Source organism: Tachyglossus aculeatus, chromosome 20, assembly GCF_015852505.1.
Source record: "Tachyglossus aculeatus isolate mTacAcu1 chromosome 20, mTacAcu1.pri, whole genome shotgun sequence".
Lineage (NCBI taxonomy): Eukaryota > Metazoa > Chordata > Mammalia > Monotremata > Tachyglossidae > Tachyglossus > Tachyglossus aculeatus.
Window position 1 is genome coordinate 29024829 of NC_052085.1, and position 288358 is coordinate 29313186.

A 288358-nucleotide genomic window follows, 5' to 3' on the forward strand; every position below is an offset into this window, starting at 1 on the left:
GACTGAATGAATAGCACTACTAATAATAAACAATAATAATAACAACCTGTATATAGGTATATATGTTTGTACATATTTATTACTCTATTTTACTTGTCCATATTTATTCTATTTATTTCATTTTGTTAATATGTTTGGTTTTGTTGGCTGTCTCCCCCTTCTAGACTGTGAGCCTGCTGTTGGGAAGGGACCATCTCTATATATTTCCAACTTGTACTTCCCAAGTACTTAGTACAGTGCTCTGCACACAGTAAGTGCTCAATAAATACGATTGAATGAATGAATGAATGAGTGAATCTCTTTAACGGCCTCCTGTAGATTGGAGGGGCCATAACAATCTCCCCCGACAGCTTCCCTCCATCCCTACCTGATAGACCGCCAGGCTGGAGTGAAAAGAGAAGCAGCGTGGCTCAGTGGAAAGAGCGCGGGCTCTGGAGTCAGAGGTCATGGGTTCAAATCCCAGCTCCGCCAACTGTCAGCTGTGTGACTTTAGGCAAGTCACTTAACTTCTCTGCGCCTCAGTTACCTCATCTGTAAAATGGGGATTAAGACTGTGAGCCCCCAGTGGGACAACCTGATCACCTTGTAACCTCTCCAGCGCTTAGAACAGTGCTTTGCACATAGTAAGCGCTTAATAAATGCCGTTAAAAAAAAATATGAGAAGGAAAGGAGTAAGTATGGGAGAATGTCAAAGAGTGTCAAATAAAAGAAGCTTAATGCTTAGGAACTCGAGCGTCCTCTAAATAACAAAATATCAAAAGGAAGGTCGAAAAAGATTTACAGAGTCATCAAGGCAGCAACAGTGTATCCAATCCAGTGAAGGGAAAGAAGAAAATTACATAGGCCTGTGTCACGCAGCGCCCAATATCTTTGGGGAGATTAAAAGTAGCATTTACTGAGGCACTGAACACAGACGACTAACTGATTGAAGCCCTTCAGGTAGAAAATCTGCACTTTAAAAAAACCCAAAAACAAACAAAAGTCTCCTTCTCTTTAGTGGGTAGCAGAAGTTTTGGGAGAATCCTGAAAGAAAATAGTGGATTGAGAAGCAGCGTGGCTCAGTGGAAAGAGCCCGGGCTTTGGAGTCCGAGGTCCGGGGTTCAAATCCCAGCTCTGCCAACTGTCAGCTGTGTGACTTTGGGCAAGACACTTCACTTCTCTGTGCCTCAGTTCCCTCACCTGTAAAATGGGGATGAAGACTGTGAGCCCCACGTGGGACAACCTGATCACCTTGCATCCCCCCAGCGCTTAGAACAGTGCTTTGCACATAGTAAGCGCTTAACAAATACCATCATTTTTTTTCTCCCTGTGATAGTTCTGCCTTAGTACCAGTAAACAGCAGGACACCCAGGCTTTGATTTTAGGAGAAGCAGCGTGGCTCAGTGGAAAAAGCACGGGTTTTGGAGTCAGAGGTCATGGGTTCAAATCCCTGCTCTGCCAATTGTCAGCTGTGTGACTTTGGGCAAGTCATTTAACTTCCCTGTGCCTCAGTTACCTCATCTGTAAAATGGGGATTAAGACTGTGAGCCCCCCGTGGGACAACCTGATCACCTTGTAACCTCCCCAGCGCTTAGAACAGTGCTTTGCACATAGTAGCGTTTAATAAATGCCATTATTATTATTATTTTCTATTACTATTATTTTCTGCCATACTGAGTCCTGAATGGGTGATTCTGAATTCAGCCTCCCACAAACTATAAACAGAAAACTTCCTGGAAGTGGAGTCTTATTGGACAGCCAAGAAAATGGATGCTGTGGGGGGTGAAATCCGATGCGGAGAGGTGAGTGGGAAACACGTTGAAGCTGCTTAAGAGTACAGAGACAGAAGAAGAGGGCTGCAGCTGAAATAGACCCTTTCTCTGTTTAGCGACCCAGCGAAAGAATTCATGGTAAAAGTGGAAATCGAAGAAAGAATTCTGTGTGAAAGTGGCAGTTGGATGAGGAATTCTGGGTGAACGTGGCAGTTAGATGAGGAATTCCGGGTAAAAGTGGTAGTCTGGAATAGGAATTCTTGGGCTAAGGTAGCAAATGGGTGAGAAATTCTGGGTAAAAGTGGCAGTTAGATGAAGAATTCTGTGCAAAAGTGACAGGTGAATTAGGAATTAAACAAAAACACACAAATAGAGGAAAGTACTACTTCAGAAGGGGTCAGAGCAGCAGCTGCTGTGTTTCCTGGGGTTAAGAAAAAAAAAAGACAGGAATAATATCAAAACTCCAGAAACATTTCCTTTTTTTTTTAGCCCCACGGCTCACAATAGATGTCAAAGTTACATCCCTCGGGCCGCCTTCTGAAAAGGCGATTTTTTTCCCCCTCTCCCCAAAGGCGAACTGACCATTTACAAGCCATAGCAAGCTGACAAAACCTCAAGTTCAGATGGATTACCTCCTAGCATGCAGACAGGGAGACACAGGGGAAATATGAAAAGGCTCTCATGGAAATTTTTTGATACAGAGCGCGCAGAAAGGAGAGCAAAGGTGAACCGAGAGAGGTAATTTATCTAGATTAAAACTGGGCAGCTCTGGCATTTTAGCAACCATCCCGGTCCAGGCTGGATCTAAGGGGAAAGAAATTAAAAGTAGGGGTCGGTTGAGGCAATAGATTATCTGGAGGGTGCGGGAGGAGGGATTTCTTTTAGATTGACATCAAGATGTATTCGACAGATGATTACTGTCCCCAACCTTAAAGTCTTACTGAAGGCACATCTCCTCCAAGAGGCCTTCCCCAAGTCCTCATTTCCTCTTCCCCCACTTCCTTCTGTGATGCCCTGCATTGCTCTCTTTATTCTATCCTCCTTAAGCCCCACAGTGCTTATGTATATATCCATAATGTATTTACTTATATTCATTCATTCAATCGTATTTATTGAGCGCTCACTGTGTGCAGAGCACTGTACTAAGCACTTGGGAAGTACAAGTTGGCAACATAAAGAGACGGTCCCTACCCAGCAGCGGGCTCACATGTCCGCTGTGTGACCTTGGGCCAGTTACTTGACTTCTCTGAGCCTCAGTTACCTCGCTGGAAAATGGGGATTAAGACTGTGAGCCCCACGTGGGACAGCGTGATCACCTGGCATCCTCCCCAGCGCTTAGAACAGTGCTTTGCACATAGTAAGCGCTTAACAAATGCCATCATTATCATTATTATTCTGTGGGCCTCAGTGACCTCATCTGTAAAATGGGGATTAAGACTGTGAGCCCACGTGGGACAACTGATGACCTTGTAACTACTCCAGAGCTTAGAACGGTGCTTGGCACATAGTAAGCAATTAAAAAATACCATTATTGCTATTATCATTGCCATTAGTATTATTAAGCATTTAGTAGGTGCCAAGCACCGTTCTAAGCGCTGGGGTAGCTACAAGGGTGATCAGGTTGCCCCTCCCACGTGGGGCTCCCAGTGTTCATCCCCACGTTCCAGATGAGTTCACTGCGGCCCAGAGAAGTGAAGTGACTTGGGCCCGGTGGCGGGGCGGGGGGGGGCCTTGCGCTAGGCCCCCGGTGGCGGAGCCCGCCCGCACCGTCACCTTCGGGGATGGGGCGGACCCCACCGCTCCCCGCACCCGCGGCCCGGTTGGCGGGGGCCGCGCGCCCCCTGGTGGCCGCCCAAGGGCAGCGGACGGGCTCGGACCGGACCGGCCCCCGACTGCCGGCCTGCCGGCCTTCTTTCTTCCCTTTCCTTTCTTTTCCTTTCTCTTTCTATGTTTCCTTTCCTTTCCTTTCTCCCTTTCTTTCCTTCCTTTTTTTCTTTCCTTCTTTCTCTTTCTCTCCTCTCCTTTCTTCCTTTCTCTCTCTCTCTCTGTCTTTCTTTCATTCTTTCCTTCTTTATCTCTCTTTCTTTCCTTCTTTCTCTTTTTCTTTCTTTCCTTCTTTTTCATTCTCTTTCTCTTTTTCTTTCTTTCTTCCCTTCTTTCTTTCCTTCTTTCTCTTTCCTTCTTTCTTTTTCTTTCCTGCTTTTTCATTCTCTTTCTTTCTCTTTTTCTTTCTTCCCTTCTTTCTCTCTCTTCCTCTTTCTTTTCTTTCTCTTTTTCTTCCTTCCTTTCTTTCTTCCCTTCTTTTTCCTTCTTTCTCTCTCTTCCTCTTTCTTTTCTTTCTTTTTCTTCTTTCCCCTCTTTCTTCCCTTTTTTCTCTCTTCCTCTTTTATTTTTCTGTTTCTTCCTTCCCTTCTTCCTTTCCTTCTGCCTTCCTTTTCCTCTCTCTCTTTCTCTTTTCTTCTTTCTGTCTTTTTCTTTCATTCATTCATTCATTCTTTCTTTCTTTCTCTTTCCTTCTATTTCATTCTCTTTCTTTCTTTTTCTTTCTTTCTTTCCTTTCTTTTTCTTTCTTTCCTTCTTTTTCATTCTCTTTCCTTTCTCTTTTTCTCTTTCTTCCCTTCTTTCTTTCCTTCTTTCTCTCTTCCTTTTCTTTCTTTCTTTTTCTTCCTTCCCTGCTTTTTCCTTCTTTCTCTCTTCCTCTTTCTTTTCTTCCTTTTTCTTCCTTTTCTTCTTTCTTTCTTCACTTCTTTCTCTCTCTTCCTCTTTTATTTTTTTCTTTTTCTTCCTTCCTTTCTTTCTTCCTTTCCTTCCTTCATTCTTTTTTTCTCTCTCTCTTTTCTTTTCTTTCTTTTTCTTTCTTCCTTTCTTCCTTTCCTTCCTTCTTTCTTTTTTTCTCTCTCTCTTTTCTTTTCTTTCTTTTTCTTTCTTCCTTTCCTTCTTTCTTTCCTTCTTTCTCTCTCTTTCTTTCCTTCTTTCTCTCTTTCCTTCCTTCTTCCTTTCTTTCTTTCCTTCTTTCTCTTTCTTTCTTTCTCTCTCTCTTTCTTCCCCTTTCTCCCTTTCTTTCCTTTCTGTGTGGCTTAGTGGAAAGAACCAGGCCTTGGGAGTCAGAGGTTGTGGGTTCTAATCCCAGCTCTGCAACTTGTCAGCTCTGTGACCTTGGGCAAGTCACTTAACTTCTCTGTGCCTCAGTTACCTCATTGTAAAATGGGGATGAAGACTATGAGCCCCACGTGGGACAACCTGATTACCTTGTATATACCCCAGTGCTTAGAACAGTGCTTTGCACATAGTAAGTGCTTAACAAATACCAACATTATTATTCCTTCTTTCTTTCTTAATTCCCTATATTTCTTTTCTTTCATTCATTTCTTTCTTTACCTTCTTTCTTTCCTTCTCCATTTCCCCTTTAATATTGGTATTTCTTAAACGCTATGTGTCAGGCACTGTACTAAGCACTGGGGTGGATACAAGGTAATCAGGTTGTCCCACGTGGGAGAGATGGGGGAAGAAGGAAAGAAAGAAAGAAGGAAAAGAAAGAAATGAATGAAATATAGGGAAGAAAGAAGGAGAGAAAGAAGGAAAGAATAATATTGTTGGTATATCTTAAACAACAACAACAATAATAGCATTTATTAAGCACTTACTATGTGCAAAGCACTGTTCTAAGCGCTGGGGAGGTTACAAGGTGATCAGGTTGTCCCATGCAGGGCTCACAGTCTTCATCCCCATTTTACAGATGAGGGAACTGAGGCATAGAGAAGTGAAGTGATTTGCCCAAAGTCACACAGCTGGCAATTGGCGGAGCCGGGATTTGAACCCATGACCTCTGACTCCAAAGCCCGGGCTCTTTTCACTGAGCCACGCTGCTTCTCTAAACACTTACTATGGGACAGCCACTGTACTAAGCACTGGGGTGGATACAAGCAAATAATAATAATAATAATAATGGCATTTGTTAAGCATTTACTATGTGCAGAGCACTGTTCAAATATGGTTGGACACTGAGGGTGGGATGAATAAAGGGTACAAACCCAAGTGTAGTGGTGAAGCAGAAGAGAGAGGAAGTAGGATAAATAAGGGCTCAGTTGGGGAAGTCTTGGAGAGGTGATATTAAGCTTTGAAGGAGGGGAAAGTGATGGTCCATAGGAGATGAAGCGAGAGGGAGTTCACACCAGAGGCAACCGCAATCATCATCATCATCAATCGTATTCATTGAACGCTTACTGTGTGCAGAGCACCGTACTAAGCGCTTGGGAAGTACAAATTGGCAACATATAGAGACAGTCCCTACCCAACAGTGGGCTCACAGTCTAAAAGGGGGAGCCAGAGAACTAAACCAAACATACTAACAAAATAAAATAGAATAGATGTGTACAAGTAAAATAAATAAATAAATAAATAGAGTAATAAATATGGACAAACATATATACATATATACAGGTGCTGTGGGGAAGGGAAGGAGGTAAGATGGGGGGGATGGAGAGGGGGATGAGGGGGAGAGGAAGGAAGGGGCTCAGTCTGGGAGCAATGGTCAACCGCTTCCGTATTTTTACCACAAGAGACTGTGAGCCCACTGTTGGGTAGGGACCGTCCCTATATGTTGCCAACTTGAACTTCCCAAGCGCTTAGTACAGTGCTCTGCACACAGTAAACGCTCAGTAAATGCGATTGAATGAATGACTGATCCACCACCAGAACGACTGCAGATCAAGCGCTTAGTACAGTGCTCTGCACACAGTAAGCGCTCAATAAATACGATTGATTGAGAGCAGGGCATTCCGGGAGAGATGTGTCCGTGGGGTCGCTATGGGTCGGAGACGACTCGACGGCATAAGACAAGACCAAGACCGTGCCCTGTAGCACAGCCCTTGGGCCTCAGATCACCCATGCAGTGACAGTGCTTTGCACATACTAAGCGCTTAACAAATACCATCATTATTATTATTATTATTATTATTATTATCATCCCTCCAGGAGGCCTTCCCGGACTGAGCCCCCTCCTTCCTCTCCCCCTCCTTCCCCTCCCCACAGCACCTGTATATATGTTGGTACAGATTTATTACTCTATTTTATTTGTACATATTTATTCTATTTATTTCATTTTGTTAATGTGTTTTGTTTTGTTGTCAGTCTCCCCCTTCTAGACTGTGAGCCTGCTGTTGGGTAGGGACCGTCTCTATATGTTGCCAACTTGGACTTCCCAGGTGCTTAGTACAGTGCTCTACACGCAGTAGGCATTCAATAAATACGATTGAATGAATGAATATATTGCCAACTTGTACTTCCCAAGCACTTAGTCCAGTGCTCTGCACACAGTAGGCGCTCAATAAATATGATTGAATGAATGACTATATTGCCAACTTGTACTTCCCAAGCACTTAGTCCAGTGCTCTGCACACAGTAGGCGCTCAATAAATATGATTGAATGAATGACTATATTGCCAACTTGTACTTCCCAAGCACTTAGTCCAGTGCTCTGCACACAGTAGGCGCTCAATAAATACGATTGAATGAATGACTATATTGCCAACTTGTACTTCCCAAGCGCTTAGTCCAGTGCTCTGCACACAGTAAGCACTCAATAAATACGATTGAATGAATGAATCTAGCTTTACTTCTATTTATTCTGATGACTTGGCACCTGTCCACGTTTTGTGTGCTCTGCTCACAGTAGGCACTAAATAAATACGATTGAATGAATGAATGAATGAATGAATGCTGGGTAGGGTCCGTCTCTATATGTTGCCAACTTGTACTTCCCAAGCACTTAGTACAGTGCTCTGCACACAGTAAGCGCTCAATAAATGCGACTGAATGAATGAATGAATCCCTTGCATTCAGTCACAGTTCCAGGCATCCAGGGTACAGACATAATCATAATAAGAACAATAATAATAATATTTGGTAAGCACTTACAATGTGCCAAGCGCTATTCTAAGTGCTGAGGTAGGTACCAGATAATCAGAGCCCACATGGGGCACACAGTCCAGTGGCAGAGCCAGGATGAGACACCAGATCCTCTGATTTCCAGGCCCAAGCTCTTTCCTTGAATCAATCAATCGTATTTATTGAGCGCTTACTGTGTGCAGAGCACTGTACTAAGCGCTTGGGAAGTACAAGTGGGCAGCATATAGAGACAGTCCCTACCCAACAGTGGGCTCACAGTCTAGAAGGGGGAGACAGAGAGGAACACAAAACATACTAACAAAATGAAATAAATAGAATAGATATGTACAAGTAAAATAAATAAATCATCATCATCATCATCAATCATATTTATTGAGCGCTTACTATGTGCAGAGCACTGTACTAAGCGCTTGGGAAGTACAAATTGGTAACATATAGAGACAGTCCCTACCCAACAGTGGGCTCACAGTCTAAAAGGGGGAGACGGAGAACAAAACTAAACATACTAACAAAATAAAATAAATAGAATAGATATGTACAAATAAAATAAATAAATAAATAAATAGAGTAATAAATAGGTACAAACATATATACGTATATACAGGTGCTGTCGGGAAGGGAAGGAGGTAGGATGGGGGGATGACGAGGGGGAGAGGAAGGAAGGGGCTCAGTCTGGGAAGGCCTCCTGGAGGAGGTGAGCTCTCAGTAGGGCCTTGAAGCCACAATGCCTCTCATGCAAAAGCCCCTGGAGACCTACAGATTCAGAAAGACCTGGGTTCTAATCCCAGCTCCTCCACCGGCCCGCTGTGTGCCCTTGGGAAAGTCACTTAACTTCTCAGTGCCTCAGTTACCTCGCCTGTGAGTCAGTTAACTCACAGGGTTAAGACTGTGAGCCCCATGTGGGACATGATCTGATTGCAACCTGATTAGCTCGTATGAACCCCAGCGCTCAGTACAGTACCTGGCATGTAGTAAGCACTTAACAAATAATAATAATAATGCCATTTGTTGAGTGCTTACTATGTGCCAAGCACTGTTCCAAGCGCTGGGGTAGATACAAGGTAATCAGGTTGTCCCACAAAGGGCTCACAGTCTTACTCCCCATTTTACAGATGAGGTAACTGAGGCACAGAGAAGTTAAGTGACTTGCCCAAGGTCACACAGCTGACAGGTGGCAGAACCGGGATTAGAACTCATGACCTCTGACTCCTAAGCCCGTGCTCTTTCCACTAAGCCAAATGCCATATACCACAAAGAAACAAACAAACAAAAAAAAACAAATGTAGTGTCCCAGGAAGACTTGCGGTTCATCTCAGCTAAGGTAATAATAATAATAATAATGGCATTTATTAAGCACTTACTATGTGCAAAGCACTGTTCTAAGCACTGGGGAGGTTACAAGGTGATCAGGTTGTCCCACGGGGGGCTCCCAGTCTTAATCCCCATTTTCCAGATGAGGGAACTGAGGCCCAGAGAAGCTAAGTGACTTGCCCAAAGTCACACAGCTGACAATTGGTGGAGTCGGGATTTGAACCCATGACCTCTGACTCCAAAGCCCGGGCTCTTTTCCACTGAGCCACGCTGCTTCTCAGATGGATGTCAGGGTGGGGTGAGGTGAGGGGTGCAATCAGGGGCCTTTGCAGGACACGGGGTCATCTCTGGGTGCAAGAAGGGAGGAATCTCACAGTCTTTTAGACTGTGAGCCCACTGTTGGGTAGGGACTGTCTCTATATGTTGCCCACTTGGACTTCCCAAGCGCTTAGTACAGTGCTCTGCACACAGTAAGCGCTCAATAAATACGATTGATGATGATGATGATGAATGGGAAGGATACTGAGCTCCCGGAGAGGAGGGGTCATTGGTCCCCTGCCCGGACTGGAGAGCTGCCCCATTCTTCCCGGGGATTCCAGCCGCCACATTTGCTGAGGCAGGAAGATTCCGGGGGGAAACATTTGGCCAAAGCCTGGATACAGTTACCCGGGAAAGGCGGCGGGTGGGAATCAAGACGGGCCCAGCTGTGGAGGCAAGCTGGTACACTCTTGTCCCAACACCCAGGCAAGCGGGGGCCTAGACAGCCATCCCTATTTCTGGATCGCTTCCTTCATAATAATAACGTTTGTCATAATAATGTCAATCAATCCATCAATCGTATTTATTGAGGGCTTACTGTGTGCAGAGCACCGTACTAAGCGCTTGGGAAGTACAAGTTGGCAACATATACAGACAGTCCCTACCCAACAGTGGGCTCACAGTCTAATGTCGGTGTCCCCCGCTAGACTGAAAGCGGGCGGGCAATCATCATCATCATCATCAATCGTATTTATTGAGCGCTTACTGTGTGCAGAGCACTGTACTAAGCGCTTGGGAAGTACAAGTTGGCAACATATAGAGACAGTCCCTACCCAATAGTGGGCTCACAGTCTAAAAGGGGGAGACAGAGAACAAAACCAAACGTACTAACAAAATAAAATAAATAGAATAGATATGTACAAGTAAAATAAATAGAGTAATAAATATGTACAAACATATATACATATATACAGGGGAATGTGTCTGCTAATTCTGTTGTACTCCCCAAGTGCTTAGGACAGTGCTCTGCACCTAGTAAGCACTCAATAAATACCATTGTTTGATCAACTGATTAAGAATTTACTATGTGCCAAACACTGTACTAGACACTGGGGTAGATACAAGATAATCAGGGCAGACAGAGTCCCTGTGCCACATGGAGCTCAGACTAAGAATCAATCAATCAATCAATTGTATTTATTGAGCGCTTACTGTGTGCAGAGCACTGTACTAAGCGCTTGGGAAATACAAGTTGGCAACATATAGAGACGGTCCCTACCCAACAGTGGGCTCACAGGGAGAACAAACATTGGAGCCCCATTTTATAAATGAGGAAACTGAGGTCCCAAGAAGTTGAATGACTTGTCCAAGGTCACACAGCTCTGTGTGAGTGGCTCTGCCACTTATCGGCTGTGTGACCTTGGGCAAGTCACTTAGCTTCCCTGTGCCTCAGTGACCGCATCTGGAAAATGGGGATTAAGACTGTGAGCCCCACGTGGGACAACCTGATCACCTTGCATCCCCCCCAGCGCTTAGAACAGTGTTTCGCACATAGTAAGCGCTTAACAAATACCATCATTATTGTTAAGTGGCAGAGCTGGGGTTAGAAGTGTGGGAACCCTCAAACAACATCCTTTCTTAAGAACCCGCATTTTGTGGGTTTCTGAGCTAAAGGTGGGGGAGAATACGGGGGGAGGTTAACAAGAGTTAAAGTGAAAGTTCCACATGGGCTGGGAAAGAGTCATTTGTACCTTCTCAAGCGCTTAGTACAGCACTGGCCCACTCAATACCGTACCATTACTACCACTGGCCTGGAAGTGATTCACAGCCTAAGGGGAAGAGGATTGAGAATGAGAAAAAGAGTCACTAAGGACTGGAGGGAACAGGCCAGCCTTCCAGCTGAGGGGGTAGTAGTTCCTGTCTGAAATTCCTGAATTAGGGAAGGGATGATGGAGCTGGTGGGAAGAGAAATTGTTCTGGGCGTGTGAGATTGGATTCAGGAAGGGCAGAGGCAGGAAATGGTACAAGCCAGCGGGGGAAGTAAATGAGGGAGCAGGAGGGGATGGGGGGAAGGAAGTCATAAGGGAAGGAGAAGCCCCCGGGAGAGACCCGGGAATCAGAGGAGAGTTGAGAGGGCAACTGAGATGTGAGGCAGGAAAGGGGATGATAGCCATTGTTCTCCGGGTGATACATGGATAGAGGAGAGGAGCGGGAACTGAGGAGTCCGGGTAAGGAAATTGGTTTCAGTAATCCAGAAGTGACAGGAGATTTAGCAGAAAGAACGGGCTGGCAGGAGTTGCTGGATTTATCAACTGCTGTGACACGGAAGATAATGCTAACCAGAGGCCCCAAGAGAGGAGGTGGCAGATTGCTTTAGAAACACAGTGATTTAAGCAAATGGATGGAGTTGCAACATTTATCTAGGAGGATTCTATAATAATAACTAATGATAATAATAGTACTTAAGCCTCTACTGTATGCCAAGCACTGTACTAAGTGCGGAGGTAGATGCAAAATAATCAGGTCAGATACAGTCCTTGCCCCACGGGCTCACAGTTTAAGTAGGAGGGAGAACAGGTATTGAATCCCCATTTTTTAGATGAGACCAAGAGAATTTAAATGACCAAAGTCACACAGCAGGCAAGTGAGAGAACTGGGATGAGAACACAGGTCCTCTAGACTGCGCTGCTTTTCTAGAAATCTCCCATTTCCCAGCCTGAGACAGTACTATTCCAGGAAAGAACTCAGATTTGAGTCAATTGCCAATTTCACTTTCCCTTGGGTGGGTGATGGCTTTCTCCATATGCCAAGAGAAGGAAAATTGCAGCCAACTTTTTCTAAAACGAGTGATGTGGTTAGATAGCTCCCTTTTCAGCCTCCTGCTCAGCCCATACATAATTCACCCCTCTCCATCTTCCGCATCAGATTGGGAGTCTCTGTCTCCCTAATTGCCACACGAACCTTCCCTAATTCCAACGAGCCTTCCCCGATTCCCTCCCAGCACCAAAGCCAAAGCGCTGGTGAAAACATTTCCACTTCTCTGCGGAACAACTGAGAATGCTTTGAATTGGTAGAACATTTTCCACTTTCCAAACCGCCTTCAGCGCCAATGATCTCAAAGCCACCTCCGTGAGGAAGACACATATCACTCTCCCCACTTTACGGATGAGAAAAGCGAGGTCCCGTTGTACCTTCCCAAACGCTAGATCGTAAACTCCTTGATGGCAGAGAATGTGTCAATTTATGCTATGGAGTATCCAGAGGGGTCAAGACTCCAATTTAATCCCCATTTTTTCCAGCCAGATCTCAGATTGGAGGGTTTGAAATCACACCTCTCACCCGAAGACAGACCACGACCCCGCCGTCTAACGGTGTGAGTGCCGTGCTCCATCCCACACCTGGGAGGTACAGGGTGGCGGGGAGGGAGGGAGAAACCTGGAAAATCAATCCTAAAGAGAGAGTAGGTGAAGGTAATTTCTGCAGTGCTCTGCGTGGTTCCGGCAGCCCTGAGCTACGTGATTTCGTGAGGGTAGATGAGAAGGTGAAGTGGAGATTGTCTCATTTAAAATTCCGAATGCAGGGAAACATGTCTGCTTTCCACAGATCTGCAATTGCCCGCCACATGCTCCTTGGGAATTCAGTGTAAAAGCCCCAGCGAACTGCCTCTGGTGACTTTCACTTCATCGCTCAGATCACCCGTAGCACAGTTTCACTGTGAAGTCCCTTGTGATGTGAAGTAACAGAACATGGAAGCCACCATGGAAAGTGGAGAGGAGCAGAGAGGAGAGGGAAAGTGATGGTGGGGGAGAGGTGGGGGGAAAACTAGAGAGGTCCCGGCCACCTGCTTAAGAAACAGAACTCCAGATGTGTTATTCCCAGCTTTTATTAATAAAAGTAAATCACAGAACTGCATCTTTCAAAGCAGCAAAGATTTATCTATGACGATTCAGGAAAACAAAAATTTCAGTAGGATTTAAGTTGGTTTCGTTTGATGAGTTTTTTGATGCTGGTGAAAACAATGACTGATTAAAATCTTTTGATTTTTGACTCAATAGGAGAAGCACAAAACAACCAGGTGTGGGAAAGAAGGAAACAAGGGAGAAAGCAGGAATCTTCCCAGTAACCGTGAGGCTCCCCCCCCTCCCAAAAAAAAGACCTCTAAATTGGGCTCATCCATTTCAAAGTCTGAAACTAGCATATAGTCGCACGCCTATTTCCCAGTGGTCAACCGTCAACTCTACAGAGCTTCTCGAAAAACACAGTTTTAGATCAAATTAACACAGACCTCAACTCCAGATACCATCCAAGTTTGACTTTAGGATGAGTCTCAACCTTACCAGTTGGGGATGGGGTTACCCACAAACCCGGTGGCTTCATGCCAATTTTCTCTTTGGGACTGAATCTTTCGAAGGCTGGTCCCAGTGTCGGTTGTCCCTCATCATGAATTTACATCAGGCTGCGAACATTCAACCGCTAAACTCTATTAAAAAAATATACAGCACCTCCTTCTATATCCCATTCTGAGGAGACATCGGAACTAGCTAAGCCTCTTAGTAGACCCCAAGTAAAACTCAGCTTTTCCCTGAAAAGCTCTAAAATGGACCACAGCTGAGCCACGGCCGTTCTGAACTGTATTGCTGCTTTCGTGGTGGTAAGATTTTGTTACTTCGCTGGTCCATCTCAGAGAAAATTTGGCGACCCAAAGGAGGGAAGGCAGAGTGCCAAACCAAGAAACAGTTTTGGGAAACCCTGGTTGTACCTCACGTTGTCAGGACCCGTTATCCGGGATAACAACTTCAGAACACCTCGCCTGCCTGGATAAACCACTTAAGTATGAACCGCGGCTGCTTCGGGATTCTGCTAAGCTTCCCGCCGCTCTGCCGATCACTCTAGAGGAGTCTGTTTCCCCGGTCTCCAGGCCCAACATGGTGAGAAGCAGTTCTGAGGCCTCCTGATCCTGCTGCGATGTCACAGGCAGTCAGTCCCGGCTGGGTGGGCTCTGACGCCTCACAAAACAACTTTGAGCCTCCGTCAAATGTTTCATTACTCGCCCTCCTCCCTCGGAAGTGTAATCCCTGGGTTTCTTTCTCCCTTCTTGGGTCTGCCATATTTTACTCGGCAAGAGGGGATTTCCCTCCCGCCCTCTCGGTGCCCAGATGGGGCAGGTTTCCGGACGGCGCGTCCCCGGCTCGGAAGAAGATACGACTGGTGGTGGCCGGACTTCAGAAGCGGCTTCGTTTAGTGGACACCACGTTGTCGGCCAACATCTGCCGTCTCTGCCACGACCCTAAAGAAACTATGGTCCTTCTATTTCAATTCCTCTGGGACAGAGTAGCAAGTATTTCACATGGCTACTTCAAATCCAGACCGTTTCACCACAATGGCCATCAATCAAGAATAGTAACAATAACAACAAAGTCAATAGTAACTTATAATTCTGTTCTATTATAAGGGCCTAGAATGGGATATATTCTCAGTTGGACTAAGAAATATATTGGAATGGACAAAAGGTATTTTAAGGTGTTAAGTATACTCTTATAGGTGATTTCTTTGTCTATAGATCATTTTACATTACTCACGGACACATCTGAATCAAGAATCTACAATATGACCCTCCCACTCCAGTGACCCGAAATCACACCCTGGCTCTGGAGGGAGCTTAATTATTAAGCCATATCTTCCTACGAAGCTCCAGTATTTCTGATTGGTAAAAAAAAAAAAAAAAGCATTTCTTGTTGAAATAACGCTGAAGTGGAGCAGCAGCCCTCTTCTTTCTGTTCGACTTAAGTTCATCAACTCTCCAGGACGAAACAGTCCTCACATTTAATCGCGGGGGAAGAGTGGTCTTCAGGATAATTCGACAGGCAGCCCCGGGGTCACGGTCGTGTATCTCGGATCCAGTCGAGGGGTAAAGTCTGGAAAGTGCTTCGATGCTTCAGTGCCGAATACGTCTAGGACTTTTCTATTTATCAGAGCAAACCTGGGAAAGGGGGACGAGGATGTGAGTCGGTCCGTCAGTCAAACGTATTTATTGAGCATTTATTGGATGCAGACCACTGTACTGAATGCTCAGAAAAGTACAGCAGAACAATATAACAGACACACTCCCTGACCATAACGAGCTTACAGTCTAGAGGTCTTAACTGACTGTGTGCCAGTTATACCTCCTGAGAGCCTCACACTGTGGGCCACAGGAAACGTGGAGGACGAAGAGGCATGGGCCAATTTTCTAAGTGTAAGTGAAAACAGAAATGAAATTAGAGTTCCAGGCCAGTCCTCTACCCACCAGTGGTCACCTCTTTTCTTGTTCATTCATCCATTCAATCAATTGTATTTACTGAGTACTTACTGTGTGCAAACAACTGTACTAAGCGCTTGGGAGAGTACAGCGTAATAATAAACACATTGCCTACCCTCCGTGAGCTAACAGTCTAGAAATGAGCTTACGGTTTGAGTTATTAATACGACTCTGCTACTGAACCCAATGTGGCATTGGGGATCTCCCCCAAAAGGCAGAGAGCCTGTAAAAGAAACACTTATTCATTTGACTGAACCTCTACCCAAACAGATCCAAGTAGTCCAGAGTCTCTGTTTACAACTCCAAAAGCTGTTTTCGGCCACAGACTAAAGCCCGAGATTCCACTACAGAAAAGTGAGTTTTCATCTCAGCTCTCCTGATGAGAGAAAGCAGACCCGTGGGTTAAAAAAAAAAATAGAAATAGAAGGCGGAGGTCAGAAGGCGGAATTTCAATTTCCAAACAGAAAGAACAGTGGTATATTCTGTTTTCATCAGTGCTATCTATTCTAAGAGACCTACTGAAAGTTAACAGAAAGCCCATCTTTAGCTAAAGAACAGAACGTTACTTAGGTATTCATGCACCGTAATATGGAAGCTGACGTGCTCTTTGGCAATCAGAGTTCAAAAGGAACAATTCCAAGATAAAAAAGATTTAGACCAAAAGCAACCTGCACCGTTATCGGGGTGGAATTGTAACTCTTTGGACAAACAAAAAAAACCGGGGGGTCACAATGGACCACAAGTTGTGCGTGTATGAGCACTGCTGTTCTGATGCTAAGAATGATAACATGATAATGGGAAGCCAGTTCTCTCTGGCATGGAAGTGCTGGGAAGAGAGAAACGCATTTCCCTGCTCTTTCCAAAGTCTTTTCATCTTTATAGAACCTTGCATAATGTTGGGCTTCACAGTTTAAGAGAGTGAGGCTTTCACTTTGAGGTGATCAACTATCTCCTATCTACCCCAAGGCTTAATACAGTACTTGAGCCTTAATAAGAACTTGATAAAAACTGTGAAAATAAGAACTCAGTGACCAAAGAACTCCTGCGTGAGAAGTAATAGTAATGATAATAATAATTGCATTTATTAAGCTCTTACTATGTGCAAAGCACTGTTCTAAGCGCTGGGGAGGTTACAAGGTGATCAGGTTGCCCCATGGGGGGCTCACAATCTTAATCCCCATTTTACAGATGAGGTAACTGAGGCCCAGAGAAGTTAAGTGACTTGCCCAAAGTCACACTGCTGACAGTTGGCGGAGCCGGGATTTGAACCCATGACCTCTGACTCCAAAGCCCGTGCTCTTTCCATTGAGCCACACTGCTTGTCGAAGCAACAACTCAGCAACAACTACTTCACTGAGCACCATTATCGGGGATGCGGCTCTCTGATGCACTGGGATAGCCTGCTCTCCTCTAGACTGCAAGCTCCTTGTGGGCAGGGAACGTGACTACCTACTCTGTTGTACTGCCCTCTCCCAAGCACTTAGGACAGTGCTCTGCACTCAGGAAGCCCTCAATGAATACTATTAATTGACTGTCCCAAAAAGTCACCATGGCCAGCACCTGAAGAGAAATCAAACCTAGACTGTAAGCTCCTTGTGGGCAGGGAATGTGTCTGTTACACTGTCTACTGAACTCTCCCAAACTCTTAGTACAGTGCTCTGTACACAGTAAGTGCTCAATAAATTCATTCATTCATTCATTCATTCATTCATTCATTCATGATGGCATTTATTAAGCACTTACTATGTGCAAAGCACTGTTCTAAGCACTGGGGAGTTTACAAGGTGATCAGGTTGTCCCATGTCGGGCTCACAGTCTTAATCCCCATTTTACAGATGAGGTAACTGAGGCACAGAGAAGTGAAGTGACTTGCCCAAAGTCACCCAGCTGATATTTATTGAGGGCTTACTGTGTGCAGAGCACTGTACTAAGCGCTTGGGAAGCACAAATTGGCAACATATAAATACCACTGATTGAGCGACTAATTGATTTCCTGTCAAAATCTCTCGATCAGAGAAAGGAAGCGCTTTTCAGAGCCACGTCGGGTAGCATTAAAAACCGTTCACTTTCACTGAATTGATTTTAATCCATCTCGCTCAAGAGCACATCAGGGGAGTCGTAGGCTAGCTTTCCTCTGCCCGGCCGGTCCTCTGGAAAACTCATCTAACAAAACAGGTACGAGTATAATCAAGAATCTCAGACAGTATCCCCCCCTGCCCTGCCTGGCCGCGGGACGTCGATAACTGAGTTCCTCAAGTGCGCAAACCAGAGGAAATGGGTGGGCTCAATGACGGCCTTGCAGTCGGCACAATAGTCGGAATCCTCATCAATCGCATTTATTGAGCGCTTACTATGTGCAGAGCACTGTACTAAGCGCTTGGGAAGTACAAATTGGCAACATATATAGTCGGAATGTGAAGAAAGCCTGCCAACCTGCAGCAGGGAAACCAGCAGTCCCAGCCACTTACCGGCCCTTGGTAAGCCTCAACAGGAACTTCCAGTAGGACGGCCGCAAGGTCTGAACTTCCATGACCGCCTGAAATCAGAATGCTTCATTTCAACTACTTCCTGGGAATAGCCACGTTGTTACAAAGCTTATAATGCGAAGGCATATTTTATTCAGTAAGAAAAAGACAAGAGCATTTATCTTAATACCAGTGAACACGCCCACTACCGTTTCATCTGATGTTTAGAAACCTCCTTGAAAATCAATTCGCTTCCAACTACCGCAGGTGACTTACAAAATTTAATTCAGTTCCTGAATCAATCAGTCAATCGTATTTATTGAGCGCTGTGTGCAGAGCACTGTACTAAGCGCTTGGGAAGTACAAGTTGGCAACGTATAGAGATGGTCCCTACCCAACAGTGGGTTCACAGTCTAGAAGGGGGAGACAGAGAACAAAACCAAACATATGAACAAAATAAAATAAATAGAATAGATATGTACAAGTAAAATAAACAAATAAATAGAGTAATAAATATGTACAAACTGAACACATTCATCAATGCATCCGTGATCTCTCAAGGTGCTTGGCTCTTTGCTATCTTTTCCTTTACTTTCTCCCCCTTCTGAATCATCTATGTTCTTGGACCTGAAGTCTCAACTCCACAGCATTATGTACATGCTGGTAAATTATTTATTTATATTAATGTCTCTCTTCCCTTCTAGCCTGTATGTATGCTGTGGGCAGGGAATGTGTCTACCAACTCTGTTATATTGTATTCATTCAATTGTATTTATTGAGCACTTACTGTGTGCAGAGCACTGTACTAAGCACTTCTACTCTCCTAAGAACTTAGTACAGTGCTTTGCACACAGCAAGCACTCACGAAATTCCACAGATTGACTTATCTTGGGCAGGGAATGTGTCCGTTATATTGTTATTCTGTACTCTCCCCAGTGCCTAGTAGACTGCTCTGCACAGAGTAAGCGCTTAATAAGCAGCATGGTGTAATGGATAGAGCACGGGCTTGGAGTCAGAAGGTCATGGGTTCTAATCGCGGCTCTGCCACTTGTCTGCTGGGTGACTGGGCAAGTCGCTTAACTTCTCTGGGCCTCAGTTCCCTCATCTGTAAAATGGGGACTGAGACTGTGAGCCCCACAAGCACAGTGGGAGCAGGAACTGACTCTATTGCTGAATTGTACTTTCCAAGCGTTTAGTACAGTGCTCTGCGCCCAGTAAGCGCCCAGTAAATATGATTCCATCAATGAATGAATGAGAGGAATTGTGTCCAACCCTATTAGCTTGTATCTACCCCAGTGCTTAGTACAGTGCCTGGCACATAGTAAGTGCTCAACAAATACCACAATTGTTATTATTAAAAAATTCGATTGACTGACTGACTGATGGATTAATCTGACGGCTTCACTGTGAGAAGTAGCCAATACACCATTTCGTATAGTTTGGGTTATAAATCACACTCAGAAAGTCCTAAAGTAGGAACAACTGTAACAGTGGCAGCCACACGTGGGGAGAATGAGAATGAGATGAAAGATACAGTTTCCATGAAATGTGATTTGGGGTGGGGGTACGTGAGTTAGCCACAGTAGCTGCCTTACCAAAAGGATTTCATCTTCTGCCAAAAAGTTCACTGTTAAGGGCACATTCCGTTGTTTGGGTCAACTAGTTCCTTGTTGGAAGCTTATCGCTTTGAGGAACATTTCTATTCTGAGGAATCCTGTATTACCCCTAGGAGCGCTGAGGCAGTCACTTACGTGCAAATTCCTCAGAGCTTGAAGTTGGGAATTCGCCAATTCACTCGACATTAAGGTAGCCCAGTGGTCTCTGAAGCTAACTTGAATACTGAATGGGGAGCCTTCTTGCAGGGAAAAAAAAAAACCCACAAAAACCCCCAACAAAACCCACTTTCTAGAACTGCTTGATGGCTTCACCATCTTTGGCAATTGAAATGCACACTTCAATACGTACCGCCTGAAAGCATATCGCCGTGGAGATGGAATAGATGATGGTGTCTGCGTGGGGAAAGTAGGGAACCTTTCCTGCTTCGATGCCTTTGAAGTATAAAGTCTGCAAAGCAAACGGAGCCCGGTGATCCACACCCACTCTCAACCCAAAGCTCATTAGTAGATCATCATCATCAATCGTATTTATTGAGCGCTTACTGTGTGCAGAGCACTGTACTAAGCGCTTGGGAAGTACAAGTTGGCAACATATAGAGACAGTTCCTACCCAACAGTGGGCTCACAGTAGATGTTGTTTCGGTCTTTCTATCCAAAATGTCACAGGGCCCAAGCCAAGGGGGAATTAGAGCATATGAGTATATTTTACAGAGTGGTCTGGATCTCACCGCCTGTTTACTTGAGGAAAAAAGGAATTCTGACATGACACAACACCAGGGAGATGTGTTCGTGCCGGTAGTCTGAACGGCGTGGAATTCCGTTGTTCTACGGCGAGAGGAGTCTGACTTCACAAGACTCCGTCTTCCTGTGCTCTGATCATGAGGACACAGGATAAGGAAAACAGCTGACCCATCTGCCACCCTCCACTGGCCTCGGCAAACACTCTCCTCACCCCAGACGACAGTTTGGTGTTTCTCTCGAAACCGGATGTCCATTGGAAGAGAATGTGATAACAGTGTGGGGGAATTACTTTTGAAAATAGCTACCATTGAAATCCGGGGCTTCTGTATGGCACTACAACCCAACCCACACACCTAAGCTCCTCTAATGCCACTCTTCTCTCTGTACCTCAGTCTCGTCTCTCTTGCCGCTGATACTTTGCCCCTTTGCCTGGAACATCCCCTTCTAGACTGTAAGCCCACTGTTGGGTAGGGACCATCTCTATATGTTGCCAACTTGTACTTCCCAAGCGCTTAGTACAGTGCTCTGCACATGGTAAACGCTCAATAAATAAGATTGAATGAATGAATGAATGAATTTCCCCCTGCCTATCTGCAGACCACCACTACCCCATCTTTAAAGCGCTACTAAAATCATAATTTCCTCCAAGAGGCCTTCCCTGACTAAGCCCTCACTTCCCATGTACTTAGACCTGTACCCCTGATGCACTTGGATATTCACCTTGCCACCCCAGCTCCACAGCACTTATATAAAGAGCACTTAGTACAGTGCTCTGCACACAGTAAGTGCTCAATAAATACCACCGATTGACAGATTGATATCTATCGCTGCACTTTATTTTAATGCCTGCCTCTCCCTCTAGTCTGTAAGCTCCTTGTGGGCAGGCATCATGTCTCCTTATTGTTTTCTCCCCAGTGCTTAGTGCAGTGCTCTGCACACATTAAGGTCAATTTCCACAGGGACGCGGGGTCAAAGGCAGCTAACAAAACATACTTCAAAGCCATCTGCTCTCCGACACGTTTTCTTACCTCCACCAGCTTGGAAGCTAGGTACATGGAGATGGTCGTACTTTTGTAAAACATCATAGAAATCCCCGCCAGGAACCCTGAAACAAATTAAAATACAAACACCGGTAAGATCACAGACTCTTCTTTCTCTGCTTATGCATTCTTAAACCTGAGGCCAGAAATAAAAAAAATGTCAGTGGCCCCAAATTCTTGGGTGCTTCAGGGAGGCTCCCACGATTCGCCAGTGCTCCCCAACATTGATGGGTTGGCACAATGGGTTCGGTCAGAGGAGGCTGTATGGTAGGGTCTCAGCCAAACCCACAACCGTGGGTAAATTCCACCAGTGGTCTCCCCATCTTTGAATGTGCAGTTCAACTAACAATGGTGAAAACATACTCATATATACGACCCGGCGAAAACTTTGTTAACTGGCAGTCTTGGAAAATGACTCTAGTCCACTGCACTAGATATCTAAGAGGTGGGGCCCTCCAGGAAGCCCCAGATAGGGGGGTGAGAGGTGGGAGTCCTTACTGATCATTCCTCTGTGCCTCAGTTTCCTCATCAGGAAAATGGGGACTAAATACTCATTCCCCACCCCTTTAAACCGTGAACACCACAGGGGATGGGGATTATGTCCGATCTGATTGTTATCGTGTATCTACCCCAGTGTTTAGTACAGAGTTTGGCAAAGGGTTCTGTACTAAGAAATAATGATACCAAACTTATTGCTATCATTACTATTATGATTAGATTAGGAGAAACTTGTAGCTAAAGATCAGTGATTGAAGTTACTTGTTACAGAGATGCACAAAAAGCTGCCCCAAATACCCAGGGGAGTTGCTAGATTACAAACTCCTCGAGGACTGGGTTCTTAATTTTCTTCTTTTTTAATGGTATTTCTTAAGCGCTGTACTAAACGCTGGGGTAGATACAAGTGAACGAGTTTGGACATACTCCATGTCTGACATGGGGCTCTCACTCAATTCCCATTTTACAGATGAGGAATTTGAGGCACAGAGAAGTTAAGCAACTTGCTCAGGGTCACACAGCTGCCAGTTTTCTGCCAGCAAGAAACATTTTATTATATTCAGGACCCACTGGCTGAGATGGATGAACAGAAAGTGTGATCTACCCGACGTACCGCTATTACAAATGTTTTCAAAATTGTTTGGCATGGGAATACTCGATTTCCTTGGATCCGGCTTATTTCTCAAAGACAAAATATTGACTGGGTTTCCTATATGTCTAATCTTAGCATTTACATTGAAAGTGACTCTAAATGGGGCAGGAAATAGCCTCCAAGGCTGACTTCCTGGTGGTACTTAGATGAAAAGTATGTTTGAATTGATTTGCGCATTGATGAAACTGAAGCTGTTCTTTAGATTTCACACGTGGCATCTGAGTTCCCTGGAAATTCAAGATACTTCACAATAGGCACGTGGCGGTTCCCCAGAGTGGACTTGGAGATGCTTTCTCTGGAAACCCTGCCTGAGCCGTGCTGGTTTAAGACCTGTAACCGGTTGGAAATTTCCATTCCCCCAAATGCTGTTCCCTTGCTTTGCCCCTCCACTTCCGCCACTGGTGGGTACGATCACTGGCATGAATTTCTCAGGATGGCTTTACCAGCTATGATAGCGTGTAGCTCATCATCCAGGTTTCTCACCCAGCGCAGGAAGCAACTGGTACCCTGTATTGGGGGGGAAATACAATGACTTTAGTTGTTTTATAGGGTTGGGAAACACTAGTGAAAACAAAAACATTGTCAAACAATTTGTTCTTGGTCGAACTGGCGGGGATCGCTGGATGAGAGTTCCTGAATAGGGTCGCGACGGCTTGGAAAAGGGATGGGAAGGGTGATCGATAATGTACAGTTACTGCTCTCCTTCTATAACCCAGCCTGTATACTTCACTCCTCCACTGCCATCCTATTCACTGTACCTCGATCGCAGCTATCTCGCTACTAACCTTTCACTCACACCATGAGCCTCTGGCTTGGAACCCCCTCTCTTTTCTTATCCAACACACAATTAGTCACCCCACTTTCAAAGCCTTACTGAAGGCACATCTCCTCCAAGAGGCCTTCCCTAAGTCCTCCTTTCCCCTTCCACTCCCTTCTGCATTGCCCTGACTTGTTCCCTTTATTCATCCCCCAACCCATAGCACTTATGTCCATATCTGGAATTTATTTATATTAATGTCTGTCTCCCCCTCTAGACTGTAATCTCATTGTGGGCAGGGAATGTGTCTGTTATATTGTTTCATTGTACTCTCCCAGGTGCTTAGTACAGTGCTCTGCACACAGTAAGCACTCAACAAATATGATTGACTGACTGCCTAGTTTCTAGTGCTTGGAAACCCCACTAACCCAAATAAAGAGATGGGAATTCAACCTTCAGGCTTTGCCTATGTTGAGTGATTTCTGTTTGAGGTGGCTTGTGTTTCTGCACAAGGGATTAAAGGAATTGTAAGACCGCCATAACAAGCTGCGGAACCACTCGTGGGGACGGACAAGCCCTAAGGATGCCTAGGGCTGAGCGATTCCTACGTGCCAAGCACCGTGCCCGGCACTGGGGCAGATACCACACGATATAAGCCAAGCCCTACGGGACCTATTTACCCTAGTTCTTGGGGAAGCAGTAGATAGTCCCCAAACCAAATTGCAATCTGCTTTGGATGAAGGATCTGGAGAGGGGGAAGCAGAGAGACGATCTTGCTGCTGCTCATGCTCTCTCGGTGCCAACGGAGAGAATGGGAGTGAATCACCCTCCCTCCCTTTGCCAATTGAAGGACAAAACTTTGATGGATTCTTGAAAGTCTATTATCCTGCTGACATATACTTAGGACACCGAATAACCGTCGACCATGAACAGAGTGCTTTTTTTCTGCCCAGTTGGCTAGATACCCGGTAAGAAAAGACAGTGAGGGTTTTCTTTTTTATTCTGAAAAGTGTCCCTGGGCCTGAACCCTAAGGCCTGCTGGGCAGAGCTTCTTTTCAAAGTAGAAACTTAGAGAAGCAGCATAGCCTCGTGGATAGAGCACGGGCCTGGGACCTGGGTTCTAACCCCGACTCCGCCACTCGTCTGCTCTGTGACCTTGGGCAAATCACTTAACTTCTCTTGGCCTCAGTTACCTCATCTGTAAAACGGGGAGTAAGACTGTGAGCCCCATGTGGAATAACAGACTGATTCCAAAATGATTAGCTTGTATCTACCCCAGCGCTTAGTACAGTACCTGGTACACATTAAGAGCTTAACAAATTTCATATAAGGAAAAAAAAACCTACTCTTCTGTAGCTTCCTAGAACATTAAATAGTGATTTTTTGGGGTGAACACTACTTGAATAGGGTAAAGGGAAGGAAGAAGTTTAGAATGTCAGCTCCTTGTGGGCAGGGACTGTGTTTTGTACTACTGTTGTACTTCTCTATGCCTCTGTATCTTCATCTATAAAATGGGGGTAAAATACCAGTTCTCTCTCCTCTTAGACTGTGCACAGCTCTTGGCACATGGTAGATAATAAATAATAAATATTGTTCATTCAGTACAGTGCACTACACCTCGTGAGTGCTCAGTAGAGTTACTACTAGCATTATTATTACAGCCACAAAATCCTCATAACAGCTGTGGAAATGAGGTTCTCAGTTCTTCCCTGTTCCGTACCAACTTACCTTGTAAATACTGACGAAAGAACCAAGAAAAGCTCCAAGCTGGAAGTTTTCCTTGTTGTAAAACAGAGAGAGAAGCCGGGATGGTTTTGTAAACAGATGCCTGAATGCAGATGGGATTCGGAGGCAGCACTGAATCAAGTAACCCACGCTAAACATTCTGATGAAGCCCTAGAGAAAGTTTGGAAAGCATGAGATACATGTCACAGTTCTGAGGTTGGCCCTAAATGAATTCCTCTTTTTTAAAACATAAAGTGTTCGCATGATGTGCGCTATCAGAAATAAGAAGCTGTCCTGTTTGGAAACTTAAACTTAAACAATTGCCGTAGAAAAGAAGTGGTGGTTAGAACGCGTGCTTCAATTTGCGGTCACCTCTACTTTCACGTTTTGTTCTTTGACATGGGGCTGACCATTCATTCTCTGGGATTTGGATTCTTTAACCACAAAAAGGAAAGTTCAGAAGAAAGGAAAAAGTCCTACATAGTCAGTTATCGGTCAGATCACAAAGATACGGAGTATCTCTCAGTGCCTCTCACTGCCAAAACTACATCATTTCTGAAAAAATTAAGACTACTCCCCTGCCTTGTTTTGGAACGTAGAAGAAATCTTTTGGAAGACAACTAATTTTTTGGCTTCTTCTAGACCTCTGGGATAGAAGTTAAGACGCAGGATGGTCAGAATTGCTTTCCAAGTATAGAAATAATCATACCTGGATCACCTTCCTGGGTTCTTTCTTGAGAAGCTGAGGAAGTACCTTCAAAATCAGCAGTAGCCTTGCTGAGCATCTACTAAGTGCAGAAAACTTACTAGCCAAAACCGAGGCCCCAAAGTGGAATTTGCTGACACTGAGTAATGTTTCTCCACATTTCTTCCTACTGTTTCTAGCCAGAAGGGAATTATTTTTGGAAAGATGATTAGTTCATTTCGGTGGTCTTGGATCGGGCCAGAGGGGGATCTACGGGGACCGAGTCACCTCTCTGGTGACGGAACGGCTGAAAGGTGGACGGCTAAGAAGAAGTGCCTATTCTCTCAAACCCGTGCTGCCCTGAATGACACGATCGTGAAAAATCCAGGGTTCCCCCGGGGCCAGGCCACGGGAACCGGGTCTGCAATGGTGTTTAGGTGTGTTTCAAACCGCTTCAGTTGTTGCTCGAGTTCTCTCTGAACTCCATCCTGCAAAATCGCTCAATCGGTGCCAGCGGGATTGGGTGTGGAAACGATTTAATGCGATCCGCGTATTGAGTGACTTTTGAAACCCTCTCCCACCAGCTTTGCGCTCCCTAATGTCATTACCGCACCATGAGGCCCACACAGATATCAAGTACCCGGAGTGGTCACGCCCACCCCGGAGAGCACGTCGGCCCCGCCACCATCTGCTTTCTGTTAATGGTCTCGGCGGCCCCTTAACAAGGATGACCTGTTTGGAAAACGGCCTTTAAAGGTGAGAAGACGCGGGGTCACCTAAAATTAGCGGCGCTATTCCCCTTCGAGCTGAGTCTGCGGAAACCCGAGTTTGGGGAAAGCTTTGCTGGAGACAGAAGGCGACCGACTGATTCGGATGCCTCGGGTTCCAGGCTCACGAGGAAAGGGAGAGGATCGAAGTTTATTATCATTTGGCATCCTGGCCTGAAGAAATGGGTTCAAGCTGCAGGTCTCCCTTCTGGGACAATAGTTTTTAATTCAGTCCAGGGGACTTGACCGAATTGAATACTTTGGGGAATCTAAAAGAAAAATAAAGAGGGGATTCTGAGGGAACGAACCATGATTGAGAACTCTCCTGAGGACCAGTGATCAACATGGCCACACTCATGAGGGCTAGGCCCTGAGGTGAGCAGGGCATAGCCCCATGCTGCTTTCCCCGGCCACGTTTTCTCATTGGAAAACATCAATTTTGGAGGCAGATAACTTATGAGTTTAGTTCCTCTCTGGACATCAGCACTTCCCACGTCACCTAAGCATTTAAGCAGTCATGCTTATGTACATATCTTTACTCTCAATTGCTTCCTCTTACCTGTAATTTATTTTAGTGTCCAGCTCCCCTGCTCGACTGTGAACTCCTTTGAGCACAGGGAACATGTCTACTAATTCTATCGTACTCCCTGAAGTGCTTAGTACAGTGCTCTGCAAAGATTAAGTGCTCAGGATTGACATTCATTACCCAGACTCAGTCAATTCACCAGTGACAATTATGGAGCACTTGAGCCCCTTAGATTAGGTAGTGGTGACCCCTGCCCTCAAGGAGTTTACAATCTAGTTAGGGAGATAGACAGGGAAATAAATTAGAAGAAAGCAACTGAGTACAAAGACCCGAACATAAATGTTGGATGGGGAAAGTGACTGGATTATTCTATTTCTTCCTTTCTCTGGTGTTTGTTATGTGCTAAGTGCTACGTTCCAGATGCTGTACTATGCTGGTAGATACTTGATAATCAAGTTGGACATACTGCCTGTCTCACATGGAGTTTACCAGTCTAAGTCAGAAGGAGGAAGATTTAATCCCCATTTTTTCAGATGAGGTAACTGATAACTGAGGTGCAGAGGAGTTAAGTGACTTGCCTAAGGTCACACAGCAGATAAGTGGATGAGCTGGGATTAGTTCCCAGGTCTTCCCTGCAAACATCTAGAAGCCAAAAATGCAAGCCATGGGTACCCGACCAACTGAGGCAACTCGCTCCAACAAAGAAATGGGAAGTGGGACATTTTGCGAGGCTTCTCTTCAGGAAAACAATCTAATTCCCAGATCCCCCCCAGGCGGCATCAATGAGGGGCGGTCAGCACTTGGAGAAGAAGCATAATTTGTATCGGCGAGCAGGGCCAGCGTTCAGTGGGGAGTAACACTGCAGAGACTCTGCCTTGACCTCGTCCCCTCCCCAATCCAAACCCAAGGGCCGGGGTTTCAGCTCCACCCAGCCGTGTGGCCGTGATTAAGGAGCCATCATCTGCGGCCCTCAGCACATTCCAGGTGCTTTATTTAGGGAGGGGAGGGAATGCGCAGAAATAACTAAGTCCTGGATTAATTACATTTCTTTTTTCTGGCTTGCTGACCTCTCTTTTCCTTTCACTCTTCTGCTGATTTTAATTGCGCTCACCTCCAAAATGATAACCTAAGAGCTTCACGCCACCTGTTAAAATAGAACCAGTTTGCTCACTAGTTTTCACCAACTTAGAATGTTTGCTGATTGTTTAGAAAGCAGTTAATACAAACTTTACCTCACCAGAATTACATTTTTCACTAATGGACATCTTTAAAAATAAAACACCTTTATTTTTCTACCGGCAATTACCATGGTTCACAAATAGACTGATTTTTTTTTGTTCAACACTTACTTTAATGCAGTAGGAGATGCAGTTATCTTCATAGTGCTTGCAACATCTATGTCTCGGTCCAAGTTTGCATCTGAAATGGAACCCAGGAAATTTGTATGAAGTATGAACTGCTTTTTTGTTTGATCTGATGTGGATTACAACTACATCTGGGGGGCGGGGGGAGGATGAAATAGCACTCCTCCGTTTCTGAGCAATTAGCCAAGACCCTCGTGTGGGGACAACCAAAGAGTTGCCCTGAGGTGTTTCGAACCCTCAGGTGTGCTGCTTTGGGATGGAGCGATGCAGTCAAATACTTTCACACCGGCTCGGAGAATGTTTCTTAGCCGTCGGATATCTGGGGTTCGATATGAGACGAATGATACAATATCTGTGCCTTAGGCCAAACGCTTTAGAAGCTTGGAATCATGTCATGGAAAGTAAACTGGGGAGAAATCGCCCATGAGGTCAGTTTATAGAGCCAAAATTATGATGAGTGTGCACTCGGGTTACAGTCATTTACACTTAATTACATTTGAAAGGAAACATATGGAAGGGACACCCGATACGGTAATAGGATTCAAAAGTCAATATTTTTGTGTCTTCAAGAACAGAGGAGCTCCAAGGAGTCTCCATTCCACTGACCAGTTGACCACTCTGCCTTGACCACATTTCCACCCTCTAGCTTTTGGAAAATTTAGCCGTGTCGGCGGATCACTTCAGTTCCAGAGAGGGGCAGGATTGGCAGCCCCGCCCAGAGGGCTTTCTCTGCTCCCCCTCACCCCCAGACCCGGCCTGACAAACGGGCTTCTCTGGCCCTTGAGGAGGAGGCTGAGGCGGCTTCCTGTCTCTCACCCCTTCTGGTTTAGGATGGTGACTCAGACCAGACTGCACTCGAGCCTCCTCCTCCCCCGACGTTGGACCTGCAAATTGATTTGTGGGGCTCCGTCTTCAGCCCAGTCCTCCAACTGGGCAGCCTGGCATCAGAAGCCCGGATGGGGCACCGGCCCCTGGGCCCCACTCCAGTTCTGTCGGCAGGATGAAATGACACACTGGCTTTTATGATGCTCGTCCTGTAACTGTGAGCTTGGGGCGGGGAAAATGGGGAAAGGAGAGACGCCAACAGAACCTTCATACCCCTGGGGGTCATCTTTAAAGGACGCCGTTCACCAGGAGGCCTTGGAATTGCCTTGGAACTTTTTGGTCAGACTTGGAGGCTCAGATTCAGCTCCTGAGAATTGTAATGATCTCTGCTAAAAGTCTGAGAAACCCAAATTCTCAGGTTTATCACCAATCCCAAATATCACAGCCACCTAGACTCTAAGCTTGTCTCTAGATTGTAAGCTCCCAATGGGCAGGGAGTTTGTCTACCAACTTTGGTGGATTGTACTCTCCCAAGCTTATACAGTGCTCTGCATACAGTAAGTGCTCGAGAAATACCACTGATTGACTGATTATAATTTTCCCTCACTGTTCAGTGAACCCCTGAATCAGGCTCTCCATCTTCTGGGATATCTTCCCTGGATCGCCCATCTTCCGAACTAAACTGAGATTCTTTCAAAGCCCTAGCTAACTTTCCCTCTCCTTCCCCCTCTCCTCCACCCTCAAAGCCCCAGGCATTACACACTGTTTGCTCGATGTTTCACTCCTGGTGGTTCTTTGTCTCCTTCACTCCCTCTGAACCTCCTCCACTCAAAAGGAAATCCAGTAAATGGATTTCAATCTGGCTCTTGCCAGCTTCCTGCTGAACCACCTGCCTCCATCTAGCGTTTCACATTCATCAGCCCACTTGCAAATCCCTGTTCGTAGAGGGTGTGTTTGCACATATTACTGGGTTCAGAATTGTTCTCGCTCATATAAAAGATGGTCAGTTGGGCACTGGCCATTTTATCCTGATTGTAAATCCCTAAGCAAAAGAGCTATGCAATTGTTATCGTTTGAGGTGCACGTCACAAATACTCTGGCCCGGTCTCGTTATAATTTGAATGTCAGGGCCGGCATACCGTGAAAGCAGTGGGGTGATAAGGCAGTAATGCAGGTCTTCTAACTCACATGGAATCCACACGTTTCTTGGCCAGGGCGATTATGTTCATTCTTCTTGATTTCTCCTCCTGTGGCTTTCTCTTTTGTTCCACTTTTGCAAATGCTGCCTCCGGTGAGTATGAATGCGTGGGGATTTCTTCTTTCCCGACAATGAACCTAGAAGAGAGAACACTGAATTAGGCACCGCCCCTCTCCTCCATGGGGAACGAACCCGACTTTTATTTGGGTACAAGCCCGGTTCAGCCTGTCTGCCAACCTGGATGTCATTTTACTGATGTGGACAACCTTCATTCCTCTTTTCAAGCAAAATCCACACTCAGTTCTGCCTTAAAGCATGTGGTCAATTCGTGTTTTGGCTGGAGCGCTTAGTACAGTGCCTGGCAGGTTGTAGGTGCTTAATCAATCAAACATATTTATTGAGCGGTTACCGCGTGCAGAGCACTGTACTAAGCGCTTGGGAGAGGACAACGTAACGGAGTTGGTAGACAGTTTTCCTGCCCATAACGAGCAGCGTGGGAAACAGCTTGGCCTAGTGGATAGAGCCCGGGACTGGGAGTAAGGACCTGGATTCTAGTCCCGGCTCTGGCAGTTCTCTGCCCTGTGACCTTGGTCAAGTCACTTCACTTCTTATCGCTTCAGTTCCCTCATCTGTAAAACGGTGATAAAGACTGTGAGGTCCATGTGGAACTTGGGCTGTTTCCAGATTGATTAGCGTGTATCTACCCCAGCGCTTAGAACTGCGCCTGGCACATAGTAAGCACTTGACAAATACCAGCTTAAAAAAACCAAAAAAAAAGCAAAAACGAGCTTACAGTCTATTGCCTAAAAGGGGAGACAGACATTAATATGAATATATAAATTATGGATATGTACATAAGAACTGGGGGGCTGAAGGAGGGGTGAATAAAGGGAGCAATCAATCAATCAATCAATCAATCGTATTTATTGAGCGCTTACTATGTGCAGAGCACTGTACTAAGCGCTGGGGAAGTACAAATTGGCATCACATAGAGACAGTCCCTACCCAACAGTGGGCTCACAGTCTAAAAGGGGGAAATCTAAGTGCCTAACAAATACAATTTAAAAAAAAATGAGATGATGGAAAAATTTTGAGAAATTTGTCTTTAACTCTTCAGATGACCATGTCACTCCTTGGAAAGAACAATTAAATTATCATTAAACATGCACCACATTAAACATTATCATTAAACAAAACCAAATCCAAAACACTATCAAAAATGCAAAAATGTAACCAGTGAGAAGGACATTTTTCTTAAAAAAAAAAATTAAAATGAGGCAGCCGGATGGCCGAATCCTACTTCTAACCTCGACCACCAATTCTTCAAAATTATTCGTATTAGTGAAAGCAACAAAGGATACATGCAGTGGAAAGTTGAAAGTGAAAGAGAAGTTACAGCATGTGCATTCATCCTCAAGCCAAACGCTTAATATAATCATACAAACATTTTCTTCTCGGGCTCAACAGGCCAGAACCACAGAAATCTGAAGAACCGGCTTTTTCAGAAGCAGTCTTCAATGGGGTCCAATAGAGACAAGTAACAGTTTTTAGCGTTACCTGTCTTGTTTAGCCACAGTGCAGTTTTTTACTGTCTGGCAACATTCCTCATAGCCACAGTAAACAAAAGCCATCTCATCCAATTAGACCAGATAAATAAAGCCTGGTATTTTTAAGAAGCCTGTTTACATTGAAAGTTATCAACTTTCCAATGATTAAAGGCCTTATAGGAATTTTAACAGAAGCAGGTGGATTAACTCTGGCTCACGGCTATTTCTGAGCAATTATCTTCCGACCGAATTCTCCTCTTGGTTACATTGGGATAGGTTTCTCATTTCCTGCCCCACATGAGTGTATAATGATGCTTTGTGCTGTAAAAACAGCTGCACTGCAGTAGGAAGGAGAAAGGAGAAGCAAAATGAAAAGGGGAACGAGATAGGAAGACCAAAGATTATGTACCCTCCTGCTATGATCAGATGGGGCTCAATCAGTCAATAAATGAGTGCCTCCTGGGTGCAGAGCACTGTACTAACCACTTAGAATAATAATAATAATGATAGCATTTATTAAACGCTTACTATGTGCAAAGCACTGTTCTAAGTGCTGGGGGAGATACAAGGCAATCAGGTTGTCCCATGGAGGGCCCACAGTCTTAATCCCCATTTTACAGATGAGGGAACTGAGGCCCAGAGAAGTGAAGTTACTTGCCCAAAGTCACACAGCTGACAAGTGGCGGAGCCGGGATTTGAACCCATCACCTCTTACTCCCCAGCCTGGGCTCTTTCCACTGAGCCACGAGTTGGTAGACTTGTTCCCTGCCCTTGAGTTTACAGTCCAGAGGGGAACACCTTACAAGCTAGTTGGCCTGGGTACCTCAGTTCTTTAATGACAACTTTACAGAGAAAGGAGAGCTGCCCATTAAGCTAAACACCGAGGTCCACAGTGACCCCTAAATGGAGAAGTCATGGCAACATTACAGAATGCCTAACACACACACACACACACAGTAGTTAGATTCTAGCTACTAAACTACCACTAAACTACAGGTTCTCATCCCAGCTCTACCACGTGCCTGCTTGTGTAGCTTTGGGCACTTAACTTCTCTGTGCCTCCATTACCTCATCTGAACAATGGAGATTCAACATGTTTTCCCTCCTACTTAAATTGTGAGCCTTGTGTAGGACAGGGAGGGTATCTGACCTGATTAGCTTCTATCTTCCCCAGACCTTAGAACGGTGCTTGACACATAGTAAGCACTTAACAAATACCACAATTATTATCATTACTACCACCCTCACCTCAATAAGTCAACATGTGGTGCTCAGGGAGAGGAACTCTTTGGAATGTCCCTAACAGCAACTCATGCTTCCTCCTGCTCTTTCTTTTCTTCTATTTATTATTAGCATAATAAATGACTGGATCACAGATCGCTGGATAACCCAGCTTGACTAGATGATCGGAAGCTCAAAAAAGGATGATGGTCACAGTGTCACTTCATCCACACTCAACAGCTATTGGCAATTCATTCGATCGTATTTATTGAGCGCTTACTGTGTGCACAGCACTGTACTAAGCGCTTGGGAAGTACAATTCAGTAACAAGTAGAGACAATCCCTGTCCAAAACAGGCTCACAATCTAAAATGATTACCTTGTTTTATGGAGAGTGCTTTCATTTTTCCAAAGTGCTTTCAAATCTCATGTTTTCCCCACAACGTTCATGTGAGGTAGGGAGAGGCAGGTATTATTATCCCCAGTTAACAGATGAGGCAAATGAGGCCCAGGGAGGTTAAATGACTTACTCAAGGTCACCCAGCAGGTCAGAAGCAGAAATGAGACTAAAATGCAGCTGTCTTGACTCCCAGGCTCTTTCCACTAGACCATGACAACTTTCAAAAGATTAAGGAAAAAAAGAAAATCCAATCTTCCTAGTCATGCCACCATCTCAACCACATCAGCAGTTGCTCTTGTCTGCTTATTTATTTAAGGTTAGACTGTAAACTCGACTGTAGACTGTAAGCTCCTGCTTTAGACTGTAAGATCATTGTGGGTAGGGAATGTGTCTGTTACTGTACTCCCCCAAGTGCTTTGTAAAGTGCTCTGCTCACAGTAACCATTCAATAAATATGATTGATTGATTTATCCAGTCTCTCCCTCATCGAACCCATACTTCAATCCACTGCCCAAATCACCCTTCCTAAAATATCTTCCTTCACACATCTCCCCCTCCTTAAAAGTTTTTCCGTGAACTTGCCAGCACCACGCTGAAGTAACTTTGTGGAGAGGAGCCCATTTTCCCAAAGCACATTTATGTGATTAAGGAACAATCACAGGCCACAATCGAACCCTCAAAGTTTGGTGATTATTTGGGTTTCAAAAAACTTGTCAAATTGGAAATATTATTCCTCCCCACACCCCAATTCTTAAAGATCACAAAAGATGCATTTTGTTCTTGAATAAAAAATGAACTGGCGAGTCCAAGCAAATCATAAGATTTGAAGGAACCTGTTGAATTTTTGTTTTGGGATGGCATTCACTGTTTACTGAACAAGGGTATCCTGCTTTGATCTCTTCAAAGCCCAGAGTGGATTATGTTAAAATGCTGCACACTGCCTGGAATTAGAATACAATAAAAATGATTTGTCTAAAAGACCTATTTTTATGTACTGTTCCTACAAGTGTCCTGTTGTCACTTTTTAAGGGAAATTACAGTGGGCTGCAAAAACGACTGATCTGACCCAGTGATGTTTCTGCACTGGGAATTTTAGGAAATCATCAAAAGAATGAGAAGGGACACCTTGATGAGAAGCTGAGAGGCCTACTGGAAAGAGCACGGAGTATCAGAGGACCTGGGCTCTAATCCCAGGTCTGCCACGTACCTGCTTTGTGACCATGGACAAGCCATTTCACTTCTCTGAGTCATTTCAAGTCAGTTCTCTCGTCTGCAAAATGGGGATTCAATATCTCTTTTCCCTACTATTTAGATTGTGAGCTCAATGTGGGGACTATCTTGTATCTACCCCAGCGCTTAGTAAGGCACATAATAAGCACTTAATAAAAACCATTTTTTAAAAAAGTCTCCAGAAGCAGGAATTCCACAAAGATTCTCTTGGTTTCCCATTCCAACACTGAACTCAGCATCTTGAAATCCTTACTTTTATAGATCCTAAAATTCTTCACGACAAATTGAAACTCCTTCATGACTCATTCATGACTCAGTGAAGAAAGATGTAGGCTGGTCATCATTACGGGGACAATAATTCCTCAGGGGTAAAACTTGTATAAAAACCGACTAGAAACAGGTGAGACTTTCTTTCTCTGGCCGTGATATTTTAGGCCTTTCTCCAGGTTGCAGCAACAGGCAGTGTGTCCACAGATGCAGAAAAGAGTTATTTAGTCCTATGTTTTCTGGTCAAAGGGACTTTTTCAAACCCTGAATCATCACATAACTTGACATACAGACGAGATTCTGCTTACCGAAGTGCAGAGAATGTGAATCCCTTCAAGCCGTCCTTGCACCTGAAATATTAAAAGTATACCATTACCAAAGAGTGCACCAATAAAGTGAAGGTTCATAGAACACTCTAGACTGGAAGCTCATTTTGCAGAGGAGGTGGCTGAGGCACAGAGAAGTTAAGTGACTTGCCCAAGGTCACACAGCAGACAAGTGGAGGAAGCGGCATTAGAACCCACGTCCTCTGACTCCCAAGCCCGCGCTCTTTCCACTAAGCCACACTGCTTCTCTCTGGTGACTTGACACCTGTCCACATGTTTTGTTTTGTTGTCTGTCTCCCCCTTCTACACTAAGCCTGTTGTTGGGTAGGGACCGTCTCTATATTTCACCAGCTTGTACTTCCCAAGCGCTTAGTACAGTGCACTGCACACAGTAAGCGCTCAATGAATACGATTGAATGAATGAATGAAGCTCGTGGGCTTGGTGTCTAACCAGCTGTACTGTATTATACTCTTCCAAGTGCTTAGTACAGTGCTCTGCAAACAGTAAGCCCTTGCTAAATGCCACTGACTGACTGACTGATTTGAGAAAAATGCCAGAGAAAGGGAACATTTCTAGGATAAGTGGAAAAAAGCATTGCAAATGGTGGTCTATTTTGGAACCATGTAGCAAATGATCCATTCCTTTAAGCACGCATGAATCCATGAAACGCTTTGGAATAACACTGAACCAGCAGATGTCCCTAGCAAACTGCTGCTGAAAGCACTAATAATGTTACATATCCAAATTCACTGCTATGGCATCTTTGGAATATATTTTTTCACTCTGCAACGGGACCCGACTTTTGCTACTTTGATCTCAATCGCTGGTACCTAAGGTTTAATTGAGCAGCAATATGGCCTAATGGATAGAGCACGGCCCTGGAGTCAGAGGACCTGGATTTTAATCCCAGCTCTGCCACGTGTCCGCTGTGTGACTTGGAGCAAGTCACTTAACTTCTCTCTGCCTCAGCTTCCCCATCAGTAAAATGGGGATTCAAGACCTGTTCTCCTTCTTTTTAGACTGTGAGCCCCGTGTAGGGTCAGGGGCTGTGTCTGACTTGAGAAGCAGTGTGGCTCAGTGGAAAGAGCCAGGGCTTGGGAGTCAGGGGTCATGGGTTCTAATCCCGGCTCTGCCGCTTGTCAGCTGTGTGACTTCGGGCAAGTCACTTCTCGGTGCCTCAGTTACCTCATCTGCAAAATGGAGATTAAGTCTGTGAGCCCCACGTGGGACAACCTGATCACCTTGCATCCACCCCAGTGCTTAGAACAGTGCTTCACACATAGTAAGCGCTTAACAAATGCCATCATTGTTTATTTATTATCTTTTACCTTCCCAAGCACTTAGAACAGTTGCCAGGCATATAGCAAGTGCTTAACAAATACCACAATTATAATTCATTGCTCAGAAAAAATTCCAGGATTCCCTGAAATGAAGCCCTTAAAATAAGAGGTGAACATGAGTTATTAAACCCAGTTACAAAGCAGTAGGAATTGCCTCAGAGTTTGGGCCAAATTCTACATGCAGGGTCAAAATTCCGATTGACTTAATCCACTACAGAGGGTTGGGCGTATTTAAGCACATTACTGGTATCATGCAAAGATTCTTATGTAAAGATTATTTTGCACAAGTTTTACATTGTTTTCACAACACACCCATGAGCCTTGCTATCAATAAGAATTTAAATTCAAGATAGCTATTTGCACTCTGGCTAGTATTTTAAGTAACTCATTGGACTTCCTGTACTCTTCATGGTGTTTAAATTGGCTCAAAACATAAGACTTCAAGCTGGGACATACAAAAACCCACACACAGGGGCACAGATACACACGTACACAAGAATAACAGGCAGTCACACCAACTGATAGCAAGGGACAGACCACAGAGACAACAATGGGACAGCAAGGGAAAGCAGAGTGAGAAGTATACAATCTACATAACTGGGGCAAAGAACATATTTCTTCTAGTAACACAAGCCCAAACTAGATTTCAGTGGAGTGATTATTATTATACAATATTAACTGGATTTCCTGTACTATTCCCCTGGTTACATTTTTTAAAAACATAAGTTTACGATACACTACTGATCATTTAAAGGCTTCTGGGCTTGTATCAATTAGCAACGGAAGAGCAGGATCTTTTACCTACCAATACATCCATGGACAAAAAAAATCTATTTTAAGGGGCTATTGAAAAACACTTCTTAGTGATTCATAAGTCATAATATATCACATTTTATTTTTTACATCTGTTCGGGGAAATTCTCTTTTGACTGCAAGAATGTAAAATGAAAACACTGCCCTGAAGGATCACAATGGAAAAGAAAAATGAATTCCTTCAAAACACTTAGGTTATCAAGAGTGATCTTTCTAGCTGATTAAGGTACAGGAAACTGTCTTTGGCTGGAAGTTGCCGGTTGCTTCTGAGGTCATTCAGTCTTGATCCTTTACCAAAACGAGCCTGCAGCATTGTTAGGGTGGAGCGTTCTAGCCACGACTCGTTCTCAGCAGGAGCCGCTAGTTTCTTTAATCAAAACTGAGTCTAGACCATCAACTCATTATGGTCCAGGGCCATTTAACCCTCCAGTGGACAATCCACACCCTTCTGAGAACATAAGGACAGAAGCAGAACCATTCTGGGGCCAAAGCAATGGTCTGTTAATCAATCTACCAAGCAATGGCATTGACTGAGCACCTATTTTAGGTGGAACACTATACTACAGGTTTTGGAGAATAGAGTTGATGGACATGGTTCCCGCCCACAAGTAGCTTTATGTCCACACTGGAACTGTTTCTGATGTGAGCAACGGGATGTTTTGAGGAAATGTACGATGGGCGCCCTTCTTGACATCCTCTAGACTGTAAGCTTGTTGTAAGCGCTTAATAAATAGCACTGACTGACTAGATGACATCCATCTTCTTCCCGCCTTTGGTCCATTTGGTGCCTATTTGCACTTCTTCCCGGAAGCTGGGCAGGGAAAAAGGAGATGAAATTCCTAACAGACTAGCACTTACTGCACTTCAAGATGGGGGAAAAGAGCAAATGTTATTGTCATTACACTGCTATTACTCTTACAAAACTTACACTGGGTCAGGGTAATGTCAGAAACGGCCCAGGGGATGGATTCACCCCACGGAATATTTTTCTGGAAAACTTGAACTATATGTGGGCCACTATTCAAGAAAAGGAAAGAAGTAGAGTAAATTATGGGCTGAGGAAAGTGGGGAGGAGAAAGAGGCTCCAATCTGGAGACATATCAGACTGAATGCTCAGCTAATTTGCTCTCAAAGGGGAGGGCCAGACTGGAGAAGGGTCTAATCAAACAATCAATCGTAGTTATTGAGTGCTTATTATGTGCAGAGCACTATATTAAGGGTTTGGGAGAGTACGATACAATATAACAGAAGTGGCAGACACGTTCCCTGCCCACAGCGAGCTTACAGTCCAGAATGAAGGGTAAGAGAGGAAGAAAGATACAGACTTCTGTGAAAACACACACACGCGCGCATCCCCATGCCCTCCATCTAGCAATCTGGAAGGGGTGGGGAAGATGACTCAGTTTTGATTCATATAGTCCCCAAATGAAAAGAAACACTAATTCACAGAGCAGGTGGTATGCAGAAGGAATCTGAGAGGATTTGGCAGGAAGCGAGGGTTGCCAACCAAGAGTTGCTATCGACACTAAACAGAAACAGTTTGGGAAAATTCTTATGTTTGTCCATTCAGCCTAGAATTCCACCTTTGAGAGGGACAACAGGATGCTTGGAGGCACTGTGGAAATCCATTCTTATTACAAGGACGGACCGGCTAAAATCTCTAACTTTCCCCTTTATATCCCTAACTTTAATAATAATTATGAAGGCATTTGTTAAGCTCTTACTATATGCCAAGCACTGTTCTAAACGCTGGGGGGATACAAGGTAATCAGATTGTCCCACATGGGGCTCACAGTCAATCTCCATTTTACAGATGAATTAACTGAGGCACAGAGAAGTTAAGTGACTTGCTCAAAGTCATAGCAGACAAGTGGCAGAGTCGGGATTAGAACCCATGATCTCTGACTCCCAAGCCTGTGCTCTTTCCACTGAGCCAGCTGCTTCTCTAGTCACCCCAGTACCGCTCTTCCGTTAGTTTATCCTAATCCCCATTGAACCTCAAGAAATTAAGATAGTTGGACATGGAGGCTCATTAGGAGGATGGATAGGAAAAGAAAAGTAAGAATGGAAAAGAGGTAAAATAGAAAAGTAGGCAGGTGGCAGGAAAAAGGGAGGCAAGAAGAAAGCCCATCAACTTTCAGGATTGTTTTTGATGATGTAGTCAGTGGGAATTTTCTCTGCTGCTTTTTCTAGCAACTCAAGCTAACGTAACAATACCCATACAAGAATCATGAAATGAAACCAAAGTTGACCTCTCCGCCTGCATGTATATATACTAATGTATTATACTATAATGTGAGCTAGATTCTACCTCTCCATCTGCTCTGTGGAGACCCCCAAGAGCTACAGACTCATTGGCCCCATCTTAACATTTATGAACCTATTTATTCAATTTTTCTGACTGCTCTATTTGTAAATATGTTTATATCTGTCTCCCATAGTCAAGTGAAATCTCTTTGTAGACAGTGTGACTTCATTATTGTGTATTTCCCCAGCACCTAGCAGAGTGTATTCTACTCAGATGGTACCCAATAAATGCTATGGCTATTTTACTAATTTGGTGAGTCCCAAAGACTATTCCCTTTATTGCTATTATACCTGTGAATTGTCTAAGCATCCTCCTGCACATTACCACGTGCCTCACCCCACAACTCCCTTCCAGACTAGTTTAGTCAACAGAATTTTCATACAGAGAAATCTGCCCACTCCAAACAATTGAGTTTCACACTCCTGAATAATATGAAAAAGAAAAAAAAACCTGTAAAATCCTCAAACTGGAACCTTTTAAAGTCTCCTACATTGTTGTGGGCAGGGAACGTATCTACCAACTCTGCTACACTCTACTCTCCGAGGCACTCAATACAGTGCTCTGTATGCAGTAAGCGCTCAATAAATATGACTGATTGATTTAACAATGGCTCCATGTGAGCCCTGACATGGGAATTCAATTACTATAGTTGCCCATAATTCGGTCCTTAAGCCTCAACAATTGTGCCTAAATACCTTAAAGTACTGACACCAAGGTGACTGATTTGGGTTGTAAAACCAAATGTGACAGTGACAAGGAACATACTACTGGAACCACAACTACATGTCCGCGACTTGGGGCTGAATAAAATGAAGTCGGAGCGCTATCAACTCGGCTGTTCGGGCACAGAAACCAGGCGGTTTTGTTTCTTCCCTTTGGAGACTCTAAGAAAATATATATAATTTCCTGGCAGGATGCAGTGTTTTTAGCTGTAAAATTCAAAGGCAGAAGCTTAAAAACCCAAGTGACTTTAATGGCTATTTTCCTCTCCATTTTCCGGTTGGGAAGGGCAATCCAACTGAAAATCCTGGCTGGAGCTGAGAAGGTGTTGCCATGTCACCACGGTAACCAGGTTGGGGACTTTGCTGTTTGGCTACCTATTTTGTGGCCGGAGGCATTTGAGGGAATGGCAAGCCTGCGTCCACCCCTCCCGAAGGCTCGAGGGATGGGTTCACTCATTCATTCAATCGTATTTATTGAGCGCTTACTGTGTGCAGAGCACTGTACTAAGTGCTTGGGAAGTACAAGTTGGCAACATATAAAGACGGTCCCTACCCAACAGCAGGCTCACAGTCTAGAAGGGGGAGACAGACAACAAAAGAAAACATATTAAAATAAAATTCCGGTGTCCCTCCCAGTAGGGACCGACTGGGGGTGGGAAAAAGGGGTTCATGAGGCTCTGAATTCGGAAAGGTACCCGCCCTCGTGGCGGTGAGAGACTGTCTGCTCAGCGTGGGTTCAAACCTACTGCTCCTGAAAAGAGAGAGCTTAACCCTGGTTATTCGGAAGGATTAAAACGCTTGGCTTCGTACTTTGATAACTCACCACAATTCCGGGGAATCAAACAGTCTGAGAGCAAGAAAGCCCATTTGCCCTCAGGACACTATGGTATTTAGCGGTTTAAAGGGACAGCAATGTGTGGGTACATGAATAGTAGTACTCATCACTGTGGCATTCGCTAAGCACAAAGTACTGTTCTAAGCACTGCGATAGACACAGTCTGATCAGATCGGGCACGGCCCCATCCCATTGAGGCTTACAGTTTAGGAGATGGGAGAACAGGTATTTAATCTCCATTTTACAGATAAGAAAAACGAGGCTCAGAGAAGTTAAGTGACACGCCCAGGTTCACACAGCAAGTAAGGGAAGCAGCATGCCCTAGTGGATAAAGCACGGGCCTGGGAGCTATGGGCCCTGGGTTCTAATCCCAACTGCCATAAACTGTTGTGTGACCTTGACTAGTGACTTCCCTGCACTGGGCCTCAGTTTCCTCAACTGTAAAATGGGGATTCAATACCTATTCTCCCTCCTACTTGATTGGGAGCCCCAGGTGGGACAGGGACTGTGCCCACCTGATTAACTTGTATTTACCCCAGTGCTTAGAACAGTGCTTGACATATAGTAAGTGCTTAAGAAATACCACTAAAAAAAAGGGTGGGGGAACAGAGCTGGGATCACTATAATTCAACTCAGTCCTCGATGCATAATTATGCTGCTTCCTAGTTAAGTGTTCTAGTTCTAATTCACCAAACACAATTTCACTTCTGACTACTTAGAGCATTTGAGAAGACACAACTTTGATACTTCAAGTCATACCGCAACATGACAAATCAACACTCTTAACTAGAGGATTAAACTTAATGCTGGGGACAGCTTTCTTTTTTAGTAATGAAATGTGCTTTATATAAATACTTACAACGGGAAAGAGGAGAAGTCAATTTTCAGAATTCTGGGTTTATCGGGGGAGAAATTAGGACCATGATTTGTCCTTGTCCTTCAGAACCCTAGAAAAGGAGCTGAAGGAGGTAGTTTTGTTTAATCTGCCACAAATCCACGTTCCCACATGATTATTGTGCTTATTTTCTGGTGAGTACTGAGTATAAAAGGGAAAGATTTAAGGTGAATGTTAGCGAACCAATCTCTCAGAATTTGATTCTTACTTAAACTGTGTTAGCTCCAGATTCAAACCCAGAAAGGTTTTGCTTCAAGTTACAATTACTGTGTTGACCTTAAAGTTGGCCAAGACCCTGCCGGTTTTCTTCAAGCTTCCACAGAACTTTGATATATTTCTAGCCCATTTCAAATCCAAATGCTTTACTATTATGCAGTTGTGTTTGTTTTGTCAATGACCCGATTAACAGGAAGAGATAAATCTTCTTATCCCTCACTCCTCCTAAAACTAGCCATTGTGTTCAGTTAGGCCAAACCACCAGACCCGAACTCCTGTCCTTTCTAGTTCCAGGAGTTGGCTGTGACGGGTAACTCTCAGAGACCCTGATTTTCCTTCGTTTCTGTTTTTAACCGCAGAAAAGGAAATAAAGTTCAAAGGTGAACAGTGACCACTGGGTTCTGTGCTTTAGAACGCATCTTCTGTGAGCGTGCTACTTCAGAATGGTCGATGGAAAAGCAGGATTGGGAAGAAGCTAGTTACTCCACCTAAGCTCCTGATGAAAGAAGGGTTTTTGGAGGAAATGACCAGGTTTCGAGTGGATGACGGAATACCTAAAAACCTTGAAGGTCCTTGGCATGGTTTGACCTGCACAATTCTATCAATCAAAAGTGTTTATTGAGCACTTCCTCCGCACAGAGCACTGGGCTAAGCACAATGGAAGAGTCCAATGGAAATGTACTCCCCTCAAGGGGCTAGAAAGCAAGATGCCTTTTGGCCATTTGTTGTGCTTAATGCTGAGGAAGTCCAAACTCCAACTCTCTTATTGAAGGTCATCTTCCAGGAGTGTGACTCGGCTGTGACATCCTTCTTAAAGAACCATGGTACAGCAAAAACTGTGAACCTCAAGGAAGCTCAGTACCTCGAAACGAACCTCTGCAATTCCACAGGAAACCCAGGGCACACAGTCATGGACATCCCTCTCCACACTGCAGCTCTAGCGGGCCAAGGGACTTGGTTCTGGTCACCCATCTTGACAGAGGAATACCTGAAACCCCAGGTCCCCAATTTCTGGAGAAATGTCCTATCTTGACAAAGGAATACCTGAAACCCCAGGTCCCCAATTTCCGGAGAAATGTCCTATCCGTGAATTTCAAATCCTATCTTGAGGGTCTAACCATCTCGGCTACACTAGTTCCATGATACGTGGTTGTCCCTCATGCTTGGAGATGACACCATCCATGGTGAAATTCACTAGGGGCATGTATGTGATGCTACTGTATTACCAAAAAACCAGCCCCAATGCCCTCTCTCTGCTGCTGTGAGGTTGCATGGGTAAATGGAGTTCCCTTGAAATAATCGCAGGGAAATACCGTGCTCACCCCAAGTTTGGATTTTTCACTCTGAGGAAAGAAGTGGCTGAAAAATATTCTTTCAGTTCCAGTCGGTTCACATGTGTGGGCAATATTTTAGGTTTTCACTCTCACGTCAGGCAGACACTTAATAGATACACGGTGATGTGGTTTTCAATTTCTGGCAACATTTCATCGGAACTCAGCCACCGTCCGGCTGGTGGAATACCCTTTCCCATAACATGTGGTTCCCTGATAGCAAAGCTCTTGACAGGCAGACCTTGGCCTCAATAAGCCTGGAAACACTGAGGCACTGAAAATCAGGGATTGCGTTTTTGACCTGGAGCCATGCCTTGTTCTGTGTCTTCTGTTTTCGCAGAAAAAAGGTGGGAGCTTAATTTCTAGAGGCAGAGTTCCAAGAGGATGAAATGAGAACTAAATGAATGCACCAAATATAATTATGAAAAAGCGTGGAAGAGACTCCGAGTTTTTAAAGTAAAAATGCAAACAAAAACGCCAAGGCAACACTTTACATGACACGGCTCACGCATGTACCAAGGGGGCCTCAGATTTCAGACAAAAGTCACACAAATACTCATTCATCTAAAGCAGACAAGAACTAAAAATACTGGTAAGGGTAGGTTAGAGGTTATTTGCTCTTGAAATACAGCAGATGCCTTATGGAACGTGGTAGAAAGAAATGTTCCTCAGAAAATACCCTTCATACACTTTATCCACACCACAGTTTGTGAATTTCTCTTCTGGCATTTTTTATCATGAAGTCGTTGGGTTCAAATAATGGTATTTTTTTCTTAAGCTTTCATCTACTCAGTGCAGAATGTCAAAGCAGAAAACATTTTGATTTCTTTTCTCTAGAAGGAGCAGAGCCAGCGAAGCAGGAAGTTGCTTGCTGGATCTGATCATGGTGTGGGAGGAGAAATATTATTATTATTATTATTATTATTATTATTATTATTATTATTATTATTGTTGTTGTTGTATTTGTTAAGCACTTGCTATGTGTCAAGCACTGCTCTAAGCTCTGGGGTAGATACAAATTAATCAGATTGGAGACAACACTTATTCCACGTGGGGCACATGGTCTAAGATACTGAATCCCCATTTTAATGATGAGGAAACTGAGGCACAGAGAAGTTAAATGACTTGCCCAAGGTCACACAGCAGGCCACTGGCAGAGCAGAGTTTAGAACCGAGATCATCTGATTCCGAGTCCTGTGCTCTTTCCATTTGGCCACATTGCTTCACGGGTAAAGACGGAACTACCTTATCGGGGGACAGACAGAAGCCCCCCACCATTAATTAGCACGTGAACGGTAAGTCTAGGCTTGATTCTTGATAAAAGGGATCTCGCAGTAGCAACTCTACTGTAACATACTTTCCCAAGTGCTCAATCCAGTGCTCTGCACCTAGTAAGCGCTCAATAACAGTGAACGCTTGGCACATAGTAAGCACTTTAACAAATAACGTCATTATTATTAATAAATAACATGGATTGATTGATGCTGGAGAGCCGTGGCTGGGAAGACTTGGAGCTCACTGTGATAGGTTCCCAGAAGGGTGAATTTGAAGTCCAGTGGGCGGGGGGCCTCCTCTGAGCTTGATTAACTCTTACCAAGTGCTTTTGGGAAGCCTCACGTTCTGTTACGCTACAATAGCTTTTCCATGCAGTTGGGAATGTATCCAGACCCGTGTTTCCCATTTCCTAGTCCACTGCCCAGCATGGTCCTAGAAAAGAAATGGCCACTTGTGCCAAGGTTTTATTGCATGTTCATGAAACTGCTTGTCTTGTTTCCCCTATTAGATTCTACAATCCTTGGGTGCAGAGCTTAGATTGTTTAGCTTGGTGAGGGCAGGGATCAAGTCTACCAACTCTGTACTTAGTACAGTGCTCTACATGCAGAAAGTGCTCAATAAACACCACTGGCTGATTGTACTTCTTTGTACCCCTGCAAATCACACCAGCACATTGGCCCCAAATTCCTTCCAAGTGAACCATCTTGCTACCTCAACGTGCTTCTGGATCCAGTCCCTGAGACTATTGTCAATATTGAAGGCTGTGGTCAAATCCAAAAGGGATTCTCTTGTATCTATCTCAGTGCTTAGTACAATGCTCGACACATAGTAAGCACTTAAATACCACAATTGTTACGATGAATGAATCATTGCTATTATATTTTTTGTGTTTCTGGTAGACAGCAAAAATCATGCTGACTGTACTACGTTAGAGTCTGAACCTGTGACCTGTAGCTGATCCAAGATTTTATCGGCCACGGAAAATAGCAAAATGCCCCAGTGGTTACCAAAGTCTAATATTTAACCTTTCCCATTATAGACATCTGTGACGGAAGTGGTGGAAAAACCCCGGGGCCTTTCTTTGGGGCTCCAAATATGGAGAAAACAGCCTACCTTAGGGGCCAGGGATGACCAGAATTGCTTTACAAGTAATTGGATTGGGTTCAATTCCCAGGCACTGAAGTCCCAGTCACGGACATTATTTATTCTTTATGATAACTGTTTAAAGTAGAACACGGTCACTGTTTTTTTACAGAAGAGGAAACTGAGGGACAGGGAATTGACTAGGCATAGTCAGAAGGAGAACCAAATGCCTCTTTCCAACTGAGCCTCCCTACTTCTCCTCAACTGGCCATTAGAACAACACTATCAATCCAGGATAATCTTCCAAAAGCTAAATGCCCAAAATTCTGGACAACAATCAGGACTCATTTCAACTTTTACAATCCTCATTCCTCACTTGAATTCAATGATTCTCTAGTGCTTTGACAGAAGAGGCAAGAAAAGGATCGGCAAGATGAAATGTGGAAGACCCCGTGCTCCTTCAGGGATAACCGAAGACATTAAAAGAAAATACCCAGTCGGCTAATTAGACCCCCTTCGGAGTATTTAAAGCTGGCCCAGAAAAGAGTTGTCTGCTATGGAGGAGACGGTTAAAAAGCACTAATGATGCTTTTACAGGGAACCCCTCTAGACTGTAAGCTTGGTGTGGGCAGGGAACGTGTCTACCAACTCTGTTATGCTGTAGTCTCCCAAGCAACTTAGAAAAGTGCTTTGCCCACAGTAAGCACTCAATAAATACTATTGAATGATTCCATCTGAACATAGCAAATCAAAATGTCACATCCATCAGCTCACAACTCACAAGATCTAGCCTGAATGGTGGAATTTTTACACTCCCTGCTTTAAAAAACAAAGAAACTCAAAGTAATTTCATAGGATTTTTCCTGGTTGAAATAAAGGAAACAGTCAGAAAATGACTTCTTCCCACTGTCTGAAACCTCTTCCCCACTCTTCATTGCAAAACCTTCACCCTACCTTCCTCCGAAGCTTTCCTAAAAAGTCACCTTCCTCCAGGAAGCATTCCCTGATTGATCTCCCACCCTGCCCCTATTTTCCTGCTCAGGTCATCTTAGTTATTTACCCATTTTTCTGCTTATGTGTCTAATCATTTTCATTTCTTGCTTCTAACTCCTCTCTTTTTCTACTGTACATTTGTCAGATTCTAACTAGTGTTGAGCACCTTATACTGAATGCCTCTACGGCAGAGATTATGTTTTTATTTCCTTTGCATTTCCCCCAAACACCTAACACAGAGCTCTGCAAACAACAGGTCCTCATTAAAGAGTTGGACAACCTGTTCGGACAAATTCCTTCTAAAAGGGATCACTGCTGAAATGTCCCATCAAACTCTGGTCTTTTACAGAGTCTACATACAAATGAAGGGAGAGTTTGGAAAGCATGAACATTTTTGGGGTAGAGCCAATGAAGATTTAAGGTATAAGGACCACAGATATTTCAAATCATTTGGGAAAGGGTTGGCTTTTCGGAGGATTTGAAAAAGCCGAGGCCTCATGAGAACAGTGATAGAACTGAAAAAGAATGAAGAGCTGAAAAGTTTAGCGAAATGATGGGGAGGGAGGGGGGTGGTGACAGTGAGGTGAGGGGAGAAAGGAAACCACATTTTGAAACTCGGCATCTCACATTTGGAGAATAAGGAAGGGATTCATGGTAAGACTTAGGATGTAACAGACCCTATGGGACATATGAATAGGCGAGTCTGTTTCTTCCAATCAATAGGGGTTGTAATTTCCCAACAAGAAGCATTGAGGGCACATTCTTTTGTCAGCTATTCCATGACTTCTTCAAGAAGTTCTGAGCGATGGCCTCCTAAATTTTGCTGAACTGGCTCGGTCAACAGAAATTTTAAGAATGCACTGTAATACTAGCTTTTCCAGACATGTATCATTAAACACACACACAAACACACACTAGATGGTTTATTCTGCTCTCATTAACACTATAAAGCACACATTTTAGAACACTTAGCTCTTTCTAAGTACGAATGAACTGAGTGAGTGGTAGACAGGCTGATCTTGAACTGCAAAAAGTAACAAGCACAGTTAACTGCAACTAACTGAATTATTAGACCGTTTTAGATGCTAAAAAGAGGTACAAATGCCCAAGAAAGTCTGAGTAGGTTCCTTAATTCCAACCGTCTTCTCAACTAGGTGCTATCTGAAACCCCGAAGTTTCAGAGGAAAACCCTCAAACAGCTGGAGTCCAGTTTAGATACACAAAATAAATCACTTCTGACTGAGTTCCAACCCAGAAAGCCCTAATCAGGACACCACAGGCAATAAAACAAACAAAACATTGCGAGAACATTAACATCCCTGGTAAACAGGGCTGGCTAATTGTGCAGCCTGAGTGAAATGTCAGTAGGACAGAAGAGAGAAGAGAATCCTCTGTTAAACCCAAGATCCTTACACAGTCCACACAATATCCTTGACCCCGGAGGTTGTGAACTTTGCTCTCAAATCAGTCACCCAAAAGAGATACAGAAAGTTGCCTCATGTGGCTCAGGCGCTTTAATTATTTGCTGGGGGCTTAAGTCACCTAAAATTGTAGGTACTGTGGTGGTTAATTGAGGTGACGTTTATGGTGTCAAAAGATATGACCATTCCCTCTATATTAAAAATAGATAAATTTAAATCTCTAGATTTACTGTTGCTTCTGTACCAAAACTAGCTACTGACCGCAAGTTTTAAAAATGGAGACTGAGCATTTATTTGACATGGTTAGGTCCAATATATGCACATTACTCATTTCATTAATGTTTTTTACACTCTGTCAAGGTGCTTATTGTGTGGAGAATGAAACTGATCTGAATAAAAAAGGTGAACTGCAAAATCCCCAGTTTTTCCCATAGAAAAAATGAGAGGGATCCTTCATAGGATTTTTTTAAAAAACCATGTAATTCAGGCCATTTAAATGGTTTTTCTTGTAATATATGCTTGATTGAAAATCATCTTTCAATAACTTCCTGTGTATGCAAAGCACGGTACTAAATATTTTTTTATAGTATTTGTTAAGCACTTACTATGTTGCAGACACTGTACTAAGCACTGGGGTAGGTACAAGCTAATCAGGTTGGACGCAGTTCATGTCCCACATGGGGCTCAAAGTATCGATCTCCATTTTACAGATAAGGTAACTGAGGCACGGAGAAGTTAAGTCACAGCAGACAGGTGGCGGGGCTGGGATTAGAACCCAGGGCCTTCTGAATCCCAGGCCTGCGCGCTATCTACTAGGCCACGCTACTTCTCTAAATATTTGGTGGAGTTCAATAGCATTAGTGGACTTGAGCCCTGCTCTCAAGAAGCTCACAATCTAAGAATTGGAGTGGACCAATTAGTTCCATAATAACATCCTGATGCCTGGATTAGCATGGCCTAGTATAAACAGCATGGGCCTGGGTTCTAATCCTGCCTCCACCACTTCCCTGCTGTGTGATCTTGGGGAAGTCATTTAACTTCTCTATGCCTGTTTCCTCATCTGCAAAATGGGGATTTGATACCTGTTCTCCCTCCTTCTCAGACTGTAAACCCAGTGTGGTCAGGGACTGTGTCTGATCTGATTTTCTTTTATTTTTGGCATTTGTTAAGCGCTTACTATGTGCACAGCACTGTTCTAAGCGCTGGGGAGGTTACAAGGTGATCAGGTTGTCCCACGTGGGGCTCACAGTCTTAATCCTCACTTGACAGATGAGGTAACTGAGGCACAGAGAAGTTAAGTGATTTGCCCAAAGTCACACAGCTGACAATTGGCAGAGCCGGGATTCGAACCCATGACCTCTGACTCCAAAGCCCGGGCTCTTTCCACTGAGCCACGCAGCTTCTCTTCTTGTGTCTTCCCCAGCACTTAGAACAGGGCTTGACGTATAGTAAGCACTTAACAAATACCACAATTATTATTACGGCCTGCACACTCCTCGAGGGGAAGTTTGATGATGCACAATGAACCGTGGCTCAGCTTATGGAGTGAACTGGTGCCAAAGACTCCCCTGAAGACTGAGGAGATGAGATGGAATGGGGAAAGAAAAACACTCGTTTGGGAGTTTTCAGTTCTCCCGCACACTTCATGAGATACGTTACATTTTCAGCTCTTCCCAAGTTCCTTTTTCAGGAGCCAGTGCAAGTTGGGAAATTCCCACACCTACGAAAAATATCTATAAAATGGGGATGAAGACTGTGAGCCCCACCGGGGACAACCTGATCACCTTGTATCCCCCCAGCGCTTAGAACAGTGCTTCGTACATAGTAAGTGCTTAACAAGTGATAAGCACTATACCCTTATAGTGCGGTCCCTATACCCACCATGCACTAAACTCCATTCAGACAGAGTTCTAAAGCTGGATTTCCCATTCACGTGGAAATATACAACAACCCCCTCCCCACCTAAAAGCAAATTCTGTCTCATTTTCTTCTGGGCTGGAAATAAAAAATTACTCCCCAATAAAACAACTGTAGAGAATCTGATACAATCCCCTGATTTCCCAAGAGCATAGGAACACATTGAGCCTTTGATGAGATCACTATTCTGAAATGCCCATGTAATTTGTCATTTATCGAAATGCCCCCCGGCAAAATACATCTGACCATATTTTATGGCCAGAGGTTGAGGAAAAAGAAAGAAGGGGGAAGGGAATGACTGCCTGTTCCGGGAATGCAGTTTTCTCGATGGAACCCAGACAGCTTAAGGCTCATCATATTTACGTTTAACATCCATAACCGTAAACAGTAGGCTTCATTGCTGGGTGGTCCGTGCTTTGTCCAAGCATATACGCACTGGCTTACCCTCAAAATAAATATTTCCCTTTTCTGTACTGAGTCATGGAAATGACTTGATTTTTGGTCAAAAGGGAAAGGTGGGTTATCATAAATTGCTAACGACGGTCCTAAAGATGCGATGCAATGCATGCTTCAGTTTGCTCCTCCACGTGGAAAAGCCCTAAAACTCACTGAGATGATCCTGAGTAAGCAGGAAACTTCCCAGAGGAATGCGAGATAAGCCCTCAGGAGGAACAGAGGTGGCTGACAGTTCCTGCCTGGTGTTGTTGAGGGAGCAAAAGTAACTTGGAAATGTCCAGGCCTCCTGGGTTTCTTTTAGATGTGATTTAGGACTGTATTTGCAGATTCCCCTTCAAGCCTTCTATCAAATTTGGAGTGACAACACTCTTGATTTAAGACATGTTATTGCTGAGGTAAAGAAACAAAACAAACAGAAGTTCGTTACAATATGTCCACCTTGTGAGAATAACTGGACTCTTCTCTCCGGAGAGGCTGTTCAGCTGTTACTGGGTGGAAAACAAAGTGGAGTTTCGCAGACATCTGTCTGAATCTGACTTACAGTCTTTACAAAGAATAGTCCCATTCAACATAAAGAAAACAAGAGGGATTTTTTTCTTCTAAGACGAGGCAGTGCTGAGCGTTAATCAACTTTAGCCTTGCGTGACCAAGACGAACATAGCTTCCTCGGGAAGCATTTATTAAATAAACCCCACAGTTTCTGAGTATCAAGGTACGAAGAAGAAGCCTGGGCTCCTCCACATATGTTAGGTAACCCTTTTCCACCTGCTCCACTCAGCATTTACTTCCCGACCTGGCTAATGAGCCTGCTGGAGTTTCCTGAACTTTTTGCGCATCCAGACTCCTGGAGAATCACATCCAGATGGGAAGGGGAGAAAAACTTAAGAGTGTGTGTATGTCCCGGATAGTTTATAAAATTGAGCCTGGGATATTCTTTTGTCCTCATTTTGAATTTCCTCCTTTCCAAAGAGCTGAGAGAGATGAGGGAAAAGATTTCTAGTCAGTGATCGTCGTACCTAGTAAAGGCCTGCGGAATGAGAAGACCGCTGTGAGCTGTGGGAATTGCAAAGAACATTCAGTACTCAGTCCCTTCCCTTAGGGAGTTTCATTCATCAGTCACTCAATTACTGGGATTTAATAATAATAATAATAATAATCGTATTTGTTTAGGGCTTACTATGTGCCAAGCACTGTTCTAAGTACTGGGGTAGACAGTGGGTAAGCAGGTTGTCCCACATGGGTCGCACAGTCTTAATCCCCATTTTACAGATGAAATAAGTGAAGCACAGAGAAGCTAAGTGACTTGCCCAAAGTCACACAGCTGACAAGTGCCGGAGCCAGGATTAGAACCCACGACCTCTGACTCCCAAGCGCGTGCTCTTTCCTCTAAGCCACGAAATTGTGTGCAAAGCACGGTACTAAGCTCTTGGGAGCACACAGTATAACAGAGTTTGGAGACACATTCCCTGCCCACAATTGCGAATGGTTTAAAGGAGTTTAAAATCAAACGGAGGAGAAAAACACCAAAATGCACACGTTTATAAGCACAATCCTATGCAAATACAATTGACACAGAGCAATCTAGTTTACAGAGATGTTCTCCAGTGTTAAGGGACTCAGTGCAGTTGGAGCCAGGTAAACAACAGGAGTCTAAACTGGCTATTTTCCAGATGTTCTCCCAGTCAATCAATCAATCAAATTTATTGAGCTCTTACTGTGTTCACAGCACTGTCCTGTGTGGAAGAGTATGTGCTGCTGGAGAAGCAGCATGGCATAGTGGATAGAGGATGGGCCTGTTAGTCTGACGGTCACGGGTTCTAATCCCAGCTCCGCCACTTGTCTGCTGCGTGACCTTGGGCAAGTCATTTCACTTCTCTAGGCCTCAGTTCCCTCACCTGTAAGTGGGGATTAAGACTGTGAGCCCCATGTGGGACAGGGACTGTCCAACCTGATTTGCTTATATCCATCCCAGTGCTTAGTACAGTGCCTGGTACATAATAAGCGCTTAACTAATGCCATAATTATAATTATAACAATGTGACGGAGTCGGCAGATGCATTCCCTGCCCACAACTAGCTTATAGTCTAGAGGGGAAGACAGACATTAAGCAAATCGTGGCTCAGTGGAAAGAGCCCGGGCTTTGGAGTCAGAGGTCATGGGTTCAAATCCCAGCTCCATCACTTGTCAGCTGTGTGCCTTTGGGCAAGTCACTTAACTTCTCTGTGCCTCAGGTACCTCACTGTAAAATGTGGGTGAAGACTGTGAGCCCCCCGTGGGACAACCTGATCTGTTGTAATAGTCTGCAGCATGGCTCACTGGAAAGAGCACAGGCTTTGGAGTCAGAGGTCAGGGGTTCAAATCCCGACTCCGCCAATTGTCAGCTGTGTGACTTTGGGAAAGTCACTTAACTTCTCTGTGCCTCCGTTCCCTCATCTGTAAAATGAGGATTAACACTGTGAGCCCCATGTGGGACAATCTGATCACCCTGTATCCCCGCAGAGCTTAGAACAGTGCTTTGCACATAGTAAGCGCTTAACAAATACCATCATCATCATTGTAATCTCCCCGGCGCTTAGAACAGTGCTTTGCACATAGTAAGCACTTAATAAATGCCATTATTATTATTATTAAATAGATTACGACTCTGGACATACAGATTACGCTGTCACTGGAGGGACAGGACGTCAGCTTCGATTCCCGTGGAGCGGCTTGGAATGGCAGCCAGTTCTCTTGCACGGTTTCCATACCAGAAGCTTGGCTGAGGCCGGCTATCAGTTGGACGTGGATATGTGTCATCCCAATCACTAAGGGGCTCCCTGGCAGGGTCTTTCATTTGCTCCCCTTCCCTCCGCGAAAGCACCTGGGTGGTTGCATCGTTCCAACCCATCAGTCAATCAATCAGTCAACTGCTCGACTTTATTGAGCGCTTGCTGCGTGCAGAGCACTCCACCAAGCCCTTGGGAGAGTGCAATATAACAGAGTCGGGAGACATGTTCCCTGACCTCAAGAGCAGCTCGGAAAGAAATTCAGCCCTTCTATTGCGGGTGGGGAAGGTGTCTGACCCCTGAACTCTGGGATCTGGTGTGAAAGACAGAAATGAATCCGCTGACAGACACTGCAGGAACCCTCCCCAAAAATCAGCAACTGACTTGGGGCGGGTCCCGTATTTACTACTATTTTAGAAGGCAGATTGGTCTTCAGAGGCCTTCCCAGACTGAGCCCCTTCCTTCTTTTCCCCCTCGTCCCCCTCTCCATCCCCCCATCTTACCTACTTCCCTTCTCCACAGCACCTGTATATATGTATGTACATATTTATTACTCTATTTATTTATTTATTCTACTTGTACATATCTATTCTATTTATTTTATTTTGTTAGTATGTTTGGTTTTGTTCTCTGTCTCCCCCTTTTAGACTGTGAGCCCACTGTTGGGTAGGGACTGTCTCTATATGTTGCCAACTTGTACTTCCCAAGCGCTTAGTACAGTGCTCTGCACACAGTAAGCGCTCAATAAATACTATTGATTGATTGATTGATAATTCTTTCCACTCCAATAGAGGATGCACCTTGCCTCTGAACAGAATCGGAAAGGTCAGAGCAGTGCCTCTAATGTTTCGGTGGAGACATCATCAGCCCGTCAATCATATTTATTGAGCGCTTACTGTGCGAAGAGCATTGGGAGAGTACACTATAACAGATACATTCGCTTCCCACAACAAGCTTACAGTTTAGAGGGGGAGACAGACATTACTATAAATCAATAAATCTATTTCAGATTAAATTACAATGCCACGACGGGGATAGGCCAAAGTCTCATGCTTTTCGGGGGAGGCAGCCTGGCCTGGTGGAGAGCGCTCGGGGCTGGGAGTCAAGAGACCTGAGATCTAGTCCCACCTCTGCCACTGACCTGCTGTGTGACCTTGGGCAAATCACTGAACCTCTCTGGGCCTCAGTTTCCTCATCTGTAAAATGGGGATGAGACACCTTCTCTCTCTCCCTCTTAGGCGTGTGAGCCCGGGCCTGTGCCCAATCTGCTTGTCCTGTGGCTACCTCAGAGAGTGTTTCACACCTAAAGGGCGCTTCATAAATACCATAATAATAATCTTTATCATCATTACAAATTTCTTAAGGGTCACCAAAGTGCAGCAGAAGAACGAACCGAAAAGCACAAAAATGAAAAGCAAACCCAGTCATCTCTGGACTTCAGCTGCAAGAAAAAGCAAGAAGGAACACATCTATGACACCTCTAATCAGAGAGAGATGGCTTTTCTTTTACATGCTTTGTATCAAGAATGGAACAAGTCCTATTCTCCTTACCTGGACGCAGTTACAGATTTAACTTATAAATAATGTTGAGTACCTCTTGACAGGTAAGAATACAGTTTGCAATCCCTTTATCTGAGAATAAGAAAGCTTTTCAAGGAACAAGGAAATAAAAAGCATAAACAGTGGAGTGCTAGAAAATTACAAGATTTTCTTGGTTTTTACCTGCTAGGGCAGGCCATTATGCAAGTCGCCGGGATTATCGAAGGTTTTAAATTAGAAAAGAGCAAAAAGCAAACTGCAAGAAGTATGCAGAACACAAACGTCAAGCTAGGGATGAGTGACAATTACTGTCAAAGAATCTCTTCCAGTGAAGTGTAAAAATAAAGGTATTATCACACAGGTGGCAAGCAAAGCCAATCTATCTTCATAAGAGATTCCAACCTATATTGGTGGCCACACAGTCTGCCTCTGCTTTAAAACCATCCAAAGGTAGCTTCTCTCCTAGAATATGAAAACCCACCGGAACATCAGCAAATCTAGGCCCTCAAAGTTATATTTCACATGTGGGCAAAGCACAGATCTAAATGCTGAGGAATAAAAACAAAAATTAGCCCTCCTAACAAAACACTGGCTCCAGGAGGCAATCCCCAATTAAATAACATAATCTATATTATATTAGCAGAGCAGGGATGTTGGTTGTTAGGCAGAAAATGCCTGCACAGATGAAGGATTCCTTTTCAATCAATCCATGGCATGACTGATTTTCCCACATGGAGCTCACAGTCTTAATCCCCATTTTACAGATGAGGTAACTGAGGCCCAGAGACGTGAAGTGACTTGTCCAAGGTCACACAGCAGACAAGCGGTGGAGCCAGGATTAGAACCCAGGTCCTTCTGACTTCCAGGCTGTGCTCTTTCCACTAGGCCACACTGCTTCCCCACTACAGCTCTAGCCCTCCTTGAGTGCCATTTGATGAGGTGTTTAGTCTAACATCAAATTGATCCTGAAGACATACTTAACAATAATAATGATAATAATAATTTTGGTATTTGCTAAGTGCTTATTATGTGCCAAGCACTGTTCTAAGCACTGGAGGAGATACAAAGGTAATCGGGTTGTCCCATATGGGGCTCACAGTCTTAATCTCCATTTTCCAGATGAGGTCACTGAGGCACAGAGAAGTTAAGTGACTTGCCCAAAGTCACACAGTTGATCAGTGGCAGAGCTGGAATTAGAACCCGTTACCTCTGACTCTCAAGCCTGTGCTCTTCCCACTTAGCAACGCTGCTTCTCTACCTTGTAGAATGACAATACTCAATGAGTCTCACATGGAAAGTAGTTGTGTCCAACCTGATTAGCTTATTTTTACCCCAGTGCTTAGAACAGTGCCTGACACACAGTGAGCACTTAACAAATACCATAATAATCATCATAATGTCAGCAAACAAATCACCACTTGCTTGCAAAAATACAAGAGCAGTTCCCGTTCATCTGGATGTATGGCAATAACTGCGACTGAATATTTATGGACTTCATCACAATTTCTCCCAAGCCCCTAGAAAGGACAAAATTCCTGGCATTTCAATGCTTTTCAGAGGTGTAATTATGTCTTTGTGAATGGAATGTATCATACACACAAATGCAGGAGAGATGGCAAAGACTCATTCAATCATCTAATCCAAATCCTTCTAAAATACCAGATTGTTCCCTGAAGGGTTCGAATCGCAAGGGATTCACTGACTGAAATCTGGCAATTCAATTCTGAACAAAGCTTAAGAGGCCTAGCTTCAAAAGTATGCCCAAATGACTTAGTCAGCAATATTCACTTAGAGCTAATTGATTTTTGAAATGTCTGTGGGGCACAGCAGTGGCCACGGTATTCAATGGATTGCCTACTAATGCTATTGTACTCTCTGAAGCGTTTAGTACAGTGCACGCGGAAGTTGCTCAATAAATGTTACCGCTCGATTTAGTGCCTTGAAATGCCTTCAAACCGCTAAGATTTCCAATTAGTTAACTCTTTTTGGTGATCTTCTTTGGAGTGTGCTAACTGCTCTGAACTAACTAGAAAGAGCACAGGCCTGGGATTCAAAGGACCTGAGTTCTAAACCTGGCCCTGCCAATTGCCTGCTGTGGGACCTCCATGCTTCAGTTTCCTCATCTGTAAAATGGGATATAAATCCTACTCCCTCTTACTTAGGCTGGGAGCCCCATTAGATACAGGAACTGTTCAATTCGGGCTCAGAACCGTGCTTGATGAATGGTAAGTGCCTCACAAATGAGAAGAAAAACGTGAATTATCGATGAAATAAACAGCATCCAGGATGTAGGAGGGCTGGAGAAAGTAGAAGAAAAGTGGCCTGATGGAAACAGTGTGGGACTGAGAGGAAGGAGACCCAGGTTCTAGTCCTACCTCTGTCACTTGCCTGCTGTGTGACCTTGGACAAGTCACTTAACTTCTCCATCCCTCAGTTCTCTCAACTGTAATGGAGGGATAAAATACTAGTCTTCCTTCCCTCTTCAAGAGACTGGCTGAACTGATTATCTTGCATCAACTCTAGAGTTTATCCCAAAGCTGGACAGACAGTCAGTGCTTAAAATATACCATCATTACCCTTTTGAATTTTTAGAAAGGAGAGAGAGATTTCCTTTCTAAATATATAATCCACATATTTGTTCTGCTGAAGATAATTTTTAAACTCTCAAATGAAATCACCGTACAGTGTTGTTTTCAATGGGACTGGTTATAATGAACTAGCTGCAAAAATCATTTTCTTCTCTTTCCCCCAGAAAAACAGCACTGATGGACGAATGATGATAAATCATCCCTAATCTGCCCATCAATCTAATCATCTGGCACAATTAAGTTGATGCACAAGTAAGACTCTGCTGGGCTGCACAATCCACTGACGATTTGCTTCCCTGACATTTTATCTTAGGGCAAAAAGCCAGAAGAATGGCCACAAACACTTAACCACAAAGTAGCTTTTATTTTCTACTTCTGGTCAGCAGTTTGGTCACAGGGAAAGCATTCCAAATATTTTCAATGGCAAGAGTTAAAAATATCCTTTTTTTCCCCAAATTTAAACTCTATGCTCTGGCTCTTTCTAGAAAAAAAGAAATCCAAATGTGATTTGTGTTTGAAGAAAAGAAAGTGAAAAACCCCCTGTACAATTATCAATTCCTGGTATTTCAAATGGTATCTAGGAACCAAACTCTCCTACCAACCTCCTGAGAGAATAGCAATAATAATAATTGTGGTATTTGTTAAGTGTTTACTTTTAGACTGTGAGCCCACTCTTTTAGACTGTGAGCCCACCGTTGGGTAGGGACTGTCTCTATACGTTGCCAGCTTGTACTTCCCAAACGCTTAGTACAGTGCTCTGCACACAGTAAGCGCTCAATAAATATGATTGATTGATTTACTACTTGCCAGGCACTTTACTACATGCCAGGCGTTGTATTAAGAGCTGGGGTAGATGCAAGATAATCAGGTCAGACACAGTCCCTGCACCACATAGGCCTCATAGTCTTAATCCCCATTTTACAGATGAGGTAACTGAGGCCCAGAAAAGTTAAGTGACTTGCTCAACGTCGCACAACAGACAAGTGGCAGAGCCGGGATTAGAACCCAGGTCCTTCTGATTCCTAGACCCGTGCCCTTTCCACGCCTCTATTCCTTGAAGAGCAATGTATTAAGCACATGGGAAAAGGCAATAAAAAAGACACAAATTCCTGCCCTCAAGGAGCTGTCTATCTTGATATATGCCAAGCTCATCACTCATCTTCCAGGTTGACATGAGTTGGTGTTTGGAAGGCCTTGGTCTGGGGCGAAGCCTTCTCCTTCATGGGATATGTCTGTTATATTGCTATGCTGTACTCTCCCAAGCACTTAGTACAGTGCCCTGCACACAGTAACTTCTCAATAAACATGACTGATTGATTTGCGGGTACCTGCAACCCACCAGGATGCTTAACAACCACAAGCCAAGCCTCCCTAGTCTCGCTTCAGAAATCCTCCGACACAGAGCCGCTGAGGATGAAAAAACCCTCGACCCGTCGGAAGAGAAGCCGGCTCCGGGGTGAGAGCTCCCTGCCTTTATGCCAGGATCAAAGCGGGGAAATCAAATCCGTGAGGCTCAACTGCTCTTCCATCATCAGATTTGTAATCTCAGCCTTGTTGGAGCAGGGTCTGAGAACTCCACGCTGCAAGGGCTGTGCGCTGCGTTGTTGCCGTCCAAATCACTTCAGAGAGTGTTCCCGGGGCTGCAGGGACACAGACACCCAGACCGGCCACAGGCAACTTATTCTCTGAGGCCTGAGAACCAGAGGCCGTCCCCCCTCCTCCACTGATTTCAGATTTTGGGATGACAGGAATGTGCTAAATGGCCAAAGCCCGGTCCTCATTAGTATCCCACAAGGACAAAGAGGCTTTGTGATTGACAGAGGGAACGTTAAAAAAAACCCCAAAACTCAGGGGGTTGAGGGGGGAGAGGGACAGGACCCACTTTTTCTTCCTCTGGGGATGGCTCTCGCTGGAGACGCCTGAAATTTTAGACCTTAAAAGGTTCTCCCGTTTTGGCCGGCTCACCTTGCAGGTAAACACCTTCCCGGTTCACTGACTCATAGTCACATATCTGAAACAGAATCCGGGTTGAAAACTGATAATGGTGGAAAAAGAAATGTCCTGCCGGGCTCTGCTGAGGTCGCTTCTGCACTGCCTGTTGGTAGGCAGGGCACTTCCTCCCTTCAGTTGGATGTCACAGAACGGAAACTAGCTCCCTACGCAGCTGGATGTGGTTTGGGGCTCAAAGGAGGCAAGTCTCATCAATCCCCAGCTCATCCTATTTTTATTCCCTATACTGCAGTAAAAAGTGGTGAGAGAGGAAAAATTATGATTTATTTTTATTGGTATGTTTTATTATGTGCCCAGGCACTGTACTAAAGCTGGGGTAGATGGCTTAGTACAGTGCCGGGGCACATAGTAAGTGCTTAACAAATATCACAATTATTATTATTATCATCATCATCAATCATATTTATTGAGCACTTACTATGTGCAGAGCACTGTACTGAGAGCTTGGGAAGTACAAATTGGCAACATATACAGTCCCTACGCAACAGTGGGCTCACAGTCTAAATTATATTATTATAAACTAATCAGGTTGGACACAGTCCCTGTCCCACAAGAGGCTCACAGTCTTAATCCCCATTTTACAGATGAGGTAACTGAGGCCTAGAGAAGTGATGTGACCTGCCCACGGCACACGGCAGACAAGCGGCATAGCCGGGATTAGAACCTAGATCCTCTGATTCCCAGGCCTTGTGCTAGTGGCTGAAGTGAGCTAATCACTGCAAACCTACAAAATAAATCTAAAAGGTAAGCAGTGATTTTGCCATCTGCAACACCGATGCGATTGGAATATTTACACGTGGTGAAATAGCCATCCAAATTTTCAGGTGGTGAGGACATAATTCCAAATCCGTTTCAATCAACGTGCTGAAATGGAGAACTCCACAACAATACAGGCCGGGTCAATACAACATTAGGCCCCTGAGCACAGATAAGTTTCACTTTCCGCTTCCATTCACTTGTAATTGGTTGTCTCTCCTCTCTGTCTCCCTTTTACCCAAATGTCTGAGACTTTTCCTCACTGTTGCCTGAAGGAATGTCTCCATAGCAGTTTCAAATTACTCTGTACAGCTGTACTCTTGGACAGCAAATACCTCTTTCCATCTGACCCATAAAGCCGAAGCAATTTGGGACTCTGCAATTATTTTTCTACAGTTTGGTAAAAGTCTCCCAGTGATTCATCAATATGGCATCCCGAAAGGGGAAAAACGATTATACAATAATAATGATAATAATGGTATGGGTTAGCGGCTCACTGTGTGCTAAGCACCGTATTGGACACTGTCCATATGCCAGTACAAGTGGGAGGAGCAACAGGTATTTCCTCTCCATTTTACGGAGGAGGAAAGTGAGGCACGGGACGATAAAAGTACTTGTCCAATATCACCCGGATCTCCAGCTTTGCAGTCCAGGATTCTTTCCGTACTACCTTTCCTTAGTTGCTCTCTTTTATGCCATAAAAAGAAAGGACATGAGAAGGGGCAGACATTTTAAAAACCTTCTCCACTTCCTCCGCTTCTGAGTAGGGAAGTCATTTGATCGGAAGACACCTGGAGTGGAAGTCGAAAAATCCGAAGAGTTCTGGAATGATTACTGAGCGATGTGAATCTATGAACGTTACTTTGGGCTCTCAAAGCTCTTAATTGTCTGTCTCACCCTCTTAGACCGTAAGCTCGTTGTGGGCAGGGAATGTGTCTGCTTACTGTTATACTGTTAAGAGAAGCAGCGTGGCTCATCGGAAAGAGCATGGACTTTGGAGTCAGAGGTCATGGGTTCAAATACCGGCTCCGCCAATTGTCAGCTGTGTGACTTTCGGCAAGTCACTTAACTTCTCTGTGCCTCAGTTACCCCATCTGTAATATGGGGATGAAGACTGTGAGCCCCCCGTGGGACAACCCGATCACCTTGTAACCTCCCCAGCGCTTAGAACAGTGCTTTGCACATAGTAAGCTCTTAATAAATGCCATCATTATTATCATTATTAGTGTACTCTCCCAAGAGCTTAGTACAGTGCTCTGCACACAGTAAGCGCTCAACAAATATTGTTGACTGACTCTCACAAAATGGATGCTACACAAACACTGCAGGTTTACTTAGAACAGTCTCTTTGATTTTTGGTTTTCCTTTTTAAACCCTCCTGGGTTTCTCCCTAGCATCAGTGAGCACAAAGTTACCCGCTGTTGACTTTTCCCAGGAAGATTTTTGAACAAAGATAGCCAAGATGGTGTTGACTGTCCCCTTGTTATTTATGTCTCATATTCTACATCATAAAATTTTTAGTTGTGTTTTATTTATTTTATTTTACATATTTATTTATTATGGTTGTCTCCCCTTCTAGTCTCTAAGCTCATTTGGGCAAAGGAACGTGTCTACCAACTCCACTGTATTCTATTCTCCCAAGCACTTACCACGAGGCTCTACACACGACAGGCACTTAATAAATATCATTGATTGGCTGATATATAGAGGGAATAGAGAAAAGAGCAGGTGAACTTGGGCTACGGGCCAGAGGAACAGCAAGTTTTTTCAACAGATAAACAGTGTGGCCAACGGAATCCAAGTCAAATGTTCACACCTTTACAAAAATGAAATTGAGCATTTTATCATGGTAATGAAGGCATCTATTAAAGATCGTTATTTAAAAGATTAATGGATTCACTACTGATTTGTAAGGAATTTGCTAACACTTTGGGGTAGGGTTTATTTCAGTGTTGGTATCTTTGTGCTGATTCTATTTTTCCACAACCAAGTATTGTAGCCAGGTTCCAAATGATCTCATAGAATTGCTAACGGTATTACTTCATTTTGGATTTCCTGGGTGACTGATAATCACAGGTAACTTTTAAGTGCACACTTTCTATGATTCTTAGTATTCTTATTCGCACATATTCCTAAATAGTGCCACGACGGCCATGAGAAGCACCATGGCTTAGTGAGAAGCAGCATGGGTCTGGGAATCTGAGGACATGGGTTCTAATTCCAGCTCCACCACTTGTCTGCTGTGTGACCGTAGGCAAGCACTTAACCTCTCTGGCCCTGGGTTCCTTCATCTGAAAAATGGGGATTAAGACTGTGAGCTCTACGTGGGACAGGGACTATGTAGAACCCAATCGTTTTATACTTACGAGCATTTAGCACAGCACCTGGCATATAGTCAGTGCTTAATAATAATGGCATTTGTTAAGCGCTTACTATGTGCAAAGCACTGTTCTAAGTGTTGGGGGGATACAAGGTGATCAGGTTGTCCCACATGGGGCTCACAGTCTTAACCCTCATTTTACAGATGAGGTAACTGAGGCTCAGAGAAGTTAAGTGACTTGCCCAAGGTCACACAGCAGACGTGTGGCAGAGCTGGGATTCGAACCCATGACCTCTGACTCCAAAGCCCATGCTCTTTCCACTGAGCCATGCTGCTTCTCATACTTAATACTATAAATACTATACTATAATATTAATACTAATAATACTAATACTATATACTAATACTATAATACTATATTTAATACTATAAAACATGACTGTTTAAAACCCTTAATTGCTATTAGCTTCTTTCGATAGTTTACATTTCATCACGGCATAGAGTCATTATTTAGTCTAACTGCTTTATCGTAAGTAGAATTTAATACAATTTAGAAGTTGAGGGAAACCTTACTTCAGAATATCCCCAAACAGGCACCTTTCCTGAGCATCAGAGCCTTACAAAAAACAGAATTCGGTTTACTGAGTGAAAAGTGTGTATTTTCTTGTATACCATTAAAGTATGTCTTTGATGGTCCTAAATGTTAATCCGGCTCAAATTTAGTTGGATTATTCTGTTTTCATCCTTTCAAGAGTAAACTAAAGCTTTGGGAATGGGCTGCTTCTTTTCAATCAATGGTTTTACCTTTATGAAACCATTTGTTCCCATCTGGGCTCAAACCGTTTGAGAAGGCAGAAGAATGACAGGTGTTCCTGTTTATTCTCCCCTCCCCAGCTGCTCCTTGGTTTTATCAGTAATTACACCAGTATCCACATCTCCAGCATTTTGTTTTAAATTATATCTCCTTTATTTGCTCTTCTAATTCGATTGTCTGACCGCAGACAGCATTTCAGCATATTGAAGAAAGCTTTTTTCTTTCCTTGCTGGAATGGTCCCGGGAGTTATTTTGGGGTCTTAACAATACCTAAAGAGTGCCCTGAGAACAACCAGACAGTAACAGAAACCCCACACCTGCAGTTCTGCAAATAAATATTCTGTATACACAGGAACTCTCCCAACAATGGCAATGGAGCAATGGAGCAGAATGGTGGTGGTTTCTGTCTGCTAATTAGCAAACAAAACAAAAAAGGGGGGGAAAGGAAAAGAATAAGGGGCTTCTATTGCAATCTCAGTCAAAGCAATGAACCAAAAATCTCTTTATAATAAAATAACAATGGGCCAGAAGCGGAAATTAGATCACTTCATGTTCTACTCCTACTTTATGTGGTAACTGCCCGCCCATCCCACAGTACAGCAACTTTTTTTTTTCAAAACGTAAGGATAAATATCACCCATGAAAGCATGGCTTTACTCTCAGTTTTTTAAAAAATAGAACATCAGCGTTAGAACATACACCCTCACGTTCTAGCGAAACAAGAGTTCTCAAACACTGATTTACTTATAAAGAGTGACTTTAAGAATGCATCTGGGCGTTGAGAGGAACGAGTGGATATGGAAAAAGCTGAAATAGATCTCCATTGTTCCGTTTTTCAGGTGGTCAGATGAAGAAACTCTAATGGGCATCCCAAGAAGGTCATTAAATCCAGGAATCAACAAGAATCAAAGACCATCTCATAAAGCCTCCTCAGAAGGATCTCAGGTTCATTCCTCAATCTCTATCCCTCGCCATGCCCGGAGAATCACTACAATTTCCTTAAACACAAAAACCTCCTCCTTCCGATTGGGCTGGAGAAGCTGGGCCTTGCCAGGAAGGCTGTTAGAACACAGTGCGAAGCTTTAGGCTACACCTTACACGAAGGAAAAAAAAAATTAATAGAAATATCTTCTCCCTTTATTTTACACTGGCTTTAGCTTGTAAGTGCTGCTTTTATTTTCTTTTCGAATGCTCAGGCCAAATGAATTAAGACATGCCTATTGTGAATCAGACCTATATAGTCTACAGGATTAACTACCATGACAACCAGTCTAGGCCATTGACTATACATCTTCAAACAAATTGCTGGATTTTCTAAAGGTATGTGAAGAGGATTTATATCGAGGGACTTACTATGAAGAGATTGAAGGTTTTGTATTTTACTCGATAATGCTGGCCATTTTAGTGTTATTCAAAGTATTTGGGACATACATTGTTTTCTTCCCCCTTCTAAAACGTTCAGCTTTCTTCACTTACTATACCCCCGGCTAAATACTGAAAATAAAACCAGGATGAAATGAGAGGGGCATTCAATTTTTAGATTCACCTTTTCCAAAAGGAAGTCTTCTGGGTAACCAACCCTCCCCCTATGCTTTTCTTCATCAATTAAAGGCATAAATGTGCCGGGAGCTCAGAGGATCTCATGTTCAGTGCTGCTATGGGGTGCTTAATTAAGAACAACACAAGGTAAGGGATGAGAGCAATGTCCACCCTAAATGTGACCCTCCGAACCCACTGAACGATGCACCCTTTGGAGGTTAGAAGGGGAGATGTGGACAAGTGGCCTTAAGAGGGTCCTTGTAAGTGTGCTTTGTTCCTACAAAACTGAGGTTCTGAAAACAATGAAAGGCTTTTCAGGTAAATTCAAGATGCTCTCTTCACTTTCCAATAGTGATGAAATATATCGTGTCCCTCTAGAAAGGAAAGTTTGAAAAGCACCTCCGACTGGAAAATGGCTCTCTTTCATTTCAACGGAGGGAGATCTTTATCCTACACCCTATCGTGGCATAGGGAATATAAGGTCTTTCCTTTGCCTCTAGCAGTGACATAATGACCACCTGAAAGACAGCTGTACAAACGGGTGTCTTGCATAATAGTAGCTTCATTCTTTCCACCATTCTGACACTGCATTTCTAAACCTATTTTGGGGCAATGTTTCATTAAATGTGAGCATATCAACATCAGCTTTTTTTATAATGCTATTTGTTAAGCGCTTACTATGTGGCAGGCACTGTACTAAGTGCTGGGGTGGATACAGTCCGAATCCCACGTGGAGCTCACAGTCTTAACTCCCATTTTACAGATGAGGTAACTGAGGCCCAGAGGAAGTGAAGTGACTTGCCCAAGGTCACACAGGAGACAAGCGGTGGAGCTGGGATTCGAACCCAGGTCCTTCTGATTCCTAGGCCCATGCTCTAGGGCTGTTGGTTTGGTTTTTTCACCAAGTGGCACACGTGGATGTATTATGTTGGACGGCGGGTTTTTTCCCCACAATTAGAGCAGTTCAGAGGAATCGTATCCCATTGCTTTGAAAGGTGGTGCTGTCTCTTAAAAATGACCTCGATTGTACTCCCAAAGTGCTTTCACATTACTTATCTCTTTTTCTGTCCTCCCAATATTCCTGAGAGGTAGGGAAATGCAGGTCCTAATACCCCCATTTTACAGATGAGGCAACCCAAGTATAAAAGAGTTTAAGTGACTTGTCCAAGGTCTCACAGCAGGCCACAGGCAGAGCTGGGACTTGAACCCAGGTTTTTCAACTACCAGGCCCATTCTCTTTCCACTTCAGCCGGCGGCTTCTCTTTATGTCATAGCATAAAGCCGATCCAATCTCTGCTAAGGTATCTCGGGATAGCTTTGTTTGCTTTAAAAAAGAAAACAAGCCTTGTCCCCAGAAAAGAAAGAATGCTTGTGTTGACATTTGTGGCAAAGCCATCTACCTCTTGCTGGTATTCCTGAAAAGCATTTTCAAGTTGTTTGTTAACACTCGGCTTGACTGCCAAATCAAACCACAATCAAGAATGACCTTCAAACTCATGATCAGAGCAAGATACTGCAAGACCAGAGTGAGGCTTTCTCCTGCCTGCCTGCATTACTGGGAATACAGGGTATCGGCAACGTCGAAAAACGAAATCTTAACGATTCCGACCCCATTTCTGGATTGCTCCCATGTTCTCATGACCCAATTTTTAAATCAGGCATCCTTTAACTCTTAATCAAGGGGAGAAATCATAAATTAAATGCTTCCTGTCCCTCATCCTCTCCTTTCAGCGGGGAACATAGACTGCAAGCGCCTCCAGACTGTAAGTTCCTTGTGGGCAGGGAATGTGTCTGTTATTTTGTTATGTTCTGCTTTCCCAAGTGCTGAGTACATTGCTCTGCACAAAGTAAGAGCTCAATAAATACAACAGAGTGACTAAGACTGGGCTCCTCTAATCCTGTCTTTTCCCCTTCTATTCTAGGACCACCGTTTCCTGCAACTGCATCTTCCACTCGAGGAGGTGGAAGAACGGGACCGGCGGAGTCAGAGGGTGGGCTAGTCCCATAACCTATAGGGTGTGCTCCCAGGAACAAATGGTCCCCATGGCACGATAGACAGAGCACGGGCCTGGGAATAAGAAGATCATGGGTTCTAATCTTGGCTCCGTCACTTGTCTGCTGTGTGACCTTGGTCAAGTCACTTCACTTCTCTGACTCAGGTACCTCGTCTGTAAAATGGGGATTGAGCGTATCTGCCAGCTCTGTTGTATATGCCCTCCCTCCACACATCCGCCAAGTTAGCTCTCTTCCTCCCTTCAAAGCCCTACTGGGAGCTCACCTCCTCCAGGAGGCCTTCCCACATTGAGCCCCCTTTTTCCTCTCCTCCTCCCCATCCCCCCACCCTACCTCCTTCCCCTTCCCACAGCACTTGTATATATCTGTACAAATTTATTACTCTCTATATTTTACTTGTACACTGTGAGCCCACTGTTGGGTAGGGACCATCTCTGTATGTTGCCAACTTGTACTTCCCAAGCGCTTAGTACAGAGCTCTGCACACAGTAAGCGCTCAATAAATACAACTGAATGAATGAATGAATGAATGAGACTGTGAGCCCCACGTGGGACAGGGATTGTGTCCAACCTGATTTGCTTGTATACACTCCAGCTCTTAGTACAGTGCCTGGCATTGAGTAAGTGCTTAACAAATATCACAGTTATTATTATTATTATTATTATTATTATTATTTTGTGCCCAGGCCTAAGTTGAGTTGTGTCTAATAACATCTGAATGATGAACGTGAAATCTGTTTATTTCCTATGATTGCTCTAAAGGCTCATTACCACTAAAGCCACTTCCTCTAGGCTGTAAACTCATCACGGGCACTGTACTCTCCCAAACCCTTAGTACTGTGCACAGAGTAAGTGCTCAATAAATACCATTGATGGATTGATTGACTGATTTTCCCCAATGACAACGGCAAATATTAAAGTATCTTTGAAATACGTTGGTACATTACTTAAAATCAATTCAGAAAGAACTGGTAATAACAAAACGTACCTGAAAAAGAACATGTACATAGCAGCTGTGATGCAGAACAAAAGGACCTACAACAAGGAGAAAATACATTACTTGCACAGCAAACACCGGCATTATTATCGCTCGCATCTTATAAAATTCAACCTGCAATTGTTTACACAAAATCCTTCCCTCTAATGCTCCATATTTACAGTCAATCTGTGCTCTACAGTTGGTTTGGATCTTATTTCTTCTTCCTTGTGCATCCTCTATTGGCCCTTTAAGAGACAGGGCCTGGAAGAGTAATTTACCTAGGCAGTTGTGGAACTGCTAATAGTTTTAATGGACTCTTACAGTGACTTGCCCAAGGTCACACAGCAGATAAGTGGGATTAGTACTCAAGTCCTCTGGCTGCCCTTGCCCACGTTCATTCCACTAGGCCATGCTACTTCCTCATTGCTTACAGATGATGATGATGATGATGGTATTTGTTAAGCGCTTACTATGTGCAAAGCACTGTTCTAAGCACTGGGGGGATTCAAGGTGATCAGGTTGTCCCACGTGGGGCTCACAGTCTCAATCCCATTTTACAGATGAGGTAACTGAGACACAGAGAAGTTAAGTGGCTTGTCCAAGGTCCTACAGCTGACAGGTGGCGGAGCCAGGATTCGAACCCATGACCTGTGACTCCAAAGCCCATTCTCTTTCCACTGAGCCACGCTGCTTCTCCAGAGACAGACACAGATCTCCAGGGAACGATGTTTTTTCTCCCTGGTAGGGCCAACCAAAATCTTTCCTTTCGATCCACTTCCTCGGTAGAAATGGAGAAAAAGTCAAGTTGACATACTCCTCATTAAATCCCTTCATGTGTTTAAAGACGGTTATGGTTGCCCTTTAGAAGGCAGACAACAGAGGAAAGGCAATGAGCTCAGTTTGACCGGTGACAACAGCTTCGATTGGGGATTGTAAGCCATGAGGAAGCACTACGGCCGACTGGGAAGAGGCCGGGCCTGGGAGTTGGAAGGACCTGGGTTCTAATTCTGACCCCGCCACTTGTCTGCTGCGTGACCTTGGGCAAGTCACTTCGCTTCTCTGGGCCTCAGTTACTGCTTCGGTAAAATGGGGATTAAGACTGTGAGCCCCACGTGGGACACCTGAATATCTTGTATCCTCCCCAGTGTTTAGTACAGTGTCTGGCACATGGTATGTGCTTAATACCATTAAAGGCCTTCAAGGCCCTACTGAGAGCTCACCTCCTCCAGGAGGCCTTCCCAGACTGAGCCCCTTCCTTCCTCTCCCCCTCGTCCCCCTCTCCACCCCCCCATCTTACCTCCTTCCCTTCCCCACAGCACCTGTATATATGTATATATGTTTGTACATATTTGTTACTCTATTTATTTATTTTACTTGTACATATCTATTCTATTTATTTTATTTTGTTAGTATGCTTGGTTTTGTTCTCTGTCTCCCCCTTTTAGACTGTGAGCCCACTGTTGGGTAGGGACTGTCTCTATATGTTGCCAACCTGTACTTCCCAAGCGCTTAGTGCAGTGCTCTGCACACAGTAAGCGCTCAATAAATACGATTGATGATGATGATGATTATAAAAATGCATGCAGCGTGCCACGCTAGGCACTTGGAAACATACACCAGAAAAAAAAAGATAATGTTCCTGGCTCTTTAGGTGTTCACAATTTAATGAGTCAAATGGATATAAATTACTTCATATTGAATAGGTTAAAATGTAAGGCCAGAGATAAGGATAAAAACAAAAGCAAGTCAATGCAAAACAATGACCCATTAAGCACATGAGTGCTAAGGATCTTGAAAGAGCAGCATAATCAGGAAAGCGGGGATTAGGTTGGGAATGCTTTGAATGTGTGGTAGCAGTTGGTTTGGTGGAGTTAATTGATTGTGGGTAGAGAACATTCCCCTTCTTTATGCTGTGCTTACTAAGCGCCTGGGGCCCTGAACTGCACCAAATAAAGACTCAATAAATATCACTATTACTACTACTGTTTAGCTAACAAATACACCTTGTGTGGACGCAAAACTAAATTACAGACACTAAAGCCTTGTTCGACCAATGTCGGCGATGCTTAATTTGACTTGAAAATGTGCCCAATGGCTCTATCTGGATGAAAAAGTGGTAGGAAAAAAGAAGGCCCAATTTTTACTGTCAACATTCAGCCATCGACTGTCACAAGTATTAAAACACCTAAATGAATGGCACGACTCCCGGGTGCTCAGTCAATGTAATAGCTCGTTCTGAGTGAATTAAATGGCAGGGCAAGGTCTGAGCCCGCCAGGAGTCTGGGCCGGACTGCTTCTCGGTCGCTTCACCTTTCCTTGATTTATACCCCAAGGTCAGTAAACGGAGCTTGGCAACGCATTAACCTTGAAGTTTTCCAGTTGTAGCGCTGCAATGTCAGGTAAGTAGCCGAAAAGCACGGCCCATCGAATATCTTGACGTTTTCTGTTGAGCAGTAAAATCCGGCCACTTGCTTCCTTTAAAATTGAAATATCTAGATGAACCTAATGTTATAAGCACATGCCGTTAGTGCGTTCCAATTCCCAAGTCCAACAAGCTGATTCTGCAAGTCATTAGAAGAACTTCCAAAGATGGCATAATGGTAAAAACGAGACCAGGCTGTGTGCGTTTTAGAAAAACCTAGGATTCACTCAAAGTCAAGAAACTTCTTTCCCCACCTTCTCCTCAGACCCCAATTTTCAAAATGAGGTGGAATTCACGACCCGAAATAAGAATGTGGGCTAGGTGGTGGGGGCAGGTTACGGGAATTTCAGGCCAGCACTGTCCTGGGCTAAAATGTTGGACCACGACTCAGTTGCTTCTCTTTCCTCTAGCCTTCTTCCTCTGCCCTCCTCTTCTGTCTGTTTGGGACATGTTTTTTTTTATTAAAACATGGTACAAAACCTGGTGGGGCGGGTGTTTGTGTGTGTGTGTGTGTGTGTGTGTGTGTGTGAGAGAGAGAGAGAGAGAGAGAGAGAGAGAGAGAGAGAGAGAGGAGGCAGGCGTGAAAAGAACCAAGTTGGTTACATAAAAGAAAGGCTCGAGGACAAGAAAGGGAAACTGGAGGGAAAAGAAAAGTAGGAGAAATACAAAAGGACCAGAAGCCTTCTGCTTTAATTATCTTGTTCATTTTTAGTGTGAGTTTGAAGCACTGTGGTATCCTTATTATCAATACTATTATATTTGTTAAACGCTTACATGTCAGGCATTTTTCCACATACCAGGGTAGATATAGCAGTTGAGACTCAGTCCCTGTCCCACATGGGGCTCTCAGTCTAAAGAGGGAGAATTGGGGCACTGAAATGTCATTTGACAGATGAGGAAACTGAGGCACACAACATATAAGGGACTTGTCCAAGGTCACACAGGAGACAACTGGCAGAGCTGGGATTAGAACCCAGGTCCTCTGGCTCTAAGCTTCTTTCCACTAGGACAGAATCTTGGCCATCCAGGCTCTGGAGCAATCAGGTTCTGTTTTGTTTCGTTTTTTCCTCTCCCACCTCTCACTGCCTGTTTTTTGGTCATTTCACCATCCCTGGCGCTTTCAGAAGATGAACAAGGAAAGAAAGAGGAAGGGAAACTCAGATCTATCCATCTTGCTTATAATAGTTTTCGTCAAAGATTTGCCGGGGACAAGGTTCCACCCATCAAAGGATATTTGTTTCCTTGGATTAGCTGTACATTTCATTTTTCTGTGATGTCCCTGATTCCCTTCCCTTCCCCATTGTCATATATCTTAAGGAATTTCTATAGTACCAAACACTGTCCTAAACACTGGGATGGACACAACGCAATCAGATCAGACGCATGACCTGTACCATGTGGGGCTCACAGTCTAAGGGGGAGCGAGAACAATCCGTTGATCCATCAGTGGTATCTATTGAGTGCTGAGTGCAGAGGTATTTAATCCCCATTTTACATAAGAGGAAATTTAGGCTTCAAAGGAGGCAAGTGACCAGCCCAAGGTCACACAGCATGCCAGCTGTGGGCCCGGGATTGGGACCCAGATCTGACTCTCAGTTCTGTGCTCTTCCCTCTAGACCGTAAGTGTGTTGTGGGCAGTGAGCATGTCTACCACCTCTGCTATAATGTACTGTCCCAAGCGCTTAGTACAATCCTCTGCAAAAAGTAACTGATCAATAAATACGACTGATCGATTGATTCCCACCTAGGCAGGCTGCTTCCGGTGGTAGTTTCCAAAACAGCTCTTCCTCCTTCTCTCCCTTGCCTCCTCTACACTTTTCCCTTTCCAACCTCCTTTCTCCCACCTCAACAAGGTGCAGGCCGTCAGGTGAGAAACAAAGCTGCCTTCAGAGTTACCGGTAGCCCAGGGAAAGCAGTTCCAAATCATGTGTTTTTTTGTTCAAACAGGCACATGATTAGTGAGTAAAAAGTCTACCCGTTAATTTTAGACAAAAACACAAGTGGCAACCAAGCCATATGGAGGAGCTTCACCCAAGATCAAGCCAAAGTTGCCCTTTGAGTCTATAAATCAAGTTTTTCCTGTCATTGAGCAGTTTGCGAAGGAGGAGGAGGAGCGAGAGAAGAACGCAGGAGGAGCCCCATGAACCTAGAGCACAATTAAAGCTGAAAAAATATTGTGCTTTCAGCAGGGCAAAGTAGACAGGTCAGTTTTATTAAGCAGTCTGGTTTCAGAGACACAAGTCAAGCCTTATTCTCCAGTCCATCTCCACTCCAGAGGTGGCACTGCCATTAACTTCAGGCTTGGGCGTTGTTTTTGTTCAAGGAACCTTTGAGAAAAACTATCAAAATGGGCTCAAGATACCTCAGCAGTATTGGCTGGAGATAAAGCACAGGAAATGGTTTCGCCTGGATGTAGAGAGTGAAAATAGTTGGGCCATTGACGGTGGCGGTACTTAGCCAAACGGTCCTGGTTGTCTCACACGGGCAGTGTGTCCTGCTGACAAACAACCGGTGGCTGTCACCCAGTTGGATGCCACGTGTGTCAATCAATCAATCAATCAATCAATCGTATTTATTGAGCGCTTACTATGTGCAGAGCACTGTACTAAGCGCTTGGGAAGTACAAATTGGCATCACATAGAGACAGTCCCTACCCAACAGTGGGCTCACAGTCTAAAAGGGGGAGACAGAGAACAGAACCAAACATACCAACAAAATAAAATAAGTAGGATAGAAATGTACAAGTAAAATAAATAAATAAATAAATAAATATGTGTCAGAAACCCAGGCTCAGCCCAAACCCTGTCCTTGTCAATGGTGATTCATCAGACATCATCAATCGTATTTATTGAGCGCTTACTATGTGCAGAGCACTGTACTAAGCGCTTGGGAAGTACAAATTGGCAACATATAGAGACAGTCCCTACCCAACAGTGGGCTCACAGTCTAAAAGAGTGGGCTCACAGTATAAAAGACATAGTGAAAGACCTCTGCTGCCATAAAGTTCAAAGACATATGGAGGTCTGATTTTGTTTTAAATGGTTTCTGTTAAGCACTTATTACGTGCCAAGCACCGTGCTAAGGATTGGGGAATCCCACATGGGGCACACAGCTTAAGTAAGAGGGAGAACAGGATTGAATCCCCATTTTACAGATGAGGAAAGAGGCACAGAAATGTTAAGTGACTTGCCCCACGAGAAACAGCAGACAAGTGACAGAGCAGCGATTAGAACCCAGGTCCTCTGACTCCCAAGCCCGGGCTCTTTTCACTAGGTCACACTGCCTCTCTTGGGAGCAAGGCCCGAAGGTGCTTCACTCAGTGGCTGGTACTTAACAAATATCAGAAATAAAACACAGACAACAACCAATTAAAAACAAGTGGCTTATTTTTTTAAGAGTATTTGTTAAGTGCTTATTACGTGCCAACCACTCTACTACGCAATGGGTTAGACACAAGCTAACCAGATGGGACACAGTCCATGTCCCACATGGGGCTCACAGTCTTAATCCCCATTTCACTGATGGGGTAACTGAGCCCCAGAAGTGAAGTGACTAATGCAAGGTCACACTGTGGACAAATGATGGGGTCGGGATTAGAACCCAGATCCTCTGATTCCCAGGCCCATGACCTTTCCATTAGGCCATGCTCCTTCTCCGCTTATACCCTTCTTATTCTCTGCTTATATGCTACTTATATCCGGCCTGATTCTGTCCCTTCACCAAACACTTATGTATTACTCTCTGCAGAAGCGACTCTCAAAGACTGCAAAGATTTGCCACCATTTGTAAAGTTTCCTGGCTAAGACACAATCGATCCTGGGTCAAGAACTGCTCCGATACTTGCTTACAGAATGCCTTTCATGGAGAAACAAGAGGGGGCTCAAATAACTCAGAAGGAGGACCTATCTGAAGGTCTACGGGGTTCAACTGTCAATTTCTCACACTACCTCTTTCTCACAGATGGTCCCATGTAATTAATATGGAATCGCCATTATAATTCGTGTTTAGGTTTTTCTCCTTTGGGGAGCTGAAATTTCTCAGGCATATCTGTCTTACCTGGAGGGGCAAAGCTTTATTAGACAGGGCACCTACAAAGCAGGATCAATTCTCAGTTCCATCCTGGCTTGCTGGATTGATCTTCAGAAAGTCAATTAACCTTCCTGAAAGCTCCCCTTATCTCTAAAATGGAGGAAATCCTAGCTGTCTTCCACCTTCAATCTGGGGACACTGTGAAAAAGAGGGAAATGTTTCCCAATACTGGAAAGTATTCTGAGCCTCTCGGAGATAAGAATGCATTGCAAAAAGACTATTATTAATTAATTATTGCTCTGATCTTAGGCCCTTCTGGGTTCCATTCACCACCAAAAACAATGAGCCCAGAGAGTCCTATCATGAGATAAAACAGAACATTGGACTTTCATTTGGTCAGTGAATAGGGGATAAAGCTGCATACACTGGTCTGGGCCATTAGGGTCTCTTCTGGTAAATTGCTACTCTAGGGAGGTGAAAGTTAATTCACTTCCAAAAGGAGAGCAATTTTCTCCCTAATGGAACTAGGATCGGGTCCATTTTCCTTTTTCATCAGATGAAGCAGCTAGGCAAAGCCCCAGGGGTGCATAATTCCTAAAATGGACCCACTTCAGACGCTCCTATCTGTGATCTCCATCCTCCCACATCAATGGCAAAAATGGTCTGCGACCACAAGAAGCGGGACTAGAAAGAAATTCCAGACTCCCTCGCGGCTGAAGCGCTGAAAGTGCAGGGTTCACAGGCCAGTAGCCCACGTAATTAATGGCCCCAACTTCCTATGTACTGCCTTCTCTTCAGCACACTGCCCTGGTTCTGGAGGAAAAGATGGACTTCTTTCGTGCCACGGAGAATAATAATAATAATAATAATGATAGCATTTATTAAGCACTTACAATGCACAAAGTACTGTTCTAAGCGCTGGGGAGATTACCCCAGCGGTGATCAGGTTGTCCCACGGGGGGCTCACAGTCTTTATCCTCATTTTACAGATGAGATCACTGAGGCACAGAGAAGTTAAGTGACTTGCCCAAAGTCACACAGCTGACAACTGGCAGAGCCGGGACTTGAACCCACGACCTCTGACTCCAAAGCCCGTGCTCCTTCCACTGAGCCACGCTGCTTCTCTGATGAAAGCCATCTCCACAGTCTTTCTGAGGAGCATAGATTTGCTCCCTCACTTCACCCTTCCCTTAAGTCTCACACTACTTATGACCATATCCATAATGTATTTATTTATCAATCAATCAATCGTACTTATTGAGTGCTTACTGTGTGCAGGGCACTGTACTAAGCGCTTGGGAAGTACAAGTTGGCAACATATAGAGACAGTCCCTACCCAACAGTGGGCTCACAATCTAAAAGGGGGAGACAGAGAACAAAACCAAACATACTAACAAAATAAAATAAATAGAATAGATATGTACAAGTAAAATAAATAAATAAATAGAGTAGTAAATATGTACAAACATATATACATATACACAGGTGCTGTGGGGAAGGGAAGGAGGTAAGATGGGGGGGATGGAGAGGCGGACGAGGGGGAGAGGAAGGGGAATTATATTAATAATATAAGGGGCATTATAGTAATGCCTGTCTCCCCCTCTAGACTGTTAGCTCGCTGTGGGCAGGGAACATGTCTACCTACTCTGTTATACTGCACTCTCCCGAGTGCTTAGTACACTGCTCTGCCCATGGTAAGCGCTCGATAAAGACCATTGATTGATTAAGCAGCAGTAGTTTGAAACCAGGTGTCCTATCTACACAGCACTTCCTGTCTAAATGGGCCAAGGTAAATTTAAACAAGCAAATTTGTTATTAGGTAGGTGGGCCTTACATCACAGTCAGGAAGCATAAGCTAGTTTCATGATACATGATTGAAAACTGAACGCTGCCAGACTGTCTCCTCCAGGAGCCCGAGGTTTAATAAATGATATGCCGAAATTTCACAAAAATCAATTCCCAAACCCAAATCCTTAACTGGAAACGAATACCACGGTCAATGATAGGATTTGATGCTCTCCCTCACCCTATCCTCACAGAACTTACGTTACATAGTCTGATTCTCCCTTACCTGTAATTCATTTTGTCTGTCTCCCCCTCTAGATTGTAAACTCCTCAAGGGCAGGGATCGTGTCTACTAGCTTTCTTGTGTTCTCCCAAGTGCTTAGTATAGTGTTCTGCACACAGTCAATAAAAACATTGATTGATTGATTTTCTGGTTGTGTTGCTTTTCAGTTCAATACAGGTTATTGTCACTGAGGGTGGCGTGTCCAGCTAGGTGTTGGAAGGCAGTAGAAGGACCAGAAAAGGAGATAACAGAGACACCCCCTAAAGGGAACCCTCTGACGTCACTTAAATCCAACTTAAATCAAACCTATGGCCACGAATCAGTCATCTTTGGGGCCTTGAATGGCTAAGGAGCAGTTGAGAAGTTGCGTGGCTTAATGGAAAGAGAACGTGCCTGGAACTCGGAAGGACCTGGATTCGAATCCCAGCTCCACCAACTGTCCACTGTGTGACGTTGGGCAAGTCACCTCACTTCTCTTTGCCTCAATTACCTCCTCTGTAAAATGGGGATGAGGGCTGTAAGCCCCAGGTGGGACGTGTTCAATTGATTAACCGATTAACTCCAGTGCATAGTACAGTACCTAGTACATAGTAAGTGCTTAACAAATACTATTAAAGTAGAGAGGACAAATTGCAACTAAAATCATTTTCACAGGGGTTTAAAGGCCAAAATCAAAAGCTGAAAACTGTCTTGAGGAGGTCCCAGCAGAGTCTCCAGTGCTCTGGAGGGGCAGGGTTTATACAAGAAACACCTCAGTGGGGGAACCAGGTGGCTTCCAAATGTTGACACTGCCCACCACGTCCCCTAATAAGATCAGGATGACAAAAGACAATGAAGTTCACAGTCACTTCCATCAACAACTCCACATTTGATTTGCTATCCCTTTCCATTTGAAGGGCTAAAATGACTCTCCGCTACACCTAGCCACTTATTTTTGAGCCGGGGAGATGAGCAAAAATAGCTACAGTGAACTCTTAAAATAATAAGTACGTGTCACGGTAATATTTCACAATCTTGTTTCATCATGTCTTTGTTAAATTCAACAGCATCTTTTAGATTGCTTGCCTCACAGCACGAACTGACATACACACATGAAGTCCCTCAGAAGCAAAGTTGCACTTTGAGGTTTCGAGAGGGAGCCGGATTTTTCATTTGGCAAAGTACTGAACTACAGAATCCCATCTTCAAATTGGACTGTGAGCAATTGCCCTCAAGGACTATCTGGGAACTCTATGCTGGAAGCAGCGCCCTTTCCCTCTCTCCCTCCTCCCTTTCACCCTGGTTCTGATCCAAGCGCAGGGTCAGAGCTTTGCATCACAAGATCAGATGTTTCTGAGAGGTGCACCAGAGGGAATTAATTTGGCCCTTGCCCAATTTTACAGATTTCTCAACCAATCGAATGACTATCTCTAGGCTCTGAGCCTCACAACAGAGCAAATTAAATCCCATTTGCCTTAAAAAGTCTAACTAACATATTCAGAGGCTGCAAATACAGGCCACTCTTCGGTCTTCCAATTGTTCATTCTATGAACGTGAGAAAGATCCACAGTCTAAGGATAAGCTGGACATTCCATCTAATTCAGGGAAGGACAAAGGTAATGAGTGATCTTTCATCCGAACAAAAGCTGTGAACTCACCCCTAGAAATGATTTCGCAGGGATCGGGGACAGGTCTGCTTTACGGAAACTCCCCAAAATTTGGTTATATACTCTCTTCTGGGCAAGGGTGACACATTTCTCGTTTGTCTACTCCTCTACTCCTCTGAATGGAATTAAGACCTCCTGCCCCAGCCCCACCTCATTAACGCAAAGGATGGGAGTGAGCATGCCTACCTGCAAAAAAATATTTCAAGCTCCTGGATAACCTGTACAATGAAATATTAGTGTTTTTATAAGTTTAATATGATTTTAAAATATCATTTATTTATTGTGAAAAATTCTCCCCATCTGTGCTGTCAGCCTGTTGCGCGCAGGGAACTTATCTACCAACTTGGTTGTACTGTACTCTCCCAACTGCTTAGTACAGTGCTCTGCATTCAATAAGCACTCAATAAATAACCTGATCGACTGACTGATTCAACAACACCTTTCCTCACAATCACTCCAAGTCCTAGAGAATAGACATGGCCATTTCAACCTGAAATTTCCAGATTTTTCCAACACCTTGGCCAACTGAACTTCCCGTGACTTCAGGTGAAGCCGTGCCTGCAGACAAGGAGCTGAAACTCGTGACCTCTGTTGGCTCCCTCCAATGCTCGTATTAGATCATTAAAATTCCTCAAATTATAGACATTTCCTTTTGGTCTCAATAAAGCTCACATTCATAAAAGAGCACCTGTATAAACCTATGTTCAATTACACAGGTTATCGAATATCTTGAAATTCACTGTGCTAAATTTGGTTGTTAGCGTACAAACGACACACGGTTTTGTCAATTTGCAGGTGAGTAATAAAAAGGCCCCAAATTATGACTGCATCAATAATGGCATTTTATGAGAAGAATTCATTATATACTGTTAGGGGTACGGGGCGGTTTAGCTACCTCTAGCTGTTAGGAGACTCTTAAACATTACTGTCAATAAGCATCAAGCATGCCACTGAGGGGGAAAATCAAAAGGACAAATATAAGCTCGCCTCTAGACTGTGAGCTTGTTATCGGCAGGGAACGTGTCTGCTAATTTTGTTGAATTGTACTATCCCAAGCCTTTGAAAAACAGGACGCCGGTGTGATGATGCCCAAAGACCACTGTTAAAAAAAAAAAACTGCTCTCTCAAATGAAAATCTCTAGTAAAATGAAGCAGGAGGCCTGTCTCTGGCTCTTTGCTTTCCCCAAATCATGACTGAAAGACACGGGAAGACGATGATTACAGTAAGCACTTACTATGAGCCAAGCACTGCTCTAAGAACTGGGATAGATAGAAATTGATCAGGTTGTACACAGTCCCTGTCCCATAGAGGGCTCGCAGTCGAAGTAGGAGAGAGAACAAATATGAATGCTCACTTTACAGATGAGGAAACTGAGGTGCAGAGAAACGGATTTTCCCAAGGTAACACAGCAAGCAAGGGGCAGAGTCGAGATAAGAACCCAGATCCTCTGATCCCCAGAGCCATGCTCTTTCCACTGGCCACGTTACTTCCCGTGCAAAATGATGTGAAAGACGTGCAAGAACGGGCTTTCTATGGTTTTCTGAATTACCACCATATTTGCAGAACCACACTGGAAATAGAATACTCAAATCCACGGAAGCGCGGCACTTTTAACGAAAGTCTTGAAGACTGACTTAGGCTCTAAAGCGTCATTTCCTCTGTTGCAGTGCACTGCCTATTTCCATTTTTGAGTGGCTTGGCTTAAAAATTTCACAATGTCGTGGCAGGCCTTTCGAGAGTCGGCAGTATGGGAGCCGGGAGATAGACTTAATAGTTCACCTCAACAGACTTAATAATTCACCTCACCCTCAGTGCCTGCTAACCTTATTGTTTTGAAAACACCTATTAGTCTTAATTATTCCTTTAAAATTAATCCCAGGGCTAAATGTGGACTCTGTCTCAGTTACAAGACAACGCACGTGAGCATTTTCTTTCTGGGAAGCAATTATTCAGGGCTAAGGGAGGGTGGCGGGGGGAGTGTGGAATAACATTCTAGCGGAGGGGAGCATAACTTTCTTTTCACACTTGATTTTGCAACCCAAATGAAGAGAGGATTAAAAACAAGAAACTGCTTTTTAAGGGTTTCCTGCAGTTCACCAGGCCAAAGCCCTATGGGATAAGGCTCTACAAAGGACAGCCTATAGAAAAGTCTCCCTGGGATATTTCCAAAACACTCATAAATCAATGTAAAGGTCAGCCTAACCATGTCGAAATACCAATGCTGTCTGCGCCCAAGACAGAGGAAGGAGATGAACAAGCAGTATCTCAGCATGGCAGAACAACTCAATAACTCCACGCTGGGAGGATGATGAGGGGTGAAGTGCAGCTACACCATGATGCCCTAATCCCCCACAATGCTCAAGCACTTGGAAACTCAAATGACTTGGCCTTCTCCATCCTCGGGATTTAATTAGTCACAATAAACAGGGCTAATTGGGGTGGAGACTGACATGAAAACAGGCTCTGTTCAATCCGGCCTGGCAGCCGGGCAGAGGTTTTTGAGCTGGATTTTTGAAAAAGCGCGTTAGACCAAAATGAGGAGTGTGTGTGTGTGTGCCGGACAAAGGTTTCACATGGAAAAGCCGGGTAGAACAAGAAATAATCTAGTTAATGTTTTAATAGGAAATGCCCTTGAGGAGAGCAGGTGGTTCCTGGTACACATTGTTTAGGAACTCCATCAGACCAGGCTGTCCCATTCATGCATTCCTTCGCCTTAACCAAGTTATTATTCCAACTGTAAAAGTGATTTTTGTGCAGAAATACGGGGGAGCGCTGACTGAATTATGACCGAGATAAAGTTGCAGTTTGGGGGCATCTGATTAGGATAGTCTTAATGCTCCACATCAGAACAGAAAAGTCTCAGGCTCTGAGGCATTTTTCTGAGCAAAATAAGAAAGCGGCCAGAACTGCGGGAATATCCGGGTGTGACTGTTTGGAATGTCTTAATGAATTCACGCTGAAATCTCAGCCTCTCCATCCAAGAGGCGAGTCTTGCTGGTTCTGTCATCCCCAGCAGTTCCATCTGCACTCCTCATCCAGGGAATTTACTGAGCGCTTACTGAGTGCACAGCACTTTACTAGGCGCTTGGGAGAGTACAACAGAGTGGGTAGAAACATCCCCCGCTCACGAGCTTCAGAGTCCTCTCGGATGGGGCTGTTTCTTATCGGTTCAATGATTTAGTGAGCCCACTGTTGGGTAGGGACTGTCTCTATATGTTGCCAACTTGTACTTCCCAAGCGCTTAGTACAGTGCTCTGCACACAGTAAGCGCTCAATAAATACGATTGATTGATTGATTTAGCTACTTTGTTTCTTATCCACTCGCGTCTAGTGGCGCTACCCTTTCACCTATTGTACATTTGGCCCTCTTGCCGTTACATTTAAGTGGATGCTCTTGCAGTGCTTGGCACAGGGTAGATTAGAATTTAGGTCCTCTGACACCCAGGCCTGTATTTCTTCCCCTGGGCCACGGTGCTTGTCAGAACGCCCTGGTTGGGGGTTTGGCAAATTGCCACAATTAGAGCTAGAAAAGACCGAATTAGCCAACAAGTTCACTTTTTTCTGGCAGAGAGTTTGCTCGGGGCAAGGATCCTGTTTTCCCCTTCCTTTCTACCTCTCCATTATCCCTTCTGGGGACACTGACCACGGTGAGCCCTCCATGTACTGGACGAACAAGCAGCAGTCATCACCTTCATTTTCTCTTTGCCAACAAGCACAAGTGCTAAGAACAGTGCCTTCTGATCCCGTGGGTACTCCGCACACCGGGATGGCGATGGGGTCTTTGGGAGAGAACGACAGAGGAGCCTTCATCCTGTAACTTCAATCGATCGATCGAATGTACTGAATGATTACTGTGTTCAGAGCACTGTATGAATTGCTTGGGAAAGTACAGCATAACAGAATTAAAAGACGTGATCCTTGCCCAGCAGGAGCTTATAGCCTACAGGGGGAAACGGGCATTAAAATGAATTACTTCAGGATGGAGAAGCGCGTGAAGGGGTTTGCAGGGTGCCAGGCTGCCGTGTTTCTGCTTGGGCGCAGAGTGCAGTAAACGAGTAGGTGAGGAAAGTTCACCCAAAAATTATTTACAGGCAGGACCCATTTATGGCCCAAATGACGGCCAAATAGTGCCAATGTCCAAATAGTGCCAATGTTGGGCTCCAGCGCCATCAATCCAACAATCGATGGTATTTATTGAGTCATTACTGTGTGCAGAGAACTATACTGCACGAATAGCCCTGTGCTAAGCATGGGGGCCATATCAATGCACAGACTGACCCCAGAAAATGCTTCGCATGGCCAACTTCTATGCTTTATCCTTTGTGTCCATAATATTAAAAATGAAGGGATTAGTACCAATCCCTTCCCAACACTGCATATTCAATCAATCAATCAGTCGCATTTACTAAGTGCTTACTGTGTGCAGAGCACTCTACTAAGAGCTTGGGAGAGAAAAACATAGCAATATAACAGGCACACTCTTCGCCCACAACATCACAACTAGACTGTAAGGTCCTTGGGGGCAGGTATCATGTCTACCAATTCTATTATATTGTACTTCCCCAAACGTTTAGTTCAATGCTCTGCACGCAGTAACTGCTCAATAAATATCACTGACTGACATTTAAAGTTTGCTATCCACCACTTTTTGTGATAATCACGGGGATGGAGGAAGTGGTTAACTAGATGTATATCTAGTGCCATTTGCATTTAGTTTTTAATACGATTTGTCAAATATCAAGGTTCTTTTGTATAAATCAATCAACCATCTACTTGTCTGCATATACATACAAATATTTATTCTGGAAATAATTTAAGAACCCAAAAAATCACACTTTCCAAAACGTCCACTCTCACGTAACTTTGGACACAAGAACCTTTAAAAAATACACTGCACGATACCATCAGATATCTTCAGATCTATTCATCCTAATGATGTTGAATAGGAAGTCAACTGTGGAGACCACAAATTCATCCAAACATAACTTTCCAGACCAAACGAGATGTATATTTTGGCTGCTTCCATATCTACATCCTCTATTTTATCCCAAACACTGGCTTGGAACAGCTCGTTTACAATATGCCGTCTAGCAGCAATGTACGTCTGCACAAGTGAACCATAACATCAGTCTTTCCACTTCCCTTGACATTCTAGGGCGATATAATGTGGAAGAGAAAAATGTCTGGAATACTTGAGCTGAAGCCATTTAAATAAGCAAACACTATAATTAATCCCATATATATCTTTTGTCTCAGAAGCAGGTCCTGTTCTCAATAGCAAGGCTGGTGTGCTGTTGGAAAAGGTTTAACATAAGAATGCATTCTTGCTTTATTCAGCCACCTTAAAAGTATGTTTCCTGGGACTCATTCTGTGAACACCTATCCACTTTACCCCTACTCCTTCCTCTTCTAGCTCTACTGCTCTTGGACATTTGGGCCTCTTTATTTTGTCAGGAAAGAAGATGTCAGCCATATTTTCTAGATTCCACGAAATTGAAACCTGTCCATGTCTAATCCAAGCAGGTGGCAACTTTTCCTTCACAACTGAACCAAAAAAAAAAAAAAAGATTTTTTTTTTAACTACTTCACACTTTCCTTTCCAAATCAGTCAACCAGCATCTACTGAGGGACGGGGCGTGCACACACACGCACACAAAACCACTAGATGGAAGTTCCTTGAAGTCAGGGATCCTGTCTAATAATAATAATTATTATGGTATTTGTTAAGCACTTGCTATGTGCCAGGGTCTGTACTAAGTTCCTTGAAGTCAGGGATCTTGTCTAATAATAATAATTATGATATTTGTTAAGCACTTACTATGTGCCAGTCACTGTACTAAGCGCTGGGGTGAATACAAGCAAATTGGGTTGGACACAGTCCCTGCCCTACATGGGGCTCACAGTTTCAACCCCAATTTTAGACATTATACTACTTTAGTGTATTTAGAGTACTACTGTAATGTACTCTCCCAAACACTTAGGTCGGCTCTCTGCCTGGAGTTAAGTACTCAGTGAATACGCTTTACTGATTGATCAGCAGCATTGGGCTAAAATCTACCATTTAGATAAGGCGCTATCTTTGAAAAAAAATCATGGGAAACCAGGGACCCAGGGAGGAAGCCAGGACTGAAGCCTGAAGGAGATTATTTCCTCTTCCTGACTGGGCTAAGCACTTGGGAGAGCACCATTCAACAGAGATGGCTGTGACCCGTGTTGGGGATTCAGATCATTCTAGTTACAAACTAATCTAATCTCTACCTCTAATCTAACTAGGGATGGTGTAAATTCACATTCCAAAATAGAGGCGATCGGAGATACCCACTTTCCACTTCATTACTCTACATTAAAAGCTTACAAAAAATAATAAATATATTTAGAGAGAGCAGTTCTTCAGAGACAAAAGATGCTGCTGCTGCTGTTAACTTGGAGATTTCACTCCTTAGGGGTATGAAGGGCTAAATTTGAATATTAAATCGACTTGCAGACTTTTAGACTGTGAGCCCACTGTTGGGTAGGGACTGTCTCTATATGTTGCCAACTTGTACTTCCCAAGCGCTTAGTACAGTGCTCTGCACACAGGAAGCACTCAATAAATATGATTGATTGATTGATTGATTGATTGCAGACTTAGTTTTGCTCTGGTTAAGAATTCTATGCGCAATCAATATTCTGAAAATAAGCACATTTTTTGTCTTGGACCTTCCAGATGCTTTTTATTAGGCTCCTAGCAACACCTCCAAACTTTGTGTGGTGGATGTTTTCCAGAATTTCAAATTAGCTGTGGAATTTGTTTTCCCCTTATTTTGATTAATGTGTTCTTCCTCGAACAGACATAAAGCCGAGTATACCTGTACAGAAAAAAGAACAAAACCTGAACACTCTCCCCTGAAAAATATCGGTATTGCCCAAAAGCTACTATATGCATAAGTACCTATCATATGGAGGGGCTGGTGATCTCAGAACTTCTCTCTGGGCCAAAAGGCAAACAACTAAAACCAGCACTTTATCATTCTATATGGCTGGAAGGCACGCAGCCAAACAGTTCTTCTATTTCTTCACTCCGGCCCTCTAGACGGGGAAATTCATCACTTGCACATCATCATGTGGATGGAAAAAGGGACGTGAACTGCCACATACGAAACGAAAAACACGAAGAGGAATCATTTTCCCCCCTCAAATTCTCTGGCAGCACCGTTGGCAGGGCTGATTATGAGGTGGCTCTATTGCCAAAATCAGCAGTTTGGACAGTCACTTCACCAAACACACTTCGCTGAATTGACAGCTTTTCATAGCCCCTGCTAATGTTAAAAAGTACAGGGCAACAACATAGACACTGTAGACAAGTGAAATTTTATGAATAATACACTCTGCCGGAGGAGAAATGGCTACAGTGCATATTTATAAAACATTTGACAGACTGCATGTTCACTAAGTCGTGTTTTCTTTTATTGCCGGCCTTATATTGAATGCTATTAGAAAGCAGAAACTGGAGTTCTTCAACTCGATATGTGCAATCCACAATAAAGTGCCACAGAAAAACTCAGTGAGTACTGGTTAAAAACAGAAATTAAGGGACCACTGTGTTCACCGTTACTTTTGATGCTAGTAATAACAATAATAATGGCATTTATTAAGCGCTTACTATGTGCAAAGCACTGTTCTAAGAGCTGGGGAGGTTACAAAGTGATCAGGTTGTCCCACGGGGGGCTCACAGTCTTTATCCCCATTTTATAGACGAGGTAACTGAGGCACAGAGAAGTGAAGTGACTTGCCCAAAGTCACACAGCTGACAATTAGCAGAGCTGGGATTTGAACCCATGACCTCTGACTCCAAAGCCCGGGCTCTTTCCACTGAGCCATACTGCTTCTCTAGTTCTTCCAAAGAGTTGGATAACAGATGCCAAAAGTATTGAGAAGTAGCATGGCCTACGGGAAAGAACACGGGCCTGGGATTCAGTGGACTCTGATTCTAATCCCAGCTCTGCCACTTGTCTGCTGTGTGACCTTAGGCAAGTCACTTAACTTCTCTGTGCCTCAATTTCCTCATCTACAAATTGCTCTCCCTCCTATTCAGAATGTGAGCCCTGTGTGGGACAGGTACTGTCCGACCTCATTAAGTTGTATCTGCCTCAAGCACTTAGAACAGTCCTTGGCACACAGTAAACACTTTAACAAACACCACAATAATTATTATTCCATCTGCTCAAAAGAAGAAATCTTAGCTTTTTTAGAGGTCCTTGATTCACATCCAATAACAGAGAGAATGTGGACCCTAGCTGTGCATCTCTAAAACTATGGGTCATAACTTCACCTAATGATTCTGGAAAAAGCATCAACAAACATTATACTGCAAAAGTTGCTTTTCTGAAATGGCTTTTATAATAATGGCATTTATTAAGCGCTTACTATGTGCAAAGCACTGTTCTAAGCACTAGGGGAGGGATGCACGATGATCAGGTTGTCCCACGGAGGGCTCACAGTCAATCCCCATTTTACAGATGAGGTAACTGAGGCACGGAGAAGTTAAGGGACTTGCCCAAAGTCACACAGCAGACAATTGCTGGAGCCGGGATTTGAACCCATGACCACGGACTCCAAAGCCCGGGCTCTTTCCACTGAGCCACGCTGCTTCTCTAAATCTAATTTTCAAATCTAATGCCATGTTTCAGTTTTACTAAAGCAAAAGGCACAATGTAAATGGCTCATGATCCACTTACACATTTAAAGCTTCTCTAAAAAATGAATGGGATTCCAAGAAAACATTACGAGCTCATGCTAATCGTGGTCTCAAAAGTATTACTATTTTATCTCCAAAAACCTAGTTACGTAGATGACTTTCCTCTAAGAATAAGATTAACTCTAATATATTTCTAAATAGAAGTTTAAAATGATAACAACATGTTACTTGTGAATGAAAGCCAAAATAGAGGATGTACTTCTTAATGTCTATTTGTTGGCAAATATCATCATTTGATTTCATGTTGCAAGCATGCATGTTATTACAACTGGGCAGGAAAAAACGTTCCTGAATGGCTTAGCACAGATTTAGTTGGAATATTTTTTAGCAGACATAACTACAACTAGACCAACTTTCTCAATCTACTCATTAAGCATGTGTAATTTTTTTCTGGTATCAGTTTTCTGAGAATACAGGGGAAAAAACAAAAAGGCATGTTAAGCATGGTTCTAAAATGCTTCTCACATTTCCCAGGACAGGAGCCTCCATAATGTACAGCTGACATTAGCTGTCATCATATGATAAAATTAACTCCTCCTGGTAATAGAGGCTCTTAACAATTAACATGTTATACTCAGGGACTGAATCAGGAAAGATATACAATCATGAATCAGGGAAGATATACAATCACACGATCACCAAAGGGTTAAAACTAATGAGCACTTTACGTGCTGAATGAAAACCTGGGGATTAGTGATATTTGAACACAAAGTCTCCCAAGCTGGGGTTTAAATCTTCCTGGAATGAAAAGATGAGAACTTCATAAACTTTGGGTATATAATTTTAAGACGCCAGCTTAAAACAAAATCCACACATATAGAAAATCACATTAATCAGGGGAAACACATGAATTTTCATTAGAACTCAGGTTCTTACTCCTCAGAGCTGCTTTTCTGCCCAAAGACCCTCAATATTTATCATTATTACTAATATTAATATCATTATCATTATTATGGTATTTATTCAGGACTTGCTCTTTGCCAAGCACCTTGACAAATAGCACAAAAAAATTAACACTAAAATTAAACACCGACCAGAAAAATTTCACTTTCTTAAATTTCCTTTTGATCAATGGTTAGTCAATTTATGCAAAATGGAAAATCTCACTCCTCCATTCTTCTGAGGGTCAAGTTATTCATTCATTCAATCGCATTTATTGAGTGCTTACTGTGTGCAGAGCACTGTACTAAGCACTGGGGAAGTACAAGTTTGCAACATATAGAGACGGTCCCTACCCAACAGCGGGTTCAATCTAACCGTGTTAGTGCTTTTCAGTAGAAAATGGATTGCGATTTATTTCTCCTTCCCTTCACCATGAATGCTGTCAGAGAGTGTGACAGGACAGGAAACAAATGCTTAACCTTATTATTCCAGATTTTGCCAAGTTAGAAGGGGCCTGAATGAGCCGTATTTGGGTATTCTTTCATGATTGGGTGCTCACCATTAAAACCTTATTTTCAAATATCCTCCTGGCTAATTCTATAAAGGGACGTGTTTGAACACCTCTGGTTAGAGAAAACCTGCAAATGAAAATTTTACTTGGAAATTCCCATATTAACTTCCTTTATATTGAACACCTGCTCCTGCCCAAGGTCTTGGGTTGTAAGGGCAAGGGTGTTATTTTCTGTGGCTTGGCAATGAAGAAGCGGGATATACAACTGTGTTTGTGGGCCTATAAAGGTATAACTCCTCCGGACGTAAACTGTATAACCTATAGTACACGTTATGAATGGATATTGTTCGTTTTCCTCCTGTAACCCTATTTATCACAACCTGATTATCGTTGACCTAAAAAAATGCTCGTCAGCATTTCAGGCTGTCTATTCTTTGTTGCTAAGCCCCATAAAAGTCAATTTTATCAATGTATCAATAGTATATACCATCAATAGTGTGGCTCAGTGGAAAGAGACCGGGCTTGGGAGTCAGAGGTCATGGGTTCTAATCCCGGCTCCACCGCTTGTCAACTGTGTGACTTTGGGCAAGTCACTTAACTTCTCTGAGCCTCAGTTACCTCATCTGCAAAATGGGGATTAAGACTGTGAGCCCAACGTGGGACAACCTGATCACCTTGTATCCTCCCCAGCGCTTAGAACAGTGCTTTGCACATAGTAAGCACTTAACAAATACCATTATTATTATTATTATTATTTGTGTATATATATGCATATATATACACTTGCATGTATTTATTACTCTATTTTATTTGTACATATTTATTCTATTTATTTTATTTTGTTAATATGTTTTGTTTTGTTGTCTGTCTCCCCTTTCTAGACTGTGAGCCCGCTGTTGAGTAGGGACCGTCTCTATATGTTGCCAACTTGTACTTCCCAAGCGCTTAATACAGTGCTCTGCACACAGTAAGCGCTCAATAAATACGATTGAATGAATGAATGAATATATATATATATATATATACATGTATATATAAAACACATATATACCTATGTACCTATATTTATACCTACAGTGTACTAAGAGCCTGGAAGAGTGCAATTAAGGGCTGCAAGTTGCTTACCAACTAAGGCATTCAAAAATTGCTATAGCTGTTGATAGCAAAAGCATAGAGGGATAAATAGGTGAACAAACAAGGCTAAGGTAATATCCGCTACAGTGAGTAACTTCCCAAGTTACTGATAGATTTATTTATTTATTTTACTTGTACATATCTATTCTATTTATTTTATTTTGTTAGTATGTTTGGTTTTGTTCTTTGTCTCCCCCTTTAAGACTGCGAGCCCACTGTTGGGTAGGGACTGTCTCTATATGTTGCCAACTTGTAGTTCCCAAGCGCTTAGTTCAGTGCTCTGCACACAGTAAGCGCTCAATAAATACGATTGATTGATTGATTGATTGATAGATGCAACTTGGGGGAGCTAAATCAGGGAACGCCTCCTGAAGGAGAAGGATTTATGGTAATGAAAACAAAATCTGGGTCTAGATGAAGTCAGTGTGGGTCGCTTGGTGGGGCTAGAAAGTTACCTGAAGGGCAAATTTTCCAGGTTTTCAAGTTTCCATCTGAGATGGCTGACAGTTGGGAAGTTTACCCTTTTTTAGTGTGACTTTGTTGAAAGAGCAACTGCCTGGGAATCAGAGGATCTGGATGCTAATCCCAGCTCTGCCAACTGCTTGCCGTGTAACCTTGGACAAGTCACTTAACTTCTCTGTGCCTCCGTTTCCTCGTGAGTAAAATAGGAATTCATTATCTGTTCTCCCTCCTAGACAGTGAGCCCCATGTGGAATAGGGACTGTGTCCAACCTGCCTGACTTGTGTTCTACCCCAGCACTTCGAATAGTGTCTGACACATAGTAAGCACTTAAAAAATGCCATTATTGTACTAGTCTACAGGCTTTTCATAATGGATTTGTTAAGGGCTTACTATGTACCAGAAGGCCTTCCCAGACTGAGCCCCTTCCTTCCTCTCCCCCTCATTCCCCTCTCCATCCCCCCATCTTACCTCCTTCCCTTCCCCACAGCACCTGTATATATGTATATATGTTTGTACAGATTTATTACTCTATTTATTTATTTATTTTACTTGTACATATCTATTCTATTTATTTTATTTTGTTAGTATGTTTGGTTTTGTTCTCTGTCTCCCCCTTTTAGATTGTGAGCCCACTATTGGGTAGGGACTGTCTCTATATGTTGCCAACTTGTACTTCCCAAGCGCTTAGTACAGTGCTCTGCACACAGTAAGCGCTCAATCAATACAATTGATGATGATGATGATGATGATGATGATGTACCAGGCACTGTACTAAACCCTAGGCTAGATATAAGCTGATCAGGTTGGACACAGTCCCTGTTCCATATGGGGCTCATAGTTCTAATCCCTATTTCCAGATGAGGTAACTGAGGCACAGAGAAGTGAAGTGACATACCCAAGGTCATGTAGCAGACATGTGGGGAAGAGGGGATTAGAACCCAAATCCTTCCAGGCCCACGTTCTTTCATGAAAACCCTGTTTTTCTTTATCTGGTGCATCCACCTTGCTAGTGGGATCCATTTTTTAACCCGGACAAAACCGCTTGAACAGTTCTGACGATCCATTTCTTTGGAACCGGTTTTCAGATGACAAGATATCTGAACTGACTTTCGTGAATTAAAAAATAGCTCATTCAGGGTTCCATCATTTGGATAAAATTTGGGTATCCCCCACATTCAAAGAAACTAGTTTTTTGTTGTTTTTTTCCCAAAGGTTATGTCATCTGATACATTATTTACTGCTAAACCACAGATCTTTACTGGAGGCAGTGGGGATGCCTTAACACGAACATGACGGCGGTTGGGCTAATTGAATGTGTTTAAAGCAAGGCCTTTCTGAGACGGTTTATGTTTAGTCCTGTCTAGGACCGAGTGCACATTTATTAAAAAATACAAGGGATACTCTGCTATTATTAAATCATCAGTAGCAGCCAACTCCTTTTTAGACCAGGAAACTCCTTTCCCCCCGCCCCCCCCCGATTGTGAGCCCTCCACCCAAGGGCCAGGGACTGTGATTAATTCCCAGTGCTTAGAACAGTGCTGTGCACAAATACATCCTATTAATAATACTACTAATACCATTAATACTACTCCTTTTCCAACCTCCTGTTCAAGGTCACATTTTAAAAGGCGATTATGCCTTAACGGCAATTTGAAATAAACTGCTTCACTCGCCTTCTCTGGGTGATCTGTGATGGTTGAGTCACAGCAGTGTGGCCTAGTGGATACAGCACAGGCCTGGAGTCAGAAGGACTTGTCTGCTGTGTGACCTTGGGCAAGTTACTTCACTTCTCTGTGCCTCAGCTAGCTCATCTGTAAAACGGGGATTAAGACTGTGAGCCCTAGGTGGGACATGGACTGTCCACTCTGATTACCTTGTATCCGTCCCAGTGCTTAGTACGGTACCTAGAACATAGTAAGCACTTAAACACCACTTAAAAAACAATTCAACTTTCAAAATTGTTCGAATAATTGACCCCTTTGGAAGTGAGTGGCACCTTTAAAATGTCATCTGCAAGATGCTATGCATAAACCCAACAGAAAGAAAACCACGTTTTGCCCTCTCAACATCGAGTGACTGTGAAATCACTTTTTTTTTATGTACTCAGGTAGCCTATGACCAAATCTAGTCCCGTAGTGACATTTCTTTGCCAAGTAAGCCTCCTAATAAGTAGAATGTGCCATGGAAATGATGATAAACCTTTAATTACAGCAGCACCATCAGGTGTCATCATAATGAAAAACCACGTGGAGCTTTGTCACAACCTGATTCAAAGTTCATGAAATAAAGGGAGCTGGTCACTTGGCCATTTAAATGCAGTTTCATAAAAATTTCCCCTCATCTCAGTCACACAGAAACTACACGATACTTCCATGAATAAAATGTTTTCTGTTTTATGAAAAACTTCCATAAAAGTACCCCGCTCTTTTTCTACATAATGGTACTCTGAAGCCTCTGAGATTTTCTAGACTGTTTTGGCTATGTTATACTTTAACCTCTGAGGCTGGGAATGGAATTTCCTGCATTTAACTGAAAGAGTGTAGACTCCAGAAGCAACTACGCTTGCGATTTGCCTCAGGAGACTCCCAACAGCAATGTAAATATTTTAATTTCTTTTCTAGAGGATAAGCATTTTAAAACAGTCAAAACCTTGGAAATATTGCACTTCCTTTTCTTTGGTCCTCAAAACCACTTCTTGATAACTTTAGGGAAAGTGAACTGTGTTCCAAGGACTCCACTCCTGGAAGATCTCAAACTTAAAAGACCTTAAAGCTAAGAGTTTTACATCTATAGAGAAAAGTCTTTATAAGACTAATGGAGTTACTAATCACTTTCTGATAAAGTTCTAATACCTTCGCAGTTTTTTAATTCCACAGTTCTTTCAACAAAATGATGAAGCAAGATCTGTTTTTTGCCTCATAAACGATGGTGTTGAAAATGAAAACGAACCACTGGAAAAAAGAGTTTTCATGAGAATTTCAGCCATGAATGTTTCTTGTCTTTTCATCTGAAGGGCAGGAAGTGCTAAATAAGTTGCCAATTCGTTCATAATTATATTTCTGGTCTACTTCCTGAAAACCCTCTATGTACTTTCCTGTAAAAACTAAATCTAAAGTCAGATTTCCTCTGCCGACTTACAAAAAAACCCATATTCCACCATTTTCTACAACTCATTTTATTTCATGATTATCATCCAGGCACGTAAACCAGACATGGCCAAACACAGTCAAAGCTATCATCAGATTTTAGTGACCTCATCACTAAATAAATGAAAGCCAACTCCTCAGCATTTGTGTTAAAACTACTTAATTTAGTCATTAGAAAATAAAGGAAAAAGCACAGTGTTACACAAACAAAAGTTAATTTCATTTTAATTGCACTTGGTGTTTCGTAACGTACTGGAAATTTTGTGATCTTGCCTTTCCCAACCAAAGAACCGGAGGTCTAAAGAAATAGCTCTTTAGCGTTTCATCCTAAAAGGTGATCAAAATTCCTTTATATACTGAAAACTTCTATCTCTGCTAGTGTTCGGCACATAGTAAGGGCTCAATAAATGACATAATGAAAAATAAAGGAATTACTGGTTTATATTGTGCACATGAACCTAGCCAACTCCCACCCTGACCACGTGTTTTCCCGCCGAGAGTGGGAAGAGTCCCATATTTCATTTTTCAGTCTGAACCGCTTAGAGATTTTTGTGGTGCTGCGCATCGTTTCCAAGCAATTATTTACGTCATAAGTGGTGCTACCTCCTTGAGACTTTACTGAAAGGCTTTTCTAACCCTTGACCGTCTCCATAAACGGCTAATTTATTTGCTGCAACATTAAAAGTCTGTTGGGCCATTTTCCTGTTAAACAATACTTTGAGTCCCATAAGGTCTGGGAACTTAAGTTCTACTAGTTGAATAAAGGATTCTAACAATTTGCCTATGGTTGCAGTAAAAGAATACTATTTCTAAGTGTGAAAATGAAGTGTGTCTTTTCCCACATCCCTCTAAAACTCTTCACCATCCCTTGCTTTAGAAGGAATTTTCCCTGGCGAACCTGTTTCACAACCATTTTAATCTGAAACAAGATTCGAATAAAAAAGGGTGTGGGAAAGAAGTGCTCTGGGATGACAAATTTGGACCTTTACTTTAGGTTGCAAAGCTTCTCAGTATTAGATGCTCTGTTCTGAGAGCAGGTGGAGAACGGGGCGTTCTGGGAGAGATGTGTCCGTGGTGTCGCTATGGGTCGGAAATGACAACAGCAAAAAACGAGACAAGAGAAAAATGATTAAAACATAAGTGGGTGACTAGAAACTCCCTCTCTGTACATATCCAACAGAGCGCCATTCTCCCCCATCTTCAAAGCCCTATTCAAATCATCATCTGCTCAAAGACTTCCCTAACACACCGTGGTTGTTATCCCTTAAGCACTTTGATACTCAGCCCACCTCCAAAGCACTTACGTACATATCTTTATACGCATGGTTTCCCCACACACACCTTAATTTATTTTAATGCCTGTCTGCCGTACCAGATCGTAAGTTCTACGAGGGCAGGAATCGTGTCCACCATCTATACTGCACTCTCGCAAGTGCCTATTACAAGACACTTGCACATAGTTAAGTGCTCAATAAATGCCACTGATTGAGCTAAACTGGAAAGGCCGAAAGTTTATCGATGACTCTCCAAACTGAGTAAAAGGCATCCCAGTTCAGTGGCAAATCATATTCAGTGTCTATATGTATTCAATTTGAAACGATTAAATACAGGACTTCTACGATCAATGAAAAGCTTTTATAAAAAATGACCGAATTGGCTGGATTATCATGGCCTACAAAACAAGCAAAAATGACAGGGTTTAAGGGCATCAATCCCTGAATCCTCCGGCTGGAAGAAATACAAACTGGCCATTCTAATCCATCCTTCCACCTATAGACATATGATGAAAGAAGCCATCCAGGACAGGTGACTGTCCTGTTTTACAGCTCTCCATGGATAGAGATGCCACAGCCACAATATTCCAAAGAAATCCCAGCTAGCATTTTATCATCTTGGCAATCCAGAAGTTCCTCATAATATCAATTATATAGAGAGTGCAAATTACCATTCGATTGTAACTCTTTCGGGGCAGGGATTTTGTCTACCAAATCTATTGCACTGTACTCTTCCAAGCACTTAGTTTAGTGCTCTGCAGAGAGTAAGCACTGAAATTCCACTGATTGACTGATCAAAGCATTTGATTACATTCATCTGAAATCATTCCTACTTTAAGCCCATTTCTATTTTTTAGACCATCAATCAAGCAATAATATTTATTGAGTGTTTACTGTGTGCAGAGTACTTTGTACTAAAAACTTGGGAGAGTACAGTACAACAGAGTTGGTAGACACCTTCCTTGCCCACAGAGAACTTACAGACTTTTAGCTAGTGGATTCTGAGAACTGACAAATATCCTCCCATAAATACCTTCCTATGCTTAAGAGCTATTATTAAATCACCCATCAGACTTCTTTCTTCCATGCTAAAGAACCCATTTTCTTTGACCTTTTTTCACAAGACCTATTTCCAACCCTTTAATCATTTGTGTCACCTCAGCTAACTTTAAGGTGTAATTTGGCCTCAGCTAACTCTAAAGCATCACCTATTTATAAAGGAGACCTGGAGAGAGTTCAGAGGAGAATACACCGAGATAAGAGAGTAAGAGAGGGGTAATAACTGACAGGACAATTAAAGAGGATGGCACGGCTACAAAGACGCTGAATTCATTTTCGTATCCCGTGTTCCTGCAGAGGAGATTAGGGTGTGTCTATTCCAAAAGCACTTTCCCGAGAGTCTTCTAGAGACGATCTACAAGGGGAAACTGATGAACCTCTAACAAATCTGCCACGTGATAACGGAAGGTATTTTTTAAAACTTTCTATTTGCCCAACAAAATGCAAGAAAGCACTGAGGCAAGGGTGGCAATAAATATTAATGAGAACTAATGATGTACTAAAAGAATACAGAGCAAAAAGCTATACCTGACCCGGGGGGGCCTTTTATGTACATTACCCATTCAAGACGGAATAGGGCAAACAATCACTCGATAAATGGCATATATTGAGTGCTTACGGTGTGCAGAGCACTGTACTAAGATCTTGGGACAGTACACTATAACAGAGTTGATAGATGCATTCCTCTGCCCACGAGGAGTTTACAACCTGGAGGGTGAGATGGCCATTAAAATAAACAACAGATATGTACATAAGTGCTGTGGGGCTGAAGGTGGGGTACAAATCCAAGCGTGTACAAAAAGAAACATAAAAATATCATAGACATAAATCCAGTGATTTGATTACGGGATCCCGTGTCGAACCGGAGAAGGATGCAAGACTTTTAGCTATTCCTGCTTCTCAAAATGGTTATCACCTTCCATTTAGTTATTTGCTCGCCTTCTCTGACACTGGCAGTGCCCAGTAACGTTGATTTATTGCTCGAAAGGAATACCAAATTACTCAAGTCTGCGCTTTGAAGTTCTACAGCTGGCATCTCAATGGGGACTCCCCGCTTCCCCCTGTAAACAATCGTTCCTATTTCACCTCTGAAACCTTCCAAGAGCTTCTGGGATTTGAACCTCTCCGAAGGCTAGCCCGGGCTCTTCTGCTTTCTGAGGCCGGGGCAGAGTTAAGGATCTCTTCCTTCCGCAAGGCCTGTGTCCCCAACCCCAGCAAAAACACACGGCCTCTCTAATGGCAACCAGATAGCCCTCCGTTGCATTAGCCTATCTGCAACGGAGCTCTCAAGACAGCAGCCTAAGATAAACTGGAATTAGCTGGAGAGGTAATCAGGTCACGTAAGACTGTTTGAACCCTGGAGAGTATCCCCGGACCGTGGAGGAAAGGATTTGTGGAAGTAGAAGGGCTGGTTTGTGACATGAAGTTTGCAGGCTTGCAGAAACAGCTCCCCCAGGAACCCGGTGGGTTCAAAGGTCAAATCAGTCTAGTTTACAGATAAAAACGTGCTCTGGATCTTTGACTCTTGCTTCAGCTTTGCTGATGATTTAAAGGAGCCTCTTGAAAGGACACAAGACTCTCGGCCAGGGTGTGTGGGCCGAAGGGAAAATGCCCAAGTGAGTAGGCCTGATGTTGATGCTATCCTGGTCTCTTTCCAAACTCTCAGCATGCCTTCGTTGATTATGTAGTGGATGGAAATCTCTGAGATTCTTGGAGGAATGTTACGGAGGTCACTAGGGCATCTGGCCTGGGTGAGATGGTAGTCTGTGGGCGATTTGGCGTGCCTTCACGATAAAACATGGCACTAAATTAAGGTTGACTGCCGTAACTAGCAGATGAAACTAGCTACAGGAGACAGACAGCAAGTGAGAGAAAGAGAAAAATAAAAGAGAGGAAGTGAGAAAGAGAAACAGAACACAAAGAGAGGAAGCAAGAGGCAGATAAAGCAGTGTGGCCCTGTGGATAGAGCACGGACCCGGGAATCAGAAGGATCTGGGTTCTGATCCTTGCTCCGCCATTTGTCTGCTGTGTGACTGAGGGCAAATCACTTAACTTCTCTGTGTCTCAGTTACCTCATCTGTAAAATGCAGATTAATACTGTGAGCCCCAAGTAATAATAATAATAATAATAATAATAATGGCATTTATTAAGCGCTAACGGTTCTAAGTGCTGCGGAGGTTACAAGGTGATCAGGTTGTCCCACGGAGGGCTCACAGCCTTAATCCCCATTTTACAGATGAGGTAACTGAGGCACAGAGAAGTGAAGTGACTTGCCCAAAGTCACACAGCTGACAGTTGGTAGAGCCGGGATTTGAACACATGACCTCTGACTCCAAAGCCCGGGCTCTTTCCACTGAGCCACGCTGCAAGTGGCACATGGACTGTGTCCAGCCTGATTAGCTTGTGTCTATTCCAGCACTTAGTAGAGTGCCTGGCACATAGTAAGCGCTTAACAAAAACCATAAAAAAGAAGTAAGACAGAGAGAGCAAGAGAAATAAGGAGGGACACTGAAAGAGATACAGCATGAAAGAGACATAGCCCTGTAGCACTGACCTCTCTATCATTATACTCTGCCATTTCCCCGATCTGAAATTTATTTTAATGCTCGTCTTCCCATCTAGACTCTAGTTCTTTGTGGGCAGGGATCAAGTCTACGCACTCGGCTGTATTGTACTTGAAAAGAAACGGGACCTAGAGGAAGGAACACAGGGCTAGGAGTCAGAAGCCCCGGGTTCTAACCTAACTCTACCACTGTCTGTTGTGTGACCTGGGGCAGGTCACTTAACCTCTCTGTACCTCAGTTCCCTCACCTGCAAAATAGGGATTCAATACCTGTTCTCCCTCCTACTTGGCCTGTGAGCCGCATGTGGGACCTGATATCTTGTCTCAACCCCACACTTAGTACAGTTCTTGACACATAATCAGCACTTAACAAATACCACAATTACTATTACTTTCCTAAGCACTTAATGCAATGCTCTGCACATCATAAGCACTTCATAAATACCACTGAACTACTGACTGGGAGACACAACATGAAAGAGAGACACAGACTGGGAGACACGGAGTGTTCTAAGTATTCTCTCAGACTGCTCCAGGTTTTCAACTCCATTTCAGCCCGGATCATGTTTCCTAGAAGGTAAAACAAGCAGGGGAAGAGCAGCTACTGGTGAGAGTGCAAATACCTTACAGGATGTATTTGGGATGGGTAAGGCAGGGCTTTTCTACAGGTGCGATAAGATTTGGACCCCGTGGGCTGCGAAAGGCAAAACCTACCACGTAAGAGAAGAGGGCTAAGGAAAGCTATTTGACCCGGCCTATTTCAGTATGAGACTGCACAGCGTACGAGAGGGGTGAGTCACCTTCGCTGCGACTAGAAAGCGCAAGGAACCCCATAGTGAAGGGAAACCCTCTTGGAATGAAAGTCGCAATGAGAGAGAAGAAAAGTTGCCAACACAGACAATGGAGAACTGCGGCTAATAAATCGATGAGCTGTTCTCTCCAGAGAGAGGGTGGGAGACAGAAAGGGAGATGAGGAAGAGAACATTCTGTGTAAAACTGGCTTGGGTTTTTGCCAAGTGTCTGTGATAAATTATAATACTAATATGTGCACTTTTCAAGCTATTTTTTTTCCACGCTGAGAAAAAACATGGTGCGAGCTGCGTGATCTTGCCAACTGTTTCTAGCAATTTCAAACTGCGGATCACCCTTTATTACATTTCATCGAAGAACCAGCTCTGATTTAATCGTTTGAATGAAATTAGGGTTAAATTACATTTTCTTACTGTTCCCGAAGGAAACTGTATTCCATTATCATTTATTATTTCAATGTCTCTGGTGTTATGAGGGAGGCTGGGTTTTTAACCATTACTTTGAGCATCCTTAAAAGCCTGCAGGGCTAAATTCTGTCACCATCAATTTGCTCACTGCAAAATGAGTTTCAAGATGCCTTGTTTATCCCTAGGTAGCTATTTCGCAAGTACGGTAGTTTAAAAGTCCGGTTTATAAAGTAGTGGCTGGGCTCCTATTTGGCTTATAAGATAACCAAACGGGGCCGGAACCAACAAGAGAGGGGGAATTTTCCTTCCCAAATGAACAAATATCTTTTTTGAAAATTATAAAATTATCCTTGACTTGTCCCCCCTCATTAAACCCATCTCCAGTCTACCACCACATTATGTCGGTTCTCCCTCCGTGACATCTCTAGGATCTTCTTCTTCTTCATCCAAACTGCTGTCATGCTGATCCTAACCCGTGTTGACCACTGCACCTGCCTCGTCACTGCCTCTCCCAACTCCAGTCCATGCTTCAATCTGCTGTCCAGATCATTTTTCAAAAAAAAAAAAAACGCTCTGTCTACATCTCCCCTCTCCTCAAAAACCTCAAATGGTTGTCCATCCGCCTCTACGGGACACAGAAACTCCTTACCAACAGCTTTAAGACACTCAATCAGCTCTCTCCCTCATACCTTATTGCTCTCCTCCTACAGCCCAATCCACACACTTTACTCGTTTAATGCCAACCTAGTCACTGTACCTTGATCTCATCTTTTTTGCAACCAATCCCTTGCATATGTCCTCCCTCCAGCCTGGATCTCCCTTCCCCTTCATAGCTGACAAACCGCCGCTCTCCAAGCCTTCAAATCCCTCCTAAAATCAGAGCTTCTCTAAGAGGTCTTCTCTGACTAAACCCTCACTTTCCCTACTTGCCCTTCCTTCTGAGTCACCCATGCATTTGAGCCTGTCTCCCTTAAACAGTATGCTACAGCAACATGGACTAGTAGATAGAGCCCAGGCCTGGGAATCAGAAAGACCTGGGTTCTAATCCTGGCTCCTCCACTTGTCTACTGAGTAACCCTGGGCAAGTCACTTCACTTCTCTATGCCTCAGTTACCTCATCTGTGAAATGGGAATTAAGACTGTGAGTCTCACATGGGACACGGACTGTTTCCAACCTGATTAGCTTTTATCTTCCACAGTGCCTGGAACATAGTGCTTAACAATTGCTACTAAAAAACCCCAAAACATTTGATAATCACCCCTAACCCCACAGCGCTTTAGTACATATCTATAATTTAATATCTGTCTCCCCTTCCAGTTTCTAAGTTCCTTGTGGGCAAGGAACTCTACGTAATCTATTGTACTGTAGCGACCCAAGTACTCAGTACTGTGTTCTATGTCCAGTAAGTGCTCACTAAAAATCACTGAGTGATGGATAAAAACATTCTAGAGGTTGGGAGGATAGGAAGGGAGAATCAGGGACCTAGAAGAATCTTCCTAGGCCCAAGGCCAAGGAACATTTCATGTTTAGTCAATAGCTGGCATCTGCTATTAGGGTGAATCATCGAACTGGAAGAGATCTTGAGAACTCAACCGGCCTGGTTTCTTGGCTCTAAGGAAGTGAAAGGCTAATCCAACCATGACTGACGTTTATCTAGTCATTCCTTAAAGATCTCTAGGGATGGAAACACCTCATCTTTCCTTGGCAGCCCAATCCTGGGTTTTGTTCCAACCTTGCCCTCCATTCCTGATAGTCAAGAAATTCTTAGTTATGGACAACCAGAATCACTCCTGTAGTTTAATCCCATTTCCTTTTGTCCTGTCTTCAGAGGACCCAAGGATGGCTGGCCAACAGCCTCCCCGGAAAGACCTTTTGCGGATTTGACCTTAATTCAGTAATCCCAGAGGTTTTCTCTTCTCCAGGCTAAACCACCCCAATCCCTTTCATCGTTCCTCCTACATTCCGATCCTTCAGTCATTTCTGTCACTCTTCCTTGAAATGTTTTACAGGTTCCCTACAACTTTCTTACACTACAGTAACCAAAACTGGGCCATGAATTTCCATCTAACAGAAGTAGAGTCAAGACAGGTCAAGATCAAATACCGGTATGAAGGTGTGCTGAGACGCAGAAATGGAAACCAAGTGATCGCGATCAACTGGAAGAATATGATGCAGATGCTTTTCCCTCTGATTTTTGCTCATCATTGGAAATCAATCAATCAATGGTGTTTATAGAGTGCTGACTGTGCAGAGCATTCAACTTAGTGCTTGGGAGAGCATAATACAACTGTTTTATAGGCACGGGGTTACATTTTTGGATTCTGGGGCACGTACAAAAAGGAGCACCACAGGATTTCTGGGGATACTCCCACAATCCTGGGGGAATCTCTGAGTTAGGGTTCCATCAGCACGCGGAGAGTTCAACAGCAAAGTCAGGGTGGTACTGGTGACAGTGAGCGTAACTGCTAGCACTCCTGCGGGCCCTCAGGTGTTCTGTGGTGCCCTTGCCCTATTAACATTCATTCTGGTTTGGGAGGAATACTTTCCAATTTATCTAAGTCGCTTGAACTTTGTTATGGTCTTCAAATGGTGCTAACCCTGTCCAAATTAGTATCAAAAATTTTGATATGCATACTGTTGATTCTTTCATCCAGATCACCTCTAAAAAGATTAAACAGAATCATATGCAGGACCAAATGCAATTCAGTCGGAACACGTGGGCCAAATTTTAACTACCTGACTGTTGAGCAGGGCCACTTTATTCAATGGGCAAAAGGGATTTGGGCCAAAAATGAAAATTTCTACCAGAATTCTCCATCAAGACATATCTCCCTGCAGATGAAGACTTAAAACCCCTTTGAGTTCCAATAAACAGAGATCAGCATTTCAGAAAACAAACTGGGCATATCTGGTAAGCAAACTGTGTTGCCATTTTCGACCTAAACATCTGGTGGGAATGATGAATTCCATCTAGGTTCACCAAACGGCTTGATCATGTGAACAAACCACAGAGGGAACATAATGGGAACTCACTGACCTAGCCACAAATTACACTCCCAAGTGGCAATAATGTTTCCTTGGGCAGACATGCTCAGAGATGAAATATTTAAAAGCAGCATTTCTTAAACTGGGGCCAGTTCTTTTGAGCCCAGATCCTTTGTCTCCATCGAAGCAGCAGAATGATTTAAAAAACAAAACGTAACAGAAAAAAACCCACAAATAAAATCTACTCGATTCTCAAGGAGTCAATAGCTACACGTATTAAATATGAATATGTGTGTTTACAAGGTCATCTGTACTGTAGGTACAGTGTTCCAGAGGAATTTCAAGTTACAGAACCTCTTGCTACCATATTTGTGCTTCAAGTGTTGCCACGTACACGCTCAAAAAAAAAGTTTTTCTTTTAATACCACATTATGCTGTATCCAGAAACACATAGGTAGTGGAAAGAATTTTCCCTAGACAAGCAACTCACACTGAACACACACTCGTAGAAGAACTGACTATACACAAAAGTCCATTTCAATAGGTTTTACTTTTCAATGACAGAACTGCAGAGTTCACCCAGACCAGTCAGTCCCTTTCTCATTAAATTTTCTGGAACAAACGACTACCGAGTCTTTCCTGACAAGGGCGGGGACGGGGTGTTTCAACCTCTTCCAGTTTAGCACCCTGTTAGAAAATAGTGAAAAATTTGAAATCCAAACATACAAATAAGTGAAACAGAGTACTAATGGGTGTCTTGTCCATTGAAGTCCTATTTTTAGGGAAGAGACAGGAGATATAATTGTAAGGATCAGACATCTTTTCACCATCCTTATTTGTCATGTCAATACTCCTGGGAAGAAAATGATCTTTAAAACTCTCTCTGATAAAGTATCCCAGCACAGATTTTGCTTTTTTTTTCAGTTTTTCAGAAATGAAGCTAATGAAACACATCCACTTTTTTATAACCCATTTTTTTGCATTATGACAGCAACTCTTGAAACCCTAGGAAAGATACTTAATTGGGTGGATATATAGTCAAATGTATTACTGAATTAACTTCTCACTCACGATTGGCATGCTTCCTTTACATCCCTTCATATTTAAAAATCTGATAAAATTTTATCAGTGTACAATCATCTCAACATAGTAGACGATGCTAATTTCAAGAAGGTAACAATCCTAAAGTTTCACCCTCTTCAATTCCACCCATTTAATCAATCAATGGAATTTATTGAGCACTTACTGTGCAAAGAGCACTATACTAAGTGCTTGGGAGAGTATAATACAACAGAGTTGGTAGACATGTTCTCTGTTCACGAGGACCTTAGTCGAGGAATAATTATTTTAAATTGTGAATTAATTACAAATTATGAATACAAAATAAACATAAGTATTGTAGTAACAAATAGCAAGCTCAAGGGTGATTTTTTTTATCGTGAGTCAAAGACAAAGTTAGTTTCCCAAACATTTGAAGGCATTTTTATTTGCCGCCACAAAGGCAAGTTCTTCCGTACAAACGTCCTGTTACAGTAGAGTTTATATTCTTCCCTCTCTTTTCCTAGCCAGAATCACAAGCTGTAGGAATTATTACGGATGTTTAATAGGCAGCATAAACCAAGACGGAATTCAACAGGACCCCTAGGGAATGAGGGTGTAACTTTTCTATTGTTTGGGATTTGGCAATCGTTAATCCCTTCTGTTCCAATAATCTGATTCAGCTTCATAGAACAATGCCAAAAAAGCCCCCGCACATAAAAATACAGCCATTAAAATTTTTAGGCTGCAGACGTTTTTTTGATTGGCCTTCCCTGTAGTGATCTTGGATAAGTTCGATTTTGTGATTTTTTTTTTTTGGAAATGCCTCACTATCAGCCGAGGGGAATGAGGGAACGGATTTCAACGAGTGACTCTGAAAAAGCAAGCATGGCCTAAGACAGGTCTAAGCTTCCCACAAGGTTTGCTGAACTGTGGAGGTCATTCACCCCAATAAATGTTTTGTAAACAACACTGGAGCAGATTGATAATGGTGAGAATCCACCAAGAGACTCTCTCTTGTTACTTTGAGAATCCACCAACAGACTACCTCTTCTGTTCACAATAAGCTCGCTGTGGACAGGGAATGTGCCTGTTATACTGTACTCTCCCAAGGGCTTAGTACAGTGCTCTGCACACAGTAAGTGCTCAACAAATACCAGTGGTTGATGGACTGAAATCAACTTGCGTTCCCCTTTGAATTCATGCAATAGCAGTGAGGTTGCCCTAAAAGGGAAAGGAAGAGCAGACCATTATTTCTTATCTATAAATCTTTAAAGCTGACAAGCGAATGAGTCCCCCTTGATAGAGCAGCACTGCCCAATCTAGAGCAGTTAGCCCTGAAAAGCTTTTAAATGTATTCGGATGGGATGTGGTTAGAGGAGTTCTGATCTGCTTACTTGCATCAACCCCACTGCTTAATACAGTGCTTCACATATAGGAAGCACCTAACAAATACCATATATATTATTAGGAGGCAATAAACACCATTTATTATGAGGAGTTACCAAACACCACAATTATTAGAGAAGCAACGTGGCTCAGTGGAAAGAGCCCGGGCTTTGGAGTCGGAGGTCAAGGGTTCAAATCCCAGCTCGGCCACTTGTCAGCTGTGTGACTTTGGGCAAGTCACTTCACTTCTCTGGGCCTCAGTTCCCTCATCTGTAAAATGGGGATTAAGACTGTGAGCCCCCTGTGGGACAACCTGATCACCTTGTAACCTCCCCAGCGCTTAGAACAGTGCCTTGCACATAGTAAGCGCTTAACAAATGCCACCATTATTATTATTATTAGGAATAGTATAGTGGTTTACCACACAGAATAATCAATGGTGTTTAAATGAGCATTTATTGTGTGCAGAGCACTGTACTAAGTGCTTGGGAAAGTACAATATAATAGTAGACACATTTCCTGCCCACAAAGAATTTACAGTCTAGGGAAGAGTAGCTTGAAAATCTCCTGATTTCGGACACAATATATAAGCCAGCCTCTTTAAAAGACAAACTAAAAAACCCAGAGCTAATCTCTTTTGCATTTTTCAGTGGGTCTGAGAGGAAGATAGGCAATGCTTCCCTGATTGCAAACTTCTGTACAGGACAATGAGAGGAAGTCCAGAAATAGAGGAAGTCATGCCCACTCCATCAGACGGTTCTCTCCGGCTATCGGGAACACATTCGGTAACCAGCCGCTAAACCCCTGGACAACGGCACAATTCCTTGACCAAAGGAATCGTGACTCCGTCTGAACTTACTTTGAAAGGGAGTTCAAAGTATACGTCCTAATTTGGAAACATACCCTAAGCATTGACACAAAGCAGGTACCCCAAGGGGAGGCTCAGCCAAGCAGATAGAGCATAGCATGGGAGCCAGAAGACCTGGGTTCTAATCTCCGCTCCACCACTTGCCTGCTATGTGACCTGGCCAAATCACTTAACTTCACTGGGCCTCAGTTTCCCCAACTGCAAAACGGGGACTCAATACCTGTTCTCCCTTCTACTCAGACTGTGAGCCCCAAGTGGGACAGGGACTGTGTCCGGCCTGATTAAATTTTATCTACCCCCAGCACTTAGAACAGTGCATGACACATAGTAAGTGCTTAACAGGTATCTTTTTTTCTTAAAAAAAAAGCTGCAAGTTAGACGTAGATAATGCTTGCAAATCAGTGGCCTTGTTTATTCGACGAGATACTTCTGTACCTCAAAAACAGAATGCATTTTAAGGACTTTAGAGTTTGTGGCCTTGCAAAATAGCCGCTCACCAAGTAGTGATTCAGCTGGGCTAGCAATAAAAAGTGTTGATCTTATTCATTTTAGCGCTTGTGGACGGCTTGGTTTAAAAACCTCTTCCGGGCTGGTAGTGTTTTGTGAGGCGGGATGAGAAATCCCAAATCCTAAATCCTGAAATTTTTTTGGTAAATACTGAGGCTGGGCAAAGGCCCCCAAAAGAATTGCCTGATGAAGAAATTACCCTGCAATAGGTGCTGAGAAAACAATGCAAATGTTCTGTCCTGGATAATCTTACTGGGCTGATCCCGGGAGGCCCCTCTCTTGACAGGACAGCGGGAGAATGGGGTTCTGGGATGGTTCACAGTGAGTTCTGCAGGCCACCACCCTTGGGAGGGTGAGACAGAGTTCAACAGGAATTCTTACACTGGCTAATTGCAGCATTCCCGTCAAACTGGAATCCTTGACAGACAATAACTGTTTCTCCGTTCCTCGTTTTCCGCGGAGGGGTACACGTTAATCAAAGCCTGGCTTCTGCTACTCCGTTTGGTGGACACGTTCTTCCTGCTGGGCCTCCTGCTCTCGCATACTCTCTTAGGTCTCAGACAGTTCAGGGCAACAACTCCGGATAAAAAAGCCTCCAGCTTGTATCGCCCACCCAAGTCTCAGCGGGGACTGTGTGTAGGCGTTCTCGCCTATAACTTCTATAGGCTAGAAGTTATAGGCTTCTATAACTGCTAGAAGTTAACTTCTGCAAGGTAGGAAGCAGTGTTGCCTAGTAGATAGAGCCCAGGCCTAGGAGTCAGAAGGACCTGGGTTCTAATCCCGGCTCTGCCACTTGTCTGCTGGGTGACCCTGGGCAAGTCACTTCACTTCTCTGTGCCTCAGTTCCTTCGTCTGTAAAATGGGGATTAAGACTGTGAGCCCCACATAAGACAGGGACTCTTTCCAATCTGATTTGCTTGCATCCACCCCAGCACTTAGTACAGTGCCTGGCAAAAATTTAAGCACTTAACAAATAGCACAATTATTATCATTACCATTATCTTCTTGCTATGGTGTCTCCAGGCCAAGCATTCATTCATTCAATTGTATTTATTGAGCGCTTACTGTGTGCACAGCACTGTATTCACTAACTCCTAATGGTGATGGCATTTGTTAAGCGCTTACTATGTGCAAAGCACTGTTCTTAGCGCTGGGGAGGATACAAGGTGATCAGGTTGTCCCACGTGGGACTCACAGCCTGAATCCCCATTTTACAGATGAGGTAACTGAGGCACAGAGAAGTGAAGTGACTTGCCCAAGTCACACAGCTGACAATTGGCGGAATCGGAATTTGAACCCATGACCTCTGACTCTCAAGCCCGGGCTCTTTCCATTGACTCCTAATGATGGTTATGCGATTTGTCAATCACTGTTCTACGCTCTGGGGAAGGCACAGTTAATCAGGGTTGGACATGGCCCCACATGGATCTCACAGTCTAAGTAGGAGAGAGAACAGGTACCGAATCCCCATTTTACAGATGAGGAAACTAAGGCACAGAGAAGTGAACTTGCCTAATGTCACACAGCAGATAGGAGGTGGAGCTAGGATTAGAACACAGGCTCTGTCTTGTTGAATTCTAAATGATTTGCGAGCCTAATCACACAAACTACATAGAACACATGAGCCCTTGGGTAGAATTATTCCCCACAAATCATTTCAATCAATTAGGCCCAACTGAATCAAAATCTACAAATGCCAATGGCTGTTTGAATGTAAACGCCTTCTGGGCAGGGAATTGGCCTCAGTTTCCTTAGAGCTTTGAACGGATGCACTGCACTCACCGTGCGCTCAACAAATTCTATCACTTCCTCAGCCAACTGCACTTCATCCCCCTCACACAAGAAAACTCATATTTATTACCTATAGCTCAAGTTGTTTTTCAAAAGCAGCTCTGCAGATGGAATTTCCCATCCCCTCCTAAATCAAATGGTAATCAAAGCCTAGTTCTACCTGAGCAAATTAGGTCAGTTAGGTCAAAAATATACTTGGCATCAACTTTAGGCTACTTCAGTTGAAATGGTGTTTGGTCTGAAAGTCATTTCAATTAGCCTCGTTCGGAAGATGACTTCACTCCAGATAGAAATTTAAAAAGAAACAGTAATTGGATTAGCCAAAATTGTAACTGTATCCATCACCATTTTCTGGTCTAATCTGTCTACGGTTGCCGAATATAGCTGCAGCTACCTTGAAAAATGGATCGACTGTCCAAACCATGATTGGTTTAAACATGGTAGAAAATGGTTTCTTCTATTTTAACTAAATAAGTTCTAAAGTAAATAAGTCCTTATTATTACTAAAAAAACCCCAACCAAAATATCTTTATAGGAGGCCAACATACGAGTAACATTCTGTCTGGCAGTTTCCTTCTCCTTTCCCTCAACCCCAGCACTTCGGTACACGTCCATAATTTATTTTTATGTCTGTTTCCCCTTCTCGGACTGTAAGCTCCTGGTGGGCAGCGAAAGTGCCTGCTAACTCAGTTGCATCGTACTCTCCCAAGCACTTAGGATAGTGCTCTGCACACAGGAAGTGCTCAATAATACGACTGCTTGATTGACTGAGTCTGCCCTTGGATCCCTTGTTCCGGATCCCAAACCCAAGGCTTAGCCTCACTCCACCATGTTGGATATCCAGCTGGCTCAGGCTCCCACAAGAGCAGGAAGTAAGTAATAATAATAATGATGGCACTTATTAAGCGCTTACTATGTGCAAAGCACTGTTCTAAGCACTGGGGAGGTTACAAGGCAATCAGGTTGTCCCACAGGGGGCTCAGAGTCTTCATCTCCATTTTACAGATGAGGTAACTGAGGCCCAGAAGGACGTGGATTCTAATCCCAGCTCCTCCACTAGTCGGTTGAGTGACTTCGGGCAAATCACTTAGCTTCCCCGAGCCTCAGCTACCTCATCTGTAAAATGGGGATTAAACCTGTGAACCCCATGTGGGATATGGACTGAGTCCAACCTGTTTATCTTGTATCCACCCCACAGTTTAGTACAATGCCTGGCACACTGTAAGCACTTAAATACAAAGAGAGAGAGAGAAAGAGAGAGAGAGACAGAGAGAGACAGAGAGAGAGAGAGAGAAAGAGAGAGAAGTCGAGTTCGCTTCTACCAAGAGTAAGGAAAAGTGAGATTCCTTGTATTATAATGGAAATGATGGTAGAGTATAACTAAACCATGAAAAAGACCCACACCCAGAGGCAACAGAGAAGTTTACAACTTTATGACTTAGTTTTCAGTATCGTCTTGGCCAAATTGAGACTGGATGAAAATGTAATTTACTGCATTAATAAAAAATGAGCTATCACTGCCAAAATGAGAAGCAGAATGGTTTAGTGGAATGAGCACGGTCCCAGAAGTCAGAGTACCTGGATTCTAATCCTGGTGAAAAAGACCCACACCCAGAGGCAACAGAGAAGTTTACAACTTTATGACTTAGTTTTCAGTATCGTCTTGGCCAGATTGAGACTGGATGAAAATGTAATTTACTGCATTAATAAAAAATGAGCTATCACTGCCAAAATGAGAAGCAGAATGGTTTAGTGGAATGAGCACGGTCCCAGAAGTCAGAGTACCTGGATTCTAATCCTGGCTCTGCCACTTGTCTGCTCTGTGACCTTGGGCAAGTCACTTAACTTCTCTGTGCTTCGGTTACCTCACCTGTAAAATGGGGCCTCGTAAATCAATGTATTAATTGAGGGTTTCCTGTGTGCAGAGCATTGTACTAAACACTTGGGAAAGTACAACAGAATTAAGACTACCTGTCCCATGTGCGACATTGTCTGTGTCCAATCTGAATACCTTGTATCTGCCACAGAGCTTTAATACAGTGCCTGGCACATAATAAGCACTTAGCTAGTACTCTTTAAAAAAAAATGGTTTTGAAAAAAAATGAAGTTAATTCTACAGAACAGAGTAGACAAATTATTTGAAAGCACAGTACTTGATTCTGCCTGTCAGAGTCAAAAGTGTCTGACGCAGGACCTTCAATGAAAACTTGTCTCTTGCTTCTAATTACTTTGCTAATTTCTCTCATTTTCACTTTCACCAGTATCCAACTCCAATCCCATGTGGCCAGCAATGAATTGTACGCTGCAGCTTTGCGTGGGAGAATTTCTGCTTATTTTCCTCCTCATAATTTGCACGAGAAGTAGGAAATAACAGAAATAGCCTGCAGGCTACAATAATGTACACAGCACACACCCTCTTTTTCAGAATATTCAGCAAAGGACGTGTGCATTTCACTCTGGCACTGAGAGTAACAAAACCAGTTTGTGTGCAAAGACAATAGAAAAACACTTCCTTTTATTCCTGCCAAGTCTTACTGCATATTTAAAATAATAAAGGTAGCTGACAAATTCTGTTTTCCAAGCCCTTCCTTGCTTCCCAGGGCTTATTATATATACTAAGAATGCGATGCACCTATCCCTTCCCATTCCTTCTGCTCTCTTCCTGCAAAAACAAACACGTAAAGCAAACAAGGAAATTTGTAGCCTAACATCACTCTGAGACGTAACCAACATCTTAAAGCTCTTCTCTCTCTACGATCCTGGAACGGCAGATAGGAATGCAGATAAGAAATAAAAGACTTGCCTTTTATTGAATTAGAGGCACCGACCAATTAAAATAATGTTTCTTTCCACTGTCTCTCAAACTATCACCAAAGCCCCCCCAAAAAAAAAGGAAACCTAAGAAAATATCATCTCCTCTATCCTGGTCAATGAAATAAGAATCCACTGTGACAGAGAGCGGATGAAATAATGAGGCCACCTCTCCCATTTGAGGGGCGGGTGGACACACAGAAAATCACTTTCAGGGATGGCGGAAATAGCATTGATAGAGCACGTGCAGAATTCCATTTGTGAATCAATCTTCCTTGGGAGCCGCTCCTAGCGCTTGCTGAGGGGAGGAGAATTCAAGGAGATCTTGAGAAATGGGAGAGTTGGTAAATAGAGGGGACTGAGGTCAAAGCGGAATAAAGACAAATTAGAATAAAGTCATTAGCTCAAAGGGCTGCTGGGTACCAAGTCTGACAGCAAAACAGCAGGCCTTTCTTTGCGAGGGGCCGCCAACCTCAAGATGAATTGATGAAGGAGGGATTCACGTATGTGACCCAGTAAATGTAGCGCTCTAATGTCCGCGTGCAGAAACTGGGCAGTAAACCCTTTTGGTTCCTCGACGGTAGGCTGAGGTTATTATTGTTTTGTGTCCGGTTTGGCGTTCCACAACTCAAGAGGGATGGGGAAACTGGAGAAGGTAGGAATAAGGCAGAATTTGCAGAAAGACACACCCTCAAGAGGAGTCTGAAAGGTGACAGTTTGCAGAAAACGGGGGTGGGGATGATTTCACCACCAGAGAACGTGCCATGTTCTCTCTACCTTTCCACCATCAGCCTAAACTCATCCCAAATGCTTAGTACAGTGCTCTGCACATAGTAAGCGCTCAATAAATATGACTGAGAGATTAACTGATTGACTGATTGATTGTCCCCTGGGTGACTCTCCGCTGAAGAGCGAACACCAGAGAAACGTTTTAAAGGGCGGCTGCAGGTCTAAGGATAGAGACAACAACTTCCTCAAAATAAGTGTTTGGAGCTGAATGAGTCTACTGGGAACACGGGCAGTGGTGGGATCTCGGTGCCCAAACACCTCAACCATCCATTCTTTCCACCCGGGAGAACACGGATTTGGGAACTGGGGCTCAAAAGATGCCGACCTATTCTGCCTCTCCCCGGGGGCAGGAAGTGGTCCGATGTCACCGAGGTTGCCTCCTTCAGAAGGAAAAGTTGGGGGTGTGTTTGTGTCTTACCCAGCCAGGGGAAAGAGGAAAGAGGATGCAGCATGGCCTAGTAGACACAGCATGGGCTCGGGAGTCAGAGGACCTGGGTTCTAATCCTGTCTCCGCTACTTGTGTGACTTAGGGCAAGACACTTCGCTTCTCTGGGCCTCGGCTACCTCATCTGTAAAATGGGGATTAAGACCGTGAGCCCCATGTAGTACGTGGACTGTGTCCAACCTGATTAGCCCGTCTCTTCCCCAGTGTCTGGCACAAAGTAAGCATTTAACAAATACCAAAAAATAAACAAAAGCTTGTCTTCCATTAAGACATTAAAGACAGAGAAGCAGCGTGGTTCAGTGGAAAGAGCCCGGGCTTTGGAGTCAGGGGTCAGGGGTTCAAATCCCGGCTCCACCAATTGTCAGCAGTGTGACTTTGAGCAAGTCGCTTAACTTCTCTGGGCCTCAGTTACCTCAGCTGTAAAATGGGGATTAAGACTGTGAGCCGCCCGTGGGGCAACCTGATCACCTTGTAACCTCCCCAGTGCTTAGAACGGTGTTTCGCACATAGTAAGTGCTTAATAAATGCCATTATTATTATTATGATTATTCCATAAGTAGGCAATGCATTTTCCTCGACTTCCCTGATAGATCAAGTACGTACAAAACTCTAGATTGTAAACTCCTCCTCTAGACTGTAAGCTCCTTAGGGGCAGGGAACATGCCTCCCAACTCTGTTGTATTATACTCTCCCAGCACTTAGTACAGTGCTCTGCACACAGTAAGCGCTCAATAAATACCACTGATTGATTGACTGCAAGTTGGTTTGTTATTTTTTTTTCAATCAAACCCAGCAGTAAAACTGAACTCTGGATTAGTAAAGTCTCTCTCAAACCCAAGCTGGGTCTTTTCTGGTGTGTGTAAGGCAGCATACTAAACAGGGATTAGCAATGGCGCAACCATAAGGCTAGGGAATTACAACAGAAGACAAAGAAAACAAAATTTAATAAGAAATATCGTCGACCTCGACCCAAAAGGAACTCGAATAAAAGAAGGCATTCAAACGAGGGGCCGGAAAACAGAAATGTCAAATCGATCTGTGAGAGCAGAACTTTTGAACCCCCGATGACGACAACAACATCATTGTGACACGGACGCAGAGGGACGGGGGGCAGTGGGAGACAGACGCCTGCTCTCCACATCGCCAGCTCCTCATCGGGGCCCTCAGAGGCGCCTGGAAGTGATTAGGCCTGGCGTGGTCCGAAAGCTCAAAAATCATGGGAAATGAAACGGGCCCAAAACAACATTAATTCAATCCGAATCAGCTTTTGAGGGTTTTTTAACCTTTTTTTTTCCCCCCACAGAAATAAAGCACCGCAATCTACAAAACCTTCTGGATCTCTTTGTCGGGCACTGTGGTCATCACACATTTCATGCTTAACCAAACGCGCACAGCAGACTGTGCAACAAAGCCAAAGGTTGAGTTAAAAATAAAGCGCAGCAATCAAACGCGGGCGGGATCGATCACTCGCCCCATTCATTCATTCAATCGTATTTATTGAGCACTCACTGTGTGCAGAGCACTGTACTAAGCGCTTGACAACCAGAAGGAGAGGGCGCCTCAGTATATGGCGGGGATGTGAGGCTTCATGCCCTTGCGTTCTTCTGAAGCAGAGGTGGGGTGAGGGGGGTGCTTTCTGCTAGCCAGCTTGGGATTGCCGAAGTCGCTCTTTTGGCCGTTTTGATCGGCCTGCGGGCGTCTAGGGCGACAGGGTCCACTCCTTCACAGTTGGCTAAGTCTAGCTAAAGAGGTGCCAGTCCTCTCGGGTGCCCGCCCAAATGGGTCAGGGTCTTGGAGTATATGAGCGCAGGCTAGCACGGGATCGTGTGATTCCAGTTTCCGGGCTATCTCCAGCTGGCGTCCCGCTTCCCCGCTACTGGGATCCCTCCCAGCTACATGGCTCTCAATCCACCCCTTCTCAGTGGAGTAGGTAACGGATGAAACAAAGAACTGTTCTTCCCTTCTCTCCCCATCCCGGGACTCTCCCTCTTCCTTTTCCCCCACGCTCCACCTGGGCTCGCAATGCACCAGTCAATCCCCCACTAGACCGTAAGCTCACTGTGGGCAGGGAATGTGTCGGTTATATTGTTCTACTGTACTTCCCCCAAGCACTCTGTACAGTGATCTGCACGCAGTAAGCGCTCAATAAATAGGACTGACTCAATCGGTAGTATTTAGTGAGGACCTACTATATGCATGGCACTGCTCTAAATGTTAAAGGGGTCTACAATCTGGAGGCAGGCGTTACCTCAAACTAGAGATAGGAAGATGTGATGGTGGTATTCATTCATTCAATCATATTTATTGAGCGCTTACAGTGTGCAGAGCACTGTACTAAGAGCTTGGGAAGTACAAGCTGGCAACATATAGAGGCGGTCCCTACCCAACAATGGACTCACAGTATAGAATATAAGCTTCCCTTCAACCTCCAACCAAGCCCCATAGCTACCAGTATGTCGGTCCCTACAAAGTTCCCCCAAGCCACAAAGACGCCTTACCTCATCACTTACACTCCCCTTCGGCCTCATTTTTCCCCCTGAGGAATTATGGAAATTGCATTACGACTGGAATACCAACCCTGCTAAGTGAAGCATAAAGCGGGGTTTTGCTCGTTTGTTTTCCTCCTACCGAATCCCAAACACCACATATGTCAAACCAAATGGTCGCAGAGGTAGGATTTGCATGAACGTGGGCAGAACAGCTCCAGTTTTAATAACCGCCAATCACTCGTTACCCTATTTACCAACTGGCTTCAAATGCAAAGCCAATTCTCCTTCTCTAAGGATCCGTCTACATGGCCACAGGCTACCACCGACTACGTTTTCAAACAACAACGGCTTGGGATTTTGAAATACATTCGAACGACCGCAAATATGTTCCTAATTTCTTTAAAGCGCGCATTCCGTTGCACAACCGAGGTAGATGATGTTTAAGTCAAAGAAAATACAAGACCTATCCATGTGGAAATAATTGCTTTCCTGGCCCTAAAGCTCTTCCTATTAGGATCAAAACAAACTGATGTTATCTTAAGAAACCTTCCAATTTTTGAAAAATAAAACCTAAGTGGTCCACGGTTAGGCAGAATATTGTTTGTTTTGTTTTAGGGATGAAATTATGGCACATTTATTTTGGTATTCAAATCAAAAGCAGAGCTGCCATTAAGGAGGAGGCCGGGGCGGGGGTGAAGGGGAGTAGTTCAAAAAATAGTCATCTCTAGATAAAAATAAAGGCCATCTAGGGGAGTTACAGACAAGGCCACTGTGGCTTAGATACTGGGAGCTGATGTTCCAGAAATCCTGATTAGGCCACTTGGCTGCCTGATCACGTCAGAATTCCCCAAAGAAACTCCATTCGCTCCTCGAAGGCGCATCATCTGATAGCAGGGTCATTGGGAGGGTCAGATTGTTGATGCTCCAGATCTTTCAGGGGAGCTCTGCTGAAGTGGGTGAAGTCCCTGGTTTCGTCAGGAAAATAAAAAAAGTGGAAGGAAAAGCCCCTTCGAAGAGTCTGGAGCAGAGAGCTTGGAACGGTTCTGGCCCAGGTGTCAAGTCTGCCAGAGGGCAGTCGAAAGTAACAACGATCTCAACTGTTTTCCCTTCCTCGATTATCCAAGGCTCCGGGCCCCTTGGCGTTTTTCATCCATTTTCCCCAAAGTTGACAGAGCTGAGCGGAAGTTATCCGATGATTACTAGTTTAAGATCTGAGGCCCCAGGCTGCATAATAAGAGAGGCGGTGGCCCAGTGGATCAGAACCCCACAGCGTGATACACACTCTCTCCTTAAAAAACTTCACCGATCAAGCTAAAGACTAACTTTCGAGAATCAGTCTGCCTTGGGACTTGCAAATCCCGGGGAATGCCAGGGCTCTGTGTCTAAACATATGAGCTCTCATGCTCCCCGGAGGGATTGGAATGCCCACCACAAGATGACCAATGGAGAAATGCTTTTGGAGAGACTGCGACTACAGTCAGGCCCATAGTGGTGAGTTTGGGGGCGGCTTTTCTGTTCATGTTGGGAAAGTTGGCACAGAAAATGCTTATTGGTCCCTCGTGAGAGGTTCACTTGGAAGAAAACACATTTCTTTAGAGGATCATGTTTCCCCAACGTAACAATCTTGGGTCCCTGGATTTTTCTTTCCTAGAGCAATTCATGATGCTGAGTCTACTCCTGGTTCCTACTAGAGTTTTGCGGGGTGGGGAGAGGGGAAACTCGTTCCAGTAGACATTTTATCTTCTGGTCTTGTAGGCCTATTGCTGAATTCTGTATTTTAATTCTTTTAGGAACCAAATCCAGAGATGACCAGTCCCAGGTTTTTCTAGGGAAGAGCTGCTCTGAACATCTTGGATTTAGGTGGGGGGATTCTGGTACTTTCCTCTGCTGAATGTTTCAGTCTGGGATGTGCCCCCTGAGCACCCGGGAGTGAGCACACTGAGCCGAATGGGGCCAGGGCAGACATTCAGGGAGGGCCTGACACCTTCAAGTATCGCCCTAGCCACAAGGGCAGGGACTAACAATTTCCCCCACTCCAGGGTCATTTTCTCCCTCCCAACACACCCATCACTGCCGTATCATTCATTCTTTCATTCAATCGTATTTATTGAGCGCTTACTGTGTGCAGAGTACTGTACTAAGCGCTGGGAAGTACAAGTCGGTAACATATAGAGACGGTCCCTACCCAACAACGGGTTCACAGTCTAGAAGGGGGAGATAGACAACAAAACAAAACATGTAGACAGGTGTCAAAATCGACAGAACAAATAGAATTAAAGCTATATGCACATCATTGACAAAATAAATAGTAAATATGTACAAGTAATAGAGTAATAAATCTGTACAAATATATATATACAGGTGCTGCGGGGAGGGGAAGGAGGTAGGTATCACATCACTATGGTTTAGCCCGAGCTCCCAGGCATGTTATGTACACTCCCAGAAGACAGGGATAACGTCTATCAACTCTGTAATAATAATAATAATAATTGTGATATTCGTTAAGCGCTTACTATGTGCCAGACACGTGCTAAGCACTGGGGTAGATACAAGATAATTGAGTTGGACACAGTTCTTTTCCCACCGAGGGCTTCCAGTCTTAATCCCCATTGTACAGATGAGGGAAGTGAGGTATGGAGAAGGGAAGTGACTTACCCAAGGTCACAAAGCAGGTAAGAGGCGGAGCAGGAATTAGAACCCAGGTCCTCTGACTCCCACGCTCATGCTGGGCCACGCAGCTTCTCGCCTATTATACCGTACTCTCTCAAGTGCTTAATAAGGAGCTATCAACTAAGTGATCAATAAATCTGACCAATTGACTCATCAATCCCTTGTCCATGCTGAGGTTTGGTGCTCTGGAACCAGTGCTAATGCTAGACTAATATTAGAGAAGCAGCGTGGCTCAGTGGAAAGAGCCCGGGCTTTGGAGTCCGAGGTCAGGGGTTCAAATCCCAGCTCTGCCAGCTCTGCCAGCTGTGCAACTTTGGGCAAGTCACTTCACTTCTCTGGGCCACAGTTCCCTCATCTGTAAAATGGGGATTAAGACTGTGAGCCCTCCATGGGACAACCTGATCACCTTGTACCTCCTCAGCACTTAGAACAGTGCTTTGCACACAGTAAGCGCTTAATAAATGCCATCATCATTATTAAAGTTGCTTACACTACTCATAATGACTGCTGAGATTTGTCAATATCAATACTCCATTAGCTGCCAGACTACTTTTCGCTTTGGGAGAAATTATTTGGGTCAGGTTTAAGCTCCTTTCAACTCATAAATTGAGGGGTGTAGAACCTTCCCAACTGCCCAGGACCATCAATTGGCTGTGTCAAGTCACTAGCCAGGGTCACTCATTGAGTGACTGAGAACCAGCTCCAGACAATGGTGTCCCTCGTTTCACTGGAACTTAGGAAGGAGAGGTTTTCTGGAGCCAACTCAGCTCTCCCCAGGTTTTCTCAAAATGAAGGAAGATGGACCCACCACAAATAGAAAGGTTGCCTAATGACTGATTTGCTCTCATCTTTCTAGCCCCTCAAAACAGTTGTATGCCATTTCAGTAGGTCACCAAGGTCCTGTTGGAAAGTGGTGGAATTTGCATAGCCACGTTGGAAGGCTGTTTCTGGCAAGCAAATAAGGCTCCCATTGTCAAAGACTGCGTCTTGGTCCTTTAAAGCAAGAAGCTGCTTACTGCAGCAGACACCTTTCAGGTCAGGTCTGAGGCTCCTAAAACCTGCCTAAAACCCAAGAGCTGAACACGGTGGGCGGGAGGACTAGATTTGTCATGTTGTCCCTAGAAGGTCCCCTAACTCTGCCATTGTGAGCCATCCGAAACGTGTAGAGGAGAGGCACGTTTGGGACCGACAGGCCATCTGGATACACCACAAATGTTTCCTATTTGAATCGGTTGCTACTAGAGTGGGATTTTCCCGGAACGAGAGGTTCTTCAGGAATACAACTTCCATAGTGGTGTTGCACTATGTAAACCGCTTAAGCACAGAAAGTTTGAGCAGGTTCTCAGTTCCAAAGCCTGCAGGATGCTCTCCTCCCCGGTACTCTGATTTGCCAGAGCAGAGGCGCCGGGAGTAACTGAACCATAATCCTGGACTTCCTACCCCTAAGGCCTTCGGCCAGGCCCCCACAACAAATCTCTCTCTCTGTCTCTCACACTCAACCTCCGGAACTGTTCTGGATGGCCTTTCCCATGCCGCGAATATCACCCCCGGAAACATAGCCTGGATGGAAAACCCCCAGTTAACGGTTTGGGCCTCTGGTGATTTGGCTCCGAAAATTGCTGATTTTAAGAGTTCTTTGTACAAACTGGGAAGAAAAAAAAAATTTGTAAAGCGGAAAACGTGCTCCCAGATTTTCTGCTCAAGTAGCACGAGGGAAAGAAAACTGACATTGTAACTGGAGAAACTGAACTTTCATGGCTTACTAACTCAAGATAAGCATGAAATGCAATAGCAAACTGAGTAATTAGTTAATGTGTGTGAAGCCCCTTAAAGAGGAAAAACACTAAACATTGTGATTATGGGAACGGATATAATGGTACAGCTGTGTCCAATAATTAATTTTACTCAACAGCCTTCATTGTTCTCAGTGACGGATTCTTTTCCAGTTAGCCTGCGAGCGTTGCCGGTGCCCAGCTCTACGTGGTCGCATGTGGAATGGTTTTTGAAGCCACCCTGAAACTCCCATTACCCAAATTTGCAATCACTGAATTAGGCATATTCCCGTAAATCAATGTTCCAGCTGAGAAAGTACAGAGGTCTGTAGTTGAGAACTTAAGCAAGGCATTTTCTAAACCTTTAAAGAGGTTGGCCTTAACCTTAAAAGGGAAAAATCTAGAGAATCTGAGTCCAGGCCAGGGATCGATACTGATCCGTGGTATGGATTTGGATTTCATCATCAAATGTGGCCATTAATCCAGCTCCTGGAAAGGCGTGGGTTATCAATCAATCCATCGTATTTATTGAGCGCTTACCGTGTGCAGAGCACCATACTGAATGCGTGCGAGAGCACAATGTACAATGATACAGCAGACGCCTTCCCTGCGCACAGCGAGTTTACAGTCTAGAGGATTATCCCTCTTTCCTATGCGTTATATTTTATAGACATGGGCAACTGGCCCACCACTGGGATTTTCCACTTCTGCATTAAATGAGGCTCTGAGACAGTTTTGTAGAATTTACTAGTGCTGTTCTTGACCTCTGGGAGGTCAGAACGATTTGAACCGAAAATGAACCAAACTGAGGATGGTTGTTAAGGAGGGCAACCATCACGCTGCTGCTGCTCGCAGCATTCTTTGCCGCTGCTGACAGAGACAGGCTCTGGCGTGCCCCAAGATGTCACAACCTATTTCATCATCATCAATCGTATTTATTGAGCGCTTACTATGTGCAGAGCACTGTACTAAGCGCTTGGGAAGTACAAATTGGCCACATATAGAGACAGTCCCTACCCAACAGTGGGCTCACAGTCTATTTATTTATTTATTTTACCTGTACACATTTATTCTATTTATTTTATTTTGTTAACATGTTTGGTTTTGTTGTCTGTCTCCCCCTTCTAGACTGTGAGTCCGCTGTTGGGTAGGGACCGTCTCTATATGTTGCCAACTTGTACTTCCCAAGCGCTTAGTACAGTGCTCTGCACACAGTAAGCGCTCACTACGATTGATTGATTGAATGAATGAATGAATGAACAACCTATACCCCTCCTTTGCCTTGCAACTTGCTTGCTGTATGATTTTGGGCATGTCACCTAACTTCTCTGTGCCTCGGCTTCCTCATCTGTCAAATGGGGATTCGATACCTGTTCTGTCTCCTCTTTAGACTGTGAGCCTCGTGTGGGGCAGGGACTGTGTCCAACCTGATTATCTTTTCTCTACCCCAGCGCTTAGTACGGTGCTTGGCACACAGTGAGCACTTCACAAAGACCACATTTACTTTTTATTATTACATCCACCTCTAGCATAAGGCTTTGTTCTTGCTACTCACGGCTACTCCAACGCATCAAATGCTGTAAAGTTGAAACGCTACACTCCGGCAGACGCAGAGGCAGGGAAGCCTAGCAACATTAGGCTTCCACCCCCACAACTGCTTCTTCCCATGCTGAACAGACTCATCTGGTGCAAAGAACGTTCCCTGATGCTTCCTTCATGTCCTAACCAAATCGTGCTGTGAAAACACGTGTTTCACCAGGGCTGGCTGGAAGAAGCACCCGCCAGGGAGTCAGAAGGACCTGAGTTCTAATCCCGGCTGCGCCACTCGTCTGCTGGGTGAGCTTGGGCACTTGAATTTCTCTGTGCCCGTTCCCTCAGAAAAATGGGGATGAAGACTGCAAGTCCCCTGTGAGACATGGACTGTGTTCATCGTGATTAGCTTGTATCTCTCCCGGCATCTCTCTACCATAAAAAAAAAAAAGGCTGAATTAGTTAGTGGTGAGCAGCTGTTGTTGAGCATTTTATTTTGCTCAGTGCACTTGTTTAAAGTTTTCTTAGTGGGACTGTTCTGGTGAAATGGCAAGTATTATGTCCTGGCTCTAAGGTCCACCTGATGACAATGCTTACCACTTCTCTCATGCTATGTGGCCCCATGATTTAAGAGATCAAAGACCGTTCATCAAGTTTAAGGTCCCTAAAGGGCTCTGATCAAATACGTTAGCCATAGGCTTCTGCAGACTGCAGGACTGTAAGCTCGTTGTGGGCAGGGAGTGCCACTGTTCATTTCGTATTGCGCTTTCCCAAGCACTTAGTACAGTGTTCTGCACACAGTAAGAGCTCAATAAATACGACTGAAGGAATGAAATAAACCAAAATGTGAATCATTATATATAGCTTCCACTGGAGGTGACCCAGAAAAAAAACTCTGTCATCTAGTTCCTTCTGCCTCCAGATCCCAGGGCCCTGCAAACTTCACGATATTCTGTTTTCACAGTGTGCAAATCTCCTTCGAGGTCAAATGCACCAAAATAGGCAAATTAATCTACATCGACAGTGCCACTTGAACTAAGAAAAATAACTAACTTTTCTCTAGAGACTTGGGGGGATTGCTATTGAAAGCGAGAAAGGGTAAAACATGTCCTGGCTCATATCTACTTAGTAATAATATCTATTTAAGGAATACACAAACCAGTGGACCAACTTGGCAACTAGTTGCCAAGCTTTTGGGAGTGGGGAGGGGAGAAAGGAGGAGGGTTTGGTCTCTTGATGCCCAGAGTAGTTGAGGGAAATAATGATAAAGTCCCCGGGGCCAGAATTGCTCAGCAGCTCGAGAGGCCAACTAAAGAGCCTGGGCTTGGGAGTCAGACGTCATGGGTTCTAATCCCGGCTCCGCCACTTATCAGCTGTGTGACTTTGGGCAAGTCACTAACTTCTCGGTGCCTCAGTTCCCTCTTCTGTAAAATGAGGATTAAAAGTGTGAGCCCCACGTGGGACAACCTGGTTACCTTGTATCTACCCCAGTGCTTAGAACAGTGCTTGGCACATAGAAAGCGCTTAACAAATACCATCAGCGCTTAGAACAGTGCTCAGTGCTTAGAACAGTGCTTTGCACAGAGTAAGCTCTTAATATATGCTATCATTTTTATTATTATTATTAGGAAGCTGTCTTGCCTCTGTAAAACTCTTCCCCAAATGTCTAAAGCCCTACATGAGGCAAAAACTAAACACGCATTAACCTTGCCTACAATGTTTCATTCAGTTGTATTTACTGAGTGCTTACTGTATGCACAGCACTGTACTAAGCGCTTGGGAGAGTACAGTACAACGATAAACAGACACATTCCCTGCCCATAGCGAGCTTAGAACCTACTTTCTCCCTGGTGGGTGAGATTGATTTTCATCATCTCTCAGCCCCCGCAAAACCTACAAGCATTGAAGACAATGCCCTCCTAGGAAAACCAAGTGAGCCTCCTCCCTCACACTGAAAAATATCAAGCAAATGAACAGCTGACAAAACTCCAAAAAAGCAGGCAGGCTTCCCAAAACTCGGCTTTCGCTTCCCAAAATGCCTGTCTCCAGCCTTAATTGTTTATGACAGACACCTTAGGCAACGGGATGAATGTCCAGTACAGTTATTCCTTGGTCAGAACATCTTAAAAGTCTTCAGGCACCCATTTTTTCCAGGTGCTCCCTACTTTTACCGGGCAGGTAATTACTCAGGAGATAGGCTAGTAAATCAATAACTTTAATTTACGTCATTGTTAAGGGTTATTTCTCTGGGGTCAATCCAGTTGCTGTGCAATGTTTGCCAGTATGTGGAAGAACAGGGAGCACTGCAATGTACCACGGGGTCTAGACTCCTTGAACAAATGCTGGAAGTGGGGAGGAAAGGGAAGAGATGAGGAGAGGACCAAAGGTTGTGGGCTAGGGAAAGTTTTGAAGGAGGGTGGAGTTTTTTTCTTGAAACAAAGACAGATACAAAAGCTGAGTTACAAAAATGCTGACAATTGGAGATAAGAGACTGTTCTTATCAGTAGCATATGAATGCATCATTAATTTTCTCCAGCAAGAAAGACATTAATGCACTGTTTCTTCCTTCCATTTCTGCCTTCAGGCTCCCATGTTTTGAAAAGGTACCAACTGCAAATATTTTGGCCTGGGGTATGAGCAACTCATAGGGGGCAATGGAACATGATGGAAACAGGAAATTGGGACTGAGTGGGGAGGAAAGCACTTTTCTTTCAAGCAGGATACAAGAATAAAAATGTATTCAAAAAAAAAAGGAAGAAAAAGAAAAAAAGAAACTGCTCCTTGCTCACTGGGGTGTAGGAAAAAGTGAATGGAAATCAAAACAGGAGAACCAGCTTGGTTAATTTCATTAAAATAAAATGCTCCTCACAGTCTTTTTAGCACCAAATTTGAACGTGGTCTTGGTGCACTGCCCGGAGATAATTCACCGTAGGATCAAATGCTTCCAAACTCTGACTTTAATAAAAAAAAAACCCACCATCTATTCCTGCAGTGATTTGACCGGGGGAGAACTCTATCCCACACTACAAACATCAAAATTGTCATCTTACTTCTCCATTTCTTAATGTCGTGATGGTTCCTCTCGCTACTGCCATCCGGAATAATGTTTCTGTTGCCTGAAAGTAAAAGAGCCATCGTTAGTTATTTAGGCTCAAAGCTGTACTTGCACAAAAAGTCATACATGCCTTCTGAAAACAAATGGAAAAAAAAATGATAACCTTGGGCCCTTATAGACACCTGATTTAAGAAGCAGTGTGGCCTAGTAGAAAGAGGCCAGGCCTTGGGAGTCAAGAGGACCTGGGTTCTGATCCCACCTCAGCCTCTTGTCTGCTATATGACTTTGGGCAAGTCACTTCATATCTCTGTGCCTTAGTTACTCATCTGTAAAATGGGAATTAAGACCGTGAGCCCTGCGACACAGGGACTGTATCCAAACTAGTCATCTTGCATCTACCCAGGGCTTAGTATAGTGTTTAACAAATACTATTTTTCTTTAAAAAGGCAGCACACAAACAACTCCACAAGGGCTTGGCAACCATGACTCCAGGAGGCACTTGGAGATCCCATTTTAATGCAAGTAAAACAGCGTTTTCCATTCCTTTGCGAAAGGGTTTTTTCTGAAATTGTTTTATGGTTACTAGGTTGATAGCCAAATGCCGAAAGGAGAAATTCCTTTCCGAATTTCCATTACGAGAGGTTGAACGATTGCTTGGTGTGAATAGTCGGTCGGATGGCTTCCGAGCCAGGTTTGGGAAACGTTATTTGCTCTGACAAATGTGGGTGGAGGTTCGCTTCTTTTTTTTCCTTCCCTCCCTTGAACGAAAGGAGGTGGGACCATGTGGATGGAGCTTGCCAACCCAAACCTGCACATGCCAAGCGAGGACACTGCCTTGAAAGTGCAGGTGTCCAGTCGCAGAACACCACAGTTCACAAGACCATGTCCCTGGTAGCTACAGGGGTCTCGATCCATCAATTAATCATATTTACTAAGCACTTACGGTGCTCCCCAACTGTGCACTCCCAACAAACACTCCCACGTCTCTTGGATGAAACAATGGTACTGAGCGTTTCCTGAGAGCAGAACACTGTACTAAGTGCTTAGGAAAGTACAACTACAATACAGTTGGTGATCCCTGCCCACAAAGAACTTAGAGTCTAGGGGGAGGCAGAAGTTAAAAATACATTAGCAATAGAACAAATAGTAGAGTAATATTGTCAGGGAGATGTCCCTGATGAACCCCACATTACGGAGAGGGCAGCGGGGTGCTGAGCGTTTCCATAGCTGTGGTACATGCCCACAACCATTTTAACCCCTCCAGATGGAAGCGAAAAACGCTGTTGTTGGGAGAAGGCAGTGTGGTCTTGCAGACAGAGCAAGGGCTTGGCAGTCAGAAGGACCTGGGTTCTCAACCTGGCTCTTCTATGTGAATTTGGGCACGTCACTTAACTTCTCTGTGCTTCAGTTACCTCATCTGTAAAATGGGGATGAAGGCTGGGAGCCCCACGTGGGACGTGGACTGTGTCCAGCCTGATTAGCTTGTATCTACCCTGGGGCTTAGTAGAGTGCCTGGTACATAGTAAGAGCTTAACAAGTACCGCTAAAAAAAAAAATAAAAAAACTGAAAGCGTGTGTTGTGGCATCACCAGGGCTATGGCATGCAGAACTCCAATCTTTAGAGTTGGTGAGGGGAATCCTGTGCAGTGCGCAGTTCATAGTGGAGTCGTGATAAATTACCCACATGGTTAGGAACCCCAAATAAAACTGCTACGATTAAACTCAGGATCTATTTCCATCTTGAGTGTGTCAATCATCCAGGCATACAAAGCTAGATGTAGCACCGCTCACATCCCAACTCGTTCAATAGGACAAGGTATCAAACAACACCAAAGGTTTAATCTCGGGAAAAAGAAAAACCCAAACAGATGGTCTTATGACTCTCCACCCTTAGAAAAAAGGATAACTTCTTCACTCTGCAAAATGACTTGGTGATATATCACTTCTCTTCCTAGATTTTTCCCCAGAATTTAAGTCACTTTTAATTCCTACTTTTGTAAGAAAATGTGAGTTTTTAAGTGTGTGTGTTTTGAAGAAGGTGAAATGTATCAATTCCAGAGTTCTGGACTTCAGAATCTATTAGCTCACTTACACTGACAACAATCCATGGCAATTTCAAGATCTTAATTGGTCATCCCGACCCTCTCCAAAGCTAAGGGATTGCAAGAAGCTCTCTCAGCCTTTTGTATCCATGGGAATTGATTTCTTTCATCAGCTCTTCCCACCAGTGTTTTTGGGATGTTGGGACTGCAATGCTCTTATCCCGGCTAAGCTTCCTTTGTTCCCATTCAAAAGCCCGGAGGTGGGCAACTTTCTTTTCAACATCTACTAGGAAGCCCTCTCATCTGACACCCAAGTACTCACACCAAAACTCCCAGATGGCAAATCCATTCAGAGACAAGGATAAATTCTCAGCAATTACAAATCTGGCGCCATTGAGTTCTCAATTCGAGCACCACCCTCTTCATGGGTTGAATGCTGCTCGAAACATTCATGCGATCAGCAAAATTCCACCCCCTGATTCAAAGTGGGGAACTAAAAAGGCAGGTCCTGGAGCCACTAGCAGAAAATCAGCTCCCAAAACAACGATCGTTTTCTGGAATCAAAAGGGAAGGTGGGCAACAAGAAGCGGCATTATTTTTGGAAAATGACAACATTGTCATTGGATTACCAGGTCAGCGGATTCTTGTTCAAGGCATGACGACGCGGACTGAAAAAAATAAGGAATTCTTTCATTTTAAAATTGGCCTATTCAGATTTATGATGAAGCAACTCCTGCTATTTAGAAACTCTCAACTGGTTTCATTCATGAAATAAAAATGTAAAAATAAAATTTACCTCCAAAAATAAAGATCTAACCACTTGGCATACCCTTTTAGTCTGAAACTCCGATGTTAATGTCTCCGTACCATTACAGAAAATTAACATGCAACAGCAATGTATATTCCAAATGAAAGAAAACTGCCCGCAATTATCACACTAGAATTTTATTTTATAGAAAGACATATTAAAGAATCACCTCATAGAGACGTGTTCCCTACAAATATATTCCTTGCCAGAATACATTATTCAGTTTAGGGTAAACTCCCATATTTTATTTTTCCTTCACTGATAACTCAGTGAGCTAAACTCACGACAACAAGAAAAGAACTATTTGTATTTATGTCATCACAGCTACTCAGATGTAATATTGAGATTACCCCCTCAATAGCTGAAGCAGCCAGAAAGAAAAATATAATTAGTTTGCAAACTGAAATTCAGTTTAGTCTCAATTGTCCACGGACTGGGCAGGCAGTAATGGCTGGATAATCCTAAACCATTTATATTGGACTGTGGAATGCATTTCTGAGCTTAGGTGGACTCTAACACATTATTTCCAACTGTACCAAATAAACAGCAATCAAGCAGGTGGTACTGATACAACCGACTTGAGAAGCAGTGTGGCCTAATAGGGCTGGAAGTCAAAAGCACCCGTCTCCGCCTCTTGTCTGCTGTGTGACCTTGGGCAAGTTGCATAACTTCTCTGTGGCTCAATTACATCACCTGTTAAATGGGAATTTAATTTAGTGGGTCACTCACTGAATCCAACCTGATTCCCCAGGGCTGGCACATAGTAAACGCTTAACAAACACCACTAAAAAAAAAAAAAGAAATAAGTCCACTCCCAAACAGAACACTTCACTCAGTGGACTTCCCTCCTGACAGCCCAGCTCCTGTCCTAAAATCAAATTATAGGATGGTAGTATCTTCTAGTGGACATGTGTAGAATTTCTTCCGAAGGTCCTGCGATCCTTCAGAGGAAAAAAAAAAATCAAATACACCCACACACAGAAGAAACCAATGAGCTTTTCTGGTTTATTTTTTTATTGTTGCTGTTCTGACTCATCCGCCGTCCAAGGCTGGCTGAGTGCTGTGTTAGTTTGTATAAAAAGTCGCACTCCCTTACATGAAGCAATTTCCTTAAGTGCTCAAAAATCCCTCCTACCTTCCTGTCAGCAGTCATGGTAGAGGAAAGGGAAAGGGTGAGGTACGAATGAGGGCAGAACAGAGCACAAGAGAGGCCCATGCTGCTTGTCTTTATGCCTGCTCTAATAATAATCATTATAAAACCATCTGATATAATATTATTTTATGATATTCATTAAGCACGTACAGTGTCAAGCACTGCTCTAACCGCTGGGGTGGATACCAGTTATTCAGGTTGGACGCAGTCCCTGTCCCACATGGGGCTTACAGTCTAAGTTAGAGGAAGGAGAGGAATTTAAAACCCATTTGACAGATGAGGGAACCGAGGCTCAGAGAAGTTAAGTAAATTGCCCAAGGTCACTCAGCAGGCAACTGGCAAAGCTGGAACTAGAACCCAGGTACTCTGGCCAGGCTGCTACTGGAGAAGCAGCGTTGCTCAATGGAAAGAGCCCGGGCTTTGGAGTCAGAGGTCACGGGTTCAAATCCCGGCTCCGCCAACTGTCAGCTGTGTGACTCTGGGCAAGTCACTTCACTTCTCTGTTCCTCCGTGACCTCATCTGTAAAATGGGGATTAAGACTGTGAGCCCCCCGTGGGGCAACCTGATCACTTTGTAATCTCCCCAGTGCTTAGAACAGTGCTTTGCACATAGTAAGCACTTAATAAATGCCATCATTATTATTATTATTACTATTACTAGCCGAGTGGAGTAGCTCTTCACCCAGATCATAGAAAAGTATCTGAACTCACCTGCAGATATTTCTTCAAAGGGTCTGGCCCTTCTCAAATCCTCTCCACCCCCAACCCCAAGGCATCCTTTATAACTGTTTTCCTTGTAGTCAACCTTTTGAGAAGCCCCTCCTCTGGGAGGAAATGTCTTCTTGCCGACAATAATATATCAGGCAAAAATGCTGAGCAGGCTTACAAAGCGGCGAAATAAGACCCTGCACGTGAAGTACCAAGGGGTTTCTCTGTTTCCCACCCCACCTTCATGAACCGAACAGCGGGGAAGTTAATATCATCATTGAATCATTTCTTCTCCTGCACAAGTTGTCCTTCTTTGAAAAGGCGGATAGGCGCTTTATATCAGAAGTCCTTTAGTAAATCACTAAAGATCATTTATGAGTCAAAACAGTTAAATGGATTCGAAAGTCAAAAACTAATTACCTGTTCTTGAACAACTATAGTTTTAACTCTGCTTGGGAAGCACCGTGGCCTAGTAGAAAGAGGACGGAGATGGGAGCCAAGTTTGGGGCAGGGAATTGTCCAGAAGGCAGCAGGAAGAGTCTACCATGAGATGGGCAACCTTGCGCTGAAAATGTTGGCGGGACAACGGCTCGCTTTATCCCACCACTGCAAGTGGTTTATTGACTGACCAGAAGGTGACAACACCCGTCCAGCTACGCCCATACTTCCTTCATCATCAATCGTATTTATTGAGCGCTTACTGTGTGCAGAGCACTGTACTAAGCGCTTGGGAAGTACAAATTGGCAACATATAGAGACAGTCCCTACCCAACAGTGGGCTCACAGTCTAAAAGGGGGAGACAAAACCAAACATACTAACAAAATAAAATAAACAGAATAGATATGTACAAGCAAAATAAATAAATAAATGAGTAATAAATATGTACAAACATCTATACATATATACAGGTGCTGTGGGGAAGGGAAGGAGGTAAGATGGGGGGGATGGAGAGGGGGACGAGGGGGAGAGGAAGGAAGGGGCTCAGTCTGGGAAGGCCTCCTTTCTTACAGGGAAAAGGGTCAGGAGCTGGACAGAGTGACCGAGCTGAAGAACGGCCCTCTGTGGATACAAGACAGGCCTGGGAGTCTGAAGGTCATGGGTTCTAATCCCGGCTCTGCCACATGTCTGCTGCGTGACCCTGGGCAAGTCACTTCATTTCTCTGTGCCTCCATTACCTCGTCTGTAAAATGTGGATTGAGCCTGTGAGCCCCACGTGAGACATGGACTGTGTCCACCCCGATTTGCTTATATCCTGCCCACAGTGCTTGGCACATAGTAAGCACTTAATCATCATCACAATAATAATTATTATTAACTCGCTTAACGATGATTGGATGTATACTCACCAACTAAGCTACAGTGGGCCAAACTGTGGTTTAAAAAAACATTAGTTTTAATAATGGGCAAGAATCCTGCATCAGAATATTTTGAAGGAAACTCACCTTTCCATGTGCTTTGAGTCTGTCCTTCCAGAATTTCGCACAGCCAAGATTGTGGCGATAATAATAATAATAATGGTACTTGTTAAGTGCTTACTATGTACCAAGGACTGTACTAAGCGCTGGGGTGAATGCAAATTTATCAGGTTGGACACAGTCCCTGTCCCGCATGGGGCTCACAGTCTTAATCCCCATTTTACGGATGAGGTAACTGAGGCCCAGGGAAGTAAAGCGAAGTGGCGGAGCCGGGATTAGAACTCATGACCTCCTTAATTCCAGGCCCATGCTCTATCCACTAGGCCTCGCTGATCTCCAAGTCCCTGTCTTTCCAATTTACACACTGTGAAAAGTTTGAGAGTGGTTTCAGAGTGCGTAACTCCCTACCCTGTGCTTTGCATACTTCCTGAAAGAAATGTGCCCTGCCGTACCAAGGAAACCACAAGCGGACAGTGCTTGAAATGGAATGCCCCTGCTTCGTAACTACCGGCCTGAGACCCGCTTCTGAGCAAACAACCATCCCCTTCACACCCCGGAAAAATCAACTGCTGGTTTGCCTGCGGCCAAAGCACTGTTTTCCCGGAGAATCTGAAGCACGTGGTTGACCAGAGTGTGAATGAGCTGGGTGGGCCCCACTGGGGAGTGGTCCAATAATGTCTAAGACCTAGCAGGCTTAATTTGTTAACTTACTTTAAACCCTACTGGTTAACCTCTAATGAACGGTTAATGAAGTAGACTGTTGGGCTGGTTTGTTTTTGTTCCTGTTGTGATCTGAATTCATTTAATCCGGGAGAAATACAGGCATTACATAGAGAAGCGGGAAGGGGTGTGGGGAGGGGACTGCTTGGTGGCTTCAGAGATACTCTACTGAGAACGCTGCTTCTGTTTAGAGTAGTGGGTTGCTAAGTTATCCAGGAATTTCAAATGTAAGCACATGGTTTGAATAGGGACTCCAAATTGATAGCAGCCTGCCTCCAAAAGAAATGTGTTTTTATAAATCTAGGTTCTGCCATGTTCTATGTGATGTGACATGACAGAATAATGTTCTACGCTATGTCCCGTTTTACCTCTCTGAACGTTATACGATTTAAAGATAATAAGGCAGTATTTTCTACCATAAGGCCCAAATACTAGGAACGAGGGCCGGGGTCTGGTCTAATAGAAAAAGACGGCATTAGGGAAGCCTGAATTATAGCCCTTTACTCTGCAGTGCCAATGGGCAAATTGGTTCTCTTTTAGCTTTCTCAACTGAAAGATGAGGCTGAGGAATGCCGGAAAAAAACTGGCAATCTGGGCAATGTACTTTCAGATCCATGGCAGAGAAATGGGTTCCATAAGTTCAGAGTATCAAGAGGTCCGTTGCCACTGTATTGGTATAAACAAAAAAATATGCAGTAAAAGAAGTGGAAGAAAAATCTAAAGTAAAAACCCCTCTGTCCGGGAATAAAAAGTGATCTATGTACACTTCCTTTTTTTTTTCTCCATATAAATTGACTTTTGTCTGATTCTTCATTGTCAATATTCAGAGTCAGAACCATTCACCATATGGAGCTGAGCTCTCTTTCCTGAAAGTGAATGAAATTTTGATCAAATAAGCGAAATGTATCCAGCCAAAGTTGAGAATGGAGGAAGCGGCAGCCTTAAACCACAAGACATCTGCTCCTTTCTCTTGTTTGCAAATCTTGGCTTTCACTTTTGGGTTCAAGCTCTGACCCATAAAAATGGGGAAAGATTTCATCTTTCACAAACCAAACCCACAGCATTAAGTTACTGAAAACATTGCCTCATACAAATCTCTTTCAATTACCCTTCGGAGCGACATGAAGTTTTCAATAAGCCGTATTTAATGTTCGCTTCTATCCTGCCCCCGCAAGCATACGCATCGCATATGTGTACGGCGAAGTTTAAGTGATCAAATAATTTTACAAAGTATCTGACATAAATATGCATTGCCCATTGGGCCACCGCATCAGCAAGGGAGCCTGGAGACCAGGGGGAAGGGGAGGGAGGGAAAGAGAAAGGGGAAGAAATTATTTCCCTGGATGCAAGGATGATTGACTGAACTGAACAAGGGCAAAGAGGAGAGATCTCCAAGGGAAAGCTGTTTCCATGGCTTCATTTCTGTTCCAAAATCCCAGCAAAGTTAGAACCATATAAAATGGCAATCAGCCTTTTCGGCTCCAAAGTTACTCGTAGTGTTCCTTCCTCTTTTGGACGAGATTCAGACGGACCGAGGCCATTTCTATTAAAGTCGATTCATCCAGTTATCAAGAGACAAGGACTTGAATCAGGTGGTCAGAAGTGCATAAGGATATCCATCCTATGGGGTCGTGGGATGTATGAATTGCAAGAACTTGCAAATGCTTTGGGATGTTGCCTCAGTTTGTAACCAACCGATACAAATTAACATTGGATGTGAAATGGAATAGACAAACAGATATCTTTTAAGCTTATGATTTAATAATCTAGTCCTAGAGCATAAGGCTCCAAGTATTTGCTGGAAACACGCAGACCTTTCAGTCAAGTCTCAAGGAGCGTATTACAGCCAGGGTTTTGCCCTCTCACTACCCCCTGACAAGCAGAATTCCAGGCAGCAAGATTTAAGTCAGCAAAATTCTAGGGTTTGGGAATGGCTTTCTGTTGCTCCAAGGCCTCATGGTTTTCAAGGATTCCAGGAACAAATTCTACCTTTTAAAACACTGGGTGAAGCGTAATTTGAAAGCAGCGCTTGTATAACACAAGGGATCATTCCAAGACTCTCGTGTTTTAAAGAAGGAACAAATATTGACTTAAACTTCCAAATCAAAGCACTGCTGCCGGGTGTAACTGGGACACTGGCAGACAACACACTCAGGGAACTGAAGGGCCCCAAAGGCCTAACTGTATCGGTGATTTGTTGGGGTCCCTGGATAAGAGAGGTGTCATTCTGGGGAGCTGATCTGGTCGGGGCTAATAATGGGATTCATCAGTTCCCTGGAAACACGGAGAAAACTGGACGACTTGAGTGAGTGACCATCAACAGCCCTGCAGCGCTGTCTCATGACACAAAAACGGAAAGTCGTTTTTCTACACTGCTTGGCTTTGATGGGCTGGAGGAGAAGAACTGGCTGTGTTGTGTTTCAAAATTATTTTTGATGACTTTAACGGTTTTAATTTACCGGGTACTCCAAGACCACAATAATGGGCCCGAAATTTACTCCCCGTGCCAAAATTTACTGCTTTCTAGCAATCTGGGCCTTTGAGGGAGAAACCGTAATCCTTACATAGGCATTTATGTACCTCACAGCTTTCTAGTAGCTTGTCAGTGATGGCTTCTCTCAAAGTGCCGAATTTAAGCCAGCGCGTGCACTTCGGGATGGGGAAAATCCTGCTCAGTGTAAAGGCAAACATTCACAGAAAAGACACACCAACCAGAGAATTTAAAAAGAAAAAACATCGACTTTTCACGCTAGAGGTGACGGTAGAAGGGCCAAAGTGAGTTAACTGTGGTGTCGGAGCCGTGCTTACTAAGTGCCAAGAACTGTGGAGGGAAAGGTGAGGGAAAGGTATCGGCAAGACAAATCAGACACGGTCTCTGTCCCACAAGGGGGTCGCAATGAAGGTCAGGGAGATGGATGAAGACAACGGTAACAGTAGACCGCAACAGAGTGGACAGAGACTTCAGATTGGTCAACGAACGGTATTTATCGAGTGCTTACTGTGTGCAGAGCGCTGAACTAAGCGCTTGGGAAAGTACGATACAATGATGAAACAGAGTTGACAGATATGTTCCCTGAAAACAACACGCTTCTAGCCTAGAGATGGGGCAGACATTAATATAACTAAAAATAAATTACAGATATGTACAGTAGTACTGTGAGACTGGGGTGGGGGGGTTCAGCATGATGCAGAAGGAGTAGGAGACGAGGAAAGGCCAAAGAAGTTAAAGAAGGCTCTTGGAGGAGATATGCCTTCAATAAGGCTTTGAAGGGAGGGGAAAGTAATTGTCTGTCGGATATGAAGAGGGAAGGCATTCCAGGCCAGAGGCGGGGTGTGGGTGCGAGGTCGGTGGTGAGGATAGACAAGATCATGTGGGAGCACAGGGAATTTAACCTTTACAGTGGCAGCAGGATGAAAGGATCACATGGGTTAGGTGCTGAAACAAGAGTTTGCCTCAACAGACCATCTAAACCCCTTCCCTCCCCTTCCCCACCACCGAGACACCTCCCTGATTGACGTGAATCAAAACCGGTGGAAAAAAAAAATAGTCCCGGTTAAAGACTTGACTTGTAACTGTTTTTGGGGTTTTTTTTAAAAAAAAGGTTAAACTACTAGCCACTCAATACTTACATCTCAAGTTTCACAGAGTCAACCTATTTAGGGACGGCGTAATTGCCCCTTCGATCCCGGCCCCCTTTGGCTCAAACTGAAGTAAAAGCCTCAGATAGAGTTTCCTCAGATTTTCCAGGCTTCTGAAAAAGCCACGCTGTATATTTTGGGTTCGCTTTCAAGAGCCGCCACGTGATTGCCGGTGGTGAGAACGAAGCGTAGCCAGAGCTTCAGAGCTGCAAACCGCCCAGCTCCTTGAACCTGAACGGGAGTTGCGAGGACTGGCTCCCTGCTTGGGGGAGGAGGGCGGCGGGGGCTCGGAACCAAACCTCTCCTGTCCCAAACGTGTCCTGGCCGGGCTGGGGCCAACAGGCTGCTTCCCCGGACCGTGGCGGGCAAAAGAAAAGCTGCTTTCGATGCTGGTTGGCCCCTTCCGACCTTAGCCCCCCGCTACTTCTGCTAGGCCACGACCTATGTGAGATATCTGATCACTACACACAGTGTTAAGAAAGAGCTCCGTTACCAACATCGTGGTTATCCCCATCGATGTCTCAATATCATCATCATCATCAATCGTATTTATTGAGCGCTTACTATGTGCAGAGCACTGTACTAAGCTCTTGGGAAGTACAAATTGGCAACACATAGAGACAGTCCCTACCCAACAGTGGGCTCACAGTCTAAAAGGGGGAGACAGAGAACAAAACCAAACATACCAACAAAATAAAATAAATAGGATAGATATGTACAAGTAAAATAGGGCTGAGTCTGTAACCCGGTTAGCTGCGGTGGCCAAATGAACCCACACCTCCAGCTGTTCCGTCTGATTCCTCACCCTCCTCGAGCCTGCCGACTGTGTCCTGCGTCCGTCCGGAGTGGTCTATCCCGCCATTCCCAGCTGGATACCTGGGGTCTAGCTCCCATCAGCTCAAGGACGGTCATTTGGGCCTCAGTTTTGCTTCCATGGCAACTGCTTTTACAGTTGGGTTGGATGGAGGCAATGAAAAACAGCACGGCCTAACGGACACAGTACGGACCTGGGAATCAGAAGGACCAGGGTTATAATCCCGGCTCAAATGCTTATCTGCTGTGTGACCTTGGGCAAGTCATTTCACTTCTCTGTGCCTCAGTTACTTCATCTGAAAAATGGGAATTAATACCGTTTGCCCCATGTGGGACTATGTCCAACATGATTAGCCTGTATCTACTCCATCATCATCATCATCATCAATCGTATTTATTGAGCGCTTACTATGTGCAGAGCACTGTACTAAGCGCTTGGGAAGTACAAATTGGCAACATATAGAGACAGTCCCTACCCAACAGTGGGCTCACAGTCTAAAAGGGGGAGACAGAGAACAAAACCAAACATACTAACAAAATAAAATAAATAGAATAGCTATGTACAAGTAAAATAAATAAATAAATAAAGTAATAAATATGTACAAACATTTATACATATATACAGGTGCTGTGGGGCTTATACAGGTACTCCAGGGCTTAGTACAGTGCCTGGCACATATTGAGTGCTTACCAAATATGACTTAAAAGAAAGAATGAAAAGTAAAGGTTTCGGAGAAAAAGAAGCTGGAAACCCTGCACCACCAATGCAATAAAATCGAAGGGAATCTTAACCGTGTTTGCTGAATGTAGACTTAGACTGGGTTTCCAAACTGACTTACCAATTAAAACGTTGGTTTTGAATAGTTTTCCTCTCTATCAATGTTTTGATTGAAGAGCATAATCGCATAGGTTATGCATACATTAATACGGCTCTGATGAGACATTTGCTAGCCCACCCCCTGAAATAAACACACCTTTGTCCAAAACCCTGCACTCCTCATCAGATAGGAGTTAAGCTTGTCTAGACAGAATGCAGGCATTTTATAAACTCCCTCCGACAAACATGTGCCCAGCATTCTGTTTCCAATTACTCAATAGGAAGACGGCAGAATGATTGTACAAGAGTCACATGTTTAAACAATAAAACTCAGTAAGCGAGTGAACTGTAACTGTGACCCAAACAACATTAGATCATCCCACTTGTTGTTTTGAGCACTACGATCATTACCGGCGTGAAAAACTTCATCTGGCTTACTCTTATTAACTGAATTTGAAAGAAAATCAGCTAATTAGCTGACATGGAAGCTAACCTTCATGAAGAGAAGACTTGTTTCTCTTCCAGGGAGATTTTCTATTTGAAAACAGTTTGGCTCTGGCACATAAAATGAAGTCATCCTCTGGAGCAACGTTGCCGGGGCGGGAGACGTATTAAAAGTGAATCTCGTATAATCTGAAGGGGATCTACCGAGGTGAACTAGAGCTTGCTAAAACAAAAACAGGCATCCTTGATTCAGCCACGTAAGACCACTATCCCCTTTGTCATTCCTTTCCTCTTAGGGGCTGTGAAAGTATTTGCGGTGCTCTGGGTTGAGGAGCAGAGAAACGAAGTTTCCAAGGGCGCACAGCTGGACAGATCATTAAATCCAGTGTAGGAGGCTGAGGAAGCCGAGTAATTCCATTGGAATCTACATATGCTTCACCTAGGGCTAATACTGCCGATGCCAGCTGTCCGAGGAATACAGACAAGCAACTTATTCCAGATAAGCTCCTTGTGGGCAGGGAACGGGGTCTACCAACTCTATTAATAATAATAATAATGATGGCATTTATTAAGCGCTTACTATGTGCAAAGCACTGTTCTAAGCGCTGAGGAGGTTACAAGGTGGTCAGGTTGTCCCACTGGGGGCTCACAGTCTTAATCCCCATTTTACAAATGAGGTAACTGAGGCACAGAGAAGTTGTGATTTGCCCCAAGTTACACAGCTGACAGTTGGGGGAGCAAGGATTTGAACCCATGACCTCTGACTCCAAAGCCTGTGCTCTTTCTACTGAGCCACGCTGTTTCTCATATTATACTGTAAACTCTCCCAAGCACTTCGTATAGTGCTCCGCACACGGTGAGCACTCAATAAATCTGATCAACTGGTTTGATCAGGAAGGATGGTGGTGGAAGACAGCTTAGTCAGGAGAGCAGATACTTTGGAAGGCCCTGTTGTAAGCAACAGACCTCAAAAACTGGTCAATCGCATTTATTAAGTGCTTATTGTGCACACAGCACTGTACTAAGCGCTTGGGAGAGTATGACAGAACAATATAACAGACGCATTCCCTGCCCACAACGACCGTACAGTCGAGAGGACCGTAAGCCAAAGAGGACTGTAAACCAAGGCCCAAGAGTCCGATCCCCCGGTTCCTTAACGAAAGAGGGGGCTCAGCTGCAGACATGTGGGGGGTCCTTCAGTGCCGACGTCCCCCGTCAGAAGGGGGTTGCAAGCTTGTCGTGGGAAGGGAATGTGTCTGTATTATTGTAGTGTACTCGCCCAGGAGCTCAGTACAGTGCTGAGCACACAGTAAGTGCTCAATATACACGATTAACTGACTGGTTAGAAAAACACCAAGTGTTTCCGGGCCGATGTCCTATTGCCCTCAACTCCCTGGCCTGACTTCTCAGCACCCCGTCACAAATCTTGGGTTTCTCTGAGGTGGGACAGCCACCCACCCAGAGGTGAGGTTCCCAAATCACCGGGGACAATTTGCACTTATTCTGGGACTTTCTCTGGCTCAAGATCATCTCCCTCCGAATTGGTTCCCAAAGGCCCGCGTCTCCCAGGGTGACGGGAGGCTGGTTTGGTGGGCTCAGTGCATCGTCGACCTTCACGGAAACCCTCTGTTCCTTTCCGGACCCCGGACTCCAGGATCACCCCTTTGGGGCTGATGGTCTTCGAGGCGGGGGCTGCGGGGGGACAGTAAAACCAGGGAGGCCCGTGACAGGGATCTGAAATGCCAGGGGCCACAGACTTGGGGGGCGGAAATCACGCTTGGACCCCGGAGGAACTAGCCGAGGACCCCAAAAGAACGGGGCCCGGGCTCCTTCACCATAATTGCAGAAAAGACGTTCTGGAATCTGGCCCTTTTCCGGCTTTGTCTGCTCTAATTGCACAATGCCAAACGTTAGCCTCAGACACCAAACTAAAATTTAACAACCTTGTAAAACAGTCTAGATATTGAATTCTCCGTCAGCTTGCCTTGTCGCTGGTTTAAAGGAAGTCGACGGGAGTTGGGCAGCAGCCAAACCTGTTCAGTAAGTGTAGTTTTACTGGCCTGTGACTCTTAATAGATTGTAAATGAACTTACACTTTGGGGGCTACAATTCTATGTGTTCTTTTTTTTTAAAAAAAGGAGGGGATAGATTCCGATTCTTCCTCTCTTTGCCCAATGCACAATTTCACGCCATTTCCTGTTTTAGCTTCCCTCTGCCACTACATTTATTTGCATCATAAATTACTCTAATACAGTTTAGTGCTCATACATAAATTTTACAAACACCACATACAGTACATACTCCGATTTAATAATTAAAAACAGCTCTCCTCAAATGTAATGCTTCCTTTCTATTTCTGCCCACAGTAATTCTGCCACACAGACTATTTGACGGGACTGTATTTTATGAGCATTGTTTTTTTCCCCCCCGAATACGCCAACTAAAAACTCTGAAGGCCTCTAAAAACATAGCAACTTTAACACCTTTTTTTAATTGTACAAAGAGGCCCTTTCATTAGTTAAAGTACGGGAAAACAGACTGATAAGAAATAACGATAGAAACACAAATTCCCACAGTGACGGACTTTTGCTGTTTGTCGAATTACTTTTGAGGACAAACAACTGTCTGTCAGCAAAAGGGAGGGATAACATACATGTTTACAGAAATTTATCCTAATGACCCTCAAAAACCCCCACTTACTTTCAAAAACTGCATTTAAAGAAATCTACTCAGTCAAGTGTCTAGCACAATGCACTGTCCAATCAGTCGATCGTATTTATTAAGTGCTTACTGCATGCTGAGCACTGTACTAAGTGCTTGGTATGCTATAACATGCTATAACAACATACCAGACACATTCCCTGCCCACAGTGTATTTACAATCTAGAAGGAGAGGCAGAAATTTAAAGAAATAAATAAAATAGGATATGTAAGTAAGTGTTGTGGGGTTGAGGGAGGGGTGAATAAGGTGGCAAATCCAAGTGCAAGGGCAACCCCCAAGGGAGTGGAAGAATAAAGCTGGGTCAAAGGAAACACTGCAGAAGAGCGTCATGCAATTGTGAGATATCATTGAAAAAATGTACCCAACTTCAGAGTATTCACTGTACAAACATCATTGTATTTAGTGTGTCATTTGAAGAAATAAAGGATATCAATCTGGAGAACAGGAATTCATAACTAGCCATTTGGAAAACGATGCATGCATTCCCAGTATAACACTTTGAACATCAGTAGGACCCAAGGAACCGGCAAATTGTCATGACAGCCTACTAGAGAAATTATTTTAGTTTTTATTTAGCCATGAGGCTTTGTACAGGCATGCTGTATTTCATAAAATTAACGGCCACTGAAGGGAAAAGAGTGATTCACGGCATCATGATGTTACCTCCTGTTTGCTGCAGGAGAGGGAAGATGGCACGGACACCCCAAGGCTCTGGCCCAAGGGATACAATTCCTAATGTTTACGTTAACATTCAATCTCATCACTATCATTTAATACATTTCGACATTTCTGCTTCTAATCCAATCAGCCAAGTGCAACAAAGTTTCACTACGCTCGTGGACCACTGGTAAATTTACCAGAAGAAACCTTATGCTTCTGAAATCCTTCCCCCCGCCACCCAATGCTTCGCTGTGAACCCAGATTCAACATCTCACAGTACCGAGGAGAGCTATTCTGGTGATTTTTTAAAAATCAACTTTATTAGAGCAGCTTAAGTTAGATGTGAACTGAAATGAGCTTCACGTAATTCAATTTCAATTTTCTAATATCTGGAACTTATTAGCTTTGGGAAAGTTTCAAGAGGGCCACCCAGTAATAAACACAAAATAATTTGTGTCTGCTGTCTTGTTTGTGATAATTTTTTATTGCTACCTCAATTTCAGATGTCACAGTAATGACTTCCACATTCTGATTATAATGTGAATTGAAAGCATATGTTAAAGATGCCCAGGCCCATCCAAAAGAAAAAAAAATCAGTGAAAGTTTTCTTATTTTAAACTTCATATAGCTTAGTTTGTATGTTTTAACGATGACTGGGTGAACTATGTTTTAGTTTCCTATCTGGAAAATTTTTTTTTCTACTTCAATCAAAATTGAAGGTATGTAGGAGCACAAAACAAATAAACTCAAATATTACTGAGTGGAGAAAAAAGGCCTCAAAACCATCATGAAATTGCTCTTGACTCTTCAAGGGTATGAAACTCCACAAAATTATTTTTTTAACCTGTAGCATAGCCTTCCTATTTTTCAAATGGCTTTGTGATAAAATGAGCTGATGATTATATCAAATATGGGAGCAGCAGCGTGGGAGGCCAAAAGCCACCGTAAACTGCTTGCAATGTCAGGAGGAAAGGCTGCTTTTTGTTTGCTTGTTTTTTTAAAAAAGCATCCTTTCTTTTAAAACGCAACAAAGAGCAAAAGTGAACTAGGAGACACTGACAACCCAAGCCAGTGACCTAACCCGCCTTGTCCTTTATCTAACTGCAAGATGATCCTTAAAAAATAAGTTGCAAAGTCAGACTTACCCATAGGTCTTTTGAACTTTAAATCTGGGTCTCGCTTCAGGTTGCTTTGTGTCCCGATGACAGAAGAAATGTGAGCCTGTCATATCCGACAGACAATTACTCTCTCCTCCATCAAAGCCTTACCCAACTCCTCCAAGAAGCCTTCCTTAAGCCCTCTCTTCCTTTTCATCCACTCCCTTCTGCATTCCCCTGACTTGCTCCCTTTATTCATCTCCCTGCCCAGCCCCACGGCACTTATGCACATAGCCGCAATTTATTTATTTATATTAATGCCTGTCTCCCCGTCTAGTCTGTAAGCTTGTAGTGGGCAGGGAATGGGTCTGTTATATTATCATACCATACTCTTTCAAGTGCTTATTACCAGTGATCTGCATACAGTAAAACGCTCAGTAAATACATTTGATTGACTGATCAAGTGTCTACCTATGTCACTTCCATGTCACTGTCATGGATGCTTCAGCATTCTACTCAGGTACCCCATCGGGCAGTGATTTTCCCCAATTCTGGGCCCTTCCAGAGAGCCAGCTGACCCCCCAAGACCTGTGCACCACTGTCAAGATCAATCGCCCAAAAAAGCTTACGTCTGTGGAAACCGAATTAATGGGCACACAAGGAAGATCTTCACTGGGTCGTTCCCAGAGGACGAGAATGTGTAACAGAGTCTACAGAACAAGGATTCGTGAAAATCCACTTGACCAGATGGAGATACTTCTAGTCTTTTCTTTTTTTCTCCAAAATAACAGCAATAATAATCGAGGTATTGATTGAGTGCATCCAATGTGCCACGGGCTGAGTTTAACGCTGGGGCGGCTGCCAAGATAATCACATTGTACACGGCCCCTGTCGCACACGGGGCTCACAGTCTAAGAGGTGGGGAGAGTGGGAGTCTTACACCCATTTTACGGAAGAGGAAACTGAGGCACAGAGAGGTTAAGTGACTGGCCCATGGTTCCACAGCAGGGCAGGGGCAGGGATGGGGATTAGAACCTGGGTTTCCTGACTCCCAGTCCTGTAGTCTTTCCACCAAGCTATTATGCTTCCTCCTCTGGAATTTTAGCTCACTGTGGGCAGTGAACGTGTCTACCAACTCTGCTATATTGTTTTATTGTACTCTCTGGGCAGCACATCATGGGAGAGAGTCGAGGGTGAAGACTCAAGTTGACTGTGTGGAATGAGGTGATGGTAAACCGCTTCCGGATTTTTACCAAGAAAACTCTATGGATACGCTACCAGAATGACTGGAGATGGAGGTGGAGCATTCCGGGAGACATGTGTCCATGGCATCACTATGGGTCGGAGATGACTCGACGGCATAAGACAAGACTCTCCCACATGCTCAGTATGGTGCTCTGCACACAGCAAGCGCTCAATAAATACGATCGATCGATTCCCAACAGCCCCAGGCGGTGATCCGAGCTGAACAGTTGAGCCTGCATCCGCCCGCCCCAGGGCTCGGGTCTTGGAAACAGCAGCCTGTCAGACAGTCCGTCGGTCAGTCACATTTACTGAGCGCTTACCACGTGCACAGCCCTGTACTAAGCCCTGGGGAGAGTACAATATAACAGACACACTCCCTGCCCACACTGAGCTAACACTCTAGAGGTAAATTTGGGGCCAAGAGTCTCTTCCTCCTCCTCTCGCTATGCAGCTGGTTCCTCGACGTCTCTGAGGCGGAAGAGACAGCACCTTTCCCTTTCTTTTCTCCCTCGCCCCCTCCTCATGGGGTAACAGACTCCCCACAGATCTCCCCCAGGCTGCTGACTCCGCTCCGACGCCGGACTCTGGCTCTCGTCCCAACTGGGAATTCCGGAGAGCGCCCAAGTGCAGTAGGGCCACAAGGCAGCCTTGCATCTGTGTGAAACGGGCCGAGGGAATCCCTCTCTTCATCCCCCAGCCCGAGGGATCCTCGGCCCACTCTTTCCCGGTCTGCTTCCGGGGAAGACGCACCCCGATTCCAGCCAGGATCCAGGATGCGGAGCAGAGCCCGTTCCTCCATGGCAGAGGTAGGTATTTTGGGAAGTGGAATGCTGGGTTCAACCCTTATCCCTCTGCAATTAGTGGTCCCGTGGTCTTCTGAAAGGACCAGGCCTTCGCGGAGATGCAATCGGTTCTTTCTGTGGGGTTAAGGCGACCTTGAAGAGCTGCTGGGCCTGACGGAGCTCAGTAAGGGATGTTCCTATCAACTGACATTGCTACCATTGTTACTAAAAACCAGCTCGATTTGGAGGCCGGGTTATCTCCCGGGGCAAACCCATCGAGCTCGATGCAGCCAGGGCGGCGGTTCGAGGGAGTTTAAAATCCTTCTTGTCGCCTGCAATTCCTCGGGACTGAACTGACATGCCTTTCACGGGAGAGACCAATTCACGAGCAACAGCGGCAAGTATGGAAAACCGTCAGTGATTTCCTTCACTGCCGCAAGATGAGGCTTAGGGAAGGAGTTATGTTGCCAACTTGTACTTCCCAAGCGCTTAGTACAGTGCTCTGCACACAGTAAGTGCTCAATAAATACGATTGATGATGATGATGATGAAGGAGAAGTTTCCCCCCTCTTCTCCGGCAGGGATGGGACAACCGACCTCAAACTGCCTTCCATCACATCAGACATTTATGAGCTGAACTGCAGCCTGCCTCCCTTGTAGCTCGTTAAATCGGCCAAGGCTCGGGGCCCAGAGCCAGGAGGCCACGGGAACCAACTGCAGGCTGGGGCCCTGATGGGAGGATTTCCCTTTTCGAGCTTACCCACTACTAACTTTATAATAATAATGATACCTATAAATAATAATAAGAATGGTGGCATTTGTTAAGCGCTTATTACGTGCCAAGCACTGTACTAAGCGCTGGGGTAGAGAGAAGATCAGGTCAGATCCAGCCTCTGTCCCTCACTGGACTCACAGTCTAAGTAGGAGCGACAACAGGTACTGCACCCCCGTTATACTGAGAAGGAAACTGAGGCTTTGAGACGTGAAATGACCCACTCCTCTGATTCCCAGGCCCGAGCTCTTTCCACTAGGCCACATTACTTCTTTAATACCCTAAAAGCCCTTCTAACCCCGACAACTCATAAATGGATATTTCTGACGAGTCAATCGGGAGTCATCAGATCTGCGATTCACAGGTTGAAGAATCCCGCAGTTCCAAAAATAGTAGGGACTGCTTCTCCTCATTTGTAACGTTCTATGAGCAAAAATAGAACACGTGGAACTTCTGAATTTCCATTTAAAACTACACACTCAGTTCTCCTAGAACACAGAGGTTGCGTTCTTGCAAAACCCGACGTGCTCCCTCATCAACCACTCAATGGATGGTATTTATTGAGCACTTACTGTGTGCACAGCAATCCGCTCAGCCCTTGGAAGAGTACAATACCACGGAGTTGATTCCAGCCCGCAAGGAGCTTATAACTCCCGACACCTCATCGTGCTGCATCCCAACAGGCTCAGATTTTCAGATGAGCCTTCCCTAACACCAAAATAAAGTGCATCGTGAAAACAGGCGTGATGGGAGAACAGAGAGTACTTTGGAAAATCTACCTAAGAGCAAGAAGTGCAGCAGTGTGGCCTAGGGGAAAGAGCACGGCCTTGGGAGCCAGAGAACCTGGCTTCTAAATCCAGCTCGGCCATCGGTCAGCTGTTTGGCCTTTGGCGAGCCGGTTCACTTTTGCCTCGGTAACCTCATCCGTAAAACGGGTATCAATACTGCGAGCCCTATGTGGGACAGAGACTGTGACCCTACCTCGCTGCTTAGTACAGTGCGTTGCATGTGGTAAGCAAATATAACAAAAATACCCTTTTTAAAAAAAAAGTTTGACGAGATATTTCACAGCCTAGCATGCTTTTCTATGAAAAAGGAAAGCACATGGCTGCATTGAGCCTTCAAATTAAGCTACTAAATGTGCAAATGGGCTTTTTTTGAATCTTATCTTTAAAATTACTTTGGCCGTTTGGCTAAGTCACTATGGTAATTACACAGAAGATTAGAGGGCTTATTTCCTAACCACATTATCCAACTTCTCTCTCTATAGCAATACCACACTAAAGAGGCCAGGTAATCTCCCTTAATAATAATAATGGCATTTATTAAGCGCTTACCATGTGCAAAGCACCGTTCTAAGCGCTGGTGGGGGGGATACAAGGTGATCAGGTTGTCCCATGAACTTCTATGATCTAAAATGTTGTCGATGATGATCGGTACAGACGTTGGCGATGATTCTAAAGTGTGGCAGATGGCTTCCTTGGAGGGTTGTTGCGGCTGTACCACTTAACTCTTGCAAGCTTACTTTAAATCCCATTTTTATTTTCCAGACTGAAGCGATATGTGCACGATTAACGTAGAGTGGGCTTAAAATCCCAGCCCATGCCTCCTGCCTGAAGCACTCAAAGCAGTGCTAATTTTTTTAAACACTGCAATTACATACCGCCAGACCTCCGGTTGGAAACTTAATTAAAAAGCCATAAACGGAACAAGTATGTTCTGTGCTGGACGGAAACTGCTGCCATAATGTACGATGATTTCTCACAGTCTGTCCTTCAGAGGCTAAAAATTTAAACTGCCTCATTTTCAGTTTGCAAATCTTTGAAAGAAAAATGTCAACGGTCCATGTTACCTTTTCTTTCACTTTAACTTGAGGGAATTCACTTTCTGATGGGAAGATGATTCGTACTTGCAGTTTAGATGATTTTTGGGGGGGTTGCATTTGAAAATAATAATAATAATAATAAATGCCACAGTTGTTAAGTGCTTACCTTGTGCCAGGCACTGCACTAAATACCAGTGTAGATACAAGCTAATCAGGTTGGCCACAGTCCATGTCCCATGTGGGGCTCACAATCTTAATCTCCATTTTACAGATGAGGGAACTGAGGCACAAAGAAGTGAAGTGACTTGCCCAAGATCATCCAGCAGATGTGTGGTGGAGTCGGAATTAGAACCCAGGTCCTCCTGACCCCCAGGCACTTCCTCCATCCACTGGGCTATTTGGCTTCTCTGTGGTTGGCATCTCTGACAACACTCACAACAAACCACGTCTTTCTTACCCTGAGAAGTCAGGAGGTAAAGAACTCCTGAACGACTCCAGGTCTCTGTGAAAATTCTATTTTCAGATTTAACTCTACATCTCACAGCTCGTGAACACAGACGTTACGATGAAAAGGGGCATTGTCTCCTCCACCTCTGAAAAAGTGCGTCTTTCAGAACACACTCTACCATCGTGTGAGGTCTACGTAAAGCTGTCTTTTGCGTCCAAATGAATGCAGCTGACAATGAGATTTTATACCTACATGTGGGCGAGCATATGAAGCTGATGTGCAGTCGCAGCACTCTGCCCACAGGCTCCTCTTTATATTCAGGCAAAGAGAAACCTCAGAATAGCGAAAAAGCATGAAAATTTCAGAAACTTCTAAGTATTATGAACGGTCATCACATCCAACCAACCCAAACTGCATGGTTGCCGCTTTTCTTTTATTTCACTATAATGGGGCCGTCATTAAAGCTAGTTTTGCTCTTTCAGCGTTTCACCTGCATTTAAGAGTTTACTGTGTGCAGAGCAGTGTAACGCTTAAGAGAGTACACACAACAGAGTTGGCAAACATGTTCCCTGCCCACACAACAAGCTGTCACTCTAGAGACCCTGAGTTGGTTTTTTATTGGGTTTTTAAATTTTATTTGTTAAGAGCTTAGTATGTACCAGGCACAGTACTAAGCACTGGGGTAGATATGGGCTAATAATAATAATGGCATTTATTAAGCACTTACTATATGCAAAGCACTGTTCTAAGCGCTGGGGAGGTCACAAGGTGATCAGGTTGTCCCTCGGGGGGTTTCACAGTCTTAATCCCCATTTTACAGATGAGGTAATTGAGACACAGAGAAGTGAAGTGACTTGCCCAAAGTCACACAGCTGACAATTGGCAGAGCCAGGGTTTGAACCCACGACCTCTGACTCCAAAGCCCGAGCTCTTTCCACTGAGCCACGCGGCTTCATGTCCCACATGAGACACACAGTCTTAATCCCCACTTTACAGATGAGGCAACTGAGGCCCAGAGAAGTTAAGTCACTCCCCCAAAGTCACACAGCAGACAAGTGGAGGAGCCAGGATTAGAAGCCAGAAGGATGCTCAGGCCCGTAATCTATCCACTACGCCACGTCGCTTCTGTTTTCAATTCCACCTCCAGGATGGGTTTTAAATCTTTGTTCAAACAAGGCGTCCTTTTCGTGACTGGAACAGCCCAGTGAATAACGTCTAACTCAAAAACTGGTGGTCGGAGCTGGGGGGAACTCCACCAATATACCCATCCTCCTTCCACACAGGACAGAAATCAATCAAGCAGTTGTATCTATTGAGCCTTCGAGTTTTTATAGTGATGATGATGATGGCATTTGTTAAGCGCTTACTAACTTAGTGTTGAGTTAAACACCTAGTATGTGCTAAGCACTGTTCTAAAGAAGAGGAAAGAAGAGGAAATGAAGACCCAGAGATGTTAAGTGACTTGCCCAAGGCTACACGGCAGGATTGGAACCCGGCTCTCTTGTGTTCCAGGCCTGTGCTCTTTTCACTGGGCCATGCTGCTTCTCAAGTGTTCCTTCCTTGTAAGGTATGAATATATGTGCTAGTGTGCATGCTTATATAAGCATCTGCTGTGTGTACATTAGTTTATTTGGCTCTAGGCCACTCTACCTTGCGATTTAGACCCTCATGTATGTTTGTATATCTTTGCCTGTCTTGTCTACCCATCTGATATTTTGGTTTTCCTCTGCAGCCTGGGATGGTCAGAACAGGTCGCTTCTTTTAAAAAAAAAAAAAAAGAAAAAAGAAAACCTCTGATGGATGTTTTCTCAAGGACTCAGACTTCTACAAATGCCTTTTGAAATGCTTTGTAAGACTGGGATTTGTTTCTTCCCCTTAAATGATTTTACAAGGTATTCTCTGGACAGGAATTAATCCCAGGATAAAGATATGTTAATGTCAGGGCCTGGCCAAGGGAGAGTAATTTGTAATTTCACAGGCTCCAGAGCTCACTGTTAGCATCAAAAAGAGTCTGCAGGAAACCAACCCTACTGGATAAGACGGCAGGATTTGAGGCCAGAACAAAAACTGCTCAGAAAAAGGATAATGACAGGGGCAGGGAGAAAGCGGCCATCTCAGACCCTTGCTGTCTCTACGGGCTGAATAGACCACGGGCTGGGCCCTATTGAAGATTTAACAGAGGGGTCAGTTACCACACTCGCAGTCAACAGGTTGCATTTATTGGGCGCTTACTGTGTGCACAGCACTGTACTAAGCCCTTGGGAGAATACGGTATAACAATATACTAGAATTGGCGGACACATTCCCTGCCCGAAGCGAGCTGACAGTCCAGAGGAAGTAGAAGGACTGACTAATTGATTATGGGATTTAATTGTGGTATGTGCCAAACACTGTACTAAGCACTGGGGTAGATACAAGATCATCAGGTGGGATGCAGTCACTGTCCCAGCCTAAGAAGGAGGGAGTGGGATTTAAACCCAATTGCCTCTGTGGGTAGGGGAGGTGTATGTTTATTATTGTATTGTACTCTCCCTAAACACTTAGTGCAGTGCTCTACTCAGAGTAAGGGCTCAATAGATGTAACTGAATTGAAGGAATAAAACCCCATTTTCCAGAGGAGGAAACTGAGGAAAAATGAACTGCGTGTTCTACACACAATCTGTCCATCATTACCGTTGAACAAAGACTACCCTGTGAGGCTCCTGCCCTATTGGGAAATTTAAATCTTCCAAGGGCCTTCAACCCAAACCTCCCCTCCCACATTTCACACCCCAAATGAAACCCACCTAGACACTGGCCTAACTTAGTCACCTCTTCTCCATTTGTCTTAGACGCAGGAGAGGAGCTAGATGTTCCCTAGCCCTTGACACTTAGAGAGCACACTTTTAATATCTTTCAATCACCCTAACACACACTCCCTATTTTTTCTTCCGACGCAATTAAGAAGGCAATTAAGCAGGGGCCAGACAAGGACCAGGATAACGGCGGGAATCGAGGTCAGGAAGAGCACCGGGGAAAGAGGTGGAAATCGCCAGTGTCTTTTTTTCTCAGACAGAATAGGGATACTTTCACTGCTTTCAAGTATAACTGTCTTACAAATCCCATTCACCTTTTCCTTCCTGAGGAATTATTGGGTGGTAGAATTATTCTTTGAGCACTGAGCCTTATCTAAATCGGATTTGAAACACTAGTAACAGTCAGTAAAGGTTAATGGGCAATCACAAGGGGCTCATCAGCTGGACAAAGCATTCTGGGAAGAATGACTCAACCATTTCCTATATGTTGAGAGAATAATTCAAGCTGAAAACTGGATGGTCCCAATCCTCACGTTTGAAACGATTTGGGAAATTTGGGAGAGAGGGTTTTTTTGCAGACTTTTTGGTGTTTAGTGTTAGGCTCCTTAAGAGTCACAGGAACATGGAATACCTGTTATACTGAACTCTCCCCAAGCACTTAATACAGTGCTCTGCACACAGTAAGCACTCACTGAATACCACTGATTGACTGATTTCTTCATCTATCATCACTGCCAGTTTTCATGAGTGAAATGAATGAGGTTGGCTTAATCATTCCCCCTTCTAGACTGTGAGCCCGTTGTTGGGTAGGGACCGTCTCTATATGTTGCCAACTTGTACTTACCAAGCGCTTAGTACAGTGCTCTGCACACAGTAAGTGCTCAATAAATATGATTGAATGAATGAATGAATCATGAAAAAAGTCAGCATGGATGCAGTAACACTGAGCTAGAGAGAAAATGATCAAACTGGAGAAAAAAAGGGTTGCCATTTTTAAATTACTTTCATTACTCAACGGGGTAAAATAAATGTGGACTATTACCCACTGCTTTCAGCAACACTGCTGAGAATGGAGGCTATATAATCTACTGAAATTGACTAAAAGGTTGTACCCAACCTAACAGCCCAAGAAACAACCTTAGGATATTAAATTCACAAGAGAAAGTGCTTCAGAACTATTTTTCTATAATCATTGCTGCTCGTGGCTGTGATCATTAAGGCCAAAGTTTCTCATTAATTGATTCCACATTTATTTAATTAAATAACCAACCTGCTCATTAGGATAAAAGGGGGTCCCCCATCCCCTACAAGCTCCTCTGCAATTAGTGTCTTGCAGTTAAGTTCACTCTTGTTTAAGTTTCGGTTGTGTTCGTCAAGATTCATTCTAGACTGCGGGCCCCCTGTTGGGTAGGGACCGTCTCTATATGTTGCCAACTTGCACTTCCCAAGCGCTTAGTACAGTGCTCTGCACACAGTAAGCGCTCAGTAAATACGACTGAATGAACGAATGAATGAATTTGCAAAACCACATAAATACTGGAAACTACCCCACCTTGGGTTCCCAGGCGGGGTTGGGATCCAGTAATCAAAAGGAGTATTTATTAAGCACCTACAGGGTGAAGAACATTGTACTAAGTGCTTGGGAGAGTGCAGTAGTAGACATGTCCTCAGGGAGCTTACAGTCTAACTGGAGGGGGGCCTGGTGATGGCTATATGAACGGTATGGGCTACTGTATGGGCTATCACACCTCTGCTATATTGTACTCTCCCAAGCCATTACTACAGTGCTCTGCACACAATTAGCGGTCAATAAATACCACTGATCCTGTAACTCTTTTTTTTTTTTTTTTCAAAAAAGCCCAACCAAACATGAATAACTGGTTTGAAAACTGAGAAACAAAAGGAGAAAGAAAAAATTGTGCTTCAGATCCCTTTCCACCGCCCTAGGGAAATTCGTTACGAACTTTTGAAAGAAAGCGCTTCACATCACCTGCAAATCTTTCTTATACACTCAAATGTAGATCCTCTGATGCAATCAAGGAACCACTGTGCTTGCAGTACGGGGGCAAAGTTCTAGACGCTTATAATAGAATGAAGATAAAATGAGAAGTGCTGAAACATGAATGTTCTTCCAAGACAACTCCATGACCAAGACAGAAAAATGTCAAAGTACAATTATCTGCTGATTGGGTCAAATCAAATTCAAGCCCTGGTTTCATTAGCATCGTGTTTGGCCTTGTGGCAGAGGTACTTGGAATTAATATGTGACGTCTATTGAAATGTTGAAACTTTAGGTCATTGCCTCACCCACACAATAAATATTTCCAGATGATTTTTAAAAGGAGAATTCACGTGACCTCGCATCCTGCCATTGTCTTCGGTTTTAAGGCATTTACGGTTATGAAGTTCGATCCACGCAGCTGGTGTCTCATAAACTGACGTGGCTAATTGAGTCAGGCGTGTTCGCCCCGGGACTCTTCATCCAACATGGAAAGCGAGACATTTGGGAATAGATGGGGAAAAATGTTCTCCCCTCAGTCTTCCGCTGGTTCTGTGGTGCCTTGGGGCCATTCGGCTTTTTTTTAGCCTATGCTACGGCAATTCTGGGGGCCGAAAATATTTTCATGTTGAATGTTACAAATCAGTTTCATTTTTCCTTCGGGAAGAAGGTAAATTGTACAGTTATGAAAATGGTAGTGAGTGATGGGGAGTGATATTGGGAGCGGGGAGGCTGAACATACAGTTGCCCAGCTCAATACCCCATTATATTATTAGGCCAGTTCAACAGGCCAAGTACGCCATTCAAATGGCAGTGACATCAGGATTGGGGGAATTCCTATAAGCCAAGCAATCCTGTCAGTCCTGATCAATTCAGGCAGATACTACTACTAATAATAATAATAATAACAATAATAGCAATAATAATTACTGTGGCATTTGTTAAGCACTTACTGTGTGCCAAACAATGTAATAAGCATTGGGTTAGATACAACATAAGCTGATTCGACACATTCCACATGGGGCTCGCAGTCAAAGGCGGAGGGAAAACAGGTATCTCGCACCCGTTTCACTGATGAGGAAACTGAGGCCCGGAAGACAAGGGACTTGCCCAAGGTCACACATCAGGCATGTGGAGGATCTGGGATTTGTATTCAGGTCTCCTGATACCCAGGCCCATGCTCTCACTCCTAGGCTTCACTGCTCCTCCCAAGAGGGGACAGTAACCTGATAATCCTGTCCCTTGATGGGAAATGAAGCCTAGTCCACCCAGCAGAAACATCATCATCATCAGCGCTTATCAAGGGCACAGCACTGTACTACGCACTTGGGAGAGTATAATACAATAGAGTGGCAAGCTAGCCTTATTATAATTGTTTAGTGTAGCTACTGTCTGCAAAGTACGTAGCCCATTACTTCTTCCCCCAACCCTCCCTTTAGATTGAAAAATCCCCTGGGGCTTAAGTAATATGTTGGAATCAATTTTCATGCATTTCTCCCCAGTGCTTTAATTCAGGGCTTTGCACAGTGTAAATGCTTAATAAATGTTGTTACTACTACTACTATTACCACCACCAATGTGAGTCCAAGGATAAAGCTAGATTGAGAAACATGGTAGCCCATTATACCACAGATTTACCTCCTGGCCGGGAAATGACAAATTTTAGTAAAAAATAGTCTCAAGTCATATAAAGAGCCAAATTACTCACCAGAATACTTAGGGGAGCTACTTGTCCTACAAGTAGTTGATGCAGTTCTAATGACTTGAACAATTCTTTGGCACTTTTTTCTAAGACCAACTGTAACTGCAGCTTGGGCGGTGACAATTTTGAAGACATGAATGGGCACTCTGCTCTTCTTCACCCTTCCAGTTCATTAACAGCTCCCATTTTTCCCACTCCAAATATCCCTCATGATCAGATTTCCCCTTCCGCTTCAAATTGTAATTTGGAGTCTTCTTTAATCCCAGACTATTCTCTGAGGATCATATTCAATACTTTACCCCTACACATTACATTTCCATTTTAGCCTCTAACTCAGGGAATCCAAAATAGATTTTGAAAATATTCTATTTTTCTGAATCCCCTTCATGACTGATGACTATCAAACCATCTCTAACGGCATGCTGAAGTGTTGATTCATAAACTGCAGCAGGTTCTCGACCCGAGCTCCTACATTCTTAACGTCGGATTCAGCCAAATTCCTTTTCTCGGACTGTTGCCTTGGGTTCCGATTTCAGAGCCAATGGGGTCATCAACCTAACGATGCCGTGTTTCCGGCTGGAGCTGAACTGTCTGGCCAAAATAATTCTTTCCAAAAAACAGGTCCTTGTTGTCGGAAAAACGTTCCCCAATTCCCTAATTACATCTTAGTCAAAGCGCAGAGTGAAAACACTATTTGTTCAGTCGGCATTTCACGTAAACAGTTATCCAGGCCAATACTTTTCGAACTATTACCTTGCCAGATCAGTTATCTGGGCTGGGCTTTTCCCTTAAAACAAACATTGTCGGCTAACTGAGCAAGCCTGGGCCACTTCAAATGAAGTGAATGAGTGAGTCTAGAGTTTTGCATCCCAAACCTGTTCTGATTACCATGTACATCCGTGGCTGCATGAGCATGTAATGGGCGGGAAAGGGACAGAACTTCCATTCAGTCAAAGGAATTTACTGAGCGCTTCACCAAGAAGCTTGGGAGAGTACAATAGAGTTGGTAGATACGATTCCCGCTCTCAGGGAGTTTGTCCTAAAATCACTTTCTTTCTCACTCAACTAGTAGCAGAAGTAAGAGTAAATATTAAGCGCTTACTGTGCATGGAGCACTCTACTAAGCATTTGAAAGAGAGCCCGCAGATGGGAATTAGACATGCTCCCCATTCCTCAGGGGGCTCAAAATCTATGAGACTCACAATCTAAGAGACTCACCTGTAGTCCAGTAGCTTAGACTAAGCTCAGTTCATTCATTCAATCGTATTTATTGAGTGCTTACTGTGTGCAGAGCACTGTACTAAGCGCTTGTGTGGGCAGGGTGCGTGTCAGCTAAATCTGCTGCATCGTAATTTCCGAAGCACTTAGAACAGGACTCTGCACACAGTAAGCACTCAATAAATACCGCTGATGATGATGAAGACGATGATACTACCACAGAAAGAGAACAGGAACTTCAGGATTTTGAGCTGAGGATAAATATTAAAAAGGAAGCAGGAGGGAAGAATTATACAACTTCAAAATTCCCTCTGACCTTACAACTCAGATTTTAAATGACTGCTTTATATCTCATGAGGGGAAAAGTTCTGCAAGGCTTAATTATTAACAAATTCAAACTAATTACGAAAATTAGGTAGCGTGAAAAGCTCCTTACCAGATTAGCCATATAAATTGTCAGCAGGCCTCTCCTGTGGGGGAGAAAAGAAAATAAAACAGAACAAGTTTCAGTATCACTTTTGCTTCATCAGTGCAGATTAGTACAAGGTCCAAGAAAACTGAAAAGAACCACAGAAGGCTTGAGTTAAAATTCTAGATGCCCTGGAAGAAAGACTCATGGTATCTTTAAAGTTCTGAATTGAGGTTTCTGGGTTTAGCTCCTAAAAGGTTTCCAGAATAATAGTTTCTAGCGATTCATTCGCTAGTAAATGACAGCAGCATCTGCTGTGTAAGGAGCAGTGTACTAAGTGCTCAGGAGAATATAACAAAATTAAAGAAGATGGCACTTTCTACCATAATCTCATTGTGTTTCTGTACCTGAAGCACCAAATACATTAGCATTGTAAAGGGAATTGATTTTGCTACAGACAAAGATAACCTGAACTTTCAGCAGTTACAGATTCGTTCCCTGTAAAATACTCCTCAACTGATCAAGAATTTCTGATGTGGAACCATAATAATAATAATGATGATGATGGTATTTGTTAAGCTCTTACTATGTGTGAAGCACTGTTCTAATAATGATAATAATAATGATGATGGCATTTATTGAGCACTTACTATGTGCAAAGCACTGTTCTAAGTGCTGTGGGGGGATACAAGGTGATCAGGTTGTCCCACAGGGGGCTCACAGCCTTAATCCCCATTTTACAGATGAGGGAACTGAGGCACAGAGAAGTTAAGTGGCTTGCCCAAAGTCACGCAGCTGACAAGTGGCGGAGCGGGATTCGAACCCATGACCTCTGATTCCCAAGCCCGCGCTCTTTCCACTGAGCCACGCTGCTTCTCTGGCATAATGCAGAACAACCTTTAGAGCGGAGGCTCTGTAGTCACGAGCCCCCCACCACCCCATCGTTTTTGTGCTATCTTCTCCTTAACCCTTTGTTTATCACAGAGACAACAGTTGGCAGCACAATATTGTGTTAACCCAGAGTTTTTCAAGAATACAACTCTCAGGTTGTATTTATTTATTCAGTAGGATTCATCGAATATAAGACATCTTTTTTTATGTATTTGTTAAGCATTTACTATGTGCCAAGCACTGTGCTGAGTTTTGGGGTAGATACAAGTTAATCAGGTTTGGACGTCATCCCTGTCCCCATTGTGCTAAGCGCGCGGTAGAACATAATACCAGCAAGGCGTCTTCCTGGCACTCGAGAAGCGTCAACCAATAAATTCACTGTGCACTTACTGTGTGCAGAGTACTGTACTAAGCGCTTGGGAGAGCATTCATTCATTCATTCAGTCGGATTTACTGAGCGCTTACTGTTTGCAAAGCACTTGGAAAGCACTTGGAAAGAGAGACAATCCCTGCCCACAGCGGGCTCACAGTCTGGAGGAGGGAGGAGACAGACATCAAAACAAGTAAACAGGCATCAGTAGCATCAACAGAATTACAGATATGTACATATAGACACAAGTGCTGTGGGGCGGGGGGGCGTAGAACAAAGGGAGCTGAGGAAAAGGGGGATTTAGTCTGGGAAAGCCTCCTGGAGGAGGTGAGCCTTCAGTAGGGCTCTAAAGGGGGGAAGTGTAATTGGCGGATTTGAGGAAGGAGGAAATTCTAGGCCAGAGGTAGGGCGTGGGCGGGACAGGCGAGAACGAGGCACAGTGAGAAGGTTAGCACCACAGGAGCAGAGTGCGAGGGCAGGGATGTAGAGGAGAAAAGGAAGGTGAGGTAGAAGGGGGCAAGGTGATGGAGACCTTCGAAGCCAATAGTGAGGAGTTTTTGCTTGATAGGCAACCACTGGAGATTTTTGAGGAGGGGGTTGACATGCTCAGAACGTTTCTGTAGAAAGATAACCCGGGCAGCAGAGTGAAGAATAGACTGAAGTCATTCTATCCGGCATGAAGTCTATACTTCATGCTGCTGCCCGGATTATCTTTGTCCAGAAACGCTCTGGACATATTACTCCCCTCCTCAAAAACCTCCAATGGCTACCGATCAATCTGCGCATCAAGCAGAAACTCCTCACCCTGGGCTTCAAGGCTGTCCATCACCTCGCCCCCTCCTACCTCACCTCCCTTCTCTCCTTCTACTGCCCAGCCCGCACCCTCCGCTCCTCCACCACTAATCTCCTCACTGTACCTCGCTCTCGCCTGTCCCGCCATCGACCCCCGGCCCACGTCATCCCCCGGGCCTGGAATGCCCTCCCTCTGCCCATCCGCCAAGCTAGCTCTCTTCCTCCCTTCAAGGCCCTGCTGAGAGCTCACCTCCTCCAGGAGGCCTTCCCAGACTGAGCCCCTTCTTTCCTCTCCCCTCGCCCCCCTCTCCATCCCCCCGTCTTACCTCCTTCCCTTCCCCACAGCACCTGTATATATGTATATATGGTTGTACATATTTATTACTCTATTTATTTATTTATTTATTTATTTTACTTGTACATTTCTATCCTACTTATTTTATTTTGTTGGTATGTTTGGTTCTGTTCTCTGTCTCCCCCTTTTAGACTGTGAGCCCACTGTTGGGTAGGGACTGTCTCTATGTGATGCCAATTTGTACTTCCCAAGCGCTTAGTACAGTGCTCTGCACATAGTAAGCGCTCAATAAATACGATTGATTGATTGATTGATTGATTGAAGTCGGGAGAGACGGGAGGTTGGGAGATCAGAGAGGATGTTGAGGCAGTGATCCAGTCGGGATATGATGAGAGATTGTACCAACAAGGTAGCGGTTTGGATGGAGAGGAAAGGGCAGATCTTGGCAATATCATGAAGGTGAGACCGGCACGTTTTGGTGAAGGACTGGATATATGGGGTGAATGAGGGAGCGGAGTCAAGGATGACACCAAGACTGTGGGCTGGTGAGACGGGAAGGATGGTAGTGCCGTCCACAGTGACAGTAAAGTCAGGGAGAGGACAGGGTTTGGGAAGGAAGATAAGGGGCTCAGTCTTGGACGTGTTGAGTTTTGGATGACGGGAGGACATCCAGGTGGAGGTGTCCTGAAGGCTAGAGGAGATGCGAGCCTGGAGAGAGGGAGAGAGAACAGGAAGGATATATTGATTTGGGTATCATCCGTGTAGAGATGGTAGTTGAAGCCGTGGGAGCGAATGAGTTCACCAAGGGAGTGAGTATGGAGAAAAGAAGGGGACCAAGAACTGATCCTTGAGGAACCCCTACAGTTAGGGGATGGGAAGGGGAGGAGGAGCCCTCAAAGGAGACAGAGAATGACACAAGAGAGGTAGTAGACATGCTCCCTGTCTACAATGAGTTTACAGTCTAGCTTGCCATCTAATAGGGGAGGCAAATAGAAATGACTTCTAGGTGAAAGCAGAAGGAAGAAAAATATTAAACTATCTGCACACATGACAATCTAAAACCTAAGTTCTTGATAAAGAGGTACTGTATGGATGGATGGATGGATTAAGATTTTATTTGCAGGGAGGAGAGGCAGAAGAGAGCCATGTTTGGTTTGAAGTTCACTATCAACTTAGAGAAGCAGCGTGGCTCAGTGAAAAGAGCCCGGGCTTTGGAGTCAGAGGTCATGGGTTCAAATCCCGGATCTGCCACTTGTCAGCTGTGTGACACTGGGTAAGTCACTTAACTTCTCTGTGCCTCAGTTATCTGTAAAATGGGGATTAAGACTGAGCCCCCTGAGGGACAACCCGATCACCTTGTAACCTCCCCAGCGCTTAGAACAGTGCTTTGCACAAAGTAAGCACTTAATAAATGCCATCATCATCATCATCATCATCATCAGTGAAATGTTTTAGGCTTGAAATACCAATGAGAAAAATGAGCTGGAAATGAGTCCTCAAAATAGTTCTCCATTATAATAACAATAATAATAATAATAATGGCATTTATTAAGCGCTTACTATGTGCAAAGCACTGTTCTAAGCGCTGGGGAGGTTATAAGGTGATCTGGTTGTCTCACGTGGGACTCACAGTATTAATCCCCATTTTACAGATGAGGTAACTGAGGCACAGAGAAGTGAAGTGACTTGCCCAAAGTCACACAGCTGACAATTGGCAGAGCAGGATTTGAACCCATGACCTCTAACTCCAAAGCCCGCACTCTTTCCACTGAGCCACGCTGCTTCTCCATTACTTGTTTCCGTGTCAAATACTGGACAGAGTTCATTACTAGTGTTGTCATTCTATGTAAGAATAGAACTTTACCTTGGTGGTTTAAAATATGTGTTATATTTTGTAGTTAAAAGCTGTGTTAACCATGTCAATGCATGATTTGTATTGGAGCAATTTCCCACAGACTTACAATGAAATGCCTCAGGGTTCAACAATTGATTCAATTTATCATCCACTTAAGCGGTGAAAGCGCTCAAACCATATTTAGTGAACTGTTAAGGGAAATTCTCTTTTCAAAACGACCTCCTCCTTGGATAACTCCATGTTCAACAACTTCCTGGCTAAAAAAAAAGAGTGTGTGACCCTGTGCACAACTCCTTCCCTCCCTTCTAGAGATCTTTCTCCAATTCGCATTAAGGCTAAATATATTCCAGTTCACCATTTTGGTCCACAATTTTCATCAGACTTACCAGAACTTGCTTCTACACACACACAAGCACACATATTTCACAAATAAATTTTTGGCCAATCTGCCAAATACAGCATGATTACTCTACGACCAATAGATCTGTGAGCAAAAACCCAAAATTCTTCCAAGTAATGCTTCACTCAAATTCAACTGGAAGATGCTTAAGACGCCATAATCACTGGTCTATTCATCATGGCCTATTTCCCAGAAAAAAAATACCCAAAGATTTATGGTATAACATTGTGTCACATTCCCAGGAACTCAAATCTAAAAATAGACCAATGTTGAGTTAGTACCAACAGAAATCCGTTCTGTTATCACGAGACTGTATGATCAAAAATAGGCTTGATTGGAATACAAGAACAAAATTGCAACATTTTTGAGTCAAGTGGGTAGAGAGTATTTATTGCTTTGGTTCTTGCCATTAACCACCAGAACTAGAGGTGATTAACAGAGAAGCAGCGTGGTTCGGTGGAAAGAGGCCAGGCTTTGGAGTCAGAGGTCATGGGTTCAAATCCCGGCTCTGCCAATTGTCAGCTGTGTGACTTTGGGCAAGTCACTTAACTTCTCTGTGCCTCAGTTCCCTCATCTGTAAAACGGGGATTAAGACTATGAGCCCCCTGTGGAACAACCTGATCACCTTGTAACCTCCCCAGCGCTTAGAACGGTGCTTTGCACGTAGTAAGCGCTTAATAAATACCACCATTATTATTACTGTTAATACTGGTGGATGTCATTTGAGAGGAATTATCAACTACAATGAAAGTTCCGCTAACGTGTTATAGGAGAAAGGAATTGATTTCCACTTTCCAAATCTAATCATCCGTTATATCGTCATTTAAAATCTCAAATCAAGAGTGTACGCTCCTCCCTTTTAGACTGCGAACTCCTTCAAGAGAGGGAGCACATCTACTCACTCTATTGTACTCTCCCAAGCACTTAGAAGAGTGTTCTGCACACACACAGTAAGCGCTCAATGAATTACACTGATCGACAGTAGTCACTTTCTGGCTCAACCTGTTATATATGTCCAACAAAAATAGCTTTGCTTTCTACAGAACATCATACCAGATAAAAACAGTATTTAGGCTTTCCCACCAATAAAATTAGCAGAAAATAATCAGTAAGAGAGCATTTTTAGAATCTGATTTATAAACTACTGGCATATCGCTTGCTGGTAACCCTTCCAAATATTTAACCACCCTAAGGCGCTTTTCCAAGTGGTCCCGTACTGGCTCTGCTCTCCAGATATTTTTTTTCTTTTTTTATATATGATTTGTTAAGCACTTACTCTTTACCAGGCACTGTCCTAAATGCTGGGGTAGATAAAAGCTAATCAGTTTGGACACAGTCCCTGTCCCACACGGGGCTCACAGTTTTCATTCCCATTTTACAGCTGAGGGAACTGCAGCCCAGAGAAGTGAAGCGATTCGCCCGAGGTCACACAGGAGACGTGGTGGAACCGGGATTAGAACCCAGGTCCTTCTGACTCGTGCTCAAAAGGCCCGTGCTCTATTCAGTAGGCCACGCTGCTTCTCTCTAATTTACGCTATAATGGGATAGTCCAACCCTAGCACAGGCCAGCAATCCCATACCTGGCCCGAACTTCCACCTCCCGACTTGAATGAACGTAGAGGACGACGCAAAGCAAGACCTCTCTGGAAAACTCAGCTCCTCCCCGCACCTCCAGAAGAACCTGGATTTCCCAGTCCCCAGCCAGTTTCCAAAGGTGGCGTGCCAAAAGGACAGTTAAGTGATCCAGTCTCTCCGACCCTTCCCGAAGCACAGGCTGTGTCCAACCTGACTGATACAAATATTAATAATAATTACGGTATTTGTTAAGCGCTTACTATGTGCCAAACAGTGTACTAAGCCCCGGGGTAGATACACGGTAATCAAATTGAACCCAGTCCCTGTCCCACATGGGCCTTACAGTCTTAATCCCAATTTTACAGATGAGGTAACTGAGGCAAAAAGAAGTTAAAATGACTTGCCCAAAGTAACAGAGGAGACATGTGGCAGATTAGCTTGTACCTACCCAAGAGCTTAGAACAGTGCCTGACGCATAGTGAGCGCTTAACAAATAACATAAAGGAAAAACAAACTAAAAGACTCATGGAGATTCAACTTCTTGCGCGGACTGGAAATGTACAAACTGGAAGGGAGAGAACCAGACGCCTCAGTCTGAACCACAAAATTGAACCTCGTTGCTGCTCTCATGCTCTAATCCTGCCCCACGGGAAGCTAGCCACAGAGGTCCACCGGGAATGATAACACGTTTTCCGGAATAAAGACAGACTGGTGTTTAATAGTCCTCCCGTGGATAAGCTGGATGTTACCAAAGCTTTCCTGCCGAGTTACTAGGATCACGCTTCTTTGTGAAACACATTATTTTCAGCATCCCTGGAAACCACATCAAGGCCCTGTGGGGATCCCAGCAGGGATGCGATTAAGGCCCGCCCTCTGTCTACATGTCGGGAAGGGCTTACAGAGTATGGCGAGTTCTGGGCGAAAATGCTAATAATACTAAATTAAATCCTTTCTTTTTTTTTAACCACAGTAATTTAAGGCTACAGGGTTGATAATTCCATCAAAAGAGTTACAGTTTCACTTTTAAATGAGGCTTAAAAGGTTTGAAAATCAGGATCACCGCTGTGCTTGAAGGGGTTTGGTGTCCCCTGCTCTCCTCATCTCTCTTATTCCTTTTGACTGGGGTTCTACCATTTACAGAAAGCTTTGTGTTCCTCTCAATCAACGCCCTGCTTGCCAGAAAAGAGGGGGCATGGATGACAAGGAGGCAGATTGCTTCTCCGCAATCACACACAGCCCCAGAGAGCTTAAAGTTGAAGGAGCTTAGAGTCACGTCAGAAAGAAAAAGTAAACAGCTTGGAGGGAAAATTTAGAAAATGGAAAAAATTGGAGTCCATCATTCTCAAGAAAAACGAAATGGGTAGCCCGCTAACTTCAATGGATGCTATGACTTTGCATCACTTATCAGAAGGTGACATACAAGTTGAAATATGAATGAAATGAAGTACAATGAAATACCAAAAAAAAAAGAAATTTGAGCATTTCACCTAATCCATCAGTTTACTGTATCAAGTGCTTGGGAGAGTACACACAACACAGCTGATAGACACATTCCCTGCCCTCTAGGAACTTACAGTTTTAGAAATGATTCAGTATTAAGTCAGTGGTATTCAGTGCGCATCTATTGTTTTCAGACCATTCAATATGTCTCAAGCTCTCCTAAGTACTTAGCGCAGTACTCTGCACACAGTAGGCGCTGAATAAATGCAACTGAATGAATGAGTTAATCGGGCACTGATCAGTACGCACTGGTTCACTGGGTGAAGCAGGGCTGACGAGTAAGAGGGGGAGAACCAAAGGAGGCCCCTGAAACAGTCAATCAGTGGTATTTATTCAGCACTTACAGTGTATGGAGTATTTGTGCTTGGGAGTGTACAAGAGAATAAGTAGATATGATCCCTGCCATGAAGATCAAGATCAGGAGTTTCTACGTCATGCAGGAGGAGACGGGTCGCCTATGAATCAATCAGTGCTATTTATTGAGCATTTACGGTGGAGGTTTCTCAGAAACGGAGAGAAGTAAGCTCGGTCACATGTTAGAAAGACAATCGGAGGGTGGCTGCCTCCTGTTTAGATGGAGAGGATGACGGGACGGCCTATGCCAGCCGATGGGATGGTGAAGGTAGGACAGATCACTTGTGGAGGCAACCTGACCACTCTGAACATCGGACGGGTTAAAGTTAGCGAGGAATGGAGGGCCACACCAAGATGACAAGCTTGTGGAATAGGGCCCTGTCGACTGTCAGTGGGCCTGGGAGAGATGAGGAGTCCGGTTGTAGACACGCTGAGCTTAAGTTATTGATGGGACATCCGTGTGGACGTGTCCTGGAGGCAAGAGGAAATGAAAGGCTGCGGTATTTACAATTCACGTGTCAATCAATCACAGATTGAGCCCGTACTGCGGAACAGCACAGCACTGAGTGTTCCGACAAGGTAAATAGCGAGACGCGGGAGATTGCCATTTAATGGCTAGAATGAACCTTTGTTTGTAACGGGACATTCATCCGTGGATTTTGCCTCTGGCCTGGAATGTCTTTCCTGTTCATATTTGACAGACAATTACTCTCTCCGCCTTCAAAGCCTTATTGAAGGCACATCTCCTCCAAGAGGCCTTCCCTGACTAACCCCTCATTTCCTATTCCCCCCGCTCCCTCTTCGTCGCCCTGTCCTGCTCCCTTTTCTCACCCCCAGCCACTGTCCCACAGCACTTATGTCCATATCTGTATTTTATTTATTTAAATTAATGTCTCTCTCCCCCTCTACACTCATAAAGAGCAGGGAATATGTCTGTTTTATTGTTGTGTTGTACTCTCCCAAGTGCTAAATACAGTGCTCTGCCACAGTAAATGCTCAATAAATGATTGATTGATTCATTCATTCATTCATATTTATTGAGCGCTTACTGTGTGTACAGCACTGTACTAAGTGCTTGGGAAGTACAAGTTTGCAACGTAAAGAGACAGTCCCTACCCAACAGCGGGCTCACAGTCTAGAAGGGGGAGATTGATTTATTGATTAGTACAACATTTGGCACATAATAAGCACTTAATAAATACCATAGAAGGTAATCGGATTGGACACAGTCCCTGTCCCAGATGGGGCTGTCTTAATCTCCATTTTACCGCTGAGGTAACTGAGGACGAGAGACGTGAAGTGATCTGCCCGAGGTCACAGAGCAAACGCGGGGCAGAGTCAGGATTAGAACCCATGTCCTCCCACTCCCAGGCCCAGGATCGTTTCCATTAGATCATGCTGCTTTCTTTATGAGCCCATCGCTAATCCTCTCCGCCACTTGATGATGATGATGGCATTTATTAAGCGCTTACTATGTGCAAAGCACTGTTCTAAGCGCTGGGGAGGTTACAAGGTGATCAGGTTGTCCCATGGGGGGCTCACAGTCTTAATCCCCATTTTCCAGATGAGGGAACTGAGGCCCAGAGAAGTGAAGTGACTTCCCCAAAGTCCCACAGCTGACAAGTGGCAGAGCCGGGATTTGAACCCATGACCTCTGACTCCAAAGCCCGGGCTCTTTCCACTGAGCCACGCTGCTTCTCTAAACTGTGAGCCTTCTCTAAACTTGCTTCTTAAACTGTGAGCCCCTGAGGAGGGAGTCTCGCCCTCAATGATGAACCCTTTCCCAGCGCTCAATACACGGTACACGCTTCGTGTGGCTGGGGAATGTGTCTACCAACCCTTTTATGTTGTACTCTCTCATGAGCCTAATACAGTGCTCTGCTCCCAGTAAGCGCTCAATAAATACTACTGATCAGTTAATACTAGTACCGATATTGCCACGGTCCCTGCGTCTGAATGAATTTGAAAAAAGGGGAAGGTTCACGTAGACTCTCAATCTAGTCTCTGTTTTGCTTTTTTAAAATGGCGTTTGTTAAATGCTAATTATGTGCCAGACACTGTACTATGCACTGGAGTAGATACAAGATACTCATGTCTTGTATTTATTACTCTATTTATTTTACTTGTACAAATTTATTCTATTAATATGTTTTGTTTTGTTGTCTGTCTCCCCCTTCTAGACTGTGAGCCCGCTGTTGGGTAGGGACTGTCTCTATATGTTGCCAACTTGTACTTCCCAAGCGCTTAGTACAGTGTTCTGCACACAGTAAGCGCTCAATAAATACAATTGAATGAATGTCTAAATCCTACATGGGGCTCACTATCAAAATCCCCATTTTCCAGATGAGATCACTGAGGCACAGAGAAGTGAAGTGACTGTGAGACTGTGAGCTCGTTGCGGGCAGGAATGCGTCTACTTCTTGTTTTATTTTACTCTCTCAAGCGCTTAGCACAGTGCTTTGCACACAGTAAGCGCTCAATAAATACAATTGAATGAATGAATATCCCCCTCAAGACCATAAATTTGTTATGGGCAGGGAATGTGGCTGCTAATTCTGCTCTCCCAAGCGCTCGGTATGGTGCTCTGCACATAGGCAGTGCTCTGCCACTTAGCTGTGTGACTTTGGGCAAGTCACTTAACTTCTCTGTGCCTCAGTTACCTCATCGGGAAAATGGGGATTAAGACTGTGAGCCCCACGTGGGACAACCTGATCACCTTGAATCCTCCCCAGCGCTTAGAACAGTGCATGGCACATAGTAAGCGCTTAACAAATACCAAAATTATTATTAATAATAATAATAATAACAAATACACTGATTGTTTGATTGATTCCCCCGGGTGAGCCGAGCTTCTGCCCATTCCCCGTCCAAGATTTCGGAGCAGCTGGAAAGGGACGGTGCCCAGCCTGCAGCGGAGACAGACCGCAGAGAGGATTAATTTAAGATGTGCTCCTTGCCCAGTTACTACGGGGAGGACTACCGAATTCAATCACTCCGGAGCAAAAATCTGGATTCAAGCTCCACATGGCTTTAATAATAGTACCGTTTATGTTCCAGATGAAAATGCAGGTGGCAAGTTGCCCAAAAATGCGGCCATGTATTCTGCAGGGACAAACAGCGTTTATTAAGTTGCGTGTTATTGGGTATTCTGTCATAGCTACCTTACTTTATTAGTCTCATATGTGTGGGTGACTTCATTTCGTATACGGTAATTAAAAACTCACTCTCCTTAATTAAAATGAATGGGATCACAAGAAGGCACGTTGAGAATTGGTAGGGGGGGAAAGACTTGTTTCATTCCTGACACATTTTGGTTAACTTAAGGAAAATCAGAGTTCTTTTAAGAAAAAAAATAAGGGGGTGGAGGGAGTCAGAAGGGAAGTTAACTTAGGCTTTGGTTTTATGGACAACACAGCTAAGAAGCTAAAAATAACTGCCTTGAATGGCTCTTCGGACAGGATTTGTGGTTTAGGAAAAACAGGAAGAACTTTCCTCCCACCCCCCCCACTCCCTGTCCCCACCCACCCGCCCCCCCCAACAACCCCACTATAAAATATACCACTTAATAAATGACACACTAAATCAAACACGTAAATCGCAAATAGCTCAACCATGTAATAATCAAATCAAGACATTTTCTTCCCAACAGCAACGAGACACCAGATACCAAGAAACCCGACAATTCTAGATTGAAAACGGTGATTGGTCCCCTGAAATAACAAAAGCGCTACAGTTAATGTTTAGGTTATAGTTAATCTCTCACACCCACCAATTTCCTACTGACAGCTGGAGTCCACAGTTAAACCCTGGTGCAAAGTTCACTTAAAAGAAACAAGAGCCACTGGGCTTTCAAAATAGGGAGGGCCCACATCTCAGACTTAAGCAGGGACCCTTGGGTCTGAGAGAAAAATCAGCCAACAAAAGCTTGGGACCGTCCTATTTCTTAGAAATTCACTTCAGGGCTGCAAAGCCATCCATCTTCAGTCACTCATAGGAGACTGAAAATCTGCATTTCTAAAATTATGTACGTTCGTTTGCATGCGGTCTGGTGGAAACAGCTTGGGCCCGGGAGACCTGGGTTCTAGTCCCGGTTCTGCCACCAGCCTGCTGTTTAATAATAATAATAATAATAATGATGATGGCATTTGTTAAGCGCTTACTATGTGCAAAGCACCGTTCTAAGCACTGGGGGGATCAGGTTGTCCCACGAGGGGCTCACAGGCTTCATCCCCATTTTACAGATGAGGGAACTGAGGCTCAGATAAGTTAAGTTTGACCTTGGGCAATCGTTTAACCTCTCTGGGCCTTGATTCCTCCCAAAGGTAAATGGTCCCTGTAGGGGCCGGCAACTGGGTTCATTCACCATACTAAGCGTTTGGGAGAGTACCATACTACAATAGACACATTCCCTGTCTATAGTCAGTCTGGCTGTCTTGTATTTACCCCGGAGCCAAGCACACCACTTGGCCCAAGTGCTTAATACCGCGATCGTTATAATTCCTATGCGACAAAGAGATAACGTGTTGAACCGGAGTTAGAGATATTAAAGGGTGCTGTTATAATGGATGATAGTCTCCTGTTGGGAGTGATAGACAACTTGATGTTTACACCATAACCTGGGCCCCAAATAGCTAAAGGCAGCAGGAATTAGTCACATGAGCAAAGGATTGGGAGTCAGGAGACTCCAATTCTAATCCCAGCTCCTCCCCTGCCCTTTGGGGTGACCTTGGTTAAGTGAGTTACTTTCTCCAGGCCTCGGTATCCTCACTCGATAAGTAGGAATAATATGGTCCAATCACACAACGAGATCACTGATTTGACAGCACTGTGGGGAAAAAGAGGTTGGGGACAACGGGAACATATCTGTATATATGTATATATGTTTGTACATATTTATTACTCTATTTATTTTACTTGTACATATCTATTCTATTTATTTTATTTTGTTAGTATGTTTGGTTTTGTTCTCTGTCTCCCCCTTTTAGACTGTGAGCCCACTGTTGGGTAGGGACTGTCTCTATATGTTGCCAACTTGTACTTCCCAAGCACTTAGTACAGTGCTCTGCACACAGTAAATGCTCAATAAACACGATTGATTGATTGATTGATATCTACCAACTCTTTTCACTAGGGTAGATACAAGTTAATCAGGTTGGACACGATCCCTATCCCACATGGGGCTCAGTGTCTTAATTCCCATTTTATAGAGACAGGGACTGGGGCTTACAGTCTATAAAATGGGAATTAAGACTATGAGCCCCATGTGGGACAGGGATTGTGTCCAACCTGATTACATTCATTCAATCATATTTACTGAGCACTTACTGTGTGCAGAGCAATGAGATCACTGATTTGACAGCACTGTGGGAAAAAGAGGTTGGGGAAAACGGTAACATATCTACCAACTCTTTTCACTAGGGTAGATACAAGTTAATCAGGTTGGACACAATCCCTATCCCACATGGGGCTCAGTGTCTTAATTCCCATTTTACAGAGACAGGGACTGGGGCTTACAGTCTATAAAATGAGAATTAAGACTATGAGCCCCATGTGGGACAGGGATTGTGTGCAACCTGATTACATTCATTCAATCATATTTATTGAGCACTTACTGTGTGCAGAGCACTGTATGGGAAAGTATGATATAACAATAAACAGTGACATTCCCTGCCCACAATGAGCTACACTGTATCTACCTCAGGGCTTAGAACAGTATCTGGCACTTGAATACCATAAAATAAAAACTGACATCGGAAGGCAATATATGAAAAAATATTATGGGTTCAGAGATCTAAATGGACTTTGCTAGATAATAATAATAATAATAATAACAATAATAATAATAATGACATTTGTTAAGCGCTTACTATGTGCCAGGCACTGTTCTAAGCACTGGGGAGGTTGCAAGGTGATCAGGTTGTCCCACAGGGGACTTACAGTCTTAATCCCCATTTTACAGATGAGGTAACTGAGGCCCAGAGAAGTTAAGTGACTTGCCCAAAGTCACACAGCTGACAATTGGCGGAGCCGGGATTTGAACCCACAACCTCTGACTCCAAAGCCCGTGCTCTTTCCACTGAGCCACGCTGCTTCTCTAGATCATGAGATCCCTTAGAGGGGTCAGACTCTCTTCTAGAGAAGCAGCGTGGCTCAGTGGAAAGAGCCCGGGTTTTGGAGTCAGAGGTCATGGGTTCGAATCCCGACTCCGCCACATGCCTACTGTGTGATCTTGGGTAAGTCACTTAACTTCTCTGGGCCTCAGTTACCTCATCTGTAAAATGGGGATTAAGACTGTGAGCCCCATGTGGGACAACCTGATCACCCTGTATCCCCCCCAGAGCTTAGAACAGTGCTTTGCACATAGTAAGCGCTTAACAAATGCCAATTATTATTATTATTATTATTATTATTATTATCATTATTATTATTATTATTATTATTACTGTAGGTTCATGTTGGGCAGGGAATGTGTCTGTTTACTATTTTGTACTCTGCCAAGCCCTTAGTGCAGTTCTCTGCCCACAGTAAGCGCTCAATAAATATGACCAACTGAGTCTCAAGGTCTGAACTTCCCCTTCTAGACTGTAAGCCTGTTGTGGGCAGGGACCGTCTGTATTGCTGAATTGTACTTTCCAAGAACTGAGTAAAAATAATAATAATATGATGATGGCATTTGTTAAGTGCTTACTTTGTGCAAAGCACTGTTCTAAGCGCTGGGGAGGTTACAAGGTGATCAGGTTGTCCCACGGTGGGGCTCACAGTCTTAATCCCCATTTTCCAGATGAGGGAACGGAGTCCCAGAGAAGTTAAGTGACTTGCCCAAAGTCACCCAGCTGACAATTGGCAGAGCCGGGATTTGAACCCATGACCTCTGACTCCAAAGCCCGGGCTCTTTCCACTGAGCCACGCTGCTTCTAGTGTAGGGCTCTGCACACAGTAAGCGCTCAACAAATATGAGTGAATAAATGTCTAGACCCTCTCCGGCCCGAAATCTGACCCGACTCCCCAAATTCTGAGCCCGGCTTGCACGAACCCCAAGTCGTGTACGATTTCTTGGCGTGGGCCGAGCAGGCTTTGAAGGCGGGTGAGTCAGCTCTTCTCAAGTGGCCGTCCAAGCGTCGACGGAGCCCATGGCGTGGTCCCTTGGCGGGCTTTGCGGCCTGGGACGGGCAACGGGGTCAACTCTAAATAGACGGCCCCCCTCCTTGGTTTTGGGCCTCCATCATCATCATCATCAATCGTATTTACTGAGCGCTTACTATGTGCAGAGCACTGTACTAAGCGCTTGGGAAGTACAAATTGGCAACATATAGAGACAGTCCCTACCCAACAGTGGGCTCACAGTCTAAAAGGGGGAGACAGAGAACAAAACCAAACATACTAACAAAATAAAATACATAGGATAGATATGTACAAATAAAATAGAGTAAAAAATATGTACAAACATATATATACAGGTGCTGTGGGGAAGGGAAGGAGGTAAGATGGGGGGGATGGAGGGGGGACGAGGGGGAGAGGAAGGAAGGGGCTCAGTCTGGGAAGGCCTCCTGGAGGAGGTGAGCTCTCAGCAGGGCCTTGAAGGGAGGAAGAGAGCGAGCTTGGCGGATGGGCAGAGGGAGGGCATTCCAGGCCCGGGGGATGACGTGGGCCGGGGGTCGATGGCGGGACAGGCGAGAGCGAGGTACGGTGAGGAGATCAGCGGTGGAGGAGCGGAGGGTGCGGACTGGGCTGTAGAAGGAGAGAAGGGAGGTGAGGTAGGAGGGGGCGAGGGGATGAAGAGCCTTGAAGCCCAGGGTGAGGAGTTTCTGCCTCATTCGCAGATTGATTGGTAGCCACTGGAGATATTTGAGGAGGGGAGTGATATGCCCAGAGCGTTTCTGGACAAAGATAATCCGGGCAGCAGCATGAAGTATAGATTGAAGTGGAGAGAGACACGAGGATGGGAGATCAGAGAGAAGGCTGATGCAGTAGTCCAGACGAGATAGGATGAGAGCTTGAATGAGCAGAGTAGCGGTAGGGATGTAGAGGAAAGGGAAGCCAGAGTATGGGAAGCATTGCCAACACTTCAGGAAGCTTTTAAGGATGTTTTCCGCTTGTTCCCTCACCCATAGGAGCGCAGGCAGCAGGAAAAGGAAAGAACAGAGAAATGGTGGACTGACTTCCTCAGCTTGGACCCACCTTCACCCTGCCCAGCCCTCCGAGCGGCGTCCAATCTGCCCTCTGTTATTTCCCTGTCTCCCACCTTGACAGCCCGCTCCAGTGTTGAAAAGTTCTTCTTCTACCCGGCTGAACACTCCAGTCACAAGGTACTAAGTCTTTGGATTCTTGTTAAAGGCACAAATCAATCAATCAATCAATCAATCGTATTTATTGAGCGCTTACTGTGTGCAGAGCACTGCACTAGGCGCTTGGGAAGTACAAGTTGGCAACATCTAGAGACTGTCCCTACCCAACAGTGGGTTCACAGTCTAAAAGGGGGAGACAGAGAACAAAACCAAACATACTAACAAAATAAAATAAATGGAATAGATATGTACAAGTAAATCCTGCTCTCAAGGAGTCTACCGTTGGTATTTAGACAAAACCTTCGCCTATGAAATCTTACCGGATTTTACCATCAGCCCCTCAAAATCGGGGGCAGGTTCATTACTATGTGGACAACTGAAAAATCTGGAAAATCCCAAAAAGCCCGAAGGAGCATGTGCATGCAGATTTCCTATTTCTCTGTCGGATATTTTAAGGGGATTTAAAAGGTCGAACGTTCAGAACAAACGAGGCCCAAAACCGGAGGCCTTCCCAGACTGAGCCCCCTCCTTCCTCTTCCCCTCTTCCCACCTCCTTCCCCTCCCCACAGCACCTGTATATATGTACATATGTTTGTATGTATTTATTACTCTACTTTCTTTGTACATATTTATTCTATTTATTTTATTTTGTTAATATGTTTTGCTTTGTTCTCTGTCTCCCCCTTCTAGACTGTGAGTCCACTGTTGGGTAGGGACCGTCCCTATATGTTGCCGACTTGTCCTTCCCAAGCGCTTAGTACAGTGCCCTGCACACAGTGAGTGCTCAAAAAATACGACTGAATGAATGAATGAACGAGGGTAGACATCAAAACATGAAATGCTTTCAAGACAAGTACTTTTTGTGGAAGGTAATTAAGAACCAAATCCCTTTTTATGCACACTGAAAAGACCGCTTCAAAATAAAGGGAGAGAAAGCGAAAAAGGGTGACATGGGTGGACACATTCTTCCTCTCTCAAAAACGATGGCATCTCCGGTCAGAACGGATTTCTGTGAGCCCGCTGTTGGGTATGGACTGTCTCTATGTGTTGCCGACTTGTACTTCCCAAGCGCTTAGTACAGTGCTCTGCACACAGTAAGCGCTCAATAAATACGATTGATTGATTGATTTTGGGTGGAGAGGAATTGTCTGTTAGTGGAGGGCACGGCGTCGCTCACGTTCCCGCTGCGGCCCAGAGCGTAATGGCTGAGTAGACGGGGACGGGGACGTGGGCCATGCATGGTTGTGCCCCTCGTTTGCCAGCTCTAGAACCAACTGGGACTAGAAGCAGCGTGGATTAGCGGAAAGAGCACAAGCTGGAAAGCCAGAGGACCTGGGTTCTAATCCTGACTCCACCACACATTAGCTGTCTGATGGTGGGCAAGTCACTTCACTTCTCTGTGCTCCCTCATTTGCAAAATGGGGATTCAATACCAGTGCCTCCTCCTATTTAGACTGTGAGCCCCGTGTGGGCCTTGATTATCTTGCGCTGCTTCTCCTTTCTAGACTGGGAGCCCACTGTTGGGTAGGGACTGTCTCTAAATGTTGCCAATTTGTACTTCCCAAGCGCTTAGTACAGTGCTCTGCACATAGTAAGCGCTCAATAAATACGATTGATGATGATGATGATGATGTGTCGACTCCAGCTGGACGTATAAAAGTCGCTTAAAAACCACAATTACTACAGTTATTATTAGAACAAATGTCTCCTAATTAGAGCGGGGCTGTCCTACCCATGCGACACTTCTAAGTCCTCTCGACTGTAAGTTCCTTGCAGGCAGGGAACATTACCAACTCTATTTCATCGTACTCTCCCAAGTGCTTAGCAGAGTGAGATTGATTGACTGATTGATCTTCGGGCTGATTCTTTCACCATTTATATAGCGCTTCATCATGCCAAAACCCCTTAAGACACAAAGTTTCTTCTTTTTTTTAAGAGGCAGGTTGAAATTCTGGATCTAAAATGAAGTGTGGAAAGCTTGTAGGAGTTGCCCGTTAAAGCTACAGCCAAGAAAGCAGCGTGGCTCAGCGGAAAGAGCCCGGGCTTGAGTCTCAGAAGTCATGGGTTCAAATCCCGGCTCCGCTGCTTGTCAGCTGTGTGACTTTGGGCAAGTCACTTCACTTCTCTGTGCCTCAGTTACCTCATCTGGAAAATGGGGATTAAGACTGTGAGCCCCACATGGGACAACCTGATCACCTTGTATCCTCCCCAGAGCTTAGAACAGTGCTCTGCACATAGTAAGTGCTTAATAAATACCAAAATCACTATTATTCCGTCTCCAAGAGAACAGTCGATTAACCAGATCGCGTTGCAATTTTTTTTTAAAAGTCCCATAAGGACCCATATTGAAGAAACAATTACAGATATGCACAAAATCAAATTTTTAAGACAATGCATGCATTGCCTACTTTTCATACCCTACCCCCTCGGCATCCCCCAGCCCCCACAAAGGTCTTCAACTGAAACACTGTTGTTGAAACTTGGCCTAGAGCTAAATTTTACAACCAAATTACAAAACCTCATGTTCAGGGCTTTATTACTGCAGCAGTAACAACACAACCTTAACTCTAGCAAGGAGACGGGCGCCGCTATAACGTTAACTGCCAATATGTAAACATTAATTCGGCCTTCGAAGCAATTGGGCAGAACAGGGGTGGGGGTGAGAGGGAGGCTAAAAAAAACAAGTAGAAAAAAGGACCCATTCACAGTGACTTGAGAATTGTACTCAAATTATTGGACGTTTTAAATTACAATGTGATCTGCTGTCATTAAATGAGTAGGGTATAAATTATATAAGCAACCAATGAAAAGCACCAGGTTTGTGTCTAATTGGACACAAAAAATTGGAAATTTCTGCAGTGTTCCTTGCATGCACAAAATCTTCGTTTTCTTCCCTACAAAACAGTAATTCAATTTGCTATTCACGATCTAAGCAATGCCACAATACCGGTGAAGGAAATTAACTTATTACATAATAGGTGCAGTCACCTTAGACTTACTTTTGGTAATAAAAAACAGGGATGTCAGAGAAATGAAATCCATGAAAGATCCCACAACCTTCACTTTAGCAATTGGTTCCCACCTTCCTGTCCAGAGTTAGTCCCAGGTCCCTTAATAAGTGCCAAAATGGATTCAATCAAGTTATGCTTTCTGGACTAAAAAGAAATAAAATGGCCCCAAAATAAGAGAGAGCTTGGACTATCTGTCCAATCTCCAAATGATTAGCCCCTGAATTTTGTATTATATCACCATTATCTTGGAGAAGGGACGTCTAGCCTTGTCCAAATTTCTTCTCAGAGATGTTGTGAGAGTGAGGTACGTCTTCTTAAAAATGAACTTAGTTACTTCGAAGGGGAACCCTTTTTTGTTTTGTTTTTTAATGGTATTTTTTAAGTGCTTACTATATGTCAGACACTGCACTCAACGCTGGGGAAGATACAAACTAATTAGGGTCCATGTCCCCATGGGGCTCACAGTCAATCCCCACTTTACAGATGGGGTCACTGAGGCACAGAAAAGTTAAATGACTTGCCCAAGGTCACACAGTGGACAAGTGGTGAAGCCGGGATTAGAACCCAGTTAGGAGAAGTTAGGAGGAAGTAAGGAAGTCAACTAAAAATTGACTTCATGCCCAAAAAAAAAAAAAACCCTCACATATGGAACAAGTTACTAAGTAGGGAAGCCAAATGATGCTAACAACACAGAGGCAGTTCAAGGACACCTAGATTTATTTCTGGAGTGGGAAAGAAATGGGGGGTGGTGACGGGGGAAACGGGATTAAGATCATTTTTGAACGGTAGGTAGATATGACTGAACAACCTTGCCCTATCCCTAAACATTTCAGAAAAATCCTGCTTGTAGGATTTAAAATTTAAGCCACCCAAACCCCCCCCCCCCCCGCCCCTAAAAAATACCAAACCAGAAACAGGATATACTGTACACTGTTTACAGTGCAGGGGGGAAAGGGAGCTATGTTCTACAGGGAGAATGCAACACTAAATATTTATAATCTAAATTAAATGCAGGCTGTGCATCTGTTCCGATAGCTTAACTCGGTTTGATGCAGTTCTCGGAGGGGTCCCTCCCGCAGGATTCCTGTTCGTCGGGCAGATTCCGTTCGGTAGCCGAGGCCCACCTCTCCTTCGCGTTTCTCGGGGAAGGGGTTTAGACAGCCGTCCGAAAGGCTCTGCATCGCGTCGGAGTTGCCAGTCCGGGCTTTGTAGTCAGGCTATAAAAAGCGTGCTTCGAGTCCATTAAGGTAATTTGTACATGAAGCAGTTCAGGGACGACTTCAAGAACGGCAGCGTGCTTGCCCCTTGTCGGGATAGGATGAAATGGTTTATGTCAAGCCGGATTAGTTTCTCCCGCCCCGGGGCTCATGGAGGGCGGGGGGACGCTCCAGTTCACTGGTCGAGAAAGTTAAGATGCTGAAATTTGAATTTTTTTTTCCCTTCCCTTGGGATGGGGCGAGGTGGGGGGGAGGTTAGGAGGAGAGGGGCGAGATGGAAAAACGAGGGAGCAGCTGGAAATTTGTGCCGGTGGGTTCGCAGCCGACCATGACCTGAAGTAAACCGTCGTAATAATAAGAACTGGCCTATTTGTTAAGTGCTTGCTATGTGCCGGGCACTGTGCTGAACGCTGGGATGAATACAAGCAAATTGGGTTGGACACAGTCCCTGTCCCATGAGGGGCTCAGTTTCAATCCCCAAACTTAATACATAGCACAATTCATCATCATCAATCGTATTTATTGAGCGCTTACTATGTGCAGAGCACTGTACTAAGCGCTTGGGAAATACAAATTGGCAACACATAGAGACAGTCCCTACCCAACAGTGGGCTCACAGTCTAAAAGACTGTGATTTATTATTCACAATTATTATTATTACTCCGAGTTTTAGTCCACAGCCTCAATATTCTAAAAATCACTGCTGGTTCGATTGGGTATAAGTAAGTTTCTGCTAGGTATCAGCGTGGCTCAGTGGAAAGAGCCCGGGCTTGGGAGTCAGAGGTCATGGGTTCTAATCCCGGCTCTGTCACTTGTCAGCTGTGTGATCTTGGACAAGTCACTTAACTTCTCTACGCCTCCGTCACCTCATCTGTAAAATGGGGATTAAGACTGTGAGCCTCCCGTGGGACAACCTGATCACCTTGTAACCTCCCCAGCGCTTAGAACAGTGCTTTGCACATAGTAAGTGCTTAATAAATGCCATCATCATTATTATTATTATTCTCTGTGCCTCAGTTACCTTATCTGTAAAATGGGGATTAAGACTGTGAGCCCCACATGGGACAACCGAATTACCTTGTATCTCCCCCAGCGCTTAGAACAGTGCTTGGCACATAGTAAGTGCTTAACAAATACCATCATTATTATTATTATTTATTGAGAACTTACTGTGTGCAGAGCACTGTACTAAGCACTTGGGAGACTACAATATAATAGAGTTGGTAGGTATGGTCCCCGCCCACAACAGTCTTTGGGGACACAGCAGGCCTAATATTCCTTTCCAACCTGATAATACCCTGCAGATCAGACTGCAATCTATTTTTTGAATTCCTGTGAAATCGGTGGTCTGGTTTTTTTGTTTGGTTTTTTTATTATGGCATTTTTTAAGCACTTCCTGGGTGCCAAACACCGTACTAAGTGCCGAGGTAGATTCAAGCTAATCAGGATGGACACAGTCCATGTCCCCACATGGGGCTCACAGCCTTAATCCCTATTTTACAGATGAGGTCGCTGAGGCCCAGAGAAGTTAGGTGACTTCTCCAGGGTCACACAGCAGACAAGTGGCAGGGCCGGAATTAGAACCCAGGCCCTTCCGAAGCCTGTGCTCTAGGCACTAGATCACGCTGTTTCTCACCCAGTTATGAACCTAGTTTTCCTTGAGCATGAGGGCCATGTTCCTGCCAAAGTCCATTTTGAGGAAATCTGCACTGTGGTGCCCACCCGTTCCGACCCATTTTTTTCCAGTGGTGTTCCCTAATCCCCCACCAGCGTTCTAACCAAAACTGGTGGAGGTCGACGGAGGAGGGAGGGCAGCATGGACCGGTACTATGTCAAAGCGGTGGATAATTGTCCTGATCAGCCACATAATAATAATAACGATAATGATGATGGCATTTATTAAGCGCTTACTATGTGCAAAGAACTGTTATAAGTGCTGGGGAGGTTACAAGGTGATCAGGTTGTCCCACGGGGGGCTCACAGTCTTCATCCCCATTTGACATATGAAGTAACTGAAGCACAGAGAAGTTAAGTGAGTTGCCCAAAGTCACACAGCTGACAATTGGCAGAGCTGGGATTTGAACCCATGACCTCTGACACCAAAGCCCAGGCTCTTTCCCCTGAGCCACGCAGATCTCAATGCCGCTCTGCGGTGAAACTCAAAAGAGTCCGTAAACACAAACAAATGAACATCTGGTTAGACCCTGCCCATTCCCAATCATTTCTAAAGATTGGAAGGGAGAGAATCCTGGTCCCCTAATATGAGAAGTCCCAAGTTTTAGCCGGTAATTTGATTAACAAATATCTCGCTCTTGAATTCAGACACTGGATAAGGAGGCAAACACAAATAAATGCTTCTGAGGATCCTAGAATAGAATGGCCACTTGGGAAAAGATTATGTGATTAAGCCTGTTGCTCCCAACTGCTACGTGAAATTTAGAGCAGGAAGTAGGAGTATTTTTTTTTCAATTCGCTTATTTCTTTTTTGTCAATTTACACAGCTACCTACCAGATGCTTATTTGCCCTTTCCTCTAGTTAGAACTCACTTAACAAAAAGCCATTTAAGAATGAATACAGGTAATAAACTTAAGCAAATGCTTGCCAAGGGAAGTCCTCCCTGAAAAATAACTCCGGGAAAAAAAAAAAAAATGGAGAATTGGAAAGTGACCATTGTACACAGACTCGGGCAGAAAGGTCTAGGATTTAAAATAGAAGTTTAACTGAGGAAATGCGCACGTCCACATAACCCAGCCTCAAAACACAGCAACTTCAAAATTTCTTGACAAAGTTCTCCCTGGAGATAGAGGAAAATTCTAAAAATTTAACTCTTTGCTTGGTCTCTCAAATTTTAAGTGTTCTTCCAAAGTACAAGTAGGACAAACCAAGGGATCTACAAGGGAAATGAGAATTCACTTTGAGAGTAAAAAAAAAAAAAAAAATTATACTGCAAGGGTAAGAAATTAGCACTTGCCTCTGTCTAAGGCCCTGTTCATTTCTTAAGGGAAACACAGAGCACTGAAAATGTGGTTTCAAAAACATTTTTCACAGCATGACCACTCAAGATTCCACCTCATTTATCCTTTGTACTAGTAGGCCCGGATGGCAAACAATCCTGTGCAGGTGAAAAGAGAATGATTTTCTGATCTGGAAGAACCTTAAAAGCCATTTTTCCTTCTATATGGAACTCACTAAAGGGAATCCGGAAGGGCTCAATGAGTGGGGAAAGGAAAGCAAACTCAAGCCCACTGAAGATTTACTTTACCTCTCCAATATCGCCGTGACTGTACCCCACTGGATCTTTATCCCAAAGGGTGAAAGATGACTTCCTGATCGTTTACAACTATACGTTTCCAAATAGCCGAGGGTGTCCTATTATTCAAATAACCCCCACCCTTTTCCTTTCCTTCCTGCTCAAATCCTTAGCACTTACAAGGTATCTCTCTGTTCAGCTGCCAGCGGTTGAGTATACGCTCATTACGCATTTGTCGCTTTAGATCATCTCAATTCTATTTCTCTCTGGTATCTAGTGAAAGCTAATGGGCCAAACACCTGCCAAAGCAGCAGACAGAATTCAGTCAGGGCCTAGGGTGGCGTTGGGTGTCAAGGAAACTAGAAACTCATGTCGGACCACCACTCTCTCCACCTTCAAAGCATTATTAAGATCCCATCTCCTCCAAGAGCCCTTCCCTGATTAAGCCTTCTTTTCTCCGGCTCGCTCTCTCCCTTCTGCGTTGTCCACGCACTTGAATCCGTGCCCTTGATTGAGCTCATTGTCCCCACTCCTAACCCCACAGCACTAAGGTACATATCTTTAAATTAGTTATTATAAACTATTTACTTATATTAACGTTGGCCTCCCCCTCTAGACTGTATGCTCACTGTGGGCAGGGAACTTGTCAGCTGATTCTGTTGTATTGTACTCTCCCGAGTGCTTAGTACAGTGCTCTGCACGTAGTAAGCACTCAATAAATACCATTGATTGACTGATGCCTGGAAAACCCTGAGCCCCAGAGGTTCCTCCCAGCCCCAGCAAGCCCATGTGCCCCACTAGTAATCCAGAGAGAGAGAAATCACAATGGTAGCCTTCTCTCCATCATCTTGCCGCATTAACTACTGTTTGGATGAGGTGGGGAAATGAGTGGTGAACTAGAAACAAGGGAGAGGGATGATTAGGAGAAAGGAAAAAGGTACAAAGAAGCGGAAAAAGGGAAGTAAAGGGGTAAAAGAAAGGGCACAGCAAAGGAGGAATGAGGGCCACATCATTTGCATCACTAGTATATGAGAAGCATCATAGCCTAGTGGAAAGAGCATGGGCCTAGGAGTAAGAAGAGCTGGGCTCTAATCCTGGTTCCTCCACTTACCTGCTGTGAGACCTTGGACAAGTCACTTAACTTTTGTGCCTCAGTTATCCGTAAAAGACTTCGAGCCCTATGTTGGACAGGGACTGTGCCCACCTGGTTATCTTGTATCTACCCCAGTGCTCAGTACAGTGCCTGGCACACAGTAGCTGCTTAATACTGTAAAAAAAAACCCAAAAAACACAAACTAGTACATTTTAATGTCTGCCTCCACTGTTGGAGGGTAAGCCTGTCACAGGCAGGGATGGTGTCTACCCACTCTACTGTACTGCATTTCCCTAATACTAATAATAATAATAATAATGTTGGTATTTGCTAAGCGCTTACTATGTGCCAAGCACCGTTCTAAGCGCTGGGGTAGATACAAGGCAATTAGGTTGTCCCACATGGGGCTCCCAGTCTTAATCCCCATTTTACAGAAGAGGTAACTGAGGCCCAGAGAAGTGAAGTGACTTGCCCAAAGTCACACAGCTGACAAGTGGCGGAGCCGGGATTAGAACCCACAACCTCTGACCCCCAAGCCCGGGCTCTTTCCACCAAGCCACGCTGCTTCTCTGTACTTAGGACAGTGCTCTGCACAGAGTAACAGCCCTAATTGTCTGTTAGTATAAAAACCAACATGATGGGCAGGGAATGCACCTCACCCTTCTGTTGTACTTTCCCATGCATTTGTAACACTGCATTGAAACAGGTGGGGGCTTAACGAATACTGTGACAGACCATTCATTCATCCAATCATATTTATTGAGCGCTTACTGGGTGTAGAGCCCTGTACTAAGCGCTTGGGAAGTACAAGTCGGCAACATATAGAGAAGGTCCCTACCCAACAACGGGCTCACAGTCTAGAAGGGGGAGACAGACAACAAAACAAAACATGTAGACAGGCGGCAAAACCGTCAGAATAAACAGAATTATAGCTTCCGTGCCCTGCCTCCCCCATTTGACTGATTGCACCTCGGTGTTGGAATCCTCAGTGATCAAACCCACTCACAAGCCCGAGGCTCAGATAGTTCATTCAGTCGTAGAAGGCCCACGTCGCAAGACTTCCCAAGCGCTTAGTACAGTGCTCTGCACACAGTAAGCGCTCAATAAATACAATTGATTGATTGATTGACTCCATTCGACCCGGGACAAAGACCTCGTACAATCCCCCGCGTCCGGACACAGAAGACTAGTGGGAGTCCTCCAACAACTGGCTGATTGAAATATCATTTTTAAAAAAGGCAGTGTTTGCCAAGTGGAAAGAACACGGCCCTGAGTTTTAATCCCGGCTCTGACACTCGCCTGCTGTGTGGCCTTGGGCAGGTCTTTTGACTTCTCTGGGCCTCAGTTTCCTCACATGTAAAATGGAGATTCTAAACCTGTCTGCCTTCCCCTTAGACTGTGAGGGACAAGGGCTGTGTCTGACCTGACTATTTTATATCTATCCCAGCGTTTAGGAGAGTGTTTGGCATTGAGAATGCACTTAATACTATTATAATTATTGCTACTGTTATTACGATCACTCCTACTTAACGAATACTATTATTATTATTATTATTATTACTGTTATTACGATCACCCCAACAAGATGGGGCTGACATTTTCGGAGCGGGGAACTTCTCAGTTCAGCCACCAAGTGACAGTAAAGACTGACAGTAAAGACCTGCCCTGAGGCGTAACATCTAGGGTGAATCCCTGTGGCTCGCTGATGTATTTGAAAAAGCTCAGGACATTTTGTATTAAACATGGCTCTGCTTTTTACCCAGCCTAGAAATTCACTACGTGTGGGAGCCCAGGTCACACAGCAAGCCAGTAGCAGTCAGGACTCTGGGCTTTTTGACTCCCGAGCCCCCTTCTCTTTTCACACCGGTCAAGCTTTATAAGCCTCAAGGGCTAATTTATGTGCCATGCCACCAAAAAAGCCCACTGCAATTACCTATATTTTGCCCCTTTGTAAAGGGGAGGCAGTCTGGCCTCATGGAATCAATCAATCAATCAATCGTATTTATTAAGCGCTTACTATGTGCAGAGCACTGTACTAAGCGCTTGGGAAGTACAAACTGGCAACATATAGAGACAGTCCCTACCCAACAGTGGGCTCACAGTCTAAAAGCATGGAAGGAGTGCAGGCCTGGGAATAAGAGGACCTGAGTTCTAATCCTGGATCCATCACCTGTCTGCTGTGTGCTCTTAGGCAAGCCATTTAACTTCTCTGGGCCTCAGTTACCTCAATGGGGATTCAAACCGTGAGCCCCATGCAGGGCAGAGACTGTGTCCAACCTGATCAGTTGGCGTCTACCCCGGAGCCTAGTGCACTGGCACACAGTAAGCGCTTAACAAATACCATAAAAAGGGGAGGAGAGAGGGGAAGCTGTAAATATAAAGGTCAAGAACACGCAAGAACGCGTCAAGGCGCTGGATTGTTCCCAGCCAAGCTCAGGATCCCACTAGGCTGAATAAGGGCTAAACATGATGTAGGCATATCAACCAACCATTCCTATTTCTTGGACCAACCGGATATTTACGGAATAGTTAGGACGAGACGGGGACCAGGGACCCCGAGGAGCAATAAACTTGAGGAGCAAAATGTGGCAGAGGTACTTCATCTGCCAACTTGCCCCTGGATGTCATTTTGTACAGAGCCAGCTAGGTCGGAAGGTGATTATCTCCTCCTTCTAGAGTCAAAACAAATAGAATAGTTAACAAATCATCTCCTCCGAAACCGCTCAAGGCAGAGAAGATAAACACAACTGTGTCTAAGAAAAAGCCGTGCTGATAAAGGAGGATGGTTTTTTATGGTACTGAATACCTCAATTCATCCAGTTGGAAAGGAAGGCCATATGCCCACTTTCGAAAGGTTGGGGGAGGAGAGACCGCTATCGTCCATTCAAATCATCAGGAAAATGAAAATATGGCACGCTGGAAAGACTGAGGGAGATGTCCCTGAAAAATGATCAACTTTCAAATGTCGGTTTGATACGGTTCATAGTCAAGGTCAATAGGAATGCTCAAAAATAAAAAATAGGAGCTGTTGTTTAAATCTTGCATTCGGGAACACTTTTTTTAATTGCCATTTGGCCGGAAACTTCACCGGACAACTATTTTCTCATGCTGTGAAATATTTCATTCACCCATTCATTCATTCAATCGTATTTACTGAGCGCTTACTGTGTGCAAAATACTGTACTAAGCGTTCGGGAGAGTACAATATAACAATAAACAGACACATTCCCTGCCCACGGTGACAGTAGTGGTAGTCATTCGTGCATTTTTCATCTTCTTGCAAATATATATTAATCTGAGTTTAAAAAATGGATGAAACGACCCTTGCACTATAACAAAAAATCAAAAATGATTATTACGAAGGTATTGCGAGACACTTTACCTACAACTGGTCTGGCATTCTCTGACATTCTTCCAAAAGGCATGTATTCTACCGGATTTCCTGAGGGAAGCTACATTACCACCAATGACTTCATCTCCAAAAGGGCCAATAATAATAATGGCATTTATTAAGCACTTACTATGTGCAAAGCACTGTTCTAAGCGCTGGGGAGGTTACAAGGTGATCAGGTTGTCCCACGTGGGGCTCACAGTCTTCATCCCCATTTTACAGATGAGGGAACTGAGGCACAGAGAAGTTAAGTGACTTGCCCAAAGTCACGTGAAATCACGACACATGTGGGAGGGTTACCCAATAAATGACGCTTGTAAATAAAAGTACTGCAGGTATCAGTATACAGTTCTTTAGAATGTGATGTATAGAAGGAAAAAGTGGGGTTTTCATTTTTTCAACACCAAAGCCTACAATAAAGGGGTACTCATTAAATAGTCACAGTACTCTTTACAAAGCATGTGCTAATACTACACTTAACGGAAAACTGTAGTGTAAAACTAAGCCAAAAATATTACCCTCAGAAACTCAAACTGCCACTTTCCTTATGGTGAAATAACTGTAGATGGTTGAATGGAGAAATATTTTCACCTGTGACAAAACTCCCCTAAACTCTTCTACCACTTCATTAATGGTGGTTAGTGAGCGTTTACTGTGTATGCAGAGGACTGTACTAAGAGCTTAGGAGAATATCAATACAACAGAGTTATCTGCTCACAGTAACTTTACGGTCCTTCAAAGTTCCCAAAAGATAAAGAGCAATTTTAGATTGTATATTCTACTTCACCATTCAAATTGTAAAATACTGAACAAAACAATGCACAGAAAGCATTCAGCACCAAACAGAAAAACGCTTCTATTACAGGTAAACAAAAAATGAAAATGCCTTCAGTCTCAGTGCAAAAAAGAGGCTGGCTTGTTTATTTTTTTTAATGGTATGTTAAGTGCTTACCATGTGCCGGGCACTATACTAAGTGCAAGGATAGACACGAGATAATCAGGTTGGATGTGGTCCCTTTCCTAAATATGGCTCCCAGTCTCAATCCCCATTTTATAGATGAGGAAACTGAGGCTCAGAGAAGTGACTTGCCCAAGGTCACACAGCAGACAGGCGGTGGAGCCGGGATTAGAACCCAGTTCCTTCTGACTCCCGGGCTGCACTGCTTCTCACTGAGCAGACCCCGAGACTGTGCGCTCAGTTCCTGGGGCTGGGGAACTTGTGTCTGCTTCTGTTCTGTCCCAAGCGTCTAGTACAGCGCTTAACACTCATTAGGAGCTCAATAAATACCACCGACTGACCGATGGACAGAGGGACATAGTTCAATTTATACTAAAAGCTTGACTGCTGAGACAGAACCAACAGGACTGCATTTATTTACCTACCATCAGCACTTTTCTATATATGTCTAGTCAACTGTATGTTTAATTCTTTATCTGGATTCTTTTTTTAAATACCTTTGTGTCCGTCCCCCCCGTCATACTACAAGCTTCTTTTGAACAGAAACACGTAGAAGCAGTATTGCCTAGTGGAAAGAGCTCGGGCCCGAGAGTCAGAGGACCTGGGTTCTAATCCTGGGTCCGCCTTTTGTCTGCTGTATGACTTTGGTCAAGTCACTTCACTTATCTGTACCTCAGTTACCTAACCTGTAAAATGTGGATTAAGACTACAAGCCCCATGTAGGGCAGTGACTGTGTCCAACCTTGTATCTACCTCAGCACTTAGTAGAGTGTTGGCATACAGTAAGCACTTAAGAAAAACAATAAAAAACAAAACAGGGACTATCCAACTGGATTGCCTTCTATCTTCCCCAGTGCTTAATATAGAACATGTCATATCTTGTTTTATTCCCAAGTTCTTAATACAGGGCACCGCATTCAATAAACACTATTACTACCATGATATAGGAAGGGTTTTAGTGAAATGAGTGATGTGACAGAGCAATACTTTATCCCCCTCAAAAAATGAGTTTTCCCTGTACGGGGGGAGAAAACAGCAAAAGGAGACTGAACCATTCAGGTAGGAAAAAAAGAAAAACCAGAAGCACAGCTGCTGTTAAAGTCAACCGAGAGGAATGTTAAACATACCTGCTTTTCCTTTCAATCAAAATGGCCACGTAAGAGGCTGGGAGAGCAGCTCCAAAGCCAGGACTCCAGGAGTAGAATTTTCCAAGGATCTTCCTGAAAGACAAATCAATTTTTTTTTTTCCTCTTAGAAACCCACTTGAGCAGGCGGGTCCTTCCCACCGATGCCCGGCGTGTGTACTTTGGAAAGCTTTTATTTCGACTGATCCGACCCGTAGAGATGGATCACTTTAAAAGCTCTTAACCTCAGAGAGTTGTTCGCCCGCAAATAATCTTGCCAAGGGGGTTCAAATAAATTTCATGGAGGGCAACATAAGCCCCTAATCCGATGAAGAAGTGAAAATGGAGGCGGCCTTCCGACACCCTATTCAATTCCCCTGGGTGCTGGGTGCCATCCTGCATTTCATGTCCGCTGGTATTCATTCATTCATTCATTCAATCGTATTTATTGAGCACTTACTGTGTGCAGAGCACTGTACCAAGCGCTTGGGAAGTACAAGTTAGACGAGATCAAGCGTTTGGCTTGAGATCCACACTGCCAAGCAAAGAATGCGCACAAACACAGGGATGGACCTTCACTGACCTGTGCCACAGGGCTCCCCCGACTGAAAGCCTCCGCCCCCAAGGAAAATGCCCCTCAACCAGCCAAAAGCTCCCCAAGAGAGGAGCTCTCCTGTGCAAATCCTTTCCTTGCCCCTCGATTTCACGCGGCAGCACGTTTTAAAGGAGGAGAGACTTTGAGGGCCTTTCGGCCGGAACCTGAAGCGACTGCAATCAGGCCCGTTGAAGATAATGTTGATTCGAAAAAATAAAAGCATCAGAAAAGGGATGATTGGGTCTCACTTACATGCAAGCAGCAAGTCAGGGCAGGACCCCCAGACCCCAGATCTTAGTGGTCAAAAGGGGCAGTCCCTCCTTCTTTACAACCTAGGGCTCCAGACTGAAACACAGATAACCACTACACCGTAAGCTGCTTGAGGGCAGGGATCGTATCTACCAACTCGATTGTTCTGTGTTCTCCTAAGCACCTGGGCGCTCAGTAAATACCACTGACTGAATATCACCCATCTCAGCTTGGAGTCCTAAGCTGCTACCTCTCACCTACCTGGAATGTCAGATCTTCCTCCATGAAACACTTGACTAGAGTTATGTCTAAAAAGGCAGGAGGATGCAGCTGGAAGTGGTGGAGGAAGCGGGGACAGGAGGAGATGAGGCGGAAAGGAGAGGAAGGAAACAGGAAGTAGTGATGATTTCAGAGGGTCAAGGGGGCAGTGTCTGGACTAGAAAAACGTAGGGTGACAGGGAGGGAGTAGAAACTTAGGTATAAAAAATTCCAGTGAGGTCCAAACATGAGCAGAGAGAGAAAAAAACTGAAAACTCGTTGATCCAAGTCAAAGATTCAGGTGAAATCCTGAATATAAAATGGCAGCCCAGACTACAGTGCTAAGCGAAAGCAATAAAAGTATTAAACCTGTCTCTGCCTCAGCCCCCATCTCCAGTAGACTGTAAGCTCCTTAGGGCCAGGGACTGTGTCAACAACTCTACTGCACTGTACTTTCCAAAGCCCTTAAAACAGTGCTCTGCACACAGTAAGTGCTCAGTAAATACTATTGATTGATGTCCATGTTGACATTATTTTTGATGGGCATTGTTCCTGTCTTAACGTGTCTAATTTCATTTTTGCTCTCTTGTCTGAATTTGCTATTAATAGTAGCAGTCGTCATAGTAGAATTAATAGCGGTGGTATTTACTGAGCACCCACCAGGCGCACCGCACTGTACTAACAACTGAGGAAGATGCAAGAGAAGCCCAAGTCATGATCCCTGCCCACAGATCATTGCCAGTTAGAGCTCCTAAGGGCAGATGTCTCCATCTGAACAGACACAGCACCTAGTGTGGTGCTCTGAAAACAGCAGCACCCCAGTTATTAAATCCTGTTGACAGAGAACAATTCGTTTTTCCAGATGCTTGCCAGAGAACACCAAAAAACCAAGCTTGGCTTCCCCCTCTGTCATAAAAAAAAAAAAAAACCAAAGGAGGTTAACAAGTCCCAGCAAGGATGACCACGTTAAAGTTTAAAAGAAGGAACGGACTCAATGAATCAGCTCTACGGCAGCAAATGTGATGTAATGTTAATTACAGTATCCTTCGTTCCCACAGCTTAAAAAAAAAAAGAGGCTCGCAGACCACGATGCAGAATGCTACAATGGCAAGCCCTTCCTGCAATTTTTTAAGGCCTAATTATTATGAAACACTGGGGAGAAGATGAAAAGTCCCGACAAGTACGAACAAAGTTTCTAGGGCACGCCGGCTAAAGAGGAGGACCAGCTTTGCGTTCGGGGCCTTCCGCAGTTCATCATCCCGGCTTCAAGTTCATTCGACTGCAAGGTTTTAGGAAAAAGAGAATAATTTTCTGTTCAGTTTGGCCTAATCAGAAAGTTCCTGAGGGGATCCGGCTCAGAGCGTCGGGGGGGCTTTAGAACGACTCTGAACAGCAAAGGTGGTCTAAAAGAATACCTGGGATTTGAAGGATTCACCTTTTTTGTGTCCTCTTGAATGGTAAAGGCTTTGAGGGCAAGGATCGTATGTAGTAATTTCCGAGGGCTTGCTACAATGCTTCGCAGACAACAGACTCTAAGTGCCTCGAAGGCAAAGACTGTGTCTATTAACTCGACTCTTCCAAGCGCTTGCTACAGTGTCCTGCACACAATACAATACTACTGACCCTCAGTTTTCTAGTCTAAAAAGTTGGAGAGTTCATCCCTGGTCTATCCCAGCAGTATGTGAAGAAGCTAGAAGGGGCCGGGAAGGTTTCTGCTTGGAAGGCAGGGATATGGGCCAGAATGGATTTCTTTTTTAATGGTATCTGCTAAGCTCTGGGGTAGATACAAGGCCATCAGGTTGGACACAGTCCATGCCCCAAATGGGGCTCACAGACATAATCCCCATTTTACAGATGAGGGAACCGAGGCACGCAGAAGTGAAGTGACTTGCCCAAAGTCACAGAACGGACAAGTGGCGGAGCCAGGACTGGCACTCAGGTCCTTCTGATTCCCAGGACCATGCTTTATCCAGTAGGTCACACTGCTTTTTTCCCCGGGTGATGCTCTAATTGCTTCTCTGGAAGTGGTGGGGCCTAGTGAAACAAACGGAAAACTCCAATTCCATGATGAACAATTTTAGCAAGAAAATTCTGGAAGAGTGCTTGAGTGCTGATGACGGCGGGTGGGGGGGGGAGTGTTTCAAACTAAGGGTTAAAATGAAAGTTTGGGATATGGAGAGGATTTAACATAGCTTTGAAGATAAAGTCTCAAAATTCATCTGACAATTTTCTCCCCACAACCCATAAACCCTATCTGAAGATCAAACATGAAGAATTTGAAAAAAAAATAGACTTCTCCTGGCCTAATAAAAATCTTCTCCGGCCACAAGGAAGTAGGCGAAAGGCTACCTAATAAACTGCCTCCTGCTAATATGGAAGCTCGAGCTAGGAGAGACAGAGATGGAGCACCTCAAACAACAAGAGAAAACAAAGGATATCCCCTCGTTGGTGCAGCAAAATTTGCAAAGGGACATCGGGAAGAGGACAGGAGAGCTTGGGAGGAAAGAAGCAAAGTGGAGCAAGCCCATTAACTCTTTTAAGGACAAAAGGAGAATGGTGAAATCAGAGGGCAAGACTACAGACTAGTGTGAGGAAGAAGGGGAACGGATTTTACGCTCATTTGGATAGGTTTCATGTAGAAACGGAAGACTCTTTGGGCTGGGAAGCATCTCTTGATGCAAAACTTAAAAAGAGGTCAGAAATTAGGAGACAGAGACCAGCTGTTTCTCCACTGAGAGTCTAAGAACATTAGCTCTACTACTCTTATGACTAATGCACGTTAATAACGTTCTAGGTAATGCATATAGCTTTGCTACTTCAACTTTCTTTCATACTGCCTCTATAAATCTTGGCTTGGAAACAGTGTTGTCTTCAGGGTGAAATTCTTATCAGCAAACTTTCATAGAGGGGAAGGATAGGCACACCTCCTATATAGGTGAGAGTCGTGTTCCTCTCCAGCTGATATGGATAGGGGAGGAATATCCCGGCCAGTTGAGGGAAGCAGCTTAGTTTAGTGGATAGAGCTTGGGCCCGCAAGTCAAAAGGACCTAAGTTCCGATCGCCGCTCTGCCGCTTGTCTGCTCCACGACCTTGGGCAAGTCTCTTCACTTCTCTGCCTCAGTGACCTCATCTGTAAAATGGAGATTAAGACTGGGAGCCCCATGTGGGACGGGGACTATGTCCAACCTGATTAATCTACCCCAGTTCCTGGCACATAGTAAGAGCTTAACGGATAACACTTAAAAATAAAAAATTGAGAATCGAGCCTATCCCAAAGCCCTCCCAAGAGAAGGCTGTTTTGCCACATCCTTCGGATAGCCGCTCCGTTGTTTAGCAACACTCCCTGCGGAGCAATTCATCTTCCTAGTTAACTTACACCCTTCTGTTGTATGCCCCCTGGTTCAGACCTCAGTGAAGACAGAGAACAGCTCTTTCCACCCACTAATTCAGCTCTCTTTTCCCTGGCTCGCTCTCATTCATTCATTCAATCATATTTACTGAGCGCTTACTGTGTGCAGAGCACTGTACTAAGCGCTTGGAAAGTACAATTCTGCAATAAATAGAGACAATCCCTACCCAACAAAGGGCTCACAGTCTAGAAAGGGGAGACCGACAACAAAACAAGACAAGTGTCATCTATGCACTTGGATCTGGGACGTTTGGAGATTTGATAGTAACCCCACGCCGCAACCCCACAGCACTTATGTACATATCTTTAAATTATATACTATACATTATTTATTTATTCATGTTAATGTCTGTCCCCCCGCCTAGAATGGAAGCTCATTACAGGCAGGGTACATGTCTGCTGATTCTGCTGTACTCTCCCAAGTGTTTAGTACAGTGTTCTGCACATAAGCAATGAATCAGTGGTATTTATTGAATGCTTAAGATCCTTAGGATTCAAAAACCTAAGGAATCAATGGACCCCGGCAGACTATCCCAGCACCCCACCTCCACCTTAAAGTTGAGGAGACTCTCCACAGCTGAAGTTACCAAGAGATTGGACACAGTTTATCCCTGCTTGACTTCAGTTTTAAGTGCAAGCGTTTATTAAGTGCAGGCGTTTAGATGAATTTTCAGAAAAGACGGTGAATACTAACCTTAAGATGCAAAAGAAAGCCATGTATAAGGCTCCATTCGCCGTCAAAAATGAGGCTGACTGTAAGATCTCAGGTAGCAGCTTGTGTACATAGTACTCTAGTTTTCGTTTCCGGAGAATGGCTGCAATCTGAAAAGAGAAAGACTTTTTTTCGCTTCAGTTATCTTTTTGCAGGTGAATTAACCAAAAGAACTTCCCCGGCAATTAATTTCACATTAAATCATAACGGGATTTACTAAGCACTTTTTAGTGCCAAGCACCAGTGTAGATAGAAGATTAACAGATTGGCCCCAATCAATGTCCCTTGGAAGCTCACAGTCAAGGAGATGGGAAAGGCAGGGATCTTATCTCCATTTTACAAAGAAACTGTGGCCCAGAGAAGTTAAGTGACTCACCCACAGTCACCCCACAGATATGGGATTCAAAGATAGAGAAAGAACCTCCTAAGTGCACGAAAGTCTTTACCAACATTGTAGTTGCTCCACACAACCGAAGACACATACGCTTTGGGACATTTTTTTTTCTGGTATTTGTTAAGCATTTCCTATGTGCCAGTCACTGAACTACAAGCTAATCAGGTTAACACAGCTCCTGTCCCACATGGGACAGTCTTACTCCCCATTTTACAGATGAGATAACTGAGGCACAAAGAAGTTAAGCGGCTTGTCCAAGGTCACACAGTAGACAAGTGGTAGAGCAGGGATTAGAACTCAGGTCCTTCTGACCCCCAAGCCTGTGCTCCATCCACTGCACCAAGCTGCTCCACAAGAACTTAAAGCTGCCAAATATGAAAATGAAACACATAAGGCCATTCTTTAAAGGCAGAATTTTAAAAAAAATTAAGCCACCTAGTGGGAAAGAGAAAAGAAATTTCGAAAGTTGAAATTCCTGTAAAGTTGCACCTTTATTCAGCCATATCCTATCATCGCCAGCCCTGACATCTGAAAGGGTAAGCCAGAGGACAAAGAGAAAGGAGGGAAAGGAAGGAAATGAACTGAGGGTCAAAGCAAATTCACCAATTGTGTTTTGTGAGTGGATCGTGTTGGAAAGAACATTATAAATTCCGGCTATCATGCATCAACAGAGGGGTGGGGAGTTTGTGCTTTATGTTTGGAAATTAAGAGAATACCTGGGAAGCGCTTGGGAATATTTGTAGTCTCTGTTGTCCTAGATAATTATTAGGATCTACTGCTTTGTGCAACTTGACCGTCATCCTTCACAAATCTCACATAACACGCTGTGGACAGGGAACATATCTGCCAGTTCTGCCGTGCTGCACTCTCCCAAGTGCTTAGTACAGTGTTTTGTACACAGTGAACACTCAATAATTACCATGGACTGATTGACCGATTCGCCCTCTTTCCCAATTCACATGGCCAGTCCCTGCTTCCCTCCCACACACCTGGCTTCTCTGACCCTAGTCTGCTCCTCTACAGATAGCAGCCCATTCCCTGAGGGAATAACTCGGAGCTGGGAAGCAGGCTAAGCATGGCGAGAGGTCTCACAAGGACTCTTCCAGGCAGTCATCATCACCCTCGCTTCTAGATCGCTTACATTCTCGACTGTGCATGCCGCTACCCAGCCGAACTGTAAACACATTGGCTTTTGTGGGTTGCACAATTCCGCCATGCTACCGGGGCACGTAACTGGGGGTGAGCAATATTCTACAAAAAAAATGCATCTACCATATAAATCACAACAGGCACAGAGATGTAAAAAAAACCCACCACCACTCATCCAAATGCTGCTCTGATGCCCTTTGGTTAGGGGAGAGGAACAAGAAAGCGCTTAGCACAGTGCTCTGCACACAGTAGGCGCTCAATAAATACGACAATGAATGAAAGAAAGGAGCTCAAAGGGAAGGCAGTCAAGTCTGCCCAAGGGAATTTAATCTGCCTGGGTCTTCCTTTCCTTCTTTCTACTCTGCTTTGGTTTTCATGGGACTGTGGAACAGCTAATCATCATCATCATCATCACCAATCGTATTTATTGAGCGCTTACTATGTGCAGAGCACTGTACTAAGCGCTTGGGAAGTACAAATTGGCAACATATAGAGACAGTCCCTACCCAACAGTGGGCTCACAGTCTAAAAGGGGAAGACTAATGTGGCCAGATACTCGCTTTCGCAGTTATTACTATGATTATTGTATTTGTTAAGGGCTTACTATGTGTCTAGCACTGTTCTCAGGGCTGGGGTTGACACGTTAACCAGTTTGGACATAGTCCCCGTTCCCCATGGGGTTTGGGGTCTAAGTAGGAGAGGAGAGACTTTCCAAATCTCCGCAAAGCGCAATCTCAGTCGGGGGAGAAGAAGGGAGGGCAAACACGTTAGCTAGGCATGGGAGGCATCGCTGGGTCTGGGAAAGGACAGTCCGATGTTACGGGAAGGTCAAAAATGCAGACTCCACCCCCGGCGGGACTGCATTAGGCTATCGCTGCAGACACCATTTATCAAGGGCCGACAAGCTGGCCAGACTAAAAGTTCGGGTTTAGAAACCACTTGGGAAAGCAGTTTCTCGGAGAGGGCTGCGGATCAGAACAGTTACTTCTCCAACTTGACGTTCGGGCTTTTTTAGATAAACCGTAACGCAATAAAAAGGAAAAAAAGAATCAAACGACGACCACCCAGTTAACCGCCGGACTCGAAGCTTGAGAGGCGAGGTGAGACAGAAATGTACACTCGGCACTTCATAAAGTGTGCTGACAGACATGACCATGCTTGGGGGGTGGTTCCCTGCCCTGGGAGTGGATTGTCCTGCTCTGTGTCCCACAGAGATGGGCAGGACTTCAGGTTGGTGACTACAATGGTCAAGAACAGGCTGATTCAATGGAATGTATCGTATTCTCCAGCTCTAGCCTGCAAACTCATTGTGGGCAGGGAATGTGTCTGCTCATTGTTATACTGTACTCTCTCAAGTGCTTAGTACAGTAAGCTCTTAATAAATACGACTGACTGACCGGCTGACTACTGTCCACTAAATGCTAGGCGAAACCTCTTTCCACTTCGGGCACCTCCTTCGACGCAGATTCAGAGCGAGGCGGGCTTCCTCAAAGACTTTTCCGGCTGCAACCTCGGCCCGGAAACGAGGAGGGCGAAAACCCATTTGGGGGTTTCGGCCGGCGGCACGAGGGGACCCCAGGGGCTGGCAGAGAGGGAGAAGCCAGCTCTACACCTCTTAAAGTTTCCAGGGTGGGGCCTGGTCCCCGTCCTGCTTACCTCTCCGGCAACGGCCCAAAGACGCAACGAGCCAGCTTGGTTCGGACTCAGAAGTCCCCCGGGCGTCAGTGCCAGCCTCATCTCCCGTGGTTCGCAGTAGGGAGCCAGGATGCCACCTCGTTTGCAGAAGGGTCATTCCCATCCGGCACACGTGATGGTTCCCTGAACGGTAGGACCACAGCTCCCAGGAGACCCCGCTGTCTCCACCTCCTTCCCCCAGGCCTCTCCTCAAGTGAGGATGTTGATGATGATATTGGTATCTTGGTATCTTTTAGGCTGTGAGCCCACTGTTGGGTAGGGACTGTCTCTATATGTTGCCAACTTGTACTTCCCAAGCGCTTAGTACAGTGCTCTGCACACAGTAAGCGCTCAATAAATACGATTGATGATGATGATGGCATTTGTTAAGCTCTTACTATGTGCCAGGCAGTGTACTGAGCGCTGTCTGCAGGCATTTACTAAGTCTTGAGCAGGTGCCAAATCTCTGTGCTGAACTGTGGGGCAGGTACCGGACATTCGGATTCAATCGTATTTATTCAATCGTATTTATTGAGCGCTTACTGTGTGCGGAGCACTGTACTAAGCCGGGATGGTCGGATGGGACCACCCCGGCCCCAGAGCCTAAGAGACGGGTTCGGGCTCAAACCGAGCCGGGTTTAAGGTACGGGGCTACAGCCGGACACCAGCCGTTTCCTGACCACCATCGGGTCAGGCCAGCGGGGACCTCATTTCTAGAACCGTGGGTTAAACAAATCTGTCGGCGTCACGAACGAGAACGACAAGTTACAGTGGAAAGGTAGAAACTTCAGACACCATGGAGATGGCCTACTTTAAGATTCTGCCTCTTTCGACCGTTTCTTGCCTATTTTTTCCCCAGAAATCTCCAAAACAGAACGAGGTCCAGGTCACAAAGCTTCTTTTGACTCACATTTGGGTACCGAAGAATGGTGGGGAGGAGAGTGAAGTCTCCAGAAAAGCAAGAAGTCTTTCAAAAACTCTTGGCAAGATCTTTGCGCGCCACCTGTGATGGAGTCCTCGCTGACACCACCTTATATCCACGTTCTCTCAAAAGTTAATATTCTTGCGATTCATTTGATCCGCTATAAGACGTCTCGAGAGGATTAAAACCTGGCAAGAATTTCAGAGATGCTCTCAAATGTGAAACCGTAGCTAGACTGGAAGCTCACTGGCCAGACTGGAAGCTCACTGTGGGCAAGGAAAATGTCTACAAAACTGGAAGCTCATCGCCCAGACTGGAAGCTCACTGTGGGCAGGGACAATGTCTACAAAAAGCAGTGTGGTCTAGTGGCTAGGGCATGAGTCTGGAGTCAGAAGGATCTGGGTTCCAATCCTGGCTCCGCCATTTGTCTGCGGTATGACCTTGGGCAAGTCACTTCACTATGCCTCAGTTACCTCAAATGTATAATGGGGATCAAGACTGTGAGGTCCCTGTACTGCACCCAACCTGATTGTCTTCTATCTACCCCAGGGCTTAATACAGTGCCTGGCACACAGTAAGCACTTAAATAACATTTAAAAAACTCTGTTATATTGTACTCTCCTAAGAGATTAGTACAGTGCTCTGCACACGGTAAGCACTCAATAAATCAGATTGATTGTTATTGTCTTCACCCCCCCCCCCACTCCCAACAAGTCAGAAAAAAGCAGTCCAATGTGAAAGAACATATCATAATGGTGTTTTGGGGCAAGTTTTCTCTAAAAGCTGCCCACAAAAGGCTTTCTGCAAAGCCCTGGGACAGTGGCCAGTAAGTAGCCTTAGGGGGCCGCAAGTCTTTGTCTTCCAAAACCGAAGCAAATGCCATTATCCGCCCCAAATGGAAGACCAGCCTATTCATTCATTCATTCGATCGTATTTATTGAGCACTTACTGTGTGCAGAGCACTGTACTAAGCGCTTATGCCACCGCATCCTCAGCTCCAGGTCTGGGAATTGCTCAAGGGGATACCTGCAGAAAGGGATGGGTTGCCCTGGGATTGGGACTGGCTCATCTGTCTCCCTGGGATTTTTCTCAATGTGAGGGAGCATCAAAGACCGGGCAGATGAGTCTAGTCCGGCGCGCTACACCAAATGGGTGCTCAATAAATGCTCCTGCCACCATTACTACTACTCCATCACCCGCTCCTCAAACACGGAAACCGTGTCAACTTCAGATTACTGTATATTAAAAAATGTTTTCAAGGACCGCATCAAAAGAACTGTCATGATTATCCATCTTCATGAAATATTGAAGCAATGAGGGAAGCGGTGCCAGACCGTGGTGGAGCGGTGGCCGCCAAGGCTGAGGTGAGGAGGGCCGCACGGGCCTGACCACGGCAACAACTCGCTGCCACCGCCATAGCCACCCCGGGACCGCCTCCTAACATTCATAACATAGAGAAGCAGCGTGGCTCAGTGGAAAGAGCCCGGGCTTTGGAGTCAGAGGTCATGGGTTCAAATCCCTGCTCTGCCACTTTGGGCAAGTCACTTCACTTCTCTGAGCCTCAGTTACCTCATCTGTAAAATGGGGATCAAGACTGTAAGCCCCCTGTGGGACAACCTGATCACCTTGTAACCTCCCCAGCATTTAGAACAGTGCTTTGCACACAGTAAGCGCTTAATAAATATCATTATTATTATTATTCATAACAATCATCATCATCTTCATCATCATAATGGCATTTTTAAGCCATTTGTTAGAAGCAGCATGGCTCAGTGGAAAGAGCCCGGGCTTGAGAGTCAGAGGTCATGGGTTCAAATCCTGTCTCCATCAATTGTCAGCTGTGTGACTCTGGGCAAGTCACTTCACTTCTCTGGGCCTCAGTTCCCTCATCTGTAAAATAGGGACGAAGGCTGTGAGCCCCACATGGGACAACCTGGTCACCTTGTATTCTCCCCGGCGCTTAGAACAGTGCTTTGCAAATAGTAAGTGCTTAACAAATGCCATCATCATCATTATTATTATTATTATTAAGAATTACATCTATCGTTGAGTCACATTTCTTCAATCCAGCTTTTTCCTTTCTAGAACGAGGAGGTCATGCATTTCTAGGACTTTTTTTTCTTTTTTAAATCCATGGTTAAGTTTATTTTATTGTCCCTCTCCCCTGTTAGATTTTAAACTCCTCAAGGATAGGGAATCCTGTTTACTAACTCTATTGTACTCTCCTAAGTGCTTAGTCTGGTGCTCTGCATACAGTAGGTACCTAATAAATACTATTCAGCCAGCCAATCCTATTTATTGAGCACTTACTGTTTGCAGAGCACTGTACTAAGCAGCCTGAGGGAGCATAGTGCAACAATAAACAGGAGCAAATGATTATGTGGGATGGGAAATAGGTCAAAGTGCTGTTCAAGTTAAGTGACTGGGAGGATCAAAAGTGACAGGTGAGGTATTTAGGTCTCCGTACATCAATAAACCACTACTTAAGTGATCAACCCTTAATTTTAAGCATGAAGAATGGATTGATCTTTTAATAGCAAACATTAAAAAAAATTAGCACTACCCAGAGGTTGTACTTTGGTGATGTTCTAATTTAAGGTCAATCGTTAATCTTAAAAAACAATTAAAAAGAAAACCTCTGTAACTTCAAATTGAAAAGTTTCATTAGCCGGGGAAGGAAATTCACTTAGTGCCATAAGCAAAATGTCCATTATATTGGAAACACAGGTTTTTCAATCCACTCTGGGTTTTCCTGGCAGAAGTGATCTCCAGAAGCAACAGAAACCTCCACTTCTGAAAGCATCGTTTGCCTATTTAAGTGTTTATTACTAAATGCATGGTAATTAAGCCCCAGGAATAGGTAACGGCTTATTAAATAGCAAAAACTGGGCCACCTTTGACAGAGGCCAAGGAAGGAGGAGAACGAAGATATACTCTTCAGAAGCTTCCCGGCTGGCTTTCCTTCGGGCCTTCTTCCCAGTGAGCTCCAGGCTCACCCATTAAGTGAAGGGCTTCCTTACCTGGACTTTCTCTAATTGGGGTACACCCAAGTAGCCAAACTGGCTAAGAGGAGAAGGCACGGAAGCCAAATGGAGCGTGGGGCAGATTGCTTTGGGCTCTCGATTCTGTAACTAATGCTCACTGCTCTGCACGTGGTAAGTGCTCAATCAATACCACTGATTGATCGATCGATCCGCGAGGTCACTCCATCATCCGGGCAGAGCGTACAATTACCCCACGCCCACGATCGTGAGGGGATCACCTCCGCCAACGCGACCAGAACGTCTCTTAGCTCCACTGAGGCCAGAATCCTGAGGTTAAAAAAGGGCCCCGTGCTGAGGGAGGAAGTGGGATACTAAAACTGGGCTGCCTTCGAGGTTTCCCCAGAGGAGAGGATGGGGCGGACTCTGGTCTGACAGACACCCCTCTCCTGCCCTCACTCACCTGCTTCAAGAACACTCCCAGGACCGTCTCATCGACCCCAATTAACCCCCTGCAACTCAACCCTCTGCCACCTGCCACGAATGCCATCAGACCCAATCTGCCATCCTCTCCAACTCCAGGGAGCGTGTCCTGGAGGTCGGAATTGGGCCCAACTGTGGACGTGTCCCCAGCAAAGGCTGAAAACAGAAAGATCCCCAAATCTGCCCTCGGACAGCTGCATGCCGGCGGCCCCGCCACCAAAACACATTAGCTACGTGCCGGGAAGGTGTTCGAGGAAACTCCACCACAGAGATATCTTTGCCCTTGTGTACGCGTTCCTCACACGCTTGAGTTTCCACAGCCACCTGTAGCCCTTCTGGACACATATTACACCTCCAATTACTTAAGCTTACATCCATGTCCACTTTTCCTTCTTTCTTCCCACCCGTACATTATTTTAGATTATCTCTTCGACTGGACTGTAATAATAATTCTAGCATTTGCTATATGTTTACTACGTGCCAAGCACTGTACTAAATGCTACGTTAGATATGAGATAATCGGGTCAGGCATAGTCCTTGTCCCACACGGGATTCACATCCTAAGGGGGAGGGAGAACAGGTATCGAATCCCCATTTCACAAATAAGGAAGCTGAGGCAGAGACAGATAAAGTGACTTGTCCAAGGTCACACACAGCAGGATTAGAACTCCGGACCCCTGGCCCCTACGTTGTGCTGTTAAGACAAGCTGCTTGTAAGAGGTGAATGCAAATAAAAGTCTACTCCGTCGAGTTGATCGATACTAATGACTGATCAACTGATCGATTTGTGCCTCCTCTACAAAATCGGAAGTCCTGGCTTGTAATGACTTTTTAAGACCAAGTTACCTTATTAATACAGTGTGCTAATAAACCATGCAGGTTAACTTCCCTCTTCCCAACTTTAGCCTGCAGTGGAGATCAAAGGGGGGAATGCTTGCAAAACAGCCAAAGCTTGCAAATTATTTTGCTCTGAAAGCAGAGTCTGGATGGTCGATTCCAAAATGTACCCAAGTCCCTTAGTCACATGCTTTGCGACTTTTAGGCATTCAGCAAATATTTGTTGAGAGCAACACTCTTAAACTCTCCGGAAAAACACTACCAAAATGTTTGTGTCTCTGAGCTACACCAGACTCAAAAACTGCATTTGAAGCAACAGTACAACTACCAAAACAAGCTCGTTAAGTCCTCCCCATTACTACCTGACTGGAGAGTAAAAATACTAAACTGTTTGAAATGGTCAAACTGTTATTACAATCATCTAGCAGGATTCCATTTAAGACAAACACACTATCTAACACCACAGAAACACAAACAAAAAATAAAGATAAGAGAAAGGGCTTGGTATGCCAGGAAATCTCGAAAGGGTATCTACAAAGTATGCTGGAGCAGTCTGAAGTACAACAATCTGACTGAATCTCCAGATTTGGCTTTCCTTGGGAAGATGTAACCTCCCAATTTTCACCTGAGTTCTTTGAAGGATAGATGCTAAATAAAGTCATCTCAAAGGAGTCAATGACAACCATGTCAGTGTGAAAAGTCTAGCTGATATCATACCTTGGGAGGGAAAACAGAACATACCGCAAAAAGAAGACAGAGGTAGAAATAGCCCTTGATTGCCAATTATACAATATTGTGCTCTCGCCATACCTGTTCTTTTCAGCATTCTCTCACTGATCTTTTACCATTCAATCTGCCCCTCTCTTCCTTTCCTCTTCTGCCCCAATTCCTCTTTCAGAACTCCCACATCTCTCTGGGTTTCTCCTCTTCTTTCTCTCATGCCCCACCTCACCTATCTGCCTGTCCCTCTTCCTTTTCTCCTATTCTCCCTCCTCACTGCTCTCCCTGTCCCCCTCAACTCTTTCCCATTTTCTCCCTTTGCTCCTGGCCTGTCCCTCCCTCCTCTCCTTGTCAGCCCTTCCCCAGGCCCCTTTTCCCCTGATGTTTTTTCCTCCTGCTTCCCTCCCTCTTTCTCGGCTCTGTTCCTCCTTCCCATTCCCAGGCCCCTTTTCCCCTGGTGTTTTTCCCTCCCGCTTCCCTCCCTCTTTCTCGGCTCTATTCCTCCTTCCCATTCCCATTCTGAACTCTGGCTGGGTGCCTTCTCTTTCCGCGATCCCTTCCCTCCCATCCCACCCTTCTCTGCCATCCTTCTTCTAATACCTCTATCATGTGGGGAAATCAGCAGCAGCCTTTCTACCACTAAGCAGAGCTCATTCATTCAATCGTATTTATTGAGCGCTTACTGTGTGCAGAGCACTGTACTAAGCGCTTGGGAAGTCCAAGTTGGCAACATATAGAGATGGTCCCTACCCAACAACGGGTTCACAGTCTAGAAGGGGGAGACAGACAACAAAACAAAATATATCAACAAAATAAAATAAATAGAATAGTATAGAATAGCTCCATCTCTTTCCCAGCTCTTCCGATCCCCCATTTCCTCTGCCACTGGTTAGTGCTGGAGATACAATTACTCTGGCTAACACAATAATAATAATAATGGCTTTTGTTAAGCACTTACTATGTGCAAAGCACTGTTCTAAGCGCTGGGGAGGACATAAGGTCGTCACATTGTCCCACATAGGGCTCACAGTCTTAATCCCCATTTTACAGATGAGGGAACTGAGGCTCAGAGAAGTGAAGTGACTTGCCCAAGGTCACACAGCAGACATGTGGGGGAGCCGGAATTAGAACCCATGACCTCTGGCTCCCAAGCCCGTGCTCTTTCCACTGAGCCACGCTGCTTCTCTATAACTGAACAAAGGCACAGAAACTAGTTTCCAGGAGCTCTCATTTTGGACATGATCTTCAAAAACCCTCCCAGGTGACCTATTTCCTCAGAAGCCATGCAGTTTTTCTTGCTTATCTGCCTCCCTGAATTACCCCTCATGTGATTTCAGATTATCACAAAAATTCTGGCTAAGGGGACAGTGACCAACTCAGGGCCTTCTCGTCCAGAGCCAAACAAATCAAGCGATGCTTTTAGGGCTCTTCCTCTGGTTACCTAGTTTGCCCAGTTACAATTACAGTAAGTAGCACATTTACCTGTTCCCTTCTGTTTCCGAATCAAGGCACAGAGGCCTGTGATGAACCGGGCTGACAAAGCTGGAGAGAAAATTAAACAACAAGCCTCTCTCTAAAACAGCTTTAAAATTAAGCTGTTACCACGCCATAGAAATCTATTTGTAAGAGCCAGAAATTCAAATCAACACTCTTCACTTTCAAAAACCTTCATAAAGGGGAATCTTTCCCGACCTTCCGCCACTAGACTCTAAACTCAAGGCCAGGCCTTACACCTCTTCTGTAACTTTACACAACAATCAATCAGTGGTATTTATTGAGTGCTTACTATGTGCTGAGCACATTTTTAAGCACAAAAGATTGGGTAACTTGCCCAAGGTCACACAGCAGACAAGTGGCGGAGCTGGAATTAGAACCAAAGTCCTCTGACTCCCAAGCCCGGGCTCTTTCTACTAGGCCATGCTGCTTTCAATCAGTTTGATCTGATTATATTGCATCTACCCCAGTGCTTAGCACATAGGTGTTTAAGGAATACCACAATTATTACTATTATTAGAGAAAAATTGCCATTAAGAGCTGCGTGTCCCCTTCGTTCCACTCAAAAGTACACGTTCCCCCTGCTTGGAATGCCCACATTCGGGCAATCCGCAGCTCTCCACGAATTCAAATCCCGTCTTAAACTTCACCGCTTCTCAGAGTCTTTCCCAGATCACGCTCCAGCACCTTAAACCAGATCAGCTCTTCAACCAACTCTAGCACTTATGAACTTAAACTCACCCTACTTATTTGAAAACTTGTACGCCTGTGTGTGTAAATATTTATGGAGTTGTCCTCTCAGTTTATAATAATAATAATAATAAATAATGATGGCATTTGGTAAGCACTTACTATGAGCAAAGCACTGTTCTGCTTTTGTTTATGTTTTTTGACCTCTCTGGTTGTAAATATTTTTAGATTTGCCTCCACACTTGGAGTGAAAGCTCTTTGACGGGAGGGAACGTGCACTGTTCTGAACTTCCTGAGCACCCAGTACGGAGCACCGCACCGAGAGTGCTGCCCACATCAGGCAATCCGCAGCTCTCCACGAATTCAAATCCCGTCTTAAACCTCACCGCTTCTCAGAGTCTTTCCCAGATCAAGTTCCAGCACCTTAAACCAGATCAGCTCTTCAACCAACTCTAGCACTTATGAACTTAAACTCACCCTACTTATTTGAAAACTTGTGTGCCTGTGTGTGTAAATATTTATGGAGTTGTCCTCTCAGTTTATAATAATAATAATAATAAATGATGATGGCATTTGGTAAGCACTTACTATGTGCAAAGCACTGTTCTGCTTTTGTTTATGTTTTTTGACCTCTCTGGTTGTAAATATTTTTAGATTTGTCTCCACACTTGGAGTGACAGCTATTTGAGGGGAGGGAACATGCACTGTTCTGAACTTCCTGAGCACCCAGTACAGAGCACCGCACCAAGAGGGCTCTCGTTTAGCTGCTGCTACTACTACTCATCTGGTGAACCCTAACTTTTCCCAGGACCGAGAGAAAAAACCGCCCCAAAGCGAAACCAATCCCCAGCAACCCTCCTGACCCTCTGGTGCGCTCCACTCCCTTCCCCCTGCCCCATTCTTCATGCTTTTCACCAAAAATGCCCCCCCGCCCAGGGCTAACCCTACCCAAGGAACGTCTGAGAGGGGTCTTCCTGAAGGGTGTCGTAGGGTCCTGATCAGTTTGAGAGAGGCCCCAGGAGGTGCTGGCGATATGTTCAACTCTTTCGGACCGACAGAGCAGAACAGAACCCCCCCCCGTGAGTTTTCCGGGATCTCTAGGAACCAGGCTGGTCCTTAGGGGGTTGCCAGAGAAGCTGTTTACTGCCTGGACCTGCCCCAGACCAACCCCACAGGCCCAAGGTGGCTCAGGAAATCCCCTAAAGACGCCTCGGGACTCAAGTTCCAACTAGGAACCGAAGGCCACCGGACAACCTATTCACTGACGAGCTGGTCATGGCCCAAAAGCTTCTGAAAGTCCCTCGGAAGCGGAGGCCTACGTCGGCCAAACTCACAATTAGTCGCTCTAATGCCCTGCTCAAAATCAGTGGCGTCTACCCCAGTGCGCAGAACAGAGCTTGGCACACAGTCTTAACAAACATTACCTTTATCCTCTGAACCTGTAGGAAGCTGCGCTCTGTAACTTTTTCAACAGAAGGCAACCAGCAGAAGAACCATAAACAGGTCAAACCAAGTGGCTCAGATCTAATGCTTGGCACACAGTCTTAACAAATATTACTTTTATCCTCTGAACCTGTAGGAAGCTGCGCTCTGTAACTTTTTCAACAGAAGGCAACCAGCAGAAGAACCATAAACAGGTCACACCAAGTGGCTCAGATCTAATGCCTCCCAGGAGTAAGTGATCCATTTGATGACTTCTTTAAAATGAATATTCAAAACAGCAATTTGCTGGTCACGGAAAAGACTTGGGCAATATACCGCACACAACGACAAATGTACAGAGGGGAAAAAACTGGATTTGAGAAAGGTGCGGGGCCTATCTTATACCTAATAATATCATATTTTCAAATACTCCACTGTCTGTCCATAGAGCTGCAACTACACAAACTGATGACAGGATAGACAAAAAAATAAGATTCCCAAACCCTATATGAAGGCATCGTGAATATCTGAAAAAAGCTTTGATAGCCCAAAAATAAAGCTTTACTTTCTCCGATACACATTTTCAAGTATATCCATGAACAGTGATTGCTAGAATGAGGTGCAAAGAAATCCCATTTCTTTATGAACAGGAGGAAATTAAATGCTTCACTAATGTGACTGATAACGGGCTTTACATATTTTACGGCAAATACACGTCATCAAAAGTTACATCTCTATTTCCAGTGACTTAACTGCTGGGTGAGATGTGTGGAGGTCAGTATGAGAATAGGTGCAGTGGAAAGCACAGGTGTGGAGAGTGATATTCCATTCTGCCATCGGCTGATCTCATCCACATGTTCAAGCGGATCAGTGACACTTGGGAAAGAAAATATCAGATATGGATAAAGCGTACCATAAAGCGTACAACTGTGCTATCAGGAAGAGAAAACTCCCATGGCTTCACAATAAACCTGAAGACTCTCCCACCATTCAGAGGCCCGCTGCTGACAAACACACACCTTGACTGAAGTCGACAAATACTTTGAAAGGTCCAGGCAGGGCAGACCCAATATTGTTGCTCATTAAACCTCACACCCCTGGGGCAAGGGGGGCACTCATTACAGCTTCACGGTGGCAAACTCCAAAAGGAATCAACGCGAACATTTCTTCGCACACTGGGTGGTCGGCATATGGAACCTATTACCGCTTGATGCCCTTCGGGCAGAAAGTATCAGTAGGTTCAAGGAGGGTTAATAATAATAATGATGATGATAGTATTTATAAAGCACTATGTACCCACTGAACTACATGGGGCACCTTCTAATCACATTATTTATGGTGTTTGTTAAACGCTTGCTATAAACCGGGCACTGTACTAAGTGCTGGGGTAGATATACGCTAGTCATGTTGGACAAACTGAGGTTCACAGTCATGAGGTGTATTTATTTTATTTTGTTAGTATGTTTGGTTTTGTTCTCTGTCTCCCCCTTTCAGACTGTGAGCCCACTGTTGGGCAGGGACTGTCTCTGTATGTTGCCAATTTGCACTTCCCAAGCGCTTAGTACAGTGCTCTGCACACAGTAAGCGCTCAATAAATACGATTGATGATGATGATGATGATGATGAGGCAACTGAGGCACAGAGAAGTTAAGTGACCTGCCCAAGGTCACACAACAGACAAGTGACAAGGCTAGGATTGGAACGCAGGTCCTTTGGACTCCCAAGCCCGTGCTCTATCCACTAGACCACACTGCTTCTCTACGATCTCTAAGAGATGCTGGATGATTTGTCCAAGGAGACACGGCGGCCAACGGGAGAAACCAGGACTAGATCATGAGTTCACGGCACTTTCCACTAGGCCAAGCATGCTGCTTCTCCAGGATTACGGCAGACTGAGGGACCAGAGGGGTTCACTACGGCATTCTCAGGAACAAACAGGGACAAAGAGGGATAGGTTTGGACCACCGGATGGGTTCCCGATCCGCACTGCCCTGCAGGAGACGGGCACTCACTATTAGAGAGCCCTCGAGGCCCAGAGCCCCTTGGACACTAGGAGCTCTGGGGTCCCTACAGTCTCCTGTCAGACCACCGCAGGACGCAGGTCTTCAAAACCACTTCTATCCAGGGAAGTTGCTGGGGTTTCTGATCAAGGATTGTGCTTAAAGTGAGGCCCCCCGAAAACACACTCACACAGCCCCCCGTTAACCCACTTTATTTTACTCTGTTACCTGAGACTGCTGATTTTGTCATTTTCCTTTGTTTTGGGTTTCCGCTGCAGTTGTTCCCCCTCTTTGTTCACCCCCATCTAGCTTGTGAGCCCCTTGTGGGACAGGAATCTGTCTCATCTGCTTATGGGGAATTACCGAAATTAGAAGCAGCGTCGCTCAGTGGAAAGAGCCCGGGCTTTGGAGTCAGAGGTCATGGGTTCAAATCCCAGCTCCGCCAATTTTCGGCTGTGTGACTTTGGGCAAGTCACTTAACTTCTCTGGGCCTCAATGGGGATTAAGACTGTGAGCCCCCGTGGGACAACCTGATCACCTTGTAACTTCCCCAGCACTTAGAACAGTGCTTTGCACATAGTAAGTGCTTAATAAATGCTATTATTATTATTATTATTACCCGAGCACACAGCACAGACTCTGGCCCTGAAAGTGTTTAATAAATACTGGCCTACATATAGCTGATCTTCGCCTCTGGCCCTCTGGGAAGCTGTGGGGAGGCTACCAAGGGGCTACTAGCCTCTCTTCCCCAGAGAGTCCACCAGGCCACCTCTCTCTCGCAGCAATCCTGAGGCTCCTAGGGGGATGGGTCAACCACATGTGTAGGCATTTCTGAAAAGAAACTGGTATCTTGGCTGTGATTACCCAGGTTACACTCAATTTTCATTATTTTTAAGAGTTCAAGTAGGATGCTTTCAGTTCTTAGCACTCAGTTTTTAAGCAACATCAAGTCACACAGCCAGGCCTCTTGTCCAACAGCTGAGAGCGTTACTATTTTGAGTTACTTCCTGAAAAATTCCTAATCTGGACCCTGAACGTGGCAAGAAACTTCCAAGTTCCCGAGAAGCTCCAAGGAGAGACCAGGAAGACCACCTGGGCCTTCAGCCTGATCTCCAGATGAAAAGGTGGTACGTGCTATCACAAGAAGGAAAAAAATGAAACCAGTCTCATTTCTGTCCAGCTTTTAACTTCATCCTGAAGGAGGAAAGAGAGGGAGAGAAGAAAGGAGATGGAACTTGGGAGCAGCTTGGCCTGCTACTTCAGACGGCCCCCCAGGATTCATGGAGTGGAGGTCTCCCTTCCTTTTCAATCAATCAATCAATCAATCGTATTTATTGAGTGCTTACTGTGTGCACAGCACTGTACTAAGCACTTGGGAAGTACAAGTCGGCAACACATAGGGACAGTCCCTACCCAACAGCGGGCTCACAGTCTAGAAATTTCCCAAATTTCCTGTGAAGGAATTTGGTCCATCACCTTCACTGTGTGCCACAAGGACCGGTCTCGCTGTTCCACATAGAGGATCACTTACCCACATCTCCTGCCAGCCCCTGACAAACCTCAGGATCAGGGTCTCCATCCCCTTGCCCCCAACCCTCAGGATCAGTGCCCCCAACCCACAAAGCCCCCTCAACATCCAGGATCAGTGCCCCCAGCCCACTGATCCTCGCCGATCAATATCCCTAGCACCCACCCCCCCAAAATCCATCAACCCCCGCAATCCCCAGGATCAGTGTCCCCAACCCCCTCCCTGCTTCAATCAGGGTCTCCAACTTACCAAACACCCAAATGATGAATCCCGACCCCCAAGATCAGTGTCTCCCCTCCCCTAATCAGGGTCCCCAACATCCCCAGGATGCATCCCCAGCCCCCATGATCAGTGTGTCCCCCCCCCCAGATCAGGGTCTCCAACTCCCCCAGGCCCCCAGGATGTACCCCAAATCCCCATGATCAGTGCCCCCCAAAACGGGATCTCCAACTCCCCCACGCCCCCAGGATGTATCCCCAATCCCCATGATCAGTGTGTTCCCCCCATGATCACTCCCTAAGGCCCCCAGGATGTACCCCCAACCCCCATGATCAGTGCCCCCCAAAACAGGGTCCCCAACTCCCCAAAGCTCCCAGGATGCATCCCCAACCTCCATGATCAGTGTGTGTCCCCCAGATCAGGGTCTCCAACTCCCTCATGCCCCCAGGAAGCATCCCCAGCCCCCATGATCAGGGTCTCCAACTCCGCCAGGCCCCCAGGATGTACCCCCAACCCCCATGATCAGTGCCCCCCCAAACAGAGTCCCCAACTCCCCCAGGCCCCCAGGATGTACCCCAAATCCCCATGATCAGTGCCCCCCAAAACGGGATTTCCAACTCCCCCACGCCCCCAGGATGCATCCCCAACCCTCATGATCAGTGTGTTCCCCCCATGATCACTCCCCAATGCCCCCAGGATGTACCCCCAACCTCCATTATCAGTGCCCCCCAAAACAGGGTCCCCAACTCCCCAAAGCCCCCAGGATGCATCCCCAACCTCCATGATCAGTGTGTGTCCCCCAGACCAGGGTCTCCAACTCACCAAAGCTCCCAGGATGCATCCCCAACCTCCATGATCAGTGTGTGTCCCCCAGATCAGGGTCTCCAACTCCCCCAAGCCCCCAGGATGTACCCCCAACCCCCATGATCACTGCCCCCCAAAACAGAGTCCCCAACTCCCCCAAAGCCCACAGGATGCATCCCCAACCCCCATGATCAGGGTCTCCAACTCCCCAACACCACCAGGATGCATCCCCAACCCCTGTGATCAGTGCCCCCCCAAACAGGGTCTCCAACTTCCCAACACCCCCAGGGTGCATGTCCAACCTCCATGATCAGTGTGTTCCCTTCAGATCAGGGTCTCCAACTCCCCCAGGCCCCCAGGATGTACCCTCAACCCCCATGATCAGGGCCCCCCAAAACAGAGTCCCCAACTCCCCCAGAATGCACCCCCAACCCCCATGATGAGTGTGTCCCGCCCAGATCAGGGTCCCCAGCTCCCCCAAGACCCCCAGGATGCATCCCATCCCCCATGATCAGGGTCTCCTAGTTCCCCAAGGCCCCCAGGATGTACCCCCAACCCCTATGATCAGTGCCCCCCAAAACAGGTTCCCCAACTCCCCCAGGCTCCCCAGGATGCATCCCCAACCCCCATGATCAGGGTCCCCAACTCCCCCAGGCCCCCAGGATGTACCCCCAACCCCTATGATCAGTGCCCCCCAAAACAGGGTACCCAACTCCCCCAGAATGCATCCCCACCCCCCATGATGAGTGTGTCCCGCCTAGATCAGGGTCCCCAGCTCCCCCAAGGCCCCCAAGATGCATCCCCAGCCCCCATGATCAGGGTCTCCAAGTTCCCCCAGGCCCCCAGGATGTACCCCCAACCCCTATGATCAGTGCCCCCCAAAACAGGGTCCCCAACTCCCCCAGGCCCCCCAGGATGCATCCCCAGCCCCCATGATCAGGGTCCCCAACTCCCCCAGGCCCCCAGGATGTACCCCCAACCCCTATGATCAGTGCCCCCCAAAACAGGGTACCCAACTCCCCCAGAATGCATCCCCACCCCCCATGATGAGTGTGTCCCACCCAGATCAGGGTCCCCAGCTCCCCCAAGGCCCCCAAGATGCATCCCCAGCCCCCATGATCAGGGTCTCCAAGTTCCCCCAGGCCCCCAGGATGTACCCCCAACCCCCATGATCAGTGCCCCCCAAAAAAGAGTCCCCAACTCCCCCAGGTCCCCCAGGATGCATCCCCAACCCCCATGATGAGTGTGTCCCACCCAGATCAGGGTCCCCAGCTCCCCCAAGGCCCCCAGGATGCATCCCCAGCCCCCATGATCAGGGTCTCCAACTCCCCCAGGCCCCCAGGATGTGCCCCCAGCCCCCATGATCAGTGCCCCCCAAAACAGGGACCCCAAAGCCCCCCAGGATGCATCCCCAGCCCCCATGATCAGGGCCTCCAACTCCCCCAGGCCCCCAGGATGTGCCCCCAGCCCCCATGATCAGTACCCCCAAAACAGGTTCCCCAACTCCCCCAGGCCCCCCAGGATGCATCCCCAACCCCCATGATCAGGGCCTCCAACTCCCCCAGGCCCCAGGATGTGCCCCCAGCCCCCATGATCAGTACCCCCCAAAACAGGTTCCCCAACTCCCCCAGGCCCCCCAGGATGCATCCCAGCCCCCATGATCAGGGTCCCCAACTCCCCCAGGCCCCCAGGATGTGCCCCCAGCCCCCATGATCAGTACCCCCCAAAACAGGTTCCCCAACTCCCCCAGGCCCCCCAGGATGCATCCCCAGCCCCCATGATCAGGGTCCCCAACTCCCCCAGGCCCCCAGGATGTACCCCCAGCCCCCATGATCAGTACCCCCCCAAAACAGGTTCCCCAACTCCCCCAGGCCCCCCAGGATGCATCCCCAGCCCCCATGATCAGGGTCCCCAACTCCCCCAGGCCCCCAGGATGTACCCCCAACCCCTATGATCAGTGCCCCCAAAACAGGGTCCCCAACTCCCCCAGGCCCCCCATGATGCATCCCCAACCCCCATGATAAGTGTGTCCCGCCCAGATCAGGGTCCCCAGCTCCCCCAAGGGCCCCAGGGTGCATCCCCAGCCCCCATGATCAGTACCCCCCAAAACAGGTTCCTCAACTCCCCCAGGCCCCCCAGGATGCATCCCCAGCCCCCATGATCAGGGTCCCCAACTCCCCCAGGCCCCCAGGATGTACCCCCAACCCCTATGATCAGTGCCCCCAAAACAGGGTCCCCAACTCCCCCAGGCCCCCCATGATGCATCCCCAACCCCCATGATAAGTGTGTCCCGCCCAGATCAGGGTCCCCAGCTCCCCCAAGGGCCCCAGGGTGCATCCCCAGCCCCCATGATCAGTACCCCCCAAAACAGGTTCCCCAACTCCCCCAGGCCCCCCAGGATGCATCCCCAGCCCCCATGATCAGGGTCCCCAACTCCCCCAGGCCCCCAGGATGTACCCCCAACCCCTATGATCAGTGCCCCCCCAAACAGGTTCCCCAACTCCCCCAGGCCCCCCAGGATGCATCCCCACAGACGAGGGTCCCCAGCTCCAGATGGGTGTGTGTGTGTGTGTATGGGTGTGTGTGTGTGTCTCTCACCAGGTAGAGGGGGGCGTAGATCTTGAGGGACTCCTCCAGGGCCCCTCGGGTGATCTGCAGGAAGGAGCCCCCGCAGGAGGGCTGCCAGGTGTGGCCGATCTCGTAGCAGCTGTGCGGGATGGACTTGCTGAGGGCCGCCATGGCGGGAGGGGAAGGGAAGGGGGGAGGGACAGAGGGACCGGGCGGGGGGGGGGGGGGGGGGGGGGGGGAGGGGGCCTCCTCCGCCGGCGAGGGGTGGGGGGGGGCGCGCGCGGGCCGCACTGCGCACGCGCGGGAGGGCAGCGGGCGCGCGCGCACGCGCGGGGTTACTCGGGGCCGGCGCCCTCGGACGAGGCGCGGGGCGGCGTGCGCGGCCCCGGCGGGCGGCGTGCGCGCTCCCGACAACCCCCCCCCCACTCCCGCGCATGCGCGCCGGGATGTCCCTCCCTCCCCCCCCCCCCCCCCCAGTCCATCCATCCATCCATCCATCCATCAATCGTATTTATTGAGCGGTTACTGTGTGCAGAGCACTATACTAAGCGCTTGGGAAGTCCAAGTCCCTACCCAACAGTGGGCTCACAGTCTAAAAGGGGGAGACAGAGGACACAACCAAACATACTAACAAAATAAAATAAATAGATAGGTACAAGTAAAATAAATAAATAAATAGAGTAATAAATATGTACAAACATATACATATATACAGGATATATACATATATATCCTATATATATCCTATGTATGCATATATACATATATACAGTCATTCATTCATTCATTCAATCGTGCTTATTGAGCGCTTACTGGGTGCAGAGCACTGGACTAAGCGCTTGGGAAGTCCAAGTCGGCAACATCTAGAGACGGTCCCGACCCCACAGTGGGCTCACAGTCTAAAAGGGGGAGACAGAGGACAAAGCCAAACATGCTAACAAAATAAAATAAATAGAATAGATAGGTACAAGTAAAATAAATAAATAGAGTAATAAATATGTACGAACATATATACAGGATATATACATATATATCCTATATATATATATATCCTATATCCTATGTATGTGTATATACATATATACAGTCATTCATTCATTCATTCAATCGTGCTTATTGAGTGCTTACTGTGTGCAGAGCACTGTACTAAGCGCTTGGGAAGTACAAGTTGGCAATATCTAGAGACGGCTCCTACCCAACAGTGGGCTCACAGTCTAAAAGGGGGAGACAGAGGACAAAACCAAACGTGCTAACAAAATAAAATAAATAGAATAGATAGGTACAAGTAAAATAAATAAATAAATACAGTAATAAATATGTGCAAACATATATACATATATACAGGATATATACAATCAATCAATCATATTTATTGAGCGCTTACTATATGCAGAGCACTGTACTAAGCGCTTGGGAAGTATGTATATATACACATATATCCTATGTATGTATATATACATATATACAGTCATTCATTCATTCAATCGTACTTATTGAGCGCTTACTGGGTGCAGAGCACTGGACTAAGCGCTTGGTAAGTCCAAGTTGGCAACATCTAGAGACGGTCCCGACCCCACAGTGGGCTCACAGTCTAAAAGGGGGAGACAGAAGACAAAACCAAACATACTAACAAAATAAAATAAATAGAATAGATAGGTACAATTAAAATAAATAAATAAATACAGTAATAAATATGTGCAAACATATATACAGGATATATACATATAAATATATATATATCCAATATATATCCTATATCCTATGTATGTATATATACATATATACAGTCATTCATTCATTCATTCAATCGTGCTTATTGAGCGCTTACTGGGTGCAGAGCACTGTACTAAGCGCTTGGGAAGTCCAAGTCGGCAACATCTAGAGACGGTCCCGACCCCACAGTGGGCTCACAGTCTAAAACGGGGAGACAGAGGACAAAACCAAACATGCTAACAAAATAAAATAAATAGAATAGATAGGTACAAGTAAAATAAATAAATAAATAGAGTAATAAATATGTACAAACATATATACATAGATACAGTATATATACATATATATCCTATATATATCCTATATCCTATGTATGTATATATACATATGTACAGTCATTCATTCATTCAATCGTGCTTATTGAGCGCTTACTGGGTGCAGAGCACTGGACTAAGCGCTTGGGAAGTCCAAGTCGGCAACATCTAGAGACGGTCCCTACCCAACAGTGGGCTCACAGTCTAAAAGGGGGAGACAGAAGACAAAACCAAACATACTAACAAAATACAATAAATAGAATAGATAGGTACAAGTAAAATAAATAAATAAATAGAGTAATAAATATGTACAAACACATATACATATATACAGGATATATACATATATATCCTATATATATATCCTATATCCTATGTATGTATATATACATATATACAGCCATTCATTCATTCATTCAATCGTGCTTATTGAGCGCTTACTGGGTGCAGAGCACTGGACTAAGCGCTTGGGAAGTACAAGTTGGCAACATGTAGAGACAGTCCCTACCCAATAGTGGGCTCACAGTCTAAAAGGGGGAGACAGAGAACAAAACCAAACATACTAACAAAATAAAATCAATAGAATAGATATGTACAAGTAAAATAAATAACTAAATAAATAGAGTAATAAATATGTACAAACATCTATACATATATACAGGTGCTGTGGGGAAGGGAAGGAGGTAAGGCGGGGGGGATGGAGAGGGGGACGAGGGGGAGAGGAAGGAAGGGGCTCAGTGTGGGAAGGCCTCCTGGAGGAGGTGAGCTCTCAGTAGGGCCTTGAAGGGAGGAAGAGAGCTAGCTTGGCGGATGGGCAGAGGAAGGGCATTCCATAATAATAATAATGATGGTACTTGTCAAGCGCTTACTATGTGCCAAACACCGTTCTAAGCGTTGGGGGAATCATAATAGCAATAATAATAATCATAATAGTATTTGTCAAGCGCTTACTATGTGCCAAGCACCGTTCTAAGCGCTGGGGGAATCATAATAGCAATAATAATAACAATAATAGTATTTGTCAAGCGCTTACTATGTGCCAAGCACCGCTCTAAGCGCTGGGGGAATAATAATAATAATAATAGTATTTGTCAAGCGCTTACTATGTGCCAAGCACCGTTCTAAGCGCTGGGGGAATAATAATAACAATAATAATAATAGTATTTGTCAAGTGCTTACTATGTGCCAAGCACCATTCTAAGCGCTGGGGGAATAATAATAACAATAATAATAATAATAATAGTATTTGTCAAGCGCTTACTATGTGTCAAGCGCTTACTATGTGCCAAGCACCGTTCTAAGCGCTGGGGGAATCATTCTAATCATAATCATTAATTATAATGATGATGGTGGTGATGATGACGGTATTGGTCAAGCGCTTACTATGTGCCAAGCACCGTTCTAAGCGCTGGGGGAATAATAATAACAATAATAATAATAATAATAGTATTTGTCAAGCGCTTACTATGTGCCAAGCACCGTTCTAAGCGCTGGGGGAATAATAATAACAATAATAATAATAATAATAATAGTATTTGTCAAGCGCTTACTATGTGCCAGCACAGTTCTAAGCACTGGGGGAATAATAATAACAATAATAATAATAATAATAATAGTATTTGTCAAGCGCTTACTATGTGCCAAGCACAGTTCTAAGCACTGGGGGAATAATAATAACAATAATAATAATAATAATAATAATAGTATTTGTCAAGCGCTTACTATGATGTGCCAAGCACCATTCTAAGCGCGGGGGAATAATAATAACAATAATAATAATAATAATAGTATTTGTCAAGCGCTTACTATGTGTCAAGCGCTTACTATGTGCCAAGCACCGTTCTAAGAGTCGGGGGAATCATTCTAATTATAATCATTAATTATAATGATGATGATGGTGATGATGACGGTATTGGTCAAGCGCTTACTATGTGCCAAGCACCGTTCTAAGCGCTGGGGGAATCATAATAACAATAATAATAATAATAATAATAATAGTATTTGTCAAGCGCTTACTATGTGTCAAGCACCGTTCTAAGCGCTGGGGGAATAATAATAACAATAATAATAATAATAATAATAGTATTTGTCAAGCGCTTACTATGTGCCAAGCACAGTTCTAAGCACTGGGGGAATAATAATAACAATAATAATAATAATAATAATAATAATAATAGTATTTGTCAAGCGCTTACTATGATGTGCCAAGCACCATTCTAAGCGCGGGGGAATAATAATAACAATAATAATAATAATAATAGTATTTGTCAAGCGCTTACTATGTGTCAAGCGCTTACTATGTGCCAAGCACCGTTCTAAGCGTCGGGGGAATCATTCTAATTATAATCATTAATTATAATGATGATGATGGTGATGATGACGGTATTGGTCAAGCGCTTACTATGTGCCAAGCACCGTTCTAAGCGCTGGGGGAATCATTCTAATTATAATCATTAATTATAATAATGATGATGATGATGACGGTATTAGTCAAGCGCTTACTATGTGCCAAGCACCGTTCTAAGCGCTGGGGGAATCATTCTAATTATAATAATTAATTATAATGATGATGATGATGATGACGGTATTGGTCAAGCGCTTACTATGTGCCAAGCACCGTTCTAAGCGCTGGGGGAATAATAATAACCATAATAATAATAATAATAATAATAATGGTATTTGTCAAGTGCTTACTATGTGCCAAGCACCGTTCTAAGCGCAGGGGAAATCATTCTAATTACAATAATTAATTATAATGATGATGATGATGATGACAGTACTGGTCAAGCGCTTACTATGTGCCAAGCACCGTTCTAAGCGCCGGGGGAATAATAATAATAATAATAATAATAATAACAATAATAATAAAAATGGGTATTTGTCAAGCGCTTACTATGTGTCAAGCACTGTTCTAAGAGCTGGGGGAATAATTCTAATTATAATCATAATCATAATGGTGGTATTGGTCAAGCGTTTACTATGTGCCAAGCACTGTTCTAAGCGCTGGGGGAATCATTCTAATTATAACCATAATAATCATAATGATGGTATTTGTCAAGCGCTTACTACGTGCCAAGCACTGTTCTAAGCGCTGGGGGAATAATAATAATAATAATGATGGTACTTGTCAAGTGCTTACTATGTGCCAAGCACTGTTCTAAGTGCTGGGGGAATAATTCTAATTATAATAATTATAATGATAATGATGACGGTATTGGTCAAGCGCTTAGTATGTGTCAAGCACTGTTCTAAGCTCTGGGGGAATAATAATAATTATAATCATCATCATCATCATCATAATGGTATTTGTCAATCACTTACTACGTGTCAAGCACTGTTCTAAACGCCGGGGTAATAATAACAATTATAATAATAATGACGGTATTTCTTAAGCGCTTACTATGTGTCAAACACTGTTCTAAGAGCCGGGGTAATCATAATAATTATAGTAATAATGATGGTATTCATTAAGCGCTTACTATGTGTCAAGCACTTTTCTAAGCACTGGGGTACTAATACTAATAATAATAATAATTACGGTATTTTTTAAGCGCTTAAGTGGCCAGCCTCGCCACTTGATAATGATGACGGTATTTGGTTTAAGTGCTTACTATTGCCAAGCACTGTACTAAGCGCTGGGGTGGATACAAGCAAGCGCTTAAGGAATACCATAATTATTATAATTAATAATAATACTAATTATGCTAATTATAAAATATATAATATAATAATACTAATTATAATAATAGTGTTGGTATTTGTTAAGTGCTTACTATGTGCTAAGCACTGTTCTAAGCGCTGGGGTGGATACAAGCAAGCACTTAAGGAATACCATAATTATTATAATTAATAATAATACTAATTATACTAATTATAAAATATGTAATATAATAATACTAATTATAATAATCGTGTTGGTATTTGTTAAGTGCTTACTATGTGCTAAGCACTGTTCTAAGCGCTGGGGTGGATACAAGCAAGCACTTAAGGAATACCATAATTATTATAATTAATAATAATACTAATTATACTAATTATAAAATATGTAATATAATAATACTAATTATAATAATCGTGTTGGTATTTGTTAAGTGCTTACTATGTGCTAAGCACTGTTCTAAGCGCTGGGGTGGATACAAGCAAGCGCTTAAGAAATACCATAATTATAATTAATCCAGCGCTTAGAACAGCGCTTGACACATAATAAGCACTTAACAGATACCATCATTATTATTATAATTATTATTATCCCATTCCATTACCCATAGTTCTAAGCACTGGGGTGATAATAATAATTATAATAATGATGATGGTATTTCTTAAGCGCTTGTTTGTATCCACCCCAGGGCTTAGTACCGTGCCTGGCACATAGCAAGCACTTAAAACAAATACCAACATCCTCATCAAGTGGCGAGGCTGGGATTCGAACCCAGGTCCTTCTGACTCATTCATTCATTCAGTCGCATTTATTGAGCGCTTACTGTGTGCAGAGCACTGTACTAAGCGCTTGATTCCCAGGCCCCTGCTCCATCCACTGCCTCCCCCTCGAGATTGTAAGCTCCTTGTGGGCAGGGAACATGTCTGCTAACTCTGGGGTTCCGTCCCAAGCGTTTAATACAGCGCCGTCCACACGGCGCTTAATAAATAGCGTTGTTCGGTTGACTGAGCGACTGATTGAACAGGGCGGGAGCAGATGCAATCTGGTCTCCAGCCCCACTCCCTTTTCCCAGCTGCAGGTCCAGGCTAAAAGCCTTCCTATAACTGTGGTATTTGTTAAACACTTCCTATGTGCCAAATACAATTAGACTCAGTCCCTCTCCCACACAGTTAAGGGAAAGGGAAAACAGGCATTTAATCTCCCCCCATTTTTTTTTCCAGAAGAGGGAACTGAGGCACAGAAGTTAAATGACTTTCCCAAGGTCACAGAGGTCTGTGATTAGAACCCGGTTCTCCTGAATATTAAGGTCACATCTTCCCCGATAAAGGCCTCTTTTCCCCGGCTCGCTCTCCCTCTTGCTTTGTCTATGCGCTTGGATCCGTGCCCTTTGGACATGTGGTATTCATTCATTCCATCATTTTAAGCGCTTACTGTGTGGAGAGCACTGTAGTAAGCGCTTGGGAAAGAATAAACAGTGACAATCCCTGCCCACAATGAGCTCACAGTCTCACATGGGGCAGGGGAGACAGACATCAATACAAATATTCATCCCACCCCCACAACAATCAATCAATCAATCAATCGTATTTATTGAGCGCTTACTGTGTGCAGAGCACTGTACTAAGCGCTTAGCACTTTATTATGCACAACACTTATGGCCGTATCTTAATAATAATAATAATAAAAATGGCATTTATTAAGCACTTAGTACGTGCAAAGCACTGTTCTAAGCGCTGGGGAGGTTACAAGGTGATCAGGTTGTCCCATGGGGGGGCTCACAGTCTTCATCCCCATTTTACAGATGAGGTAACTGAGGCCCAGAGAAGTGAAGTGACTTGCCCAAACTCACACAGCTGACAATTGGCGGAGACGGGATTTGAACCCATGACCTCTGACTCCAAAGCCCGGGCTCTTTCCATTGAGCCACGCTGCTTCTCTAAATTCTAGATTATAAATGATGACTTGTACTTCCCAAGCGCTTAGTACAGTGCTCTGCACACCGTAAGCGCTCAATAAATACTTTTGAATGAATTTATCCACATTAATGTCTTTTTCCCTCCTCCAGACTGTAAGCTCGTTATGGGCAGGGACCTTTTCTGCTAATTCTGTTGTATTGTGCTCTGGGCATTTATTTATTCAATCGTATTGATCGATTGATTGATTGATTAGGCTCATTACACGAGGCTGGGCTGCTTCCCCAGCTGCTCAGTCAAGGCCACTGGAGGTGACGTTACTTCTATTTCCTCTCCTTTTTTGCTGCCATTCATTTATCTTCCCGCTTTAATTTCCCCATGGTGCGGACATAATTGCAGAAGTCACTTAACTTCTCTGAGCCTCAGTTCCCTCATCTGTAAAATGGGGATTAAGACTGTGAGCCCCATGTGGGACAACATGACCACCTTGTAACCTCCCCGAACAGTGCTTTGCACATAGTAAGCGCTTAACAAATGCCATTATTATTATTATTATTATTGTTAGCAAATGCGCCTGCCCACAGACCACAAGGCTGAGGGGGCGGGAAAAAGGATGCAATCCTAAACCTTCAATTAATAAAAAAATTAACAATACGGGGCACAAGATTTCTTTCACTTCCTCAGGCACCAGACGAAGATGGTGAAGATGACACTGTTGACGTTATAATAACCGTGATATTAGTTAAGCACTTCCTATGTGCCGAGCCCCGTACTAGCATGGAGATGGATACGAGATAATCAGGTTGGACACAAGCTTTGTCCTGTGGGACTCGCAGTCTAAGTAGTTGGGAAACCAAATATTTATTCAGCATTTTGTAGAAGGGGAAACTGAGGCCCAGAGAAGGTAAGCGACTTGCCCTAGATCACACAGCAGGCCAGTGGCGGAGTTAGCATTAGAACCCAAGTCCTCTGACTCCGAGGCCCGTGTTCTTTCCACAAGGCAACGCTGCTTCTCGGTGCAGATGTTGTGATTGATCAATCATCATCATCATCATCAATCGTATTTATTGAGCGCTTACTGTGTGCAGAGCACTGTACTAAGCACTTGGGAAGTACAAATTGGCAACATATAGAGACAGTCCCTACCCAACAGTGGGCTCACAGTCTTAAAGGGGGATCAATAAGTGGTATTAATTGAGTGCTTTACTTGTGTGTTGAGAAATGAGAAGCGGTGTGGCTCAGTGGATAGAGCACAGGCCTGAGAGTCCGAAGGACCTGGGTTCTAATCCCGAATCTGCCACATGCCTGCTGTGTGACCTTGGGCAAGTCACTCAACTTCTCTGTGCCTCGGTTACCTCATCTGCAAAATGGGGGTAGTCGTTCATGACTTGACACCAGTCCACGTTTCGTTTACGTTGTCTGTCTCCCCCTCCTAGACTGTGACCCCGTTGTTGGGTGGGGACTGTGAAGCAGCGTGGCTCAGTGGAAAGAGCATGGGCTTTGGAGTCAGGGGTCATGGGTTCGAATTCCGACTCCGCAACATCAATCAATCAATCATATTTATTGAGCGCTTACTGTGTGCAGAGCACTGTACTAAGTGCTTGGGAAGTACAAGCTGGCAACATATAGAGACAGTCCCTACCCAACAGTGGGCTCACAGCATGTCTGCTGTGTGACCTTGGGCAAGTCACTTAACTTCTCCGAACCTCAGTTCCCTCATCTGTAAAATGGGGATGATGACTGTGAGCCCCATGCGGGACAACCTGATCACCTTGTACCCCTCCCCAGCGCTTAGAACAGTGCTTTGCACATAGTAAGCGCTTAACAAATGCCATTATTCAGCACTTAGAACAGTGCTTTGCACATAGTAAGTGCTTAACAAATGCCATCATTATTATTATTATTATTATTATTATATTTTGCCAACTTGTACTTCCCAAGCGCTTAGTACAGTGCTCTGCACACAGTAAGCGCTCAATAAATACGATTGAATTAATTCATTCAACCAGAGCATAAGAGTATAAGCCCCATGTGGAACAGGGACTGTGTCCAACCGGATTAACTTGCACCTAACCCAGCGCTTAGAACGGTTCTTGGCACATAGTTAGTGCTTAACAAGTGCTATTATTATTATTATTATTATCATTATTATTATTATTATTATATGTTGCCAACTTGTACTTCCCAAGCGCTTAGTACAGTGCTCTGCACACAGTAAGCGCTCAATAAATACGATTGAATGAATTCATTCAACCGTGGCATGAGAGTATAAGCCCCATGTGGGACAGGGACTGTGTCCAACCGGATTAACTTGTACCTAACGCAGTGCTTAGAACAGTGCTTGGCACATAGTTAGTGCTTAACAAGTGCTATTATTATTATTATCATTATTATTATTATTATTATTATTACACTAAGCGCTTGGGGGAGTATAATACACTTTTGGAAGACAAGTTCCTTTCCCGAGAGTACAACAGAGTTGGCAGGCGCGTTCCCTGCCCACAACATTCCTACAGTCCAGAGGGAGAGACAGACATGAATATAAATAACTTTGATGTTATATTGCGCACTTTGTCCAGGAAAGAACAAATCAGGCACTTTTTCTGGTCTTTTCCCATTTGGGTGAGCGTTGCTCAGTCACCAGTGGTTAAGAGTGACTAAGAGTGTGTCATACCGCCAGCAGGACATTCATTCATTCATTCCTTCATTTATTGAGCACTTACTATGTGCAGAGCACTGTACTAAGCGCTTCGGAAGTACAAGTCAGCAACATCTAGAGATGGTCCCTACCCAACAACGGGCTCACGGTCTAGAAGGGGGAGACAGACAACAAAACAAAACATGTAGACAGGTTTCAAGCTAAATGTGTAATAATGGCATCCTTGATATGCCCCAGAATGTCTAGTTGAGACTCTGCAGCTGGTAATGGGCGGCTTCATCCAGTCTTTCTAGCTCAATTTCCAACTCAATGAGCCGTCCGTCCTCCTTCTTCCAGCTTCAACTAGAAGTACAACTCCGGATGGATAGGTCAGAACAAGAACTACCCGAGCACATATTTGCCAAGATCACCTGCCGAAGTCAGCCGGTTGTGGAGCTCCTACTTGGCAGTTGAGTGCCCTGAGTGGCACCGAAAAATAATAATAATAATAATAATAATGGCATTTGTTAAATGCTTACTATGTGCAAAGCACTATTCTAAGCGCTGGGTTCGGTACAAGTTAATCTGGTTGGATTAGAGAAGCAGCGTGGCTCAATGGAAAGATCACCTTGTCACCTCCCCAGCGCTTAGAACAGTGCTTTGCACATAGTAAGCACTTAATAAATGCCATTATTATGATTATTATTATTATTATTATTATTACAAGGTGATCAGGTTGTCCCACAGGGGGCTCACAGTCTTCATCCCCATTTTACAGATGAGGTCACTGAGGCCCAGGGAATCAATCAATCAATCAATCGTATTTATTGAGCGCTTACTGTGTGCAGAGCACTGTACTAAGTGCTTGGTAAGTACAAGTTGGCAACATATAGAGACAGTCCCTACCCAACAGTGGGCTTACAGTCTAAAAGGGAAGTTACGTGACTTGCCCAAAGTCACACAGCTGACAGTTGGTGGAGTGGGAATTTGAACCCATGACCTCTGACTCCAAAGCCCGTGCTCTTTCCACTGAGCCACGCTGCCCTTGAGGAGACTGGGGCAGAGGGAAAGAGCAGTCAATCAATCGTATTTATTGAGCACCTTACTGCGGGCAGAGCACTGTACTAAGCGCTCAGGAGAGCATAATACAATAGAGTCGGTAGACAGGTTCCCTGCCCACAACAATTTTACAGTCTAGAGGGGCAGATAAGTACAAGTACCATGTAACAAGCAAACATTTATTTACAAATAAATAAATTACAGATATGTACATAAGTGCTGTGGGGCTGAGGGAGGGGTGAAGAAAGGGAGGAAATTAGGGTGATGCAGAGGGAGTGGGAAAAGAGCTTAGTACAGTGCTCTGCGCACAGTAAGTGCTCTATAAATACGATTGAATGAATGAAAAGAGGGAATAAAGGCTTAGGCAGGGAACAAGCAAACCCTCCCCGACAGTGAACTTCAGGCCGGGCCTCAGGCTCAGCCTATTCCGGACTCAGTAAATGCAGGAGTCAGGCAGAGGAGCCGAAAAATTCACATAAAGCATCTCAAAAATAGGGATTTGAGAGGAGAGACAGAAAGACAGAGAGAGAGAGAGAAAAAAAAATATTTCTCTGGCACCAAAACCCTTCCCACGTTCCAGGAAAAAATGTTTTATCAATATGTTTCCCCCCAAACACCGGGAATTCAAAACCTCCAGCAGAAGATCCTCTTTCTCCCTTGGCCCGTCTTCCTCTAGTTTTTTTCATTTCTGAGCAAGTGCTACTCCCCAGTCCTGCTTCTTCCAAAAGCCAGCTGCGGGAGGAAACTCCAGAGTTTCTCCAAGCCGCAGAGCAACCTTGCAGGAGGAGCAGAACTGCAGGGTAGATTCATTTATTCATTCAATCGCATTTATTGAGCGCTTACTGTGTGCAGACCACTGGACTAAGCGCTTGGGAAGTACAAGTTGGCGACACATAGGGACGGTCCCTACCCGACAGCGGGCTCACAGTCTAGAAGTAGATGAATGCGTAGGGCTGTGGCAAGCCGGAGGCAGTTGGGTGGTGATTCCCGGGAAAGTGGCAAGGGTGAAGAGATGAAGGATGAAGAGAGAGAAAGAGAGGTGTCTGGGAGGGAGTTTCCCCTTGAGACCCCCGGGAATTTTCAGGGCATGGTTGCAACCCTGAGACCACTCCTGGATGGCTCCTTGGTGCTCATCATTTGGAACTGGGAAGCTCAACCCAATCCTGACCTCTTCCCCCAGTCAATCGATCAATCAATCCTAGTTCTTCTTCGGCAAAACGCTGTCCACTAAGCGCTTGGGAGAGAACAATAGAATTAGAAGGCACGATACTTGCCTTCAAGGAGCTTACAGTCTAGTCCTACTGAGAGCTCACCTCCTCCAGGAGGCCTTCCCAGACTGAGCCCCCTTTTTCCTCTCCTCCTTCCCATCCTCCCTGTCCTACCTCCTTCCCCTCCTCCCTGTCCTACCTCCTTCCCCTCCCCACACCACCTGTATATATGCTTCTACAGATTTATTACTCTATTTGTTTTACTTGTACATATTTACTATTCTGTTTATTTCGTTAATGACATGCATTTAGCTTTACTTCTATTTGTTCTGATGACTTGACACCTGTCCACATGTTTTATTTTGTTGTCCGTCTCCCCCTTCTAGACTGTGAGCCCATTGTTGGATAGGGACCGTCTCTATAAGTTGCCAACTTGTACTTCCCAAGTGCTTAGTACAGTGCTCTGCACACCATAAGCGCTCGATAAATACGATTGAATGAATGAATGAATGAATAGTCCTACAATGGATCCTCTAGTAACGACTGAGGAGCACAGCAAGGAGAACGCCTCTAGACTATAAGTTTGTTGTGGGCATGGAATGTGTCCACCAACTCTGTTGAACTCTCCCAAGCACTTAGTACAGTGCACTGCACACAGTAAGCGCTCAATAAATACAATTGAATGAATGAATAAATACCACTGATGATGATGACTCCAAAATGGCTCCAGGGTGGGCAGAGAGAATGTAGATATACATATACATGCATATATAGTGGTATTTTTAAAGCAGTTACTTTGTGCCAGGCACTGTTCTAAGTGCTGAGGTAGATACAAGTTCATCAGGTTGGATACAGTCCATGTCCCACATGGGGCTCATGGTTTGAATCCCCACTTTACAGATAAGGTAACTGAGGCAAAGAGAATAATAATAATGGAATTTATTAAGCGCTTCCTATGTGCAAAGCACTGTTCTAAGCTCTGGGGAGGTTACAAGATGAGCAGGTTGTCCCACAGGGGTTCACAGTCTTAATCCCCATTTTACAGATGAGGGAACTGAGGCCCAGAGAAGTGAAGTGACTTGGCCAAAGTCACACAGCTGACAATTGGTGGAGCAGGGATTTGAATCCATGACCTCTGACTCCAAAGCCTGGGCTCTTTCCTACTGAGCCACACTGCTTCTCTCTTCTTTATATATATATAAAATTATACATAATTATGCATATATAGTGGTATTTTTAAAGCAGTTACTTTGTGCCAGGCACTGTTCTAAGTGCTGAGGTAGATGCAAGTTCATCAGGTTGGACACAGTCCATGTCCCACATGGGGCTCATGGTTTGAATCCCCATTTTACAGATGAGGGAACTGAGGCCCAGAGAAGTGAAGTGACTTGCCCAAAGTCACACAGCTGACAGTTGGCAGAGCTGGGATTTGAACCCATGACCTCTGACTCCAAAGCCCGGGATCTTTCCTACTGAGCCACGCTGCTTCTCCCTTCTTTATATATAATTTTATATATATGTATGTATATATATGCCTGCTTCTCCCATCTTTATATATAATTTTATATATATGTATGTATATATAGGCATATATAGTGGTATTTTTAAAGCAGTTACTTTGTGCCGGGCACTGTTCTAAGTGCTGAGGTAGGTACAAGTTCATCGGGTTGGACACAGTTCACGTCCCACATGGGGCTCATGGTTGGAATCCCCATTTTACAGATAAGGTAACTGAGGCAAAGAGAAGTGAAGTGACTAGCCCAAAGTCACCCAGCAGACAAGAGGCTGAGCTGGGACTGGAACGCAGCTCTTTCTGACTCCCGAATCCGTGCTTTATCCATTAGGCCACACTGCTTCTCAGCTTCCGCTGCCTTTCCGTATCTACGGCAGATCCATCCTGCTCTGCTGCAGCTTTGACTTCACCCTCCCGCCACACCACCACCACCACCACTTTGCCTCTCAGAAGGAAAAAAAGGGAGCAAAAATGTCTCCATTTCTGAGGGCTTCGTCTCCAGGAGAACTGCCGACGGATTCTGGGTCCCACAGCTGCAGACAGAAACTACAGGAAGCCTTGAGGCGGGGAAACTTCCGTCTGCTGCTCTTTACTTCCTCCAGCTGCTTCTGCTCATTTTCGAACTGAACATGTCCGTCGGGGTGATTACGTGGGTCTGTATGTCTCTGCGGGTATTTGTGCTTGTTTGTGAATATATATATATATATTCATTCATTCAATCATATTTATTGAGCGCTTACTGTGTGCAGAGCACTGTACTGAGCGCTTGGGAAGTACAAGTTCATTCATTCATTCATTCAATCGTATTTATTGAGCGCTTACTGTGTGCAGAGCACTGTACTAAGCGCTTGGGAAGTCCAAGTTGGCAACATATAGAGACGATACCTACCCAACAGTGGACTCACAGTCTAGAAGGGGGAGACAGACAACAAAACCAAACATATTAACAAACTAAAATAAATAGAATAAATATGCACAAATAAAATAAATAAATAAGTTGAGTGACAAATATGTTCAAACATATATACATATATATATATATATATATACATACAGGTGCTGTGGGGAGGGGAAGGTGACGAGGCGGGGGCAACATATAGAGACGGTATATATATGAGAAGCAGCGTGGCTCAGTGGAAAAAGCACAGGCTTGGGAATCAGGGGTCATGGTTTCAAATCCCAGCTCTGTCAATTGTCGGATATGTGACTTTAGGCAAGTCACTTAACTTCTCTGGGCCTCCGTTACCTCATCTGTAAAATGGGGATTAAGACTGTGAGCCCCCCGTGGGACAACCTGATCACCTTGTATCCTCCCCAGCGCTTAGAACAGTGTGTTGCACATAGTAAGTGCTTAATAAATGCCGTTATTATTCTTATTTTTAGAGGGGGAGACAGACATTGATATAAATGAATAAATTACAGATGCTTATCTGCCTGCTGTGGGAGTGGGAGCCGGGATAAATAAAGGGAACAAGTCAAGGGGACATAGAAGAGAGTGGGAGAAGAAGAAAGGAGGGCTTAGTCAGGGAAGGCCTCTTGGAGGAGATGGGCCTTCAGTAAGGCTTTTAATGGGGACTGGCTGGTGGGCTAATAATGATAATAATAATAACAATAATTGTGGTATTTGTTGAGTGCTTACCATGTGCCAAGCACTGTATTAAGAACTGGGGTGGATAGGTGATACAAGCAAATCAGGTTGGACAGAGCCCCGGTCCCACGTGGGGCTCACAGTCTCAATCCCTATTTTACAGATGAGGTAACTGAGGCCTAGAGAAGTGAAGTGACTTGCCCATGGTCACACAGCAGGCAAGTGGCAGAGCCTGGATTAGAACCCACAGCCCTCTGAGTCCCAGGCCAGGACTCTATCCATTACACAGTGCTGCTTCTCATGCTACTCATACTGGCTGATGGGTTGGCTGACAGATGGCAGATGGGCCAGCTGGCTGGCTGGAAGGGCAGGTGGAGAATGTGTCAGCAATAATAATAATGGCATTTATTAAGCACTTACTATGAGCAAAGCACTGTTCTAAGCGCTGTGGAGGTTACAAGGTGATCAGGTTGTCCCACGGGGGGCTCACAGTCTTCATCCCCATTTTACAGATGAGGTCACTGAGGCCCAGGGAAGTTACGTGACTTGCCCAGAGTCACACAGCTGACAATGGGCGAAGCTGGGATGTGAACTCATGACCTCTGACTCCAAAGCCCGGATCTTTTCCACTGAGCCACGCTGCTTCTCTAGGAGGGGGTTACTGCAGACAGGTAAAAGCCCTTTCAGACAATGCTGAGTGCCTGCCGTTTAAAGTGGGTGAAGACTGTCTCAACTCTAATATGCTCAATCAATCAATCAATCAATCAATCATATTTATTGAGCACTTACTGTGTGCAGAGCACTGTACTAAGCGCTTGGGAAGTACAAGCTGGCAACATATAGAGACAGTCCCTACCCAATAGTGGGCTCACAGTCTAGAAGGGGGAGACAGAGAACAAAACCAAACATATTAACAAAATAAAATAAATAGAATAGATAGGTACAAGTAAAATAAATAGAGTAATAAATACGTACAAACATATATACATATATACAGGTGCTGTGGGGAAGGAAAGGAGGTAAGATGGGGGGATGGAGAGGGGGATGAGGGGGAGAGGAAGGAAGGGGCTCAGTCTGGGAAGGCCTCCTGGAGGAGGTGAGCTCTCAGTAGGGCCTTGAAGGGAGGAAGAGAGCTAGCTTGGCAGATGGGCAGACGGAGGGAAGCTCCAATAAGCTCTCGCTCTTTTAACCCGCCCAGAGCCCGGGCTTAGCTTTAGGGCCCCCAGGACGAAAGATGACCCTCAGCTTCAACTGGAAAAATAGTATTGTCACCACAACCACAACAGTAGCAGCAACAGCGGCAGCCTGAGTACACGCATTGTGTCAAGACTCCTATCCACCCATCCTCCAATGTCAACTCTGGCTCCGTACTCCCTCTCGGTGAACAGGTGGAGTTTTGAGTCTTGACACTAACCTCCAAGCCCCTTATGGTTGAAACTAAGGATCCACTTACCTTTTGGATGGAGGAACGCAAGGTCACATCAAAAAATATGCTTACAGGAGTTCTTTAACCTTATGTAAATAGCATTGTGAGGAGAAGCAGGCCACTGGCTAGCACCAATATTGGTACTCTACCATTAATAATAATAATAGTGGCATTTATTAAGTGCTTACTATGAGCAAAGCACCGTTCTAAGCGCTGGGGAGGTTACAAGATGATCAGGTTGTCCCACGGGGGGCTCACAGTCTTAATACCCATTTTACAGATGAGGTAACTGAGGCACAGAGAAGTTAAGTGACTTGCCCGAAGTCACACAGCTGACAAGTAATAATTGTGGTACTTATTAAGCGCTAACTACGTGCCAGTCACTATATCAAGCGCTGGGGATATAAGCAAATCGGGTTGAATTCGTTCCCTGTCCCACACAGAGCTCACAATCTCAATCCCCATTTTACAGAAGAGGTAACTGCAGCACAGAGAAGCCAAGTGACTTGTCCAATTGGACTCCCATTCTTCCATTATCTAATAGTCCTAACTTTTCTCCTCCCCATCCCTAACTTTCCCTCTAGCAACCCATTCTAATCCTATCATCAGTGGACCTGTCCAAACCCTTCTTGAATCGCCTCCTGTCCTCAGCCTGCACAACTATCCAGATGCACGTCAAAAATTTGTTATTTTTTTTAAAGTCTCAAGCAAGGAGGATCAACCAGAAAAGTTCTTGACAGGAAAAAAAAAAGGGAATCTATCTTCTGTCCATTACCAGGTGCCTGCCATCACTGCTTGCCAATCTCGGTTATCAAAACAGCTCCATAGCCAGAAGAGGATACTCTAAGGATTTATGGAGCAGGCTTGCAGTAGGGGCTTTGAAGGAACATGGCTAAGTGCTGCTAGAGACAAAAAGAAAAGAGCCTCAGAAAGGAATATCTTGCTAATCGCCAGAGATTAGAAGTGAATTTTATAATGACAATCGAATGGGACTTGACTGAAAGGCATTTTGAAAGTCTGCTTCAGTGAGTCAGGATTTCAGCCTTTTGCCCTAAATTTCTTCATGGCTGTGTTCCCTTTGTAAATCCCAGGGCCCTTTCACGAATGTTATTTAGGGATATTTTATGTGTCCTAGTGGTATGAATTATTTGGTAACTTTTAAGCAAGAAATGATCTCAGAATACCCTAGTGTCCACTGATATTTCAAGGTAAGGGAATTCAAATTCAGTGGAATGTTTCCCATTTTCCAGATGTAACATTTTCCAAAATAAATGTTGGCTGTGCTGTGGGATTTACACCATGTGAACGTTTGAATTCACACAGTAATATTCTGCAGTTTGGGGAATTTGGATTGTTTCCGGCTTTGGATGTGCTTTCTCACAGCAGCACAGCGTTCCATACCAAGAAAAAAAGGTCACCATCGGGTTTCACTGTAAACGCAGACACCTATACACACACGCAAACACACATACACACATGCAAACACACATCCGCATAGTATACGTCCGCATAATCATGTGTGAAGCACCCGCCGTGCAATGCTTCTCGGGAGGAGAAAGAGGGATGAGTCTCTCAGAAATCAGCACAACATGGGAACACTGGAGGGAAAGTGGAAGTTCACTAACAAAAAGAGCAGTATCAGAGGGCGAAAAGTTGATCGGATTGATCAGTCGTTGGCTATTTATTGAGTGCTCACTGTGTGAAGTGTGCTGCATTAAACGCCCGTAGAAGTACAACATTAGTTAGCAGATATGATCCCTGTCCATAGGAGTTTACAGTCTAGACTGAGAGAGAGGAATTGAAATAAACTAAAGACAGGGGAAATAGTAGAGTATAAAGATATATACCTAAGTGGTGGAGGTAGGGGGTTTAGGGATGTAGATTCTAGTACATAGGCAACATAGAGGGGAGGGTGGGGAGGGGAAATAAGGGCTTAGTCAGGGAAGGCCTCTTGGAGGAGATGTGATTTTAGAAGAGCTTTGAAGGTGGGGAGAGTGGTATTCTGTCAAATATGAAGAGGTAGGAAGTTCCTTTCCAGAGGGAGGATGTGGGCAAGGAGTCAGAGGTGGAATAGATGAGATCGAGGTACAGTGAGTAGGTTGGCATTAGAGAGACAAAGTGAACAGACTCATTGATTTCCACAGGAATGCAGAAAATTGACCCACAATAATTGTCACTCGGGAGCTAAGCCATTGTCGGAGATCAGTCGGAAGGTGATCATGCAGTTGTAAGTCATTTTAAAAAGCACTGCTAAACAGCCACTTGGAAGCTGCCTTTCCCGACTTGCTAAATCCAACACAATCTCATCGGGATATTCTTTGCAACAGTCTCCACAATAAACATCCAGATCGCTTCTTTCTAGTGCTTATTTTTCTTGCAGTGTATTTTATTGCCCTTGTCTACAGAGCGGTCTCTTCCAGGGAAAAGACTTCTTCCAAGAAAAAAGAAACTATAATAGCGAGCCAGAAAGGAGACGCAGCTCATAGGCATCTGTATCTCGGCAAAGACGATGGCCCCAGTCTTCCCATGGTACGGGTCCCAGCTAAAGTAAGGGTGGGTTTGCAAAAAGGCAAGCATGCTGATTTAATGGCAAGCAAGGTTGCCTTGTGGAAAAAGCACAGACTTCTTAGGAGTCAAAGGACCTGAGTTCTAAACCCAGCTCTGCCACTTGCCTGCTGAGTGACCTTGGACAAGTCATTTCACTTCTCTGTGCCTCAGTTCCCTCATCTGCAAAATGGGATGCAATGCCTATTTTCTTTCCTACTTTAAAAAAAATGATGGTACTAATTTAGCTCTTACTACATGCCAAGTACTGTTCTAAGCTCTGGGGTAAATACAGGTTGTCCCTCGTGGGGCTCACAGTCTTAATCCCCATTTTACAGATGAGGTAACTGAGGCACAGAGAAGTGAAGTGACTTGCCCAAAGTCACACAGCTGACAAGTGGCGGGTCCGGGTTTAGAACCCACTACCTCTGACTCCCAAGTTCGGGCTCTTTCCACTCAGCCACGCTGCTTTACACTGCATTTCACTTAAAATGTGTGCCCCATGTGGCACTTGATTATCTTTGTACCTACCCCAGCAATTTAGTACAGTTCTTGGCATATAACATGTACTTAACAAACAACACGATTATTGTCATTATTATTATTTATTGTTGTTGCTGTTCTTATCATTATCATTCATTCTTAGCTAGGTAAATAAACGTAATGCTGTCTCCCACGCTAGACTATAAACTCCTTGAGGACAGGGATCGTGTCTACCAATTCTACTGCACTGTAGTCTCCCAAACACTTAGTACAGTGCTCAGTGAGCACTCAACAACCCCCTGAAGGATTGCTAATAGAGTGGAGTCCTTTAACACATTCTAGCAAAAAGTACTGAAGTTGAGTTGAAGCGACTATTATCATAGTATTGCTGCGATTTAAGCATCATTGATTTGCCGGCCCTGAAGGTAGACACTAGCCTAAATCCCAGGGAGCAGTTCACCAACATCAGCAGATTTCTAGACTGGGAGCCCGTTGTTGGGTAGGGACTGCTGCTATATGTTGCCGATTTGTACTTCCCAAGCACTTAGTACAGTGCTTTGCACACAGTAAGCACTCAATAAATACGATTGAATGAATTTGCCAACCTCATTGCCTCACTGAAGCAAGAATCCATGAAGAAAACACTTTCCATTATAGTCAAGAAAATCAATCAATCAATCAATCGTATTTATTGAGCGCTTACTGTGTGCAGAACACTGTACTAAGCGCTTGGGAAGTACAAGTTGGCAACACATAGAGACAGTCCCTACCCAACAGCGGGAAGAAGCTTAGAAGCAGTGGGGACTAGTGGAATAATAATAATGGCATTTATTAAGTGCTTACTATGTGGAAAGCACTGTTCTAAGCGCTGGGGAGGATACAAGGTGATCAGGTTGTCCCATGGGGGGCTCACAGTCTTCATCCCCGTTTTACAGATGAGGTAACTGAGGCACGGAGAAGTGACTTGCCCAAAGTCACACAGCTGACAATTGGTCAGCTGGACAATTGGACAATTGGACAATTGGAGCTGGGATTTGAACCCATGACCTCTGACTCCAAAGCCCGGGCTTTTTCCACTGAGCCACGCTGCTTCTCTAGTGGAAATAATAATAATAATGATGGCATTTCACAGGCTTGGGAGTCAGAGGACCTGGGTTCTAATTCCGGCTCTGCCACTTACCTACCGTGCGACCTTGGGAGAGTCACAGAGCTTGTCTGTGCCTCAGTTCCCCCACCTTCAAAATGGATATTCAATACCTGTTCCCCCTCCTACTGTGAGGCCCTTCTGGGACCTGATTACCTTGTAGCTACCCCACCGCTCAGTACAATGCTTGGCTCATAGTAAGTACTTAACAAATACCACGATTATTGTTAGTATTAGTCACGGGCTGCCTCGTTCTGGAACTCCAACTCTACGATAACTTGGGATCAAGAGACGGTCCGATCCTCCAGAACCATAAACTCAGGAGATGACTACCAGATGGGTTTCGGCCCTTAATACACTCCAGAGTCTCTCTTAAAGTCAGTCCCGTCTCTGGTTCGACGTGCATCAAAGGTGATTAATCCCAAATCCCGACTCTCCCAACAACCTGTGGAATCTGGTTTGCTGTGGCATTTAACCCTTGAGATAAGCCTCTAGTGACTCTGCCAATTTGCCAGGAAGTTCCGATTTAGGGCTTAGACTCCAGAGGAAATGGCATGCAAGGAAAACCCAAATTCGACATTTTGTTTTCTCTGCTTGAGCTGAACTGAATGAAAACCAGGTTGTGCTGCTGCTTTTTGATACAACTTCCAGGGCTGAGGCTAAGCCTGGGAATCTGAAGCCAGGATGGAGGCTCTAACACTAGGATTGTTGGGATTTTTGTATGGTATTATTAAACTGTTACTGTGTGCCAGGCACTGTACTAAACACTGAAGTAGATACAAGATAATCCGGCTGGTCACAGTCCACATCCCACGTGGGGCTCACGGTTTTAATCCCTGTTTCAGAGAAGTTAAGTGACCTGCCCAAGACCACAGAGCAGACCGAGTGGCTGAGCCAGAATTAGAACCCAGGACCTCTGATTCCCAGGCCTGTGCTCTTTCCACTAGGTCACACTCCTTCTAAGTGTCCCCAGTAGTCCACACAGTACAGCCCTGATATGGCACTGGGGATCTCTTTGGCCAAGATTTTTATTTTTAACAACCAGCCTCCCCCCAGGAACGTACCATCTTATGGAGTAGACAAGAAGATACATAATGAAGAATATCCAACAGCTAAGACGGAGAGAATGAATGTAAATAATAAATGGGTAATGAGATCCACAACAAATAAACAGAAAAATGGATGAATCCTGAGGTGGCTGAGGGAAGGCATCACAGGATCGGCGGGAGAATTTAATCAAGGGGGGCTTCCTGATGAGGGTGTGCTTCTGTGATTGTTTTCCGGGAATAAACCATGGTTGTTTGAGGAACCTATGGTTGTTTCATCATGGCAGATGTCGCATCCACAGATCCACAGGGCAAGAAGTGAGCAATTAAGGACTCTAGCGTAATTATTTCTGATCAGAACCATCAATATTCTGTCTCTGTGCCAAAAGGATGCCTGGAGGAACGGTGTGATGGTTGCCCTCTTGGACCTCCAACCTATTGGACCATCCAACAGCCTTAACTTTCCCTTCTGTCTCTGGAACCTTCCCGCTGAAAACCCATTAGGGACCACTCATCCAAACCCCTCTTGAGCCCCCCGATCTTTTCGGCCTACAGAGCATCCTTTGATAATGAATTCCATGTGCCACCAGCTGGGAGAAGTTTCTCTGTTCTAAGAGAATTCTTGCCAACAGGGCTACTTTGACGCCGACTTGTACTTTCCAAGCGCTTGGCACAGCGCTTTGCACACAGTAAGCTCTCAATAAATATGACTGAATGGATGAATGAACGAAAACTTTAAAAACGATGTGACTCGGCAGGGCTTTAGCATCTGATTGGGTGAAGCAGAGTACACAGTGAAAGGCAGGTAGAAAGAAGCAGATTATTATGAGGGTATAGCGAAGGATTTTAAAAAAGAAATCACCATCTGGTTTGTACCTGCCTTAATTATAGCCTAAGTATAATAAAGGGTTGGTAATTTGATGTGTTGATTTAACAGGGTAATCTGTATTCCAAATTATGCTTATGCAACTTTATTTTACCCCTGGAAACACATTCGCTAAATTACCTTTAAAATGAATTATATTTCAAGAAACATGTAATTCGATCAAGGCTGTTGCTTGCCAAAAGGCAAAAAAAAAAGAATAATTTTAACTAGAGTCAGAATTATCTGTGGTCAGGGATCCAGTAATGATTGTGGTATTTGTTAAGCATTTACTATGGACTAAGCACTGTACAAAGCCCTGGGGTAGGTAATAAAAATAATAATAATAACGATGTCATTTGTTAAGCACCTAGTATGTGCGAAGCACTGTTCTAAGCGCTGGGGGGATACAAGGTGATCAGGTTGTCCAACGTGGGGCTCACATTTTGGGCATCCCCATTTTACAGATGAGGGAACTGAGGCCCAGAGAAGTTAAGTGACTTGCCCAAAGTCACACAGCTGACAAGCGGTGGAGCTGGGATTAGAACCCATGACCTCCGGCTCCCAAACCTGGGCTCTTCCCACTGAGCCACGCTGCATTTGCAGGTCAGATACAGTCATTGTCCCACCAGGGGCACACAGTCTAAGTAGCAGGGAGATCAGATATTCATTCATTCATTCAATCGTATTTATTGAGCGCTTACTGTGTGCAGAGCACTGGACTAAGCGCTTGGGACGTACAAGTTGGCAACAAATAGAGACGGTCCCTACCCAACAACGGGCTCACAGTCTAGAAGGGGGAGACAGACAACAAAACAAAACATGTGGACAGGTGTCGAGTCTCCCCACTTTACAGGTGAGGAAAAGGAGGCACTGAGAAGTTAGACGCCTTGGCCAAGATCCCACAGCAGGCAAATGGCAGAACTGGGATTTGAATCCAGACCTTCTGGCTCCTAGACCCGCGCTTTATCTGCTAGGCCACACTGCTTTTATATTGCACAGAAGAATTGGCCTGTACATTTTGGTTATTGTCCAACTTTGCTCAGGGGCTTCCAGAATCCAGGCCTTGATATTGTTTCTTGCCCTTCTCCTGTGTCATGTCTGCTGGGCTTTGTGTTATGGCTTAAGGCCCCATTGCAAGCTAGCGAGCTTTCCTACGATTTATTGAGGCTGTTAAACAGTACATGACCTGGACTCGGCTTTCTAGCCCTCATTCGACAGAACTCCCATTTGCCAGAGTGAGCTCCCGGCATGGCTTTCATCTAGGGGGCTTAATCTCGGGATTCAAATTCTGGCTCCTTCCCTTCCTCCCTTTTTTCCTTCTCTTCAAAACCCCTTCCCTAACTCTGAGATGGTATTAGTTCCCTCGTTCGAAAACGACTCTCTTCTCTATCGCTTTCTCCCCTTCGCTCCTCGAGGCAGTGGCAGAACTGGGAATTTGTCAGATCATCCTGACTAGGTGACTCTCTGACTTGCTCCGATCAAGCCGGGAAGCTGCAGCCGTAAAATGGTCCAGAATTCCGAGTAGCCTTGAGCCAGCACGGATTTATCTTCAAAGATAGACTGAATGCTGACAGGCTCTCCCCATTCCAAACCACGCTTCCCAATAAAAATGATCCCCTCCCCTCCCAGCAGGCTCCAGAGTAAGCTCCAGGCTCAATCCCGGGTCATAGTTCTTGAAAGAGAGAGAGAGTCACCCGCTCAACCAGAAGGAAAGTTGGCCCGTTGCTTAGACACACTGTCTCCATCCAACTGCCTCTGAAAGTCCAGTTCCCTCCCGTTCTTGGATGTAGACCTGACCTGTTAAGCCTGGTTTAAAACACTTTACAGCGTCCTGTCTAATTTGCTACCCTCAATCACTTTCCAAAGGTTTCCTACAGCCCAGGGAATCTCGTGGCCCAGACAATCAGATCACTCTGGGCCCGGGTGTCAGAAGGCACCCGAGTTCTAGCCCCAGCTCTGCCGCTTGTCTGCTGTGTGACCTTGGGCAAGTCACTTCACTTGTCTGGACCTCAGTTACCTCATCTGTAAAATGGGGATTAAGACTGGGAGCCTCATGTGGGACATGGACTGTGTCCAACCTGATTGCCATTTACCTACCTCAGCGCTTAGAACAGTGCCTGATATAATAAGCACTTAACAAATACCACACACACACACAAAAAAGAGACTGAGCAAAGGCCAAGCTGGTTCAGAAAGCGATGCCTTACCTGTTGGGTGGAGGAGACACAGCTCTTCAGTCTCTAAATTATCTTCAGAAGCAAAACACTTTCCCTGGAACCAATTACCATTTAATACGAAGGCCTCTAGAGACAAATCCAGATCCTTCTGCATATGTGTGCTCTCTCCTTCCTCCCCTGCCCTCCCATTCGTTCATTCATTCTTTCAAACGTATTTATTGAGCGCTTACTGTGTGCAGAGCACTGTACTAAGCACTTGGGAGAGTGCAATGCTGCAATAAACAGTCACATTCCCTGCCCACAACGGCCTTACAGTCTAGAGAACTTCAAGTTCAGGGCTCTTTTCTCATTCACTCATTCATTCATTCACTCAATCGTATTTCTTGAGCGCTTACTTTGTGCAGAGCACTGTACTAAGCACTTGGGAGAGTACAATGCGGCAATAAACAGTCACATACCCTGCCCACAACGGGCTTACAGTCTAGAGAACTTCAAGTTCAGGGCTCTTTTCTCATTCATTCATTCAATTGTATTTATTGAGCGCTTACTGTGTGCAGAGCACTGGACTAAGCGCTTGGGAAGTACAAATTGGCAACATATAGAGACGGTCCCTACCCAACAGTGGGCTCACAGTCCCCTCTCTCCATTATAGGGTAAGCTCTCTAGGGCTTAGAACAGATCATTGCACTCAAGGAGCCCTCAGTAAGTATTAATTTTTTTATGGTATTTATTAAGCATTTACTATATGTGCCAGGCTCTGTACTAAGTGCTGGGGTAGATACAAGCTAGTCAGGTTGGACACAGTCCATTTCCCACATGAGGCTCACGCTCCTAATCCCCATTTACAGATGAGGTTAACGAGGCACAGAGAAGTGAAGTGACTTGCCCGAAGTCACATAGCAGACGACGACACCTGTCCACATGTTTTGTTTTGTTGTCTGTCTCCCTCTTCTAGACTGTGAGCCCACTGTTGGGTAGGGACCGCCTCTGTATGTTGCCAACTTGTACTTCCCAAGCGCTTAGTACAGTGCTCTGCACACAGTAAGCGCTCAAGAAATACGATTGACTGAAGGAATGAATAGCAGATGAGTGGAGAAGCTGGGATTAGAACCCAGGTCCTTCGAACTCCCAGGCCCGGGCTCTAGCCACTAAGCCACACTGCTTCTCACCTTATTATTATTACTACTAGAGAAGCAGCATGACTCAGTGGAAAGAGCATGGGCTTGGGAGCCAGCGGTCATGGGTTCGAATCCCGGCTCTGCCACATGTCTGCTGTGTGATCTTGGGCGAGTCACTTAACTTCTCTGAGCCTCAGTTCCCTCATCTGTAAAATGGGGATGAAGACTGTGAGCCCCCACGTGGGACAACCTGATCACCTTGTATCTCCCCCAGTGCTTAGAACAGTGCTTGGCACATAGTAAGCATTTAACAAATGCCATCATTATTATTATTATTATTATTACTTTTACTCCTCATTATGCTCCTTCAACTCTTCCTCCTCTTCCTACTGGGAGCTGAGGTGAAAATCCTACAAGCAAGTGCTCAATAAACGTCAAAAGTCAACCCCAAAGGGAGGAGGGCTGGGGAGCAAAACAGGTGCTCAGTAAATTCATTCATTCATTCATTCAATCGTATTTATTGAGCGCTTACTGTGTGCAGAGCACTGTACTAAGCACTTGGGAAGCAGCCACTTGTCAGCTGTGTGACTTTGGGCAAGTCACTTAACTTCTCTGTGCCTCAGTTCCCTCACCTGTAAAATGGGGATTAAGACTGTGATCCCCCCGTGGGACAACCTGCTCACCTTGTAAACTCCCCAGCGCTTAGAACAGTGCTTTGCACATAGTAAGTGCTTAATAAATGCCATTATTATTATTATTATTATTACAAGTTGGCAACACATAGAGACAGTCCCTACCCAACAATGGGGTCACAGTCTAGGAGGGGGAGACAGACAACAAAACAAAACATGTAGACAGGTGTCAAAATCGTCAGAACAAATAGAATTATAGCTATATGAACATCATGAACAAAATTAATAGAATAGTAAATATTCATTCATTCAATCATATTTATTAAGCGCTTACTGTGCGCAGAGCACTGTACTAAGCACTTGGCAGCAGTCAAATCATCATCAATCGTATTTATTGAGCGCTTACTGTGTGCAGAGCACTGTACTAAGCGCTTGGGAAGTACAAATTGGCAACATATAGAGACAGTCCCTACCCAACAGTGGGCTCACAGTCTAAAACAGTCAAATGGAGAAAGACTGGAGAGCAAGCCCCGATGTGAGAAAAAGCTAAGAAGAGGAAGGAGGATGTTTTCAAAGGCCCCCACGGAGCAGCTGCTCAGACCCCCAGTCCCCCGGCTCTGGCCTCTGGAGGAAGCTGAAGGAATCTGAATACACATTGCCCCGTGACTCAAGGCAGAGGCTGCAGGGAGAGGAACTCAGCTTCCTCTTTATCCGGGTGGGAGTCCAGGAAATGGGCTCGGAGCCAAGCGGCTCTTGGGGCTACCTGGAGAAACAGGCCGGGCAGTCCAAGTAGCTCTGAGGACAGGGAGACAGCTGCCCGTTTGGTGATCCTTCTGAAGGAAATCCAGGTTAAACCCCGCCATTTGGCTCGGGTCTGCAGCCAAAGGTCATTTGGGCTGATCATCTCTCCTGCTCAGCGGCCTCTCCAATCTCCTGCAGCAGCTGACCACACCCTCCCATGACCTCCTCTCTCCTCTTCCCCGTCCCCCCGGCCGGACACGCTGGGAATTCTTGGTTTGGGCCCGGGGAGGAAGCCAAGAGGCTTGTGCTTGGTGACCTTTCCCCTCCAATCAACTTCGGGCCAAAATCTCTGCTCTTCCCAAGGGCCAGGGACCTCGGCTGCTCCCTTTCTATATGACAGCCTCTATATCCGCATCTATATAGAGAAGCAGCATGGCTCAGTGGAAAGAGCACGGGCTTTGGAGCCAGAGGTCAGGGGTTCAAATCCCGGCTCCGCCACTTGTCAGCTGTGTGACTTTGGGCAAGTCACTTAACTTCTCTGGGCCTCAGTTACCTCATCTGTAAAATGGGGATTAAGACTGGGAGCCCCCCGAGGGGAAACCTGATCACCTTGTAACCTCCCCAGCGCTTAGAACAGTGCTTTGCACATAGTAAGCGCTTAATAAATGCCATCAAAAAAAAAATGCGTTGTCCTGATTTGTTCCCTTTATTCATCCAGCCCCACAGCACTTATGAAAATATCTGTAATTCATTTATTTATGCTACTGTCTCTCTCCCCCCTCTGAACTGTAAGCTTGTCGTAGGCAGGGAGTATGTCTGTTTATTGTCATATTGTACGCTCCCAAGTGCTTAGTACAGTGCTGGGCACACAGTAAGTCCTCAGTAAATACAACTGAATGAATAAATGAATGAGTTAAATGACAGCCGAGGGGCTCAGTCCCCAGAATCCAGTGGAAATAGACAGTCGTTTCTCACCTACAGCTGGTTGTGAATTCTCTAACAACTCTCTTTATGATTTGAAAATATCCCAGGACTTTCCAGGGGAAAAAAATCAAGGGCAGTTTGGATTTGAAATTACAACAACCACTATTACTACCACTACTACTACTGCTGCTGTTGCTACTACCACCACTACTATTATTATTGTTATTACCACTATTACTTTATTATTAATAGTAATAATAATTGCATTTGTTAAGCACTTACTATGTGCAAAGCACTGTTCTAAGCGCTGGGAAGACTACAAGGTGATCAGGTTGACCCATAGGGGGCTCACAGTCAATCTCCATTTTACAGATGAGGTAACTGAGGCACAGAGAAGTGAAGTGACTTGCCCAAGGTCACACAGCAGACATTTGGCGGAGCCGGGATTTGAACCCATGATCACTGACTCCAAAGCCTGTGCTCTTTCCACTGAGCCACGCTGCTAATAATAATGATGGCATTTATTAAGCACTTACTATGTGCAAAGTACTGTTTGAAGCGCTAGATGATAATTCTACTCCTGCTTCTAACAAGCACAGTAATAATAATAAGAATAATGATGGTAAATGAATGATATTTGAATGAACATGCTGACTTTATCCTGAGTTCACTTGTTTCACCTCATTCGTCATTATATTTGGTGGGGTCACGGTGATCATCTCCAGTTTTGTTTCCCAGCACCTGGCAAGTCCAAGAAGCCATAATGGGATTTGGAAAACAGAAGTAGTGTGGTCTAGGGGATGGAGCGTGGGCCTGGGAGTTGGAAGAACCTGGGTTCTAATCCCAGCTCTGCCTCTTGTCTGCTGGGTGACCTTGGGCAAGCCACCTCGGTTCTCTGTGCCTCAGTTTCCTCATCTGCAAAATGGGGATTAGGACTGTAAGCCCCATGCGAGACATGGACTGTGTCCAACTTGTATCTGCCTCAGTGCGAATCTCCTCACCGTACCTCGCTCTCGCCCGTCCCGCCATCGGCCCCCGGCCCACGTCATCCCCCGGGCCTGGAATGCCCTCCCTCCGCCCATTCGCCAAGCTAGCTCTCTTCCTCCCTTCAAGGTTCTGCTGAGAGCTCACCTCCTCCAGGAGGCCTTCCCAGACTGAGCCCCTTCCTTCCTCTCCCCCTCGTCCCCCTCTCCATCCCCCCATCTTACCTCCTTCCCTTCCCCACAGCACCTGTGCATATGTATATATGTTTGTACATATTTATTACTCTATTTATTTATTTATTTATTTTGTACATATCTAGTCCATTTATTTTATTTTGTTAGTATGTTTGGTTTTGTTCTCTGTCTCCCCCTTTTAGACTGTGAGCCCACTGTTGGGTAGGGACTTTCTCTATATGTTGCCAATTTGTACTTCCCAAGTGCTTAGTACAGTGCTCTGCACATAGTAAGCGCTCAATAAATGCGATTGATTGATTGATTGATTGATTGCTTAGTAGAGTGCCTGGCACTAATAATAATAATTATAATAGAGAAGCAGCATGGCTCAGTGGAAAGAGCCCAGGCTTTGGAGTCAGAGGTCATGGGTTCAAATCCTGGCTCCGCCAACTGTCAGCTGTGTGACTTTGGGCAAGTCACTTCACTTCTCTGAGCCTCAGTTACCTCATCTGTAAAATGGGAATTAAGACTGTGAGCCCCCCGTGGGACAACCTGATCACCTTGTATCCTCCCCAGTGCTTAGAATAGTGCATTGCACATAATAAGCGCTTAATAAATGCCACCATTGTTATTATTATTATTATTATTATTAAGTGCTTAACATACCAAAAAAAAGAAAAAAATCAGTTTTGGATGGGTCTTCTTTCTTTCTGCCTTGTTGTCTTACAGTATGCTAAATGAATGTGGCTGACACAATACACAATATCATTATCATCATTATCGACATTAAGCACAGTACTGATTGAACCCCTACTGGGAGTAGAGGGCTGTAACTAGGCAGGAAGGGACAGAAAGAGGAAGTGTAAATTTGGATCCCTGCCCTTGAATGGCTCACAGTTTAAAGTGGGAAACAAGTGGACACAGACTGATTTGGCGATAGTTAAAAGAGCATGAGTAGCTGCAAATAAAAACATAAGTGGATAAATCATTGGATTCATTTGTTCATTCAATCATATTTATTGAATAAACTAAATAATGCCAAAAAAGACTGCAGTGATTTGCGTATAGTAAGCGCCTAACAAATACCACCATCATTAATAGGAGGCCTTCCCAGACTGAGTCCCCTATTTTCTCTCCTCCTCCCCATCCCCCCAAACCTACCTCCTTCCCCTCCCCACAGCACTTGTATATATTTGTACAGATTTATTACTCTATTTATTTTACTTGTGCATATTTACTATTCTATTTATTTTGTTAATGATGTGCATATAGCTATAATTCTATTTGTTCTGACGATTTTGACACCTGTCCACATGCTTTGTTTTGTTGTCTGTCTCCCCCTTCTAGACTGTGAGCCTGTTGTTGGGTAGGGACCGTCTCTATGTGTTGCCGACTTGTACTTTCCAAGCGCTTAGTACAGTGCTCACCACACAGTAAGTGCTCAATAAATATGATTGAATGAATGAAAAGACTGAAGGGGCGTGTGGCAGGACTTGGGGATGGGTTACTGGTGATTTTTTTTTATATTTTGAAAAGGGGAGAGTGGCAGTCTGGCAAAACTAAGGGAAAGGGTGTGGGACACTTAAGGAACATAATCATTAATAACAGAGAACTAGACTATCTGGAAGAGTGCATGGCACGATGGAATGACCACTCAACTGGGAATTAATTATTAAGAATTCATGGCATTTATTAAGTGTTTATTATGTGCTAAGCGCTGGGGTAGTTAGCTACTGGATAATCAGATTAGGCCTTCTCTGAGCCACATGGATATGACAATCTAAGATGGAGGGATGGAGACCAGGTATCTTATCTCCATTTTACAGATGAGAAAACCTTGGACAACCTTGGATAAACCATTGCATTTTTGTCCTTAATTTTCCACCCCTGCTCCTCCAGCTCTGGAAATGGATTCTCTTATTGTTGCCACCTACCTAGTACAGGGACACTGTCTGGATTAATGAGATAATGTCTGTTAAGAGTTTTAAGTCCCCCAGAAGAAAGAAGTCTTTCTAATTACGGTATTAATGAGACTCTCTGGACATGCTGGAGCTGAAACGAGAACACTCCTCAAACAACCCCAATCTCCCTTGATCCTGTGAACTTAGTGGTGAACAGAGTTAGGAGGTTTACCATGACCTAATTCTCCAGGGTTAGATAACGCGTATTTTTCCTCAGTGATGTTCCCTGGAGCCACCAGTAATCTGGGGTATAAAGGTTATATAGTCAAAGCTCTGTCCAAACCCTTTTTACCAGAGTTGTTGTCAAGTCAACACACTGGCTGATTCAACTCCCACGTAGTAAGGACACTTCCGAAGGAATTACCAAGAGGAACGCCTGACAATTTAGTGTATTTTTTAAAGAAGAAATGTATTAAACACTCACTAGGTGCTAAGCAACGGGGTAGACACAAGATCGGTCATAGTTCCCGGCCCAATAACAAGGATTGACTAATTAATTGATAAACTGACTGCTGGCTGGTACCAAATTGTCTCCTGGGAGATTTTTGGAGGCCTGGGATTGACGGTGACGCTTCTCAGGTGACGTGGTGGTGGCCGGACCAGACAATAATAATAATAATGAAGATGATGGCATTTGCTAAGTCCTCCCTAGGTGTAAAACACTGTTCTAGATAGATTCAAGCTAATCAGATGGGACACAGTCCCCGTCCCACATGGGGCTCACAGTCTTAATCCCCACTTTACAGATGAGGTAAGTGAGACGTTAAGTGAGTCACCCAAGGTCACCCAGCAGACAAGTGGCGGAGTCAGGATTAGAATTCAGGTCCTTCTGACTCCCAGGACCATGCCCTATCCACTAGGCCATGCTGCTTCTCAGAGAATAAACTAAGTGACCTCTTCAGTCCCCTTCCAGCCTCACGGGCTCTCTTGCCTCTTGGCAGGATGGACAAACATCCTCCTCACCTGCACCACCATCATGGGGCTGTTCCAGGAGACCCATTTTTCTCCCCCACTGACTGCTGCCTCCATCTTGAAGGCCCCAAAACTAATTTCCTCCTCAAGAGCCCCTGCTCTTCAGCATTGACCTCCTTACCTCAAAAAGGTCAGAGCAAAAATAGTCAAGAACCAGAGAAGGGTGACAAAAACGATTCGAGTCCTGTAGGATGAGGAAAAACCCCTTTTCATATGGGACAGAGAACACTACTTTGTTTTATTTGCAAGGGAGAACGGGAGGGTAGAAATTAGCCGTTGTAATAAACTGATGACAGGTATAGGAAAGGCCAATCAGGGCCTGGTGTTTACTTTTCCCCTAAATAGGAGACCATACCAGAGCAGTGTGTTGTATAATCGACGTGTCACCTTTCACTTTGGAACACTATCAAAGATAACTCCCCGCACCCTTCCTCCAGGGAGAATGTGCCAAGCCACTACCCTCCCCCAGTCTGAAAACAAGGCTACACATGGGGATCGCTCAGAATAATCCTACAAGGGAAGCAGCGTGGCTCAGTGGAAAGAGCACGGGCTTTGGAGTCAGAGGTCATGGGTTCAAATCCCGGCTCCTCCAACTGTCAGCTGTGTGACTTTGGGCAAGTCACTTAACTTCTCTGTGCCTCAGTTCCCTCATCTGCAAAATGGGGATTAAGACTGTGAGACCCACGTGGGACATCCTGATCACCTTGTAACCCCCCAGCGCTTAGAACAGTGCTTTGCACATAGTAAGCGCTTAACAAATACCATTATTAATTAAAGGAAACCGCTTGGGTCTGGTGGCCCGGCCACCGTCGTCTCGGGGAACAACCGGTTCACGCTTCAGAGCTAGGGCGGTCAGACACCGAACCCCCTGCCAGAGGAGACCTAGGACCCCGCTTCCGGCCACCGCAATTCTCAGCTGGCTTCCGAAATCGGACCCTTTGGTGTCCCTCCAAGTGCGCTTCTCGGAGTGGGATCGAGTACGTGTGGTTGAAGTGACTTTCAGCTTGGGTGTGGGGCAGAGGGTTTTGTGAGGAGAAAGGACGCAAGAGCTCAGGTTTCACGAACCGTGATTTTCTTTAGTCTTGCTGGAACCCTATTCCCCATTTTTTTCCTTACCAGAATCACCCAGCCTGAAAAATGTCCAAGACTGAATGGGAAGCATGTAATCAACTACCATATTTAAAGTTTAAATGCAGCACTTAATACGAGACAGGGAGCTAACACCATTATGGGGCCAGACCAATGGTCCACTCGGCCCGATATTTCCTCTCCAACCGTGACAACGGGATGCTTGACAAGAAGTTGCTTAAGCAGGACATATTTTGGAGAGCTTAGTACATAAATTAAAGATGTAGCAATAAGCAGCGTGGCTTAGCGGAAAGAGCACAGGCTGGGGAGTCAGAGGTCGTGGGTTCTAATCCTGACTCCACCACTTGTCAGCTGTGTGACCTTGGGCAAGTCACTTAACTTCTCTGTGCCTCATTTACCTCATCTGCAAAATGGGAATCAAGACTTTGAGCCCCATGTGGGACAACCTGATTGCATTGTAGCTACCCCAGCGCTTAGAACAGTGCTTGGCACAAAGTAAATGTTTAACAAATACCATTATTATTATTATTATTATTATTATTATTATTAGCCATTCTGGATCCACCTATTGGTCAAAAAGTAAAATCGAACGCAACAGCAGCGTGGCTCAGTGGAAAGAGCCCGGCTTTTGGAGTCAGAGGTCACGGGTTCAAATCCCGGCTCCACCAATTGTCAGCTGTGTGACTTGGGGCAAGTCACTTCACTTCTCTGTGCCTCAGTTCCCTCATCTGTAAAATGGGGATTAAGACTGTGAGCCCCCCGTGGGACAACCTGATCACCTTGTAACCTCCTCAGTGCTTAGAACAGTGCTTTGCACATAGTAAGCGCTTAATAAATGCCATCATTATCATTATTATTATTATTATTAACAGCCGCTCCCTGACAAGATCCATTGGGATGGTATCAATCGATCAGTCAATTAACGGATGGTATTTATTGTGCCCTTGCTGAGTACAGTGTACTGAACGCTGGGGAGAATTCAAAAAAAGGTAGACACGTGTTTTCTAGCCTCAAGGAGATTTTAACCTAATGGGGGAGCTAGATCAAAATTCTTTACACCCCGTGGGAGCAGGAGAAAGAACAGGAATATGGTAGCTACATTATGATTTTCACAAATTATTCCCAAACATTCTTTTTCTGTTATTGCTCAGGATGGAACGACACTCGCGTGTAAGTCCACGTTCAAATCCTGGTTTTAGTCACGGTTCTATTTCTGCCTTGCTGTGTGATTATGGACAAATCACTTACCCTCTAAGGACTTTAGTTTCCCTGGCTCTAAAACGTGGATAGTGACCCTAACCCCCAAAGGGCCCACTCTCTCCAGAAGCCACTGGCATAGTGGAGATTTGCGGATGACGACTCAGTTCCAGACTTTCGGTGGACTGGAGACTGAAAGCAGAAACTCTTACTTCAAGGTGGGCGAATGCAGCAGTCACAAGGGGGGCAGTGAGAATGACCATTTTGAAATTAACCTCAGCAGGAGAAAAAGCTCAGAAGAGAAGCACAAGGCTATTTGAGTGGAAGGCCAAGGAAAGGTGGCTGGGATATTAAGCACATTCTTGCAGTGGCACTTTGCCTGACTTTTCTGAGAAACACTTTGGGAGTTTCAAAATAGTACATCCGTGCTGGCGTTAGACTTCTCTTCTCAAAGGTCACTGAAAAGTAACCTGGCAGATGAAGGCTTGGCGGCACAACAGACTTGTAGGCTCAGACCTTGGCCTGATCTAGGCAAATAGAGACCCCGGGAAAGGGAAGATTCCTGCCTCGGGAGGCGTTTGAATGCCGGGAATATGGGAAGGGATACAAATAGGTCTCCCAGTGGAGTCTGCTTTGAAAGTTCTGCTATTCCATATGTGCTCACAACCCAATTTGGATATAACACAGTGTCAGAGTTTGGGAATATTCTTCACCCAGCACAAGTCTGTTCTGTTATGGCACGATCCACAAGTTAAGGCAAAAAGATTCACTGTAGGAAGAGGTGAAATGCTGCTTCTCTTCCCAGATTCTGCCCCGAACTAAAAAGGATTTTCCATTCTTTGTGTCTTTGCAGGCTAGTAAGTTAGAGGTCTTGTAATTCCAGCCCTGCCACGTGCCTGCTGTGTGACCTTGGGCAAGTCACTTGAGTTCTCTGTGCCTCAGTTACCTCATCTGCAAAATGGGGATTCTCCCTCTTACTTAGACTGTGAGGCCCATGTTGGACCTGATTATCTTTCTCTACCACAGACCTAGTACAGTGCTTGGTTAGCAAGTGCTTTACAAATACCATCATCATTATTATTATTTAATACATTAAAACAGCAATGAGCAGTCAGGGCATAAGGCAACAACAAGAAAACAGGAATCTGTATTGAGAAAGTCAAACCCAGTGGAATCTTTGAACTGTCTCTCCCCACCCCCCTGTTAATCCTCATTAACTCAATGATTACTGTAATGCAAATTTCCCATAACCCAGGATTCTTCAAGAACACAACCCCCTTGTTATAGAATTCCCTGTACTGATATTTGACACATAATTCAATGTCTAATAATCTGACTTCACAGCATTTGTGAATAATAATAATAATAATGGTATTTATTAAGTGCTTACTATGTGCAAAGCACTGTTCTAAGTGCTGGGGAGGTTACAAGGTGATCAGGTTGTCCCACGGGGGGCTCACAGTTGTAATCCCCATTTTACAGATGAGGGAATTGAGGCCCAGAGAAGTGAAGTGACTTGCCCAAAGTCACACAGATGACAATTGGCAGAGCTGGGATTTGAACCCATGGCCTCTGACTCCAAAGCCTGTACTCTTTCCACTGAGCCACGGCTCAATATGGCAGAATGCCTGGGATTGAGGCCAACGTAGTCCCGTAGATATTCTGGGCAAGGGGGACTTAACATTTCTAATGTGGTTAACGGTTCCATATATCCTGTAAAAGCATTACTCGGAATTACTGGCTGTATTTAGTTACTAGGACGCTGACTACGGGGAGAGGAGAAGCCTGTCATGGAGTTGGTTCTGTTTTATGTCTTCCCCAGGAGAGTACCATTCTCAACAACAAGGAGCTCAGTGAATACTACTGAACTTCGAGTCAGGCTAATCAATCAGTGGTATTTACTGAACACTTACTGTGTGCAGGGTTCTGTAGCACTCAATACAACAGCTGATAGACACATTCCCTACTCAGAAGGAGCTTATAGTCTAGGCAGGTAGACAGTCATTAATATGAACAAATAAATTACGGATCGATCAATCAATCAATCGTATTTATTGAGCACTTACTGTGTGCAGAGCACTGTACTAAGCGCTTGGGAAGTACAAGTTGGCAACATGTAGAGACAGTCCCTACCCAACAGTGGGCTCACAGTCTAGTAAATTATGGATATGTATATAAGGGCTGTGGGGCTGAGAGTGGGTAAATATCAAGTGCTCAAAAGATACAAATATAAGTGCATAGCCTCCCCTCTTCCTCATAGATCATTCCATTAATTACCCATGACTAATACTATTTATATATTTGTTGCTGAATTGTACTTCCTAAGAGCTTAGTACAGTGCTCTGCACACAGTAAGCACTCAATAAATAAGATTGAATGAATGAATGAATGAATAAATATGATATATGTATACATTATATAGTAGTGTCTGCAATATAAATATTTGTGCAGTTATATTTATTATATTTATATTATTTATGTGTTCCATATAACAGTAATACAGTATTCATTAAAGGAATAGTGCACAAGGATAATGCCTAAAGAAATGAATAGTATAATACTTGATAATAAATACTATTGAAAGGCAACTCATAAGCCCATCTCAAAACACTTGACAGGACCAAGATTTGTCTGTCACCTTTGTTGGGAGACTCCATCATCATCATCATCATCACTTATTGTATATACATATGAATATACTGGTTAGTTTATTCCACTTTATTCACTTTTTGCTTACCTTTGTTCCTATCTATTGAATATACAGTAGTGTTTGCAATATAAATATGTGTGAAAATATATTTATTATTTTTATATTATTTATGTGTTCCATATAACAGTAATAAACAGTTTTCATTAAAGGAATAGCGCACAAGGATAATGCCTAAAGAAATGAATGGTATAATACTTGACAATAAATACTATTGAAAGGCAACTTATAAGCCCATCTCAAAACACTTGACAGGACCAAGATTTTTCTGTCACCTTTGTCGGGAGACGCCATCATCATCATCACTTATTGAATATGCATATGAATTTACTGGTTAGTTTATTCCACTTTATTCACTTTCTGCTTACCTTTGTTCCTATCTGTTGAATATATAGTCTCCCTTTCATTGCCATTATATGTACACCCTCTGTGCCTGCTTCTCTTCCCTACTAGATTGTAAGCTCCTCAAGGGCAGGGACTAGCTGTCTACTTTTACGGTACTCTCACGAGTGCTTTGTACCATGCTCTGTTCACAGTAGGGGCTCAATGAATGCTGTTTATTTGTTGAGGTGAATGACTAATCTGACAGTTTTTCCATATGGTTTTGGCAGGACTTAATGGATTTCAGGGCCAGGAGACCCAGGTTCTCATCCCAACGCTGCCACTGTCTTGCAGTGTGACCTTGGGCAAGTCACTTAATCTTTCTGGGCTTCAGTTTCCTCATCTGCGAAATGGAGGTAAGACACCTTACCGCCTTACCTCTTGCCATGCGGGACAGAGAATGGATCTAATCTACTTCTCTCATATCTACCAAAGTGCTTTGGCACAAAGTGACTGCTTAATAAGTATTAAAGTCATAAAATTATCGTGCAGACTCCATGCCCTCCTTAAATAGCCTTTTCCAGAGTTGTCAATTCTTGGGACTTGCAAACAGTCTTCCCATAAAATAGCCCAATGTTTTTGACACGGTAGGGAGCATCTAGAGCCTGGAGAGCCAGGGAGCTGGTTTCAGAAAATTCACACAACAAAGTAGCCAACCCTGGCAAAACAAACCAACCAGAGGTAAATAATGCAGGGCTCACCTGAATCCCAGGCCTGATACACCGACTTCGATCAAATGGCCAACGAACTTCTCACACCGACTTCAATCAAATGGCCAACGAACTTCCCTTGACAGGGAGTGGCCTGTCAAAGGACGTGGTCTTGGCTCCCTCCATCTCCGTGACTTCCAGCAATTCACTCAGCTAGCCCCTGCCAACCCTCGACATCATTTGCCAAGGAGTCACTATGGGTTCCAGGAGATTAATTAATTATTCATTCAGCCCTACTTACTGAGCACCTACTGTGTGCAGATCGCTCTTTTAAGCACTTGGGAGAGTATAATAGAATTAGAAGACATGATCCCTGCCCTCGAGGACTATACAATCCAGCAGAGGAGATGGACACTAAAATAATTTACAGACAGGAGGCAGGAAAAGTGGATTGATAAATGAGTTCTCTCTTCAATGATAGGGTATTTTAATCCTGATGCTATTTGGGATTTGATCAGGGATGATTCCTTACCTCGCCACTTAGTTTGTTGGCAATTGGTTGAACCCCCTTTGCCCTCGAGGACTTTACAATCCAGCAGAGGAGATGGACACTAAAATAATTTACAGACAGGAGGCAGGAAAAGTGGATCGATAGATGAGTTCTCTCTTCAATAATAGGGTATATAAATCATGATGCTATTTGGGATTTGATCAGGGATGATTCCTTACCAGGTCACTTTGTTGGCAATTGGTTGAACCCCCTTTGCCCTCGAGGATTTAACAATCCAGTAGAGGAGATGGACACTAAAATAATTTACAGACAGGAGGCAGGAAAAGTGGATCGATATATAATGATGGCATTTATCAAGCACTTACTATGTGCAAAGCACTGTTCTAAGTGCTGGGGAGCTTACAAGGTGATCAGGTTGTCCCACAGGGGCTCACAGTCTTAATCCCCATTTTACAGATGAGGTAACTGAGGCACAGAGAAGTGAAGTGACTTGCCCCAAATCACACAGCTGACAAGTGGCGGAGCCAGGATTTGAACCTATGACCTCTGACTCCAAAGCCCGGGCTCTTTCCACTGAGCCACGCTGCTTCTCTCTTCAATAATAGGGTATTTTAAATCATGATGCTATTTGGGATTTGATCAGGGATGATTCCTTACCTGGTCACTTAGTTTGTTGGCAATTGGTTGAACCCCCTTTGCCTGTGGTTTCAATCTCTCCTCAGGTTCTAGTAACCGTGGGGTTTGTTTAATTTACGCATGTTTGCCTCCCCCATTAAACTGTAAGCTCCTGGAGGACAGGGGCCTCTTAATTCTGTCTGCTCCCCCAGGGCTGAGGACAGGGCTCCGCATACAGTTGAGTGTTTGACAAGTAGGTTTGGAAGATAATCACTCTACTGCTGAGAGAGGCCCTGAATAAAGGTTTTCCTTTATTCAGTTACCTGGTTATTAAGTTACCAGTGACTTTATTCCTCCATAAATAGGTCCTAGATGATATCAGGCAAGGCACAAGCATGTAACCATAAACATCCCTGTGTTTGTAAGCCAAACAATCCAATTGAGTTGTCATGTCCTAGGTAATTATCTTACCATTTCCCGTCATTAGACAAGGACTTTTCTAGTGTTTTATATTGTCCCACCAGCTAGATGGAGTTGATTACTGCTCACAGAATACAAAGCTCTTGAGTGGAAAGCCTGCCTCCTGGCTGAGTCCTGAACCTACCTTTGGTATTCATTGAGCGTCTAGAATATTCAGAGCACTGTACTAAGCTTGGGAGTGTCCAATAGAATCAGTAGACATGTGTTCACTGCCTTCAAAGAACCGTCTGCGTTACAGATAAGAGGAAGTAACTGAATGTAAAGGTAAACTACCTAAGTGCTAAGGGGAGGTTGTGAAACCTGAAAAGTTTAAGTGTCTCGAAAGAGCTAAAATGGGCTGGGAGGATATAATAGTAATCGTGGTATTTGTTAAGCATTTACTATGTACCAAGAACAGTTCAGAGGCTGGGGATCATCAGGTAAGACCCTGTCCCTGTCCCATTGGGGAGTCAACAGTCTAAGTAGGAGGGAAAACAGGTAATGAATCCTCATTTCACAGAGAAGATGTGACTTGCTCCAAGTCACTGGGTTCAAGGCCCTACTGAGAGCTCACCTCCTCCAGGAGGCCCTCCCAGACTGAGCCCCTCTCCCCCTCCTCCCCCTCCCCATCCCCCCGCCTTACCTCCTTCCCCTCCCCACAGCACCTGCATATATGTATATATGTTTGTACGGATTTATTACTCTATTTATTTATTTTATTTGTACATATTTATTCTATTCATTTTATTCTGTTAATATGTTTTGTTTTGTTCTCTGTCTCCCCCTTCTAGACTGTGAGCCCACTGTTGGGTAGGGACCGTCTCTATGTGTTGCCAACTCGTACTTCCCAGGTGCTTAGTACATTGTTCTGCACACAGTAAGCGCTCAATAAATACGATTGAATGAATGAACGAATGAAAGAGGTACAGTGCTCTGCACACGGTCAATAAATACGATTGAATGAATGAATGAATGAATGAATGAATGAAAGAGTCCAGGAGAAGTTGAGATTTCAGAACGGCTGTACATTATGCCTGGAGTTTCCCCCTGGGGAAGGTAACTGCAGTTTTGTTTGGTTATTTTTTTCTCAGCCCTCCACCGTGGCTCACACACCCAAGAAAGCCCACCAAGGGATTCCATCAGAAGCATAACCGGACAGGCTACAGGGATTATATCATCATCATCATCATCAATCGTATTTATTGAGCGCTTACTGTGTGCAGAGCACTGTACTAAGCGCTTGGGAAGTCCAAGTTGGCAACATATAGAGACAGTCCCTACCCAACAGTGGGCTCACAGTCTAAAAGGGGGAGACAGAGAACAAAACCAAACATACTAACAAAATAAAATAAATAGAATAGATATGTACAAGTAAAATAAATAAATAAATAGAGTAATAAACATGTACAAACATATATACATATATACAGGTGCTGTGGGGAAGGGAAGGAGGTAAGATGGGGGGGGTGGAGAGGGGGACGAGGGGGAGAGGAAGGAAGGGGCTCAGTCTGGGGCTGACTGACTGACAGTCCCCATGGAACTGAAAAAGATGGCTTGGTGTGAGAAGCGGAGGTCTCTCTGCACATCCACTGAAGGCATTGCCATTGGCCCTGCTTCTGTTGGTGCTTCTGTTTAAACAGGAATTTCCCAGCCTCTGGGGATTTCATTAGCCTCACAAGTTTTGCAAACCAGACTCTTTCTTGCACTGGAAGTGGGTGACTGTTAGACAAAATGGAGCCCCAGGAAGGGCCGTATGCGGAGTTCGGAACTGTTTCCATCCCAAATCAGAGGAACTGGTTTCATTATTATCGTTGCATTATTGTTATTATATTATATTATCATTATTATTGCAGTAACTATTATTACTGCAGAGAAGCAGCGTGGCTCAGTGGAAAAGAGCCCGGGCTTTGGAGTCAGAGGTCACGGGTTCCAATCCTGGCCCTGCCAATTGTCAGCTGGGTGACTTTGGGCAAGTCACTTAACTTCTCCGGGCCTCAGTTCCCTCATCTGTAAAATGGGGATGAAGACTGTGAGCCCCCCATGGGACAACCTGATCACCTTGTAACCTCCCCAGCGCTTAGAACAGTGCTTTGCACATAGTAAGCACTTAATAAATGCCATTAAAATATCTGTAAAATAATCGTAAGCTCATCGTGAGCAGGGAATGTGTCTGTTTATTGTTATGTTGTACTCTCCCAAGCGCTTAGTATAAGGGTCTGCATACAGTAGGGTCTCAATAAATACAATTGAATGAATGAATTACCTGTTTTCCTTCTTAATTAGGCTGTTGAGCCCCATGTGGGGCAGAAACTGGGACCTGATGATCTTGTATCTACCTCAGCGCCTAGGACAGTGCTTGGTATGGAGTAAGCACTTAGCAAATAGCACAAATATTATTAGCTGGCTTGTTGCCCAGGGATTTAAAACATAGGTTACAGAGTAGCTACCGAAGCACCAAACCATTTTGGGCAAGGAACGATGAAAGAGAGGATTGTTTTTCAGATGGGAAAGACGATTGCCTCCCTGTGGGATAGGATCGGGAATGAACCCACCCACGACACCTGCACCTCCTCCTTCGAATGCAACTGTTCATTCAGGAACTCCTGGAAAAATCTATTCCAGCAGGAAAATGTCTGGCAGAAACACACACACCCAAGCTAGAAGCTAATTAGAGCACTGCTCTCTCATTAGATGTGAATAGAGACCCTTTAACAGTCCAAACAGCCAGGCTAAAGTCAGGTTTATTGCAGCTTGGAGAGACATCATTAAGATGGAGAGGCGGCAGCTTGTTATAGTCGGGGAGTCTTGGAGTTGTTTGGGGCCCTGGGCCAAGGCCAGAGTTTCATAATAATAATAATAATAATGATGATGGCATTTGTTAAGCACTTACTATGTGCAAAGCACTGTTCTAAGCGCTGGGGGGGATACAATGTGATCAAGTTGTCCCACGTGGGGCTCACAGTCTTAATCCCCATTTTTACAGATGAGGGAACTGAGGCTCAGAGAAGTTAAGTGACTTGCCCAAGGTCACACAGCAGACTTGTGGTGGAGTCGGGATTCGAACCCACGACCTCTGACTCCAAAGCCCGTGCTCTTTCCACTGAGCCACGCTGCTTCATGTTGGGCGGCTCTCGAAATGTCTGCCGAAGACGAGGGGAGACCCATGTGTTTTGGGAAATGGAACCAAATGCGAATATCCCTTTCTGAACAAGTTGATCTTGGAAATGGGAGGGGCGGGAGGAAGGACTAGAAGTGAAAGTTTTGGTGTGGCCCTTTGGGTGACTCCTAAGTCTGTGGCCTGTGTGATCTGATCCATTTCATAAATAATAATAATAACAATAAGGGCATTTATTAAGCGCTTTCTATGTGCAAAGCACGGTTCTAAGCGCTGAGGAGTTTTTATCCCCATTTTACAGATGAGGGAACTGAGGCCCAGAGAAGTTAAGTGACTTGCCCAAAGTCACACAGCTGACAGTTGGTGGAACTGGGGTTTGAACCCATCATCATCATCAATCGTATTTATTGAGTGCTTACTGTGTGCAGAGCACTGTACTAAGCACTGTACTATGACCTCTGACTCCAAAGCCCGGGCTCTTTCTAGTGAGCCACACTGCTTCTCCTGTGAGCCCCCCGGGAGACAATCTGATCACCTTGCAACCTCCCCAGCGCTTAGAACAGTGCTTTGCACATAGTAAGCGCTTAATAAATGCCATCATTATTATTATTATTATTATTATTAGTACTCAGCACTTGGGAAAGTACAATACAGCAATAAATAGTGACAATCCTCTCATAAAGGGCTCACAGTCTAGGGGTGAGGAGTCGGACATCTATACAAGTAAATGGACAAGCATGTTGGAGTGGAGAAAGCACAGGGCTGGGAAGATCATGGGTTCTAATCCTGGCTCTGCCACTTGTCCGCTGTGTGACCTTAGGCAAGCCACTTCACTTCTCTGTGCCTCAGTGACCTCATCTGTAAAACAGGGATGAAGACTGCGAGCCCCACGTGGGACAACCTGATTAGCTTGTATCTATCCCAGGAGAAGCGGCGTGGCTCAGTGGAAAGAGCCCGGGCTTTGGAGTCAGAGGTCATGGGTTCAAATCCCAGCTCCGGCAATTGTCAGCTGTGTGACTTTGGGCAAGTCACTTAACTTCTCTGTGCTTCAGTTACCTCATCTGTAAAATGGGGATTAAGACTGTGAGCCCCCCGTGGGACAACCTTATCACCTTGCAACTTCCCCGGCACTTAGAACAGTTCTTTGCACATAGTAAGCGCTTAATAAATGCCATTATTATTATTACCCCAGCACTTGGAACAGTGCTTGGCACATAGTAAGCACTTAACAAACAAACAAACAAACAAAAACAAGCACTTAACAAACAAAAGAGAAGCAGCGGGGCTCAGTGGAAAGAGCAGGGGCTTTGGAGTCAAAGGTCATGGGTTCGAATCCCGGCTCTGCCACATGTCTGCTGTGTGACCTTGGGCAAGTCACTTAACTTCTCTGAGCCTCAGTTACCTCATCTGTAAAATGGGGATTAAGACTGTGAACCCCACATGGGACAACCTGATCACTTTGTATCCCCCCCAGCGCTTAGAACAGTGCTTTGCACATAGTAAGCGCTTAACAAATGCCAACATTATTATTATTATTATTATTATTATTAACAAACACCATCCTTATTATTATTATTATTCCCGGGGCAGGAAGGGCGGCGAGCAGAGCTGCACGGAGCGTCCCGGACTTGCTTCCTTTCCCATCCCCTGGTGGATTTGGATTTCATGGGCAACGTTTGGGAAACTGGAGGCCGAGATCTCCCTGCTCCACCATGGGGGTGGGGGGTCACTGCAGGACAGAAGAAGCTTGGCCTAGTGCATAGAGCACGGCCTGGGAGCCAGAAAGACCTGGGTTCTAATCCTGGCTCCGCCACTTGTGTGCTGTGTGACCTTGGGCAAATCATTCCACTTCTCTGTGCCTCAGTTCCCTCATCTGTAAAATGGGGATTAAAACTGTTAGTCCCAGGTGGGACATAGACTGTGTCCAACCTGATTAGCTTGTATCTACTCCAGCGCTTAGTTCAGTGCCTGGCACATACTAAGAGCTTAATAAATACCCTAATAAGTGCTTAGTACAGTGCTCTGTGCACAGTAAGCGCTCAATAAATACAACTGAATGACACGGATCCGGGATCCGGGGGAGGGGGCTGGGGAGACAGAGAAGTAGCGTGGCTTAATGGGAAGAGCCCGGGTTTGGGAGTCAAAAAGTCTTGAGTTCTAATCCCAGCTCCGCCACTTATCAGCTGTGTGACTTTGGACAAGTCTCACTTCTCTGTGCCTCAGTGACCTCATCTGTAAAACGGGGATGAAGACTGTGAGCCCCACGTGGGACAACCTGATTCCCTTGTATCTCCCCCAGCGCTTGGACCAGTGCTTGGCACATAGAAAGCACTTAACAAATACAATTATTCATTCATTCAATCGTATTTATTGAGCACTTACTGTGTGCAGAGCACTGTATTAAGCACTTATTATTATTGTTATTATTATTATTATTCTCTGTGCCTCAGTGGCCTTATGTGTAAAACGGGGGTGAAGACTGTGAGCCCCAGGTGGGACACCCTGATAACCTTGCATCTCCCCCAGCGCTTAGAACAGTGATTGGCACATAGTAAGTGCTTAACAAATATTATTATTATTATTATTATTATTATTTTATTATTATTATTCTCTGGGCCTCAGTGGCCTCATCTGTAAAATGGGGATGAAGACCGTGAGCCCCTGGTGGGACAGCCTGATGATCTTGTATCTGCCCCAGCGCTTAGACCAGTGCTTGGCACATAGCAAGCCCTTAACAAATACCAGTATTATTATTATTATTCTCTGGGCCTCAGTGGCCTCATCTGTAAAACGGGGATGAAGACCGTGAGCCCCTGGTGGGACCCCCTGATGACCTTGTATCTGCCCCAGCGCTTAGACCAGTGCTTGGCACATAGCAAGCCCTTAACAAATACCATTATTATTATTATTCTCTGGGCCTCAGTGGCCTCATCTGTAAAACGGGGATGAAGACCGTGAGCCCCTGGTGGGACCCCCTGATGACCTTGTATCTGCCCCAGCGCTTAGACCAGTGCTTGGCACATAGCAAGCCCTTAACAAATACCATTATTATTATTATTCTCTGGGCCTCAGTGGCCTCATCTGTAAAACGGGGATGAAGACCGTGAGCCCCTGGTGGGACAGCCTGATGATCTTGTATCTGCCCCAGCGCTTAGACCAGTGCTTGGCACATAGCAAGCCCTTAACAAATACCAGTATTATTATTATTATTCTCTGGGCCTCAGTGGCCTCATCTGTAAAACGGGGATGAAGACCGTGAGCCCCTGGTGGGACCCCCTGATGACCTTGTATCTGCCCCAGCGCTTAGACCAGTGCTTGGCACATAGCAAGCCCTTAACAAATACCATTATTATTATTATTCTCTGGGCCTCAGTGGCCTCATCTGTAAAACGGGGATGAAGACCGTGAGCCCCTGGTGGGACCCCCTGATGACCTTGTATCTGCCCCAGCGCTTAGACCAGTGCTTGGCACATAGCAAGCCCTTAACAAATACCATTATTATTATTATTCTCTGGGCCTCAGTGGCCTCATCTGTAAAACGGGGATGAAGACCGTGAGCCCCTGGTGGGACAGCCTGATGACCTTGTATCTGCCCCAGCGCTTAGACCAGTGCTTGGCACATAGCAAGCCCTTAACAAATACCATTATTATTATTATTCTCTGGGCCTCAGTGGCCTCATCTGTAAAACGGGGATGAAGACCGTGAGCCCCTGGTGGGACAGCCTGATGACCTTGTATCTGCCCCAGCGCTTAGACCAGTGCTTGGGACGTAGCAAGCCCTTAACAAATACCATTATTATTATTATTCTCTGGGCCTCAGTGGCCTCATCTGTAAAACGGGGATGAAGACCGTGAGCCCCAGGTGGGACACCCTGATGACTTGTGTCTGCCCCAGCGCTTAGATCAGTGCTTGGCACATAGTAAGCACTTAACAAATACCATCCTTATCATTATTATTATTATTCTCTGGGCCTCAGTGCCTCATCTGTAAAACGGGGATGAAGACTGTGAGCCCCTGGTGGGACACCCTGATGACCTTGTATCTGCCCCAGCGCTTAGACCAGTGCTTGGCACATAGTAAGCACTTAACAAATACCATCCTTATCATTATTATTATTATTATTCTCTGGGCCTCAGTGCCTCATTTGTAAAACAGGGATGAAGACTGTGATCCCCAGATGGGACATCCTGATGACCTTGTATCTGTCCCAGCGCTTAGACCAGTGCTTGTCACATAGTAAGCGCTTAACAAATACCATTATTCATTCATTCATTCAATCGTATTGATTGAGCACTTACTGTGGGCAGAGCACTGTATGAAGCGCTTGACAAATGCCATCACTATAATTATATTATTATTATTATTATTATTATTATTATTATTATTATTATTATTATTATTATTATTATGATTATCAATCACAGCTTCCTCCCCCCCCTCTCCCAGAGTGACCCGGCTCCATCCCCGCCTGGTATCTCCCCGAGAGGGAAGCCCCGCCCCCCTCCCCGAGGCGGCCTCCCATTGGGCCACCGCGCTGTCCATCAAAGCCGCCCTCCTCCCGCCCCCTTCGCCTAGACGGCCTCCCATTGGGCCACCGCGCTGTCCATCCAAGCCGCCCTCCTCCCCGCCCCCTTCGCCGCGGCGGCCTCCCATTGGTCCGCCGCGCTGTCCATCCAAGCCGCCCTCCTCCCCGCCCCCTTGGCCGCGGCGGCCTCCCATTGGTCCGCCGCGCTGTCCATCCAAGCCGCCCTCCTCCCCGCCCCCTTGGCCGACTCCGGCGGCCGGGCCGGCGGGGGAGCGGAGCGCCGGAGCCGCCTGCCGTGGCCGGTGGGGAGGGGGCGGCCCGCGGACATGACCCCCGCGGACCCCGGACCCCAAGCCCCCCACGACCGCTGCAGCAGGACCTCCTGAAGCTTCTGCAGCCGGAGCCCCCGGAATCATTGCAATCGGAGACCCCCCCCATCACTGCAGCCGGACCTCCTGAAGTTTCTGCAGCCGGAGGTCCTGAAGTTTCTGCAGCCGGAGCCCCCGGAATCACTGCAATCGGAAACCCCCGGATCGCTGCAGCCGGAGCATCTGAAGTTTCTGCAGCCGGAGCCCCCGGAACCATTGCAATCGGAGACCCCCGGATCGCTGCAGCCGAAGCATCTGAAGTTTCTGCAGCCGGAGCCCCCGGAACCATTGCAATCGGAGACCCCCGGATCGCTGCAGCCGGACCTCCTGAAGTTTCTGCAGCCGGAGTCATTGCAATCGGAGACCCCCGGTTGCGCTGCAACAGGAGCTCCTGAAGTTTCTGCAGCCGGAGTCATTGCAATCGGAGACCCCCGGTTGCGCTGCAACAGGAGCTCCTGAAGTTCCTGCAGCCGGAGGTCCTGAAATCCTGCAGCCGGAGACCCTCGAGTCGTTGCAGCCGGAGCCCCCGGGGTCGCTGCAGCCGGAGCTCCTGAAGTTTCTGCAGCCGGACCACCTGAAATTTCTGCACCGGAGAGCCCCGAGTCGCTGCAATCGGAGCTCCCGGGGTCGCCGTAGGAGGAGCTCCTGAAGTTTCTGAAGTCCCCCCAGGCGGACCTCCTGAAATCCTGCAGCCAGAGTTTCTGAAGTTTCTGCAGCCGGAGACCTTGGAATCGCTACAACCGGACCCCTAGAAGTTTCTGCAGCCGGAGGTCCTGAAGTTTCTGCAGCCGGAGCCCCTGGAATCATTGCAATAGGAGCTCCCGGGGTCGCTGCAGCAGGACCTCCTGAACTTTCTGCAGCCGGAGCCCCCGGAATTGCTGCAATTGGAGCCCCCGGAATCGCTGTACCCCAAGGTCCTGAAGTTTCTGCAGCCGGAGCCACCGGAATCATTGCAATAGGAGCTCCCGGGGTCGCTGCTGCAGGTTTTGCTGAAGTTTTTGCAGCCGGAGTTTCAGAAATCCTGCAGCCGTTGCCTCCGGGGTCCCTGCAGCGGAGGTCCTGAAGTTTCTACAACCGGAGCCCCCGGAATCATTGCAACAGGAGCTCCCGGGGGTCGCTGCAGCCGGACCTCCTGAAGTTCTTGCAGCCGGAGCTTCTAAAATCCTGCAGCCGGGGTCCCTGCAGGGGAGGTCCTGAAGTTTCTGCAGCCGGAGACCCAGGAATTGCTACAATTGGAGCCCCCGGAATAGCTGTAGCAGAAGGTCCTGAAGTTTCTGCAGCCAGAGCCCCCGGAATCATTGCAACAGGAGTTCCCGGGGTCGCTGCAGCCGGACCTCCTGAAGTTTCTGCAGCCGGAGCCCCCGGGGTCCCTGCAGCGGAGCTCCTGAAGTTTCTGCAGCCGGAGCCCCCGGAATCATTGCAACAGGAGTTCCCGGGATCGCTGCAGCCGGACCTCCTAAAGTTTCTGCAGCCGGAGCCCCCGGGGTCCCTGCAGCGGAGCTCCTGAAGTTTCTGCAGCCGGAGCCCCCGGAATTGCTCTACCAGAAGGTCCTGAAGTTTCTGCAGCCGGAGCCCCCGGAATCATTGCAACAGGAGCTCCCGGGGTCGCTGAAGCCGGAGACTCTGGGGTCCCTGCAGCGGAGCTCCTGAAGTTTCTGCAGCCGGAGCCCCCGGAATTGCTCTACCAGAAGGTCCTGAAGTTTCTGCAGCCGGAGCCCTCGGAATCATTGCAACAGGAGCTCCCGGGGTCGCTGCAGCCGGAGACTCTTGGGGTCCCTGCAGCGGAGCTCCTGAAGTTTCTGCAGCCGGAGCCCCCGGAATCATTGCAACAGGAGCTCCCGGGGTCGCTGCAGCCGGAGACTCTTGGGGTCCCTGCAGCGGAGCTCCTGAAGTTTCTGCAGCCGGAGCCCCCGGAATCATTGCAACAGGAGCTCCCGGGGTCGCTGCAGCCGGAGACTCTTGGGGTCCCTGCAGCGGAGCTCCTGACGTTTCTGCAGCCGGAGCCCCGGGAATTGCTGCAGCGGGGGTCCCCCGAGTCTGTGCAGCGGGAGCAGCCCGAGGTGCGGGAGGCTGGGGCAGCCTTCCCCCCGAATCGGAGGTCCCGGGCCCCCCAGATTGGAGGGGAGGCGGGCCAGCCCGGGCGGGTGGGGCCGGGGCCGGGGGCCCCGCTCGGCCGTGCCCATGCCCGCCCCCGGGCCCCCGCTGCAGGTCCTGCTGCAGGTCCTGCTGGTGCTGCTGCCCGGCCGCGGGGCCCGGGCCTTCGGCGACGAGGAGGAGCGCCGCTGCGACCCCATCCGCATCGCCATGTGCCAGAACCTGGGCTACAACGTCACCAAGATGCCCAACCTGGTGGGCCACGAGCTGCAGGCCGACGCCGAGCTGCAGCTCACCACCTTCACCCCGCTCATCCAGTACGGCTGCTCCGGACAGCTGCAGGTGGGGACCCCAGGAAACGGGGCGACAGCCCCAAGGGCCCGGAAGACACCCCCTTCCCTCCCTAGATAATAATAATGATGGCATTCGTTAAGCGCTTACTATGTGCCAAGCACGGCGCTGGGGGAGATACAAGGTGATCAGGTTGTCTCACCTGGGGCTCACAGTCTTCATCCCCATTTGACTGTTGAAGGCACAGAGAAGTTAAGTGAGTTGCCCAAACATCGGTGGAGTCGGGATTTGAACCTATGACCTCTGACTCCAAAGCCCGGGCTCTTTCCACTGAGCCACGCTGTTAAGCGCGTAATATGTGCCAAGCACTGCGCTGGGGGAGATACAAGGTGATCAGGTTGTCCCACCTGGGGCTCACAGTCTTCATCCCCATTTGACAGTTGAAGTCACTGAGGCACAGAGAAGTGAGTTGCCCAGACATTGGTGGAGTCGGGATTTGATCCTATGACCTCCGACTCCAAAGCCCGGGCTCTTTCCACTGAGTCACGCTGTTAAGCGCGTAATATGTGCCAAGCACTGCGCTGGGGGAGATACAAGGTGATCAGGTTCTCCCACCTGGGGCTCACAGTCTTCATCCCCATTTGACAGTTGACGTCACTGAGGCACAGAGAAGTGAGTTGCCCAAACATTGGTGGAGTCGGGATTTGAACCTATGACCTCCGACTCCAAAGCCCGGGCTCTTTCCACTGAGCCACGCTGTTAAGCGCTTAATATGTGCCAAGCACTGCGCTGGGGGAGATACAAGGTGATCAGGTTGTCCCACCTGGGGCTCACAGTCTTCATCCCCATTTGACAGTTGAAGTCACTGAGGCACAGAGAAGTGAGTTGCCCAAACATTGGTGGAGTCGGGATTTGAACCTATGACCTCCGACTTCAAAGCCCAGGCTCTTTCCACTGAGCCACGCTGTTAAGCGCGTAATATGTGCCAAGCACTGCGCTGGGGGAGATACAAGGTTATCAGGTTCTCCCACCTGGGGCTCACAGTCTTCATCCCCATTTGACAGTTGAAGGCACAGAGAAGTGAGTTGCCCAAACATCGGTGGAGTCGGGATTTGAACCTATGACCTCCGATTCCAAAGCCCGGGCTCTTTCCTTCCACTGAGCCACGCTGTTAAGCGCTTAATATGTGCCAAGCACTGCGCTGGGGGAGATACAAGGTGATCAGGTTGTCCCACCTGGGGCTCACAGTCTTCATCCCCATTTGACTGTTGAAGGCACAGAGAAGTTAAGTGAGTTGCCCAAACATTGGTGGAGTCGGGATTTGAACCTATGACCTCTGACTCCAAAGCCCGGGCTCTTTCCACTGAGCCACGCTGTTAAGCGCGTAATATGTGCCAAGCACTGCGCTGGGGGAGATACAAGGTGATCAGGTTCTCCCACCTGGGGCTCACAGTCTTCATCCCCATTTGACAGTTGAAGGCACAGAGAAGTTAAATGAGTTGCCCAAACATTGGTGGAGTCGGGATTTGAACCTATGACCTCCGACTCCAAAGCCCGGGCTCTTTCCACTGAGCCACGCTGTTAAGCGCTTAATATGTGCCAAGCACTGCGCTGGGGGAGATACAGGGTGATCAGGTTGTCCCACTGGGGCGCACAGTCTTCATCCCCGGTTGACAGTTGAAGTCACTGAGGCACGGAGAAGTTAAGTGAGTTGCCCAAACATCGGTGGAGTTGGGATTTGAACCTGTGACCTCTGACTCCAAAGCCCAGGGTCTTTCCACTGAGCCACGCTGTTAAGCACTTACTATGTGCCAAGCACTGCTCTGGGGGAGATACAAGGTGATCAGGTTGCCCCACAGAGGGGCTTACAGTTTTAATTCCCATTTTACAGATGAGGTAACTGAGGCACAGAGAAGTTAAGTGACTTGCCCAAAGTCACACAGCTGACAATTGGCGGAGTTGGGATTTGAACCTACGACCTCTGACTCCAAAGCCCGGGCTCTTAAAGTTGTACCACGCTGTTAAGTGCTTACTATGTGCCAAGCACTGCACACTGCACTGGGGGAGATACAAGGTGATCAGGTTGTCCCACCTGGGGATCACAGTTTTCATCTCCATTTGACAGTTGAAGTCACTGAGGCACAGAGAAGTTAAGTGAGTTGCTCAAAGTCGCACAGTTGTTAAGCGGTAGAGTCCTCTGACTCCCAAGCCCATGCTCTTTCCACTAAGCCACGCTGCTTCTCTAATCTCTGTCACCCCCTCTCTACGGCCTTCCAGCCTCTAGCTCGGTCTCTGCATCTCCCTCCTCTTCTGCCTGTCTGTGTCTTTTTCTCCCTTCTATCTCTCTGCACTTCCCACTTCTGCCTGTTTCTGTCCTTTTCTGTCTCTTTCACCCCTCTAGCCTTGACTGTCTGCATCTCCTGTCTCTTTTCCCTCCCTCCTTTTGTCTCTTTGTCTCTCCCTCCTGATCTGCCTTTCTCTGTCTCTGTCCCTTTCCATCTGTCTTTCTCCCCATCTTTATCTCTCTTCACCTCCCTCCTATTCCTCCTTTCTCGGTCTCTGTTCCTCTCTGTCTGTCTCTTTTTCCCCCATCTTTGTCTCTTTACATCTCCCTCCTGTTCTGCCTTTCTGTGTCTCTGTCCCTTTCCATCTGTCTCTCTGCATCTCCCTCCTATTCTGCTTTCCTATGTCTCTGTTCCTTTGTCTGTCTCTTTTTCCCCCTATCTTTGTCTCCCTGGATCTCCCTCCCACTCTGCCTTCTCTGTCTCTGTCCTTTTCTGTCTGTCCCTTTCTCCCCCCATCTTTATCTCTACTTCTCCTTCCTATTCTGCTTTTCTGTCTCTGTCCTTTTCTGCCGCTTTCTTTTCATTCTACAAGCTCCTCTCTGTCACTCTCCTTTTCTCCCTTTCTCTACCAGTGTCCTTTTCTCTCTCTCCTTCTCTGTATTTCAGCCTCTGTTGTCCCTTTTAGCCTCTTTCTGCTCTGTCTCCCAACTTCTCTCTACCTCTGTCTCTCCTTGTCCCTTTCAGCTTCTCTCTCCTCTCTGCCTCCCAGCCTCTCTGTCCATTTCAGCTTCTCTCTCCTCTCTGCCTCCCAGCTTCTCTCTGTCTCCATGTCTCTGTCCCTTCCTGCTTCTCTATCTTCTCTGTTTTCCAGACTCTCTCCATTTCTTCTCTGTCTCTCTCCCTCTTTCTGTCTCTCTTCTCCCCCTTCTCCTCCTCCCACTTACCTCCCTTTTCTGAGACCCAAAGCCAAAATATTGTGCAAGTGATCTGGCCTGTAAAAGAGGCCATTGCACCCTACCCTTCTGTTTGTCTCCCCCCACTGCTCTCCCCCCAGACCCCTAACTCCGTTGGACACTGAGGGCGAATGGGAAGGGAGGGTCCAGTTGGAGAGACCGACCCGGACGTGAGGTCCTGGGTCCCCCCAGCTGCGAGCTCTGGGGATATAGTGTCAGGAACCCCACACCGCCCACCCCATCTGTTCAGCTTCCCTCGTGGGATCCCAGCCCCTTCCAGAGTTTGGGACGACATGGACCCACCTCCCACCCTCCTCCGTTTACCCCTTGGCGACAGCTCACCGAAGGAGCCAAGGGAGTAGAGGTGCCGGCTGAGTCTGGCCAATTCTTCGCTCCGGCCTCCAGGCTGGGGCCCACCAGTCTGCTGGAGAGTTGGGGGGATCCAGGAGCACGACCCGTCGGTGTCCCGGCCAGGCCCAATTTACAATCAGCATAAAGACCAAGGCTCAAACTCCTTCCATCCCCAAGCCTGGGTGGTCGGTCCATCAGTCCACCAATCGTGTTCGTTGAGCGCTTACTGTGTGCAGTACTCCGTACTGTACTAAGCACTTGAGAGAGTACAAAAGAACAATATAACAGACACGTTCCCTGCCCACAGTGAGCTTAGAGGGGGAGACAGACATTAATAGAAATCAGTCAAGTCACAGTTACGTTCTTAAGTGCCGTTGGGCCGGGACGGGGAATGAATTAGGGTCTAACAAATCTGATGAAGGTAGACCATCCCTGCCCCATGCCTACGAGAGGAAGGGGTACCAGATTATTACAGGCTTGTTTGCTCTGGGTCAAAACCGTACCTTTCCACCCAGGAAGACTCAAGCCGTACATACTCCCTGCTGAGTTTCTCTCCAAAGCTCCCAGCTGCCTCTTTTCTGGAGTCCTGAATTGGATTTAGAAAGAGAGAAATAGATAACCCCTCCCCCTCTCCGAGTTGGGTTTGAGAAATGATCGCCTTTCTCTGGGTTTGGAACCGACGTGTCCCCTGACAGTTGTTGGGTTGGTCTGGGTTGTTTGGTTTCTTTTTTTTTTTTTTTAACGTTTTGGCTGGAGAAGCAGCTTTTGCAGGGCTATGCATTTTTAATTCCATTTATCCCGGGGAGGCAGCCAAGCAGTTTGCAGGAAAACACGGGGATCCCTTTTCTTGCTGGAAAACAGTCACTTGAAACTGCGTCTGGAAGGAGCAGTGGAGGCTGTGTTTATCCACGCTTGATGGATGGAGAACAGGGGCCGCAGGCCCTCCCCTGCTGGGCCTGACTGATGGCAGGGAGTCAGTGCTTACATTTTCCTGTTGGGACTCTTGAGTGTTCAAACTAAGCGGAGATCTCATCAAGCCCGCCGCCGACCCCTTTCCCACCTCCTCCATTTACCCCAGACCACCACTCTCCCCACCGTCAAAGCATTATTAGGGTCACATCTCCCAAGAGGCTTTCTCCGATGAAGCCCTCTTCCGCACCCCCGGCTCCCTCTCCTTTCGGAGTCATCTGTCCGCTTGGATCTGTGACCTTTGGGCATTTGATATACACCCCACGCTCAGCCCTGTAGCATTTAGGTACGTATCTTTAAATGATACGCATTTCTGATTTATATTAATGCCTCTCTCCCCCTCTAGACTAAGTGCGTTGCGGACAGGGAACGTGATTGCTAACCATGTTTTTGTACTCTCCCAAGTGCTTAGTACAGTGTTCTGCACATAGTAAGTGCTCAATAAATAACACTGATTGATTGAGCAGAGTCAAGACCCTGATCTTGGAAGGTCTCACTTTGAATCCAGTCGTTTGTCCTCCCTGGCTTCAAATTGCTATTCGTTGCGGAGCAGAAACCCTGTTCTGCTTTGGAATTGATATTTGAAGGAAAAAGGAGAAGAGAAGGAGAAATACTTTCTTTGCCTTTCTAGGAAGAGGTCTGGGGAAAGGATCGTAGTGGGCGGGAAGGAGGTGCATTAAACATCCCTTTTTACCTGGTTCACTGCCATCATTCATCTCAAAATTGGTTTGAGAGGATCCTGAAAGTTTACTTGAAAACGCTTGATCCAAACCTAAAAAGTTGCCTTCTGCTATCCTACTCCTAACCTACTTTTTTCGTTGTTGTTGTTGTTTCACTTGAAACTTTTACTTGAACAAAACCAGGGGAAAAGAGCTTCGTTTGAATAACTTTACGTCCTTAGGGACTCTCAGTTTGAAGTCAAAAGAGACTGCAGATACGGCCAGTTTTTTACGTCAGAATGTCGGGGAACATTCAGTCTCGGGCTTCTGGTGTTCCCAAGTGCTTAGTACAGTGCATAGCACCTAGACTGTGAGCCCACTGTTGGGTAGGGACTGTCTCTATATCATCATCATCATCAATCGTATTTATTGAGCGCTTACTGTGTGCAGAGCACTGTACTAAGCGCTTGGGAAGTACAAGTTGGCAACATATAGAGACAGTCCCTACCCAGTAGTGGGCTCACAGTCTAAAAGGGGGAGACAGAGAGCAAAACCAAACATACCAAGAAAATAAAATAAATAGAATAGATATGTACAAGTAAAATAAATAAATAGAGAAATAAATATGTACATACATATATACAGGTGCTGTGGGGAAGGGAAGGAGGTAAGATGGGGGGGATGGAGAGGGGGACGAGGGGGAGAGGAAGGAAGGGGCTCAGTCTGGGAAGGCCTCCTGGAAGAGGTGAGCTCTCAGTAGGGCCTTGAAGGGAAGATCTCTCAGGAAGCAGGGGGCTGGATCAGGTGATCCCCTGAAGTCCCCTGCCACCTCTGGGGCTCTGGGGTTCCCAAAGTGAGGGCTGACCCATGTTGTCGCTGTTGTCATCCCTCTCTAGTTCTTCTTGTGTTCGGTCTACGTCCCGATGTGCACGGAGAAGATCAACATTCCCATCGGCCCCTGTGGCGGCATGTGTCTCTCAGTCAAGAGGAGGTGCGAGCCGGTCTTGAAGGAGTTTGGCTTCGCCTGGCCGGACAGCCTGAACTGCAGCAAATTCCCCCCGCAGAACGACCACAACCACATGTGCATGGAGGGCCCCGGGGACGAGGACGTGCCCCTGCCCCACAAGACGTCCCTGGCGCCCGGCGAGGAGTGTCACTCGATGGGCGCCCGCTCGGACCAGTACGTCTGGGTGAAGAGGAGCCTGTCCTGCGTGCTCAAGTGCGGCTACGACGCCGGTCTCCACAGCCGGTCGGCCAAGGAGTTCACCGACGTCTGGATGGCCGTCTGGGCCAGCCTGTGCTTCGTGTCGACCGCCTTCACGGTCCTGACGTTCCTCATCGACTCGTCGCGCTTCTCCTACCCGGAGCGGCCCATCATCTTCCTCAGCATGTGCTACAACATCTACAGCGTCGCCTACCTGGTGCGGCTGACGGTGGGCCGGGAGAGGATCTCCTGCGACTTCGAAGAGGCCGCGGAGCCCGTCCTCATCCAGGAGGGCCTGAAGAACACGGGCTGCGCCATCATCTTCCTGCTGATGTACTTCTTCGGGATGGCCAGTTCCATCTGGTGGGTCATCCTGACCCTCACGTGGTTCTTGACGGCCGGGCTGAAGTGGGGCCACGAGGCCATCGAGATGCACAGCTCCTACTTCCACATCGCCGCCTGGGCCATCCCGGCCGTGAAGACCATCGTCGTCCTGATCATGCGGCTGGTGGACGCGGACGAGCTCACGGGCCTGTGCTACGTCGGCGGCCAGAACCTCGACGCCCTCACCGGCTTCGTCGTGGCCCCCCTCTTCACGTACCTGGTGGTTGGGACCCTGTTCATCGCCGCCGGCCTCGGGGCCCTGTTCAAGATCCGCTCGAACCTCCAGAAGGACGGGACCCAGACGGACAAGCTGGAGAGGCTGATGGTCAAAATCGGCGTCTTCTCCGTCCTCTACACGGTGCCGGCCACCTGCGTGATCGCTTGCTACTTCTACGAGATCTCCAACTGGACGCTGTTCCGCTCCTCGGCGGACGAGGCCGGCGTGGCGGTGGAGACGCTCAAGATGTTCATGTCTCTGCTGGTGGGCATCACTTCTGGCATGTGGATCTGGTCGGCGAAGACGCTGCACGCCTGGCAGAAGTGTTCCAACAGACTGGTCAATTCAGGGAAGGTAAAACGGGACAAGAGAGCCGACGGTTGGGTGAAACCGGGGAAAGGAAACGAAACTGTAGTGTGAACCCGGGCCGACCCACGGATTGCCGTGCCCTCCTCCCCTTCCGTCTCTCTCTCTCTCCATCTCTCACCCTCTCTGTCTGTCCTCCAATTTCTCTCTCTTTTTCTCTCTCTTCCTCCCTCCCTCCCTCCCTCCCTCTCTCTCTAGAGCACAGGCCCGGAAGTCAGAAGGATCTGGGTTCCAGTCCCGGATCCGCCACTTGCCTGCTGGGTGACCTTAGGCAAGTCACTTCGCTTCTCTGGGCTTCAGTGACCTCCATCTATGAGGATTAAGATTGTGAGCCCCAGGTGAGACGGGGACTGTGTCCAACCCGATTTTCTTGTATCGACCCCAGCGCTCAGTACAGTGCATGGAACATAGTAAGTGCCTAACAAATGCCACAGTTATTATTGTTACTATTCTAAATTCCCTCCCTCTCTCGCTCCACCTCCATCACTCCCCAACCAAAGAGGAAGAAATGCTTTAATTCAGCAAGATTGTTGCTGAAAGATTTATGCAATAACCTAGTTTGAGCAAAGCTCGTGAGAGTAAGCAAGACCTTCCCCCACCTAGAAAACGACTCTGTTGTCAACTGGGGGGGTTCTCCAAAATGGGAAAACCAGTAGAGGCTGTAAAAGCTGTGAAAATTTTAAAAATGTGACACTTCAGCCAGAGTATGGAATGAAGGCTTGTAGCCGGGGCTGTTTGCCGAAATGGAACCGGAGTGGGTACCGCAGACCAAAAAGGCCTGTTTCCAATCATTTATAATCCAGGCGTGTTTGACGTAATTTGGTGACTTCTCTGATTACCATGTTTCTCCAGCGCTTACCACTGTGTTTGGTCCCCAGTAAGCGCTTAGTAAACATCATGGTTAGTATAACTCACCTCGATGGGCGATGTGTTTTTAGAGACCTGAATCTTTAAAAAATATATATATCATGATGCCACCAGGTTGCTGTAGGAGGCTGAAAACCTGATGCCCCCAGGTTCCATTGCGATGGACCGCTCTGCAGATCCCAGGAGCAGGCTTTGACCCTCCCTCGCCTCCCCTCCAAACTCTACTTCCCCCACTCGTGGCATCCTCAACTCCCCCCGATCCCCCCAAATCCCCCCAAGCTGTGTGTGCTGAAACTTGCAGGGAGGAGCCCTTCATAGATCGAAACACAGACTGGCTCTTTCCCAGAGTAAAGAAGCCTAGAAACACTGGAAAATGCTGGCTTCAGAGAAGTGCCAGAGCTGACTTAAGACAAACAGCAGAGGAGGGGGCTTACTTGCTGCATAGAGCAGGGCTGAACCCTCCCCTCTTCCTCCCAGCCTGAAAGTGGTGATGCCACAGGCTCCCGTGCTTTTACAGTTGAGCCGAAAGTTTAGGTAAACTCAACCATAAACAGGCATAAAGACTCAAGTGGGTACTTCTGAATCCTTTGACCTATTTTCTAGGTGGCTTTTCCATTTTCCTTTGATTCTGCATTATTGTCTTTTTTAAGAAAAATCTATTTTTGTAGTTTTCTTTTTTTCAACTGCAGTCTGTGTAATGAGGGGGGCAACGAAAGGCAGTGCAGTTCTGACAATCACTTAATTCAAAGAGAAATGAGAGTTACCGAGTCTCTTCACCTTCCTCACCCCCGGAGTCCCATTGCACAAAGCAATTAAGCCTTAATATATTTCACTTGGTGTGATTATATCTTTGCAGACGCCAGTCTAGGAGGGTTAAAATGTTGAGTTTCTTGGCAACTTTGTCTTCATCCAGATTAGCTGGGTTATTTGTGTGGATCCCTTACAATTAAAAGAACATTCTCCGACCGTGACACATAGGACAAGCGACTGACTTTAACTCTGGACAACATGCAGTCTCAGAACGATAGTGTGGGTTTTTGTTTTGGACTTTTTCAAAAAAAAATTGCGAGAAAGTTATCAGGCTGACTGGTCTCCCACCCAACAATAGAGACATTTTCCATTCTGAAAAAGGATCTTAGGAGAGCCGTTCCAAACTCAGGGAGGGTTTGCGGGGGGCGGGGGGGGGGAGGGATGCAAGGGGGAGGAATAATTGCTTTCTAGACGTTGGCTGAGGTTTTCTTTTTTTACAATAACCCCAGGGCAGGTTGGCCTGAAGTAGTTAAGAGGAGCTCAAGGGCAGTTCCAAACTCCAGCCTGAGTCTCCTGTGGTCAGGCTGGGGCAGAGTGTCAAGTGCTGAAAACTCACAGGGCCTTAAGGAGCTTCCTACTCAGCTTCCCTGCCTCATGATGCTCGCGGCGGGCACCTCTTCGATGAGCCGCAAGGCTAAGTGGCCGCTCTCCTGAACCCTCTGGCCATCGAGCCTCTGAGGCTCCGCGCTGCAGCTGACTCTCTGTCCTTTTCTCGGACAAACTCCGGACCGGTGATCTGAAGTCTTGGCTACAAGTAGTGTGGTCTAGTAGAAGGAGCCCGGGGCTCAGGCCAGAGTTTTAATTCCGGCTCTGCCACTAGCCTTCTGAGTGACCTTTGGGCAAGTCGCTTAACTTCTTTGTGCCTCGGCTTCTTCATCTGTAAGATGAGAGTTAAAAGCCTGTTTTCCCTCCCCTTTAGACTGTGAGCCCCTTGTGGGACAGGGGCAGTGCCCCACACGATTATCTTGTGTCTGCCCCAGCACTTAGTAGGGGCTTGGAACCTAGTAAGCGCTTAACAAACACCTCATTTGTTATTGATTATGGTCTCTCAATAGTATTTATGGAGTGCCTCTTCCGTGTGAGATTGGGCTTTACAGGCTTGAGTTTGGCTCCTCCATCATGGGGTGAGGGACGAGGTGAAGGGTCCCCATACAGCGTTTTGGATTCCGGAAGGGAGACTTCTTAACTGGCAGGCTTGGGAGTTTCAGGCCAAGTGGAAACGGAAAGCGACCATGGCCAGGGAGGAGTGTTCACGGGACTTGGGACCCCCAGGGAAAATGATCCCAGGCTGAACCGGTGCAAACTGGTCTGAGGAGCCACCGAGAGGAAATGGAGGCCCTGACCTCGCTGTCTGGTGGAAGTCTGCCCCCGCCCTTTCTTCCCCTCCCTTCCTCTAGCCCAGGGCAAAGGCCATGTGTAGCCCATCCTCTTTGTCCGCCACAAGGGATATTGCCTCGTGACTTGACCTCCCTGTGGGGACCGGGGAGCTGTGCAGAGTTCTGGACCCGCCTGGGAGGTAAGGAATCACGCAGGACAGCCTGCAAAGCCCGGACCTTCCTCTCCAGTTGTCCAGCCTTTAAAGCTAAAGCTCACTCTGCCAGCAGGACAACAACTCCTCAGCCACCAGCTCCCAGGGAGGGGAAGGACCTGGCCCTTAAACCATTGGCCTTGCCCAAGCATTGTACTTGCCCAGCGCTGTGCACATGGTAGACGTTCAATAAAAAGCACTGGTTAGTTGATGGATTGGTTCAGCCTAGTTGGTTCAGCAGAGCCCTTTCAGCCTCCAACCTGCTCACTGCCAGCTTCCTTGAGCCAGCCCAGCTGGGATAAGTCGAGGGACTGCCTGAGGAGAGAGTTTGGCTTCCTGACCCTCTAAGGAGACAGAGCTGGTCTTTTGGGAAGCTCAGTGGTTTCCTCATATCTGCACTATTGGAGGGGAGAGAAGACAGACCCAGCAGAAGGAGGGAACGCTTAGATTCCCCACTCTCCGTCTCCCTTATTAGGGCAGAGGGCCCCTGGAAAGGTGGGGATGCAGTTCCAGACTGTGGGTGCTTTGGTGGGGAAAAGTCAGAGGGGAGGTAACGTTGGATGAAGTTGGTGAGAGGTTTAAAAAGAAGAAAATGACCGGATAATCCTCCAAGTCGATAATCCCCCGGGAGCTGATAAAGAGCTGACTCTCCCCATTCAATCCAAGAATGGCTTTTCCCCGGTACCTCGGTTTCTTCGAAGCATGGGCCAATCGTGGAAATCCAAGGGCTGGCAGGGCCGGGTCAGCGCTGAGCCGCGAGGCTGTTGACTGGAAATGGAGCCGGCGGTTCGTTCCAGCTCAACGTGCCTCTGGACGAGAACAGGAACGGCTAGATTTGGGTCAGGGCTCGGCTACCAAGCCCCGCTAAGCCTGTCGGGAACCCTCCCTTCTACACCCCATCCCATTCGTATCCTCCCCGGTTTCTCATCCCCAGTTTGAGCCAGCAAATTCTGCGGCGCCCAAACATTTGATGGGGTCTCAGAGTCCTTGGGCCCAAGTTGAAGGTGGGTTCCTTCTCCCCAACCCATCCTCTCCCTTCCCACCAACCTGGGTCTTCCATGCGACTGGGGCCTCGGTGTTCTCCCATGGGAATTCACGTCTAGCAGGCTTTGGGATCCAGGCCCATCTCTGTTGCTGCCGCTCCTGCTCTTGACGTAAGTTTTGCTCCTTAGCCTGGGCAGCGGTGGGGTGCTCAGTCGACGTTTGGTGTCAAGAGGCTGGAAAAGACCCTCAGTCTGAGCCCATGAAAGCCTCTGGCCCCGGTGATCAAACCAGAGGGAGAGATGCAAGATGGGGGGGAACCCCTCGGGAGATAGGAAGTGTGAGCATTCAGGCCGTCCCAGGTGAGCAGTCCAATTGTGATCAAACCCACTCCACAAACAGGGTCACCACTGCTACTATTGGTTCAGCTGAACCCCCCCCCCCCCCAACCATGTCCCCCTCAAAAAGTACCCAACATGTTGGTTCCCAACTGAACCCCTTGCATAAAACAGGTCAGGATTGGATCTCGGAGCTTTAAATAGAACAGGACCCTGATGATCGTTTGGTTTTGAGGATGTACAAAGCGTATATCTGCATTGCTGTATGTACTGTAAATTTCTAATTTATCACTGTACAAAAGAAACTTTGCTATTTAATTTTTGTATCAAAAGAAAATAAAAGTTTTGTCTATGAATCTGCGAGGGGATAAGGAAGGTTTTTTGTACTTCCTGGTGGTAACTGAGGTTGTAATAAGATTAATCGGGCATCCTCTGGGTAAAATGGTCTGCCTCCTGGGGAAGCACTTATGAGTCTGTTTATTGTTACGTTATACTCTCCCAAGCACTTACTACAGTGCTCTGCACACAGTAAGTACTCAATAAATACAATTGATTGGCTCCCTGACTGAAAGAAACGGCAAGTTCCCTGCCAACAGGGGACTTTCCCTCTGAAATACTTGCCAGTAGAGTTGTCAAAATAAATCATTTGAATGTACAAAGATAAACACTGAGAAGCACCGTGGTCTAGTGGAAAGAGCGCAGGCCTGTAAATCAGAGGACCCTAGTTCTAATCCCGGCTTTGCCACATGTCTGCCGTGGGATCCTGGGCAAGTCACTTAAACCTTTCTGTGCCTCCGTTACCTCATCTGTAAATTGAGGATGAAGACTGTGAGCCCCATGTTGGGATGATCCTGGGCAAGTCACTTAAACCTTTCCGTGCCTCTGTTACTTCATCTGTAAAATGAGGATGAAGACTGTGATCCCCATGTGGGATATGGACTGTGTCTGACCTGATTAGCTTGTATCTACCCCTGCACTTAGTACAATGCCTGGCACATAGTAAATGCTTAATAGTACCACTAAAAAAAGGGGGGGGGGAGGGGGTTCTCTTCTCCTCCTATGCATTTGTCCTGGACCACCTTCCATCCACCCTTGAAGTCCTCTTTCAGAGCTGAGAGGCAGAGGAGGACCTGGCTGTTTCAGAAGAAGAAGAATGGCATAGAGGATAGAGCGACAGCCTGGGAGTCATGAAATCATGGGTTTTAATTCTGGTTCTACCACTTGTCTGCTGTGTGACCTTGGGCAAGTCACTTCACTTCTCTGGGCCTTGGTTACCTCATCTAAAATGGGGATTGGGACTATGAGCGCCGAGTGGGACAGGGAATGTGTCCAACCTGATTTGCTTGTATCCACCCCAGCGCTTAGTACAGTGCTTGGCACTTAGTAAGTGCTTAACAAATACCATAATTAATGAATTATTAGAGGGACATGAGCAGAAAAGGCCTTCCAGGGAGGGACAAGGTGTGAGCTCTGGGTGAGAGACGGGAGAGAAAAGAGCACCCGCAGTCAGAGTCCCTACAAGAAAGCTGTGGAAAATAGGACAATGCAACATATTCAATCTCTTTTCAGTCCAAAGTCTGATTTTCGTTAATCCTGCTCTGTGGTTTCTTGCAAACCCTCTTGTGTGTATTCAGATAGTCACAACTGTGCAAGCGACCTTTGTCCCAAGAGCCCTCTTGCTGCTCTGCTGTTTCCTGGACTAGGACCGTGGCAGAGGTCGGCAAAGGGGGCTTTGTGGTGGGGGTTTCTTTCTTCAGCCGTGGAGACCGGGAAACTGCGGGGAGAGGATTTTCCCAAGCCAACACAGGAAATGGGTGGTGGGGACAGGTGTTTTCAGAATAGCAAGGACTCTGGAAAGCGGCCAGGGTAACCGCTCTGGACGAGTTCTGGTCTGTACAAAGAGTCCTGGCCTGCTCCACAGCAGGGGATGGTCCCTCTTGCCCCACAGCTCCTTCTCCAGACCCTGGGGAGGGGCGAAGGGATGAGCTAACAGTGGTTTAAGTCACGTTTGCTCCAAGGGACCCGACCTTGGCTCTGTTCCTTAACCCATGTGCGGGCTGAGCCGGGAATCCTGACTCCGCTCGCCTCTGGGGTGGGGCTAGGGTAAATTCCATGTGGATAGGGAACGTGTCCTCCTGCTTATGATTGTAATTTCCCAAGCTCTTGGTACAGCATGTCGCATCCGATGGGGGCTCGATAAATATCATTACTGGTCCCCCCTACTCACCATCCTGGACTGGAATGTACAGTCAGACAGATAACAGTAAAGTTGCCTCCACTGACCCCAGGCTCCTGGTTCATTTAGACCTCAGACAGTTTGCCAAGATTGCTTCTGCCCAGCTGATGGTGAGATTTGGAAATTTTTTTTTAAATGGTTTTAAAGGTATTAAAGATGTTAAGCACTTACTGTGTACCAGGTACTGTACTAAGCACCAGAGTAGAAAGAAACTTATCTGGTTGGGCACAGTCCAAAGCCCACATGAGGCTCACAGTCTTAATCCCCATTTTACAGATGAGGCAGTTGAGGCACAGTGAAGTGACTTTCCCAAGGTCCCACAGAAGTGATGGCGCCGGGACTAGAATCCACATCTTCTGACTCCCAAGCCTGTGCTCTTTCCACTAAGCTACACTGCTTTGTGGAGTTGTCCTGACTCCATCCCTTCGAGCGGTGTCAAAATCAGAGGGCAATATCAGATAGGAAACAGCTCAGTGGGATCACCTCATCCATCCCGATCAGACTTCCCAGCTTGCCGACAGCCAGGACTGTCACTTACCCTCACATTACTGCAGCGTAGCTCAGTGGAAAGAGCCCGGGCTTGGGAGTCAGAGGTCATGTAATCCTGCGTGACTTTGGGAAAGTCAGTACTTCTCTGTGCCTCAGTTCCCTCATCTGTAAAATGGAGATGAAGACTGTGAGCCCCACGTGGGACAAGCTGATCACCTTGTATCCCCCCAGCGCTTAGAACAGTGCTTTGCACATAGTAAGCGCTTAACAAATATCATTATTATTACTATTTAGTAATGATTATAACGATGGTATCTATTAAGTGCTTAGTCTGCTCCAAGCATTCTGCTCAGCCTTGGCATTGATATACAGTTACTAGAGCAGACATAACCCCTGGCCCTCTTGGGATAATAATAATAATGATGGCATTTATTAAGCGCTTACTATGTGCAAAGCACTGTTCTAAGCACTGGGGTGGTTACAAGGTGATCAGGTTGTCCCACGGGGGGCTCACAGTCTTAATCCCCATTTTACAGATGAGGTAACTGAGGCTCAGAGAAGTTCAGTGACTTGCCCAAAGTCACACAGCTGACAATTGGTGGAGCCGGGATTTGAACCCGTGACCTCTGACTCCAAATAATAATAATGGCATTTGTTAAGCGCTTACTATGTGCAAAGCACTGTTCTAAGCACTGGCTCGCTAAGGGCTGGCTCCAAAGCCCGGGCTCTTTCCACTGAGCCACGCTGCTTCTCTAATGCGGTCTTCCACTTTTACAGATGAGGAAACCGAGGCCCGGAAAGGTTAAGTGAGTTGTCCAAAGTTATACAGCAGGCAGGTTGCAGAAGTGGGGCCAGAATTCAGGTCTCCTGACTCCCAGTCCCCTAGGCCATGGCTTCTCCCCTAGGGATAGGGTTCACGCAGTTCACTCAGAAGATGTTGGACAGCTTCTACAACTTCGCTATGTCATTTGCGGTCTCTCCGGCCCAGATGACCCCGAGTCCCTCCGAGGTTTTCATCCCAGAAAACGTCGTTCTGAAATGGTAAGAGAAAATGGGGGCGTTCATCACCAAGGCTTAGAAGGGCCCCTTTTCCCTCCTCTTGGGCCCGTAGGCAGGTGGAAAAGGGAGATTGGGGGGCCGGGGGCGGGGAGGGAAGGGGCATTACATGTTCACTTGCAGATTCTTGGCAGTTCAGGAATTAGTGTGGACCTCGAGAGTATTGAGTGTATAAGAGAAGCAGTGTGGCTCAGTGGAAAGAGCCCGGGCTTTAGAGTCAGCGGTTGTGGGTTCAAATCCCAGCTCCGCCAACTGTCAGCTGTGTGACTTTGGGCAAGTCACTTCCCTTCTCTGGGCCTCGGTTCCCTCATCTGGAAAATGGGGATTAAGACTGTGAGCCCCCCTGATCACAACCTGATCACCTTGTAACCTCCCCAGCGCTTAGAACAGTGATTTGCGCATAGTAAGCGCTTAATAAATGCCATCATCATCATCATGGGAAGCACAAAAATCACATGTCAGGAGAGATGTCTGCTAGCAGGTAAGAGTCCACTGAGCCTCAGAGTAGTCTGATGACAGGACCGTACGTACGTCTTCCGGGGGCCGTGTTCTTGGAGATAAGCTCGCACCTCCCGGAAAGCCCCATTTTGGAAGCCCAAGAACCGTCCACATAGTCTGGCCAGCATGCTGTGGGCCCTGAAATGGCCTCACAAATAACGACTGGGCCCGTTTGGAGCACAGGGACCGATCGCTTCGCTGCCCGAGCATCCGGGAGATCGTTCATTTCCTCCAGTCTGCGGCGCTCCGGTCCCTGACGGGCTGAGGGTCAAAATGGCCCCATTTGTCAGGAGCGGAGGTGACCGGGGCCAAAGCGGAAGAGGTCATTTATAGCTGCTTGGGTAGCCCTGGGGAAGCGGGGGCGAGGGGGATGGGGTGGTCTTGGGGACTCAGAGTTTCCGATCGAGACATACCTCCGAGAATAGCCGATTGAAATTCCATAGTAAGGTCTTAATTTAGTACCAGCCTAATCCGAGTTATGTCTCCTGTCCAGATTTTGTTTCTTGACATGACTTCCTTGCCCGCCTCAGCAATCAGGAGTGGAGCAGAATCAGAAAACCAAATCTAACGCGGAGTTCAGGGATATAGACGTTTTCACCAGCTCCTTTCCTACCAAAAAAAAAAAAAAATGGGAGTTAAATGTAAGATTTTTAATGTAAGTGAAAGAGGGCACTGTTTTCAGGTTTAAACACACACATACACACACTCACACAGAGAGGCTTTCCTTTTGGATTTACAACAGTCTTTAGCTAATTTCCTGAATGCTTCACCCATTTCCTGAACTTATTACTAGTCAGGAAAAACATCCTCCTTCAAAAATAAATGCAAATAATTGCCAAGTCCCGGTTGGTCGAGGCAGACCCCTGACACAGTTTCTTTTTAAGACCCCAACTGTTCAATAGGTAAGTCTAGTTAGAGTCAGTCTGAAAGGCATATACTTAGCGATAAAATATGTTCGAAAACTGACCGGTTTGTAAACAAAAAACAGGTTATAAAGAAAGCGAGAGAACCTAGGTCAAGTTTTTGCCTTCTCCTAGAATATAAACCCACTTTTCTAAAACAGGGGACATGCGGCCCCTACTGGGAGCCTTTTCAACTCACGACCACAGTCAATCAATAAATAGAATTTATTGAGCATTTTCTGTGTGCAGAGCACTGTACTAAGCGCTTAGGAGAGTATACCACGACCGAGTTGGTAGACACGGTCCCTGCCCATAAGGCCCTTACGGTCTAGAGGGTGCTTACAGTCTAGAATAATAATATTCTATTATTATTATTCTCTTCACGCAGAGAAACAGCGTGGCTCAGTGGAAAGAGCCCGAGCTTTGGAGTCAGAGGTCATGGGTTCAAATGCCGGCTCTACCAATTGTCAGCTGTGTGACTTCTCTGGGCCTCAGTTACCTCATCTGTAAAGTGGGGATTGACTGTGAGCCCCCCGAGGGACAACCCAATCACCTTGTAACTTCCCTAGCACTTAGAACAGTGCTTTGCACATAGTAAGCGCTTAATAAATACCATCGTTATTCTTCTTATTATTATTATCTGTTTTTTGTTTACAAACCAGTCAGTGTTGAACATATTTTATCGCTAAAATAGATGCCTCCCAGACTAATTCTCTCTGACAACTAGACATTCTAGACTGTGAGCCCACTGTTGGGTAGGGACCGTCTCTATATGTTGCCAACTTGTACTTCCCAAGTGCTTAGTACAGTGCTCTTTACACAGTAAGCACTCAAAAATACGATTGAATAAAATGAATGAATACGTATTGAACAGCTGGTGTATTAAAAAGAAATTGTGTCAGGGGTATGCCTTGACCAACCAGGACTTGGCAATGATTTGCATTTATTTTTGAAGGAAGATGTTTTTCCTTCGCTCAAGAAATACAATTGAATGAAATGGAATGAATATGTATTGAACAGTTGGCGTCTTAAAAAGAAATTGTGTCAGGGGTACGCCTTGACCAACCAGGACTTGGCAATGATTGGCATTTATTTTTGAAGGAAGATGTTTTTCCTTCGCTCAAGAAATGCGATTGAATGAAATGAATGAATATGTATTGAACAGTTGGCGTCTTCAAAATCAATCAATCAATCGTATTTATTGAGCGCTTACTATGTGCAGAGCACTGTACAATTTCTTCAAAAGAAATTGTGTCAGGGGTATGCCTTGACCAACCAGGACTTGGCAATGATTGGCATTAGTTTTTGAAGGAAGATGTTTTTCCTTCCCCAACCCCTCTTTGAGAATCCCTTCTCTGGTGGTCCACCGGACCTCTCCTTGCCTCCATCGACATTCCTGCATCTAAATCAGAGCTGGTCAATGTTTCACTACTCTGGCTTCCACGGAAGAGACGGCCCCTGCTTTGTGAACCATTAACTCCCTTCAGTGACCGTTCAGTTCAACATGTTTTCACCAGTGGTAAATGATCTACCCAGATCTGCCTTTCTTCTCCCTCTCTTTCTCTCTCCCTCTCTCGTTTTCCCCTCTCTCTTCCATTCCAGCGATGCTGATGATTTTGGACAGGATTCTCATGCCCTCTGTTACCAAGAAACACACCCTTTAAAGACAGACACCCTGGTCAATCTTTATCCAATTGGGATTCGGAGGTCGTGGGTTCGAATCCTGGCTCCACCAATTGTCAGCTGGGTGACTGTGGGCCAGTCACTTAACTTCTCTGGGCCTCAGTTCCCTCATCTGTAAAATGGGGATTAAGACTGTAAGCTCCCCGTGGGACAAGCTGATCACCTTGTAACCTCCACAGCGCTTAGAACAGTGCAATGCACATAGTAAGCACTTAATAAATGCCATCATCATCCACTTATTGTCAGTGCTTTCTCCTTCCAAATACTGGTCCCTGACAGCATCAATCAATCATTCAATGGTATTTATTGAGCACTCACTATGTGCAGAGCACTGTACTAAGTGCTTGGGAGAGCACTCATTCATTCAATCATATTTACTGAGCGCTTACTGTGTGCAGAGCACTGTACTAAGCGCTTGGGAAGTACAAGTTGGCGACATATAGAGACGGTCCCTACCCAACAACGGGCTTACAGTCTAGAAGCAGCGTGGCTCAGTGGAAAGAGCCCGGGCTTGGGAGTCAGAGGTCATGAGTTTGATCATGAGTTCGAATCCCAGCTCCGCCACTTGTCAGCTGTGTGACGTTATGCAAGCCACTTTACTTCTCTGTGCCTCAGTTACCTCTTCTGTAAAATGGGGATTAAAACTACGAGCCCCACGTGGGACAATCTCATCACCTTGTATCCCCCAGCGCTTAGAACAGTGCTTTGCACATAGTAAGCGCTTAACAAATACCATTATTATTATTATTATTATTATTATTATTAGAAGGGGGAGGCAGACAACAAAACAAAGCATGTGGACAGGTGTCAAGCGTCAGAACAAATAGAATTAAAGCTAAATGCACATCATTAACAAAATAAATAGAATAGTAAATATGCACAAGTAAAATAAATAGAGTAATAAATCTGTACAAACATATATACAGGTGCTGTGGGGAGGGGAAGGAGGTAGGGCGGGGGGGTGGGGAGGAGGAGAGGAAAAAGGGGGCTCAGTCTGGGAAGGCCTCCTGGAGGAGGTGAGCTTTCAGCAGGGCTTTGAAGGGAGGCGGAGAGTATGATATAGCTGAATTAGCAGACACTTTCCCTGCCCACAGTGAGCTTACAGCCTTAGAGGACTTCCTGTTGGAAAGATGGAAGAGGGAGTCAGGAAAAAGGGCAAGCTCTTCATCAGTGCTCTTCTCCAATAGAGGAGCTAAGCGGGTTTTAAATCCTTTTTGATGGTGGCTGAGACCCCTCCCAGTACGCTGAAAGCTCCTTGAGAACAGAGACTGTGTTACTAATTTTCTTGTACTCTCCCAAGCTCTTAGTATAGTGCTCTGCACACCAAAGGGGCTCAATAAATTGACCAGTGAAAAAAATCACCTTTACCACTGATCCTTTGCCTAGCCTACAGGTTTGCTCACTGGCTCCCGTTGTTCTGATGTTTAGTAGTTGACGGCATTTTTTGAGCATCTGTTTTGTGCTTGTTGTTTTCCCTTGTGGGTATATGTGGGTGACAGTGGTAGGAATAATGGTGTTTATTACCATTACTGTGAGCTCATCGTGGCAGGGAATGTGTCTACGTGTGCTCTGCACACAGTAAGCATTCAATAAATACCATTCATTCATCCAATCGTGTTTATTGTGCCCTTACTGTGTGCAGAGCACTGTACTAAGCGCTTACCACTGATTAAGCACCATGTGATGTCCCAAGTGACTTAATAATAATAATTATCGTACTTGTTAAGCACTTACTATGCACCAAGCACTGTTCTGAGCACTGGGGTAGATACAAGGTCATCGGGTTGTCCTGTGTGGGGCTCACAGTCTTGATCCCCATTTTACAGATGAGGTCACCGAGGCCCAGAAAAGTCAAGTAAGCTTGCCCAAAGTCACACAGCAGACAAGCGGTGGAGCCGGAAGCAGCGTGGCTCAGTGGAAAGAGCGTGGGCTTTGAAATCAGAGATCATGGGTTCAAATCCCAGCTCTGCCAATTGTCGCTGTGTGACTTTCGGCAAGTCACTTAACTTCTCTGTGCCTCAGTTACCTCATCTGTAACATGGGGATTAAGACTGTGAGTCCCATGTGGGGCAACCTGATTACCTTGTATCTACCCCGGCACTTAGAACAGTGCTTGGAACATAGTAAGCACTTAACAAATACCATAATTACTATTATTATTATTATTCTCTAGCCTGTAAGCTCCTTGTGAGCATAGAACATGTCCATTCATTCAATTCTTTCAATCACATTTATTCAATCACATTAATTGATTGTGTGCAAAGCACTGTAATAATAATGATGATGATGGCATTTGTTAAGCACTTACTATGTGCGAAGCACTGTTCTAAGTGTGGGGTGGGGGGATACAAGGTCAACAGGTTGTCCCACGTGGGGCTTACAGTCTTCATCCCCATTTAACAGATGAGGGAACTGAGGCACAGAGAAGTGCCATGACTTGCCCAAAGTCACACAGCTGAAAAATGGCGGTCGGAATTAGAACCCACAACCTCTGACTCCCAAGCCCGGGCTCTTTCCACTGAGCCATGCTGCTTCTCTGTACTAAGCGCTTGGGAGAGACAATATAATAATAAACAGACACATCCCCTGCCCACAATGAGCTTACAGTATAGAAGGGGAGGGAAACAGAGTCTGCCAACTCTGTTGTATTGTAGTCTCCCAAGTGTTTAATACAGTGCGCTGCACACAGAAAGCACTCAATAAATACCATTGATTGACTGATCCAAGTGCTTAGTTAAGTGCTCTGTACACAGCAAGCGCCCAATAAATACCATTGATTGATTCTATCTTGGGTCTTGGTGGGGCCAGTGGGAAATATTTTGTGGACAATCTGTCTCAGAATAATGATAATAATAATAATGGCATTTATTAAGCACTTACTATGTGCAAAGCACTGTTTTAAAGTGCTGGACAGGTTACAAGGTGATCAGGTTGTCCCCCATTAATGATAATAATGGCATTTATTAAGCACTTACTATGTGCAAAGCACTGTTCTAAGTGCTGGGGAGGTTACAAGGTGATCAGGTTGTCCCTCGTTAATGATAATAATAATAATAATAATAATGGCATTTATTAAGCACTTACTATGTGCAAAGCACTGTTTTAAGTGCTGGGGAGGTTACAAGGTGATCAGGTTGCCCCCCGTTAATGATAATAATAATAATAATGGCATTTATTAAGCACTTACTATGTGCAAAGCACCGTTCTAAGTGCTGGAGAGGTTACAAGGTGATCAGGTTGTCCCCATTTAATGATAATAATAATAACAATGGCATTTATTAAGCACTTACTATGTGCAAAGCACTGTTTTAAGTGCTGGGGAGGTTACAAGGTGATCAGGTTGTCCCATGAAGGGGCTTACAATCCTGCTCCCCATTTTCCAGATGAGATAACTGAGGCACAGAGAAGTGAAGTGACTTTCCCAAAGTCACACAGCTGACAATTGGCGGAGCAGGGATTTGAACCCATGACCTCTGGTTCCAAAGCCTGGGCTCTTTCCACTGAGCCACGCTGCTTCTGGTATTTGTTACTGTGTGCCAGGTACTGTACTAAGCGCTGGGGCAGACTCAAGTGAATCGGGTTGGACACAGTTCCTGTCCCACATGGGGCTCACAGTCTTAATCCTCATTTTACTGATGAGGAAGCTGAGGCACAGAGAAGTGACTTCCCCAAGGTCACGCAGCAGACGAGTGGCAGAGTCGGGATTAAAACCCACAACAGAAATCAGTAGGCTGGGGAGACTCAAATGCCAAAACATGTTTTTTTATGGGAAAGTGAGATAGCAATCCCTGCCACTCTGTCTGGAAGGATTTGCATTTCGTAGTGGCAGCGTGGCTCAGTGGAAAAGAGCCTGGGCTTTGGAGTCAGAGGTCATGGGTTCAAATCCCGGCTCTGCCAATTGTCAGCTGTGTGACTTTGGGCAAGTCACTAAATAATAATAATATTAATGGCATTTATTAAGCACTTACTATGTGCAAAGCACTGTTCTAAGCGCTGGGGAGGTTACAGGTCCCCCTCCCCATCCCTCCCCATCCCCCCCGCCTTACCTCCTTCCCCTCCCCACAGAACCTGTATATATGTATGTATGTATTTATTACTCTATTTATTTATTTTATTTGTACATGTTTATTCTATTTATTTTATTTTGTTAATATGTTTTGTTTTGTTCTCTGTCTCCCCCTTCTAGACTGTGAGCCCACTGTTGGGTAGGGACCGTCTCTATATGTTGCCAACTTGTACTTCCCAAGCGCTTAGTACAGTGCTCTGCATACAGTAAGCGCTCAATAAATAAGATTGAATGAATGAATGAATATGTTGCCAACTTGTACTTCCCAAGCGCTTAGTACAATGCTCTGCACACAGTAAGCGCTCAATAAATACGATTGAATGAATGAATGAAGGTGATCAGGTTGTCCCAAGTGGGGCTCACAGTCTTCATCCCCATTTTACAGATGAGGGAACTGAGGCCCAGAGAAGTGAAATGACTTGCCCAAACTCACACAGCCAAGTGGTGGGGTCAGGATTTGAACCCATGACCTCTGACTCCATTTAACTTCTCCGTGCCTCAGTTCCCTCATCTGTAAAGTGGGGGTTAAGGCTGTGAGCCCCCCATGGGACAACCTGATCACCTTGTAACCTCCCCAGCGCTCAGAACAGGGCTTGGCACATAGGAAGCGCTTAATAAATGCCATCATCATTATTATTATTATTAATTCACAGGGAGGGGCAGCTTATTGGACGCCACTCTGGGCCACAAGAGGTCACTGTGGATCTTTAGAAATCAGGAGGGAGGACGCAAGGTTGGATCTAGAGTTGGGGCCTGGAGGTTCCCCAGAAAACCACAAGGATAAGGATCAAAATGGGGAATGGGACAATCACAAGACTATCTGGATAGGCAGTGTGCAGAAAATGCCTGCTTGGGAAAGAATCCGCTGGGAGCCTGGGGGGGATGTGGAGAGAAGTATAATAATAATAATTATAATATTTGTTAAGCTCTTACTATGTGCAAAGCACTGTTCTAAGCACTGGGGGGGGTGGGGATGTGGAGAGAAGTATAATAATAATAATAATAATAATAGTATTTGTTAAGCGCTTACTACGTGCAAAGCACTGTTCTAAGCACTGGGGGGATACAAGGTGATCGAGTTGTCCCACCTGGGGCTCACGATCTTCATCCCCATTTTACAGATGAGGTCACTGAGGCATAGAGAAGTGACATGCCCAAAGTCACACAGCCGATAAGTGGCGGAGCCGGGATTAGAACCCATCATCATCATCATCATCATCAACCGTATTTATTGAGCGCTTACTATGTGCAGAGCACTGTACTAAGCGCTTGGGAAGTACAAATTGGCAACATCTAGAGACAGTCCCTACCCAACAGTGGGCTCACAGTCTAAAAGGGGGAGACAGAGAACAAAACCAAACATACTAACAAAATAAAATAAATAGAATAGATATGTACAAGTAAAATAAATAATTAAATAACCCATGACCTCTGACTCCCAAGCCCGGGCTCTTTCCACTGAGCCACGCCGCATAATAATAATAATTATGGTGTTTGTTAAGCTCTCACTATGCGTCAGGCCGTGTACTAAGCGCTGGGGTGGAAACAAGCAAATCGGATTGGACACAGTCCCTGTCCCACGTGGGGCTCACAGTCTCAATCTCCATTTTACAGATGAGGTAACTGAGGCACAGAGAAGGGAAGTGATTTGCCCAAAGTCACACAGCAGACTATACGATACTTATATGTATTGAATTGTCACCACTGGGGCAGGTTGGAAAAACTCCTGTTTTTTCAAGGCAGATTTCCTCAGGGCCCTGGATAACCATGTGGAACGACATTAATTTTTCCCCGAGCAGAATTACATACAGTGAATGGTTGGTGGGAGAAACCATCTGAAAAACCCAGCAGATCAAGAAGCAGCGTGGTTCAGGGGAAAGAGCCTGGGCTTGGGAGTCGGAGGTCATGGGTTCGAATTCCGGTTTCACCACTTGTCAGCTGTGTGACCTTGGGCAAGTCTCTTAACTTCTCTGAGCTTCAGTTCCTTCATCTGTAAAATGGGGACTAACCCTGTGGGACAACCTGATCACCTTGTATCCCCCCCAGCGCTTAGAACAGTGCTTCGCACGTAGTAAGCGCTTAGTAAATGCCATTATTATTATTATTATCAATAAGATAAAGTGAACCCTGTGGAAGATGGAGCAGATGGAGCTCCTAGGAATTTTTGTTACCAAGTTCTCAGGTTTCACCCCTTGCTGTGAAGTCTGGAGAGTGGTTTATAGCCAACATCCCCATCTAGACTGTGAGCCCACTGTTGGGTAGGGACCGTCTCTATATGTTGCCAACTTGTACTTCCCAAGCGCTTAGTATAGTGCTCTGCACACAGTAAGCGCTCAGTAAATACAATTGATTGATTGACTGATCTCTTTCCTATCTCTGGTTCCCCACGTCCCACCAAACCGCAGCAACGTGAAGCAGCGTGGCTCAGTAGAAAAAGCCCGGGCTTTGGAATCAGGGGACATGGGTTCAAATCCCGGCTCCTCCAGGTGTCAGCTGTGTGACTTTGGGCCAGTCACTTCACTTCTCTGGGCCTGTTACCTCATCTGTAAAATGGGGATGAAGACTGTGAGCCCCCCGTGGGACAACCTGATCACCTTGTAACCTCCCCAGCGCTTAGAACAGTGCTTTGCACATAGTAAGCGCTTAACAAATGCCATCACTATTATTATTATTATTATCAAACATGTTGACATCACAAGCAAGAGAGGAGAGCGGATGGATTGACTAAGTGCTGTCAATTCAGCAGGACAAAGGCTGATTCACAGACTGCATGGGGGTGACTTTGTCGGGCTCGTGGTGGGAAAAGATTGAGCTGCCAGAAAATTACAAGCGGAGAAGCTCATTCTCTAGTTATTTCCGAACAGCCCCCAAAATGAATCAGCGAGGTTCTCTTGGGGCTCCACTCCCCTCAGCCTCTCTGGGAGAGGGGATTTATTTATTGGCAACCGAGGAACAAAGCCTCACTGAGTAATAGAGAAGCAGCGTGGCTCAGTGGAAAGAGCCCAGGCTTTGGAGTCAGAGGTCATGGGTTCAAATCCCGACTCCGCCACTTGTCAGCTGTGTGGCTTTGGGCAAGTCACAACTTCTCTGTGCCTCAGTTACCTCATCTGTAAAATAGGGATGAAGACTGGGAGCCCCTGTGGGACAACCTGATCACCTTGTAACCTCCCTAGCGCTTAGGACAGTGTTTTGCACATAGTAATAGTAATTATTATAATTATTAATAATGATTATTGTATTTATTATCAATAATAATAATGGCATTTATTAAGCACTTACTATGTGCAAAGCACTGTTCTAAGTGCTAGCTGTGTGACTTTGGGCAAGTCACTTAACTTCTCTGTGCCTCAGTTACCTCATCTGTAAAATAGGGATGAAGACTGGGAGCCCCTGTGGGACAACCTGATCACCTTGTAACCTCCCTAGCGCTTAGGACAGTGTTTTGCACATAGTAATAATAATTATTATAATTATTAATAATAATAATGACATTTATTAAGCACTTACTATGTGCAAAGCACTGTTCTAAGTGCTAGCTGTGTGACTTTGGGCAAGTCACTTAACTTCTCTGTGCCTCAGTTACCTCATCTGTAAAATAGGGATGAAAACTGTGAGCCCCTGTGGGACAACCTGATCACCTTGTAACCTCCCTAGCGCTTAGGACAGTGTTTTGCACATAGTAATAATAATTATTATAATTATTAATAATAATAATGACATTTATTAAGCACTTACTATGTGCAAAGCACTGTTCTAAGTGCTAGTTGTGTGACTTTGGGCAAGTCACTTAACTTCTCTGTACCTCAGTTACCTCATCTGTAAAATGGGGATGAAGACTGTGAGCCCCCGTGGGACAACCTGATCACCTTGTAACCTCCGTAGCGCTTAGAACAGTGCTTTGCACGTAGAAAGTGCTTAATAAATGCAATTATCATTATTATTTATTATAGAATCCATCAAACTCTACCGTTACTGTTCACTGCGATTGTTCTTTCAAATCCTTCCCTCTCGTTGTAGGTGGGGAATGTGTCTATTGTTATATTGACCTCTTCCAAGTGTTTAGTACAGTGCTTTGTACACAGTAAGCATTCAATAAATGTGATTGATTGAATGAATGAATTCCCACCCTCTTATTTGCTGAGGGGCAACAGGCTTTCTCACTAGGCAGAGTCTGTGTGGCTTAGAGGAGTTTCAGGTCCTCTAACTTCCAGGCCTGCGCTCTTTCCACTAAGTCATGCTGCTTCTCAATCAATCCTTCCCTATCAATCAATCGATGATGGTATTTACTGAGCACTTATTGCGCGCAAAACACTGTACCAACTGCTTAAGAGAGTAAAATGAAGTAGAGTCGGTAGACATGATCCTTGTAATAATGTGGACTACTTTATTCTTGCTATTAGTAGTTGTAACCTTGTTTTCCTTCATTCTCTCACTAATTGTAAACAATTTGGGTTTGCAATTCTCCCCCATTAGATTAAAAGCTCCTTGCTATTAGTAGTGGTAACCTTGTTTTCCTTCATTCTCTCACTAATTGTAAACAATTTGGGTTTGCAATTCTCCCCCATTAGATTAGAAGCTCCTTGAGGGCAGGGAAAGCATATTTTCCTTTCGTTGTACTCTCTCAAGCACTCAGGGCAGTGCTCTGCACACAGTAAGTGCTCAATAAATAGGATTGAGTGATTGATTACTATTACTGATCTGTTCAGTAAGTGTCTCCGATTGATTGATTGATGGTTAACTGATTCTCGGCTATGAGGACATTACTAAATTCTGTGCTGCCCAGGTAGCAGATTTGACTGGCCGCTTTTCAGCTGTTGAGATTGTGAGCCCCAAGTGGGACAGGGACTGTGTCCAACCTGATTATCTTGTCTCCAACCCAGATCTTAGTACCGTGCTTGGCACAGAGTAAGCGCTTAACAAATGCCACATTAACTCTGTATTGCAGATGATGAACAATTTGATATCTGCAGAGTTTGAAGGTTGCTTGACGGTTCGGAGAATCACTAATCAAGCCGTGGAAACTGAAGGCAAAAATATTCTACTATAGTCATTGGTTCAGACCACAGGAATGTGGAGGGGAAAAGATCAATCCTTCTCTCATTTTTATTTTTTAAATGATACCTGTTAAGCACTTACTACGTACCAGGTACTGTACTAAGCGCTGGGGTGGATACAAGCTAGTCAGACTGGACGTTGTCTCTGTCCGATATGGGGCTCACAGTCTTAATCGCATTTTACAGAAGTGGTAACTGAAGACATAGAGAAGTTAGGTGACGATATGGGGCTCACAGTCTTAATCGCATTTTACAGATGTGGTAACTGAAGACATAGAGAATAAATCAATCAATCAATCGTATTTATTGAGCGCTTACTGTGTACAGAGCACTGTACTAAGCGCTTGGGAAGTACAAGCTGGCAACAT

The 288358-nt window shown here is 45.2% G+C and overlaps 2 protein-coding genes across 2 annotated transcripts; one reads left to right on the top strand and one right to left on the bottom strand.

Annotated features, from left to right (window-relative positions):
* Positions 1-14410: 14410 nt before the first annotated feature.
* On the bottom strand, positions 14411-209468 carry TMEM135 (transmembrane protein 135). The gene is made up of 15 exons (XM_038761867.1): positions 209328-209468; positions 189395-189522; positions 184193-184285; positions 153855-153888; positions 123589-123654; positions 68310-68356; positions 35354-35395; positions 30372-30518; positions 28344-28413; positions 25020-25187; positions 22978-23041; positions 21376-21452; positions 19956-20054; positions 17994-18061; positions 14411-15207 (listed from the first exon to the last, which is right to left on the bottom strand). Exons 1-15 carry the CDS (start codon positions 209466-209468, stop codon positions 15075-15077), a joined length of 1377 nt encoding a protein of 458 aa, XP_038617795.1. The 3' UTR covers positions 14411-15074.
* Positions 209469-259857: 50389 nt separating this feature from the next.
* Positions 259858-267593, top strand: FZD4 (frizzled class receptor 4). Its single transcript, XM_038762170.1, has 2 exons — positions 259858-260145; positions 266208-267593. The coding sequence occupies exons 1-2, from the start codon at positions 259891-259893 to the stop codon at positions 267534-267536; spliced, it is 1584 nt and encodes a 527-aa protein (XP_038618098.1). The 5' UTR covers positions 259858-259890; the 3' UTR covers positions 267537-267593.
* Positions 267594-288358: the final 20765 nt, after the last annotated feature.

Bases quoted from the DNA above. Each gene is read 5' to 3' on its own strand.
- TMEM135 (XM_038761867.1), bottom strand. From the start codon at position 209,468: ATGGCGGCCCTCAGCAAGTCCATCCCGCACAGCTGCTACGAGATCGGC. The intron at 184,286-189,394 runs GTTAGTATTCAC...TTTGTCTTTCAG, and splicing joins GCTTTCTTTTGCATCTTAAG to GAAGATCCTTGGAAAATTCT. The intron at 25,188-28,343 runs GTAAGTGTTGAA...AACTTTCTCTAG, and splicing joins GCATCTCCTACTGCATTAAA to GGCTTCATCAGAATGTTTAG.
- FZD4 (XM_038762170.1), top strand. From the start codon at position 259,891: ATGCCCGCCCCCGGGCCCCCGCTGCAGGTCCTGCTGCAGGTCCTGCTG. The intron at 260,146-266,207 runs GTGGGGACCCCA...ATCCCTCTCTAG, and splicing joins GCTGCTCCGGACAGCTGCAG to TTCTTCTTGTGTTCGGTCTA.